Source organism: Notechis scutatus, chromosome Z, assembly GCF_049901735.1.
Source record: "Notechis scutatus isolate UNSWTSFEM ecotype Mainland chromosome Z, rNotScu1.2, whole genome shotgun sequence".
Taxonomy (NCBI): Eukaryota; Metazoa; Chordata; class Lepidosauria; order Squamata; family Elapidae; genus Notechis; species Notechis scutatus.
Genome location: NC_142025.1, coordinates 20,025,218 through 20,313,575, shown reverse-complemented (window position 1 = coordinate 20,313,575; position 288,358 = coordinate 20,025,218). Strand labels below are relative to the sequence as shown.

At 37.2% G+C, this 288,358-nt stretch overlaps 3 protein-coding genes and 2 long non-coding RNA genes across 14 annotated transcripts in view; 2 read left to right on the top strand and 3 right to left on the bottom strand.

Moving 5' to 3' along the window:
• Window positions 1–70,502: 70,502 nt before the first annotated feature.
• MKX (mohawk homeobox) lies at window positions 70,503–128,010 on the bottom strand. 2 transcript variants are annotated; one of them, XM_087946682.1, is made up of 7 exons: window positions 127,889–128,010; window positions 122,293–122,562; window positions 113,936–114,095; window positions 105,816–105,969; window positions 104,655–104,981; window positions 75,223–75,256; window positions 70,503–70,786 (listed from the first exon to the last, which is right to left on the bottom strand). In XM_087946682.1, exons 2-7 carry the CDS (start codon window positions 122,475–122,477, stop codon window positions 70,597–70,599), a joined length of 1,050 nt encoding a protein of 349 aa, XP_087802808.1. In that variant the 5' UTR covers window positions 122,478–122,562; window positions 127,889–128,010; the 3' UTR covers window positions 70,503–70,596. The 2 variants fall into 2 exon arrangements, with proteins under 2 accessions (XP_087802808.1, XP_087802809.1); XM_087946683.1 differs by lacking the exon at window positions 127,889–128,010 and adding an exon at window positions 123,204–123,365.
• On the top strand, window positions 102,733–105,864 carry LOC148128780 (uncharacterized). Its single transcript, XR_015745863.1, has 3 exons — window positions 102,733–102,797; window positions 104,773–104,814; window positions 105,777–105,864. It is a non-coding gene; the product is annotated as an uncharacterized LOC148128780 (long non-coding RNA).
• A 20,166-nt stretch (window positions 128,011–148,176) lies between the features above and the next one.
• ODAD2 (outer dynein arm docking complex subunit 2) lies at window positions 148,177–244,214 on the bottom strand. Of its 4 annotated transcripts, XM_026672114.2 has the most exons (20): window positions 244,102–244,214; window positions 243,751–244,010; window positions 232,381–232,538; window positions 229,670–229,865; window positions 228,961–229,067; window positions 226,410–226,546; window positions 225,629–225,745; window positions 218,871–219,085; window positions 216,324–216,422; window positions 214,091–214,235; window positions 205,895–206,041; window positions 203,815–204,024; window positions 202,119–202,343; window positions 200,742–200,852; window positions 199,585–199,739; window positions 198,347–198,589; window positions 186,949–187,063; window positions 165,243–165,431; window positions 164,708–164,929; window positions 148,177–149,763 (listed from the first exon to the last, which is right to left on the bottom strand). In XM_026672114.2, the coding sequence occupies exons 2-20, from the start codon at window positions 243,972–243,974 to the stop codon at window positions 149,650–149,652; spliced, it is 3,129 nt and encodes a 1,042-aa protein (XP_026527899.1). In that variant the 5' UTR covers window positions 243,975–244,010; window positions 244,102–244,214; the 3' UTR covers window positions 148,177–149,649. The 4 variants fall into 4 exon arrangements, with proteins under 4 accessions (XP_026527899.1, XP_087802793.1, XP_087802795.1 ...); XM_087946667.1 differs by lacking the exons at window positions 232,381–232,538; window positions 244,102–244,214 and having other exon boundaries at window positions 148,191–149,763; window positions 243,751–243,836; XM_087946668.1 differs by lacking the exons at window positions 148,177–149,763; window positions 164,708–164,929; window positions 186,949–187,063 and having other exon boundaries at window positions 165,249–165,431.
• A 316-nt stretch (window positions 244,215–244,530) lies between these two features.
• On the top strand, window positions 244,531–247,050 carry LOC148128779 (uncharacterized). The gene is made up of 3 exons (XR_015745862.1): window positions 244,531–244,617; window positions 246,229–246,309; window positions 246,969–247,050. It is a non-coding gene; the product is annotated as an uncharacterized LOC148128779 (long non-coding RNA).
• Window positions 247,051–269,555: 22,505 nt separating this feature from the next.
• Window positions 269,556–288,358, bottom strand: part of MPP7 (MAGUK p55 scaffold protein 7) — a 76,232-nt gene continuing 57,429 nt past the window's right edge. For all 6 annotated transcript variants that reach the window (XM_087946672.1, XM_087946675.1, XM_087946676.1 and 3 more), the window contains 6 exons: window positions 280,652–280,822; window positions 273,599–273,679; window positions 272,918–273,011; window positions 272,187–272,295; window positions 271,588–271,731; window positions 269,556–270,361 (listed from right to left, as the gene is read on the bottom strand). In XM_087946672.1, the coding sequence (XP_087802798.1) occupies window positions 270,182–270,361; window positions 271,588–271,731; window positions 272,187–272,295; window positions 272,918–273,011; window positions 273,599–273,679; window positions 280,652–280,822 (779 nt within the window). In that variant the 3' untranslated portion in view covers window positions 269,556–270,181. The remainder of the gene's footprint in view (window positions 270,362–271,587; window positions 271,732–272,186; window positions 272,296–272,917; window positions 273,012–273,598; window positions 273,680–280,651; window positions 280,823–288,358) is intronic.

The window sequence follows — 288,358 nt, the reverse complement described above, 5'->3', positions numbered from 1 at the left end:
GGGATGAAGGACAAATTAATTGCCCAAAATGTTTATGTGACATTAAAGACATAATATGGACCACCAAAATATAGGAAAGTGCATGCACACAGGCACACACACACACACACACATGCCAAAATGTTGCATTTTTCAAAATAGTGCAATGAGATTTGCTATGGAAAATATGTGTATTAAATTATTCATAAAACACGCAAAGGAGTGTGGAAAATATATAAGGACTGCATATAGAAATGCACATTCTATGTTCATACCCCAAGTCTACTGAGTTTGCAAATGGTAAAGGCAAGAAGAAAAAATATTTTCCAGAATGTTCCAGGGCTACAAACGAGACCAATGTTTCTTAAAGATGGCAACTTGAAGCTGTGTGGACTTCAGTTAGCAGAATTTGAGATCAAACACAGAGACACAAATGAGAAACTAGATCTTCACATCTTCAACATCTGCCTTTTCCATTACCTGGCTGTTTCCTGTTCTTCAGCTCATTTTCTCCATATACCAAACTATGGGAAGTTACTTTAATCACAATTATCTTATTTCATTGGAATATAGCCTTAATAGCTTTCTGTGGACTAATACTAACTGGGCTAGTTGGCCAATCATACTCTATTTGCATTTAGCCAAACATCACTGCAATAAATATTCAAGAAATCTAACCGATATAACCTTTTTAATTCCCTAAAAAGAAAATTTGGGCACATGATGCAAATAGTCAAGGAATATAATGGATGGATACATTCAAAAAATCCAACAAATTATACCCGACATTGACTTAAAATAACAGACAACTCCCAGGTCAGTTCCTGGACAAATGCGCCATTTATCACACAGATGGATCAGGCTAACAGCACTTCCTGTAGCTTGGCTGAGGACATTCCAATGGGATGGTACAAACTTGCAAGACTAAAAAAAGAAAAAAGAAAGAAAGGAAAGAAAAAAGAAAAGAAAAAAACACCCCAGTCCAGTTTGCTTGCTTAATAACAAGTGAGAATTACAGGCAAATGGTTCAGACCTGAGATATCCAACAAAACCTTTGCATACAATGAAGGAGGAAATGGTTTCTTTCTACTGGTTAATTTTCTCCCAGTTCTTGTTTTATTGAGGCTAGCCATGATTCAGCATATTACTTGAAGTACAGGGTTTACTATGGTTAGCACCAGATCTGGCTTAATATACCATGTGAATGTGCCCTCAGAATTATTGTCCCAACACAATAAATTTCTAATTTGGAAGATATTGCTCTAGAACAGGCCTGTCAAACTCCCTGCCCTTGGGCCAGATGTGTCATGCGCTGGCCATGCCCATGCGAGGTTTAGCAAAGGGGGAGAAAGGCTCAATATATCATGTGACGCCACCGTGACAACGTCAGTTTGACATCCTGCTCTAGAAAGTTTGGCTCATCATCCGAATATCTGATTATCCACTATCAGATGTTGCTGCCACATTTATGCTACGTCATTTCATATTTTTAAAAGTGATTATTTTAGTCGACTTTTTTTAAACAATGCAAGTGATAGAAGTCAGAAGTTAGAATTTAGAAAATTTAGGTCATTTAAAATTATGATTATTGAAAAAGAACTCCAAGAACTCTTTCATCATGTAATACGTAGTAAAAGAAAACATTAATTAAAAGGAGGGGGGAAACTATGCACACATACAATAACCATTTCAGAACGTTGTTACTTTTCTAAAGATCAAAAAATAATATCCTATTTATAGAAATTGTTAACAGAATTGTTATGTACGATCTTGTTTCTCTGTGGCTCTAAAACCAGTTCACAGGCGGGGAGCTGACAAATTTTACCAACTCAACCTTTAGCGTCAGGAACACAAACATCCTTCCAGGAATTCTTAGGCGACTTTTTCACAACAGTCCTCTTCAGAAAGCTCTTCAGAAAGAGACAAATTCCAAACTTTTGAATGCAATTCAACAACACATTAATTAACAAGTCATTTCCCATTCTGTCAGTCTATAAATGTTAAATGGATAAATGCTTGTTTCAGACGAACAGCAGAAATGGTGCTTTTCTTTTCAAATCTGTTTTTATTTACACAAATATTTTTTGCATTGGCTAATTACCATTATGATTTATGTTATTTTGTTGACATGGCTTGAATGTTTATTAGGAAGGGTGTGCTCTAAATGTGTCATTAGCTACTAACCACATAGCTGGATACAAATCCACAAAATGTTAGTTTCTAGGCATACCAGATTTTCAGACTGGAGAATAATAATCGCAAACATTTATTTTGAAAAAGAAAACATGCAACACCCCACCATGCTCTGTGATTTTCTTCAGGTTAGTTTTTGCTTTTAAATGAGATTTTATTCATAGTATTATTATTATAGAATAATAAACATTTTTGGAACCCATTTATTTTAATATTTATTATTTCCAGCAATGACAGCAGTCAAAGGAAATAAAGAGTTACAACTTCTGAGTACAACTACATTCAATTTCTGAATGATATACTGATAATAATGATGATAATAATATATATCTGTAACACCATCAAACATCCACATCTGTCTAACCTAAATCCTTGGAAAAGACTTGATAGGCAGACAAAAATGCAGATCTACTCTGAACCAGGGGTGGGATTCTACCGGTTCTGTCCAGCTCTACAGAACCGGTAGCTCTGAAGAACAGCAGACACAGAACTGGTTCTGTGTCTGCTGCTGTTTTGGCCCACCCACCCATCCGCCCGCCCTGTCCTTTATTTCCTGCTTTTTCAATCGCAGCTGCTTTGCGCGGCACAGCTGCAATTGAAAAAGCAGGAAAAAAGGCCTTTTCCAACTGCTGCACAACCGCACGCAGCACTGCTCAGCTATCTGGGAAGCTCAGCAGGTCGTAAATTGCACTCACGTGACTTGTTTATGCGCGTGCAACGCAGAGCAACAGAACCGGTAGTTATACCAGTTGGATCCCATCCCTGGTCTGAACATCTGGCTGATAATGTGACAAACTATAAATAAAAACATTGCTGACTAGGTGAGCCAATTTTCGTGTCAATTTTACATGAGTATTTTCATTAGTCAATTCTGTCTTGTTTCTACAATGTTCAATTTTTTAAAAAAAAAAGTCTCCAAATTCATTGTTTAATATCCAAACACAAAGTATACTTAAGTTCTCTTTGCACTTTCTCATAAATTGTGCATTTCTAAATGTAATTATATTTTAATTATGTTATTCAAAAAATATAAATAGAGGAACTAAATCTGGCTTGCAAAAATCTAGATAACCAAGAAATGGGTGCAAAAAGTTAGGGTTTCTATGCTTCCATCTCACAGTTGTTCAGAATTCTGCAACTCAGATCTGGTTTATCCTGGAAACAGTGGGACAGATTTTTGTTGATCACTTGTTTGGTTGCTTGTAACCAGGGGTGGGATTCTACAGGTTCGCACCTATTCGCTAGACCCGGTTGTTAACATTCTAAGCAGTTCAGAGAACCAGTTGTTAGAAGAAATTATTGGCCTAATCCTGTAAGGAAGGCAGGAAGGAAACATTCTGGTGTTGCTTACAGAAAATGCCTCTCCATTAACCCTTATTCCATTCTTGGCAGGACTAGACTTCCTGTCTCCAGAGCTTTTCTGGAGTTTTTTTTTTCCTCCTTTGCTGGTACTTTGCTTGTGTGGAGTGACCATTCAAAGTTACAACGGCACTGAAAAAAGTGACTTATGACCATTTTTCACACTTACGACTGTTGCAGCATCCCCACAATCATGAGAGGCCAGGCAAGGAGATGCGTGCCTTGATGTGAGTGATATTGAGTTGGCCACACCCAGCCAATAACATGACCACCAAGCCATGTCCACCCAGTCACATGACCACCAAGCCACGCCCACCACCTAAGCCACGCCCACAGAACCGGTTGTTAAAAATTTGACTCCCACCCCTGCTTGTAACTGTAAGGAATATTTCTTTGAATTTTTGTAAGCTCAGGCTCATGATAAAGAAATAGTTCTGTTGTCCTCTTTTTGTATTGGATTTGATTTCCGCCCCCAGAAGTATTAGGATCTTCTCTAGAGACTGTTCCAAATTATATGTAAAGAATATATTGAAGCATTTTATTTTAGTTTATTAGTATACATTTCTTTTTCTTCCTGAGGAATCTGATTTGTTTTTCAAAATATTTAGCCTTTCTGATAGTACAGCTTTCATACTTATATATCACATCTGGGAAATACAGTATAATATCTACCTTTCCTGGCAGTGTGTTTTTCTATTTTAATATTTTAGCAGATAAAAATGATTGCAAGAAGCTGTATATTTTTATTTCATAATTACCATCACTTTTTCTGAGGCCAATTTCTGCTTTTTCTGCTTCAATTTCTTCTTCACTTCTTTTTTTATTAATTGTCCTGGCAATTGATAAATTTTAGTTAGTTTAAAATTAGTGGCAAATCAGCTTTTGCTCTCCTTTCCTTCACCTTTAATAAGCAGTTTCTTTCTCAGATTCTACCAGGAAAACAATACCATTAACATAACTGAGGTTGTTAATATTTCTTCCAGCAATGTTAATTCCAATTTTTGCTTTTCCTAATGCAGCATTTCTCATTTCTGCTTATAAATTAAATAGATAAGGAGACAATATGTAACAATCTTGGCATACTGCTTTCTCAATTTTGAACTAATTAGTTGTTTCATACTCTGTTCATATTGTGGTTTCCTGGTCAGCTTACAAATTCTTCAGTTGAGGTGGTCCAGTACATCCATGTTTTTAAGAGCTGTTCATAATTTGTTGTGGTCGATGCAGTCAAAAGGCTTAGTATAATCAATAAAGTAAAAATAAATGTCTTTTTGGAACTCTTTTGCCTTTTCCATTACCCCTCAGATGTTTGCAATGGGATCCCAACTAATTAAAACCATCATCTTGATTTCATTTGGGCATATGCATGAATATTTTCTCGGAAAAGAGGTAACTCTTAACCTTGTGCAGATTGGCCATGCTGTTGCACGCTAAGAAGGTGAGGGGGTGTTCCATTTTGTGCAGAATTTCTCCATACAGAACTGAAGTAAAGTTTAAAAATTAACTTTCAGATTTATAGTGATTCTAAAGATCATTACGAAAGCATGCAAGCTGCAGACTTCTTCATTATCACTTAAGAGACCCACTTCATTGACTGATTACAAAATGGCAGCTAAACAGAAAAGATAACGGTTCTAAATAGAAAATAACTCAGCTCCTGGGGTTCTTGAAACCACATTGCTTTCTCAGATAAACAGAACTCTGTGAGATTCTGGATAAAGAAAACTCCATAAGGTTCTATATTTACTCATTAAATTTATAAGTTACTCATCTCGTTATCCAAAGCAACTCTGGATTCTTAATTGGAACTGTTCAAGAATTTGACATGGAACCTTGGCAATTCAATCAATTCGTTTGCTTCAATAACAGATGCCCATCTCATGCTTTGCACATGCCCAGAATCATATGCCTAAAAGAGACACAATTCTGTCCTTCAGTATTTAGCAAAGGAATGATATTTTGTTCTGAAGGAGTCTTTTTGTTCAAACTTGAGATGTAGCAGAGAGCCCCTTCAAAGCAGTGTATAATCCTAGTCAGTACACATGAAACTTCAATATGTTTGAAAACATCTTTCATGCATTTCTCTTCTTTTTTTTTTTTATAATTTCTGTTTCACATAACCTTTGGGGTGTCACCTATACAATTGAGCTCAAACAAGGTCATTTGTGTGGGTTCTTGGTGCTTCTGAACTTGGCTGTTTTCTTGCAGATATTTCAGCACTAAGCGCAGATAATGTTACCTAATTTGGTAATGAAACGTCTGAAGAATGCAACCAAGCTTGGAGAGCACCAAGGACCCCTCGTGTCAAAGGTACAAATATTCTGAGGTACAAATATTCTGAGAATTCCTTTAAAAGTCATTTGTTATTTTGAGGAATGAGAACTGGTATCATGTATCATAATAGTATCATTTACCTCAGGAAAAAGACACATTTTATTATTTATTTAATCATTTACATCCTGCTTTATACATAACTGTTTATACATAACTCCTGTTTATACATAACTGTTTATACATCCTGTTTATATATAACTCAAGGTAGTGAGCATACTTAATACTCCTTCCTCTCATATTTTCCCCACAACAACCTTGTGAAGTATGCTGGATGGAGAAACAGTGCTTGGTCCAATGTTACTAAGCAGTCTTTCATGTTAAAGGCTTGTACCAGAACTCATGGTCTGTTGGTTTGTAAACCAGCACCTTCACTACTGGCTCTCAACATATATTTACAGTATTGGTACCAGGAGTCTGAAAGTGAGTGTGTTCCCATTTCACTTCTCCCTCGGTATCTAAGGGACATCATTTAATTGCCCAGGTATCTTTATAGGTGGTTAGTTGCTTGTCTAGAGCTTCCTTTGAAGCAAGATGATAACATGTGATCCATCAATTATGATAAATGAATAACATATTTTGAGTTTTCATCTTTTTCCCAGATTTGCAGTGCTTTCTCTGAACTTACGCTTTCAAACAATGCCTAGCAAAATAGGATGAACATTTATGATTTCTCTGAAAACATAACTCTGCTTTTTGGATAAATGAATAACAGAAGCTGGCCATTATGTTAGGCTGCTGGTTATAAAAAAAGAAAGAAAGAAAATTTGTATTGTTTTATGACAAGAATGTAATAAGTATTGGAAGAAGCTTATTAAAGGTATTTGCTTGTATACTATTTATATGGCTGATTTGTTTGCTTAGTCCACAAATGCCATAGTTGATTTTTTAATCTTTTCTAAATAGGGTTCATTTCAAAAGTAATTGTTTTATATATGTTTATTGCAATAACCTTTGGCTAAATGCAAGTGAAGGACAACTGACTGACTTGTAACTATGTTGGCAAGAAAACATCTGCAAGTATGTATACCATAGTTTACAGCATGTTCACACAAAAGGTGACACTCATATTTGGTTTTCTGGCTCCAGTTTTGTATGGCAGAAACTATGAAAGTCAAGGCTGCTTTTAGAAGAAGAGGTATAAAACAACAAGATTTTAGAATATTGTGTTAGAAGAGTCACAATCAGCCTTAGAAAGAATGGTAAAGATTTCTCCAGAATTGTTTACAGAAAATCTCCCATCCATAAAATCTGTAGCACATTTGCAAACCAGCCTGTTTTAATGCATTTTGAGGAAGATTACGAGTGCAAGTTTGCTTCCAATAAAAAACAATTTTTACAGAGTGCACTATGGAAGTTTGTGTGCTGTTGGGTCATAGTGTGGGTTCCATTTGCCTTGCCAGATTTCCAGAAAGGTGCTTTGTAGCAATAAACCAGAGTATGAGGTTGAAAAGAAAATGGAACTAGGAACAACACAGATTAGGAAAATGTTTAGTTTTGTTAGCAAATGAAGAAAGAGTTGAATGTATTAAAATATTCTTATTTTACTCATATTTAAAGTATCACTCAGTGGAGTCAACTGGACTTTGTTCAGAATGGTGTGAAATGAAATCCAGGAGGAACTCTTGAGTTCTTCAGGAAGAATTATTTCAGCTTAATATTTTAAACACTTTAGGCAAATATTGGCTCTGTGAAGTTTGGTTCTGCTATTAATCAGGACTGCCCTCAGGGAGCAGTTAAAAGAAAAACTAAGATGGCAACTGCAAACATGTAATTGAAGTGTTGACTATCCCAAAGACATCTCTACTTTCATCCAGGTCAGGAGTATCAAACTCACATCATGACAGTGGCATCATGTGACGTATCGGGACTTTTTTTCCATTTGCTAAACTGGGCTTAGGTGTGGCCAGCACGTGACACATCTGGCCTGTGGGCCAGGAATTTGATAGCCCTGATTTAGGTATAGAATAGAAATTTCTAGCCTGTCTCTTTTTGTTCAAACACATTCAGAGCAATGAGAGCAGAAGATTCTCCTGTATTCTGTCTCTTTCTGATAGTTTTATGTTAATCAGATATGACGTGCTGAATGGTGTACTCTCTGAATGCTTTAAGGATAGCATTTCTTCATTATGAAACCAACTGTGCATGCCCATGAAACAAATACAGATAATCCTCGACTTATAAACAATCCCTTAGCAACCATTCAAAGTTACAATGGCACTAAAAAAAAAGGGACTTAGGAACGATCCTTACAAAAGTTCAGCATCCCCACAGCCTTGAGATTGATATTTGGATGCTTGACCACTGGCATGTATTTACAATGATTGCAGCATCCAGGTGCCACATGATTGTCAAGCTGGTGTTCAACAAACGAGGTCAACGGGGGAAGCAGATTAGCTTAACACTTGCAAGTTTTATTTAAAAATTGCAGTGATTTGCTTAACAACTGTGGCAAAAGGGTCATAAAATTGGGCAGGACTCACTTAACAACTGGGTTGCTTGGCAATGGACATTTTCACTCAACTGTGGTAGTAAGTTGAGGATTACATATGGGGTTTGTTGAGGATAATTGGTTTTTAAAAGTAGGGTTACCTGATCTTGTTTGGAAAAATCCAGATGACAGATATATATCACTAACGAGATAAAAAAATACTCGACAAACATGCTAAACAGCATATATAAGCAGAACTCATACATACCGCATCAAAACACAGTATAGTTTTTTGTAATATTTGTACTGTACTGGCCCAGATATGGATTTATGAACTATAGTTTATGATTTAGCATGTTGAGCAAATCCAACCAGCTGTGGTTTCTTAAACTAACATGTGCTCTAGTTGGACATTACACTCAGTTAGTGAAAAATAATTGATTTATTGACATGAGAAAAATGTGTTAAGTAGTAGGTGGATAAACTTTATTATGGCCTGAACAAACAAACATACATACAAATATTAAAATTAAACCTGATGGAACCTGATATTTGGGAAGAGTCTTCTGACACATCTGCAAAGCTAAATAGTAAAACCTGATGAAATTATAGGTGATCTGAAAGTTTTTGTTAATTAGTAAGAAAGACATGCAATCATTATGTAACTGTCCCTGTAGAAAAGGGAGAATTGCATTTAATGTAAACCCAATAATATTCAAGCAGTGCTATATAAATATCATTGTATTGAAACAATATATGGTAATGTATTCAGAGTTACAACAATGTAACCTTAAAAAGAAGGGAGAGATAAGGTACTATGAGTCTCCCATCAAGTAAAGTTAGGGTCCTGCAAAAGCTGGAAAAATGAACCAAATTAAATTACAACTCAGAATTGAGGAGGTGTTGTATACTCAATTTATTAACATGATCTCTTTTCAATATCTACCAATTGGCTGGGAATGTATTTCCTGGATTAGGGCCTTCTTCCAATTGGATTAAAAACTCAAAATGTGCTGGGTCAAACACAACAGAGTCCATTAAACTTATGCCAATAATTCATTGCTGCTACTCACACTCTACTTACTATTCTGGCAAGGCCATATCTAAGAAACAGTCTCAGTGACACATTTAGGTGAGCAAAAATATCTCTAGAAACCTGGATTTCATTGTCTCAAATGGCTTAAAATTGTTATATAGGCCAAGGACCATCCCAAATAGAAACTGTATCAGAGTCTGCCACTGTCCAGGATGGGATCCAAAAGGAGGAGGCAGTGGCTATGGCTATGTAACCAAAGTCTCGTGTTTAGGTTTACATGATCATATGTTTGATCATGCAATCATGTCCACCATCTTGACTTTTGGTCACCCTTAAGGCTGCTTCTATCAGAAGACCTTCAGGTTTATTTATTTATTTTGATATTGCACACATTTTCTACTCCAGTTTAATATAATCTGCTTAATTTTCACTACAAAATCTTGGTTTATGGAACTTGATCCCAAGTGTCAGGTGTTAGTTATTACTTGTAGAGCTGTGGAAAAATTGTGAAAACTGGCTAGGCATACGGCTCCCTCCACCCCCCCTTTTTTCCAGGCTAAGATCAAGTTCAATGACTATTTTCAGATGAATTATTCCAAAGAATAGAAAATGTACACTGCGGCACATTATTTAGATTTATTAATATAGTGGATCTATTTACATGTGAGTATCTGTCCAGAATATGGATATGACAATTGAATTGTCCTAATAAAGTTCTCGCTTCATATCAGTTTGCATGACCCAACAGCATTGCTACATGACTAGTTGCAGATGTGCAGAAACAATAAAATCACATATTATGTAAGCATGTTTAGTTTCAGTCTGGGAGCTGTTCAAATTCTGATTTTTGAAGGGAGAGAGGATTGGAAATGCTTAAAATAAACAAATGATTAGAAATCCATCCATATTCTTTTTATCCCATACATCTTTCTGTACAGACTACCCCTTTTAAAAAAAAGGAAAAAGAAAATGCATAATCATCTGAACATTTTTTCAGGTATTTTTTTTTTTGACAAATTAGCACATCAGGAATTTAACTATAAACCCAATCACAGGCAGGAAGAAGTTGTATACTGCACGAGTCAAAAAGAGGGCTGTGAAAATATTTACAGACCCCTCACATCCTGGATATAACCTGTTTCAACTCCTACCCTCAAAACGACGCTATAGAGCACTGCACACCAGAACAACTAGATACAAGGACAGTTTTTCCCCAAACACCATCATTCTGCTAAACAAATAATTTTCTCAATGCTGTCCAACTATTTACAAAGTCTGCACTACTATTACTATTAATCTTCTCATCACTCCTTATCACCCATCCCCTCCCACTTGTGACTGTATGACTGTAACTTTGTCGCTTGTATCCTTATGATTTATATTGACTGTTTCCTAGTATGATTTCATTGCTTATTGTACCCTATGACTATTCTTAAGAGTTGTACCTGATGATTCTTGACTCTTGACGAATGTATCTTTTCTTTTATGTATACTGAGAGCATTTGCTCCAAGACAAATTCCTTGTGTGCTCAATTACACTTAGTCAATAAAGAATTCTAATTCTAACTCTAAAATAATTCTTTTTTTTACCTACCTCAGCAGGCTTAAGTTTTCACAATCTTTGCATTCCAATTAATAAATCACACCTAACCACTGGTTGTAAGTTTGATGATTTCTTTTACAGCTTCAAGTTATTAAATCATTTGAATGTACTAAGCAAAGATTTTGTATTTTGTATTTATTTGATTTGTCAATAGCTTACAAGATACAGGTATAAGAATAAATATAGTTTTGAATACATGAGATAGCTACTTATAAGAAAAATAAAAAACAATAGGACAGGGACGGTAGACACAATTGGTGCGCTTATGCAGGCCTCTTAGGAAGGGGGTGAGGTCAATAGTAGACAGTCTAAGGTCACCTATACTATATAATAATATATAATATACAGTATAATATTATATATTATATAATAATATATAATAGTAGACAGTTTAAGATCACCTATACTGAAAACCTCTTGTCAGATTTTCTCCCTCTTTATATCCCATCACAATTTTTATGGCTGATCAGAGCTAAGATTGCCATATATATGAACAGTCGGAGGAGAACAAGGGTAATTGGAAAGGAGAACAAATGGGGAAAATGAGGAGACATTAACTGTTTAAATTTCTTGGCATCCATGACAAAAACTACAATGGAAAACTACAAAAAGAAAAAGAAAAAGATACTTAGGCTGGCATATATACGAAATTATTTTTTCTACCACTAGAAAGGCTGGTTTTTCAATCACAGGAGTATGTGCCAAAACTGATTAGGAGGCAGAAGTCTTCGATGCGCAGCTGACTTTAAGGAGATGCCTGCTGGAAGACATGAGAACAGAAAGGAGAACATGTCGTCATTTTGACTGATGCTTGGTAGCCCTAATCACAGCTGATTCAGGATTAGAGGTGGTATTCTGCAGGTTCTGACCTGTTCTGGAGAACCAGTAGTGGAAATTTTGAGTAGTTCAGAGAACCGGCAAATGCTACCTCTGACTGGCCCCGCCCCCATCTATTCTCTGCTTCCCAAGTCCCAGCTGATTGGCCGGGTCTTCTTTTGTTGCCCTGCACAGGAAAACAGAGCTGGAAAGCAGCTTAGCGGGGTGGGGAGGGAATGTGATTTTGCAGTAACCTTCCCTCTGGAGTGGGGTGGGAATGGATATTTTACAGTATCCTTCCCCTGCCACACCTACCAAGCCACACTCACCAAGCCACACCACACCCACCAAGCCACGCCCACAGAACTGGTAGTAATTTTTTTTAAAAAAATCCTACCACTGTTCAGGATGATCCTAAGGTTTCCTATTTACGAAACTGGGACTGCAGAGGCAGATGGGACCATCCCCTCCATGGTTTTTAAATAAATGTGAAACTCTTTACATTCTTGAAGACTTAATAGATTCTAGACTAAGTTTAACTGGGCTGGGTTGGATTAGCTGTGGTAAGAACAGAGCCAAAAAGTTGTCTTCTCTTTTTCCAGAACGGAATTGTGCTTTCAATGAGTTCAAATAAAACTTCCCAAGATCATATTAGCTTGAATGTCTACCTGTTGACTCCCAGGCCTTTTCTTTGCCAGCTACTGTATATTTGTATTTCAGAGTCATTTTTTTCCTGGTTAGAGCTTTTCTCTTTATGCTCCACCAGAGGTCATCCAGTTAATGGCTTGATAGTATAATATTATATACTTAATCAACTTTGACTCTATTCTGAACCAGTGAGAACCTTCCAGGACTAATTATATCAGGCAACTGTTTCTGATGAAAGGGTTTCATTTGCTTTTATAGTAACACATTAATAATGATAGTAACAATAGAAAAGATAAGAATTTAGATAGTGATAAAACAGTCACCATTCCCTCCATACCAAAATATACTTATCAGTTGAGTTCTTGCTAGCCTTAAAATCTATAAATTTAATATGTCTATTACTACACCAGGATTAATATCAGTATGAGTGCCACTTTAAACTTGCATTTTATACTTTTTAAAAAACAATCTCAATTAATCAGTGGATAGAAGCAGCTTAAACAAAATAGCTAAATATTGAAGTACTGGTTCTTCATTTGATAACTGAGTCTAAAGTAGAGAATATCCTATATAGCAGTGGTAGCTAACCTTTCTGGGCTACTGTGCCAAAAATTGTGCATGTGCTTGTGCACATGTGCTTGCGTGCTCGCGTGCCAGCACCCAGAATGCAATGCGCACGCCCCCCACCCCCTGTGCATGCATGTACAATCCCTCTCCCCCTTACCTGCACTGCTCCTCCCAGCTGATTTTCAGCCTGTTTGAGGCCTTTTTCGGCCTTTCAGGCTTGAGGAAAGCCTCTGCAGCCTGAAAAATAGGCCCGCTTTGTCACTTCTGGTATTTCCAGAAATACAGGAAGTGATGAAACGGGCCTCTTTTTCAGCCTGCAGAGGCTTTCCTCAAGTCTGGAAGGCTGAAAAAGGCCTCAAACCAGCTGAAAATCCGTTGGGAGGCGCGCACATGCGCAGTGAGGTAAGTTTGCCTGCGACTCATGTGCCAGCACAAATGGCTCTGTGTGCCATAGGTTCGCCATCACAGCTATATAGGATAATATAAGGAGCTGAACTTCAATTGTTATGCTTGGATAAAATGGTTATTCTCTGAACCAAGAACCTGCTTGTACAGCAAGGGTTCTAGAAAAGCTTATATTCAGATATATATTTCATATATCTGAAAATCTCCAGATTGGGGATAAATTTTGGCAGTACTTCCAAAGACACATTCAAAAGACAAATTCAGACACTGGTCTCTGAATAAATAGGACGTAAGACATCAGAAATACTCTTTGAAAACCTGTTCTTTCCTTGTCCCCCCCCCAGCATAATCATATCGTAAGTGCGATGTCATGATTTAGGGTCCTTCCACAATCATTGGTTTTCATTCCTAATCTCCTAGACACTGTGATGTGAATGCCTGCACGGCAGCAGTGGGATTCAAATATTTTTACTACCAGTTCTGTGGGCATGGCTTGGTGGGCATGGCAGGGGAAGGATACTGTAAAATCTCCAGTCAGAGGTAGTATTTGCCGGTTCTCCAAACTACTCAAATTTTCCACTACTGGTTCTCCAGACCTCGTCAGAACCTCTGAATACCATTTCTGTTGCATGGCTTGTCTGGTTCTCTGCTCTCCATGATACACCTAACAATTGTGGATGACCAGGCTTGGGATAGGTGGTAGGACGATTTGAATCAGTAAAAACACCGCCCCTGGTTGCTATTACTATTATACCAAGCCATGCCCACAGCTACGCCCACAGAGCCAGTAGGAAACATTTTTGAATTTCACCCCTGGTATTATCTGTCATAAGTCCCTGTGTGCCCACAGGAGATCTAAGTTTAGCCCACTTGAATTCCTTCTATTCTTATCTCCTGCTAATTTCCCTTGGCTGTTAGTAGTTCAGATTCTTGTAGAGCACTCAAGTTTACAATACACTTTTATGCACATTTGAACTGCTTGGATTTCCTGGTTTGCTCTCTGAGCTTGCCAGTTAGCTCCCAAATGTTTCATTACCAGGGTCAGTAACATCAGCAACAGAACTTTGAAAGAAGTTTTTTGTTCTATTCTTCTTTAGCTTATATATACTGTATATATCTGTTTATTTTCAGGATAGTGGCAAAGTTATAGCTCTTCCCACAGACCAGAGAGGTTTTGTATGCTGCTTGCATCCCACAGATGGGGCTTCTCTTGTTTGCCTGGTCCAGTTTCTGGCTTGCTGTGGCCTGGATCCAGCACATGGACCAGTGTTTGGGGATCCCTGCTCTAAGCAACCAAGAACAGGGGAAATAGGGCAGGATGCAGTGGCACCTTGGATTTAGAAGGAAGGGTAGAACTCAGGTGCAATTCCTGCCAAAAGGGAAACTGCCTACTCTGCAACTCCAGGAGAACCTGAGGCTATGGAAGCTTTTCATGAGGAAAAGAGTTACTTTGATAAAAATTGAGAGAAATACTCAAAATCCCAAAAGTGCTTTTTCAAGAGGCAACCAGACTTTCTGTTTTTTCTTTGAAGATGTTTCGCTTCTTATCCAAGAAACTTGAAGAAATGTCTTCAAAGAAAAACCAGAAAGTCCAACTGCCTCTTGAAAAAGCACTTTTGAGACAACCATGCCATGGATGACTGAGAATCTCCATAGACATTTAGCTATATTTACTCAAAGCTTCTGTGCAAAGAAATGTCACCTCTTTGTTTGTAAGTGTGGAGAGAAACAATCACTTTGCTCTCTTTCAGCTTGCTTCTCAAAGCCTTTATAGATCTTCTCTAACAATTTATTATATTTATTTTTCATACTTCTTAATCTCTGTTTTCTCTCAGACTGGGGTTTTGAGTGGTGTACAACTTAATCAATAAAATTAAGCATTAAGAACAGAATTAGATTATTATTATTATTATTATTTTTTGAAACAAATTTTATTAATTTTAAAGACAAACAAAGCATCATTAGACATTAAAGACATTAAACCTCTTTCCATTATAAATTTTTACAAGGCAGATAAAACATTATTTTATACAATATAATTCTAATATATCCCATTTCCACTTAAATATTTTTTAGCAAATTTCTCATTATTTCTCTTTGCTCTTATTCAATTACATTTCTTCTATATTTATCCATTTTATACTCATCATATTCATATTTCCCTCTGCCTTGTTTACAAATATTCTTCTCGCTTTCTCCCAAGGTTTTATTAAATCTCAATCAAACATACACACACAAAACACAAAAACATAAAACTTCTTTTTTAAAAAGTAGCTTGGCCCCGGATTACCTCTCTTTGTATGGACTTCAATTAAATTCATGTTCAACTTATATGCCATTACCTATCTTATTACCCTTCTATATCTTCATTATAACTTCTCCTCGCTTTCCATTCTTCTTAATTCTATTTTATTTATTTCATCTTAATTTAAATCATTATATTTGTATATTTTGTCCATTCTTTTCCAATTATCCATTTATCTCATTCATATTAGAAAAAAAAAAATTCTCCTGAAATCACTAATCGAAGTATGATGCCTTTCCATCGCTCCCCTAAATTAACATTTAAGGTAACACCTAGTTCCCTATCTAATTCTGCTTAGTACATTCTACTTACTAAAATAGTAAATCCATAAAGTAATTAAATATATAATTAAACATTAAATCTCATAGCATTCCAATTATCTATCTCAAAAACAAATACCATAATAATAAGTTCATACACACATCCACACAATAGTCAATTAAACTCTATACTTAAACTAAGTATTTTAAACATTCCTTTTAATATTTTATTAAATCTTAAAATCTATCATTATTAAACCTTTAATGTTTTAATCTTTACTTAAATCTTATAAAATTCTAATTTTCTATTTCTAATACAAATACTACAATACTATCATGTACCTTGCAGAAACATTTTGGAACAAAATTATGCATTACCCATTATCCCTAAAAAAAGATTTCTTTTCCACATCTTGTTTCATACCTTTGTGACTTCCCCCCTTCTTCCTTCCTATCTTATCCCATCTGGTCTTTTTACCCCCTTAGCTTCCCCTCTGTTGTATTTCTCTTTTCTTTTGCTTTCTAACATTGTATTGATTTTGCATCTTATTTTTCTCTTTCTTGGATGTTTTTTTAAGTCTTATGTCCTTTTTAATCAACTTTGTAAACTCGTTAAAGATGGCTTCTTCTTCTTCTTCTTCTTCTTCTTCTTCTTCTTCTTCTTCTTCTTCTTCTTCTTCTTCTTCTTCTTCTTCTTCTTCTTCTTCTTCTTCTTCCTCCTCCTCCTCCTCCTCCTCCTCCTCCTCCTCCTCCTCCTCCTCCATTAATTGCTGTGTTTGTTGATAAGTGGCAAGCGCCATTTCTAAAAAGCGAAAAATTTCTCTCACACCGTCTTTACCTTCTTTTTTTATTTTACCATATTCCTCTCTCAGTTCATCAACAGATAAAGCCATTATAAACCTTTTCTTCTTCTTTTTTTCTTCTTCTTCTTCTTAAAACAACCAAGATAATTCAAAGCTTGAAACAATTCCCCAAAATCCCAAAGTCATCAAACAATCCAAACAGAGCACAAAGTTCTTCACACTTTTTCTATCAATTGGCAAGGGAAAAAAACAACCCAATCTGTATTTTAAAGTCTTATTGCAATTAACTTCCAATCTCAAAATCTTCCAGGCATCTCCTCCAACAAAATCTTAATAAAAATTTTCCTTTTGTCCTCTCCCTTCCCACTTATAACAGAAAGCTTTAAATTTTTACCTTCTGTAAAATAGCAGGATTTTCAATATCCATTTGTTAAATCCATGTGGAAGGAGAGTAAACTTTCTCTTTAAGCACTTTCACTTGCCGCTTGTAAATCTCTTCTGGAAACAAAATATCTTTCAAAAAATCAGGATTTTCAGGATAATACTTGTATCTTATAGTCCCAGTTCAGCCAAAAACTTTCGCTTCAGAACTTTCTCCTTCTTCCTCCAGCACAATCTTGTCCAGCTGTCAGCTTCTTTGTGGCGGCCATTGCTGACCGCCGCTCCACCGCCTTGAGAAAAGAGGGTTAAGCCGGGTGGGGAAGGGGTCTGCGAAACCCCAACCCCTTTCCGGATCCCTCCTATCTTCGTTTGCCTCTACGGGGCAACCTTAGCCTCCAAACCCATCCGGATCGGAGGCACCAAGATGGCTAGCGCAACAGGGATCGCGCAGGATTGCGAATCCCTGCCGCTGCCGAAGCCGACAAACCAGAAGTTCTAGAATTAGATTGTGTGGGCCCCTATATCTCCCCCACAAGGCTACACAGCCACGTTTTGACCAGGGGTGGGATTCAAATTTTTTAACAACCGGTTCTGTGGGTGTGGCTTAGTTGGTGGGCATGGCTTGGTGGTCATGTGGCTGGTTGGGTGTGGCCAACTCAACATCACTCACATCGAGGCACACATCTCCTCGCCTGGCCTCTCATGACTGTGGGGCTGCTGCAACAGTCGTAAGTGTGAAAAATGGTCATAAGTCACTTTTTTCAGTGCCATTGTAACTTTGAATGGTCACTCCACACAAGCAAAGTACCAGCAAAGGAGGGGAAAAAAACTCCAGAGAAGTTCCAGAGACAGGAAGTCTAGTCCTGCCAAGAATGTAATAAGGGTTAATGGAGAGGCAGTTTCTGTAAGCAACACCAGAATGTTTCCTTCCTGCCTTCCTTACAGGATTAGGCCAGTAATTTCTTCTAACAACTGGTTCTCCGAACTGCTTAGAATGTTAACAACCAGTTCTAGCGAATAGGTGCAATCCCACCCCTGGTTTTGACCCCTTTGCGCAAAGGCCAAGAGATTTGAGGGTAAGATGTTCCACATGGCAGGGGCAATAGTAGAAAAGTCTCTCTTCCTTGACCTCTCCAGCTGAATACTTTGACTGACAGGGTCTATACTTTATAGCATGTCTTCCCTATCGACTGGAAGAGACTGATGTGATGGGACAAAGCAAAAACTGGAAGAGTGCTAGAGAAGGATGGGGAAGACAGATGGGCTATGCAAGTGTTGTGAGTTTTGCATGGTGGAAGATATTAAGAAAACCTTGTAGAGTATCGCCTTTCCCAAAAGTTTCATGTACATTCTCCAAAAAACCCACCTTTGAAATAAGTAGAACATTTTGTTAAACCAATAGGACCACCTCACAGGCCTGGAAAAAATGCTCAAAATTATTTCTGCAGCATTACCTTTGGAAGAGTAATTGAGTTGTGTTAATAAACATAATTTAGGAAGACCTCTGCAAGCTCCCTGGTGTCATGAGACTATTGGCGTATGGCACTGATCTTGAATCAGCACCTCCCTTGTGTGCAGAAGGAGCTGCAAAGCCTATATTCAGAGTGGAGAAAAGACAATTCTCATAATTTATCAATCACTAGTGTTGTCTTTGTTTTTCATGGTCATTCAGTGTTTCTCTGAAAAGTATCCAAAGCCAGAAAACTATTTTCCAACATTAATAAAGAGCTTATGTATAATAACGGATATTCTATTTTTTTGAGAAAATGTGCAAGGAAACAATCAGGTTTTTATGCTTTGAAATGATCAGTTTAAGCAATACAGTCCCATTGCTTAAAACAATGCAATCGTAGTTATTACATTACAGACAAAAATTACATTCACAAGGTCAAAATCAACACCAGATTGGCCAAATGCAGAATCACTTTTCAAGGCAGATCTGTGCCATGTGGCAATTACATGGCACAATGGTGATCAGGAAAGAGACACATCATGTTCATATTTCTGTAAAGCAATTGCTTGGACCTTTCACTGTGCAATTACTATTGCAGCTAATTCATTGCACATGTGATGAGTACATATGATATGAAATGGAACCTACAGTGGTCTTCCTTGGTATTGAATCAGGACAAATTTTAAATAATGTCATCTAAGAAATCTACAGAGGTTGCTTACCTGATTAAGGCAATCTGGACATTATTGTACAAAAAATGTTGGCCTGAATCCTCTGATGGAAATTATTCAGAGAGCTGCAAAGAATTACCATAGAAAGCTGTCCACATCACCATTCCTTTTAAAAATGAACTGAAATAGTGATCTGCATCTTGGAAAGATAGACTGGTGCAGTCCAGTCGAATGTTTAGCTTGCAAAATCCTTTGCATGAGTGAAGCTGACTGGGGTGTCAAAAAGTTGAACTCCAGAAAGCTTGGAGGACATCAAGTTGACAAACATGAATTACCTGATTAGAAATTAAACTTGGGAGCTCTCTCTCCAGATGTCTCTGCATAATTGTACGTATGTAAATTGCCTCTTACAGCAGGTTTTTCCTCAACTTGGGAACAAACTACAGAACATTTAGCCCCTATTTTGTGTATTGGTCCAAAGCCTGTTTAGCAGGAAAAGAAAGGGCAGGAAGAGGGGAAAAACTAAAAAAAAAAGGTACAGAAAATTAGGGAGATTCTGTTGTAAGGCAATCAGAAATTAAGTGAAAAGAAATAAACAAAAAGAAAAGAAAGCACGATCCAATCAACCTCTGAGTTTCTATCATGAAAAACTTACTTCAATACTTTCTCCCATGTTTAGAAGGGCACGGAGTTATCGATGCTGAAAAGCTACAAAATGCAGAGGCCAGGGAATGTTTCTCAACCTTGTCAACCTTGAGATTTATAGATTTCCAACTCCCAGAGTTCCCAGCATTTTGGCTGGAGAATTTTGAGAGTTGAAGCCCACACATCTTAAAGTTGACAAGATTGAGAAACACAGGGTTGATCTCCACTTAGTAACTGTTTATAAAAGCAAAACTACATGAGTAAAAAGGGGAAAAAAGTAATTTATTTCCCCAGTTCTGTAATAAAGGTTGCTTCTCTCCCCCGCCCTCATAGTTGTACTACATAAAGTTTGGGGAATATTGAAATATTTTATGGCAATTCTGCGAGTGATATTAAATAGCAAAATAATATATGGGAAAGAGAAGATGCAGTGATATTTTTATTAGGATGTCAGAGGCTTTACAAACTAATTATAAGCTTTATTATAACCATTCAGAGGGTCAAAAACCAGGGAGATGGTAGGCAGGCTAGAGATAAAGAAAGAAAATGTGTCTGATTTTAGAGCTTTTTTGCATCAATTTTTATGGGAATGATATCACTGCAAATATGAATGGAGAATTGTACAAAGAGATTAAACATTCTGTGGAGTCATTGAGATTTTTTTTTTTTGACAATCCTCCTTTCTCCATACACATCCTTGGTGAAATTAATGTTTTCAGATTCTAAAGCCATTTTTATTTCATGTGTCTTAGTTTCCAGAATCTTTTTATACAAAGAAGAAATTTATTTGTAGTGCTACAGGTCAATTAATAAAGTGAGGGAAAAGATGGAAACATCTGAAGGGTTTTAGAGGCCAAAGATAAATAATTATTGGACAGAGAAAGAAAGAGTGAGGAAAATTGAATAGATAGTCTTAGATTGGATACCTACATTTTTAGACTTTGAAGAAACAGGATAAGAAGAGTGCTGACACCCTTGAACTAGGGGTTGGAGAAGAACTCTTAAGAATACCATGGACAACCAAGAAAACAAACCGTTGGATCATTAAACAAATCAACCCAGAGTTCTCACTCAAGGCAAACATGATCAGGCTGAAATTATCCTACCTCAAGCACTTTATGCGAAATCCTAGATCTCTGAAAAAAGCTCTAATGTTAGGAAAAGTAGAAAGAAAAAGAAGAAGAGGATAACTAGCAACAAAATGGCTAGGCTCAGTTACTGTACAACAGCAGTGTGTGCACTATTGGATGTAGTGAAACACCAATTTAGGGACAGATTATGAAGAAGAAGAAGAAGAAGAAGAAGAAGAAGAAGAAGAAGAAGAAGAAGAAGAAGAAGAAGAAGAAGAAGAAGAAGAAGAAGAAGAAGAAGAAGAAGAAGAAGAAGAAGAAGAAGAAGAAGAAGAAGAAGAAGAAGATCTATGTGCACATGAAAATCTATGTGCACAGAGTCAACATCATCATGATGGCAGATAATCAAATTAAATCATCTAAGTTTCACTTCACAAATATCTTCAGAAAGCAAAATACGACAGGAGCAACCTAATTTGACAGCTTGCAAAAATGTCCATGTCATAAAATCAAGATGGCAGCTGCGCCTGCACAATCAAAGCCTATTCTTATTTTATTTGATCACCATTTTTACTTTGTTGTCCCCCCTCCCCCCTTTGCCCCCCCCCCTAGTAGACAGGCCTGGTCTTACATTTATATGAATTTCATTGGCATTTCTCCTCTTTGGAAAACAAATGAAAACAATTCCTGTTCCATCAAGTTGAAAACTGGAAATAAAACACAGAAGACATTTTTTTGGCACTGCTCTTTCTTCAAATATATAACAAAATGATTTTCTGCCCAGCTCAGTGTAATGGTAAATAATTTGGACAGTGAAATCTTTTAAATCTTTTTTTGGGCTAAGCTAAGCAATCAGGTAGCCAAACTGGTAGTCACAGTCCTGCACTGATGTTCACGCTCGTAGGATTCTTATGCTTTATTCCACTTGGACCAGCAGTGGCCTAAGTCATTTTCTATTAGCTAATCCAAGCATAGAAGACCATAACAATAAAAATGTTAAATGTACTGTGGAATTTCATTCGGCTTTTATAAGGAGCTACGCAACCCCCTAAAGCAGAAAACACATAATCTTAACCAGATTTTAAGTAACATTTTTGCTGCTCTTTTGGAAGACAAGTAAGCCAAACTGACCAGAATTTTCCTCAGAAGCAAAAAGTAGCCATTTTCTTGCTCTGATGCAACATGGACCCATTGGGGGAGATGCACTATTAAGTTGTCCAAGGAGAGGAAAATTTAATAAACAACATATGTGTTCTTTGCCCCAAGATGGAGTGTAATTGTCTGGTTTTGGGTGGCAATGAATTTGAACTCTGGCTACTCAGAGACAGGGAACTGGACTTTGTCACATCATTAAGCCTACTCTATTTCTTTAAATTACTATGCCGCAATATGCAAGAACATCTGTAATTGTTAATAAATAGATTGTTGATAAATAACCTTGTCAATAAATTCCTCACTGTGTTTGCCTTCATTTTTCCATAGAAACATCATCTTAGTATGAGTCTTAGAAACATCATCTGAGTATTACTGAAGGATATTGGGTGAGCCATCCTCAGAGTTAACCTGGGGGGGGGGAAGGTTTATAACCGCTAAGCAAATAGGGCTACATTGCTTGTGAAATGGTTTGGGTTGTTGGGTTTCTAATTGTGATGTGCTTATTTTAAGGGATATGCTACAGTGTCACATAATCATAATGAGAGGTGCCTCCAAAGAAATGAGAAACTATTCTTCAGCAGACGTTGTCAAAAATGGGACCCTGGACCAAAAAAATTGGGCTCATGGATTATAAAGAGCCCTGGGGCCGGACTGCCCATCATTATTGTGCTGCTTTGCAATCCAAATTTTTATTCTAGTTCTTGCTCAAATCTTTGTAAGCAAAGTAGCCAGTTTGGCTACCTTTTTAAACAAAACAAAAACATGTTGGTGGCTGAATTTCGGGGACAAGAGTAATGAAGATGAAGGCTATTTGAGAACATTTGGATATCATCAATTCTTTTTCTTTTACCTATTTGTCTGGTTAATAAGTAGTCCAGGATGCCTTCCTGCCCAAGAGAAAACTGTTATTTTAAATATTTAAGGACTTCCACAAAAGAATTAAACTTTACATTATCACTTTTTTTGTAACTTTAATGACATTCATCCCTAAAAAGAGAAAACTGAACTAGAAAAGTATATGATTCATTCACCATCTTCCTTCTTCTGCCTAAGTTCCTAGATCACCAACCTTTCTATCTCTTGAATGCTATGATCCATCAGCACCATAGACACTTTCTACTTTCCTTTTTTCCTTCCTCCTCCTCCTCCTCCTCTTTAGGATAAGAGGAAGGAGTGGGTATCTAAGTGAGGGATGAAGGAGAGATGTGTTCAGTTTGCAATTTAAATTTAACTTCTCATTTTTAAGATACTATTATCAGTCTCAGTGATTAGGAGATGCAAAGCCACTGCAGTTTGTTCGTAGAATGGAAAATTATTAAAGCAGCATTTCCTTGCTGGATGCTTTCTTGATTTGCTACATTACAACTTCCAGGATTTCTAATTTTGGACATGTAGTTTGCACCAGGCCGCAAAAAATTCCAATTGAATCACCTTGGGTGACTGCGAAGAGATTTCCTTTGTGGCTACCTATCAGTGTTGGGTCATTTTCTCTTGTTATCTTCCCCAGCTTGGTCACAGAATCATATTAGTAACTGCTGAGCCTCAGTGCTCCCTGACAATAGAAAGACATGAAAGAGAAATAGACCACTTCTTTTCATTTTTAATAACATGGGTCAAGCTGCCAAAGAAACATGTGAAATCAATAGTCCATTTCATGTGAAAAGCTCTGGGCTCAAGAAAACCTTTCCACAATTGCTCTATGAAATGAAGATGACAGATTGATCTTTTTTCTCCTTTTTACCTTTCACATGTTGTGCAAATAGCATCACCCTGTTGCTAGAAAGTTGTAAATAACCTACAAGTGTGAAATCCGTGCATTCATCACTTAATGTTAGTTATTTTAACACGATAGGATGCCATCCATTAACTGCACAGCTGACAGTTTCAAACATACCTGAGAGCAGGCCTGATCTTTTCACTTTTGCCCGTCTGTTTCTTTCACCGCAGAAACATCTGGTCATTCCAAAACTGTAATTTGTGGACACTTTGCACTCACAATGGAATGTCCAAAAACAGCTCTGAAAAACTTGTCTGTTTTTTCCTTGCCAAAGGAGCTGGCTTGGACTTGAGCAACCATTGTTATAAATCTGCCTTGCTTTTTCAGTCCCCTCAACAGAGGATGGAGTCAGATGCTTCACAAGGCCTTGCTAGAGAATGAAGCAAGGCACTCTGGCAAAAAAGATAAAGTAAAATAAAGAGCACTGGTGGATTAATTGGAAGTGCAGAATAACTGAGTTGAGAGGATGAGTAATTGCTTTATTTATTTAGCAAATTCATATGGTTGCCCACTTCACTGAATGTGACTCTGGACAGCATGCAATAATAATTAAAACAAAATTGCAGCCATCAAAACACTTAAAATGGTAAACATAATAAAAATAAATAAAAAGCAAGATTGTGGAAGAATAACAGCCTCCCAAGCACAGTAGAACCACCTAGCAGTTTCCCCACTGTCCTGACAAAAAAGATCTAGATTTCGTGGGCTTTCTGAAGAACTACTGATAGTCCTCAAATTACAACCATTTGTTTAGTGATGGTTTGAAGTTAACGACAGCGCTGAAAAGGGTGATTAATGACTGCATTTTCACCTTACTACATTGCAGTATCCTCATGGTCACAGGATTACAATTCGGGCACTTGGCAACTGGAATGTGTTTATTACGGTTGTACAGTCCTGGTGTCATATGATCACTATTTGCAAACTTCCTGTCTGGCTTCCAACAAGCAAAATCTTTTTTTTTTTTTTTTGCCAAAGTTGTTGAGCAAGTGAATCAGGCAGTTGTTAAGCAAAATCAGCTTCCCCCGTTGATTTATCTTATCAGAAGTTGGTTGGGAAGGTAGCAAATATTGATCACATGACCCCGGGATGCTACAACTCTTGTAAATACATGCTGGTTCTTTCACAAGTGCCCAAATTTTGATCATGTGACTGTGGAGATGCTATGATTGTTGTAAATGGGTGTACCTATCATGAGGTATCTGTAGAGGGACATCAAAAAGTCAAGATGGTAGCTATGGCCACCGCACGGAAGCCTTTTTACGTGCTTCACAGCAGTTGTGACGGCTGATTCCTTCCTGATCAATTCAATTTTTTCCTTTAATGGAAGATAGTTTTGTTTTGTTTTTAATTTTCAGGAGATACACTAAATTAGATTTTGCAGTGACACCCCACATGTATGTGGGTATCTGTATTACTGAAAATCTATTTCATTCAATATAATCAAGGAAGGGTAAAACCGTGGGGGACACAATTCAACACTTCCTCCTGTAAATTTGCAGTGAAAGAAAAAAGAGGTTATATATAAAGAGCAGCTACTCTCAAGGAGGAATGAACTGAAACTCCGGAACTTGAATGCTGCAATTCAAGGTGCTTTTTATGAGATTTAATCAATATGCTTTTGAAAGATGCAATTAAGGAGACAATACACAAATTGGACGATCCCTCATTATAACTGTGCAGAAGAAGGAACAAAATGTTCACTGTTTATAAAACTTAACTGGTAGAGTTTTTGAACAGATTGGCCAGAAAATGAATTAGATGCAGCAAATGAGCAGAAGCAGGTAAATACCAAGAAGAGGGCCCTTTTTTTAGGAGAATTGACTCTCTGAGGTCTATGTTCCTTGAAGCACCTTTCCACCTTCACTCATGTCCTCCTTGAAGGTCAACATAGGAAACATCCTATTCAGAGAAGCAATAGCTCTGTGGATGTATAGAAACATGTGCTTTTCCAGTGGATATACTAGAAAGATATTTATATCAGCCTCATCTCACCAATACTGTATAAATACCCACCGTACACAGCACAATTTTAAACCTCCCTGCTGCTTCCAGACACTAATCCTGCTCCAATATTCAGTGTTGCCAGGTTCTGCAGAGCAGTGATTAAAATTCATCAGATGATGACCTTTGCCTCAAACCTACCTTAGTGAGTATTTGATCTATTAGCTAAAAGTGTTTTGTATTATGATAGCTTTAGCTTTATATTGACTTACGTGTTTTTATATGTATTTAATGTTTTTAATCCTTTTTTAGTTTTCTGTATGTGTGTGTGTTAAACTGTGTATGTTTTTGACTTTGTGTATTTTTATATTTTTTAGTTTTCAAAATGATTAATTGTTTGTATTTCAGCCTTCTTATGCCAGCCTATATGACCATTCTAACAATTTGAGTTGAGTTGGACGCAAAAATAAAGTCAAGCGACTGAGACAAACTCAGTGGGATGAAATCTTCCTTGTTTCCATGGCTTCAACTGCAGGGATGATGAGGGCTCATTGTTGAGATACTTTAAAGCACAAGTCAGGGACAAATCGTCCTGGAAAAATTGTATTGATGGTTGCTGGGAGTTAAAAGCAACTTGATGGTGCATAGTCAATCACTCCATCAATCAATAGGCAGATGGTATTGGAGTACTTTAACCAGGATTTGACTTTAACATTCACCACAATGGTCAAGAGGGACAGATCTTAACTTGAACGTTCTGGTGTGAGGGCACTTGAAAAGTTGGGAAGGACGAATTGCAAAAATACTTCATTGAGGCACATGGACCTAGCATGAGGAAAGGGCCATAAAATAATAATAATAAAAAAGTGGTCAAGAAGATTTTGTCTCGTCTCTCTAGGCCAGAGGACAATCAATTCAGGGATTTCAAAACTAACAAATGACAGCTCACAGTTAACCGGTGGAACACACTACCAATCTTCAAAAGGAGAATGAATTAATTCATGGAAGATAGATTCATTGTGGCTATTTATTTTTAAGGATAGATGTTACCTCTGTATTTGAGGAAGCATGGCTCCCAATATCAATGATAGTAGAAAAATGGAAGCAATGAAGTACATGGTCAATCAACTTTTACTTTGCCTTCTCCTGGTCGATGGCAAGTCAGTGAGCTGAGGCAACTATGAGCATTTGCAAAGACCCAAATAATTTATTATTGTCCTACTCTTTTGGTTGTTGTGTTCCATGTATCCTTAGCACCTTCCTAGCTGAGTCTGGCTGTTCTATTTAAGCTGAATTTGTTTTATGGAAGCATGATTGTCAATTGCCTTGTACATATTAGAGCCTGTGCCAAAAAGTAGAACGTGCATTTGGGAGGGGTAGATAAATCATTTAAATTTACAGAGGGTTTTGGTTCTTTGCTTAATTTTTAAATGATCATAGATTATGTCTTCATTGATGGTTCTGTCTCAAAGCAGGGCACTCTGCTACTGCCTTGGATTTGAGGTTGCAAGCCTTTCATTCTGTTGGATGGATGAGCAGTTTTCAGAGCCAAGACATACGTTTCTCCCCATCAGACTCCTTCGTAAAAAGTTTGCATGTGTTGCTAGACTTGATAAATGAATAAGCTGCATTTCTGACTGTCTAAAAAGTAGGCTGCTTTATTTCACAAACAGGAAAGATATTCTGGATTTCTCCCCAGTCATTTACAGGGCAAAATGTTTTATTAATCCACGCTGTGCAGACACTTGTGTCATCCAATGAGCAAATCTCACATATTTCATTCTTTTTAAAACATATCCTGGTGTGCTGTCATTTCCACTCACAAGCCCCAGGAAATACAAAGCTGCGCTATGGATTGTGACAGCAAAAATGGATTATTCAGAAATGAATAAAACTTCATATTGGGGGTGTAGCCGGCACCTTAGGTTTTAGCCAAAGCGAAGTTATAGGAAAAAGCAGACCCCTTGAAGTCCTCCCAGCAGCTTACAACCCCCATTAAATCTATTTCTGGAGATAAGTTTTACTTATCTAAGCCTGAAAAAAACATGTAACACACCACATGTGTTGTACAGCAAGGGGGCAGCCTTTTTCACCCTCCAGGTTGATCTTAATTTGGGCTTTTCCTTATTACCAGTATGGTATAATGATTAAGATAAGGGACTCTATTTTTGTCAGAATAGCAAAAGGAGCCTTACTTATAGCCATGCCTTGGTAAGGCCACACTTGGAATATTGCATCCAGTTTTGGCCGTGACAATATAAAAAATATGTTGAGACTCCACAAAGAGTGCAGAGAAGAGCAACAAAGATGATTAGGGGACTGGAGGCTGAAACATAAGAAGAACGGTTGCAGGAATTGCTTAACAAAAAGAAGGGCAAGGGGTGATAATGGTAGCACTGTTCCAATATATAAGGGGCTTCCATAGAGAAGAGGGGGAGGGGTTTCAACCCATTCTCCAAAGCCTCCAAAGGCAGGACAAGAAACAATGGATGGAAACTAATTAAGGGGAGAAGCAACCTGGAACTAAGCAGAAATGTCCTGGCAGGTAGAACAATTAATCAGTGGAATGACGCCTCCAGAAGTTGCAAGTGCTCCAACAATGGAAGTTTAAAAAAAGAGACTGGAGAACCATTTGTCTGAAATGGCATAGAACAGTGATCCCCAACCTTTTTTACGCCGCGGCCCGGTATCCCCAACCTTTTTTATGGCGCGGCCGGTACGACATCAGCTGGCGCCGCCATCTTGTTTTGATGAAAAAGTGTTTCCGGTGAGCTTTCTACCCAGAAAAGCTCACCGGAAGCACTTTTTCATCAAAACAAGATGGCGGCGCCCAGCAAGCCAGCGCCGGTAGGACTTGTTCCACGGACCGGTACCGGTCCGCGGACCGGTGGTTGGGGACCCCTGGCATAGAAGACCTCCAAGGTCCCTTCCATTATTCTGTTATATTCTGTTATACTCCTGGGGTCTGTGCCTTGTGTCACTTGCCTTGTGACATCCTGATGCTGTTTTCATCTCTCTGATTCTGGTTGGTCCCTCTGTAGTGCCAGTATCACAGAAGGATTCAAGTCCGGCCTTAGTCATGGAAGCAAAACAGTTGACTTAGGTCCAATTGTTCTCTTACAGCAGAGGTCTCCAAACTTGGCAACTTTTAGACTTGTGAACTTCAACTCCCAGAATTCTCCAGCCAGTTAGGCTACGCTGGCTGAAGAATTCTGGGAGTTGAAGTCCACAAGCCTTAAAGTTGCCAAATTTGGGGATCCCTGTCTTACAGGATGGTGTTTGCAGGGGGGGGAGTAGCAGAAAAATGTGTAATTCCAGCCTTTTTGTACCTCTGGCAGATCAGCCAAATGTAAATCTAGCAAACAATATTCCCACCCATCTAAGCCATGAACAACTATACCACATGGAATTTCCTGCCCCTTTGCTGGTTTCTGTCTTACTTCTACCAACTAGATTCAGCCACCATCTGACTTCCTTCCAAGGTGCTGACAGATAATGCAAGTCAGAGTAGACAGACTAATGGGCTAAGGAGACAATGCTTCTGTCATGTTAGCATAACTAAGGACAAGTTCCCTGTCTTGTACATGGGCTAGGATGAGATGAAGGCAGTCTTGTGTGGGCCAGGAGGAAAAAAAGGCCGCCAGCTTCATTCGTGCCCTACATACTATAGGGCCAAGGCAAATATAGTCTTGGAAAATCAGTTACTGTCTAAAAAGAGGCCACTGCAAAAAACAGATGCATTTAAATGCTGGAAGTCAACTGGGTGACTTTGGGATAGTTACTCTGTCTCTCAACCCTAAGACAGTGGGAAACCACTTCTGAAAACTTTGCTAAGGAAACTGCAAGGACTTATTCAATCAATTGCCAGAAGTCAACACTGACTCAGAGGAGAAAACATACACTTTGTACTTAATATGGCAGCAATTTTGGAAGGGGGCAGGGAAATCACATGGTTTCTTAGTTCTACAAGTTTCGTTAAGAAAGTTGTCAGTCTTCTCCAATATGGTGCCCTTCAGTTCTGTTGGATTTCAATAAAGAGGCTCAAAATAGATGTAAGTTTGAGCATGTGGTTAAAAATAAAACAAGTTTAAAACAACTTGGGCAGGTTACAGGTAATCCTTGATCTATAACTACAATGGGGACCAGAATTTCCATTGTTAAGTGAGTCATGCCCAATTTTATTACTTTTTTTGCCCTGTTTGTTAAATGAATCCCTATGGTTGTTAAGTGAATTAAGCAGTCATTAGATGAATCCAGCTTTCCCGATTGAGTCTGCTTGTTGGAAGCCATTTGGGAAGATCATAAATCATAATCACATGACCCCAGAAAGCCATAACTATCATAAATACATGACAGTTGGCAAGTACCCAAATGTTGTTCCTATTACTGTGGGGATGCAGTGATGGTCATAAGTGTAAGGACCAGTCATAAGTCGCTTCTTTCAGTGCCTTTGTAACTTTGAATAAGAGCATAAATGAATGGTTGTAAGTCAAGGATTCCACCCTTCTACTTAGATCAAATTCCATCAAAGACTCTTGCACCTGAACAGCAAAATTCAAGAGACTTTGAACTGAATGTTTGATGTGCCACCACACATCAAAGTGTTTTGCACCTACTGCCCTCAAAAGGACCTCTGGATTCCTGCAGAGAAGGGGAATTTGTTGGGAAAAATAGGAAAAAGTTTAATCCCTTTTTCCATTTTCTCTAGCCTCGGATCAGGTTAGGTCTGGAGCTTTTGCAATATGTGCATATTCACCTGCTTATAATTAGCTTTCATAGGATTCCCTTCTATTCCTGGATCAAGAGTACATTTATTAGTTTTATGTCCAATCTCAAAATTGTTTTTGCAAAATAAAATATTTATTTATATTTCTATAATATATACATCAACAAGCAACCAGGAGGGTTTTTTTAAGATTATTTATTGATTAGGCAGTCACCAACCAATAAGGTTTCAAAGCCTGCTTAAGGAAAAAGCATTTGATGGAGGGAAGGTGTTGAAGCCTTGTTGGAACAGAGCCCCATAAATGGAGAGGCCACTGCCAATAGTAGCTCTCATTGTTGTGCACCGCAACATAACTTTTAGCAATTTAAATTGTTCAGAATTTTCAAAAGCAACACAAATAATTTACATTAGACACCTTCCAAAACCGCTTGCAACCAATGTGACTGAGGTGGGTGACAAATGTCAAATGTAGCCATGTGGAGGTTATCTCAACAGACTGAACCTGTAACTGACTTGTATTAGAAGTACTGTATTTCATGAGAGTAATCAACCAATGGAACAGAAGTTGCCTGCAGAAGTTGTGAGAGCTTCCTTGCTGGAAGATTTCAAGAAGAGACTGGACTGCCATCTGTCAGAAACGGTGTAGGGTCTCCTCTTGCGCAGGGTTGGGATGGGGTGGACTAAATGACCTACAAGGTCCCTTCCAACGCAGTTATTCTGCTCTGTTCAGAAGCAAATTCTCTGTGATTCCTGACATTATTTTTTCTATTCTTTTGATTAGAAAAAACACAAATGAGAAATTGGCAAAATAAAACACTGCCCTCTAGTATCATCTTTATAGACAATTATACCTTTGAGCACAAGGATCCAGCTGGCTTTTCATTATAATGAGTTACAGACTTGACTTGACTATGCCTTCTTCTCCCCTCCCTTCTCCTCCACTCTTCTCCCCGTCCCATCTTCTCCTATCTTCCTCCCTTGCCTCCTTTCCTTTCCCATCCTCTTCTGTCCTCTCTCCTCCCCTCTTCCCTCCTCTCCTCCCTCTTCAATCTCGTCCCCTCCCCTCGGCTGTACTACATTCCACTTGACTCTGTCAACTCTACTCCACTCCACTCTACTCTAGATTTATAATCATTTACTTGCATTTATTTATTTATTTGATTTGCCAATTGTTTACAAGATAATAAGTATAAGTGTATACATAGTTGTGAATACATGAAATGGGTACATATAAGAAAAATAAAAGAAGAATAAGAGAAACAATAGGACAGGGACGGTAGGCACGTTGGTGCGCTTATGCACGCCCCCTACAGACCTCTTAGGAAAGGGGTGAGGTCAATAGTAGACAGTCTAAGGTTAAAGTTTTTGGGGTTTGGGGAAGAAACTACAGAGTTGGGTAGAGTATTCCAGACATTGACCACTCTATTGCTGAAGTCGTATTTCCTGCAATCAAGTTTGGTGCGGTTAACTTTGAGTTTGTATCTATTGTGTGCTCTTGTGTTGTTATGGTTGAAGCTGAAGTATTCATTGACAGGTAGGACATTACAATGTATGATTTTATATACCATGCTTAAATCAGACCGAAGACGGCGTAATTCAAGGTTTTCTAGTTCTAGAATTTCAAGTCTGGTGGCATAAGGTATTCTACAACAAGTAGAGGAGTGGAGAACTCTTCTTGTGAAATATTTCTGGACTTTCTCAATTGTGCTAATATCAGATACGTAATGTGGGTTCCAGACTGATGAACTGTATTCGAGTATTGGTCTAGCAAATGTTTTGTATGCTCTGGTTAGTAGTGTGATATTACCAGAGAAAAAGCTACGTAGGATTAGGTTAACAACTCTTAATGCCTTTTTGGCTATGTAGTTGCAGTGGGCTCTAGCACTTAGATCATTAGAGGTGAGTATTCCAAGGTCCTTTACAGAGCTTGGGTCATCAACAAGATCTTGACTATTCAGCTTGTATTTTATTTTCTGATTTTTTTTTTGCCAATATGTAAGACAGAGCATTTATTTGTTGAGATTTGAAGTTGCCATTTGTTTGACCATTCTGATACATAGTCAAGATCTTTTTGTAGGGTAGCAGTATTGTCTGTGGTATTGAACAGCTTTACATCATCAGCGAAAAGAACGCAATTGCTCTTAATATGATCACAGAGGTCATTTATGTAGAGTATGAAGAGAGTTGGTCCTAGAACACTGCCTTGGGGGACACCACTATTGACAGGTACAGAATTTGATAGGACGCTCCCAATTTTGACCATTTGTTGTCTGTTTGCCAGGAATGCTTCTATCCAGTTATTCAGTTGTCCAGAGATACCATAGGATTTAGTTGGTGTAATAAGTACATTATCTTAACATGAATATTGTACATCCTATCCTAATGTGGCTAGTGGGATGAAACAAAACAATTAGAACTTGGATGCAGGAAAAAGTGAACTGGAAATCCAAAATTGAGGAGCTGTGTGTTCCATGTGCCACTTTTACAGCTTCCACTCCACATCTTTGAACAGAAGTATGGATTAAATAGTTTTATTTCAGGTGGTTAATAATGGTACAGGAACAGTGCTAGTGGAGGATTGGGCAACCTTTGCTAACTGGTGAATATATTTTTGGTAGGCTATCCACTTGATGAAGTCAAGCTTACCAATCAGATGGAGAAAAAAAAATTCAACTGCCAGAGAGGTTCAGTAGCTGGCATTGCTATTACTTTCCTCCTTTCTTCTGCTCCCTTCATCACCTTGGTGACAACTAGCAAGTGCTACATTTCTCAAATTTGCTGTTTCTTCTGTAGATTTATAGATGGGAAGCAAAAGTGCCAAGAGATAAGCAAAGGCAGAACCAGCTGTGTGGATTTATTTTAAAGAAGGGGGGAAAAAATCACCCATCCATAACTCTTCACACAGTCATTGAAAATCAAAAGAACGAAGAACTATTAAATGCATTTTGTGTTGATTTACATCTGTCACTAAGACATCAATTAAATTTCCCTGCTTGTTTTCTCATCTTTCTCTTTAAAAGGAGGAAAGGAAGTAGAATTTAGCTTATGATGCAAAAGGCACAGGGGACAAACTATAACACATACAGACCCATACACTGTGGTAGAAAATAGCCCAGCATCCTGAAAAAGAAAGGGAATGGAAAAGAATAAACAAATGTACAGCATCTAACAGAAAGTTAAAAAATGAAATACAAATAATAAACAAATTAAAAAGGAAATAAAAGAACAAAGACTGAACTTCCGGTATGAGCTTCTTCAGCGATAGACCGAAACCTTGTCTCTGTGAGGCTTCGATCCGTGCTTGCCGCTGGAGCGCCCCGAGCCGGCTGGTTTCGGGGCTAAGCCACCCTGTAGAGGTGGTGAAGGGGGGTGAGACTACCTGCAGGGTTGAGGAGAGCCGCATCTCTCCTCCTCAGCTGGCCATTACTCCCTTTCCTGAAGGCGGTTGCAGCAGTGGTCAGAAATGGCCACCACAAAGAAGAACTCGCCCGGAAAAGAATGTGCAGGAGGAAGATAAGAAGTGAAAGTTTTGGCTCACCGGTTTAAATTGCAAAAGCAACAAATAAGGTACCCTGGAATTGAAACTGTTAAAAAACAATAACATTGTTCCCTAAGAAGATTTTTAAGCTGCAAAGGAGAGAGAAAGGGGAAAAGATTTGGTTTTCTCCCTTTCCTATACTGACAGCTATGAGACTTAAGCAAGAAATTGGAAAAATATCCATTTTGACATCAATAGGCATTTAATGCTGAAAATAAAAAGTCAAAGGGATAATAAAGATTTCTGGATAATTAAAAGCTTTTGAAAACAGGAGAGAAAAAGAATAAAAGGGCAGGATCTGGAAGGGAGGAGACTGCCTGGAATTAAAAAAGAACTTACAGCAAAATCTCAACAAGACTTCTAAAAGATACATTCTAACTGAAATATTGCAACAAAAACCCCAGGAAGAGAAAGTCGAAAAAGAAATAAGAAGATATAACTCGGGACTATCTGGATTACTTGATGATTTCTGGATTCTTGGTTATTATTTTGAATGACTAAAATCAATTGGGTGGTTGTTTAAAACTGTTTAAAATGGCTCCACTTTTAGAAGAACTGAAAATAGAACTTAAAAAGTACAAAGAAGATGCACAAGAAGGGAGAGGTTCTTCTGGCTTCGTATTTCAGTTTTTAGAAATAGAGATTTGGAATTATGAGAAACAACAAGAAATGCCTGCAGAACAAGAAGATTGTGACAAAGAAGAAGCCATCTTTAATGAACAAATAATCTTAGGTGGGGGGGGGAAGGAAAGGGGGGAAAGAGAATGGAAAGTTTAAGATTGGGAAAAACAACCCCCCCCCCAAAAAAAATAGAGTGAAAAATAAGTATAAAATCAGAAAGCAACAGAAGAGGGGAATGCAGAAGAGAGAATTAGAAGTAGAGAGACAAGGGGGTAAAAAGGGGAGGGAGAAGATGAGAGGGAAGAAAGAAAGGAAAAGAAGTTATAAAGGACAGAAACAAAATATAGAGAAACAGGGCCTATTTAGAGATAATGGGTGAAAATTTAATGGAAAAGGGGATTCTGCAAGGGTACATAAGATAGTATTGTTATATTAAAAATAGAAATAATTTTAAAAAATATGAAACAATGTATGATTAAAATGTTTGATAAAATAGCTATCGTAATTCAGTGGAATGCTTGTCAATAAATAAATGTAACAAAAGGTATATTTAATGATTTATAAAACATATGTGAAGAGAAATAAGGGAAAAATTAATTATGGAGATTATATGTGTTTTTAAGGAAGTATGATATTTAATTGAAAAGAACTGTTAAAGATGTTAAGATTTTAATGATTATTAATGATAGAACTGAACTGGAATGGAATGAGGGTTTATAATTACATAGATTTACAATCTTTTTTTTTTTAAAGAATATAGTGTGTATTATAAGAATGTACCAAGCAGAATTCGATTGGAAGTTATGTATTATGTATTATATTGAAGGTCATAAACTTAAGGTATATATTGAAGTTTAAATAAGAGTTGAATGGATGTAATTAAAAGATATAAAGGTGTCATACTCCAATTAGTAACTACAGGAGAAAATTTGTTTAATGAGGAAAAGATAATATGAAATTGAAACAGAACAGACAAAAGTATAAATATAATGATTTGAATTGAGATGAGATAATCAAAATAAAATTGAGAAAATTAAAAGAGGGGAAAAACTATATAGAAAATGTAAAATAGTATAAGATATGGAATAGAATACAAAAAGGAGCATGAAATTGAGTTTTGTGTCTGTATAAAGAAGTTCAACCTGGGTCCATGCTATTTTCAAAAAAGATGTTTTACTTGTATTTTGTATGTGTACAAACCCAAATAAAACTATTTTAAAAAAAAGAACAAAGACTTGATGGGCCAATATAGAATAGAATAGAATTCTTTATAGACCAAATGTGATTGGACACACAAGGAATTTGTCTTGGTGCAAATGCTCTCAGTGTACATAAAAGAAAAGATACATTTGTCAAGAGTCAAGAATCATAAGGTACATAAGGTATGTCTTTTTCTGACGTCAGTTTTCTATGCTTCTATGTTTGAAAGAGAGAAATGGGAGAGGGGAGAGGGGAGAGGGGAGGAGAGGAGAGAAGAGAAGAGGTATTTGAAATACCAAGACAAGGAAGCCTTTAGCCAAGTAAAGCAGCCTGAAATGGAGGCAAACTTTTTCTCAATCTCCATCACTTGGTAATCATACACCTTGGGTCACATCCAGCCTGCCTTAATGAAGTGAGGAAGCCAATGTAAAGCTTTATCCTACGTGCTGCTAATGGCTCTCTGACATATGTCAAATGCAATTGAGGAATGAGGAAGGAGGAGGAGGAGGAAGTTTCCAAAACATTCCAGTCTTTGGATATAAGAATGAATCTGGGCATGCTTTCTATCTGTAGTCATTTTATAAATGGTTCCACAAGTTTCTATCATCTCTGCAACATTATGTAGAACTCATATGCTACATGCAGATAAGTTTAATAAGCCCTCTCCAAATCCTGTGAAACCAATCCTGGGCTAGTCTTGAATTATTTTTAATATCTGATCAGTTCCAAGTTCTATCTAAGTCATGATAACTTGACAGTGGCAGCTTAGCCCAAGACAAACAGCCTGGATTTTCCTGTCTCGAGGCTGTTATTATCTCACTACATAAGGGATTTTTTTCCTTTCCTATTTTGAGATACACATGAAAAGTAAAACCAGTCTTATTTCTTTCTTTGTGGCCTTCAAGTGTTACTGAATTTTCATAATTAGAAGACAGTGGCTCAAATTATTTCTTGGGCAGCCCAAAACCTGGCATTAAAATGACACTGACCAAAAGCCAAGACTATAGCTGGCTTAACTACTTTTCCCAGCCTTTGCAAGATTTTACAGATTTTCTATGAACAATTTATACAGTTCCAAGCCAAGGAAAGAACAAATACTTGTTCAAAAGGTCCATACACTCTTGATGGGACCGCCCTAGTTAAAAAATGTGTAAAAAGTGTGATTGCTAGCTACAGCAGGCTTTAAACAACACATTTTTATGGCAGAGATTAAATGTGACCGACTCTAGTTAGTTACTTTTTCACATGCTATACGTCCCCTCAAATAAATTTAAGCAAGTTTAGCCGTATTTGGGGTGACATTCCTGAAAAAGTATTGGTAATCTGTGTAAATCCCTTTTGGCATAATTCAGGGAGACTTGATAGCACTAAACATCATGCTTTAATAAATGATAATAAATGAAACACATCTAACTTTGTCACCTGGTTATGTTTGCTGTATGTGCTAGGGGGTGCTATGTGTTAGTAAGACTTTTGGACACTGTCGCTCATGAACTTTTGAAAAAACTATCACTGTTGAGCAAAGCTTTGTCAGCAGTCTTAGCAGTTTATTCATGACAGAATAACAATGTGCATTGGTTTCCTTCTTTCAACCACAACACAGCAGTGTTTTAATAGGCAGCTGCTAAACCAGTGGCACATAAAAATGAGGTGAAAATGGATAAGCAGGTGTTGTGGGGAAACTTGATTTCAAATACCTGCTAGGCCCCTGAAATTTATTGCATGCTGTTAGGTTGGTTTTTTTTATTTCCATAAAACTGTGGTGATGGTAAAATGAAGTAGAACTAACTGGGCTGACCCACAAGCACATCAATTTTGCTTTTTGGCTGCAAACAAACCAGAGTTTTTGCAATATATCTTGGAGAATACAGAATAACATAGATCAAATGTATAAATTTTGGATTGTGTACATGAAGAATGTGTGTTTCTATGTGCCTGTGATTGTACAGGTGAAACTCGAAAAATTAGAATATCGTGCAAAAGTTCATTTATTTCAGTAATGCAACTTAAAAGGTGAACCTAATATATGAGATAGACTCATTACATGCAAAGCAAGATAGTTCAAGCCGTGACGTGTCATAATTGAGATGATTATGGCTTACAGCTCGTGAAAACCCCAAATCCACAATCTCAGAAAATTAGAATATTACATGCAATCAATAAAACAAGGATTGTACATAGAACAATATCGGACCACTGAAAAGTAGAAGCATGCATATGTACTCAGTACTTGGTTTGGGCCCCTTTTGCAGTAATTACTGCCTCAATGAGGCATGGCATGGAAGCTATCAGCCTGTGGCACTGCTGAGGTGTTATGGAAGACCAGGATGCTTCAATAGTAGCCTTCAGCTCTTCTGCATTGTTTGGTCTCATGTCTCTCATCTTTCTCTTGGCAATGCCCCATAGATTCTCCATGGGGTTCAGGCCAGGTGAGTTTGCTGGCCAATCAAGCACAGTAATCCCATGGTCATTGAACCAGGTTTTGGTGCTTTGGGCAGTGTGGGCAGGTGCCAAGTCCTGCTGGAAAATGAAGTCAGCATCCCCATAAAGCTCGTCTGCAGAAGGAAGCATGAAGTGCTCCAAAATCTCCTGGTAGACGGCTGCGTTGACCCTGGACTTAATGAAGCACAGTGGACCAACACCAGCAGATGACATGGCTCCCCAAATCAACACAGACTGTGGATACTTCACACTGGACTTCAAGCATCTTGCAGTGTGTGCCTCTCCATTCTTCCTCCAGACTCTGGGTCCTTGGTTTCCAAAAGTTGCTCTCATCAGGAAAGAGGACTTTGGGCCACTGAGCAACAGACCAGTTCTTTTTTAGCCCAGGTAAGACGCTTCTGACGTTTGTTGTTCAGGAGCGGCTTGACAAGAGGAATACGATATTTGAAGCCCATGTCCAGGATCCGTCTGTGTGTGGTGCTTCTTGATGCACTGACTACAGCCTCAGTCCACTCCTTGTGAAAGTCCCCAGCACTTTTGAATGGTCTTTTCCTGACAATCCTCTCTAGGCTGCGGTCATCCCTGCTGCTTGTGCACCTTTTTCTTCCACACTTTTCCCTTCCACATAACTTTCTATTAATGTGCTTTGATAACAGCACTTTGGGAACATCCAACTTCTTTTGCAATTACCTTTTGAGGCTTTCCCTCCTTATGGAGGGTGTCCATGATGGTTTTCTGCACAACTGTCAAGTCAGCAGTCTTTCCCATGATTGTGATTCCCACTGAACCAGACTGAGAGACCATTTAGAGGCCCAGGAACCCTTTGCAGGTGTTATGGCTTAATTAGCTGATTAGAGTGGGACACTTTGAGCCTAGAATATTGAACCTTTCCACAATATTCTAATATTCTGAGATTGTGAATTTGGGGTTTTCATGAGCTGTAAGCCATAATCATCTCAATTATGACATCACAGCTTGAACTATCTTGCTTTGCATGTAATGAGTCTATCTCATATATTAGGTTCACCTTTTAAGTTGCATTACTGAAATAAATGAACTTTTGCACGATATTCTAATTTTTCGAGTTTCACCTGTACATAAGAAGGTATGTGTCAGGTTTCCAAGTGATGAAATCCATTTAAAAAGAAAAGAGCAAAATCCATCTTCCAAAACAATTTTCCTGAATTACACCACATAATATTGGAAATTAGAAACACCCCCCAAGAGTCACATTCTCCAATAGAAGTAAGTCAACATTGCCTGGTGTCATCAATCTCCACCTCCAGGTCTCAGCAGGGTCAGCTCATGTTCCCACAGGAAGGAGAACCACCTAGCCTAAACAACTTCTCATCCAGGCTTTCTTGGAAATAGTGCACAAGTAACTTCTGAGACCAATGCCTGAGACTAGTGGCCAGGTGTCTGAACTCAAGCACTAGTTTCTTGTGGGTGGGGAGGAGTGTCTACCATTCTGCCTGATGCTTTTTATTTCTGCTTCTGCCTCTTGGGAAGAATCCTCAAAATGTGACTGGAGCTCTCTTAGGAAGTCATCCACATTGTTTAATTCAGGAGCACCTTCATGATTGGATGCCTCTTTCTCCAAGGAATATATACCATCTCCAAGGAATTGGACTAGTTGTGCATCATCATGGAATTCAATTCCATGCCTGTCGATGTAAGACCATGCTCTGTTCAGAAAAAATGCAAGTTTACTTGTTGTCCCACCAGTCATGGTTTTAAAAGGTGTTGGGGCTATGCATCAATTTCAGGCTTGACAGTATGGTTAAAACAGCAGTCATCTCTTTTTCTTACAAAACTTGAAGGCAATTAGACTTGGACTGGGGATTTCAGATTTAAACCTGCACCTGGCACAACTGAAACAATTTGATGAGTGAGGCTGGGTTGCAAGAGAACAATTGGGACCAAAACCAACTTCATAAATTTTTGGTCCAGTGCAGGTTTAAATCTGCAACTCTAACATTCAACAACTGTCCTCCAATGGTTCTCTTGTATGTTGCCTTTAAATAACTTGTACAGCAATGATGGATGTCCACAGGTCTGGTTTAAAAAAAGCCAAGTTGGTGCTGCCAGATAATAACACACACACACAAAACAGCGGTTGGAGTCACTGTTGCATCACCCATCTTAATTATTTTGACTGTTTGGTAGATACTCCTGATAGGAGGTATGAAATAACTGCAACTAGTTTTAAAATATGCACCTCTTGTCTTTGTTCTAGCAACAATTTTACGAGTGGTCCACTTTTATGCTCCTGAATGACAAAACAGAATTAATGTTTTAAATATTTGTTTAAACAAAAGCATCAAATCTGCAGCTATACAGTAGGGAAAAGGGATCAGAATAAACAGAGTTGGAAGAGACTTTACAGAGCTTCTAGTCCAACCCAACTATACCATTTCAGACAAATGGTTGTCCAATCCCTTCTTTAAAAATCTCCAGGACAGGAGCATCCACAACTTTAGTCGTTCTACTGATTAATTATTCTAACCGTCAGGATCAGAATATATATCCAGTTCCTTTGCTTTCCTTCTTGATGGGATTGCCTAATATTTTGCTAATTTGTGCATATCTTGTTCAGGTAACTTCTCAAAGTGTGTCAGCAAACACAGTTTTATATTTTACAGGCTGATTCTTTTGCTTTGTTTACAACTTTCTTTGATTTTCTTTGTAGTTTTGTCCACTTTTTTTGCTTATTTTAATAATAATTAAAGCAAGTAAAATGACTATTATCACTAGTAATCTACTATCTACTACTATCAGTACTAATCCACATGCATGCACATACAAATCAAATAGTTGGTCGAAAAGAATTTGCCAATCCTTGTAGATGTAACTTGTTCACGGGATGTAAATACAGTAGTCCTTGACTTACAACTATTAATTTAGTGACCATTCAAAGTTACAGTGGCACTGAAAAAAGTGACTTATGACCATCCTCACACAACCATCACAGCATTCTCATAATCAGGTGATCAAAATTTGGGCAGAGTAACTGACATGGATTTAACATGGATATAGCATCCTGCAGTGATATAATTATCCTTTGTGGCTTTCCAATCCAATCTAGATCCTGACAAGCGAAGTCAATAGGAAAAGCAAGATTCGCTTAATGATCCCATGATTCACTCAACTGAAGTGATTTGTTTAGCAACCATGGTGAAAAGATCATAAAATTAGGTGTGACTTAAGGTAAAATTCAGAGAAGATGAGAGGATGTAGACACATGTGGACCTTTACTTACAAGCATTCAGCAACCATTCAAAGTTATGATGGCAATGAAAAAAGAAAGACTTACGGCCAATTGTCGCATTTACAACTGCCGCAGCTTCCTCAAAGTCGCATGATGATCAAAATTCAGGTGCTTGGCAACCAACATGTATTAATGATATCTGCAGCATCCTGAGGTCTTGGTGATTGCTATTCATGACCTTCCCAGACAACTTTCAACAAGCAAGTCAATGGGGAAAGCCAGATTTGCTTAACGTTACATGATTCACTTAACAACTGTAGTGATTTTTTTAGAGTTACAGATTAACAGAGTTGGAAGGGACTTTGAAGGTCATCTAGTCCAACCCACCTGCCCAAGCAGATCCTACTATACAATTTCTGAAGATGGCAGCCCAGTCTTTTCTTGAAAGCTTCCAGCGATGAAGCTCCCACAACTTCCGAAGGCAACTTCTGTTCCATGGGTTGATTGCTGTCACTGTCAGAAAATTTCTCCTTATTTCCAGGTTGAATCTTTCCTTGATCAGTTTCTATCCATTATTCCTTGTCTGGCCTTCGGGTGCTTTAGAAAATAGATTGATCCCTTCCTCCCTGTGGCAGCCCCTCAAATATTGGAAGACTGCTATCCTGTCTTCCTTGGTCCTTCTTTTCACTAGACTAGCCAAGCCCAGTTCCTGCAACCGTTCATTGTATGTTTTAGCGTCCAGTCCCCTAATCATTCTGGTTGCTCTTGGTCTGTATTTTTCCAGATTCTCAACATCTTTTTTTATAATGGGGTGAACAAAACTGGATGCAGTACTCTAGGTGTGGTCTTACTAAGGCTTTATAGAGTGGTATTAGTACCTCACTTGATCTTCACTCTGTTAATGCTTACAACTGTGGCAAAAATTGGGCATGACTCATTTAATTACTGCCTTGCTTAGCAGCAGAAATTCTGGACCCAACTGTGGTTATAAATTGAGGACTGCCTGTATTGATACTGCAAGCCAATGCTGGCCTCGTACAGAAAAAAAAAAGATACATCATGTGACGCTGCTGTGATGATGTGAGTTTGACATCCCTGTTCTAAAACATTGATGTAGGAACATGATTTTGAGCTATGGATTTTTTTTTTTATCCTGCCTCTGTTATTTCTGTTCTGGTAACTCTGGACTGTTGCCATGCATTATTTTGTAAATGTTCCAGAAGCTTTTTAATCCGAATACAACTGTAAAAGTAGTTACCTACAAGTAGATATCAATGATGTATCACCTGCAATTTCTACAATCGTTTCCAGCCTGTCCTGAAAACTATATGTTGCTGGAAACATGGGATAGCAAATACATAAACATACCGGTACATAAAATCTTTAAACTCTAAAGCATCAGTCTCCAACCTTTCTGGCTCCATGGACCGGCAGTGGTGGTAGTGGCAGCTGGCAACAACAGCAGCAGGAGAAGGGGAGGGGATAGTTTTGCATGCACAACCTAATCCTGAGCATGTGCAAATGGAATTTTGCACACCCACCACTTGTGCCAGGTGGTACCCAACATGGCACAGACTGGTAACAATCTACAGACTTGGGATTAGGGTCTGGGATAGGTATACCAAAAGCACTTTGTGTTTACTTACTTATAAGTCTTGGAAAAAATAAGTTATTTGTTTGATTTCCTTCAGGGTTTATTCAGAATTATATTTGACAGGCAACTTACAAACATGATGTTTAAGAATATATCTGATTAATCAGGCAATCATGTTTTCCCTCATAAAATTGAATATTCTGGATACTTGTATGTCAAGCAACCCATGCATTAATTGCTTGATTAATTAATTGCAATCACTGGTCTTGTATAGCACACAATTGCAGCAGTTCACGTCATGGAAAACCCTCACAGAAACTTAATACCCATGTAGATTGAAGATGAAGATTTCCATAATATTGTCTTGTATCCTGGGATGTCAAACTATTTAGTAGGGCTGTCTTACTATTGCTATTATCCTTCTCATCTTTCCTATTACCTATTTTCTTAGTTTCTTATGACCATAACTCTGTTGTTTGTATCTCATGACTTATGTTGACTGCTTTTATTTAGTATCCTATTATGATTTATGTTGATTGATTATTTAGTATCCTATGACTATCACTGAGTGTAGAAGGATGAAAGTAGGTTGAATAATCCTGACATTTTACCCCCTTTCTACTTGCACCCTTAAGTTACATGCATGCATGAAAGGGTTGGAAGCCATAACAGAAGCAAAAGCAGCATCGTATCTAATTATATAATTCTCCCCCTCCCCGCATATTTTTATTCAAGGAAGACAAAATTTATATAAAGCATCAACTAAGCCTCCTTGAGTGACTAATGAAGACCTTGCACAGATCTGAAATACAATCAAATCAAGCAAGCCTCCCACTGGCTCTGGGAGCAAGATCAACTCTGTTCTCCTGTGGGGAGGAGATATTGGGATGTGGACCTGCAGAACTTCCTCCTACAGCCCCATCCATCCCCTCTTCCCCTCATAGCATATGGCTCTGGGCCGGCTCCAGGAGAGGTGCAAGACAGAGTCCCTCTCTGGGTAGGGACTGATGATGATGTGGGAAGATTTTTATTTTATTTTAGTTTTATTTGTCAATTGCTTACAAGATAATAGGTATAAGTAAAAACATAGTTATGAATACATGGATACATATAAGAAAAATAAAAGAAAAATAAAAGAAACAATAGGACAGGGACGGTAGGCACGTTGGTGCGCTTATGCACGCCCCCTACAGACCTCTAAGGAAAGGGGTGAGGTCAATAGTAGACAGTCTAAGGTTAAAGTTTTTGGGGTTTTGGGAAAAAAACCACAGAGTCAGGTAGAGTATTCCAGATATTGACCACTCTGCTGCTGAACTTGTATTTCCTGCAATCAAGTTTTGTGCGATTAATCTTGAGTTTGTATCTATTGTTTGCTCTTGTATTGTTATGGTTGAAGCTGAAGTATTCATTGACAGGTAGGACATTGCAATGTATGATTTTATATACTATACTTAGATAGGGCCGAAGGCAGCGTAGTTCTAGGTTTTCTAGGTCTAGAATTTTGAATCTGGTGACATAACATTTTCTGCAACGAGTAGAGGAGTGGAGAACTCTTCTTGTGAAATATTTCTGGACTTTCTCAACTGTGTTAATATCAAATACATAATGTGGGTTCCAGACTGATGAGCTGTATTCGAGTATTGGTCTAGCAAATGTTTTGTATACTCTAGTTATTAGTGTAATATTACCAGAGAAAAAGCTATGTAAGATTAGGTGAACAACTCTTAATGCCCTTTTGGCTATGTAGTTACAGTGGGCTCTAGCACTTAGATCATTAGAGATGAGTACTCCAAGATCCTTGACAGAGTTTGGATCATCAACAAGGTCTTGACTATTCAGCCTGTATTTTATTTTCTGATTTTTTTTTGCCAATATGTAGGACAGAGCATTTATTTGTTGAGATTTGAAGTTACCATTTGTTTGATCATTCTGATATATAGTCAAGGTCTTTTTGAAGGGTAGTAGTATTGTCTGTGGTGTTGAATAGCTTTACATCATCAGCGAAGAGAACACAGTTACTCTTGATATGATCACAGAGGTCATTTATGTAAAGCATGAAAAGAGTTGGTCCTAGAACACTGCCTTGGGGGCCACCACTGTTGACAGGTACAGAATTTGATAGGACACTCCCAATTTTGACCATTTGTTGTCTGTTTGACAGGAATGCTTCTATCCAGTTATGCAGGTGTCCAGAGATACTGTAAGATTTTAGTTTTAGGAGTAGCTTGTCGTGGACCACTGAATCAAAGGTTTTACAGAAGTCTATGTAGATTGCGTCTATTGGTTTGCCCTGATTGAGTTGTGTACTCCATATGTTTTTGCAGTGTAAGAGTTGCAGATTACATGATAGTTTTTTCCGAAAACCAAATTGTTTATTAGAGAGTAGGTTGTTTGTTTCTAAATGGAGGAAGATGGATTGGTTAATAATTGATTCCATGACTTTACAGGTGACACAGCATAAAAAGATTGGTCTGTAATTTTCTAGGCTGGGGTCTCCCTTTTTGAAGATGGGGATGACCGTGGCTTGTGACCATAGTTTTGGCAAGGAGCTGGTCCTGAAAGATTTTTCAAAGATTATGCTTAGAGGTTCTGCTATGGCAGTGGATAGTGTTAAGTATGGAGAATAAGGGAGACCAGACATCTGACCAGCGACTTCAACTCTTTAATAAAGTGATAGACATAACAGAGCAATGCTATGGGCAGCAGTAACCCTTTTATAGGGTTAGCTGCTGCCTTATTAACCAATGAAAATGTGCAACAGGTTCCAACTACTGACCAATAAGGACAGTCCCAAAAGTGGCCAATCAGGGACTGGTTCTGGCCCAATCCCAAGTTGTTGTATAAGGACCAATCAAGTGTGCAGGTTTTCAACCCCTAATTTGCATTTAGGTTATTCACTTTTATTGATTCACAACACCCCTCCCCCTTGGGTTCCGTTTGAGGGGAGCTGTGATAAAATCCTCAAGATAGGCAGGCCATTTGGTCTGCCTGGATGATTTCCGAGGCTCCACCAGGTTTTGTCCAATGTCCGGTTCCGGTGGAGCGTTTGGATGACCATTATTAAGTTCTATTTCGCTGCACGGCGATTCCGTGCTGCATTCACTGTGGTTGTCTCTGCTACTGCGTGTTTCTTGAGGGTTTTGCAGTTCGTTTTCCCCTGTATTAAAGTTCCCTGAAGACATCAACTCCCTCCCCGCTTCACGTTCCGGTGCTTCGCTGGGCTGTAGGGCTCCCGTTGACCTGCTATTAGTTGTATCAAAGTCAATTCCTCGATACTCCCTCCCCTTGAGTTGTTGAACCGGGAAGTCATGGCCGCTGGGTGGTAATCTCGATCGGAGTTGGTCTATGTGGTGTTTCCACACCCTCCCATCGTCTGTTAGCAGGCGGTAAGATCTAGGCCCGGTGAGGTGGGTAACGGTTGCGGGTATCCATAACGGGTCGCCAGAAAAGTTTTTGGCAAAGATTAAATCGCCTACCTTAAATTCCCGGCATTTGCTGATGGAGCCGAAAGGTTTTTCTGGTGCGAAAGCGGGTGGAGCCGGTCAAGGTGCGATCGTATTTTCCGCCCCATAAGAAGTTCAGCGGGTGTTTTGTTGGTCACGCTGTGGGCGTGATGTGCTGCAATAAGAGGATTCGATTGATTTTCTCGTCGATGTTGCCAAATTCCATTTTATGCAGGGTCTTTTTCACAAATTGTACCATGCGTTCTGCACGTCCATTCGCCGCAGGGTGCGCGGGCGAGGTCAGCGCATGGCGGATGCCCCAATCAGCCAGATATTGTTCAAAGGGCAATGCAGTGAACTGTGGGCCGTAGTCCGAGACCAACATGTCTGGAAACCCGTGCATGGCAAATAGTCTGTTTAATTTATTAATAACTGAGTCGGTTGTAGTTATGTGCATTCGATGAATCTCGAGCCAGTTAGAATAGGCGTCGACAGTAATCAGGAAAGTGTGACCTTTGGTAGGCCCTGCAAAGTCAATATGAATACGGGACCACGGTCCCCTCGGTGTTTCCATTCGGTTGGGCTTGCTTTCGGTGGGGCGTTGCTGACGTCCTGGCAACGTTGGCACGTAGCGACCCAGGCCTCAATTCTTTTGTCGATTCCCAGCCACCAAGCGTAGCTGCGTGCGAGTGATTTCATCCGCACAATGCCGGATGTCCCTCATGCAATACCGCCAACACAGTCTGTTGCAATTTGTCAGGGATTACGACTGATCGCCCCACAAGATACAGCCTTTTTGGGAAAACAGCTCGGTTTGGCGGGCTTTGAAAGGCGCCCATTCAGGTGCAATTTGGTCCGTCGGCCACCCCGTTCAACCCAGCATAGTATGTGTTGCAGAACTGGGTCACGTTTCGTTTCAAAAGCAATGTCTCTAGCCGTCAAGGGTGGTGCCTGTAGAGTTTCAATTTGTAGTGTTGAGAGGGTTGGGGCTGGATCCACAACAGCGTCTGGGAGCGGTGTTCTGCTCAATGCATCGGCGTGGAGAATCGATTTCCCGGGCGGTGCTGCAAGGTGTAGTTGTAGGCCGCCAGGAATTCAGACCAGCGGGTCATTCTGGGGGGACAATATATACGGGTTGGTTTATTACCGCAATGATCCCCAGTAGCGGTTTATGATCAGTGATTATTGTAAACGCATCGGCCATAAACATATTCGTGAAATCTTTTAACTACAGCAACAATAGCTAAAGCTTCTTTGTCCAGCTGACTATAATTTCATTCAGCTTTAGCTAAGGTTCGCGAAAAAACGCGATGGGGCTTCCGCTCCGTTTGGTAACACGTGGGCCAGAATTGCCCCAACCCCAAAAGGTGATGCATCACATGTGATAGTGAGTGGCAGGGTCTCGTTGTACTGCATAAGTACTGAATCAGAAGTTAGCAATTTCTTTACTTATTGGAAAGCATGTTGTTCCTGTTGTCCCCAAACCCACGTTGCTTTTTTGTCTAATAGTCTATGCAATGGTTCAGCTACTGTTGCTTTGTGGGGTAAAAACACATTATAGAAATTGATAAGTCCAAGGAACGCCTGTAGGTCTGCCTTGTTCCTCGGAGTGGGTGCCTTTTTAATTGCTCGTAATTTGTCTTCGGTGGGATGAATTCCTTGGCTGTCCAGGAGGTATCCCAAAAATTCTACTTTTTCGGTACATAAGTGGCATTTATCTTTTTTTACTCTGAGGCCTGCATTTTGGAATCTTCGTAAAACCTCTCTGAGTCATTTTTCTAGGATGTCTTTGTTAGGTGCGGCGATGAGTACATCGTCGAAATATGGGACAATGCCTTTTATCCCTTGTAACAACCTTTCCATTAAACTCTGGAAGATTCCAGGGCGACGCTTACTCAATTGGAGCCGGTTGCATTTAAATGCGCCCTATGTGTTACAATCGTTTGCGCCTCGGCCGTGGTTGGGTCTACAGGCAATTGTTGATACGCCTGGGCTAAATCTAGTTTGGTGAAAACTTTCCCACCGCCCAGAGAATGGAGTAAATTTTGCACTACCGGTACTGGATAAGCACTTTGCTGCAGTGCGTGGTTTAATGTGGCCCGGTAGTCTCCGCAAATTCTTAGGGACCCATCAGGCTTGATAGGCGTCACTATCGGGGTTTCCCAACGGGTGTGGTCGGTGGGTTCCAGTACGCCCTGCGCTATCAGCTTATCGAGTTGTTCGTCGATTTTAGGCTTTAAATGAACGGCACCCGACGCGGCTTAAGGCGGATGGGTGCTATTTCAGGGTTCAAGTTAAACGAGATTGGGGTCCCCTTATACTTGCCTAGTCCGTTCGCAACGTCTTGGAATTCTTGCACAAGTGCTTCCTCCCAATCGCGCTTTCGGCCTTGTGGACTCCGGCTACAGTGATTCCGAGTGACCTGAACCATTGCAGGCCTAGAAGACTAGGCCTGTCTCGATCCACGACAGTCAGTGGTAGTGCGACGGTGCGGTCCTTGAATGAGACCTGGAATCTGCGGGACCCGGCGACGGGAATTCGGTTGCCCTGATAGTCTTTGAGTATAACCCTCTGAGGGTTAAGGTCTTGGCGGCGAATCGTTGGAAGGAGCTGTTGGAGCGTTTTCCATGACACCATCGAGAGGGAAGATCCCGAGTCTACCTCCATCACGCAAGGTTTGTTTTTGATGGCGACCTTTACTCGGATTTTCCCAGCATCAAGGGATGTAGCATGGCCTATGGTGATTGTTTGGTGGGTCTCTTCCCGCCTGGTTTCTTCACGCCTGGTGGAAGTGGTGGACGGCTTGTTTCTGTAGGAGTGGTTCAATTTTTCTCGGTGTGTGCCAAGAATCCTGAAGACTGGAATTCGGCCTGTCAGGGTTTGGAGTTCTGTTTGCTCCTGCAAACCTTTGCGATGTGACCGCGTCTCCCGCAATGGCGGCAAAGTGCGTCAAGGAATTTGCAGCCGGATCGTGGGTGATTTGCTCCACAGCCGGCACACGGTCGAAATGAGTGTTGTGAGGACTGGTCTCTCTCCGTTCGAAGTCGGTTGACCTCTTCCTCATCGCTGTCGGACGGGACTCTAGGTACCGGGTGTCTCTCTGAGCGGCGAGGTATCAGTGGCGAGTTTACGTGGCGGTGCGTTGGTGCGGCGCATTTGGGCTGCCGACTTCTTTGTCGCCTCTGCTGCCGAGGCTTCTTTAAGGGCATCGGTGAGGCTGATGTCCCCCTTAGCCATAATTTTGCTCTGGATAGCGCCGTCTTCTAGGCCCAGAACCAGGTGGTCCCGGAGAACTTCTTCTAAGTCGGCGAACCCGCAGAGGCCTCCTAGGTTCTGGAGGTCCGCAATGTAATTGGCAAGGCTTTCGCCCTTCCGTTGATCCCTCTGGTAATATTCGTGTCTTCTTACTAGGGTTGGTACGGAGGGTGCGTAGTGAGCCCATAGTAACGGCTCGAGGACGTCCCAGTCCATTTCTTTTACCTCTGCTGGCTTGGCAAGCGACTTTGCCATTTTAAACACGGTTGGTCCACAATGCGTTAGAAAGATAGCTCTTTTTTGCGGTTGTTGCATCTTTCAAATTGTTAGTTTCCAGAAACATCTGGAACCGATCCATGTAGGCCTCCTAGTCTTCGGTCTCTGGATTGAATGGAGCGGGTGGTGCGGCACCGCTGGCCATGTTGCCGTTGATGGTGCGTGTTCGACCACGTGCTCTGTTAGTTGCTCTGTAGATTAGTCAGCTCTTCGGTCTCCGAATCCCACCTTCGTCACCAGTGTTAAGTATGGAGAATAAGGGAGACCAGACATCTGACCAGTGACTTCAACTCTTTAATAAAGTGATAGACATAACAGAGCAATGCTATGGGCAGCAGTAACCCTTTTATAGGGTTAGCTGCTGCCTTATTAACCAATGAAAATGTGCAACAGGTTCCAACTACTGACCAATAAGGACAGTCCCAAAAGTGGCCAATCAGGGACTGGTTCTGGCCCAATCCCAAGTTGTTGCATAAGGACCAATCAAGTGTGCAGGTTTTCAACCCCTAATTTGCATTTAGGTTATTCACTTTTATTGATTCACAACAGATAGCTTTTTAAAGAAGTAGGCACATATTCCATCCAGTCCAATAGATAGAGATGGTTTTAGATTGCGTAGTGCTTTTTCAACATTACTGTAAAATCGATATGTATTAGATCATTGTAGTTGTCTGTGGTTCAATTAGGAAATACTGGGCATGATCCATTGCTGTTTACAAAAACTGAGCCAAAGAATGCGTTAAAGATGTTGCCTTTAATAGTGTCATTGTTGCAGTCTTTACCATTAGGTCCTTTCAGGGGTGGGATGGACTTTTAGTTTGTTGTTTACAAAATTGTAGAAAGCGTGGGTGGAATTGGTGCATAGAAGGTTTTCTTCTTGTTTAATGTGATAATTGGTGCATTCAGTTTTTATCTGGTGGCATAAATTTTTGTATCGGCTTTTGAAGTTGGCAACGTGACCAGATTTGTTTTTCTGCCAAAGTGATTTCCTTTTGGATTGAAGCTTCCTTATTGTTTTGGGTAATTTGTTTTTTCTGGTTTTGGGAGTTGTTAATGGTACATATAGTTTGATGACTCTTTTGACTTCAAGTAAAAATATGTTGTAGTGGTCTTCTACAGCAGGGGTCCCCAACCACTGGTCCGTGGACCGGTACCGGTCCGTGGAACAAGTCCTACCGGGCAGCTGGTTTGCTGGGCACCGCCATCTTTTTGATGAAAAAGTGCTTCCGGTGAGCTTTTCCGGTAGAAAGCTCACCGGCACTTTTTCATCAAAAGATGGGGCGCCAACTGATGCCGTACCGGGCCGCGGCGCCCAGCTGATGCCGGTGCCGGGCGCGGTATAAAAAGGTTGGGGATCACTGTTCTACAGTATTGCATGCAGAGAATAGAAATTGCCAATCAAGGGATGAGAGATCGTTGTTTATAAGATCATAGTTGCTTTTTTGAATTTATAATTGGGGATTCTGTCATTGTGATGATTTTTGTGTGGACGTATGTTGAGACAAAAGTCAATCATGTTGTGGTCACTGTTGGAAAAGGGTTCTTTAATTTGTATTCCGTAAATTGAATTCAAACTATTGCAGTAGATGAGATTGTGGCAGTTGTTAAGTCTAGTGTTGTTGGTTACTAGTTGTTCTAGTCCCAGATTTGTTACTGCATTGTAGAAGGTTGCATGTGTGGGTTCAGTTGTACATTCATTAAGGCTCCAGTTAATATGAGGTAGATTGAAGTCACCAAGAAAGATAAAAGCGTGTGGGCAGAATGCTGCCGATGTTAGTAGTGTATTTAGCTTGTTTGCATGTTCTATGTCATAATCAGGGGCTCTGTAACATAGTAAGAACCGAAATGTGTTATTTAAGGTCAGTTCACAGACGATGGTCTCAGGAATAACAAGCTCCTGTGTAACTTGGATGTTTTTTAGATGTAGGGACTTTTTATAGAAAATAGCAACACCATCTCCTCTATGGATTTCACGATCTGATCAGTAAACATGATAGTCTCTTACTGTGGTAATGGAGTCAGGGAGAGATGCGTTGAGCCATGTTTTACAGACAAATATAATGTCAAATTTAGCCGTATTTAGTAAGAAGAGAAATTCAGATATTTTATTTACAAGGCTTCTTGCATTGAGTAGCTTGCATTTAAGGCCAGTTGTGGTTGGAATAGAGGTAGTTACTCTTGAGTTGTATCTTCAGACATGGAACTCAGGGGTGATCAAGATTTCTTCAGGTTGAGCTCAGCACCAAGTGACAATAGATACAGCCAGTTTTCTTGGGAATATGATTGAAATGCTTTGCCGTTGTCACTTTCTGGAATAGTTTTCAACTTCCCATTCTAGCTACAACCTTGGTATTTCCTAGTGTTCTCCAGCTGAAGTCTAATCCAGTCTGATTTTACTTAGTTTCCAAGCTCAGATAAGTTTACCTGCCTGTTACCTGCAAGTCAGTCTATCCAGAAGGTCAGAGATCATAATAGTTGTAATCATCTGAAGAACTGAAGATTGGCAAGAGCGGATACTGTATTATATGAAATAATATAGCAGTATATGAAATGCACAAGCTGAAATAGCTTCTAAGTCTTGGCTAAATCTAATTTCATATTATCTTGACATATATTGTCCAGGCATTGCATGAATATAATTCAACATTTATACTATTTGCATAGAATGGAAAAATATTATCATTTTTTTCTAAATTAGCTCTCCAGCCTGACCATGAAGCCAAACTTCTAATCATATTAGACAAGACATCATTTTACCCATAAACAACAAAATGCAGCTATGTCCTATCATTTTGTGTCTAACACATTGTATTGTTTCCTTTTTCAGAATTCTAGAGTGTATGTGTCTGTTATTGCTGTTTTTTTTCTTTGTAGCTTTTCATTTGTTTAAAATAACAATGGTGAACTGAAATATATAAACAAATATATCCTGGCATGTGTTGTGGTTTTAATATCTTAAAAGTCAAGGAAAGGTCTGTTATGTTCAAATGCTAGTCTAGGTCTGTACTAATATGCTGCCAATGTTATGCTTCAAATGCATAAATATTGCCACACCGTTCATCAGCACCTCTAAATCTATGTGGCCAGCTATAGGATTCCATGCAACATGTGTTTTTCTTGTGTACCATTTTCCAAAGAACATTTAAACTTGTTGCACTGCAATCAAAGGTCTTCCTAATTACTTCAGTGTGCAGATTCTCCTCCAAAGATTGGTCCTCTGACCATTCTGAAATAATTTGATTAAGGAACAAAGCAACTCAAATAGCAATAATTGGGTTTCTTGGATCACTGAAAGTGTGTGAGTGGAAAGAGTAGTTCTGGTAACTTTCCCATCACGTTGACTTTTGTTCTTTGGAAAAATGCTTGTTTGTGTCTTTTCAGCAGTGGAGACAAAGCTGGAAAAGTGCAGTGGAATCGTATTATTGATTATCATTTTAGGCTAGAGCTAAATACACAATGCTGATCAGAAATGCACCCAAGTCTTTCTAGGCTATTCTCAGTTGGTCAAAAAAAAGGGGGGGGGGAGATAGGCCTTGACTTCATGATTCATTTGTTCCTTTGATGTGGATGTCCAGCAAAACAAAAAAACAACAACCCCTAAGCTATGAATATTGACTTTGAAGCTAATTTGATGCAAAATGTTTAGAACAAACATACACAACCTATTTAGGTAAATCTTTCTGTTTCACTTTAACTCCCCTACCTGCAATTTAACCCTGCAATTGCCTTTGAATTTTGTTTCTGTTAAAACTTATGGTGGCAGATCTATGTCCTGCTGTGGCATCTTTTCTCATGCTGACAATTCTAGAGTGTTTTATATACAATCCTACATTCTTGTGCAGTTCTGTAGACTGATAATTGTTGTCTTCTAATTGAACTAGATATTGGTGATTTGTGGTGAATTTCATGAAACAGAACAGGTGCAGTATTCAGTTGGACTGCTTTGTTTCCAAAGCCTCCTTTCACAGACTTCAAAAGATTTACATGCGTCTTTTCCTCCCCAGGGTTCACTTTTCTTGTTATCCTCCCATCTAGAAGATAACACCTAGTCCAGCATAGTGAGCTTCCATTACAAAGATGGCCTCAAACCTGGGCTCCAATTCTTAATTCATCAACTATATCCTTCTATGTTACTGACTGCTATACTTAGATAAAACCATAGACAGGAGGATGAAAGTTATTTTAAAATAAATCTTTGTTCTGACTAATTTGAAAGTTCCACACAAATGGTAGCAAAGTATAAACTGGTTTCGTTATGAATGCACATCTCAATGTTTATTGTCCACAATAAATATCCCACAAAATACATTTTTAAATACAAAATACCTTTTAAAACTGGCCTGATCATTTAAATGTCAACATCAAGTTGTCGTTGACTCTTTGCAGTTACATAGATTTTCTCCATAATAATCTGTCCCTTACTTGACCCTTTAAGTGTACACCTATTATCACTGTAAATTAGTCCATCCACCTGGTCATCCTTTTCTTCTCTTTTCTTTCACCTTCCCCAGCATTAGAACTTTCTCCAGAGAGCTGGGTATTTGCATAATGTGTCTGAAGTAGGATAAATTGAACCTGGTCATCAAGATTTGTCTGAGAACTGTGGGTTGATTTATTTGATAATCCATTTATTTAAATCTTTGATCATAATAAACTGATTTTTTTAAAATTACTATTTTCAAGCTGTGTGTGTGTGTGTCACAGTGAAACATTTATTGAGACATAGTTCTCTGCATAACCAGGAGACCAAATTCCCACATCCATTCCTTGTAAGGATTTTTTTTAAAGCACTGTTCTGTTTTTTGTTTGTTTTTGTTTCAAAGGTCTCCCATTGCGACTAATTTTAACATTAAGTTTTATTTGTGAGTGACAGTATAGCAAATCTTTATTTTTAATTGAGAGGTATTAAAAGAGCATTGATAGACAAAATTGTTTTCTTCCAAAACTGATACTATGATGATTTTTTAAAGGTTTTAAAAATATTTTCAATAATGTGCTGCATTAAGCACACCAGCTATTACTGCATAATATATCAGGCTTTTCAAGGAAGAGATAAGTAAATAGAGTTTCAGTAGAGCAGAAATTATGAAAAATGTTCACTTATAGTGGCTTTTACAGAAAAACCATTGCCATTCCTTTCTTAGAGAAACATAATGGCCATTATACATGAGAGTCCCTAGTAAGCGGGTAAGAATTGTACAGAGCAACATAAATTGGGTATTTTGTGTTTATAGCATAGTATAATTATGGCTCATCATTTTTACTGGAACACAGTGGTTTACATTGTTAGGATGCTGGATTGACGATATGCAAGTCCATGTCCGAAGCCCAAGTGCTGCTGTGTGATGGGATAAATATCCTTTATTGGCTTCAAGAGCCTCCTGAATTAGCTGTTTGAAACCACTCAAATGCAAATAGATAAATAGGTACCATTTTAGCGGGCTCGCTAATGGGGACATGAAAGGAACCCTCAACTGGCTGTCCCCAGGCAATGGTGATGTTACTGGCCTGATCCTTTTACCATGAAGTGCTTTGGTGCTTTGGTGCATATGTATTTTTTACATTTGTAGAAAATCTGGAAACAGTTTTGTCTGAAATTGCCCTTAGTGTATGTATCTTTAACATAGATTTCTTGACACCATTTGTAAAACAAATTAAATTGTTCTTTTTTTATGAAGACTATGTGTTTCTTCTGATGTAAATCATTATTTTTAAGGAACTACTATTAAAGCTTTATAAACATTTGTTGGAGTTGTCATTCACAAACAAATATACATTTTGTGCACATGTATGTGGTTTGCTTTGCTTTTTTATTTTTTCAGAGTGAAACAAGATGGACACTAATAGTCTCCATTCAGTGCTACTGTCTGTAGATTGTTGGTGGATCTCATTAAACTGCTGCTCTAGAAATGAGGGATGTGTGTATATTTGTATAGGTTCTTTTTAGATTTTAGCTCATTGTAAACTTAGTTCTGCGTAAACACCCAGAAAACTGAGTTTTATTCTTAATTGACAGTCCAAGTAATAACATCATTACATTGTTGGACTTGAACCAGGAAAAAGAAACCTGATTCAGATCCACACTTGAAGAAAGGAGAATTTGGCCAGTCATACTCTCAGCCAATTCATCTCAGAAGATTGGAGCATGGAAAAAAAAAAAACCCAGCCAACATGAACTTTAAGAAAAAGGTAGCATATAAGAGTCATGGATAAGTAGTACGATGCTGTCACAATACCTGCAGCTTTCTTTTATCTTTATCTGTCACCTATGTTAGTTCTCTCCGCCCCCATGTCCCCATTATGTTTTGTGAAGAACAATGCAATGCCCAGTTATACAACTTGTGCTGCCTTATAATACCTTTTTCTCGGGGCAATCCAAGAATATTCCTGAGGAATTGAATGTTTTGTTAGAACCATAACAACAAAAACCTGCAATGATTAATTAAAACAAGGGCCAAGCATTCCTGCATTGGATACAAAGCCGCAGGCATTTCAAACGATCGGGTTCTTTGCTACAGAGCAGACACAATGGGACAATTTATCCTCAAGAATGTACATGGGCTAAATTTCCATCGCCAATATACAAAAGAAATCTACACCTCAACCATAGCATTCCAGGATAATGTGGATTTGCAAGGGAGGCTTGCAAATTTATCTAGGATTACTAGATTGCAAACCTGAGAGGAGAAAAAAAACCTACTAAGTAAAACCTATTATTATTATTATTCTCATTCTTCCTATTACCTATCTCTTCCCACTTGTATCTTTATGATTTATACTGTTTTGTTTCATAGTATGATTTGTGTCGTGTCCGTCATGGAAAGAGACTCGGAGCCAGTGACTTAGTTTCAGCTCTTTATTTGCTCCGAGATCGGCTCGGCTCGAAAAGGGAAAAGCGGCGGCTTTTATTCCTTGGCCGTGGTGGCGCAGCCAATGGCACCACTTTGAATCTCCCGCGATTAGTTTCCACCAATTGCGGGAGATTCGTGGCGACCAATCAGTGCAGCTCGCTCGGCCAATCAGCTCACCGTGCGTCTTGACCAATCACCGCGCGGCGTTTACAAGTATGTAAATGACTGTACAGAACACCCCTCCCCTCTTGGTATGGTCCTACGTAACGTAGTCCCGCAAGTAGGCGGGGCTTCGCACTTGTCTACTTGACCTGCGCAGGTTAGTTGGTGCTTGGCTCTCGGCCGGTTCGGTCGGGTTCTGTGTTGCTCTCTGCCTCGTCGATGGAACCATCTGGAAGGGTGAGCCGGGCCTTTCGTCGCAGCTCCCTCCCTACCCGGGCTGGTTGAGCTGCGGTTGTTGCCGCTCCCGCCTGGTCTTTCTGGGCTGGTTGAGCTGGCCTGGCTGCTTCTTCCTGGTGAGGCTTCGAGCTGGCTGCTTGTTGGTGAGTATTCCCAGTTTCTTTCTGGTGTGGGTTGGTTCTTGGGGTCTTCCCTCCCCTCTTGGTTTGTGTTGGGGGGGTCCCCTTTTTTTTCTGGGTATGTGTCTGTGTCTGTTTGCGTGTCGGTTGTGTTTTCCGTGGTTGTTCTTGACCTTAATTGGTCGATGTGTCGTTTCCATGCTCGTCCGTTGGTTGTTTGTAAATGGTATGAGCGGGGACCTGTCACTTGGGTTACGATTGCTGGTATCCAAAGTGGGTCCCCGGTAAGGTTCCTTGCGTATACTGTGTTGAGGAGTTTGGGGGTTTTTCTGGGTTGTATGTGGGGTGCAGTCTGTCTAATGGGGACCTTAATTTCCTCCCCATTAATAGTTCTGCCGGGCTTTTGTTAGTTGTTGTGTTCGGGGTTATGTGTTGTATCAAAAGCATTTTATTTATTTTTTCTTGGATTTCCCCGTTTTCTATTTTCTGGATTGGTTTTTTTGTAAATTGAACCATCCGTTCCGCCCTCCCGTTTGCCGCTGGTTGTGCCAGCGCTGTCAATGCATGTCGTATCCCCCGCTCCGCTAGGAATTTTTCGAATTCTAGCGAGGTAAATTGGGGCCCGTTGTCAGATACGATAACGTCTGGGAGGCTGTGGGTTGCGAACAGCTTGCTGAGTTCTTTGGTAACGGCCTCCGTGGTGGTAGTTTTCATGTTGCTTACCTCCAACCAGTTTGAGTAAGTATCTACCGTAATGAGGAAGGTGTGCCATTTTGTGGGTCCGGCAAAGTCTATGTGAATCCTGGACCATGGTCCCCTGGGGGTTTCCCATTCCAGGATTGGGGCGGCAGGGGGGCTATGCCTGGTTTCCTGGCATCGGTTGCATGCTGCCACCCAAGCCTCGATCTGTTTGTCTATCCCTGGCCACCATGCGTAGCTTCTGGCCAAGGCTTTAGTCCGCACGATGCCTGGGTGTCCCTCATGCAGCAATTCCAATACCTTTCCCTGTAATTTTTCCGGAATGACAACCCTATCCCTCCACAGTAAACAACCTTTTTGTAATGACAGTTCTGTTTGCGGTTCGGAATGTCCTGAATGTTTCATCGACGTCTTTTGGGCCACCCTTCTCTACCCAATGTAACACTCGCGCCAGACGTTTGTCTTTATTAGTTTCGCGGGCAATGTCTGACGCGATTCGGGTAGATCGGGCAGAGTCTCTATGCTAAGGGTGGTCGTCGTGGGTGCTGGGTCGGTGTCCAAGTCAGGTAGCGTCGTGCGGCTCAGGGCGTCTGCGTGGGGTGATTGTCTGGCCGGGTCGGTGTGTGAGCCGGTAACTGTAGGCGGCGAGGAATTCGGACCACCATGTCATTCTTGGAGATAGAATGTTCGGGGTGGCCCTGTTTCCTGCCAGGATTCCCAGCAGCGGCTTGTGGTCGGTGACGATGGTGAACGTCCGGCCATAGATGTATTCGTGGAATCTTTTTATGGCGGCAATGATAGCCAGAGCCTCCTTGTCCAGCTGGCTGTAGTTTCTTTCCGGTTTGGTGAGGGTCCTTGAGAAAAAGGCGATGGGTGCTTCTTTTCCGTCGGTGAGAGTGTGGCTGAGGACGGCGCCGGCGCCGAAGGGTGATGCGTCACATGTGACAGCTAGCGGTAGGGTCTCGTTGTATTGGATGAGGACAGCATCCGAGGTGAATAGGTCCTTGGTTTTGTTGAAGGTGGCCTCTTCGCGTTTCCCCCAAGTCCACGGGGCCCCCTTGTCCAAGAGCCTATGCAAAGGCTCCGCCGCGATCGCCTTCTGTGGCAGGAAAACATTATAGAAATTAAGCAGCCCTAGAAATGCCTGTAGTTCCGTTTTATTCTTCGGCCTGGGGGCTTCCTTGATTGCTCTGATTTTTTTTCGGTCGGGTGAATTCCGTGCCGATCTAACAGGTACCCTAGGAATTCGAACCTCTTGGTATGTAATTGGCATTTTTCCTTTTTAACCTTCAGCCCCGCATTTTTGAATTTCGTTAGGACCTCCCTCAGGCGACCCTCCAGTTCTTTTTGGTTGGCTGCCGACACCAGTACGTCGTCGAAGTAGGGCACCACCCCTTGATTCCTTGCAGGAGTCTCTCCATGAGGCTCTGGAATATTCCTGGTGCCACACTGACTCCAAACTGGAGTCTCTTACAGCGGAAAGCCCCGGTGGGTTACTATGGTTTGTGCCTCGGCGGTTTCTGCGTTGACCGGCAGTTGTTGATATGCTTGCGCCAGGTCGAGTTTCGCAAAAACCTTGCCTCCCCCCAGTGAGTGTAGGAGATGCTGCACTACTGGGATGGGATAGGCGCTCTGTTGTAATGCGCAGTTGAGGGTGGCCTTATAGTCCCCACAGATTCTCACCGACCCATCGGGCTTGACTGGGGTGACTATGGGGGTCTCCCACCGGGTGTGGTCAATTGGTTCGAGAACCCCTTGACTGACGAGCTTGTCTATTTGCTCGTCGATCTTGGGCCGGAGTGCGAAGGGTACTCGCCGTGGTTTTAGGCGTCTTGGGGGAATGCTGGGGTCTTGGCTGAAGGAAATGGGGGGGCCCTCGGTACTTGGCTAGGGTGCCGTCGAACACTTCCTGGAAGTCCCTTGCGAGTTGTTCTTCCCAATCGGCCTCCCCGATGTGATCGATGCCCGTCACTTCGATTCCGAGTGGCGTGAACCATTGCAGTCCTAAAAGGCTGGGTCGGTCTCGGTCCACGATCGTCAACGGAAGCCTTGCTTTTCGCCCCTTGAAAGTGATTTCGAACTGTCCTGTTCCAACTACCGGGATGCGATTTCCCTGGTAGTCCTTGAGGATTAGTTTATGGCTTTCCAGTCCCCTTCTCTGGATTTTGGGCACCAGGCGCTTGATTTCCCGCCATGCAACCATGGAGAGGTAGGATCCGGAGTCCACCTCCATCTTGCATGGCTCGCCCTCGATGCTCACTTCCACATATACCTTCCGGGCGTCTTCGCTGGACGAATGGCCGATGACGACCGTCTGGTGGGTTTCCTCTCTCTGCCGGTTCTCGCCATTCCGGCGGCCCCATCCATCTCTGTTCCAACGATTTTCGGATTGGCGGTCTTTGGGCCTGGGGGGGGGGTGCCGTCTCATCTCCGGTTGCTGTTTTCTCTCCTCCGGGGGCAGACTTGGGCGATGTGGCCTCTTTTATCACAGTGCCGACATATCGCATTGAAAAATCAGCACTCCGATCGAGGGTGGTCGCCTCCGCACCCGGCGCATTGGGGTCCCGACTTATGACTCCGCCGATTGCGCCGGTCTCGTTCCGTCTGGAGTCGATGGATGTCCTCTTCCTCGTCCGTGGTGTCAGAACCGGAGTCAAGGTCGCCATGGTGTGTGGTGGTGGTCTCCCGGAGGCATGCTTCGGCGCGTGTCTCGGTTGCCGTACCTGCATCGGTGGCCGCAGTGGGTCTCCGCATTCGAGCCGCCGATTTCCAGGTCGCTTCGCCTGTGGTGGCGTCTGCGAGAACGTCGGCGAGGGCGATGTCGCCTTTTGCCATCAGTCGGCTTTGTAGGACCGGATCTCTGAGCCTCAGGACAACGCGGTCTCGGAGTGCCTCGTCCATGTCTGTAAAACCACACATACCCCCGAGGTTTCTTAGGTCAGCCACGAAATCGCTGATGCTCTCGCCCGCTCTCTGGTCTCGCCGGTAGAAGTCGTGCCGCCTGATGAGGGTGGGCACGGCGGGGGCATAGTGGTTCCGGAGTATCAGCTCGAGATCGGCCCAGTCCATCGTCTTCACGTCTTCGGGTTTCGCGAGGGCTTTCGCCATCTTAAACACCGCGAGCCCGCAGTGTGTTAGGAAAACGGCTCTTTTCTTCTGCCCATTCGCGTCCTTTAGGTTGCTACTTTCGAGGAACATCAGGAATCGGTCGGTGTACGATTCCCAATCCTCAGTAGCTGGGTTGAAAGGCGCTGGTGGGGCGATGCTGGCCATCTCGTCGGTCTCATTTCCTCCGGACACGTGCTTTCGGGAATCAGGCTTGGAATCCCACCCTCGTCGCCAGTGTCGTGTCCGTCACGGAAAGAGACTCGGAGCCAGTGACTTAGTTTCAGCTCTTTATTTGCTCCGAGATCAGCTCGGCTCGAAAAGGGAAAAATGGCGGCTTTTATTCCTTGGCCGCGGCGGCCGCGGCCAATGGCACCACTTTGAATCTCCCGCGATTAGTTTCCACCAATCGCGGGAGATTCGCGGCGGGCCAATCAGTGCAGCTCGCTCGGCCAATCAGCTCACCGTGCGTCTTGACCAATCACCGCGCGGCATTTACAAGTATGTAAATGACTGTACAGAACAATTTGATTGCTTATTAGTAACCTATGACTATCACTAAGAGTTGTATCTTATGATTCTTGATGAATGTATTTTATTTTTTCTGATGAACACTAAGAGCATATGCACCAAAGACAAATTCCTTGTGGGTCCAATCACACTTGGCCAATAAAGAATTCTATTCTATTCTATTCTATTCTATTCTATTCTATTCTATTCTAGAGAGGAGAAAGGGAATGTTTCTCAGAGGGCAGTGGCTGATGATGGTTGTGGCATTTTTATTAAACTTGCGCACTGCTAAATCCTCACAACCTGCCTTACATCTTTAATTTTTGCTTCAGAAGAAATATTCAGAAGAAGAACAGGTCATATGCTCCATGCAAATTCCAGATTCATTTATTGACATTTTCGAAGGGTAAAAACAACAATAACAACTGGATAAATAATGAAGATAATGCATGAACAGATAGCCCGATAGGCTGATTATGTGGTGGAAGGTTTGCAATTTACTTACAGTGTTTTGTCAATCAAGGAATTGTTATTGGTAAGTTAATGTTTATAGCTTGTGTGTTAATGCAGACAATTGTGTCTTAAGCAATAACTATAATTAAACAAATGGTGAAATATGTGAATCCAGTCAATGTAAACTAAAAGACAATTCATCCTCAAATTGAGCTTGCTTTCTGGACAATTCATGGACCTGCCTATGTTGTTGTATTTACCAAAATAAATAAATGGATTGCCTTTTTTTAAAAATGCCAGGCTGAAACTTAGTCTTTCATTTACTAATAGTTTCTAACTAGGTATTAACTAGGTTCAAACCTGCTTAACTATATATATATTTCTGGAGAATTCATGGACCTATCCATATTGTTGTCTTTACCACAGTACATAAATGGTGTGTGTGTCTGTGTATAATAAGTCAACATCTGTTTAATTATAGTCTATTGCATAAGAGAGTGGTCAATTGCATAACCAGAATTGTATCTCTTCATTCATTTTACATGAATTGCAAACTGCATAAATATGAGCTATTATCATGTGCCCTCTTCCTCTTTTGTTTTTTAGCTGAACTCTTTTTAGATAATGCTCATGAAAAAATTGCTGATTGCTTTCCTACACACACGGTGTCTTTTATACGTTCTGTGGGCCAGGAAATACAGAAACTTGGCTGGATGAACCCATAAGAAATTCTTGTGCAGCTGCACAGATGAAGCTCTTCTCCGCAAAGATGGTTACCAGTTCATATCTCTCAGCTGCCATATTTTGCCCTCTTATAATTAGCAGGTGTTTCCTTATCTTGAAGAGCCTTTTGCATTCCCTGATATCTCAAAGCTTCTGTTTTCTATTTTTACATAGTTGTTTCTGTTTTCATAGCCCTGCTAAAGGTTTGTGACAGACTCAGAATTAAACTTCAGAAACTCTTTAGAAATCTGTCTTTTTCCTCTCTCTCAAAAGAATGTCATGTTGCATTATCCTAAAAGAAAAGAATGCCTCTTATTTGTGTTTATTTATTTACAGCATTGTAAATCAAGCATGTACCATCAAATGCCAGTGAAAATTGTTGAAAAATCAACCTTAAAACTCTAGGCAGCAGCTCATAAAATAGCACTTGGCAGGTTTTCGGTAGTTATGGTTAGAATGACACTCCTTTAGGGAATTAAGTTAGCCACAAGGACTAATGGTAAGTACAGAGTGATAGATGAGGGCAAAAGTTGGGTGAGGCAATTTTGCACTGGTGCACACTTGATGTCTTAGCACCTTGAGAATTGGTTGGCTAAGATTAGCAAGAAAGAACTTGACCCACGACTGGGATGAATAAACACGGCTCTTTGACACATCCAAATCTTCCACTGCCAAGACATGACAGGAGAAAGAGAAGGAGGGCTCTGCTGGGCTATAAAAATGAACTTTCGGTGGCATAAGAGGCTAGATTTGTTCTACATGAATGCTCTACGTGAATGGATCTGAACAGTAGTCACTGTGAGATTTTCCCTGGCTTGCTACAAGTCAGTTGCCAGTCAGGATTTTGTGCACTGTCAACTTACACAAGACCTCCTTCCTTTAAAAAAATATTTATATATCTAACTGTATGTATACAGTATAGTATTTCTTCATTCATCATCATCAGCTTGATTTCAAAGGAATTGTAAAAATAATTTTCAGTTCACGAGGGAAGTATATTCATATCATATACGAAAGCTATGTTTTTCAAACTAGGCAACTTTAAGATGTGGACCTCAAGTTCCCGAATTCTCCTTGCCAAGTTTGAAAATCCATGTACAAGACCATAAATCAGCCTTCTAGATGTGTTGGGACTGAAATTCCTGTTCCCAGCCAGAATGCCTAAAAGATGTGAACACTTTTTAGACAATGACATGTTAAGTAAAGTCTCTGAGTTATTCTTGATCACATTAAACACTTGCAGACATACATCTTCTGAGCATCTGCTGGGATAATAATTTTATTGCACTGAACATAAGTAGAGGGTTTTTGTTTTGTTTTTGCAGACTAAGTCTACTATTTAAATGATGTTCTCTGGAAAGAAGACAGTCTATCAACAAAGAGCACTGGTAACAACTATTTAGGTGGTTATAAAAAAAAACTTTGCAGAAGATTGATACCCAGCTTAAAAGAACCTGTGCAGCATTAGCAGATGTCCAAGAAATGGCAAAGAGAAAAAAGTGTTGGGATCTATCCAAAAACCAGGTTGGAAAATAAAATTATCTGAAAAAAAGATCCAATAAGACAAATAAATGAGCTCACCCATTATGGAACCAGACCTCAACAGCTTAAAAATTCAGGTGCACTGATTTATAGCAATATTGAGCTAGGCCTGACATCTATTGCCAATAACTTCATCCATTGCCAATTGACTAAGATGATATGACAGTTGCATTAAAAGAATTTGAAGAGGGGAGACTAAAGATTGAAATGCAGAAAATCAATCAGCTTGTTTATCCATGCCCTTCCCCCCACACACACTTCCTTAATTAATGCAATCACTATCAATTAGTGATTGATAATAGAATCTGGAAACATCAGCTCTGCCTTTATCCCAGATTTCATCTGTCCCAAATTATATTTAGTAATCATTAATGATTTGATAAAATTGTCTCACCTGAATGATTTTATGAGAATGATGACTGTTCCAGATTCTCCTAACCTTTTGTCTTGATTTAATTGACACCCAAAGCACTGCTATCAATGACAAGTAATTGAATGCAAACATAGCATTTTATCTGTAGATGCTTTGGTTTCTCTGCCAAGCAGGCTTTCAGGGACATGCATGGACCTTTCAGAAAATTAGCTTCCCTTAAGAAAAATGAGTGACTATAGAACACTCTCAATAAATAGATATATCTCTGGTTTTTCCATTACAAATATTTTGTGATCTCTATAATGGATCCCTCTCCCTCCCCAAAAAGAAACAGTAGCTCTATTTGGTAAGTCAGAAAGAGACAAAGGAGGTGGAAAAGAACAGATAGAACTTGAAGATTCTTTGCCTTGAAATCTCAACCTCATGGAAGATATTGAGAAGACTAGACAAGCTACACAGTGTTCTTGAATCATTATTCTTCTAAACTTGCCATGTCTCTCCTTCAACAAGGTTAATTTGGGATCCAGTTGGGTCAAGGCAGTTCAGTAATAGGTTTTTTTGAACAGTGGATGATGAAACTGAACTGGCAGTGAACCTCTGAAAGCAAACCATATGTTGTTGAGCCAGTACCAAAAACATGAACGATCAGAATATGACGCACATGTGCTTTCAATGCTTTTAAAGTAGCCCAAAAGTTTGGCACCATATTCCTGTATCGTAACATCGGCTATGCTTATCTTTAGAACACTAGAGCACAATTCTGGATTAGGTTTACTCCACATGTCTTAGGGTTTTGGAAATATAAAGAATTTCCATGTAGAAATTACAGAAACCACTTGTTGCTATAAGCAGGCTCATTTCTATTACCTGCTAACATTAATTCCCTAAACATATAGACTTATAAACTTTTGGGCTATCAGCCCAAACCTAATTAAGTGTGCTTAAATCCTGTGAAATCAGCTATCCTCTGCATGCTTAATTTGATTGCTGTTTGATTGTATCTCCAATATTGAGAAACAAGCTGAGCAGAACATGCATTTGAAATCAACTTTTGGAATCAAAATTTGTTTCCAAACTGGCATGAGGGGATTTTTAAAAGTTGTTTATGTTATTAAAATGACCATGCCTGTTGAAGCAAAGACCAGCGATAGAAGGATTAAACTCAAGGAAAATTGTGGGGAAGGGAATCACACCAATATTTAGATTTACTTTTCATTGCCATGAGATCATTTGGCAGTATCCAATCTGTTCATCTAAGTGGAACTTCAGAAATGTCCAGACATAGTTATCTTCAGGCACAGAAAATAATGAAAAAACACAACTTCAGCTCTTTCCCTGTATCTTATACTTGAAGGACCATCTCCACCTGGTTATTTCTGCCATTCGATTGATCGAGATGGACATTCTCCAGAACTCATGCTATCTGATGGGACCCAGAAAGTATGCCCTTTCTGTCTATCTCTATTTCTATCAATGGAATATTGTTCTTCTGGGGATTAGGATGGCCTAATCTTACTGACCATAGTTTGCATTTGCTCTTGAAATCCAGAAATAACACTCTCAGTTGTGCTTCTCCACTGAATTAAATTTGAAGATGCTATAAACTTGGCTGGTGTCAATATTTAGTTATACCACAAAATTAGGGCATTCAAAAGAAAAGTTGTAACAAGGGGAATTTCAGTTGCCCTATCATAGACCTTCTATATTTGTGTTTAGGCCACCACAGAGAAGACATATGTCAAGATCCCCAGGTGAATGTGCCCCAGAATAGTTGGTCTTGTCATGAGTCTGTATACACAAGTATTTTTTTCAATCCCCTCTCTTCAAAAAGGAATCACGTGATCCACACCAGCCTTATTTTGTATAGTAACATTTATTCTTTGGGTTGTTCCTTCCACATAGTAGTAATTTTGTTGACACTGTTATTCACTTGAATTTTTAAAACAAAACAAAACTGAAAACATCTTACAGAAAAGTTTGACAAGACAGTTTATTTTCACAAAATAGTTAATAGCAGAATAATTTACAATAGTATGAACTAAAGCGAAGCGCTTACTCTCCGTTTTTATTTTAAAAACTCACATTGTTATGAGAAAATCCAGTAGGTTGGTTGCCTTAAGTGTGGGGAAATCTCTTTTGCATAATGATTTAAATCATTCAAAAGTAAACTTCAGCCGTTCATACAGTCATAACATACAGTATATTTCCTGCTTTTTTCATGTCAATGAAAACACCCCCTAAAAAAGTAAATATATATATATATATATATATATATATATATATTTGTGTACAAAATATATATATTTTTCATATCAAATCATTTTAATTATACAGTTTAAAAATAACCATCATCACAAAATGCTATGATACATCAAGATGCATTCTACAATTTATATCAAGGCAGATCCTGCTAGTTTATATTAGTGCAATTGGAACTGGCTACACTTGAAGATCAGTCTGCATACCTGAAAGTTAGCTTAATCAAGGGTTTGGTTCTCTTGCATTCCAAGGAACTTTCCTCTACATAGAGGGAGCGCAACCGGTGTATATCTTCTGCAGCCTATATCCCCTGCGCCCACATGTACAGGATGGCTATATGATTTAGAAAGTTTATTTTGGAAATTTTGCACAATTTAATCCCCACTTATCTTCCTCATGTAAGAAACCCTACACAATGCCCTCCATGCTCAGGAAATTAGAAGTGGTTGATTTAGAGATGTGGTGGGTTTGGTTAAAAGAGAAAGCTTGGAATTATCCATAAGGTTACCTACCTTCCCAACAGAGTCCAGGTTTAAGACTGAAGTCTGGTTGATTTTGCAATCCAGTTTAGATTTAATACCAAAATCTGTCTTATTTTGATTGGTTATACTGCAAAGAGTCCAGAAAACTAGCAATACCATCTTAAAAGAATTGTGTGCAGAGCTATATGAACATGTAAAAGTCTTAATTCATTCGTATTGGCCCTTCTACTGGGAGTTCTATACACAAAGAACACCTCTTGGATGTATAAACCTGACAGTATCAGGTAAAAGTAGACAAAATTCTGGTGGATATTGAACATTTTAGTGAGGCTAAGGACCACAGTGTTGGGAGGCTAAGGATCACAGGTCATATCATGACTGCCATATGATGGAACTATGCCCCGACCATCAAATGGTCAGGGCAGAATATGAGGGAAGGGCTGTTTCCTTGTTCTTTTCACTGGGATGTTTCTATATTATGAATAGAATAGTAGAGCAGAGTTGGAAGGGACCTTGGAGGTCTTCTAGTCCAACCCCCTGCTTAGGCAGGAAACTTTACACCACTTCAGACAAATGGTTATCCAACATCTTTTTAAAAACCTCCAGTGTTGGAGCATTCACAACTTCTGGAGTCAAGTTGTTCCATTGATTAATTGTTCTAACTGTCAGAAAATTTCTCCTTAGTTCTAAGTTGCTTCTCTCCTTGATTAGTTTCCATCCATTGTTCCTTGTCCTGCCTTCAGGTGCTTTGGAGAATAGCTTGACTCCCTCTTCTTTGGGGCAGCCCCTAAGAGATTGGAACATTGCTATCATGCCTCCCCTAGTCCTTCTTTTCATTAGACTAGACATACCCAGTTCCTCCAACTGTTCTTCATTATATTATCATTTTCATGCTTTTTACATTTTGAAGTGCTGGGAAGGATGCTTTGCATTTTTGGGAATTATGGTCAAGAGGGATTTGAGCACTGCCCAAAAAGATTTAAAGACTGCATGGAATACATGTCACCCACTCCTTGTAGAGAGAGAATTCCATGAGACATGAGGAATTAAAGAATGATTCTGCCTTGTCCATCTCAGCTAACATATAATGATTTTTTTTCCTTTTATTGATTATAACTGGGCTGGGGGAGAAAACAAGATTGCAGGTTAAATGATATTTTCTCAAAACTAGCTTTACAATTTAGTCTGGATATTGTTATTCAAATGTAACATTCAAACAATTAAAGGAAAATAAGCTTGGTTTCAACTTTGCAAAACTAAACTCTAGCAATCAACTTTTTTCTCTAATTTTCTTTTACCACTCAATATAAACTATTTGGGGCTTTACTGTTATTTACATAATGGAGGGAACCTGATGAAAACATTTTTGGATGGTTGAAGAAAAATTTGATATACCTCCATAAAAACTATTTTATACAATTCACTTGACTCAATGGCAATCAAATCTAGAGGTTTAAAATGTTGTTTTTAATGCCTAATTTAGCATCTATTTTAACTTTAAATTGAGTCAGTGCCACAATTGTTTGTCTGTTGTGTACCCCACATGTTTTTAATTCAGGCTTTTCACTTTATATAATATATAGATTTCATTATGCCCTTTTTCCTTCATTGAAATGGGGATTGCCTTCACTTGATACATTCCATACCAAAATAAAAAACATTTTGGATGCATTAAGGCAATAACGGTTTCCGTCGTGGAAAGTTACAGAGCTCCAATGTAAATAATAAACTGAGGCATAGATTGATTTGGTACCAAAAAAGTAAGCTGCTTTGTTTACTTATATAACAGTTTCAATAAATCTAAAGGAGACTTTAAAAGGAAGGAATCTACACTGGATTTACTGATAGCTTTACTGCAGCAAGAACAACATAAGCTGTCACAGGATATGTTTTCATGTAAAAAAAAAGCACTATATAAAGCTAAGAAGAGGAACATTTTCATAGGTGAGATTTAATTTCTCTTTGACCTCCAATCTTGCTGTCATGCTCAACAATAATAAGAGCCAAAACAGCAGTCAGCAGGAGAGAGGCACTGTATTTTTTAATCATTTTGAGAAACAACAACATCCAAGCTGCAAAGCACCTGAAAGGAAGGCTGCTTCACATCGCATATAAATGTCCTTGCTGTTCAAATTCTTCTTAAAATGAATGAGGTTTATTTCTTTTTTTAATCCAGCTCTCAAGCTCTTGAAGCCATAATATTGCACTTATCAAAATATTTCTATGGGTAACAAAACATAGCAATTTGATTTCACTTGAACAAAGCAGAATATTGCTTGATAACAATCAATTTTTCTTTCATGGTAAAATATAGCAATTTCATTTTAGATATTACTGAGTCTCTAATTCAGAGAAATCGAAAGTTTGAGGGCTTTTAAAACAGTAATAATACCCTTTCTGACGTCAGCTTTGAACGGTCAGGATGTTCTTAGAACTACATGCAAGGTTAAGTGTTGGGTGATTGACATTTTGAGGCACAGATGTCTAAAGCTGTGCCCACGTTGTAGCTTACTGTAGGAAAGCAAGGCACTTATTGTTATTGCAATGCAGATGGTTAATGTGCAGCTTGATTAATACAATAAGTTAATAATTTGACTTAAAAAGACAAAAAGCAGGGAACTTCCCCCCATAATTGACATGTTATTTAAAAAACAATTTAGCCTGAGAGAATATTTCTTGCTTACTGTACCATAACAGAACACAACTCATTGGGAATAGCTTTTACATCACAAACAAGAAAATGAATGAGAATCGCACAAACCTCCTTAGGATCATTTTGCTAGTGCTTGCTGGTGAGAATAAGCTATGCTTATTCTTAATCATCCTGACTGTCACAGACTACAATAGGAGCTTCAGTCTCTATTCTAGATCTTTTGTGATCTTACAAGAAAACGAACAGCACGAAAGAAATCCACACAGAAAAAGATAAGTAAATCACTTTTTCACTTAAAATGACATTGGCACCAGTGGAACTTTGACTGTCTTCACTTCTGATATGTGTGAAGATTTCTGAATGATGCAGCTGGTTGTACCCTGCAGTTTGTCCTTTCCCTGGGCAAGATTGGTTAAGGCCATCGCTGCATTGATCTCCTTCCAATACGTCTCGTCCTTGTTTGATCGTTTCCTGTTCACTGCACTGGAAGCAAACATCAAGAAATGTTTCCATGTTTGTTAATTATGATGATACTCGTGCACTCAAACAGTGAAACAATGCTTGTCTCCATTAGGCAAATAAAAATCTGTTTGTTTAAAAAGAATTTCCTACAGCATGTACAAGGGGAAGAATCTTGCCTGTCTCTCCTGGTGCATCTTGGGCCTGTTTTAAGAACAGAGATGGTATCTGTCCTCTTGATAGGAATGGACCTGAGTAGGGCAATAGGATTAGAAGGGAACATTTAAGATTAAGATTTTCTCCTAATCTATTGAAACTTCCCGTCTCACATTATGACATTCTCACTCATCCCTAACCTTTCCATTGGTTTGTTCCTGTCAAGTCGATACAGGCATAGAAACATAGTTCCTTCTCCCATTTATGCCCATTAACCTGGTTCACACAAGACACAATTTTACTTGAATTATTGGATTAGCTACCATTGATTGGGCTAATACAACACACCAAACAAATGAAAGAGGGCCCACAGAGACTTCTTAGCGCCTCAAAATTCTACTGAACCAAAGAACCTTTGACCTTCCATCACATAGACTGAAAACCGCTATTTCTCAGGGCTGATGGGATTTGAGAATGCTTATCATGTGGCTTTCAAAGGTTTCTCTCTCTCTCCCTGATTTTTATTATTTTTTATAAATAAGTCAGAAACCTATCTCCCTTCTTTTTCTATTTTGCCCCAACAACTCTGTGAGATGGGTTGAAAGAGAGGGGCGGGCTGGCCCAAAACCACCCAGCTGGCTTTCCTGTCTAAGGCAGGACCAAAACTTGCAATCTCCTGGTTTCTAGCTTAGTGCCTTCACTACCAGAACAACTAGCTCTCTTAGCCTGACTTCCAACCCACAAAACTGGCGCCAGCTCCTGTCATTCCCCTGAGTTCCAATGGTCTTTCAATATATGCAACTGGGTCAACAGCCTTCTCCCATTGTCCTTTCCATATGAGTGGCTCTGTAAAGCAGCCTCTTCATTTCAAGTAATGAACACATTTTTTTTTACTGAATTGACTTAATAAGGGAAGGACTGGAGCGTAGAATTCCTGCATGGTTTAGCTCAGTGTCTGTTAAATTTTACCTAACTTTTGTGTGTTTATTTGAAACGCTGCCAAGTGCCACCTTCCATCTTGATTCCTCAACACAGCTCTCCAAGAGACTTCGTTAGAAAATAATAACGGTCAGTAGCTGAAGCTCAGCACTTCATTTAAAGGAGTGCCATTTAGATAAAGAAGCTAAGGTGCTAAGGAACCATCCGCATATTCCGAAAAGCTGGAGGCTAGCAAGAAGGAATTTCCCCAGTTGGCCATAAGGTTCCAGTTCAAGCAGAAGAATGAGTCAAGTGCTAAACAGAGGAGAACACCATGTGGATAGCAGAGGCATGCAATGTTTCTCATCTTTAAGATGTCTGGACCTCATGCTGGCCGGGGAATTCTAGGAATTGAAATCCAGACATCTTAAAGTTCCCAAGATTGCGAATCACTGCCCTAAGGGCTCTTCACAGGGTAGGGATGCCATTTTTTTTTCCTCCTGGAGTCCATGTATGGTCAATCACTTTCTCTCTTGCTTATCCACCACTTTGACAAGTTTGCCTCCCCCCCTTCCCTAATTTTAGCTTATGAAATGAGGGAATTGCTACCATCAAAGTTTTCCATGTCTTCCAAGCTTGTTATCCTTCTGATAAGAACAGGATGATGTCCATGACTTCTACTTCCAACTATCTCTGCTTATATTTGCTTTTGAATTATTCAATAGGCAAAGAAATTTTCAACTCACCTTTCACTCTTGTTAGGTCCATTATCCGGAGTTTCTGAAAAAATAGAGAATATTTTTTTTAAAAATTTCCATTTTTATAACATTTTAGCACTAGTATTTTTTTAAAGCAACAGATGTTTAAAATGATTTTAGTAGGCTTATTATAGTTCCTGGTTTAATGTTATGGACTGATCCCAGATTTATGGTAATTTACCAGGGTCTGATTCCAATCCAATGATTTCATTTGCAGCAGTGCCTCAGATAGAAAGTCCATACAGAGAGTGGTAAGGACAGCCAAGAAGATTATAGGAAGCTCACTTCCTGTTATTCAGGATGCTACTTATAAATGCTATGTGCTTAGAACTCAAAGCATTGTTAGGACCCCACACACCCACTTCACGGTTGTTTCTGTTGCTCCCCTCTGGAAGGAAGTATTGAAGTATTTCTAGCAAGACTACCAGATTTTGTAACAGCTTTGTTCCCTATGTCATCCATCTTGTAAACTTGCAAGATTTGTTTTTCTCACCATCTAAATGTATATATCTGGGATAGATTGTGTTGTGGATATATGCAGTTTTGTATTTATTCTTTTATTTTGTCATGTTTATGTAGTGTATATTGGAGGTGATGATCCTTTGAGAGTAAGCAATGAAATTTCATTTTAATGTATGCCAATTAGTGTACATCCAAAGTGACAGTAAAGTTATCTATTCTATTCTATTCTATTCTATTCTATTCTATTCTATTCTATTCTATTCTATTCTATTCTATTCTATTCTATTCTATTCTATTCTATTCTATTCCATTTCATTCCATTCCACTCCATTCTATCAATATATCTGATAAATATGTAGAATAATATTGTGTGACTAATGCTCACTTTAGTGTTGATAGCAACTTTACAAATATATTTGTATATTTGTAAAAATATATCAGAATTGAAGAAAATAACACTGATGTCCCTGAGGTTTTTTTTTTTTTTTAAAACTATCCTTGTGGCCTTTTGAGCTACAGAAGCACAGCACTGCTAATGTGAAGCATATCTCAAAATTAATTTGCTCGGATTGGATCGGATTGGATTGCATACTTTATTTGGCTTAGTGTGATTAGATACACCAGGAATGTATTTCTGGTACAGAAGTACCCAGTACATGCAAAGCAATAGAATTGGATTTGGAACAGGTCATGGGGTGGTGGGGATGTAGATGTTTGGAAGTTGTGCCTTGGTACCATTTCATTTAAACAATGTCTTGTAAAGGCCATACAGCTGGGTAGGATCAAGAAACCAGAAACCACTCAGATTTCGCTAGTGTATCATTCTAGCTACTTTGGCTAAATACAAATTTGTGGAACTGTAGTAGAAATGAGATGGGTGGAAAAAGCAATGGAGAAGCAATGTGGAAATGTATTATTATTGTTGTTGTTATTGTTATTATTATTATTGGTATTCTTATTAATATAACTTTCTCTACTTTACTTATTTGCTATATTTATACCTTGTATTTTGTTCAGAAGCTCAGTGTGGTAAGCTGTGCACTGCTCCGTGAGGAGTAACAGATACACCTTGTTTGTCTCTAAGTGATACTGTGGAAACTGCAAAATCGTGTCCATGAAAAAAAGCAAGTGGTCATATTGCAAATTGTGGAATAACTTACTTTCCATGTCTGCTTGTTAGGTACAAGTAAAATATTATTAATATCATCCATTATTTATTTTCATAAGAGCTTTACCACATAAGTATAATTTGAAAAGTGTTTGGATTCAGGGCCAATGTATTCCTCTCTCTGGGTGGTAGCAGTATTTTTCTTCACTAGCACCAGTGCTTGGATGCTTGGGATAGGTCAGCCATTGCATAATTTGTTTGTGGGCAAAATCTGTCATTTTGTTCAGTTCCAACTAATCTATACAGTACTAAGAAAATTTCTTCTACTTAGGGCAAATATTTCAAAAGTAGAAGGCCTGCTGAACTTAAAAGGAGATCCATGAAAGAGTCAAACAAATACAGCATGAATATTGAATCATGTCAATATCATGACCACCAGAGGCACATTTCTCTAACAGTTGAGAATTCAACTCCAACTCTTCTGCTCATTTTCTAGTTATATTTATTTATTTATTTAAATGTATTATACCCGCCAGCTGCAATGGACAGTGTACAAAACCAGCCCCACCCATAAAACCAGATAAAACATGCAAAACGCACAGACAACCCAGATTAAAAGCATCTAAAAGGAGATCACACAAAATAAAACTATGTGGATAGCAGAGGCATGCACATGTTTCTCATCTTTAAGATGTCTGGACCTCATGCTGGCCGGGAATTCTAGGAATTGAAATCCAGACATCTTAAAGTTCCCAAGATTGCGAATCACTGCCCTAAGGGCTCTTCACAGGGTAGGGATGCCATTTTTTTTCCTCCTGGAGTCCATGTATGGTCAATCACTTTCTCTCTGCTTATCCACCACTTTGACAAGTTTGCCTCCCCCTTCCCTAATTTTAGCTTATGAAATGAGGGAATTGCTACCATCAAAGTTTTCCATGTCTTCCAAGCTTGTTATCCTTCTGATAAGAACAGGATGATGTCCATGACTTCTACTTCCAACTATCTCTGCTTATATTTGCTTTTGAATTATTCAATAGGCAAAGAAATTTTCAACTCACCTTTCACTCTTGTTAGGTCCATTATCCGGAGTTTCTGAAAAAATAGAGAATATTTTTTTAAAAATTTCCATTTTTATAACATTTTAGCACTAGTATTTTTTAAAGCAACAGATGTTTAAAATGATTTTAGTAGGCTTATTATAGTTCCTGGTTTAATGTTATGGACTGATCCCAGATTTATGGTAATTTACCAGGGTCTGATTCCAATCCAATGATTTCATTTGCAGCAGTGCCTCAGATAGAAAGTCCATACAGAGAGTGGTAAGGACAGCCAAGAAGATTATAGGAAGCTCACTTCCTGTTATTCAGGATGCTACTTATAAATGCTATGTGCTTAGAACTCAAAGCATTGTTAGGACCCCACACACCCACTTCACGGTTGTTTCTGTTGCTCCCCTCTGGAAGGAAGTATTGAAGTATTTCTAGCAAGACTACCAGATTTTGTAACAGCTTTGTTCCCTATGTCATCCATCTTGTAAACTTGCAAGATTTGTTTTTCTCACCATCTAAATGTATATATCTGGGATAGATTGTGTTGTGGATATATGCAGTTTTGTATTTATTCTTTTATTTTGTCATGTTTATGTAGTGTATATTGGAGGTGATGATCCTTTGAGAGTAAGCAATGAAATTTCATTTTAATGTATGCCAATTAGTGTACATCCAAAGTGACAGTAAAGTTATCTATTCTATTCTATTCTATTCTATTCTATTCTATTCTATTCTATTCTATTCTATTCTATTCTATTCTATTCTATTCTATTCTATTCTATTCTATTCCATTTCATTCCATTCCACTCCATTCTATCAATATATCTGATAAATATGTAGAATAATATTGTGTGACTAATGCTCACTTTAGTGTTGATAGCAACTTTACAAATATATTTGTATATTTGTAAAAATATATCAGAATTGAAGAAAATAACACTGATGTCCCTGAGGTTTTTTTTTTTTTTTTAAAACTATCCTTGTGGCCTTTTGAGCTACAGAAGCACAGCACTGCTAATGTGAAGCATATCTCAAAATTAATTTGCTCGGATTGGATCGGATTGGATTGCATACTTTATTTGGCTTAGTGTGATTAGATACACCAGGAATGTATTTCTGGTACAGAAGTACCCAGTACATGCAAAGCAATAGAATTGGATTTGGAACAGGTCATGGGGTGGTGGGGGATGTAGATGTTTGGAAGTTGTGCCTTTGGTACCATTTCATTTAAACAATGTCTTGTAAAGGCCATACAGCTGGGTAGGATCAAGAAACCAGAAACCACTCAGATTTCGCTAGTGTATCATTCTAGCTACTTTGGCTAAATACAAATTTGTGGAACTGTAGTAGAAATGAGATGGGGTGGAAAAAAGCAATGGAGAAGCAATGTGGAAATGTATTATTATTGTTGTTGTTATTGTTATTATTATTATTGGTATTCTTATTAATATAACTTTCTCTACTTTACTTATTTGCTATATTTATACCTTGTATTTTGTTCAGAAGCTCAGTGTGGTAAGCTGTGCACTGCTCCGTGAGGAGTAACAGATACACCTTGTTTGTCTCTAAGTGATACTGTGGAAACTGCAAAATCGTGTCCATGAAAAAAGCAAGTGGTCATATTGCAAATTGTGGAATAACTTACTTTCCCATGTCTGCTTGTTAGGTACAAGTAAAATATTATTAATATCATCCATTATTTATTTTCATAAGAGCTTTACCACATAAGTATAATTTGAAAAGTGTTTGGATTCAGGGCCAATGTATTCCTCTCTCCTGGGTGGTAGCAGTATTTTTTCTTCACTAGCACCAGTGCTTGGATGCTTGGGATAGGTCAGCCATTGCATAATTTGTTTGTGGGCAAAATCTGTCATTTTGTTCAGTTCCAACTAATCTATACAGTACTAAGAAAATTTCTTCTACTTAGGGCAAATATTTCAAAAGTAGAAGGCCTGCTGAACTTAAAAGGAGATCCATGAAAGAGTCAAACAAATACAGCATGAATATTGAATCGCATGTCACATATCATGGACCACCAGAGGCACATTTCTCTAACAGTTGAGAATTCCTTGTTTCAACTCCAACTCTTCTGCTCATTTTCTAGTTATATTTATTTATTTATTTAAATGTATTATACCCGCCAGCTGCAATGGACAGTGTACAAAACCAGCCCCCACCCATAAAACCAGATAAAACATGCAAAACGCACAGACAACCCAGATTAAAAGCATCTAAAAGTGACACAGATCAAACAAAATAAAACTAGTCGGGCTTGCAACATTACAGTATGTTAAATCCAGGCCTAAGAAAATAATGCAAAACAACCCAAATGGTTTTCTAGTTTCATTCAGTGCAGTTTAGGTGCAAAGAACATTTTTTCCTTTTGATTTCACTCCAAAAAGCACATGAAATTCATTGTTTCTGAAGCAGTCCAGAAAATTGTTATAATATGTGTCATTTGCATAATTATGTAATTGACATTTTTATGGTTTCCATCAAGTTATGCTACTTGCATAATTATGTAAAGTGATACAAATGGCCTAAAAATAATGCCTTAACAACATAAATGTCAATTACATTTATTGATCTAATTTAGTGGATAATTTTCATCAAAGATGGTCTGTTAAATCAAAGATTGTCTGTTAAATCAAAGATTTACAGCAGACCCATTATCAGATATGGAAGGCCCCAGGAAGCAAAACCTTTGTAATATCCTATACAAGCTGAGCAGGAGACACTTTAAAGAAATTATATTAATTGTTAAATGTACTCCATGTACAGATGAGAACATTCAGCATGGGATAGGTAATGAAGCTGTGGAGACTTTCAAAAGTGTATTTTGCTTCATCAAACCTAATCTGAGCATCCTTTTCAAGTGATGGTTTCATAGAGAACTGGTTTCCCACTTCAGTACAAATGATTAGGAATGCATGTGCCAAAGTTCTTCTTATTGAATCTAAGGGGCCAATTGATTCTAGATGGTGTTATGTTAATTCTGCCAGGTGAAGCATGATGCTTGGGAGGAACCACAGAAAGTTTGTTGTTGATGTGCCTAGCTCTAGTGATCAACCTGTGGACCTCTGAATATTATTGAACTACAATTTCCAGCATCTCTCATCATTAGCTACACAGGCTAGGATTGCTGAATACATTGCCTCCTTTTGGCATAATTGAACTGTGTGTTTAATATAAACAATACAGAAGTGGTTATTCAGCAAGCTACATGGATTCTCTCGATTCTCTGCTTTCTAATTTATTGTTTCATTTAGTAGAATCTGACAAAAAGTTTTGAAAAGTACCATTCAAAATGCAATCTTTTCTATAGGCCTGAGAATATCTTGTTTTTGAAATTTTTGATAACATAATTTCCCATCTCATAGTTTTCCAATATAGTAAAGGGGATTATTTTAGATCCATATTCATAAGATATGTATTATTTATCAATTAACCACTTAATCTATTAAATAATGTTTATCACCAAGAGTGCTATGAATTATATATACAGATAATTCTCGAGTTATGATCATAACTGAGCTCTCAATTATAAAACACTCAATTGCTGGATGATCAACTGGTGGAACTGGTCCCAGTCTAGGTTATCTTTATACTTTTATTGTGTTGATTGCTTGCTTTTTTCCAGCAACTTCAGTTTGATTTTCTGAAAATGCCTAGAAGCCTATTTAGAACCCCAAAACAACATAGCAACTATGATTAGCATCTTCTGTGTGACAAACATACCATAAAGTTTTTAGACTGCCTGTAACTGAAAAATGCATTCTTTTATTTAAAGACCAAAGAACAGTTTTATCTGTATGAAGTGAATGCCAATAAATGACAAAGTTGTAAAAAATGGAAAGTGGAAAAATGTAAAATAAATTAAAGGTTATAATGCCAAAAATACTTTCTAGAGCCAGTAGAGGATGTAGAAATGATTGCGTAGTCTCCTCAAAATGTAATACTCATTACTAATACCATGAAACCTATCATAAAGGCAGTTGGATTCATTCAATTTCTTAAAAGTTGGAGGCCTTCATATTAGATTGATTTCAGCATATTGTGGAAGACAGCCTCTTTGAAAGTCATTTTTGAAAGTAGATGCCACTCATGTCTGATGAAAAAAATTATCTCCTCCTAGAATCCTTAAGGATGAAAGATACTCTTATGTTAAAATATCTCTGGATGTAGCATCTTCTTAACTTGTTTGTTTCTGAGATCCTTACTATTTTATTGGTGCCAGAAGAGTGTGACTTTCTGGTCAAAAAATATAGCTATGTACTGAACTAAGACCATGCTCCCAGTTGCATCTAACCATGTTGCAAAGTTGTTCCATAATATTTTTTATTCTTTTCTATTATATCCCCATTATGTTGTGTTCATGTTGTCCTCAACTCATAAATGCAACAGTTTGAAGTTATTTTTACAGTGTTGCAACAGTATTTTCCTTATTATTCTAGTTCTAGTCAAAGACAACTTCAAATTAAAATGAAATAAAAAAAATATTTGATTTACAACCTACCTTTTATTCAGGAACTCAAGCTGGCATATTTAATAGTCTGGAATAATACCACAGTTTCTCCATATAATTAAGGAAAACTAACAAAACCCCTGCTCTAGAATTATTTTAGAACTATTTTGAGAAGAAGTTTTAAAAAGTGGGGAAAACAATTCAAAGCACACAGAATTTTATTTGGATTTTGTTTGTATATTTGTGTGCTTCAAGTCAGCAGTTACTGGTTGCTGCCTGGACTAGTCTCTGAAATTTTCTTGGTGAGATTTCAGTAGTATCTCATAATTGCCTCCTTCTTACAATTGAGAGAAAATGAGTAACTCAAGATTGCCTATCTGGCTTTGTGTCCAGGTAGAACTAGAACCCTCCTACTGTTTCTAACCTGGTCTCTTAACCATGATATCAAACTGTCTCTTGACCTCAAATTGATTAGGCATTATGTTAGATCCCATTTAGAATTTTGCATACTATGTCTAGATTTCTGTTAGTAAATACAGATTAATTCTGAAGAAAGCGAAGTCTCATTATTCTACAAAGCTCTTAGAGAGAAAAGCTCTAATTAGAATTCCATAGTGATGTAGCTTGCTGGGATTGTGTTTTTAAGTTTTAGTCACTTTAAAACCCTGAGGCAGTCTCCCAATGAATGTAAATAAATCCACTAACACGAAGAACTAAAAAAGAGGTGAACATCATGTTCAGGAACTACTTTGCTATTTATGGTTAGGACTTCAACATTCCTCTTAAAATGCTTCTTATTTGAGTCTTTTCAGCTCCCGTAAATCCTTTGATGAGTCAGTCACTACTTCTAGAGAAGGGAAATTCAGAAATTGCCAATGAAATCTGGAGTATTCTGGATTTGGATAGTATTTTGCTTAATTAGTAGCCTTGTATCTTACCCCCAGATGAACATCTTTTTGGACAATTTTCATGAATTACAGTGCTATGCTTCATTTCCTTACTTCCTACTCATTGTGTGAAAGATCCTTCAAAAGGGAGGGAAACGAACAGCTCAGCTGCACAGAAGGATGAGGAAACGACTCTACATACAAAGGGTCTGTTATGTGTAAAAAGGAAAGCTAAGAAAAAAGGGGGAGAGAGAGCGAAAGGGAGCTCACTTTCTGATGACTTTCCACTATATTTCCTTTAGTAAACAGCAAAGCCAAGACTTATCACTCACAAAGCCTCCTGGGAATCAAGTGCAATGCTTATTTTGAGAGTTTAGGCATTGCATACCACTCCAAAAAAATTAATTGGGTACAAAGAATCAGGAATTTTGCAAAAAAAAAAATTAAACAATGGAATAATGCTGCAATGAATTATGCCACAGCTGGGTCAAATCATGCAAGTGTTAAATAAGTCACTCATCCAAAAAATTATACATCTTTGGGTGTACATTAGATGCCAGATGTGCCTCCTTTTCCTGTCAAGGACAATTTTCTTTCACAGAACAGAATATCATTTCCTGTGTTGTCTCAATTCCAGATCAACAGAACATCCCTCTCCTGTAATTTTTTTAAAACTATCTTCTCATTTTTTCCAGGCACAACCAAGGTGATACATAAGACACTCTTCAGCTAGATGCTATGTTATTTTAAAAAAACAAACATGAGAATGTTCATTTATACCTGTTTTCTCTTTAGAGGGACACTATGCCCTTTTTCCTGTGTAGGGACCTTTTCTATTACGGTCTTTCAGATGCCTCTCGTAAAAACCAGTGCGACGCTAATCTTGCAGATCAGATGCAGGCAATTTCTTTTTCTTGGTTTGTTTTACTATACAATCTCTATCTACTGTCACCTGCAGTTTACTTACATGTCTGTTATGCTTAAGAGCTGTTTCAGCATTCACGGAGCGTTTTTGTAGTTTTTGGAAACGTTGAAAGTCAAAGTGTAACATTTTCACTACACAGAGATTCCGGGATCCACAAAAGCTTGAATGTTAGCCATAAGCAAAGTCTGGCTAGTATTCAATCCCACCACATATTAAAAAAAAAAAAACTTGTAAGAATGCAGGAAGGGTTGGACTTACTGTATTCACTGCGCAGCATTCCTGAGGGAGTTGGTGGGCTTCCATTTTTGTTTAACCCTTAAATCTCTAAGAGTCAAAGCAATATTAGTTTCTGTACAGAGCCTTTTGTTTCCAATGCTTTCTGAAATGCACAGGTTGCCACACATTCAAGCAATCACCCACTCTGGATCTGTTTTCTATATAATATCTTAATACAATGACCTCTGGGCGATGTGAGATCAACATCATTAAGATGGCAAACATAATACAGTGATGCATGGCTCTAAAAATGTAGGATTTGCACTGTGATGTTCCATTTGTCATCTTATTGTCTTTGCTGCCTTCACCCCAGCAGAGGCACCATCTTCATATCTAGCATATGTTTCAAACGTCTTTTTCAAAAGGCAACTGGACTTTGTTTTTTGCTTGAAGAAATTTCAGAACTGAAGACGCTTCTTGGATGAGAAACGAAACATTTTTAAGCTAAAACTAAATCCAGTTGCCTTTTGAAAAAGCACTTTTGGGACAACCATGACCTGGATGACTGAGAATCTCCACAGACATTTATCTAACATATGGAAATATCCTGAAATGGCTGCTCATCAGAAGAAGGCACGACTCATTTCCACTATTGAAAAACAACTGCAAAACCTCTGCATATTCAGAGAAAAGAAGAACAGAGGAAATGGGTCATTGAACAAAATGTTGCAACATGCTTTCTCTCCTAAAAGTTCAAACTAAGTCTCTTCTTGCCTAGTTTAAATTCATTTTCTTTTCTGTAGATTCTTTGGACAGTTCCAGGTGACCAGATTTTCATGGGAACTCTTCTAAATTGAGTTGAAAATACATCTAAACCATTATTTTGTTTCATTCTTTTATGATTATTTTCACAGCTATTAGCAGGAGTGGGATTCTACCAGTTCTCACCTATTTGCTAGAACCGGTTGTTAACATTCTAAGCAGTTTGGGGAACTGGTTGTTAGAAGAAATTACTGGCCTAATCCTGTAAGGAAGGCAGGAAGGAAACATTCTGGTGTTGCTTACAGGAACTGCCTCTCCATTAACCCTTATTACATTCTTGGCAGGACTAGACTTCCTGTCTCAGGAACTTCTCTGGAGTTTTTTTTCCCTTCCTTTGCTGGTACTTTGCTTGTGTGGAGTGACCATTCAAAGTTACAATGGCACTGAAAAAAGTGACATATGACCATTTTTCACACTTACGACTATTGCAGCATCCCCACAGTCATGAGAGGCCAGGCGAGGAGATGCGTGTCTCGATGTGAGTGATATTGAGTTGGCCACACCCAGCCAATAACATGACCACCAAGCCACGTCCACCCAGTCACATGACCACCAAGCCACACCCACCAACTAAGCCACACCCACAGAACCAGTTGTTAAAAAATTTGAATCCCACCCCTGGCTATTAGGACATGAAAAGATATGATAGATCAGTTTCTAAGGACAGGTCTGCCTTGACTGACAACTTTAGCACCTCACACTGGCTGTCTCTGGAACTAAGAAATGGCAAAGAAGGAAGAGTAAGTAAAATATGCATCTTAAATTTTTGGCAGTTTACTAGCACATCAAATTTTTATTATCAAATCTGGCATGAGCACATTCAACTCATCTTGTGTGAATTGTTTTTGGTTACTGTTGGAAATGACTTAATTGACCCAGTTTTTCCAAATAATCTAATGGAAGAAAGAAAGGGAAGAAGAAAACAACAGGACATGACTGATTCAATGTGATTTACTAGGTTACCTACAGTTCTCCCAAACCACAGTTTGCAGGCAGGCATGAAGCATGCGCTAAACTTCCACAGGACAATCTATGTTAACCAGAATTCATGTAATTACATTATGTTGGAAGGAACTCATATGAATGTTCACAGGAAAAAGTGTCTACAGATTAGAAAAATAAAGTCTCAATGGAACTTAACCAACATGATAACAAGTCTAAAATCAACAACATATTAACGATAAAAAATTTCTTTATTTGTTTTGTTACATTCCAATTTTAGGCTGCCTCGTTTTTAGAACATGTACGTACTTGAAATCTGGCAATTCATCAAAAAAAGGGCATTTGAGGGCTTACAGATTCCCACAATGAAAGAATGGATGGTAAAGCAAATGGAGTTGGCAGAAATGGCAAAATTTACTATTCTGATTTTAAAAAAAATCTTATGACTCTAGAAATACTGAGAACTATTGTTAAACTTAGGACAAAACATTATTATATTTTATATTTGTATCTGTATGAAAAATGTAAATTACTCCTTTTATTTTTTCCCCTTTCTCCCTCCTTGTTTTGTACTCCTAATCTTTTTTTTTTCTGTCTTCCTTTTTTCCATTTCTTTATTTTTCTGTTTTCTTGTATTTTATTTTTTGCTGAAACTTTACAAAAATGTTTAGTAAAAACAGAATGTGAGGTTTAGTGACTAAAATATATATGTACCCTTAGTGAACTAAAATCTGAATATGAATTAAAACTTGGGGAAGCAATTGTTTTTCCCTCATTCTGCCAATTTGAATGGTGTCTCATCCAACTTCCATTCAAGTCACTTAGACATCAGCCTGTCTTAAACTATATATCCAAAGTTTCTTATGCATATTTGGCAGCATCTCTGGCCCAAATCTTACCTGCCTCAATTTCAGTGAGGAAGTCAAGCCCAAAGCCACCTACAGGAATTTTTCCAGGTGAGGGAGAAGTAAGCTACAAGGAAGGGTGTGATTTAAGTTGTGCATATAGCATTCGCACAACACACCTGCCCATTTTTCTAATAAGGTATTAGATTATATTATTTTTTGGTGGGGGGGAGATTATTTAACAATTCCACATGATTTTGTCAGGAATGATGATCTCATGTCCTGGTATAGGAAAATGGGAAGATGCTTTATACTGAATGATAGCCTTGTTTATCTATCTATCTATCTATCTATCTATCTATCTATCTATCTATCTATCTATCTATCTATCTATCCGTTTTCTTAAGTTTTCGCGGGTATTCATATGTATGGTATTCAGCTTTGTTCGGGTATTTTCCCACGTCGTTGTAGTTGTACTTTTAAAGTTGTACCAACGTTTTGGCAGAATCTCATCTGCCATCATCAGGCTTCTGTATTGTGTTTGTCTGATGAAGAAAAAACCATTCTAACACAGCAGTAGGCTAGCACCAAATTTAAAACAGAAACGGCTGTGAAAGTCTGACTCACAGACGAACACTATACAGAAGCTTGATGATAGCAGATGAGATTCTGCCAAAACGTTGCTACAACTTTAAAAGCACAACTATAACGATGTGGGAAAATACCCGAACAAAGCTGAATACCATACATATAAATACCCATGAAAACTTAAGAATATATATAAATATATATATGCAGGTCTTGGCATGTTCGGGTCTTTTCCCATGTAAGATTGAGAATATCTTGGCAACGTTTCGACGAGGTCCCACTCACCATCTTCAGGCTGGTGCACACACACACACACATGTACATTCCTAATTTTTCAGGGTGGAAACCTGGGAACTTTTTATATGTGGCTAAAATCTAGTATCAGAAACTTATTGAAGTCCTAGAACAATGTTGGACTGAAGAAAAGTAAACTTATATAACATTTAAATTTACATTTTACATTTGAAATGTGAAATTAAAAATAAAATTGTAAAAATAAATTTAATTTGGTCTGAGTTCATTTGATTAGTCAACAGGCTAATATATTGCTGCTTGAATTGCTATTATGAAAAAAGGGATATAAATGTAATAATATAAAATATAATATAAAAAAGCATTTCCATTAGTTTCCTTAATTATATAATCCCATTTATTTGAGGCTGTGCTCCATAGGCTACCCACAAGGGGTATTTTCATGAAAGAAGAGCACCAATTTCTGACCATCAATGTTTTGTATTACTTAATTAATTCAGTTTATTACAGTCATAGACCAGAGACCAGAACAAATAAAAACACTCAATAAATATACAATTAAAAATTATAGTATAAAACAATAAATAACAACTAAAATATATGATCAAATTCAATCTGTCAATTATACATGGTCTAACTATACTAAAATCATAACCCATAAACTGTGTGGCTCTTTGTCAGTTTGATACTAAAATTGTTATATAACATAAGTATAACATAAGTTATATAACATAAGTATGGTGGATTAGACATGTGCTTCCGACAAATTCCCAGTGTTTCGAAGTTTTGTATTGTTTCATAACTAAGTCTGCTCTCAAAAAAAGAAAAATCTCATTCAGAAGAAAGGAAAAACTGAAGTGCATACAATATTCTTGCAGGTAACCACTTTCTCCCTCGATCTTTAATCCATTGCATTTCTTTACAACAGTCCATTTAGTTTTCCCATGTTCACTTACTTTTATCTAAAAAACACACACACATATACACACACACTCCAAGAGACCCTACAAATTTATTTGGTATCAATTTCCCTACCCCACCTCCTACCCCCACCAACATAGGCACAACAACCATTTAAGATACATAAAGTAGTCTCTCTGCCACCTTTTTGTTTAAAATATGCAGTTAGAAATTTCATGGGTCACAATGCAGAATCCCTATTTTAAAACTTACAGACATTCAGAAAATGTTGTTCCTAATTGAGAGAGGGAGGGAGGGAGGGAAAGAGAGCAAAATGACAAAATAATGGACCTGTCTTGTTTTTCTACTTGTCTCCGTTGGCTCAAGCCACAAAAAAACATGTTTTTAAAGCTTACTATGTATGACAAAGACCAGAGCCTTGATTCTATTCATTTCAGTTAGCTAATAAATTGAATTAGCTTATTAAGTCTGAAGAGTCCAAGAGTACAACCTTAGATACTAGTTTGGCCCTCCATATTTGTGGCAAGTTATGGTCCAGTTCTAGAGTTTAAGTTTTCTTGCCTTGAGATCTTCCCATGATGGCTGTTCTGCTGGGCCCAAAGCACAAACCTAGCAAAATGAATTAGCTGGTGCATGTTTAACTTTACATTAAACTGCACCCTAGATGCAAAATCCAGGAGAGAGGGGAAAGAATGAAATATGATTTGCAAAGTACAAAGTGCTGTATTAAAAATAGTACTAAGACATAATGATAATTACAGATGCGTCTCTTCTGGAATGAAGTCAAGGTCAGAAGCGGGCAAAGAAGAGGAAATAGGATCCATTACGTTTTCTTCCATGGGGCCAAAATGTCACTTTAGGGCCTGAATGCTACAAGTCATCTTCTTTACTTTGTTTTTATTCCTGCCAAATTTTACCGTCTAGACTCTAGACAGCCTTCTTTGTAAAACATTAGCTGTAAATATCTTTAATGAATTGCTACACTGACATTGACTAATTGAACACCTCAGCTAACAGAATGGCTGAGGGGGACATGTTTATTCACACCAGACACAGTTTTCATATGTTTCTCACTGAAAAAGCCCACCATCTTGGTTGCATAACCCTCTGAAATGACAGAAAACAAAGCACGTGTCAACCAGAGCTGGTGTGATGCAAATAAGAAAAAAGAACAATAGAACAAAACCTTGCGCCCGGTTCCTTGTCAGAACTAGAAAAATGAATTTGAACTGAAGCATTTAATGTTGGTTTTCCTGATGTGAATACAACTTTTGCAGATGTTGCCTGGCTGTTCAACCTCTCTTGAAGGGATGATATAGTAGCAGTGTTCCAATATCTATGGGGCTGCCATAGAGAAGAAGGGGTCGATCTATTCTCCAAAGCATCTGAAGGCAGGACAAGAACCAATGGATAGAAACTAATCAAGGAGAGAACTAACTTAGAATTAAAGAAAATTTTCCTAACAGTTAAAACAATTAATCAGCAGAAGTTGTAGGTGCTCCAATACTGGTGGTTTTTAAGGACTGGAAAAATCATTTTTCTGAAATGTTATAGGGCTTCCTGCCTGATCAGGGGGTTGGACTAGAAGACCTTCAAGGTCCCTTCCAACTCTGTTATTTTTTTATTCTCTTAAGTCATAGAAGCATTTGACTTCTCAAAATCTTCCCTCTTCTTGACATTCTCACACATCATTTCTTCTGAAAAAAAGTGAGAATGGGTGTGTGTGTCCATTGTCTTCCCAAATGGCAATTTGTGGCCATTTCAGGATACTTTAAGGGGTGGTAAGAGGCAATTAAACCATTACTTTAGAAGTGTGGGAAAGCCATGAACAATTGGTTTTGAATGCTGGGAGGGAGTGCAGTGGCACAGCAGCTAAAGACACTGAGCTTGACAGCTGGAAAACTGACAGCCCAGGTTTGAGACCCAAGAGCCATGTGATGGAGTGAGCTCCCATTATACTTTCCCTATCTTCTGTCAGCCTAGCAAATTGAAAGCATGCAAAGGGAAGTAGATAAATAGGTACTATTTTGAAGAGAAAGTAACAGCGCTGTCTGCAGTAACAGAACAGTCTTCAGACAACGCTGGCTCCCTCAATTATGAAATAGATGAGTACCGCTCCCTGGAATCGGAAATGACTGGACATAGGAGATCTTTACCTTTGAATGCTGGCAGCTGCATGAAACCTCTGGTTCCTAATTTTTTCATATACATATATGTGATTGTGTGTGAAGGGAGGAGAGGAGGAGGGGGGCCAAGATAGAGACAGAGACACACAGAGAAGGACTGAGACTTCCAGTGCCTCTATAATGGTACAAAAAACTTTTGGTTTAAATCTTCCTGTTCAATCTTATGAAACAACAAACCAGTCTTTGATGTCGTCCCGTTTTAAGAAATACTTCGATTTACAGATTTGCCCATCTTTTTTGCTTGGTCCTTGGGTGGGGTGAAGTTGGCTTATAATTTAGCCTTCTCAAATCTTTCTCATTTCAATTAGGGAATTAGGAGAACTGAAGTCCAACACGTTTGCAGGTCACTAAGCTGCAAAATATGAACCCCAAAGCTCAAAAATTTGGCAAAATTTGAGTCTGAATCAGTTGAAGGAACCTTCTTAAATGCTCTTGGCATTTTGGTAGCAAATAAAAAGTAATACATCAATATCTTCAACATGCTTGTGTTCAGCTATGTTGACGCAACTTATCTTGACAAAGTCTGCCTCTAATTATATATGGCAGTCCTCTGACCACAGATAAACAGATATTACACAAACCTTTGGAGAGAAGAGTATTTGGCTACCAGAACTTTTGGAATAATTTACTCTACATCCTGACTTTAAAACACCAAAAATGATTCATAGCATTTTGGGGAGTTGCACAAAAATACTTTACTGAACAAGAGATTAGTCTCTCTGACCTCCATGTCTTATTCATACTAAACATTTCTATGTTTAGTGATATTGTATCATAGATTTCTGAAGAATAGCCAGGGATTTGGGGCCACAAACTAACAAATACTAATAGCTACCTTCCACTAACTTTCAAAAGCTCCACTTCAAAAATAATGGCACAGCAAGAGAAGCGCAATGTCCTAAGAATGATGACTTTCACTTCTTTTCAAAACAAAGTGGGTAAACCATAAAAAGCTCTCTGTAAAGATAAATTACCCAGCCACCACTTAAGAAAAGAATCTGGATTAAATACCTATATTATTGATTAGCACTGGAAGCACTGGAAGTGGAATGAACTAAAGCTATATATAAAAATAGTTTATATGTGCTTTGAGTGCTTTGAGAACCCAATACATGTTTATTTTGTTGGAAGATATTTATACAGGGAAAAAATAGGTAGTAAAGCTCAGCCATGCAACAGGCTTAAAATATTAACACAACAGTTGTGTTGTGAATTTAGTTTGGGTTAGTAACTCATCCTCATATATGAAACAATTGAGGGAACACCCCAAAGGTGCTTTTTCAAGAGGCAACTGGAGTTTCTAGTTTTTCTTTGAAGACATTTCACTTCTCATCCAAGAAGCTTCTTCAGCTTATCAGAACTGAAAAAGCTTCTTGAATAAGGAGCAAAACATCTTCCAAGAAAAACCAGGAACTCCAGTTGCCTCTTGAAAAAGCATCTTTGGGACAACCATGAACTGGATGACCGAGAATCTCCATAGACAATTGAGGGAACAGTTAAGTCAGATCACTGGAAGTTGGATAGACATGTTAATTAAGATGTATAATCATGCTGGTAGAACAATCAGGAAGAAGGACTGGTTTTTATGTTTAAATTTAGATTATAATAATTAAAAAGAATTTCCTATTTATTATCCATGAGCCAGATCATTAATATATAATTATGCATAGACAAAAAATATAGAGTAAAAGTCTAAGAATTACATAGTTGTTTACTTTGCTGGAAGATATTTATACAGTGAAAAAAAAAAAAAGCATATATTTCTTGCACGCCTGTGCAATATAAGTCAAGTGTAGGTTTCTCATCATGCTAAGCATACCTCCTGATTTGAAGAACGCTTAGACAAAAAGCTCCCAGAATTTACTGGTTGGGATAAATTCAAATCCGTTGATTTATGTAAATGAGAAAAGGCAAAATAAATCCTTTGTCTAAAACTGGGCCCTGTAGATAGGCAATATGTCAAAAAATGAAAATGATTCTATAAAGGGCAACTGAATAATAATATGGTAAAACTACCACAGATGATCCTCAACTTATGATCATTCATTTAATGATGGTTCAAAGTTATCATAACCTTGAAAAAAATGACCCATCCTCAAAAAGACCCACCTGAAACAAGACCCAACCTGCTTTCTGAATAGATATAAATATAAATTGCAATATTCATAAAAGCATAAGAATCAATTATGCTGGCTCAGCTTATAAACAGTGAAATAACCCAAACTTTGTACATCTGTAGAAATAGGGAAAAGCAACTGTACACTCTCATCTATTCTGGAACTCACAGATATATACATTACTTGCACATACCCAACCACACTGAACCACAGATCTATCCTTCACTTCTCAGTAGGTCTTCAGTCAGCCAACTTCTTAGTGTAATTATCCTTCATTTATTCCTCCATTTTATCTGAATATTTTTAATACCAGTACTTTTAATCCAGAATAACACAGAGATGAGTACAATTATTTCTATTGGTTCTACCTTATAGAACATGTGAAAATAATCTTTATCATTTTTCAGGGGGATTAGTAAAAGGAATTCCCTCTTGTGCAAAAGAAAATTATGCAGCTTATTGTTTTCCCTTTTTTTACTACCAATATGCTATTTTTATGTCTTATGAGACAAATACATGTTATTTACAGAACACAAGAAGATGATGATGATGGTGTGTGTATGTGTGAAATGACAACCACAACTTCATTTGACAAGCTAGCTACCTGGGAAAATTCAAAATCTTTACACTTGAAGAATGAATTATCATCAAACATATGATTCATTATAGTACAAGAACAGGTCATAAAAGTTAAGACAATTAAAGACTATCTGTACACCAAAATCTCATGAATTAATTACCTTTTTCTATTGTTGTGTATGGGTATGGCAAAGCCTTAGGTGTTGAACCATCTGCAAACAGATAAGAATTTCCATTCCATTTTCTTAAGAACTGTTGCAGTAACGTAACCCCGCTTATTGCAAATTGAACAGCTCTTTTTAGAAATCTTGGCCTCATTCATTGCTTCTTTCACCCTTCTCCCAACTTGGTAACTTATCATTCCTACCATCCATTGCTCTTCGGTGGCAGAGAAAAATGAACACGGAGAAAACGAACAAGGAGAAAATCTCTGCATAATTATGTTGTTGGCAAGATATCTGATTAGACAACACGGCTTAAACCATTCAAGAATAAAAGTTCTGGAGAGGAATGACTCCACAGAAGCAACTTAGCTTGTTTGGTTGATTGGCATTCAGAAACTCAGTCCCTATCGACCACAAAAACAATCTGCCGTCTGTCTAATGAAGTGAGGCATTTAACTACAGGCTCCGTGGTTTCAGCTTGCATTTGACAGATTTTTTTTTTTTGCAATACTTCTTGTTACTTTAATCCAAGTCAAGCCTTTTAAAATTAAAAGAAAATGTTGTCTTTAATTAAAGACTCAGTAGAGGAAGTTCTTTATAAAGAATGTGCTTCTTACTTTGAAGGGGGGAAAAAAGTATTTGAAAACAGTGAAAACTTTTTGAAATATAAAATACGTTCTTCCCTTGCCAGATCAGGAGAAGAAACTTTCTCTTCTTTCACTTCTTGTCTCTTTGGGCTTTAAAGCAAAATATGTGAAAACCATTCATTGATGGAACAATATTTTGGATGCTTTTGCCACTGCAATTGTGAATATTTGGCCCCACCAGACTTTTTCCAGCTTTTCGGCAGAAAAGCAGAAATGAAAAGGTAGGTTATCCTTAGCCCATATTACTAAACCTTGTTGAAAAATTTATTCATTTGCCGGGATTAAATTATTTGGTGTCAGGTATGTGCAACGTAGCACTTTTCACCATGATGCAAATGAAAATAGAAGGCTTTCTATAAAGCCCCACTTTGGCAAGTTGGGTTGAAGCAGCAGCTGCTTGAAGATAATTTGGGGGAACAATGGGCCATCTGAAAACCATTACTACATTCAAGTGGATTTTCCACATGTTCATTTGCTGGACAAGCAGGTTGCCCTTGAAGTATTGTTCTCAAGGGGGGGGGGAAGAAAAAGCTTGAAAAAAGTATTCTCACCGTTAAATCACTGCTTTGCTAGAGTGAGCCAAAAGTACGGCCAAGGAAGCTTTGAGTTTTTACGGCTGGCAAAATCATCCAGATCAGGTACAAGGGAGGGAGGGAGTTAGTGAGGAATTCAAAGGATGAAAGCAACAGTGACTGATAAAAGGAGAAGTATTAGTGCTTAAACTGTTCAAGAGGAAAGTTAAGTATTCAGATCTCTCCTCCTTCCTTTGCTGCTTACATGATCTACATTTGCAATGCCCAAAGGAAAATGCCATTGTCTTACAGCATACAATTCTCGCTTCATTTTGATACAGATTTTTAAGACTCAATTACTGGACAGATAGGGACAAGTTTATAAAAACTAGGTAAGAAAAAATACATAACTTTTGTAATTTTACTTTGAGTTAAATGGTATGTTGGTTCAAATTTTAAGAATTGCATAGATATAAAAAAATTTGCTTTAAGGGGAAAGGAGAAAGGAAATCAAGATCTACCATTCTCAATGAAGCATGAAAACACAATTTCAAAATTGTTTAAGATTTACCATTCATGTGAAAAATTTTATTGTGAGTTATTTATGATTATTATTCCTAATTTGAGGCATATCTTTTTAAATAATATCCTTTTTGTTTAGAGTTTTATAATAATAATGTATTGCATATCGAAATTATATCATAGGATGCTTTCTTTACTTTGAATTCAGTAAGACATTTGCAGAGTTCAATTGACAGGTCCACTAAAGTCATCTTAGTAAATATACAACTAATTGAAAGATACTAGACATCAAAATCTCTGCCTCAAGGACAATAAAGTTTATAGGAAAATCAGATTTGTAGAGATTTTTGAAAAAAATCATAGGCAAATTATTTCACCAAACTGCGAATAACATCTAGTTGTTCTCTCTCATTAGAATTTACTTTCTTCCATTCTTTTAAAATCAGTGGTAATTTTAGCTGGTTTTAATAAAACTACCGCTAAGTTTATCTCTCTAAATCTTTCTTGACTTACTATGAGTAGAAAACCAAAGTATAAAATAAAAATTTAACTACATAAATATATTTATGAGTTATTTAATGATTGGCAGTAATGTTCTGCTTATTTCACTGCTTTTATTTACTCATTTAATATTCCTATTTTTTAATACAGAAAAACTATATATAAGCTCAATAATTCTTCCTTCTTTCCTGGGTTGAACAATACTTAAGTCTCAACAGAGACTTTATAACAGCTATATAAATCTAAATATTCACAGGAATTACAATAATGAACAGATTTATAAATTCAGTGCAAATAATAGCCATTTATTTGGTAATTGATAGCCAAACCATGAAAAGCCTTGATCATCACTAATTTTCAGAACTATTCTGAAATTGGCTATCAATTTGTTAAGAAACATATAGCAGGTGACTTTTTTTGATATCGTTTATCATGTAATGTCATCTATTTTCGTAATTGCAGATTATTTTCTTATTTAAAATAGCTGCAATTATGCAATTAGATGATATATTAAATGATAAATATCAAAAAGTCACCTGATATATGGTTCTTAAACATATTTTTATATGAAATAAAAATATGATATATAGAACGGTCCGTTTGGTGGAGGACCAATTTACTTTTGAATGCAGGTTAAAAGAACCATGTTCAATAAAAAAAAAATAACATGTGAATTCCATTAATTTCAATAGTGGTAACTAAGGAAACCCTGCCAGTGAGCTGTTCTTTTATGTTCTGTTTGACTGAAGTACAGCTCAGTTTGCTTTGGATGATGAAAATGGGAATTGCTGCCTTGCGTTTGCCACTACTAGAAGTCTGCTTACATTTTCCTGTCTGTGTGTTCCAGAGACTTTCAGATTTTTAGACTGATAAGTTTCTGAATCACTCTTGGGAATCATATGAAGACATAAACCATCAATGGATAAGGAGAACGTGTAAAGCTGCTGAATGCACTCATTACCTATATTCACTCACTACCTTATATTTTTTTGCCACCAAAAAAGGCACCAGGTCTTATTTTCGGGGGATGTTATCCACTGACTAACCTCACTTGCACGCATCGGGGCCCCCATCCCCCCTCAGCATCCTTTTCACCATCGGAGTCCTTCAGGACCTTCTTCTTCTGCGGCTGGCAAGGCTTTCCTGAAGGCCTCTGCAGAGCTCCGGATCGATCCGGAACTTTCTAATCAACCACAGAGGCCTTCAGGAAAGCTTTGCTAGCCTTGCTGGCTGCAGAAGAAATAGGCTGGCAAGGCAGGTGTCGGGGTGTGCGAGGCCTAGCTAAAATAAGTAGTAGGGCTGCTCCACCACCCCCGTCCCCACCCTATCTTAATTTTTACCTGTGCACTCTGGATTGGGCAGGATCTTAATTAGGGCTTATTTTGGGGGTAGAGTTTATATTGGGCAACATAAAAAAATAAAGCTAGAGTAAGGAAATCAATATATCATACTCCATATACTGATGGTGGCCAGAATTGTTTTCACACAACAGTGGAAACAAACAAACATCCCTCCTGAAGATATGGTGATAAAAAAAAGTGCTTGCATGTGCAGAGATGGACAAATTAACAATGGAGTTAAAAGGAGGAAACAGAATATTATAAGATTTGGGACATATGGTATGAGTGGATAGAGGTGAAAAGTAAAGAATATGTATAAAATTACTTAAGAGTTGCAGGAAATGCATATATAAGAAATTATAAAAAGGTAAATATAAATGTTCAAATATTAGAGAAATATACCAGGAATTAAAAATGAAAATGAAAGTATTACTATGTAAACAGGAAAAAGCTGACTCTGATGCACTGTCAAAAATGGAAATGTGGTGTAAATGTTTGAAAAAATGTGCAATAAAGATTTAATTAAAAAATCAAGCTAGGACTTACTTTCAGAGTAGGTCGTATTTTAGGGGAAACAGGGAATCTGTCTGTCTGTCTGTCTGTCTATCTATCTATCTATCTATCTATCTATCTATCTATCACCTATCTACCTATGCACTTGGGTGAGAGTCAATCATTTTTGAGTTCTAAATAATTTCCTATAAAGACATAACCAATAACTATTGCAGACGGCACATATTGTTTTATGGTTTTACTATACTGCCAATTAGAACCCAAAGTAAAAAGTAAATACCCCAGCCCCATTTTAATTTTGTGGTTCAGTCAAGATATATTAAGATTTGTCATAAACTTCTGTTGGAATCAGGGGTCACTCATAAATTCCCTTTAGAATCTACCATAAATCAGTGTGAAGGCACACAAGAATTCTAATTTTAACTAAATGCTACCATCATCAAATCTTTCTGCTGTTATGATTATGGACAAATGGACAATTTCAAAGAAATACTTAATTGCTCCATCCTCCAATTATGAGAAATCAAATATAAATCATAAATCCATAAGGGGAAGCAGGATTTGCACAAACAGAACTGTATTTCTTTATTGCCTCTGGATTTTAATAACCATTTTGTATCAGCAAAACATACGAATGAGAAATGAGAAAAAATACATGTTACTTGAAGGAATATTTTTAAAACTTTAAAATCACTAGAAAACATTTTAGTTGCTTTTTTAACCCCAGAAACATATATCTTATAAAAAAATATATAATTTAAAAAACAACCACTCAGAACAATTTAAAGTGAAATAATGCTTAATTTTTTTTAAAAAAAACTAAGTGTTGTTAGGTGCAAATGTATCTGATTAACTTATTCCCGGTGTTTTTACAATTATCATAGTTAATTATGGGTCATTTCTGATACCTTTCGATACCATAAGCATCTCCCACTGGACCACCAAGAGTGAAAGGTAAGGCTATAGAAGAAATTCGAGAAAAGAAATTTCTGTTCTAGGGCATTCACAATCAGAATAATTTTGTAATTATTCAATTGATATACATGCACACATACACAGACAGATCCCACAGACATCATCAAGTCAGTTTTTGACTCCTAATGATTGCATCAACTAGTTCCTGCTGTTTTCTTGGTGAAGTTTTTATGAGGTGATTTTGTTGCCTCTTTTCTAAAGCTGAGATAGAGTGATCTGCTCTATCTGGGCATTCTGCTAACCATTGCATTAGAATAAAGGCTGTTTAAACTCCTGTTTTATAATCAGATCTGCAAGAGAGAGAGTTCCCCCCCTTTTTTTTTCAGGAACCCCTACTCCCTTTAAATTGCCTCCATTAATGCAAATGCTGGTATCAGAGACATACCTGTGTAAATCCACTTCATGTAAATTGGAGAATGTGTCTCCTGCTTTGCCAACTTCAAGCCTGACGGAATTTTTACAGCTGGATCAGAGAAGCTTGGCTGTGTATGTTTTAGAAAGGCTTTTTTTTAATGGAAATATTGATACAACTTTAAACACACAAGAATGAACAGCACTGTGATGGGCTAATATTACACTAGAGGTATGGACAGATCCAGCAGACAGTGGTACGGACAGGATTTACCAGATTGTGAGCTGCAAATGTTTTATTTACATTAAGAAATGGAAACAACCTGGAACCCAAGGAATCCATTCCAGAAATTAGGTTTGAAGTCAGACATTTTTCCAGAAATAAATAAAGTTTTTATGCCCCCCCCCCCCCGCTTCCTTTTCTTAGGTATTCTGCCAAGAAATACAAGATCCCTTATTCCAACCAATCCTCTTTCTTGGGATTTATATTTTTGGGCATTACTTTAATGATATGCCTTGCTTCCAAACCAGCTTTTCCCAACCTGGTGCCCTCTTAATACATTAAGACTACAGTTTCCAGAACTTCTAGGCAAAATTCTGAGAACTGACATTCCAAACTCCTTGGAAGGAATAAGATTTGGCAAAAACTGTTCTAGTATATGTTTTTGGTTCACTATAATTCTCCTGAGCATGAGATTATCTCTATGGTTTGCAAAGAATGGTTCACATTTGAATGAGTGTCAACATTCTCTTGCAGAAAAGCCTTTGATAAAAGAGATTTAGGAGATGGTGAGTAAGGACATTAGCCATTGAGACTGGAAGTATAGTGCTGAAAAGATATGCATTAAACCAGTGTTTCTTAGTATTGGTAATTTGAAGATGTATGGCTAGGGAATTATGGGAGCTGTGTGCATCATCAAGCTGCCAAGGTTGAAATACACTGCATTAAACCTCATCTGAAAGTGTAAACTGCAATACTCAAACCAATCATAGATGGGGAGAATAATAAGTTTCAAAGTTTTTTTTAAAAAAGAAACCAGGCAGTTATTTCCAGTTTGGTTTCAAAGCATGCAGGAAAGAAAGAGTCTTGAAGAGAAAAAAAAGGAAAGAGAGAAAGGGAGAAGGGAGAAAGGGGAAAGGAAAGGAAAGGAAAGGAAAGGAAAGGAAAGGAAAGGAAAGAGCAGAGCAGAGCAAAGCAAAGCAAAGCAAAGCAAAGCAAAGCAAAACAAAACAAAACAAAACAAAACAAAACAAAACAAATCTTGTTGGTAGCAGAGGTAGCCTTTTTTCTTCCAGGTGTAATAGTAAGTGAATGAGGTAAATTTTCATCAGAACCATGCTAGCCTATCCAGACGTTTCAAATATCCTGCCCTGTACTGAGGCTTTCAGTTAAGTCAAATTGGTTATTGACCATATAAATATTGACCAGATCTGAGTGATGCAACATCACCACCATCATACCAGTAGCATGTATTGGCCCATAATATATTTCACCCTTATTTAATATAATACTGTATTTTATGTAGATTGGCAAAGGCTTCCTACTACCAAAAATATGATGAAAGAAAAGTTATTTGTAACCAAGTTGAACAGAAAAGGATTGCCCTGATCTTATCGTAAGGAGCCCATTTTCAAAATCTGACGGATATGTGTGAAGGTAGATCTGAAAAGAAATTTGATTGACAGAGTAGAAAATGAATATCTTGCCTCTGCCACAAGACAGAACTGTTGCCCTAGTCACCCATAAAGCAGGTTTAAAGTTAAATCAGCTACTTTTATTGTTCATAAAAAGTTTTGTTTTCTTTTCCATTTTTCACACTTTTAAAATATCCTATTTTTATGTTGCTGATTTCGTTGCTGATTAATTTTATTGGCTGCTTGCCTAAAAATAGTCTTAAGTTCTGGAAAATTTCATATAGGCCAGAATCGCAGTAGGAACATAAGAAATTTTAGAATATCGTTCTTTATTGTCTGGATCACTGGCTTCCTTGCCCTGATATACATTACAAGAATATTTATTGGCTCCAGTTCAGAAGCAATAAAGCATAACTAAGTCCCAAGGAAGCAGCTTAGTTGGGCCAAACCAAAACGGAAGGCAATAGAAGTATACATTTAAACATGGCTCCATCATCAGTGGTATGAAAAGTATTTTTTATCTCTGAGACTGTATGAATCTCGTAAAACTGATCAGTAATCATGATAATCCTAAGTGTCATTAAAGAGATAATTTAAAAACCTCTATGGCACAAATATCCACATCTTTTAACTAGTCGATTCTGTAGTATTTCAGATAGGTGCTGTACCTATCAGTAATGTAACTTTTGCTGTGCTTGATATTCAAATGCTTATCTTGCTTTAGTTTTTTTTTTTATTTTGCAGTAGGAGGTATTTATCTTCATTCCTGCTTTTTATAGACTAATCTGCAACATATTCTACAAAAATACAGTGCAGATGTTCAAAAGTGGCTCATATGAAGATTTTTGTCAACTCTTAAACAGTTGTGAAAGAAGAATACACTTTACAGGCACATTTATTCATTTTTTTAAAAAGTGGATGTTTCATTTCACAAATATTAACTGGAAAGAAAAAAACATGTTGGCAAGCTAAACAAGATAAAATATCTATACATCTGATACATAATATAAAGTCTACCAGTTAGACATAAAGTAATCTAACCTTTAAGAATGGCTGTTGGGAATTGTGGTTTTCAATCTCCTGCAATAGAAGATGCTAAAGATTCAACATCATAACCTTAAGAGCAAAATATAGAGTGAAAGAGGAGTTGAGGAGTATGTAAGTAAAACAATTCCAGAAGCCCACAAAATTCTACTCCGCATAAACACCTAAAACAAAACCACCACTTTCAAATTCTGAATACTGATCAGTTCTGAAGGCAGTTTCCCCCCCAATGTCATCATTCCTGAACTCCTTAAATACCACAAATACAAATATGCCAAAGACTTTGCTTCTGTTGCTATCCTTTCCTTCCTCTCTCAACAAAGGGATTCTTAAAACTGTTATGAGACACTGAAGCCATTTAGTTTCCAATGGGACACATGGTCAAGTATATCATGTGAACCAAACACTACTGTGCCTAATTTCTGAGCGAGTGCCTGGAAGTGCCATGGAAACTGATATAGTCTGTCTCTCTGTCTCTTTTTCTTTCTTACATGTATACATTACCCCAATCTAGGAGAAAAAACTATGTAAGTTCAAAAAAGCCATATAGTTTAAAATATAGCTTATAATGCATGCAAAGCATAATTGGTAGCGTAAGTAGACTGAGATATGAATCTGGAATAGGAAGGTCAAAAAAATCTGGAATTGACTTAGTATGGGAAGTGATGCAAATATGAAGGAGTCAAGGCTTTGGAGAACATTTGTAGCTTCCTCATAAAAGGGCTGTCATGGTAGGCTGGTCAGTTACAAATTACTATGTATTAAAAGCAAACAGTGAGGTCACTTTTTGCCACTCCACCTAGCTCTTCATGATGCTTCTTAGCACCCTGGCTGATCTCTTGTCCTTTTTTCTGGATAGGTGGTCACATTTTGCTACTACTACTTCATTTTCCAGGAATTCCAATATGGCTTCTGCAGGGCCCAGGAACAGCTTGGAAACGTTTTGTTTATTTATTAATTTCAAATGGTTACCAAATTAGAAAAACTCTAGTGCTTTGCATGCCAACTTCCTATTTAAAAATATTTTGTTAAAAGGCAGATATGGCAAGGAACTTGATGGCTGCCAAAGGAGGTATCTGTAGGCACGTCTCAAATCAAATCTATTGGATATGGCATATGCTTTCAATATTTCCTGAAACTTGCATATAGAAATGAACAGAAAGAAAAGAAAACAATGCATCTGGATGAACCATTTTTAGTTTGGGCAAAGACATCTCAGGGAAATAAATGCTGGAATAATGGATCTTCCTTTTTAAACTAGCTGGCAGTGCCCCATTCTGATTGGCATGTGGTTAAAACTTTAATTGGTTAAAAGTCAATTTGCATATTCCTGTAAATATGGATCTGTTCACCTTATAGTGGAGTCCACATTTTCTGTTCTGCATTACAGACTAATTAGAACAATACACTTGGAACACACTAGGGCAACATAGACGGCTGTCTGAAGGACAATAGGAATTAAAACTGAGTGTATCTGGAGGTCTTGAGTGAGGGAGGGCTGGACCTGGAATATCAGTGCATGAAAATATTTACTCAGTCCTTTGAAGTCTGTAAAGAATAAGGAAGATGACCTTGTTGGAAAAATGCAAGAATCCATTAATTAGTCAAAGGGAACTGAAATGATTTTTTAAAGTCCTTATAAACAAAACAATATTTAGAAACAGCTCAGAAAGACACCTAATTCACTGGGGAATTGAAGGGACGAATGTTGGGGGTGTTTGTGTGGAGATGTAGCAAAGCCAGACTTACAAGATTTTGTTGATGTAGCCAAGGTAGATCTTCTAGTCTTCTATGGCACTGAATTCCTGAATTCTGGCCTGCTTAGTGCAGCTGACAGAACCCCACATAGCTTGATGGTGCCCATAAAGTAAACATTTGTACCAGCACTCTATATTTTTTTTATATACTTTGAATTACCTAAACAGAAGTATGTTAGAACTTCATGTATTCTTGACATGAAGAGGCCACTCTTTTCATTTCTGACAGTGTTCTCATATTCAGAGTTATGAAAGATGCCAGAAAATCATAACATGTCAAGAAAATGCTGCTCTAAGACACTTTCAGAAAATTTAAATTATTGGCCCAGCATTTGTAGGAGAGTTAGTGGAATTATAAAATTAGAAATGGGATTAGAAATGGGATACATGGGGTTTTTAGCTTCTAGTTATACAATTTAAGGCTCTAGAACCACTTGTACTATCACTCCTTAATAACTTGAGTGAGTTCACAAAATTCTTTAAAATACTGCTACCAAATGCTAATTTTAAAGGAGGAATAAACAGGAAGAGTAATCTCATTAATTAAATTAAGTTTTGCCCTGGCCCCACCCATTTCTTTGATCTCTTTCAACATGCACATTTTTCATCCAGGTGGTGTCCAGGATGGCTACTTGGGGTCTTACCTTTCCCCTCTTCAAAACGTATCCCTGCTTTAAAAATAACAATGGTGCATTACATAATGTCTTTAGTCTTGCAAATTGAATTTGTCCAGTAAAAAGAAATGTCCCTAAGAATGTTAAATTTGTCCATCTAAACATGTTGCTTTATGCTTTTCAAGAGTACATTCAAAGGAAGAAGTCTCTACATAGCACTAATTCTGTACACATAGAGAGACATTAGCATGATTGTGTAACCATTTATAGCTTGTTTTTCCAAATGTTCGGCTGGTTCCTGATGTAGTGGTTAGTATACGGATGCCTCAGCCATTTCAGGAAATTTCTCCAGCTCTCAGTCAAAGCTAAAAAGCTGTCAGAAAACAGGCCAAGTCCAGTAACAATTCTATTACACAAGAGTATGCCCATTTTAAAATTTCCAATTGTATAAGTATCAAAAACCAGAAGTTCACATGTCTTAAGTCACTGTGTTCTCATTTGAGCAACAATCATTTTAAACTAAAATTTGGCAGGGGATTATCGCGTAATGTAGACCAAATGCACTTGGAATGCTGAAAAACAGCATTCAAAAACCAAGAGATTTCACTTGGAAAACACTTGAACTAGACAACCACAGCTCCTATTTTACACAAAACCTTTTAGAATTATGAATACACTTCAAGGAAAGTCCATTGCTTAGCCCAAGACTTGGAAGGAGAACACAATAATTTTAACTTAAATGGAAAATCTACATAAGACTGAAACTCAGGGGAACAGATCAAAGGGATGAGTTATTATTATTTATTTTTATTCAAACAATAAAAGAAGCAATACACTTTTGAAAGTTTCTCTGAAAATATAGCAATCAAGATATAGATGATCTATAATGATATTCTCCTATTTGATCCCACAGATACTTTGAAATATCACTTCAGAATTCACAGTTGACATAACATTTGACTTTTCTTAACCTACCCATCCCCACCTCTCACCCATGTATATTTTGAGTTAAAGAAGATCCCTTCATATTTTACCATACTATGGTCTGTTGTTCAGTCTTCTATTACCAACTTTTCATAATCCTTTCCAAAACATCTTTTGATATTTTTGCAGTATTTCATTTAACTTTCTAGGAATCTTGTCCTGCCTTAAATGTAAACACATATTAAACTTGGAATGATTGATATATTTCCATATGTCTGATATATTTAGAAAATTAGAAAACTGAGGGATTGGAAGTTTGGAAGAAGATGATAAGTTAAAGGTATGTCTTTTGATTGAAATATACATTAGGATGGACACAAGAGAATGAGAAAAGTAAAGCCTTTTTCAAAGAAGAGCAAACTTATTTTCTTTCCCTGAGGATAGAAAGCTTTAAGATATACTTGAAAGCAAAATCCTGGAAATCGTGACAAAAATTGTGAAAAGATTGCAAGACTTTGAGGAAAGGACTATAGAAGAAATGATAAAGATTACAATGTGAGGGTTGAAGAATGATCCCATATATGAGTGTAAAAACATGGATTTCATTATGAAGTTTCATCCATGGAACCATTCAGATGTTCAGGTTTCATTCAAAAGTGCATACAGATGCTGTTCATGGTAGGTCTAAATGGGCCAAAATTAATCAACCATTGCAGCTTAGAGGAACATAATTTTGTCATGATGCAACAGATGAAAAATATAGGATCCATATTTATTAATAAGACAAGAAGAGGATTTCTCATATGGAATTGTTTGACTCTGAGCCTGATCACTAGTCCAAATCACTTGAGCTGTTGGCCCCGAAGATCTGGGCCAAACTTCAAGACCTTCAGAACAATTAACCAAATAGCAAGATGGTGTAAATAGACTAAGCAGTAGCAGGATGGAGTTAACCTATCTTGATTTGGGATCAAAAATTGAAAAAGTTTCTTCTCTTATGACAATCTGCCCAGATTCCAGACCTTTCTCTCTTAGCTTTCCCCAAGTGCTACAAAGTTCATCCAAAATAGAAAAAAGATAGTGTTTCCTGTGGAACTTCATGTCAAGTAGCATGCTTTGCCATTTCAAATGTATCAGACCCTATCTTCGTCTCCTTTTAAGAAAGCCCTAAAGCACCATTAATTTATCCAAGGAATCCTGTTAACAAGACTTATTATATTGGCAAGGACACCATTTGGAACTGAGGTTTCTTTTTCTCTGGTGGAATATATTCTTTTAATGTTGGCTTTCTAATTTCAGGCATCCAGTGAAACCTAGATTTTCTTATAGCTAGAAGTAGTGAACTACAATATTAATTACAGCATAGTTTCCTAAACCCTGAGTTATTAGCATCAGCATTGGGGCACAGTGGCTCAGTGGTTAAAGACAGAGCAGGTTCGAGACCCAAATGTTGCACGATGGGGTGAGCTCCCATTACTTGATCCAGCTCCTGCCTACCTAGCAGTCTGAAAGCATGCAAATGTTGTAGATAAATAGGTACTGCTTCGGTGGGAAGGTAACAGTGTTCTGTGCACCTTGGCCATGGTATTCAGCAGATTCTGACCAGTTCTGGAGAACCGGAAGCAAAAATTTTGAGTAGTTTGGAGAACCGGCAAATTCCACCTCTGACTGGCCCCACCCCCACCTATTCGCTGTCTCCTGAGTCCCAGCTGGCTGGCTGGGTCTTCTTTTGTTTCCCTGCACAGGAGAACGGAGCTGGAAAGCAGGTTAGTGGGGTGGGGACGGAATGAGATTTTGCAGTAACCTTCCCCCAGGAGTGGAGAAGGAATGGAGATTTTAAAATATCCTTTTCCTGCCACACTCACCAAGCCATGCCCACCAAGCCACCCAGGCCCACCAAACCACGCCCATAGAACTGGTAGTAAAAAAATTTGAATCCTACCACTGACCTTGGCATATAATCATGCTGGCCACATGACCATGGGAATATCTTCAGACAATGCTGACTCCCTCAGCTAAGAAACAAGAGTTGAGCACTGAGCCCTAAGATGACTGGAAAGGGGAAAACTTTCACCGTTATCTTCTAAACTCTTGAGATATTACAACCACATTCACCCTAAAAGAACCTTCTTGCAAAAATAGGAATAATGATAAAGGAACCAAAAAAGGAGGAGGGTCTTTGGAAAAAGGCACATACCTGTCCGGTAGACAAAATTTCCATCAGTCTCAGAGGAGGATGGTGACACCAGTTCTTCTTCAAACTCATTAGAGCTGAATGATCCAGAATGATTCCTTTGTCTTGTTTTATCCATCAGGTTTGCATCTGTGGTCATGACATGTCTCACCGAATCATTCAGGTAGCGATTCAATAAGCTGTTTTTGTATTTAGGAGGGGCTACATAATCCTCGCTGGCACTTCCTTCTGGTTTTACTCCAGATTTTATGTCAGGACCTTCTGTTTTATTCACAGCATGATGAACCTGGGTGTTATATTCTCCTTCATTTCGGGGAGGGTTTTCAACATCTGCAAAGAGAAGAATGATCAAGCAGAAACTTTTCTTATATATTTTTATACTCCCAAAGAAGCATTTGGTGGAAAACAGAGATCAGATGACATTATTGTGACAGTCTTTTCTAAAACCCATTGACACAAACTTCTTTAACTTGCCCCAACCTCAGTTTCCAGTTCCCAGCCACATGGGTGAAGTGTGCTTCCCACCAAAGATTACTCATATACTATATATATGAGATTCACCCCTTAAAAGCAGAGAAACAAAATCCCCCCAAAAGAAAAAAAAATTACATGGTTTATTTACTACTATATTTTTGGCAATTCCCCAAAGAAACAAGACAGGGTTCACTTCATATATAATTTATCTTTGCAGTAGTGGGATTGCTGCAATTGCTATAGAAGACAAATATTTTTGTGTAAATATACAGTGAACTCCCTCTTGTCTCTTAATACATTTATAACAGGGCTTTAAGAAAGATTAGTTCAAATAATTCAGAAAGAATTGACATTTTCCTGCCAAACTTAACTTTGGGGAAGAAGTTTCTTGTAGAGAGGGCATTACATGGGCATAAGATTCCTTCTTTTTCTACAAAACCATCATTGCATCTTAAGCAAACAATATAGTCCATCTGGACATATATAGGCTTTTAATCTTTGAAGCTATTTTTAGAGACATTCATTCTTCTTCGGAGTCCAGAAAGATGCTGCTTATTGGACATACTGTAGTTGAGGAGCACAGATCAAGGCAAAAATAGCATGCAAGACTATTGACTTCTTGAGAAATAATAATTATTTTCAATTTTACAGACTTTTTATAGAGACAACTTGAAAGTATCAAAAACAAACCTTCGGAACATGACTCATCACTGCTTACGCTAAGCCGCTCAGCATTTCCTTGAACATACTTATTGTATAGTTTTATTCGTAAAGCCCAGCTGAGATCCGGTTGGCGGACAGTATTTTTAAGACGCCGCCTTGCATTGGCAAACCAATTTGATACCTAAATAAAAGACAAATGCATCAAATTTGTCTTTGACCCAGAACATTGAGAACTGAATTTCTCCTCTGTAAATGTGATGAAAGAAGTATAAAAGCAGACAAATGATTCATAGTTCTATTTTAACAACAATTATATGGCCACTGGAAAACCATGATATATCTATCAGTTATTAAATAAAATGTCAATCTGTGCTCCTACAAGTCTTGCTGAATCCTGGCTAATGCAGCTTATATTAGGGGGGGGAAAAGATGTGAATTGGCTCAAAAATATACGGAGAGCCATCTGCTACCTACTTCTGTAAAATGACCAATAATGGAACCTTAAATTGCAGAATCCCACATCCAAATAGGAGGTGGGTGGCTATATAACTAGGCTATTGAATGCAAGAGACAGATGCAATTTTTCAGGCTTTTAGAAAGTTTTTCTGATTCCAGTAACCCAGACCAGCTTTCCATTTCTGCTAATCAGTGCCCATTAATTGACATTCTTATGCCAGAGAGTACCATAGGATCAACACAGGAACCTGTATTACTCTGTAATCAAATTTAGATGAGCCAATGTTTGGACTGTATATACTTTCTGAATTCTTTGTTGAATAGTCTGTGTTAATGATTGCACCATTTATTTGTTGGTGGAGGATTAGAGAGAGAGAAAGATTTGTTGGCTTAATATTTGCATAATCATACTCTGCCACATGAAGAGGTAGAGATTTATCCACATAGCTCTTGATACAGGCAATATAAAACTAGCGTGATTTATATGCGTGCACCTCCGTTTCATGGAAAAAGCCAAAATGAAGATTTCCATGTCAATAGCAAGCATTATTCATGAATGTGAACAGCTCCCTGTTTCAAAGTGTTTCAGTAAGCAATAAAGTTCAGCTATCCAGCATGAAATAGGGCCATCTTTAGAAAAAGTATCTGCAGCCCCCAAACTCTTGAATTTTGGATGTTGTCTTTTCCTCATGAAAACCATTATAAAATCATTATCATTTTTGCCAATTTAGGAACTAAAGAAAATAAGCTCACAATTCATATTGCCTCAAAAAGGAGAAAAGAAGTTGTCACTCCAAGCACTGTAGCTATCACGATATATATTTTTTTAAAAAAGAAATTTTTAAAAGCTATATTTGATGCAATAGTTGGTCAAGGAGCAACTTTTAGTATTCCATTTCACTAAAGCAATACAGTCAGTTTAGAGTTGATAAATAGTGCATCAGTTATTGGTTTCTCAAAACTGTCATTAACATCTCTATTTGGCTTCCAGCTTTCTTAAAAATGCTACATTTCTGTTCATATGAATTTGGTCCTATTCCAGAAGCATGTAAAGCCTGAAATAAAAAAAAAATGCATATAGTTCCAAACCCATAGTCACCACCAGATTGTTAACTATAGCGTCCACCAGAGCTTCCAAAGATGTCAGCAGAAGCACATGGTTAGGCTTTGTAGTTTCCACTGATTGTCCTGGACCCAAACACTGAACAGCAGTTTGAAGTCCTGGATTGCAAACACATAACTGTCCATCCCCCCACGCCTCCTCCCACCCTCCCTCCTTCCCTCCCTCTCCCTCTCCCTCCCTCCTTCTCCCCCCACTCTCTGTGTTATCCAATAATTTTCCGTCTCCATTATACGGCCTGCAAGTCTGAACTGCAGCAAATTTCTGCATTTTATGAATACCTAGATGAAGCAAGAACCCTGCACGTGCTACCTTTAATTCCATCTTGGAACAAAAGGCAGGCTATAAAATGTCATAACAGAGCAAATGAAAATTAGAAGGGTGCATAGTTCCTAGTTGGACTAGGAAAGTTGTAGCTGGTCAGACTTGGAATGATGTTAGATATCGTGGGCCACGATTCCCATAATTTCTGAGCAACAGTGCCAAATGCACTGTGGTCTCACAACACTGGAGTATCTGAAGCAGGATTAAACTAAGAATTTTTTTTTACATGCCGTTCATTCTGTTTTGCTTCCCCCTCCCCCTTATTTACTATTTTGATAAACTGTTTCTGTTCAGCAAATGTATTTTTTTTAAAGTTTTTATTTTTTAAGACAGATGCATTTTTCAGGTGGTTTTAGGGCAGGCCTCCCATTTTCCAACGCATTAAACAAACATCATACTTAAAATATAAATCATAGAGTACGTTCCTATCTTTATCTCCTTTGAAGGGAAAAGATTACTGGGATATTGGGGATCGTATTGCACAAGGATAAACATCTAAAGGAGCAATTTCTCCAAACTGTGTTCTCCAGATGTTTGGATCAATAACAGAATGAAGCTAGCTGAAAGTTTTGAGAGTTGAAGTTTGAGACATTTGAAGATTGGAGATGATTGAAAGGGAGAAGATGGCTCACCTAAGCGATTCTCTCTTCCTGAGTAAATTATATCCTATGCAGTATATGCTTTTGCATAGCTGAATATTGCCAGAGCCTCAGAAGCTCAAAAGCAAGCCATTAGTCATACTGTGGCAAATCATATTCAACAATAAAGCCATTCATATTTCCCCTTCTGGAAAGAATGTTCAGCTTTTTTTTTTAATTCCTAGGAATGGCTAAAACCAAATTTAAAATAAAATAAATCCACCCCTACGGGAATAGTGCAAATGAAAACATGACATACAGCATTCATTGCAAATTAGCAGGACAAATTGCTAGCCTCCAAATTGAGGACTAATTGGTGAGATAAATATAGGCTGCGGCTTTTAGTCGAATATGGCTTCCTGCTCTAGTTCTGTAGTTTCGGAGTATTATGTTTCTGGCTCTAAAGCAAATGGGGAAAAAGGGAGTCTAGAAGTTACATGAATTAGGCACCGTATTCAGCTGAACTTCAGCTATACATTTTTTTTTCCAAATCTTCTTTTAGAAACCTTCTTCCTTTCCTTAAGCCAAAATTATCTAATACAGGGAAAATTTGTTTGTATGTTGGCTAATAGCCTGCCAGGAACCCAGACAGGCAAATGCCACCATGTTTTTTTCACAGCCCCCCCCCCCCAAATCCCCTGTGGGGCAGGATTGACTGAAGGAATGGCCCCAATACCCTCAGTAAACTTCCATGGCTGAGTTGAAGTTGGATCTGCAAGTCCTAGCTTACTACTTTTAACATCTTAAATTACGGTTTCCCAAACCTTGGCAATTTTCAGGTATATGGACTTTAACTTCCAGATCTACACAGCCAGCATAGCCATCGCTGAAAATTCTAGGAAATAGAAATAGACTCATCTTTAAAATGCCAAGGTTGGGAAATAGATTCTTGGGAAAACAGTAGATTCTGTTTTCCACCAGAAACTCAATGTTAATTTTTCCAACTTGTAGTGCTTGTGGTACCTTATTTACTTATTTAACCACTTACTTACTTACTTGTAGTGAATAAAATTGAGAGGGTGTACAAAACCTTTGCTTTTTCTGTCACTCTACAACATCTACTTTTATTCCATTGGGTCTTCATCAGGATTCCCATCTAACTAAATGTCCCAAGCTAATGCCTGGTCAGTAGTGTCTAGTTATCCTTAGTACATTTGTGTATGATTAGAGGATTGAAGAAAAGCCATCCTGTAGCTAGAAAATTGTTGACTAAAGAAAAGTCTAATAAGAAGTCTTAGAATTCCCAGCTGGATTCAGAAAACTTATAATTTGCTTAAAGTTTAGCATTCCTTTGGTTGCATAATACCTCAATCCCAGATAAGAGATTATAAACACAATCTTCTTCTGATAGCAGAAATAATAAACAACCAGAAAGAGAAGCAATAACAAGCATTGCTAATAAGAAAATATTTACATGTTATGTTTTCTGAATTTCTTTGAATTAAGACTGCAAAATTGACATTATTCAAAAGACTTTCCACCCTTCATATACACATAATGAATGCAGTAACTAATGTTAATACCAGGGGTGGGATTCAAATTTTTTAACAACTGGTTCTGTGGGCATGGCTTAGTTGGTGGCATGGCTTGGGGTCATGTGACTGGGTGGATGATCATGTTATTGGCTGGGTGTGGCCAACTCAATATCACTCACATCGAGGCACGCATCTCCTCGTCTGGCCTCTCATGACTGTGGGGATGCTGCAACAGTCGTAAGTGTGAAAAACGGTCATGTCACTTTTTTCAGTGCCATTGTAACTTTGAATGGTCACTCCATACAAGCAAAGTACCAGCAAAGGAATGGAAAAAAACTCCAGATAAGTTCCTGAGACAGGAAGTCTAGTCCTGCCATGAATGTAATATAAGGGTTAACAGGGAGGAAGTTTCTGTAAGCAACACCAGAATGTTTCCTTCCTGCCTTTCTTACAGGATTAGGCCAGTAATTTCTTCTAACAACCGGTTCTCCGAACTGCTTAGAATGTTAACAACGGTTAACAACGGTTCTAGCGAATAGGTGCAAACTGGTAGAATCCCATCCCTGGTTAATACCACTTTATAATGGCTTGGTAAGGCTACACTTGGAATACTGCATCCAGTTTTGGCCACCACGATGTAAAAAAGATGTTTAAACTCTAGAAAGAGTGCAAAGAAGAACAACTAAGATGATTAGGGGACTGGAGGATTAAACATATGAAGAATGGTTGCTGGAATTGGCTATGTTTAATTTAATGAAAAGAAAGACTGGGGTGATATGATAGCAGTGTTCCAATATTTCAGAGGTTGCCCCAAAGAAGAGGGAGTCAAACTATTCTCCAAAGCACCTGAGGGCAGGATAAGAAGCAATGGGTGGAAACTAAACAAGGAGAGAAGCAATTTAGAACTAAGGAGAAATTTCCTGACAGTTACAACAATTAATCAGTGGAACAACTTGACTCCAGAAGTTGTGAATGCTCCAACACTGGAGGTTTTTAAGATTAGACAACTATTTGTCTAAAATGATTTGGGGTTTCTTGCCTAAGCAGGGGGTTGGACTAGAAGACCTCCAAGGTCCCTTCCAACTCTGTAATTCTATTTTAACAATATTGAAGATGGAAGTCCCAGCGTAACAAGCCTGTGGAACTCCAGGGGTGTTAAACTAAGTCTAAGCCATAAAGCTAAGAGGCTATAAAAGAGATAACTTTAGGAATGTCCTTATGGGGCTATAGATTCACCACAAATATAAAGAACTCCTTTATACACAAGGCAAATTACACAAAGGTATTTTTTCTTCAGGCGCATATTTATGGAGTCTTAATGCAATCTTATTCATATTTACCCAGCAACGAGTTCCACTAAGTTCAGTGGGAATTAGGACAAGGCAGATTGGCTTCATATTGCAATTTAAATGGCTACAATTAATAATAATAATCAACTGTGGTGGGTTATGAGAGGATTTTTTTTTTCCAATTTGGCACCAATCCCATCATGAGAAAGAACTGACTGAAACTTAAATAAAACCGTAACTCTAATACTGTATCAACCAAATAAAAATAACATAGCAATGTGTTACAGAATTTGACAGAATGATGTAAAGGGAAAGGTCAACCTTATTACATGGAATGCTTGAAAGAGAAATACAGATCATGAGAACACTTTTTTTGGTCAACTTCAGAAGTGTCCTGGCACTTAACAATCCTAGATTAAAGTCAGTCATCCAACACTATTTGACCATCTGGAATGCACAGCTTTAAGGAATGAGAACTATTTTTCAAGTGCATATTAAAACATGACCTAGTTCCCAAGATGAAATAATGGCGGTTAAGTTGGTGTGGTTGCAGAGAAATTATTCTGCATTCAGGTGCATTGAAATTATACTCTGTTATTCTTGAAGATTGGCTTCTTATAATCAATAATCAGATCACAATTCATTCTCTCCTTTTCTTTCCCTTCATGCAAATATGACAGGATTGCTGGACCAAGCATGGAAGGAGCATCTGGAAAGTTTTATTATAGTTCTTTTGTTTGTTTGTTTGTTTTCAGACCACGTGTCTCTGTCAAGTAAGATAGATTGTCAATTAAATGAAGCATTTTTCTTCTTAACCAAATATGCTATTTAATTTCTGTGGAACATATTGCCATGAAAAGTTAAGAAGGCAAAGGACTACATTTAATAAAAATTCAAAGAAAGGGAAAAATTAATGGGAGTATCCAACTTATTCCTAAACAGCTAAAGAAGTCAAATAATAAGGCTAGACTAGAATGAACACATACTTCCATACCTGCCTAACATTTATTATACACTATTTCACAATAGACTTCATACAAGAAAATTCCCAAGGACCCATCGTGGTGCAATATTTAGAAAAGCAGACTAATTCTGCCCACAGCCAGGAGTTGGATCTTGATGGGCTGAAGATTGATTCAGCCTTCCATCCTTCCATGGTCAGTAAAATGAGGACTCAGATTGTTGGGGCAAGATGCTGGCATTGTAAACTGGTCAGGAAGTGCTGTAAAGCAGCGGTCGCCAGCCAGTGGGCCGAGGACCACTAGTGGTCTATGAGAAAATTTTGGTGCTCCGCAGAGAAATGTCCCCCCCAAGGCAATTAATCTAGGCTTGCAGGAACACAAGGCTGTACCACCCACATGACCCTCCTACCCGCTGGTCCCCATCCTTTGGCTGAGTGCAAACCTTACCTTGAGTAGAGCCACACGAGCTGGAACTGGAAGGTAAGACCAATGGCGGGGAAATTTGCCCTGGGGTGGCTTGCTGACGTTGGTGGGAAAGTCAGTCCTATATTCCATAGCTGCAGTACTCACAGGACTGGCCCTTTGGTCATCCTGGAGCAGCTCATCCATGGCAGGTCAGTGCACAGGCCAGTCCTGTGACTACTGCAGCTCTAGAATATGGGACCAACTTTCCCACCAATGTCAGCAAGCCACCATCAGTCAAAATTTATATTAGTGGTCCGCGGGATTTGAAATTATGAGTATGGTGGTCCCTGAGGTCCAAAAGATTGGTGACCCCTGCTGTAAAGCACTATGAAGTTCTATATAGTCTAAATGCTGTTGCTATTGCTATGAAATCCCAATTAAAGCCAAAGCATTGAAATCAACTACTTGATTTACTCTTACTACAATATTCCCAACCCGATTTCCTCCATCCTGTTCAAATGATCTCCGTCCAAACAAACACAATTATGGATGCTACAGTCCCACATGTATAGACAGTCATGTTGATGAAATAAATGTCACCTGGAAACCTAAGTCAAGCTATCCTAGTTTCTAGAGGAACTATTTAATTTACTCATACAATAATGGTTTTTTGCCATAATTTAATTCCCAATTTTCTTCCAGTATTAATAGTGTTAAGGCAGAGGTAGATAGATACTTATTTCTGGAACAGATCAAATCAGATTAATATTCATATAAAAGCTTGTGGCTGCTGTTTTTTTGGAATGAAATAGCTGGTATTCAGTTTCCATTTAATTGAAGAAAAAAATAAATCTACATGTACATGAAAGAACAGCTGAAGTACACTCCAGCTACACTAAGAACTCCCGTTGTTTGTTCAATAGATGTGCATCTTTCCAGATTGAAAATCATATTTGGCCTCTGTATGGCCACCTGGATTATACTCTCAGTGGTACTAAAATTAAACATGGTTAATATTACTCTCCAATCATTACAACCATGCAAAATTTGTCACTCTAGGAACAGAATGTCCAAGAGAGCTCCCAAATATTCTTCTGAAACATGCCAAAACTTTTCCTATCTTATGGGAGTTTGGCAGTTTTTGAAAGCAAATCCTCCAAGTCTGATTTCAAGAACTTACTTCCAGAAATCAACAATCTCTGGAATGGGATTATCTGAAGGAAGATGGAGCATTCTGGAGTGCCACTCCCACGTAAGCGAATTTTTACTCTTCTCTATTATTTCTCCTCCTTCTATTACATAAAAATCCATTTTTAACTTCTGGTGGTCCATAGTAGCCACACACAAGGCTTTCAAAGGCTGAAAATGGTCTTTATGTTACGCATGTTTTATTTAGAGGTAAACTATACTTGCTGATATATCTGATGGCAACCAATCAGACTTTTTAAATCAGAGTCTGCAATGCATTTCCTTCTTACCTGGACCAGAGTCATCTGGGATCCAAGAGCCAGCAAGATCTTCTCTGTCTTAGTTGGGTAGGGATTGTCCCGGTGCTTATACAACCACTGCTTCAGTGGTCGTGCCATATCTTGAAGGGCCTGGCGCTTGTGTCTCACTTTCCCACTGTTCTGCCGGGCACTGTGAATGAGGTATGAGAGAAAGGAGAGAAAGAGGTATATATTGAGATTCTTAGCCTCCTAGGTCTCAGGAGGGAGGGCAGAGAGCTATGTATTCATACGGCCATTCATGGGATGGAGAAGTAGAAGAGCATCAATGAGTCATGAAAGGGAATTGTCCTTCATGACTCACTGTCACTTCATGGCTGACTCACATCAGGTTTCCCCAATGTGCTACTCCAGAGCTGAGAATGGAACGGATCAAATGTTCTGCAAAAATGACTGCTAGGCTTTCATTTGTGGAAGAGTGATGTATTCTCCCATCTCCCCAAGTCAGAATAGCAAATATAAATTCTAACCAATGTGGAAGGAGTAACTTTTATTTATTCATTGTAAACATTGAAGGCTGTAATCAGGGATGGGCTGCTGGAGGTTTGCAGGGGTTCAGGAGAGCCCCCAGCTAAGAGTCTATGCAATTCAGAGAACTCCCAAATCCCACTCTTGGCTGGCCACACCGACCTCACCCCTCCTCTCCCAGGAGTCCCCATGTGGCCTGTTTTGGATGCAGGTAAGTGCAGGCTGTGCATGGAGGCTTGAGGAGGGTGAAAAATGGGCCTCCCGGAAGTTCAGGAAGGCCAGAAATGGGCCTGTTTCTGGCTTCCAGAGAGCCTCTGGAGCCCGGGGACGTCTTCCTGGAGGCTCGAGGAAAGCCTCCGGAGCCCGGGGAAGGCAAAAAGCCCCCCCCCCGCATTAGTGCAGGAGGCCAACTAGGACACGCCCACCATGGCCACGCCCATCCAGCAACCGGGCAAAGAACCCTTTGCTAAAAATTTTGAAGTCCACCCCTGGCTGTAATTCAGCCTTTCCCAATTAGATTATCTTTCCAATTGGGCGGGGTGGTTGGATTACAACCCCTCCTAAACATGTTGGTAAATGTTAGGTTGGGATAAATTGATTTATGGCTTTGAATAAATGCATGTGAATTTAGAGAAGTTCTGGTATCTATCATGATGATTTTCCATTGTTTATGACATCCACACACCTCAGATAGAATAACCTTGGCACATAAAATATTTTGTTATACACCATGCAAATGTGCACCATGCACATTTTTATGAGATGGTATATAAATTAGACAAATAAGTGAATAAAATTATATTTTAAAATACTTGATTTAATCAACACTTTCAACGCTCAAATAACGGTTTTAAAACTCAATCTATCCAAAGGCAATTGTACTTTAGAAAATAACGCAGCAAACTTAGAATCATGAAGGATATCGTCCAAATTAAGTGTGTGATGGAATGTCTTATATTCCTATCTTTTATCATATGACTATGAAGATGAAAGTGGTTCAAAACAATTTAGGACAATTTAACTTTCAACGTATTGGCTAGCTTCACACCACACTTTAAAGCAGGGTGTCCACCTTGGTAACTTTAAGACTTGTGGACTTCAACTCCCAGAATTCCTCAGCCAGCTTTGCTGGCTGAGGAATTCTGGGAGTTGAAGTCCACAAGTCTTAAAGTTGCCAAGGTTGGACACCCCTGCTTTAAACCATTGTAAGAAAGATTGCCTATGTCCGTGATGGCGAACCTATGGCATGCGTGCCATAGGTGGCATGCAGAGCCATTTGTACGGGCATGCCCCAGCCAAACTTACCTGCACTGTGCATGTTTGCTCCTCGAAGCTGATTTTCAGCCTGTTTGAAATGGGCCCGTTTTCAGCCTCTGGAGGCTGCAGAAGTTTCCTCAAGCCTCCAGGAGGGCGAAAATGGCCCCTCCCGGTTCCAGAGGGCCCCAGTAGGCTGAAAACAGGCACTTCCGGTATTTCCAGAAGACCCATTCTTTGGCCTCCCGAGGCCGCGGAGGCTTCCCTTGAACCTCTGGGAGGGTGAAAACGACCATAAACGGGCTGAAAATCAGCCGGGAGGTGCATGCATGCACAATGCAGGTAAGTGGGCAGGGCAGGGGTGTTGCACACGCATGCGCAGGGGGGTGGGGTGCAATGCATTATGGGGGCTGGCACACACGTGCGTGCGCTATCATGAGCGCACACGCTTTCGGCACACCACAACAAAAAGGTTCGCCATCACTGGCCTATGGTTTGTTAAATATACAGCTCTCAGGATTAGGAGAAAATTTTTAAGGTGTAAATCATAATGGCAGGGTCAAGCAATAGCTTATACCAGAATCAAATAAGCTACATTATGGCTTCCCATCTACAGATTCTCATTAGAGGGCCTAACACAACCAGAGACCAAGCTCTTTATGCCCTCCATAACACAAATAATTTTACTGTTTTCTAACTACAAGTTGTCCTCAACATATAATTATTCATTTAGTGACCATTCAAAGCTATAGTGTCACTTAAAAAATGACACATGACCATATGACAGTTGCACCATCTCCATGGTCACATGGTTAAAATTCAGGCAACGGGCAAGTATATACAATGGTTGCAGTGTCCTGGAGTCATGTGATCATAGTTTGCAACCTTCCCAGGCAGACTTTGTCGGAACAAAGTCAACAACAGGGGAAGCTGGATTTGCACGGACGCCTGCATGATTCAATGAACCTCTGCCACGAGTTGCTTAACAGTCATGGCAAAAAAGATTGTGAAGGTGGGCATAACTCACTTCACAACTGCCTTGCCAAACGATGGAAATTCTGGTCCCAGCTGTGATCACGGGTGGAGGACTACAGGTAGTCCTCAACTTACGACCGCAATTGAGCCCAACAAGTACATTGCTAAGTGAGAAATTTGTTAAGTTAGTTTTGCTCCATTTTATGACTTTTCTTACCATGTTTGTTAAGTTGAATCACTGCGGTTGTTAAATTAATAACACGTTTGTTAAATGAATCTGGTTTCTCCCATTGACTTTGCTTGTCAGAAGGTGATTACATGACTCCTGGACACTGAAACTGTCATAAATGCGAGTCAGGTGTCAAGCATCCGAATGTGAATCATGTGGGATGCTAAAATGGTTGTTAAGTGTGAAAAACGGTTGTAAATCACTTTTTTTCAGTGATGTTGTAACTTGGAACAGTCACTAAGTGAACTGTTGCAAATCGAGGACTCCCTGCACCAGTACTGCAGCATTATATTTCTATTCTCCTCTCCCTCCAAGTTTTCTCTTTCTAGGGGCTGGATATGGGCCCAACACAGAGCCAGAATATGGATACAACCACCCTGAATTTCAGCTCCATTGGCTTTATTGCTTTTGGAACTGTCTTTTCACAGGCATGTGATTACAATAATTCCAATTTTAGATGGATTATCAGTGCCATCCTAGAAGTCACAATGATAAATGGGAATATACTCTGGAGCCGTTTCTAACATATTGTTGTCATGGTACATGATCAATGGTAATTACAAGCAACATTAAGGAGAACCCTCTGGTTAAACTAAAGGTCAATTGATTCCAAATATTTCCCAGAAGGATCTCTGAGACATATGGGCCAACTGAGGCATGAAGGCCACAGTTCTTTAAACAAAGATCTAAAGGTATTCAGAGCAGCCCACAAATACGGACATATGAGGGAATTTGTGGATTTACAAACTATGCATAATCATTTATTCAGGTTTTATGGAAGAATAAGCAGAGAGGAGCTTGCTTATTACTTAACAAGTTTACCTCTCTAACTGTATAAAAAAAAACATCCCGTCTAGCTATAGCAGTTTTGATAGTTCTTCCTCATTTTTGTAAAATCAAAATAACCTTTCAGAAAGCAAATATATAAGCATGCAAACCAAGGGCAAACCAAGGGTTGGAGGAAAAAGGAGTTGCCAAACTGGAGGCTTTGATAATTTAAATACCAATGTCCAGTTCTGGCCTGCGCAGCATCTCAACTTCTTGTGAAGATAAAAGATCTTTCTCAAGGAAGGAAGCTGTTAAAATATTGTCTGATCTTGGAAGAGGGATTTGAGAAGAAAAGAAAATGCAGACAAAACAGTGTTTGCTAACAGAAAACATTTGGTACTTGACACAAGCCTTTAGCTTTTCTCTCCACTGGGATAGAGATGCAGCCAAAGCAAGCAAGTTCAGCAATCTTCTCCAATATAGACCTTTTCAGTCATGCTGGAGAAAATGTCAGATGTTGCCATCCCATTATTTCCAGGGCACTGAGGAGGAAAGGGCTAGCTTAATCAACCTGCTCTCCTGCACCTTTCAATTCCATCTTCACACAAAGGGATGTACTATCCTGAGCATCTAGCGATACGGATACTATTAGGATGCAATACGCCACCCACCCCCAGTAGATGCAGCAAGAGAGGAGCACAAAGACACAAAGAATTGCCCATGATTTAGTATCAGCCCAACAGACCACACTAATAACAGTAAGAGCACCCTACTCCCAAACCCATACAGTCAGTGAGAGGTGACTGGGCTTACTAATAATTACCTCCACAATGGGGACATGTAGGATAGTATTTCACAATCTCAGCAGTTTAAAGATGTGTGAACTTCAATTCCTAGAATTCCCTAGACAGCATGCTGTGGAATTCTGAGTGGGAGGCCAAAGATCATAAAGTTGCTGACTTTCAGTATAGAGGGAGAGTCTCATCTTCTCCACTTTCCTTAAGCAGTTAACCAGTTTCATATATATTTGAAACTAGGTAAATCTGTCTCTGTGAGAGACCACACATAAATTTCCAGGCACACCATTTTTGTAAGTTACATCACGGATCATGTGCTGCTTAAAGCAAATTGGACCCAAATTAACCTGTACTTAACTAAAATAAAATCTGGTGCAAGAAAGGCAAGATTAAACATCTACCAAATCTAAAACGAATGCTTTCTCTGAATGAGCTTTTGTAAAGAAACCTAGTTTATTTTCAGTCATTATTCTACTGCTGCTTTAGAGTTCACAGTCTGGTAGGCAGGCAGGGCAGCTAAGCAGCCACGAAGTCTTTGAGTCATGCGCTGGAAGCCAAGGTAGGAGCAGGAATAAGAGTAGCAAAACCATCCTGGACCAGAGAAAAATATATATTAGTTTAACTAGAGTTAAATTTAATTAAACACAGTCAATATCACTCTTCTATACATAATATGTTCTCCTTTCCTTTGTAAATACAGTTAATATTAATACTTGGAGAGAACCCAGGAGCGTACCCAAGGTTTTAGTGGTTTCCACAGTCTTCATTTTCACAGCTGCACTATACAATATGCTTGTTGAACGCACTGTGAGACAAGCTGAGGACAGTAGATGGCTCTATTATGGTAGGCAACAATAGGGGATATCCTCCCAAGATCGACAATGTCTTTATAGGAAAAAAATTTCCTAGTTTGGAGCAGGAGATAAAGAATTAAATTCCACCCCCTCCCCTTTCTCCAGGTGTATTTTAAAAGAGGACAGATCAAAACCCCAAAGCTAACCTGTGAATATATAATCAAAGGGGCATGGCTCTTGTACTAGTCCAGGACCTGGGAGAAGATGTTGCAAAGCCAAGTGTCAGTTTGACCATGAGCCCCATGCACGAACCAGGAAGCTGAGATCAATTTTCAGGGCAAGAGGCTGTGATGGGAAGCAACCTAATTAATCTTGCTTTCTGATAACAAACATTTTGCATATTGTTTATCTCGGGGAAAGCTTTCCCTTGAATATCCTTTTGTGAAAACATATCTAGCATGTTCTCACAATTTCAAAACGGGGCAGGCAGTTCCCCAAAGTGATGAACTTGGTTTAACCGATAGTGTGGCTAATGTGACTTTGTTTTGAGATCAAGCAATTTGTATACACCTGGCTATTCAAGATATTCAATAACTTCCTTCCCACTTCCAAGGTCTTGCATCTGCATATGACTAATTATTACGGGGAATACATGTCAGTAATTTCTGCACACGACCAATCTTAAATGAAATTAAAATTGACCTTTGCAGACAACCCAGTACTCATAAGCAATTAATACTCTAAATGGCTGATAATATTGCACTCTGAATTTTTGCCTAGGCAAAGGCAAATGTTTGCTTGATGGGATGCTTGTACATTCCTATCCCAATAGAAGTTCATCCAATGGAAGACATGAACAATTTTGTCTCATCTCTTAGGCATGTGTTGTTTTTTTAGGCATGTCCTGTTTAATTAATGTAAAGCCTAACCATATGCAGTCCCCCCTTCATGGAAAGAAGCCTTACTGAATAAAGTTCCATGGAACTGACACAGAAGCAAGTTTACATAAGTTTGAATCCACCGTATCCAAAATTGGGACACAAAGGAGAATCATTAGAGAAACAGATTATATTCAGGGACAGGTTTGCACTCCCTTCAAAACCGGTCCAAGACATTTGGTATCTTATCCCTAGTGAGAAGATGGGCATGCAAGTACACAAATCAAGCAAATGGACTTGGCCTTTCCACAAATCCAATAAATATCAGAATACCTGCTCAAGAGCAGGCCTGTTATTGGTTTCTCTTCATCCAGAGATTTCTTCTGCCAGTTTCCTATTTCACTGCTCTTTGCCCTTCCATACTGGTCTCAGTTTCTGGTTAAGATTATGGAGTTTGGTCCTGTAATGCTATTTTCCTCTGAAGATGCTACCTTCAAAGGGTGCTTGTTCCCTGCCTACCCAGTCATGAATGCCTCCTCCCCCCACTTTTTTTTTAAATTTATTTTTGGGCTTTTTACTTGTTAATATTATTGTTGAAATGTGATTCTGTATGAATCAGTTGGTAATACCTGTAGCATCTCAGCATTTCAGCACAGCACAACCATTCTTTTGGTAACCTGGAATGTTTTGTAAGTATAAACCAGGGATGGGATCCGACCAGTATAATTACCGGTTCTATTGCTCTGCGTCACGCACACATGCGCACGTCATGCAAGTGCACTTTATGACCTGCTGAGCTGCCCGGACAGCTGAGCAGCGCTGCGTGTGGGTGCGCAGCAATTGGAAAAGCCCTTTTTTTCCTGCTTTTTCAACCGCAGCTGTGCTGTGCAAAGCAGCTGCAGTTGAAAACGCAGGAAATAAAGGTCAGGTAAGAGCCCGGGAGGGCAGGTGGGCCAAAACAGCAGCAGACATAGAACTGGTTCTATGTATGCTCTCTGTTTGCTGCTTTTCAGAGCAACCTCTTCTACAGAAGTGGACAGAACCGGTAGAATTCCACCCCGGTATAAACTTAATGTGATTTTTAACGTTTCATGTCAGAGAAAAAAGAATCTCCTTTCCCTTTCAAATTTTTGACATCCCTTAAATTTCTGATGAAGATATTTCCCACAAATGAGCATTCTGATCTATGTGCATTACCCTTAGATGTGTCTCATTTTGTTCATGAAGGTATCTACCCACCCATTTTACACCTCTTTCTGAAGAAAAAGGGAAAATGTTGATTCTTTTGGATACATAATGTAGGAACAACAGATGGATTAGGTCTTACATGTTAACGCAATAACCATTGTGGCAGTGAACTGCAAAATAATTGTACAAAAAGCATTCCTTAAAAACCAAACCAAGTCTGAATAAATTTGCAAGGCCCATAAAAATATATTATCCATCACCTGAAAAGCAATCATAAACAGTAGTAAATTTGCTTTGCGTGGTTAAAATAGGCACAACAAAAGAAATTCTGTATTAATTAATTAACATCATATTGATTATTGTCTCTAGCTGCCTTTCAAATGTAATATTGTTTAATAGATAGTGCTAGTTGTTATTGTTAATTATTGTTATTATTGTTGTTATTGTTAACATCAGTTTGCTCAGATGTAAATCCCAGTGAGGTCTCACTCTCCTAGGTAAATGCTCAGCCACTTCAATTTTCATTCATTTTCCTGGCACAAATTTTTTCCTATTCTCACAGTATTTAGGTAACTGCTGGTTTCCAGCAAACCACCATTTCAGATTGGCTGTATACACCTCCACGGTTTCTATAATGCCAACTTCCCAGCCTATCAGTGGGATTTTCATCTTCCAAATATGCCTGGATCCTTTAAAAGTGTGTGGAAATAATTCAGGTGAACATAATTGTAGAATGAACTAGAATGCTGAGCTGAGCTCAACAAGAAAGGTTTGGAAGTTAAGCTGTTGGGGGCATAAGTGTCGGGCTGGTTGGATCATTCACACAAGGACCCTGATAGGAAAGGCTAAGGTGGGAGGAGATGGACCCCAGAATGTAATTCAAGCAGCGCTCCCAGCCTCTCCGTTCTCCTGCCCAGGAAAACCTCCCCTCCTACCACCTGCCCTCCAAGCCCTGACCCAGGAGCCTGCGGGTGCCTACCCTGTCCTCTTATGGCGAACGCTGAGGTTGTCTTTATTGGGAGGACGGTCTGGCAGGAGGACCTCCGGGCGAGGGGTGACCTCCAAGACCGGCCCATATGGCCGGCTGCTGTTTCTGTCGTGCTCCTTGGCACTTTCTTCGAAGAGCATTTGGCCACTCAGCTTGTTGAAGACGATGGTGTTCATGGCTGGAGGGTGGCAACGTCCTTCAGGCGAGAGCAGGCCGGCTGAGCGCGGGCAGGCAGTTCCGGTCAGCGGGGACAGGCGCGCGCTGCAAAGGAGAAACCTCGGGTTACTCGGTGGCCCGGGACATCACCCGACGCATCGCGCAGGAGGGCGGCGGGGGGGGGGGAGGGAACCAAGAGATGAAGGACGGGAACATTCCCGCGAAGGGAGAGCCGCCAGCAGCAGCTGCAGAAGTAGCTGTCAGGGCTACCGAAGGAGCACGCGCCCCTTGGAAACTACCCCACCCCACACCCCCTCCCAAACCCCCCCGCCGGACGGGAGAGAAGGGAGATCGAAAAGTTGCCAATATTGAAGAGCGGGCATCAGTCGCTCTTCGGAATGGTCCCCCGCTAAACCTAAAAAAGAAACCCATGGCTGAGTTCACAAGTCCCGCCAAGCCATCTCGCGCCGGTTTGATCAGAGAAGCGAAAAGGGAACCTAGGCAACGCGCCTCTTTCCAGCAAAGGCTTACCGCTCGGAGAGAGAGACAGAGAGAGAGATGGAAAAGCGGCGCGCTTCAAATCAAACGCCGCCTCTGCTGAACTACGGCGCAGTTCTAACCTCGATTTTGCGTTTATGGGGTTTTTAAGTGCTCTTTGCGGAGTCGCTTCCTTTTACCGGGCTGTTCCCATCCCTTGAGAGCATCCCTCTCTTCCCACCGAATCGTAGACGAAAACCCAGCATCACCTGCTTAATTTGCTGTCCTTTCCGCGAAAGAGAGACGGAAGTTCCGTCTGGCGGGCAGGCGGCTCGGGCAAGAGGGCGTGTGTCTCGGGGCTCCCTTTCCCGGCTCGCGCACGGCCGGTCCTGTTCCCCGCCTCCTTTACACCTGTCTGCACGCCCCCTAGCGACAGGACCAATTCTGCAAGCGAGCAAGGGACTTTCGCCAGAAGAGAGTTTTCGCAATAATTGGACCGTTCCTCCTAAACACACATAGACGCGCGCGTACACACACACACACACACACACACACACGTACACATATAGAAAGATCGGGAAGGAAAGGAGGACAAACAGCTTTTTCCACCAGGATTGCGACGTCTCCACGTTGTTCAAAAATCACTGTTTTTTTCCGGGACGTTTTTTTTTTTATTGTTGTTGGTTTGTTTCCCAATCTACAGCATAGATTTCCTGGTGTTTTCTCACCCAAGTATTACATCTGATACAAATTTGATAAGCTTTTGTGTTTCTTTCTTTCTTTGCCCTGAGAAGAGACAGGTATCGCACAGGAAGTTCCCGCTTTGCTACTGTAAGGCTGGAAAGTTGTTTTGCCTAATTATATATTCATTTGTTTTTATGTGTTTATTCTATTGGAATAATTTACCATTAAAGTGGGGCAATGGTCTGTATAAAATATACTCTTAGCAGCCTCAAGCGCTGCTTGCCCAGAAAAAGAGGGAGGCCATTCTAAGAAATGAACAAATTCTTATAAGCACAAATGGTTGGGGAAAAGTTTCTGCTGAAATTTGCTTTATTTTTTCTTGCAAGACCACCAACAGACCTAGGATCTAAACTATTGCTTCAAGGAAAAGAACAGAAATATTGATTCTCCCTCTCGTGTAATGGAGGTTTAGAAAAAACAAAGGCAATCCTAAGCATCTTCTAAACCAGGATGTGGTTGCTCCCCTACTTTTGAAAATGCACACGCATTAAATCTCATGTGAATGCATGGGACTTATGAATACGTGGGAGCCTTTCTCCCCCCCCTCCCCCGCCCGCTTTAAACTACTCGAGCAGTCTGTATACCAAGCAAATTCATCTCTCCCAAGCTTAAAATATTCTGCTATGCTCTCGATGCTGATTTTTTTTTTTTAAGGCTAAAATTGAATATATAGTTATTCAATTGAACAGTCGGGTTTAAATCAGCTTTTCTTGCCTGTAAGTGCAAAAACCTACAGAAAGATACGAGACATGTTTACGACCTGACTACATTCGAACTGTTCTTGTTAGTACTTGGATGGGAGGCTACGGGGAAATCCCAGGACTGCAAGCTGAGAAATAGTGGGGGGAGGGGGGCGGAAATCCCAGGAAAAGAGGAAGACAAATTACTGTACTGCTCCCAAGAACATTCCATGGTCGTTCCTACAAGCCACTGGAAACAGATCTCACTTTGTGATGGGAAATTCTTCAAACAAGGTCAACCTTTGCCAGCTTACCAGAAAGCAAGACTCGCTGAATTGAGTAGGATTTAGTCCCAAGCAACTTTTGGAATGTAGGTAAATACTATTTCGGTTTAAAACGAAACCTGCACTGGGTGCCATTGGTAGGTTTTCCCACACACACACACACACTTCCCCCTCCCCTTCACCATTCACACACCGCAAATTAACACCCGCGAGTCTATGGAAAACAGGTTAAATTAAACAAACCCAAGACTGGTCATTTTCTCGCACCCTGCAGATAAGGCCATTGGTCCAAGTTCCCTGGATCCATCCGGACCAGTTCAGAAGTATGCCCATATGCGTTCACATCTTATAATTTACTAATACGGATAAAAAGTGTGTGCTCAAATATCACATACCTCTGAGTTTTGAAGATCAGTCTGACAGAGGAAGGTGGGCATCAGAAATAGAAGATAAACAACCTAGAGTGGTCGACGGTGGAAATCACTTAGAGGAAGAAACTGGAGGGGGAGCGGGCGAAGGAGGGGCTCTTCCCAATCAGAAAAAGGAAGACACGTGATGCTGCCTGCCCCTATAGGTGTTCGTTCCTAGAGATAAGGCTAATTAGTTTCAGCTGCATAGGCAAACCATGACTTCTTTAACCACGTTTTACCAAAAACTACCGTCCGTTTGCTTCAAAACCTCCTTGTTTATAAATGGCCTCGTGATCACCACACACCATTCTACCCTCCGATTGTATCCTGGTTTAGCGCGTTGGGTAAATTCAGCCAGAGAGATGTCAGGACAGAAAGAGGAATTAGAGGCAAAGTCTGCAAAAGATGCGCAGAAAGAGGTGCGGCCAAACAAACTTCTGAAACGGGTGCGGGTGCGTTGTGGATTTTGAGAGGCTGAAAGGGCCCCGTTTGAGAGGCGAGATAAGTTTGTCAACTTGCCTCGCTCCAATACACGGCAAGAAAATCACTCAAGCAGGAAGCGCGTTCAGATTCGCAACTACGCGTTTCTGGGTGGGGGACAGCGGAGAGATGAGAGCAGAGCCCCGGGTGCTGTCGCCTCGTGCTGCTCTCTAGGGCTGCCCACCCCTTAACTCCAGCCCAACCTTTAATTTTGCTACCTTCGCTCGCTTTCGCTTCGTCAGAACACGCTCAGGCAGTCTTCCCCGGCCGGAGCTCCCTTGGGCCTCTCTGATGACCAAAGTCACTCAAGAGATCAGCGCCAACAGTGCCCTCTCCACGCACCATCCCGCTTCTCCATCCCAAACTAAACCTTCCCCATCTCCAGGAATCGCGCCGCCTTCTCCCCACTCCCCACTCCAAAAACGCTCGGAGTAGCCACTGTCAATATTTGCGAGGATGTTGTTCAGACTCCTTTCGGGCTTGTCCGCAGGAAAAACACGCCGCGGACGCGCGTCAGGCTGGCAGGCCGCTCTGTGCGGGACAAGAGCCTCCAAGGCAAGTCGACAAGCGTTACTGGGTTAAAAGAGGACCGGAAACTGCCGGCGTTCGTGTATCTGGGCCCAGAAAACAACTCTTCCGCTCCCCACAGTCCCCTCCGGTCCTCAGCTCTCGCCCAGGTGCCTGCAGGCCAGTCCTCAGGACTTTTCCCAAGATCGAATCTGGCACCGGATAGACCCTCGCCATATTTCAAGCATTCCTCTGGTTTGGTGGGAATGCCTCAGGGACGCGACTTTTTACAAAAAAGACAAAAGAAAGAAAAGCCCCCGAGCACCATCAAATTACCCCATTAAGATGGCCTCAGCTGAAACGGAGGTAGTTTCCCTAAAGTTAAATGGTAGCATCTTGGATTGCCGCTGAGGCGCAAGCCTTCCCTCCCCTGAAGCGGCCACCACTCGAAGGCCTCGGTCTGGCTCACGTTAGCCGGACTCTTCTCTTCCCGACAAAGACGTTCCCACGCATTCTCCAGGTTAACCAGCGAGGTCCACTTCCGTCAGAACCAAAAGAAGTTAAAAACAAGCCCGTTCCTTGGTAGGGAGAAGGGGGCCATAATAGTCCTATTGCAATTTGTAATCGGTGACCCAGAGCCACTGCCGAATTATACACGGTTTCTGATAATTAATGAAGTCGAAACAACCATATTTCAAAATTTACCGTACATGAATTTCAAACATCCGGAGAACATTCAGTTTGCGAGAGTCGCTTCAACCGTGTCTAGATCTCTCAAGTTTCTTGTTTAAGGCACAATACAGAGCGGCACTTAAAAGTCATTGGCAAACTAAGTGAGAGAATAACACGCAAGAAAAGGCGACAGCCGTTTCCCGCAGTGGGACCCAGTTTCCGCAAAGGTCTCCGCAAAGACCACCAAACCGCTGCTTGCAAGCGCTCCTTCGCCCAGGCCCCGTCGATTTTCGCAGAAAGGCGGATGCGCAACTCTGGAGAACAGACGGCACCCAACCGAGGATGCTGCGCCTCGATAGCTCTCCTGCGGATCTGTGCGTCCCAAACACGCCTAACAGAGATGCGGCAGTTCCGCTCACAAATGGGACAAGGCGCAGTTCATTGGGGACATTCGTAGCAATAGGTTTACAAGATCAGGCGCCGGCCCTGCCCCCAGTCAGCAAACGGAAAGGCAAAAAAATAAAAAATAAACCGCTCGTTTCCCCTTAGGATCTTTTGCGTACCTAGTTCTCATAGCCTGTCATTGCTATTTCTATGAATCTTATTAAGGTGTGTGTGTGTGTGTGTTTGTAGCGGGGGGAGGGGGGAACTCCTTCTAGCAGTTAAGGCGTCCGGACTGTATTCTCATTAATATTCTCATTTTTAGGCAGAGAAATCGCTCATTCCTTGAAGGACGCGGGTTCGTTTCAAAGGGGAGCAGGCAGAGAAGTCGCGCGCGCGCGCGTGTTAGGCGAGCTGGGCTGCTGAGCGGCGGCGAAACCGAGCGCTTACTGAGACCACGGACGTGGTGGACACGGCCGGCGGCAAAACCTTAGCGAGCTTTCACCTGTATCCCCACCGCCCTGCGAGGATTCCCGCTCTCTTTTCCCCTCGTCAGGAACCGCCAGAGACCAGCTGCGGACAAGAGCCACCGTCTCTTGCAAAAAGGGAGACTGAAAGAAAACCGGGGCTGCGGGAGCTTGTTGGTACAGAAGCACCACTTCGGTGTCCGAAGGTGAGGGTTGAGGTATGTCTGCGGGAAAGGGCCCCTTCCCTCCCGTTGCCTTGATTCAGGTTAAGCCCGGCAAGCGCGCGCGCGTCCTCTCCCACTCCCGGGGATGCCTCCAGCGGTCAGTACCTGGCGGCTGTGGGGAGCTGCGATTGCTGCGGGGCTGGGATTCGGTCTGACTGCGTGCTTGTTCGTTGGTTGGCTTAGCTCCGCTCTTCCCTTCTCCCATCCCAGCTCCCGCCACACGCTTTCGGCACGCACACCGCTCGCGAGAGTTCTCACCCCGCGGCGGCGGCGGCGGCGGCGGCTCGTCTTTATTGTCCAGATCGGAGCGCCCTAGCCCGGGAACGTGAATAGCCGCGTCTTCTCATGTTTCCCCTTTGGCTAGCTCAGTCTGCGAACATCGTACCATTGTCGTATCCAGCTTCCGGGGCCGCGGCGGTCTGCGAAACCCGCGGCGGTGTCTGTCAAAAGGACAGGGAGGGACCGAGGCGAGGTGGAGAAGGCGGCGGGATCGTGGACCGACCGATCTTTTCGCGGAGGAGGATCGCGGTTGTTGGATTCCCTGAGGCGACTCGTTGTCTTGTCCAAGGCAAACAAAGACAGAAAAGAAAATTAAACTTGACCCTTCTGGTATATAGAATTATCTGCCAGGAGGATCAAAAACCTGAAGAGGAGAGAGAGATACTTCACTGTATTGCTGTCTAAGGTAGTCTTCCCGACCTAGATCGCCTTGGACACCAGTGGCCACAATCCTCAATCATTTTAAAAGATGAAGAGCAGCATAACGTGGGAATCCTAAAAGCTGCAGTCTGGGAGAGACCCAATCTGGAAAGTCTGGTGGGAGGTGTTTGCCCAAGTACTGGGTGCTTAACAGTGCATGGCCACTCCGAAGTAACCTTACTCAGTTTAATGCTGCTGTTCCCAGGGTGTTGAAGATCATGCCTCTTTCAGCTCAAAAGAAATAAATCAGAACAGATTAAATACATAGATTTATGGAGGAAGCTAGGGAACTCTGCAAAATTGTAACCTGTTTCTATATACTTTACACTGATTTGTGAGCCCACTGAAAAGATAAGGGAGGTCTTGGAGAAAGCAGCACTCCTTCTCACTCTGGAGATGGAATGAAAGGAGGTTGAAACAACCCGAAAGTGATCCAGGGACTCAAGTCATTTAGCAACATCCAAAGGGTCACTCTTCACCTGTTAAGGAGGTGGGCAGAGATTTGTCTTTCCACCCAATTATTTGTTTATTCATAAATCTGTGTCCTCCAAAATATATTTTGAATATGACTGTGTTTGATAGACCCTGAACACACTTGCTTATTCTGGATTTACAGACGTACCATATGTTGTCATAACATGAATACAAGCTTTTCCAACTAAAGTTTAAATCAACATTCCCCAACTTGGTGTGCTCCACATATGTTGGACTTTCGTGTCTGCAATGCCTGGCTGAAATGCAGCTTTAAAACATTTTGCAGTTGCTCCAGAAATGATGACAAACCATTAAGTTCCAAAAGATGGGATAGGAGGCAGAGGGAATAAAAGTATTGCACTTCAGGGACCTGGGTGGGGGAAATGAGTTTAACTGAAAAACCTTTACTTGATTTCCTTCAAGAGCTATTCTTAAGTTGTTTCTACTAAGTCCACTGGTGGGTGGGAAAGTTGGTTCCAAGTTGACTGATCAACAGATAAACAGCATATGGATTACCACTGACTGAATTTAGCAGCTCCACTAAATTAAATACGGTATTATGTAATGTATATTCTACTTTGTCTCCAGAAGCAAAGAATGGCTTTTACTGAGGTGTCTTTTTCTTCTTCTTCACAGCAATGCTATGGAGTAGCCTGGATGAAAGAGTGTGACTACTCTTGAATCATTTTAGTAAGCTTTAATAGAGTGAGGAGGGGAAGAATTGGGTATCAATTCAAAAAAGGTTGTGATTTTAAATGCACACGTTTATAAGTAGCCCCAATGAATTCACTAGGATTAATAAACTCTCATAGGAGTGAGAAGTTCCATGTTAGTTTCCAAAGTGAGAAAATCCTGAGTGAGAAAGTCTTTGCATGAGATTTGATGTTCTTCTCAAGGAGCAATCCATAGGAAGCGAGGAAACCACCTCTTGAAGTAAAGCAAGTCTTGCTGCATGCTTTTATGCATCAGAGGAGACCCATATCCTCTAGATTTTGCTGAGCTACAACTCTCAGCAATCCCATCAGCATGGTCAAGAGAAAAGGAACTTGTAGTTATCAGCATCAAGAGAAGCACAAGTTCTCCATGATTTTAATAACCGCATTCGGTTGCTTTTCTACGTTCTTTGTTAAAAGTTAAAACAATGAAGGCTAGTGTGATGACCCGGGGCGTGACACAAAGGCAACACAGTCACATAAGTAACAAAAGTCCCTTTAATACCTCCAACTTTGCCCCCAATGTCCAGTTACCTTTGGCTGGAGAAAAAACTCTTCCAAGAACAGTCTTTAAGTGGAGGAAATTCAGTCCGAAAACAAAGTACATATAAACTGTAAATAAAAATCCACACAAACCACACTGCAGCAATTAACTGGACAGTGCAGGATAAGTTTCAGACTTCAAAGGCTAACAAAACACACACAGTTGGGAAGACACCAGGGACCCAGATAAGCCTCAACAATAAAAGATAACTCACGATTTGCTTCCCACGAGTTGCTGTGTGCAACTTCCCTTTTTAAACACTGTGTTCCCAGCTGCAGCTAATGAAGGGAATCAGGGCCCTTTCCTCCCCCGTAAGCCACACAACTCACATTGCTCCCTTCTCCATCCCTTCCTAGGATGAAGATGGGGTGGGCCTGGATCTTCCTCTGAATTCCCTCTCCCTTGCTCCACCTCTCTCCTGCTCTGCCCAGCCAGACTGTACTCTTCCCCAGTTTCTTCCACAGCCACTGGAGCCACACCCCCATCCCTTGTCAGCTGCTCAGTCTCCCCCTCAGAAATAGATTCCGACAGAAGCATGACAGCTAGTAGGGTAGAAAAATGAACTTATTAGTGAAAAAGTGAGTACTGGATAATATATATTTTTCTTTGTGTGCGTGTGCGTGCACCTTTGAATGATTGTTGAGTCCTGGTAACTGCCTAGGACAAGTTCCTGTCATTTTTTTGGCAAGATTTTGAAGTGGTTTGCCATTGTTTCCTTCCCAGGGTTGACAGAAAGGAACTGGTCACTCAGCTGGCCTTGTGCTTAAGGTGGGTCTAGAACTCAAGGTCTCCTGATCTTCTAATTAAGAGATTATATGGACTGTTCACAAGACTTCATATCACCCTCCCTGCAATATAAAACCAAAATATATAAGAGTAGCTTGATCGTGAGATGGGTGGCAAATAAAGAAACAAATAAGTAAATAAATCAATTTATCCTTGGATACATGAGTCTTATTCTGCAAAAGTGGTGAATGTATGAGTATTTCCTATATTAAATAATAAATATTTTTAACTTTATGCAAATAAATGGAATCTAAAACCTTTCAGATTACAACAGTATTTTCAAATGGTACATAATGTACAATAGCCTCCTCTTCCCGGGCAATGCTTTCTCTGCAAGTATCCCAGTTATTAGACTATTATTGCTTTTAATTCCAATTAAGAGTTTTGGGAATGTTGGCGGCAGTTAGGTATTTTCAGCAGCCTGGGCCATAATTATTCAGTTTTCTGAAGACGTTGAAACTAGCCAATCTGTGGAGTAAATGGGAAAGTGCACAACTATGTCAGATTGCAGTTTATGAGAGATGAACTATATACCTTGAGCTCATAGTTATAAATAAATGAGAGTAGAAATATTATTTATTAAAGTTTTAATGTGTTAGTATCTACACTGTTCTAAGGACAATTTGGTACCAATTATGTCTTTATTTTTTGAAGCAATCTCTATAGCCAATTATCCGAGCCAAGGGATTCTGGGCAGCTGACAATTCTGAAACTATAAAACAGTTAAAACAATGTAAAACAATAAAAACATCCAAACAATAAATACGTACAGCAGCCAAGATAATTAACCAACTAATACTAGATCATGAAACAGAACCCTTAACACAATTTTGTTCCACACCCAAGTTCTTAAAGCCTTACCAAAATTCAACAGAGTTGGGCCATTTTAATTTCTAAGGGGAGAATATTCCACAAAGGAGGGAGATATAGCAGAAAAGATCCGTCTTCTAGAATCTGCCAGTTGATACTCTGACTGAGGGGATTTGCCGCATATACCCAATCTGCTGGATCAAATTGGATGGGTAGAAACTCTTGGAAAAAGATGATTCCTCAGCTAACCTGGTTCAAAGCCAGGCTGGGCCTTAGAGGTGAAATCCAGCACCTTGAATTGCACCCAAAAACACACTGGTGACCAGTGCAGCTCATATGGTAATGGAGTTACATGTGCCATTACCTGGCACGATTTCCTGCCCACAGATGGAATAACTTAAAAATTATTGGTGAATCTACTCTTCATAAATATTTTGAAGCCAACTCATCTAGCTTTTAAATGTTACTATTATCATATTTTCAAATGATTCTGTGGCTTTTTAAAAGCAAAAATATATACAGTTCACGAAAGTTCATTTTCAGTTTTAAGGAGGGAAAATAGGACATTAATAGAAAAAAAAAAATAGGAGAGTGTATTGTTTAAACTGCTGTTCCATACTCTCCTTTAATACTTCCTGAAAGCAGAATTTTGCTATTACTGGAAGTGGAATATTTCTTTCATTCATCCTATCTTATTTATACATTTTCTTGTTTGGGTTTTTATTTGCTTTTTTCATGAGCATGCTCATTTTCTGAGTGTGGCCTTCACACTCAGATCCATGTCTAAAGTGCTAATATTAAATGTTAGGACAAGTTGTGTAGATTTCCCTTCTAATTTGGCTGTATCCGTACTGGGTGCTAATCATATATTACTGTGCAGCGTAAGAATATGCTGGCAGAGCTTACTGATGTCGAGTCCTGTCATTGGATACTGAAAGCTGATCCTGATTTAACAAAAGATGCTAGACACTGCCATTCCAAACTTTGCATGAGATCCTGGAACATTAATTCATTATATGAGATTTAAACTCTGAGCTTGTGTTTTGATGACCTGGTTCTTCACCCAGGTATTTGATAAGTAAGAATGAAGGCACTTTTTCTTTTTCTTTGTTCCCATCTTAGGTTGTCTCTGCCATCTTTGTTCTTTTTCCTTTTGTACTGTTTTGTTTTAAACTGCCCAGAATATTAAGGTTGGGTCCACAGTCAGCCAGATGTTTAGACTGGATTTGGCATTTTTATCCACCAATTGAGTCCTCCCAAAGACCTGGGATAGGTAGATGTTGTTAATAATATTAAAGGGTGCAGGATGTAAGTTGTGCCAAGTAAAGCTGCCTTTTGCAGTTGACCAATGGTAATTCTGTCAATGCGGATGGTTTTCAAGTGGTGCTCCAGATGTTTTGGCATTGCAGCTAAGGTGCCTATTAAGATTAAGATTGCTTTCTTTGTCTTTCTTATTGATAACTTGTTATGTCTGGAGTGTTGTGTGGCAAATGTTTGTCTATTTGAACTCTAAAATCCTACAACACTTCAGTTTCTTCGTTTTTCATTACTTTGTCAACTTGGTGGTTTCCACCAGTTCTTGCCTGCAGGCAAATATATTTTTTGCAGGTATTCCAATGCATCATTGTTGCTACTTTGTTATGCTGTTATTTGTAATTAATCTGGTGATCTTTTTGTAACAACTTGCAACCAGGTATCTTCAGGTTCTTTGCAGAGGAGGCACTTGCTGCCTGTTGCTTCTTAAGATTGGGTCTTGTGCAGCCAGAATTAGCCTCCCTGTCTTTTTTTTTCAACTTTCCTGATTTTAGCCATTGCCTAGTCTGGTTATCTACTTTGCCTTTATGTACTCACCATGGAATACTTTGCCTTCCCATGGATCTTTTATATTTTTGTTTGGTCCTTCTTACAGGTCACATTCATCTCTTTGGTATTAAATAAGCCTCCACAGTGTATTAAGTTCAGGGCATCATCAGCTATTCTAATGCCCATTTTGCTTCTTCAACTATCTGGCATACTAACAACATTCCATGCCCATCTATGCTCTTTCACTTGCCATATACCATTGAATCTATCAGCATCACTTTGTTTTTCTTATTATTCAGAGGTGGCATTCAGCAGGTTCTGACCAGTTCTGGAGAACCAGTAGTGGAAATTTTGAGTAGTTCAGAGAACTGGCAAACACCACTTCTGACTGGCCCCGCCCACATCTATTCTCTGCCTCCTGAGTCCCAGGATCAACTGGGCCTTCTTTTGTTGCCTTGCACAGGAGAATGGAGCTGGAAAGCAGGTTAGTGGGGTGGGGAGGGAATGGGGCGTTTTGCAGTAATCTTCCCCCAGGAGTGGGGAGGGATGGAGATTTTGCAGTATCCTTCCCCTGCCACACCCACCAAGCCATGCCTACCAAGCTATGCCACACTCACCAAGCCATGCCCACAGAACTGGTATTAAAAATTTTTGAATCCCACCACCGTTCTTATTGTTATAAGTATTTCATCAAATTTGCTGCCTGCTCGCAGATACTGGAAGTGAATTGTATCTCTGTGGCTATTTGTCATCGTCATCCAATTCCATTGGAACCTGATGACAAAAGTTGACAATACTTTTCTTCGATCGTAGAAACATAACATTTGGTTGTACTTCCAGGAAGATGGGCTTTCCATTGAGTCAGAAGTTTTGTGTATTTGATCAGCCTTTTACTTCCAGAATGCTTTTCACATTGATCATCCTTCTCCAACTTGGTCATCTCTAAATTACTTGGGAGTAAATATTTATAAAGCCCAGGCAGATGGTTGAAAGCTGGAAATTCTGAAGATTGCAGGCTTAACATAGCTGAAGGATAGCAGGTTGGGATAGATGGGCAGATGGTGGCCCTGGTTGAACATTCAAATACTGAATCAATCTCATTACGGATTGAAAAGAAATTTGAGGAGAGGTAAGGATGGAAGTGGGGTTCAATATTTGAAGATCAAATTGGAAAAGAAAATGAAAACAAAAGTTGTGCAGAAAAAGGTATGCCCAAAATAACAGTGGAGCAGCAAGGGAAATTGGCATCAGTGTAATTTTAAGTTCCACCAAATAATCTCATGCAACTTTTCGCTGTGGACATACAGTATATCCTCTATTCATTTCCATATTGCATTCCTTAAATCACCATTTGAAAAAAAAATTGTTGATGAAAACAAGGTTAATTCCTGTTTCTATTTTCAGAATTTGTTTAACATGAGATCCAGAATAGAGATGTGTTTTTAATTAATAGTACTCTACCAAAATGACACTGAAAACCAGGTTTACTACAGGCTCTATTTCATCTCAATAAGCTAGGAATTCAAGCAACAACCCTATAAGTCTGCCATCAGTTATACTATGAAACTAATATAAGAAAATATACTCCTCAAGTGTGCCCCTGTGCCTCCAAATTAGGTGGGAAGTGATACCCTTTGGCTCACTAGCTAAAACAAATACATCAACAAATGAACAATAAAGGATTTCAGTTCTGCATACATGCTATCAAGAGGATTTGCAATTGTCTTTGACCACAGTATATGCAATACCTTTAAATTCAAAATGTTAGTGTCACTAATATGTTTTCCCAGATTCCAACTTCTAGTTTTTGATTGAATCATATTTTTATTTTGAAATACTTTAAGACTTTTGTTTTAGGGTTACAATTATTTTTTTAGAATACTACTTATTCATATGGCCAGAGACATCTTGAAACAGCAGTGGTTTTGCAGAACCTACCAAGTAAAATGTGGTTGGCTTCTTTAGGGCTCAACACTGGGGAGCCAGTATGGCTATTTTAGTGTATTGTGAGAATCCAAAAAATTGGGTCAGTGCAGTAAATCATATTGAAGCAAACTAGGATTTAGTGCAAGACAACCACGCAACTGAAAGTAGCCAACTTCATTTTAACTTAGCATGGTGAGTGAACAGAGCCCATTCAGTCTTCTATAATGTACTATAAATGTACAAAAATAGGTCAATGGGATAAACCATAGTTAACTAGAAGTATATCGCAGGAAGGTAGTAGCCATTGATGACATCAGTTATCAACAGTTACATAGAGATAAACAATATTACATACCATTCAAAAATGACAATTAAAAAGCCAAAAAGACCTAAACTTGGCCACCATGAGCAACCAATACCCAGATGATCAGCAATTAACACCAAAATTAACACTAGGCTTGCAATCAAGAAGCAAATAACATCCCAATCAAGAAACTACCTACTGAGAGAAACAAGCTCAGTCGAAGAACCACCAAATCCATTCCTACAAACACTGAAAGGGCAAGGAACAAAGAAAAGAAGCAAACCCTACTCCCTTACTACACTGATGATATTACTTAGTTAGGTAGCAAAACTTCTGCAAGAAAACAAGCTTAGAGAGCACCAAGGGTATTCAACCCCATGCTACAAATATTTTCTTCTATAGGGCAACAGCTCCCATCATCAAAACACATCATTGTGTGAAGGAACTCAGAGGTCTGAAATATAGGCTAGAGAAGAGGTGTAAAACTCAATTTCATTGAGGGCCATATTAGGGTTGTGTTTGACCTCGGAGGGACAGGGTGTGGAGGGAGCATGGCCAGGGGTGGTCATGACCATGATGGGCATGACTCAGGACTCATGTCAGGGGCACCTGTGGTGGCCAAGTACTAAGGCAGGACTTCCCTGAGATTGTCCCTCACTCTCATTATAATCTTCCTTCCTTCCTTCCTTCCTTCCTTCCTTCCTTCCTTCCTTCCTTCCTTCCTTCCTTCCTTCCTTCCAATTCATTCTCCTTTTTTTCCTTCCCCTCTTTCCTTATTGTTCCTTCCTTGCTCTCTTTCCATCTGTCCTTCTTTTTCTGTGTCTTTCCTCTTTCCCTTTCTCCTTTACTGTCCCTTCTTGCATGCTCAAATGCAAAAGGGGAAACATTTCTCCTTTTGGTTTTGTTTTAGCTTGTTTTGATAGCTCTCTGCCAATGAAAACAGCTGGGGGGGGGGAGGCTCACGTAGACCCCCCAGGCCCTATTTTCAGCCTGGATGCCCTCTTTCAACCCAGAGAAAACAGAGCTCTGAGGGACCACATGTCCCCCCACCAAGCTCTGTTTTTGCTGGCAGAGGCCAGTTCTTTGCTATTTCCAGGCCAGCCCTGCAGGTCGATCTAAGATCCCGTGGGCTGGATCCAGCCTGCAGGCCTTGAGTTTGACACCCCTGGGCTAGAAAAAGTTCTTTGTTTAGGATTGCCCAGCCTGAAGCATCAGTAATACATGGGGAACTCAAAGCTTGAAAGGCGCTACAAGCTTTGGAAAAGGTTTAATACATTAAAAAAAAATATTCTGGACATTGCAATAAGAAAAATCTAGAACCCTGTATCTTAAAATATAATTCAGAATACTTTTGAAGAAGGTTGGCATGGGTGTGTGTGTGCTGTCCCTCTTTTATTCTAAATAAAATAGTAGAGTTCTTCTCTTCTAGAAATTGAGGAAGGAATAATAAAAATGAAAATCCCTCAGGAATTTTAGCACTTTTGGCAAAAACATGTTGGGCAAGAAACGATTGTGGATGAAAGGCTGGCTAATGACCAGTGGAAGTGGAATGCCTGTAACTCTCAAAATACACATCTGATCAAATTCACCATAAGATAGCTAAATTTGCCTAAAAGGTACTGATTGACAACATATTCTAGATTTAACACATTTGAAATGTATTATGGTGGGATAGTTCTGGCTTAAGAGTGGAAATAACTACTTTTAAACCAAGACACCTAGTGGGGAAGTACATAAAAGGAAAACCAGGACATGGCATATGAGTTACAGTGCCAATTTGCTAATAATTAGAAAAGATAAAGGCAAATGACTGTTCTTAATAAAAGGGTAAAGAGGTGAGAACTGAACTTTGTTTCATCCATCAGGGCAGACATGACTGTGCTATCCAAAATTGCTATTTTATTCCCAAGTGAACTCCATTTACTGGCAAAGGGATTTTAAAATTTATTTTAATAGCAAGCAGCACCAATATTTCTTTACAAGAAATGCTGAATTACAGCATTTTTATTCAGTGCATTGTGGTAAGGATTAACTTGAATAAATCTTACTACTTATTGCAAACTCTTTGCACTGAAGATATGTCACAACAGCTATTACAGGACAGTCTCTGAATATATCAAAGACCCAGAGTGTGCTTATTTCAAACCATAATGTAGTTGGCAATCTACATTAAGGATGGCTTTTCACTTCACAGTAAGCCAAACAAACCACATTATGGCTTACTGTGTCTTGTGAACTTATCACCCTGGTTTGTGATTTAGTGTATTCAACAAACTAGTCAATTGTGGTTTATTCAAGAAATAAATCATAGTTAAGCAAACTGTGGCTTAGCAGGATGTGTGACTATGGTCTATGGTTTGGGTTGCTAGTACAGTATAATGTTTATTCTAAACAAGGAACAGGACAATGGAAAAGAGCCACAAAAAGTCCGGTAGAGTATAAGTTTGTTTCACCAAATGTTAATACATCTTCAAACAGATGATTTCCAAGAATACATTTATTTGGTTCCATCTTAACGAAATCTTATTGCAATATTCCCCAGGCTGATGTTTTTCAGATGTATTTGCTGGAAATTCTCCCAAAGTTTAGGACTATGTATAAATCAGTCAGTTACCATAAAGCTGACTGAAAGTTCTTAAGCAATGAAACATTCTGCTTTCTGAGGTTTTGGGTAATCCATTACTGCAAGTTTTCAAGAAAAGATTGGTTGGCTGTTTATCCAAAATAATATAAGGTTCCCTGCATTGGGCAGGCAGTAGGATTATAAGACCTTCAAGGTTCCTTCCAACCCTATGATTCTAAAGTTCCTGATCTCACCAGAAATCTCATCCCGACACCTTCATCTGCTGAACAGGATGGCAACTCTAGTTTATTGAGATTGTTTTTAAGTAAGGGTTCCTAAGAGTTTTAGGAATGCAAAATATTATGATGATTACCTGTAGGCTGGTGAGATATTCTGAAAGAAGGAACAGAGTTATGAAAAGTGCCAAGTTATAAAGCATGCCTTCTTTCCTCAGGTTGTTCTCTTCTGGTTGCTTGTTATCTAAAAAAGGTGCTGAACAGGGAAAGAAAAAAAAATGACAGAGTGACAGGTCCTGCCAAGTAGTCTTTATGAAGTCTCTAAAACTTAGTAATCTTTTATGCAATTCCAGCATTGTTGCGTGAAACGCTCTCTCCCTGAAAGGCTCAGCCAAGAACTCCTATGGTATAGAATCTGAACTGGCTGATGTCATTGATTTATTACAAGAACTTCCTGGTTCAGCCTGGTATTCCATCTCTTTGACATCTGCATCGCTGTGTTCGGCTCACCATCCATCCTTCATTTCCTGTGGTTTGTTTGACTTTCCTCTTTCCTTTGCTTTTCATTCTGACTTCTGTCCGCATATAAAGCAACAAAGATATCAAAATCATCTCATGGATTTCCATATTATGAATTCCACAGTAAAGCATGGTATGTGCATGTATACTGTTTGAGACCTTGTTATGATGCATTAAAGTCTGAAGAACAATCATTTAGATCCAAAAGGATATGGGATCTTTTTATACCAACAAGAGAAAACATTCACCTCCATTTCCCTCCCCACCACTATGCTATTTTGATTATTTACTGGATAGGTTCTAGTACACTAAAGATAGTTCTCTCAGAGGTGTTTTTTCAAAAGGCAACAGGCCTATTTTTTCTTTTCCTCTTGAGGAAGATGTTTCACTTCTCATCCAAGAAGCTTCATCGGTTGTCCCTAAATATTGTTCCTTTCTGTGAATTTATCCATATTACAGTTTATGGCTTAGCATGCATTGTATTCTGAGAATACAATAAAGTTTGACTTATTCAACTAACCTCACATCAGCAAACCATGGATTTGTAAACACATCAGGAACGACTTTATCATTAGTTATAAAACATCCATTTCTGAAACTGATGAGGCTGACCATTCCTCATTTTAGCCCATTGGGAGGTTTCCTAGTTTACTTTCTAGAAAATAGACACATTTTCAAACTACTAATAGGGCAATGCCATTTTTGTTTTATGTGAAAATTAGAAACATTTTTCTAAATAAATATATTGGAATTTAGAATTATATTTTGCAAGTTGCCATTATCTCACTATTACAATTATCACTATCACTTCCTGTTGTTATTATTATTACAGCTAGGTTTTTAGACTGTATCTGGCATGGTTATCCATTTATTGAGTCCTTTGAAGGACTAGGGATAGGCAGATGTTGTTGATAATGGTAAAGATATCATCCCAAAATGTAAGCTCTTCCAAATAAAGCTGCCTTTTGTAATTAATAGATGAGATTTTGTCAATGCTGATAGTATTCAAGTGATATTCCCGATGTTTTGGAACTGCACCCAGGTAGTACTATCTTTGTTTTCTTTTGCCACAATCATTCTATTTCTATTTGCAGGGTGTTGTTTTTTTTTTTGTGCAATTTTTCCCACTTTTTCTCTATTCTGTTGTCTCCAGGTACTGCTATGTCCTCTAACTGGATTTTTTTTTTGGTCTTTTTTACTAACAATTATAAGTCGGGGCTGTTATGAGGCAAAGCATTTGTCTGTCTGAATTCTAAAATTCTAGATCACTTTAGCATCTTTATTTTCTATTACTTTGTCTATTTTGTGGTCCCACCCGTTCTTGCTTACAGGGCAAATTGTATTTCTTGCATATCTTCCAATGCACCATTGTTGCTACTTGTCTTGCCATTGTTTACACCATAATTCATCTGTGCAATCTTCCTGCAACATTATTATTTAACTAAAAAATTCAAACATGAAATCAAGTGTTAATTGCCAAAACACTTTTCTATGGGCATCCTGTTATTTGCATCCTGTTGTCAATCTCTTCACACAGATTGTATACTCTGTCAACCCAGTTTGCCTTAAATACTTATTTAGTGACTGGGGCGTGAAGATAAATTGCCAAAGTTTAGCCAAACAATTTTTCAAATAAAATTGAACAATCTGCTAAAGTTATGCAGTTGGCATGCATAATACTTATTTTAAGCACTGTTATTTGGTAACTATAATTTGACAATCATCCCTTAGGAAGAGACAGCACCACCTCTTGTTACTGTTGGAGAAATACAGACAATCCAACAAAGTCAGAAGTTTCCTTAAGGAACAGCCATCCATCCACCCTGACTTTTACACTTCCTTAGAAATTAATGAGGCATTCATTGTTTTAGCAAGCTTCAAAATTAAATAGAACAATGATCTGCAATATGATAGTCTAAGACCATTAATTAAGAATATCAGAGCTATATTCCTGTGTTCACAAACAGGTCAGGGGTGAGGAACATATTCACACATGGGATTGTCTGGGGTGGTAGCTCAAAAACAGGCTGAGGATACATATATCTTCACAACAGAAAATAATCCAGGGAGCAGATGTTATAAATGTTATAGATGGAAAGAAAGAAGGATCCAATTGTTTTGAATGGCATTCTAAAAGTAAAGAGGTCAGTCTCAAGTTGGGCTCAGGGTTTGGTTATTGCATCTATGCAGTTTCCTTGGCTCTGTCTTGGGAATGTTTGTCACTACCTTCTTTGGCAAAGTTTTCTTTTATTTCCCAGACAAATTCCCAGCGAGCATCAAAAGTCTTGTACTACATATACTGCCAAACATTTTAAAAGGAAGTGTGTATACTACTTCAAGTATATACTAGTTGTGGTGTGTATTTTTTTTTTTACTTCACTCTAGTAAAGAGGGGACCCTAAGAATATTCCTGTGTGGCTCGGAGGTGGCATTCAGCTGGTTTGGACCGGTTTTGGCGTACCAGTGGCAGAAATTTTGAGTAGTTTGGAAAACCGGCCAATACTACCTCTGGCTGGCCCCACCCACCCACCTCTGCCATTACCTCTCCTACATTCCCTTGTTTTTTTTTAGTTCAGCTGATTTGCGCGGCAGAGCAGAATGCCGTGCCTCAGTTGAGCTAAAAAAACAGCACAGCTCACCAGCATTGATACAGACAGCGGTCTTTGAGCCCTCCGCATGCGAAACGCTCTCTCAGAACTGATAGGAAAAAATTTGGAAACCCACCACTGGTGTGGCCTGAAACAAGGGTTATGAAAAGCTATGTATGTGATTCTCCCATGTTTTTTTTACCTTTCTTTGAACTGCACTCATTTCTCTGTTGACACAACAACCACAAGCAAAGTGCTGAATTTAAATTCAAAACCAAGATATCAAATTTCTTGCCTTAGTCCCTGATGGTGCACCCTCTAGGATTTGAATGTGCTTGTCTGAAGGTTGAATTAAAACATAACCATAAATGGTCCCAAGTTATCAAAACTGTTCCTAAAATTCTTCGCAGCAAGAGGGCTGGCCCATTCATCAGAATTTCTCCAAACTACTTAAGTGTTTGAGGCTCTGTTCCTAGGCAAATATCAGGAAAGAATATACACAAACACCATTTTCCTTCCCTCTCGTGTTTGTTTTCCCAAACAGGATGAGAGGAACACAAAAGACAATTGTTCATTGAGGAATTAAAACAGAAACAGTGCCACATAAGAATTTAGGGAGCTCATAAGGAAGGAACACTTGGGCTGATTGCACCAGACAATGAACATATTCTCTGTTGGATACTATTTTTTTCTATTAGAAGCAGAAGACGCAGTGGCAGCCTGAGGGTCCATTTAATATATGAGCAACATTTTTTTCATTGGAATTATTTTAACTGCAGTTAAAAAGTGCTTCAGAGTTAGCTGTTAATATCTCATTAGTTGAATTAAAATGATAATTGTTAATCAGGCATGGGCAAGTAACAGGCTAGGAGTTGTACCTTGGGTCCATCTTTTATCCCAATACTGTGATATCTGCTTCACTCACATGGCACTCCCTCCAATAGGTCCCCTGGGTGCTATTATTCCCTTTTACGCGCCATTTTCAGCAATAGCTCTTTCCTGGGGGGACTGACTTATTTGTGTGCTAGTTTAGTGACATAAAACTTGATAGCTCACCATGGAGATTGGGTTTAAAGTGAAAGAACTTTTTTGGCAAACCTTTTTTTACATCTCTTTCTCAAATAGCGATGTTGGGGGTAAAGAGGATGTCAAGAATTTGCAGACAGCCATAGAAAATTATCCAAGCTTGATTTTTATACCTGTACATGTATTTATCAGACTTTGTCAAAAACTGAAGATTGGCATAGTGGCATGGATGAATGAGAAACTAAAACTATAAATATATTCAACTCCACTGAGCATATAAATGCATTGGCCTCTATTAGAGGCTTAATTACCTCCACAAAGAAATCTGCATTCTTGAACAGCAGCTCTGCAGCCTGACCTCTTTCAACTTCCTTCCACAACTGCTTTCTGTAGGCTGCTAGTGTCATACATTCAAGTTAAAAACAGAAATGATTAAATGAATGTTATTACTGACACAAGACGGTAGTTTGCCTTATAAACACACAGTATACAATATACCCAACAGGACAGACACAGACTTCAGAGGATAATTAGGACTGCAGAAAAAATAATTACTACCTCCCTTCAGTCGAGGGCTTATATACTTCACGAGTCAAAAAGAGGGCTGTGAAAATATTTACAGACCCCTCACATCCCGGACGTAAACTGTTTCAACTCCTTCCCTCAAAACAACGCTATAGAGCACTGCACACTAGAACAACCAGACACAAGGAGTTTTTTCCCGAACGCCATCACTCTGCTAAACAAATAATTCCCTCATCACTGTTCAACTATTTACAAAGTGTGCACTACTATTACTGTTAATCTTCTCATCACTCCTTATCACCCATCCCCTCCCACTTGTGGTTGTAGGACTGTAACTTTGTCGCTTGTATACTTAAGATTTATATCGACTGTTTCCTAGTATGATTTGATTGTTGATTGTACCCTATGACTATCATTAAGTGTTGTACGTTATGATTCTTGATTCTTAATGAATGTACCTTTTCTTTATGTATACTGAGAGTATTTACACCAAGACAAATTCCTTGTGTGTCCAATCACACTTGCCCAATAAAGTATTCTATTCTATTCTATTCTATTCTATTCTATTCTATTCTATTCTATTGTGTGTGGCCAATATGCAGTGTCTTCCTCTGTAATGTTTCCCATATAAAGATGTCAGAATCCAAATCACAGTATCTAATAGGGCTGTGCAGTGCTTTGGGTTTGATGAGAAAAGGATATTCTGGAAAGCATCTTATGCCAAAAGCAGCACCTATCTACAACTCTTTAAAGCAGTTGTGTTTTGTCTAGGATTGTGCACCTGCTTTCCACAGCTGCCATTGGAGAACAGCTGTAAAGAACAGCTGTTCATACACTTTGTGCTCACAAAATACTTTTATGGAATTAAACCAAATCTCTGTGTGGCCCTAACACTCAAACTGAAGCCTTAAAAAAGCAAGAGGATAAACTGTGTTAAAAGAGCAAAGGTTAGAGAAGGCAGGTTAGAAAGGAGGAGAAACTTTTTTCAACTGGATGTCCTTCATTTTATATTTGTCTGTTCTTCATTTTATATTTGATATACTGTTTTTAATGTTTATTATACTGTAAGCTGTCCAGTCATTTGAAGCGAGATGGGCAGCAAATAAATTTAATAAATAAACATGCTGACTGCAATGTCCATCATCTTGAGCCATGGTGGTACAGTGGTTAGAGTGCAATACTGCAGTCTACTTCTGCTGACTTCCGTCTGCCTGCAATTTGGAGAGCCAAAATCTCATTGGCTCAAGGTTGATTCAGCCTTGAATGGACACTTCCATCCTTCCGAGGTCAGTAAAATGAGGAGCCAGATTGTTGGGGGCAATATGCTGACTCTCCAAACCGCTTAGAGAGAGCTGTAAAGCATTGTGAAGCTGTATATAATTCTAAGTGCTATTGCTATTGCTGTCCTCAGCTAGCATGGCAAGGAATTACACTATTTGGGTATTGCTAAGACAGTGGCTCTTTCCTAATGTATAGATCAAGCCATGCCATTTGATGCAAAGGAGCGTGTTTTGCCCCACTCCGTTTTTTTCCCCATATAAAAGAGTTTTATTTTTAACTGTTGCTTACAAGACAACTTTCCCATGTAGCCACTGAACTGCTTTGATTTTAACACCCGCCCCCCTCAAAATAGTCTTGTAGACTTGCTCCCTGCTGCCCCAGTTATGCTTCCTCATGTGAGTGCCTTCACAGTGCCTGGCCAATATCAACCCAGCATCAAGCAATATGATACGCTGGGGGTGGGTGGGGAGAATAAGCCCTTTGGAGGAGAAGCAAATTTGTGGCTCTAAACACAATTGACTATAGACTTGGTTTAAAAAAAAAAAAATCTCATACCCAACAGGAACTAGCCAAGAACTGGCCATCAGAGGCACCGAGCAAAGAAATAGCATAAAAACAAATACTAATGGAAAGCATGATTGCCCAAAGCCTACGATAGGTATGTTTTCTGCAAATTTTCTAAAGTTGGAGACTGTATATTAAAAGACGACTCAAACCACCTTGTTACAGTTTACCTATTCAGAGGAGCCAATTGCTTTGTGGCAGTTCACTCACATCAGTATCTTGATAATAGCAATAAAAAAAAAAACTGCTGAGTAGCAGTGAACATTATAGCTGAGCCAAATTTGTAAAATATGATTCTGAATATTTATATACATATCACAACAGTAACGGCAACAGAAATGGTTCCCAATTGCCTGCTACATTTGGGCCAAAAATTTCTCCTGGCTTAGTTCCAGAAGAGGGAATGTTTTTGTTTTGATGGAGTAAGACTAACCTAGGATTTTACCCTTAAAGGTAAATGGGAGGTCATCAAAACTCTAGAGTTTGCTGGGCTGACTGAGCTTTTCAGTCTCTTACTTCATCTACTGTTCCTGTGTCCCAGGGAGCATGCTGGAAAGCTGAGGAGCTGACAGACACGGGAAGCAGGGCTTGGAGCCTGTTGACTCCAGCCTGCTTTCAAATCTGTAAAATCAGTATCAAAGTAGTCAGGTGGAGTGGTCTCAGTATGCCTCAGCAATGGCCACTTTGTAATTTAAAAGTAAAAAAAAAAAAAGTCAGAGAAGTGAGCTGGATTAATGCCAACGGAAAACTTTTGGGATCCAGGAAAGATTAAACTGAAGGATGGATACATTGGCTAGGGAAGGGGATAGCAGGGGGCATTCAATTCCTGGAAGCAATGAAGGCAGCATTCTGAAATGGATGCAAAATGGGATTAGGCAAAAGCATTGGGAAAACTTATGGATCTGTGGGCAGATAACGAGCCAGGAATAGAAAAAGGCTTTTCTATGTTGCTTTCTCCATGTATCTCATCCATAATAAATAAATAAATAAATAAAATATTATCTGTGTATCCATCCATCTTATGGCATGCTGGCTGGGGAATTCTGAGAGTTGAAGTTCATACATCATAGTTGCCAAGTTTAAAAAACACCGGTTTATCTCAAAGGAGTAATTAAATAGGGCAGCCAAGTTTGCATTTTTGTTGTACAAGAAAAAAGAAAGAATCCTGGTCAAGCCAATTTGTTGTTGTTGTTGTTGTTGTTGATGATGATGATATTATTTATGCGGCCACTCATTCCAGTAAAACTGTTCTTTTTTCTCCTTAGAGATTTCTATCCTAAAACTTCTGTGGTTCAAAATACTACAACAACATCAATAATAAGGAGCAGAAAAATGGCCTCAGCTTATTTGGGTGCCAGAAAAGTTTCCATGAGGAAATACTTCTAAAACCAGGATGGCCATGACTGTCTGCTGGTTGAGGACACCCAGAAGTGCTTCCAAAGATGAACCCCCTCTCATATATGAGTGCTGGATCTGGCTATCCCACAATAAACAGCTCAGCCTTCCCATCTCGTTTGAAATAGATACATAGGCACAGGCCATAATTATCCCTAAGTGAAGAAATCATTGAGCAATGACTTATTACACATGTTCAGCATGAAAAAAACCAGCTAAATAAAAGAGATGGTCTGGTCTAGTGGTTAAGGTACCAGGCTAGAAAACAGAAGATTGTGAGAGCCATGAAAGCCAGCAGGAATACTTTGGGCCAGTCATTCTCTTTCGGCCTAACCTAACTACCAGGATTGTTGATCTGAGGAAAATAGAAAGAAAAAGTTGTATAGGGAATGTTCACTGCCTTGAGTTATTGTAAATATAATAAAAGCTGGAAACAAACAAAGAAACAAAAAAAGCATAATATGATATCTAGTAGCCCATCATATTATGCAATCAAGAAACAAGACAAAACCTAATGTTTTAAAAATTATAAATATAGTTCATTAAATACAATTTAGTGCCTGTGAACCTATATATTGTTATACATAGACGTTCGGGCTCTGCTTAACAAGTAAGACTGGGGGAAGGGAGGGGGGAAGAGATAAAACAATGTGTAAGTAGCTTGTAACATATATTTTCACCCACTTGAACTTTAGCAGGAAATGAATATAAAGCTCACATTTCAGTGCCTAGTCGAGCATCCTGGGACAATTGATTGGTTGATAATAAGTGTCTGTCATCAGGCAATAAATCATACATTCAGGAAACGATAAAGAGAACCTTTTTTGTTTGCTGACAGACATTTGCAGGGAAAACTTTATAGTTTCAGTTCAAAGAAAGGCAGGTTCTCTCTCTCAGCTTTCTTCCTGGAGTATGATAGCACTTCTCTTGCAGAATGGTTGGGTAAAGTCATTTCCCCCATGAGCATTTTAATGAAAGTGCAGTTTAGTGTTTATGACATCTACAGGAAGGTAGCTGATTTACACTCATTTGGAAGCTGACCATAACCAAATTGGAAAAGGTATTAAATGCATTTTGAAGCTTGAGCTCCAAGTGTAAAAGAAAACATTGCCAAACTGCCATTGACACACATGTTCCAAATTGCCTCTTGATCATGTATTGTTATTTTTATTTTATTTTAACAGAGTGTCATGTATTTCAAGATAGTTGCTTTGGACTTCAGGTTTGCTATAGCAGAAGGAAAATTTTACAGGACCCTATAAAACTTAAATATTTGGGTAATTACTTCCTTCGATGTATACTTTATATGGATTATAATCTACACATCAGTTTTGAGCATTGCAATGTATTTGGGATATATTTAGACCACAACATTCAAAATTCTCAGGCAGCGTGCCCAGAAGCTACGAGCTACAGGTCTAAGACATCTGGAGGGCATGATCTTAGAGAAGGCTGATATACGGTTTGAGAATAAATCAATCAAACAGCCAGTCAAGGCCAGTTTATTACTGTATTTCATTTTGCAAAACTTACTCATCTTCTTCCAAATACTTAAACTATCTCTGGGGACAGAAATATATGATCTGACACAAATTTTTATGCAGCAGATATATAAAAAGTTAGGCTTTCAATGGTTTGACAAGGTTGATAAAGAAAAGATATTTATTGCATTTGAAAAGGAAATTAATGCTTGCAAATAACAGTCAGTTTGACATTTGATAAGGCTGAAGTCTTTAGGGAAGAATTGCTAATGTAGAGTGATATTTATAAATTTTCCTACATACAATATAGAGAAAAGGCTAGTCAACAGGAATTGTATCAGTAGCAACTACTTCCATAGGGAAGTAAATTATGGATATGTGCTACATCACAGACTGAATCTGGTAGAAAACCCATAAGGAATCTTGAAAATTTGGGGTAATCTAGAAACATGGAATAATGATTTATACACATCTTCTGCAAATTATAATTTCCAACATCCTTTGGGAAAAGGTATGATTCTAAAACTGATTAATAGAATCTAGCATAGATTTGCAGGGTAGCATTACCATGAGTTAAAAACAGGACATGACCAGAGATAGTATAATGAAGAAGAAAATGCCTATTTGTTTTAAATTGATGTAATTTATCTAGTTGTGAGTTCTAAGACTTGAACTTATATTTGGATCACTATGTATTTCTAATCAAATTAATTAACATTGTTGGTACAGGTAGTATTAAAGTATGGGTATTAGATGGAATGTTGGGAGCATGTAGGAAAGTTCATGTGTTTAACGTCCTTGTATAGTTCCAGATGGCCTATGTAAATGTAGTCCTCTTTCGATTTTTAAGTACTTAAGTAAGGAAAATCAAAATAATGGAACAATTAGACAGACTTATCTAATACTTTAGTAAAAAATTGTACAGCCACATACAATGAAAGGAAATACATTTGTTACAGCAGGGGTGTCAAATTTGATTTCATTGAGAGCCGCATCAGGGTTGTGTTTGATTTCAGTGGGGTGGGGGGGAGCTGGTTTGGTGTGGCCAGGGTGGGCATGGCCAGCTTGATGTCACTTGTGTCAATGGGAGCTTGTGGCGGCCCAAGTGCTCTGCCAGCAAAAACAGGCTCCTGAGCTCTGTTTTCAGCTCGACAACCTCCTGCAACCCTCTGCCAGTGAAAATGGAGCTTCATTTTTATTGGCAGAGACATCTCAGGCCGGCCGCTATTTACAAGGCGGCCCCATGGGCCAGTTCTAAGCACTCCACAGGCCAGATGCAGCCCATGGCCTTGAGTTTGACACCAGCATTCCAAACAAGAAGAAAGGCAGCTTTATTAAATTTACAACTCTTTGAGATATATAGTGATATGTTTTAATTATGCCAAATATGTCTAGATGAAGTGATAAAATACAAATAATTAGGGTAAATGCTATAATATCATGCACTTTTTCAATTTATATTTCACTATTGTATCAATTTTTTTATTAGGCATGCCACACTAGTACAAATAACTGAAAATATAGGTTTCTGAGACATTCTCAATCATCATTTGCCCATCAATCTGAGCCTAGCATACAGTACATTATACAGAAAAAGTTGACAGGGCCTGATAAAAGCTGCTTGGAGTTTCAGCCATACTTAGCTTTCTCTGTAGCCAGAGCCAGCCTGCGGATGTTTGCTATGCAACCAGCTGCAGCTTCCTGAAGAGTTTCATCCGTAGAGCCTGCCATCCCCAGCAGAAGCTTGTTAAAAATAAAAGTGCAGGGGAAAAAAATAAAATGAGAAAGGGTTCCAAACCAAAAACATTACACTAAAAATAAATTATTTTAAAATAACATGCCTGCAGAAATCCATCCAATAATGAATGAAAATAGCCATGCGTTCCACATTCTGGAATCAGCTGCTCAAAGCTGGATTCTCAATAGCCTCTTTAGAGAAAATACAGTAGCCAAAAGGATGTTTTAAAAAGAACGGAATAAAATGCATTTAAGATAAGCATATCAGGAAAAAAATTCAGACCAATCATATTATGTACAAAGTCATAATAAAAATATTACGTTAGTATTATGGTGGCAAATGTTCAGGATTGGCATTTAAACAACATCATTTTGAATGTTGGCCTTTCAACAAAGTTCCAAGTTTTCCCACTTCCAATGGAAACATTCTGAAGAGTTTAGATGCTCCTGTATGTTAATGGCTCTATTTAAAAAACCATTGCTCTTAGCAATAGAACTTTAATTTTGTTTTTGTTGGAACATTGGCCAATAGATTTATGTCATGTATGGGGAGTAAATAATCCCAAAGATTCAAATACAATCTGATTGTTCAAAACCTAAGTCTATTTTAGACAGTGTACAGAGATTACTAACTCTGTTCAAACTCTGAACAATCTGTCAGGACTAGGAATCTTCCTTCTCTGATGAGCTTTAAAAAAATGACAAAAACAAAAAAACTAATCATCTTATTTGTTTTGTCTTTTTTTCTGAAAGAAGATGGTGGGCTTTATCAGTCTGTTCCAGGTAGGTAAGAAAAAAAAAAAGCCCAAACCAGCAAAAGATTGGAAAATAGAAGGAAATATTCATCGGGGGAAATATGGAGGTAAATGCAAAATAAAATAATATTTTAAATTTATCTTATGGTCTGATCTGAACAGTTCCTTTTTTTTTCTTATTTTGTTTTATCACTTAGCATATGCATTTCTTCCTGGAAGATTATGAGTTAAGGCCTGCAGGAGTGAGAATATTTTCTCCTATTTTTTTCAAATGTCAGCCGAGTTCTAAATTTTTTAAAAATAACCCTTTGTATTCAACTGGAAATTTAGCTTCCAACTTTTTAGTGTATCCGAAAATAACTCCATAATTCTGCCACCATCTTGACTTTTTTGACTATCTAAGCCTATAAATCCAGCCACTCTGCTAGCTATAAAATGACAAGAAAGCAGAGTAAGTTTCCACTCTTTTGCTCCTGAATTAATGTACATGAAAAAAAAAATTTCTGTAAAAGAGTAGCAGCCCAGCTACAAAACAAGCTCTCCATAGGAGTGGGTGAGAGTACAAGAATAAGGATTAAGGGGGACTTCCCTTAAGTCAGCTATTTATTATAATCTAGTGCATGCACTGCAACTGTCTGCCATATTCATAACCCAATATAAACATTTCATGGAAAGCAGTGCGGTCAATTCAGATATAAGAAAGTGTCCTAAATTTTTATTATGGCAACCGCAGGATTTAAAGCATGTAGCCTTAATTAAAAATTATTTTTCAATCTGTAGCATTTAGTGTTCTAAATATAAGCAACATTGAGCTCAACCACAAAAACATGTTACCATTCAATTCTTATGCGTATTTTAATACTGCTGCATTATGTAACTTTATGAGCAACTACATATAAAAGCAGAAAGTTAACACAAATATAAATACTAATCACTACCATTCATTATTAGCCTTACAACAGTTGGGAGAAAGGAAATCTAACTGCACACATCTGAGATATGCTTATGAAGATCAATTTTATATTTTAGGAAGTATTTGTGTAGAATGTAAGCATCTTGCCAGTCACCTCTCATTCTCTGATCTCTAGATGTCACCTGTAACACCTTCAAGGTTTTGCTTCACCTCCATTTGTTTAGTTTGTACATGTTTATCACAGAATTAGTACAGATAATCCTCAACTTACAACCACAACTGAACCCAAAATTTCAATTGCTAAGCAAGGCAGTGAAGTGAGTTTTGCTCCATTTCACAATGGTTTTTTTTGCTATAGTTGTTCAGCAATCATTGCAATTATTAAGTGAATCATGCTGTTGATTCACTTAATGGGGCATTGACTTTGCCTGTTGGAAGTCAGTTGGCTGGGATGGTCGCAAATGCATCACATGACTCTAGGACCATGCATGTATTTGCCAAGCATCCACATTTTGATCACATGGTCATGGGATCCTTGAAAGTATAAAAAACAGTCACAAGACTTTTTTTTCAGTGCCATTGTAACTAAACAAATGGTTGTAAGTTGAGGACTATCTGTATTACATGTATTACAAATGTCTGTAATGCAGCTCACAGAATCACAGGAATTTGAGAGGCAAAGTTTTCAGGACAAATTATTGTTTGTCCTGAGTCAGCTGAATTAATTTGAATTAGAAAAAGTAGGTATTGCTCTAACCCCAAATATCATCAGCAGACTTCATTCAAGGGCAAATAGCAGCATTAGTGCAAGGAAGTAAGATATTATGGTAGCAATAGAATTACAAAACTCAGATGCGTCAAAGCATCAAACCAAGTGATTAAAAATGTTGTTTATATGAGCCTGAAACAACACCAAGCACTTAATGACAATTGATGGATGTCAGGAATTGATCAGCCAACTCTGTCTTCAGCTGATGGATAAATTATTCCTTTCTATATTGATAAAGAAAGCTCAAAAACTCTTGGATTTTCAGGCAATCCATTTACTTGTGTTTGAAAAATTCTCCCAATTGCTGATATTGAAATACTTTGAGATGTAAAATAATACAGTTTGATTTATAATCTATAGGTATAAGTTCCTTTGTGGATAGGTCCCTTCATTCATTATTCTTCATCTCCCTTCTTAAACTGTTCACAAAATATGTCTATTGAAAAATGATTTGGTAAATGAGGGAGAATAAAGTACTGTATACTATATACTGTATCCCTATACAGTCAATGCTCTCCTCTAAAGAAAGCAGTTAGTTTCCTTCTCCTTTACACATGCATAATCCAGCTTTTAATACATAAGATAATTGTAATAAGAACAATATGGTCGTATAGAAGTGCATACATCCTGTGGTACCTGATTCAGTTATTTGAAGCTAATCTTTGAAAGGGTTTGTGATGGGGGTTTGAGTACAGCCCTTTGCTGTACTCGCAGAAAAATAAACTTCTTGGAGGAAAAATTGAATCTCAGAATTAGCATTGATCTCACCTCTGGGTAGTATTGCCCCCAAGACTGGGAATGATACAAATTGCAAGAAGCCTACAAGAGGTGTGCTTGACTGAGGAAAACTGCATGTTTTCAATTACAGAAAACTTTATCTTCATTAAGTTTGGGGAGGTTGTCTCATGGAAATGGCATGCAAATTGAGAATTAACTTGGCACTCCACGGCTCCCCTAAGTTCTTTATGCAGAAAAACCCCACATGTGAAGATTGAATGAACTGCATTTGGGGTACAATGTTGGTATTGCTATTGGAAATATTTAACTAGCCTACTGATTTTTCTTGTGATTATTTAAAATTGATATGCTTTTAACTGGACAGTAATTACATTAAACTAATCTGCTTGATACTTGGTGGTATTTGTACCTGAACAACCTTCAAACTCAATCTGTTTGGGAAAAATACAACACACAAATAAATTGATTTTGACACTAATTATATGAGCCCAACTAACAGGCTCCTAATCAAGGCACAGCTGTTAATAATTTGTTGTTATTATGGAATGAACATGACTCCAAAGTTGCAAATCAGTTTTACCAAATACAGAGCTTATTGAGTTTTATCAATGACATAAATATGGTGCTTTAAGAGCCTGGCATTGCTATGCTTCTTTGATGGATAATGTAAGGAACAACTTGGTGTGGCTTTTTCCCATAAACTACTTGTGTTTTCTGAAGTCCCTTCCTCCATTCAGTTCCTGAAAGTCACCTCCTGTTTTTATTTTCTGCCACAATCTGAAGTTCTGATGAGTTTTTAACTGCAGCATATTGCATCATGAAGCAATTTCCCTATGAATCCAGCAGATGAGTTAAAGGCAGAAATATAATCATATGCCTGACTTAAAACCAAAGTTATGTATGCACATAGTAACTACAATGATTTCCCTAAAATTCATCATGAAACAAGGAAAATACTATTTATGATTATAGACTGTATATTCATAGATCTTTTGTTTTCTTAATATCATAATAATCATAATAAATTTCAAAGATAACTTTTGAAATAATACTCTTTTCAGTGTTTGGGGACTTGATAATACCATTCTGGTATATATATTGTGATGCCAATAAAAGAAAATGTGTAGTTCAGGGTTAAAATATTCTTATCATATTCTTGTGATCAAAAGCATTGTTATTTCTTTTCCCCTAAAATCATGTTATTTAGTAGCATTAAAGGATTTTTTAAAAAATCAGACAAGTCTCTAAGGAGATTTTCAATCATCCAGGCTGAATTTATAATTTATTAGTCAGCTAATAAATTCTTATAAAAATGCCAACCTCTAGTTGGTGTGAAGCTTTTTCAAGATAACATGTCTTATTTATATCTGCTACAGTTTTTATAGATATATACACGTTACACAGATTATACATTAATTAATTTATTTTAAAAGAGAGCTGGAAATGTATTTGGTTACTACTACCATAACTTTATATGCAAAATGTTAGAGCCAATCTATAAATCCTAATGTTAAAAAAAATTTAGAAACAAAATTTCCACTTATGGCTGAATAAACACTGAGAGGAAATGGGAAAATAAATTCATTTTGCAAAATATAGAAGAACAGAGTTGGAAGGGACTTTGAAGGCCTTCTAGTCTAACCCCCTGTTCAAGCAAGAGACCTTATACTATTCTGGACAAATGGCTGTCCAATTTCTTCTAATTAGTCTCTTTTGTTAAATTTGCTAAAATAATGAATAAATGCAATTGTAGGGAGGGGGGAGATTGAGATGAGATTTGCTCTAAAGAAGCCCTTATTTCAAAGGAATTATGTCCGCCTATTGTGCGATGAGCTTGGATCCAAGATATTAGGAACTGAGAATTTTACAAACTGGAAATACCTGTTAAATCACAACTGTTAAATCACCTTCTTGTTACTTTTCATATTATATGCATACTAAAATGCATTCATTTAAAAATAATAATTGATTTAATACAATTTAAAAATTGTTTGTTCTGATTTGACAGGAAAATATTGGACCTAGAGAGGAACCACAGATAATCTTGGAGACTATAGATTTTATATGCACAATGTCTCAAGTTTAGTCCCTTGGAATCTCTGGTTTGTATGACAAGCTTTTTTTCTGGAAACTACCAATCAGAGCTAACTTAGCTTCCTAAATAAATACCATGGTCTCATCAAGGATTTATAAATATAAAGCTTCATAAATATATAATAAGATCACATATATTGCTTAAAATAGTTACAATTGAGGCTTATTATTCTTAATTGATGCTAGAAATTACTGTATTAATTTTTCTTTTTCAATTCAATGATTGCTTGTTTCTCAAAGACGTTGAATTCCTTGACTCTCTAATTAGGAAGGAAATGGACTTTTTCGCTGTATTCCAAAAAGTTACGTACATAAAAAAGCCTGCCTTGAATAAAAACATGTGGTCAAAATCCATCCAAAGAAGTATCAATCTAGATTGAGTCTGTGCTTGTTTTCACCAACCAAAGCCTGAAACTATATGTTATAGTTTCAAGTATATGTATTATTTTACACATATAATTTGTTCCTTAAAAGCTTCTGTTTCAGTTAAATGATAAATAATACATGTAGCATAATCCAAAACTAAATAGGATTAGAACTGAGTTACCATTTAATTTCTAGTTAACTCCATTCTTTTTCTTCTCGATTAATAAAAGGATAACATAATATTTGGAATATATATTGTATATTGTTGAAAGAACTTGGCCTTCAAATATCATGGTCAAAAGTGAACAGATTCCAGTTGAAAATGGACACGGGGGAAATCCCATGTGGGCTGGAACCTAACTTTTGGCATATAATCTAAGGAACCCTTAAACCAAAATGTTGTTAATTCTTCACTCTATAATAAGCAGGAAATGGCTGGTTGCCTTCTGTTTTTTTCTTTCTTAAGAGCTAAGAAATGTTCACTAATATTGCTAATGGGGTAAAAGTGAATTAAGGTTCATTTCTAAAACTTGAGATTCAGGAATTTTGAAGGCTATGAAAAAATATAATTTGTGTTCAAGCTGGACAATTACTTGTCACTTATTACTTTTATTATTCTGGTGCCCTATAGCAATGCATAATAAAATATGCGACTGGGTAAAATATTAAAATAACAAATTTTAAAAGAAAACTGCCAATAAAAATCTGCATTAAAATGTGTTGTGTACAATATGTGGTGACAAAGTGATTTAATCAATAGCTCAGTTAACACTAGGATGTTATAATCTTGATTGTAGCAGTAACAAATGTATTATTGGAAGACTGAATGGGCAGACTGAGGATAGATCATATTGAAGATCTATCTCCATGGTAAATAAAATTCAACATTTATTTGATGGCACATAATCAACAACCATGTATCTGACCTTGCAATATCTGTAAACAAAATTATGACACTAGAAAATCCTGATACTAAAACAAAGGGAAATGTATGAAAAGGGAAATGTATACATTAAAATGAAGGCAACATTGACAAGTAAAAAAAAGACAAATTCCGGTATTCTGAAGATTTCCAACTTTAAGGGATCACAAATATTATGAGAAAATTCTGCCATCTGTAGACTAGTTCTGAAAGGAAGCATTGCAATATCCATCTTGTGGCCTTATTCAGCCCTAAATTGCCCTACCAGCTGCTACATTTCAACACTCATACAAGACTGAAGATTTTTAAAGATGTTACATGACCGAAAGACTGCAAATAAATGTACATCCATCATTTGCTCGGACTTGCCAAACAACAAGCCGGCAAAGAAGCAACAAGGAATGAAATGCATTCCTTCCTTTCTTCTGCATCTACAAAGACATGAAGAATTTTCCTAAAAAACAAAACCTCTTCCTTCGCCAGTTTCCTTTGTATAAAAGTAAATGTCTAACAGCTGCTTTCAGTACATAAAAACAAACAAACAAACAGTTGAAATGTGTAAAAACATCCTATAATATGAAGTACTATCAAATAAATGATAAAATCTAGCGTCTGTAGGAATCTTACCAAGAACACAGCAAGCCATTTTGAAAGAAGATATTGACAAGTGTGTTCTGAGGGTTAATTACTACAGCCAGCGGCCAGAGCTTTAATTCAATACATACAATATTCAGCTAATTGGTAAAATTAAACTTGCTGTTTTCAGGCAGAAATGTATCATATTTTTAATGATTGCCAAAAAGGCTAGTCAAGAAGTCTGAAATACATTATTATTGTTTTTTCTTATGTTCAGCTTCTGTGAATGCTCTTTTTTTCCCTCAAGGAAACTATTTTTGCTCAGCTCATTGCCAAAAATAATTACCTGGCACCTTGCCTCAGTGTGCTTAGTCTGCTATCTGCCAGTGAAAAGAAATTCATTTTATTAGCTGTACAATTATATTTTAAGGTAGCACTATTTACAAATAGTATTCTTTGGGGAGTTTTGCTTTTCACCTATCTCAGGTTAACGCCAATTGCCTAGTGGGTTTTCTTATAGCTAACATTCCTCTTTGCTCCTAAAAAGCTACATATGTGGACCAGGGGATTTTCTGTGGCTGTATGGAAAATCAGTGACTCTTCTATGGATGTGTAGAAATGTTTTCCAGTTGTGCACTGGGATCTCTGGATCCTAGCCTGACTTTTCTACAAAGTCTCCTGAACTGGAATTTGTTTTTAGACAATTGCAAGAAGCTGCTCAATGTATTTTCTGTGGTTTAGATAAAAGTGCCAAGTTGGAAAAAAGGACATTCCCTGCATTTTCTAAAGCAAGATAAATACAGAAGAGAAACCTAGATGAAAGATGGAACTGTTACCTATGGCTCGTGCCAGATTTTTTGGTTTTTTGGCAAATTCTGTTAAAGTTGGAAAAGTCAAAGAGCTGCAACCTTTTCCATTAAAATTCGGAGTATATGTTGGAGTTTAGCATACCTTGTTTATACATTTTGAACCTTCAAAACTATCTATTTAAAAATGCTTTAATGATTCCTTCTGCATAAATTGGCTGCAGCTCCACTTATTTGAAATGGCTCATTTATCACTAAAAGAGCTGTAGGGCACAGCTTCTGTTGAACTGCTCCAACAAACCTAAAGCTTAGTGGGACAGGCTTCTTTTTAGAAGACTAAAAGATATTCAGAACATGCCAAGTAGAGAATGCCAACATACAGGTTTCCCCAAATGTTCCTAAATTAAAAAGTTACCAAAGAGGAGACTATCAATAATAATAAAATCATCAAAATTATTGTCCTTTACTAGGGATTAGACTGGAAATAATGTGTCTCATATATGCTCTTATTGCCGTTTACTTGAAACCTGTCCTCTAAACCCTGCTCCAAAAGGAAAGTTGTTTAAAGATTATATTTAATGCAAATGTTCTCTCCATTGAAGTACATCCGAAATGGCCTATCTGCCTGTGTAAATCAGCTTTGAGTTATACTTTATTAATTTATTGATTAGAATAGTTTATATGGCCACCCATATTATACAAAATAATCTTAGGCAGCTAACAAACAGCTAAACAAATAATAAAATACATAAAATTATACACTGATCAAAAAAATAAAGGGAACACTTAAACAACACAATGTAACTCCAAGTCAATCACACTTCTGTGAAATCAAACTGTCCACTTAGGTAGCAACGCTGATTGACAATCAATTTCACATGCTGTTGTGCAAATGGAATAGACAACAGGTAGAAAGCATAGGCAGTTAGCAAGACATCCCCAATAAAGGAGTGGTTCTGCAGGTGGTGACCACAGACCACTTCTCAGTTCCTATGCTTTCTGGCTGATGGTTTGGTCACTTTTGAATGCTGGCGGTGCTTTCACTCTAGTGGTAGCATGAGACGGAGTCTACAACCCACACAAGTGGCTCAGGTAGTGCAGCTCATCCAGGATGGCACATCAATGCGAGCTGTGGCAAGAAGGTTTGCTGTGTCTGTCAGCGTAGTGTCCAGAGCATGGAGGCGACACAGGAGACAGGCCAGTACATCAGGAGATGTGGAGGAGGCTGTAGGAGGGCAACAACCCAGCATCAGGACTGCTATCTCCGCCTTTGTGCAAGGAGGGACAGGAGGAGCACTGCCAGAGTCCTGCAAAATGACCTCCAGCGGGCCACAAATGTTCATGTGGCTGCTCAAACAGTCAGAAACAGACTCCATGAGGGTGGTATGAGGGCCCGGCGCGTCCACAGGTGGGGATTGTGCCTGCCCAACACTGTGCAGGACGTTTGGCATTTGCCAGAGAACACCAAGATTGGCAAATTTGCCACTGGCGCCCTGTGCTCTTCACAGATGAAAGCAGGTTCACACTGAGCACATGTGACAGATGTGACAGGGTCTGGAGATACCATGGAGAACGTTCTGCTGCCTGCAACATCCTCCAGCATGACCGGTTTGGCAGTGGGTCAGTAATGGTGTGGGGTGGCATTTCTTTAGGGGGCCACACAGCCCTCCATGTGGTCGCCAGAGGTAGACTGACTGCCATTAGGTACCGAGATGAGATCCTCAGATCCCTTGTGAGACCATATGCTGGTGCGGTTGGCCCTGGGTTCCTCCTAATGCAAGACAATGCTAGACCTCATGTGGCTGGAGTGTGTCAGCAGTTCCTGCAAGACGAAGGCTTTGATGCTATGGACTGGCCCGCCCGTTCCCTAGACCTGAATCCAATTGAGCACATCTTGGACATCATGTCTTGCTCCATCCACCAAGCCACGTTGCACCACAGACTGTCCAGGAGTTGGGGGATGCTTTAGTCCAGGTGTGGGAGGAGATCCCTCAGGAGACCATCCACCACCTAATCAGGAGCATGCCCAGGCATTGTAGGGAGGTCACACAGGCATGTGGAGGCCACACACACTACTGAGCCTCATTTTGACTTGTTTTCAGGACATTACATCAAAGTTGGATCAGCCTGTAGTGTTTTTTTCCACTTTAATTTTGAGTGTAACTCCAAATCTAGACCTCCATGGGTTGCTAAATTTGATTTCCATTGATAATTTTTGTGTGATTTTGTTGTCAGCACATTCAACTATGTAATGAACAAAGTATTTAATAAGAACATTTCATTAATTCGGATCTAGGATGTCTTATTTTTGTGTTCCCTTTATTTTTTTGAGCAGTGTATATATGTATGTATGTATCTATATGTGTGTGTGTGTGTGTGTGTGTGTGTGTGTGTGTGTGTGTGTGTATGTATGTATGTATGTATGTATATATATACAGTATTTTATATATATATCTTAACAGACCATCAATGGCAAAAATGACTGGAGGGAAAAGCCAAGTCTTAAAAGCTTTCTAGAAGAAAATAAAAACAACACGTCTGCAAGTTATACACACATTTACATCCACATCCAATCCACACACACACCTTCCGCTCTCTCTTACACACACATATGGTAGAGGCAAGCTTGGCAAATGCTCACCTCATCACTCTTATCAAGATTGAATAAAGAGGACCTGGAGTAAGTCCAGCCTTCTAATATAGAAGAATCTCTTGTAAAACAGTTTCCAGGTATGTTATCATTAAAAAAAATTAATGCTGTGTACTAAATGTACTTGTCATTTTGTCAGGGAAATATCTGTGATAGCCACAGACAAAACCTGACTGAAACAATCACAGCAACACAAGTTTCATGGAATATTTGGCATGTGTGTTATACATATGAATTTTTATTATAATAGCAAAGAGAAGAGGAAAGAAGAAAAATGTTGCAAGGAAAAATAAAAAATAAAGAGCAAATAAAAAAGGGCCGGCACATTATGCAACAAGGTCACATAGTGGGTTAGGGACTTCTGTCCTCACTGTGAGTTGTGTTGGGGGGGAGTGCATGAAGGGGCTCAGTCAATCTCATTGTACACATGTAGTATTCTGACAATAAAATAATAATAGAAATAAAAATATAATAAAGAGAAAATAAATATACAAAGAAGTGACTTCCAACTTTCATTCCAAATAGTATAAACAACGTGACTCCTTACCCCCCACCACATTACAAACAATTATCTCTTCAGAACCATAAGATTGAAAACTATTCACTGAGTGAGTTTATCTTCAATTTTGAACAAAAGAAAAAGTAATTATAAGCTTAAGAATTTAAAGAATCTGAAATAAATAGCAAAGGAGTAAATAAAAATTTGATTTTAAAAAGTTATAAATGAACTAAGAGTCCAGATAAATTTGGAATATTGAAACAATAAGATTTTGGAATTAATTATAAAGAACACACAGCTTACAATAAGAAATCTGTTTAGGTTTTTGGAAGGTACAGCAGAGATAAGCAATTTCATGATTTGAAAACTGGACATTATTGAGGATTAAAGATGTTAAGTAAAGAAAAAAGATACAAGTCTATAAAATCCATGTTTACAATAGATTTTTACAATGAAGTATTTTTACAATGAAAGTGCTGAAAGAGATTTTGGAACAATGCAGTCAGAAATTAGTAGCCACAATATTAACAATGTCAATCATGTTATTTGCTTCAATAGATAGGTTATACTGTAGATGTTATTAGAAATGAGAAATGTAGAACACATTTTATCTGACAAGATAAAGATGATATCAAAAGTAGATTTACAACTGACAGCTCAATGATTTGAAAAAATAAGATTCAATGGATCTATTTGTACTGGTCTTTGACCGTAATAAACACCTGACTGACACTGGATCTACAAAAGAAATTGGCTGAAGTTTTAAAAGGGGAATACAAATGATAATCCAAAGGAGTATCCTAGACAATTTTCCTATTATATTTACAAAGAATCTTGTTAAAGCATTGAAGAACACTATGCAATAGGACAAAGAAGAAATGAAAAGAAATCAAATTCTACCACAATATTGGAATGAACTAAAAATTAAGTCTGTTAGAAGTACAGCTGGTCTTCAACACACAACCATTCATATAATGATTGTTAAAAGAACTGGAAAAAGTTCTTTACTTATGACCTTCATAGCATTCCTGTAGTTGCGTGGTCAAAATTCATGTACTTGGTAACTGGTATGTATTTATGATGGTTACAATTTGCTGGGATCATGTGATTGATATTTATTCCCTTCCCAGGGGGTTCTGGACAAGCAAAATTAATGGAAGGCTGTATTTGTTTAATGATTGCATGACTCACTTAACAATTGTGGTGATTCACTTAAAGACAGCAGCAAAAAAGATTGTAAAATTGAGCATATGCTGTCCTGTGCTTTCCTTGTGAGAAGCAGCTATCCAGAACACATATGGACAAACTTCCATTGTCTCCTTATCAGTAATACTTCCAAGGAACAAATCTATTCACTGGTTTCTTGATCTTTCCTGAGTTTGTTGGCTCTTTTTTTCAGAATCATCTTCAATTTACCATACATACCTTGGAAACCTGATCTTCAGAGCTAATCTTGAATACTGAGAACAATATTCAATAGACATGAATACTGAACTGGTTTAATTAAACATGTGGTCAGTGACCAGATTTGGTCAGTGACCATCAATCTGTTTTAATGAATGTGGAGCAGTGGGTTGCATTAGAAAGCTTTTTCTGCTCATGGAAGGTCATGACATGGTCACAGTGGTTTTATCTGCTAGGCAGATGTAAACTGTTTAGTAGTCACAATGACATGACACAATCACATGATCCTCAACAACTGCTAAACTAATCATTATCTATAATAAATCTAGCAATAATGCAGACAGCAACATTGTAGTCATGGTATGAGATTTTTTTTTAAAAAAGGAAATGGGTAGACGAAGGATGAAAAGCTAGGAGTATTATTCAAGACATCCCACTGTTTAAAGGAAGCACTAATAAAATACCAAGAAGTTGCCAAAAATATCTTGCTGCAATACTTTATACTTCTTTCCACCAAATTATAATTGTGCAACAGCTCCCCCCAAAAGCATAAGCAATGATAGAGTTCTATCTTGTAAAAATAAGACAAAATTTGCCTTCTGTCTTCATTACAACGAATACTTAATGGGAGACTGTGAGAAAAATCCTAGGATGTGTTATACATTTGAACAAAAATATATGACAACATAGAAGGCAAAAGTTCTCTGAAATTTAGCTTAATTTGTGATTACTGTACCCAAACATATACATATAATGTTCTCAGAAATGTATAAAGGATTTGCTGTTGCTTTCTCTGATTTCTTGATTTTCTAATCTAGGCTACAATCCTAGGATTTTTCTCATAGTCTCCCCATCTAAGTATTAACCAAATATTACCCTGCTTATTTTTTTAAGATAAGCCAAAGTCACTTGTTACTGCCATCTACTGAATCCTGAATTAAAAAGAGGTCTGTATAAGGCATGATTATTCTGTGTATAATTTGTATTCCTATAGTTTTAATGCTCTATCAGTTCTTTCAGCCAACTATCCATGTGTTTCACAGCCTGATGATAAATCACTGCTACTTATCAATATTGTTAGTATGTAAAACAGCAGCACCACTATCTGTCCATTATTATGCAATGCTCATAGCTACTGGTATGTTTTATTGCAAAAAAGGCTCCCAAGTTATATGCGGCATCCAACTATAACTTTTTAAAGCAAACAAAAGAAGGCACAAAGTATTCAAATTAAATAGAGAATGTTACCTACATAAATAGGTCCATATTTTAGTCTATTTGAAGTAAACATGTAGGCTTGACTTGACTAATTTCCATAAATTTAAAATAAAATTATCTTATTCCATAGTGAAAAAGACTTAAGATTAATCCACATATTAAAGATCAATTCTCAAACAATATGGGAAATTGCCATCCTATCTAGTGCCAGAAACTGAGATTTTCAGATTTTAAAAAGTTTCAAAAATACATGTAGCATTACTTGTAAATTATTTATAAAATCCATTTTTTCTTATTGAGAGTAAGATAAAAAGATTTATTCATTATTTTGAGTCTTACAAAGTTGAATGTTATGTAACATGATTTTAAGAGTCAATTATAAAATTCTTGTAGTAGTAATTACATATCTATTCAGGTGTTCAAGTGTGGTAATATTGCTGTGAGGCAAAGTAGTTTAGCTAGCTAACAATAGAATGAGAAATTTGAAGGGTCCCATATTTTATTTTTGTTTTTTTCCTAGTTATATGCAGAGAAACTAAAAAGGTAAAAGCTAACATAAAAGATATACTACATTAAATATAAAATGCCAAGTAGATAGGCACAAAGAGAGCATTGTTAAATGCCTGAGATAATTGTAGCCCACAAGCAAGAATATTACGTAACTTGAATTCTACCGTAGTCATTTCTGATAGTCATTTACCTAAGTGCATTGGACCACCAAAGATGAACGAAAGAGATAGTTAGGCATATTTGGGAGGGGATGTTTTAGAATCAGTACTTGGACCTCCAGATAATACCAGTTCTTTGAACTAGTCCTAGAAGAGACTGAGAGCCAGCCACTGCAGCTTGTAAAGTTCTAGCATTTCAAAAAATATTGATTAATCTAAGCTAGTAACCTAATAGCTTTAGTTTAGCTAATTGCACTTTTCAAACTATTTTTAATAATACAATATATTAAAGAAATCCCAAGAGATTATAAGAAAAGATAAATGATGTTGAATGTCCGTCTATCTATTATCTATCTATCTCCATTATTTATTGACCTATCGTCTGTATGTTTATCTTTCTTATCTATCTCTCTGTCTGTCTCTCTGTCTGGCTATATGCCTGCCTGCCTGCCTGCCTGCCTGCCTGCCTGCCTGCCTGCCTGCCTGCCAGCCAGCCCGTCCGTCCATCCATCCATCCATCCATCCATCCATCCATCCATCCATCCATCCATCCATCCATCCATCCATCTTACCTTTACCACTCCATTTTCATGCATGGTAATGCAATTGTTGGGATCCTCTGACAGTTGATACAGTGCTTGTGCAGTAGCTCGGTGAACTTCTGGATCACTTGATTTCAGGTAACGTACCAAAGGGGCAACAGCTTTGGTATCTCCAAAACCAATCCTGTTACTTCCCCACATGCAGCAGCGAGAAATCGCATCAGCTAAATGCCGCCTTAATTTGTCATTGTTCTAAATCAAGAGGAAAAATATATTATAATAAAAATGCATCCCATGATGTCTTAATGGAAGACACTTCATATAACAGCAACTATTAAAAATATGAAAGGAGGTTAAAAAGAAAAAAGATTGGTTTCTTTGTTCTCAATGCTCTGTTGGTTATTAACATCAGTTTTTTTAAAAAAAGATTAGGACCTCTGAACAATTATATTTTTATGGGAGTATGCAGATTCTGAAATAACATTTTATGTTTAACTGCAAAAGAAATATAAAATATAACATCATACAGTGTATTCCAAAATATTAGCAACAAGGTTTTACTTACTGTATTTGCTAATTTGGATAATAAAGGAACAACACCATGATCTGTTATAACAGCTAAATTCTCTTCGTCTTTTGCTATGTTGGTGATTGCAGCACACACACTTGCCAAAACTTCTTTACTTTCAGATTTTAAAAGATTAACAATTAGTTCCAAACCACCAACAAACGAACGAACCATTTCACCAGCATCCTAAGTGAAAATAAGACAAATTATAAAAATTTATTTCTGTGAGTAATTTTCAAAATTGTAACTAAATCTCAGCAAATAGGGATGACATAAATATCTTCTTCGTAGATGACCAGGTTTTTCTAGCATGATGGCAGAAATAATTATTTTCTATCTTCAAAAGTATGGTAGCTCTATGTACTTCATAATGACACCTCTGGGTTACGTGTGATTTGTGAGACCAGATCATTAAAGCTACTGCTTTTCAAATGAACATACCATGAAAAACATACTTATCTGCCAAAATTTTAAAGTGTTGTACTTTTTTCATGTTTCAGAATCATAATTTTACATCTCATATTGGTCCGAATTCTTATAAACTAAATGCTGCTTTGAAAAGGTACACTGTTTATAAACATTATATCCTTACAGATAAAAGCATACCAAAAAAGATCAGTAGTATTTTCCATTTGGAGCATCTTAGAAAGCTTAAGATGTCAAAGCCAATTTATCAACTCTGGTTGCTTTTGCCCAAAAATGTGATGGTGTGGCTGTGCAAATAAACCTGAGTTACCAAGAATCCTCTATGGACTATGGTTTCTTCTGGAGAACCTGTCCTTGTCTGATTCCACTGCCTACCATTTTAAAGGAAACCATTTTAAAGTCCATTTACAGGGGGATAGGAAAAGGAGAAAATTCAGTATGTCTTTTCTGCATTTCATAAAAAACTGTTGAATGAGAAAATGAGCTTATAGCATACAGTAAGTAATTAATATGTGAGCCAACCATTTTGGAAAAGACTATATATACACCTGAGGAATGTAATTCTGAAGCAATATTTTGTTAGTTCAGACTGATGCCATACAAAATGAGCTCTATAATGAAGGTTAATATTGTCTACCTGTAAAGACTTCACCATTATGGAACATGAATACATATGGTTTAATTATAATGCAAACAATATAGTAAATATTTATGTACAATTATAGGGAAATATTTTATGTTTCATTAAATTTAGTATAACTGCCACAGATCAGAACAACACATATTCATTCTCATGTCCTTAAAATTATTATTGTTGAGTAATAACAGCTAGAAATGAATATACTAATCTTGTTAATTTAATGCATTTATTGTCTGTGCCAAAGCTTGCAAAAGCTAACTAATGTATCCTAAATAATGTACAATAGATTTTTTTAATGCAATGGTTCTAATAAAATCATGGAAATTAACACAAAAATATTGGCAAATGAAATATACACATACATAGATATTTATGTATAGCAACTCTGTAATATTAGACCAGATTATTTCTAACAATAGTAAGAACATAAGAAGAGATTTGGTGGTTAGTTAACACATATCAGATACTTAAAAACTTAAATGTAATGGGAGCTTTACATTTCAGTCACATGGGGACAGCAAGCAAGAATAATAATAAATAATTTGAAGTCAGATAAAGTATATTTATTATACTTGTATTATACAATAATAAGAATCTTCTCTGATCAGAACAATTATCTCCTTCTTTCAATAGTATAGAAGTATAATTATCTGAGATGCTAAGAACCCAAAGAAAAATTAATATCCTTATCTTGAATTCCTTCATGAAAAGTTTTAGTAGCTATTTATTCACAAACAAAAATATAGTTCTGTTTTCCCCTAACTCCACTGTAGATTTAGCACATATGCTTTTAATAATTTTAATAGCTGAAATGTGTATTTCTTTCATAAGATTTAGTAATCAATTACAAATTCATTACATATTCTACTTGTCAATTACAGGTGCCCAGACTGTCAAGCATAGCTCTTCTTACCACAAATTAGATCTTCATTTATAACTTTTTGAAGTATTGAAGATTCACAAAATTAAAGTTAATCAAAGTAACTGTTAAAACTGTTTTGTATATGCAGAATGTGATAAATGTCTTTATTGTCTTAAATAAAGGTCTTTTTAAAATATCTATCAGATTGCTATCCATTTTCTGTGCAATTAAAAGTGTCTGAATCATTTTGGAACCTATCAGTCTTTGTTTGGGACCAACATGGCAACCTTCTTTTAACAAGGCAGACTTTGTAATCCTTGAATGTTTTTTATGTTTACATTATTCACCACAGGGAATAAGTAGTATCATGACTACAAATTGACTTTCCAATATCAACATAGCTCAGAACACTTTTCACTGCAATTCTTCATAATTATTTGCTTAGATTGGCTAATATACTTCCACTCTGTCACAGCAATTACTTCTACCGTTATGGTTTGTAGCTATTGAATTAACCAGCTAATTAATCTAAATCTACTTCTGTTAAGAAGATTCTGTTGCCTCAATACTGCTCTTTAAGCACACACACACGATTAATTCTGATATATACTTTACCACTGCAAAAAAACAATCATTAGCACCATACCGGAACAACATTTGCCGTGATATACAGAAATGCTCTTTTATTGCCCATGCAGCATGCCTTGTAATTCTTCAATGCCCCAATGCAGGCAGCCAAGGTACACCTGGATCTGCTTGACTGTGATGAAAGAGGAAAGCTTCCTCATAAACACAAAGTATCATTTATTGTAACACTGGCTCTATTCCCTAGTCTGACATTAAGGAAGTAATCTTGTAAATTATTTGCCTTAATCTTAGCATCCAATAACTTCTACACGTCAACTCTGCAACTTTCCATGTTTTCTATATAATCCTGCATTCAAAGCTCTGAGATCTATCAGTTCTGTAACATTGTGTGGGATGGTAATAAAGTCTTCCAAAGATGGTTCATTTTCAAATATGAATCAGCATATGATAATTACATAAAAATTAAAAAGAGAGACAAATTATGACAACTAGAGATCTACCAACTCCCGTGATTTCCCATGGAGTTATGCACACACTCTACATTCTTTAAAATATCAAAGAAAATTAATAGGGCAATTCTGTTACAGTTAAGTCATTTGATATAGTGCAAAAGGAAGCTGTTTTTCTTTCTTTCTGATACTGAAAAAGTATCTCTCTCTAGCATTGCTAGTATCTTCATAGAGTAGAATAGAATAGATAGAGTAGGACAGTATCAGAAATGACAAAATTCAGAAGAAGCATAAATTTTATTCTCTATTTAGTCTATTTAGGAGTTGAGGGATATTGGAAAATATAAACATTATATTCCTTGCTTAGTTATCAGTTCAGAGCTCTAAAAATAAAGAATATCATACATGTTCTGCTTACTACGCTCTGGATGGGTATAAAGCAGACAGAGCAACTCCACAAAGCATCCATATAAAGTCTTTTTTATTGGTTCATCAGGCATCCTTATCAACTCACAGTTATGACAAGGTTGTTCTTAATGTCCAATCCTTTGCATATCTGCATTATCGTCTAGAAAGATAATAAACTCTCATCCCCATGATGACTGAAACGGCTGCATGGTAAAGGATTCAGGCAAGAGTGAGGGAGCCTCCCCCAACCCATCAAGGGCCAATTTAGTGACCAATCAGGATTGCAGATGTGACCACCTGACATGGACTACATTTCCCAGGATACCTTAACTACATTTACCATGATGCATTCCCTTAAGGGGACAGCTCTTAATTTCTAACTAACTATCCCAAATCCCATTAACTCTAAACTGTCTGGACAGCACACTCCCCGCCTGGAATTGTAAATTCCACTAACTAAAGTAACTGTATAACTAAGATAAACAGTAAAGAGTAATAGTAACTGAATAGCAGATAACTATATAATTAAAATAAACAGTTAGCTATATAACTAAGAGAAACAGTAAACATTAATAAAGCATCAAAGAAAGCAAAGCATGCAAAACTTGAGATTCAATCTTCAAGTTCAGCCTTTCTCTGCAGCAGCACTAGGTCAGTGACCAATCTGTGTAGAGCTTCTTGGTGAAAGTCTGCTGGTTGCCTCTGGCCGCTGTTTAGGGTGGACAGGTACTCTTGCTTCCAATGGTTCAAAGGGGTGTTGACAAGTGGTTGAACTGGATGTTGAGAAGACATCTGCCCTTGTAGAGCATATTTGTGAATGTCTGGTGGTTGCTGGTGGCCGTTTAGGGTTTCTAAGTGAAAATCTACTGGTCGCCAGCAGCCTTTTAGGATGGACCGGCATTCTTGTTTTCGATGGTGCTAAAGGGTGTCGGAAGGCAGTCAGAATAGATGATGCGAAGGCATCTGCCTGGGTTGGGGCCTGCATCCGATCGACACCGATAATTCCTGAGATTCCCAAGCCCAGGTCTGTCTTGAAGGCAAAGGGTATGTATCTCAGGCCTCTGACTACTTCAGTGTGCACTAAGGCGTCAGGGGCATAGAATCCCAGCAAAAGCAAAATCTTGGCTTCAGGATCTGGAGGGGAAGTGATGAGCCATATGCTTCAGGTGAGGTATGTTGCTAGCTACCTCTGGTGTTGCGATGTGGCTGCAGTCATCTGGTATCGTGTCCCATTCCAACACGGGTGGCAGTAGGAACTGGGAACTTCCATCTAATGACTTTATACAGAGTCCAGTAGCTTCCCTCCCCACCGTGCGTCTTGGTACGGTGCACGTTGATATCATGAAGTGCACTTCTTCCTTCCTTCAAAGAGGTCGAAGAATGCGCTCACCTGGCTAGTGAGCGATCGCTCTGAGGATCCAGTATTACATACATCTTCACTGCTTCTTTTGGGCATCCATCAGGGTACACTTTGGCTAAGCAGATCTGACAACACAAGCGAGGGGCTGGTGTGTTATTGCACGGTGTCGTGCAGTTGACACTCACCACTGGCTCCGATTGTGCTGTCACAGCACGCTGAGGCTCCTTGTTCAAAGGAGGGTTAGGAGTTGTCTGCTGTGGTGGATCAGAGCCTGGATGTAGAGCAGTTGGGTGCTCATTGCTGTTGCATAGATGGCATTGCACCTTGGCTGTGCAGTCTTTGGGCGCATATTTAGATTTGCAACACTTGTAGCAGAATTGGTACTCTTTTATCAACTCTTTCCTGTGGGTCAGGGATTTCACTGCAAAGCTCTGGCACCTGTTCAGCGTGTGTTGAGTGTTGTGCAAAGGGCAAAACTGGCCTCTCTTTGGAGTTGGAGGCTTAAATTGGTTTGCTTGTGATGAGTCCTCTCCCGAAGTCTTTATGGGGGAGGTCACGACCCCTGTGTTTTGTGTTGTCGATGGTGATGATCTGTAGAGATATGCAGTAGACTCTGGAGAGATGCAGAGTTTCAGTTGTGGTCTCTTTTAATTGGGTAAAATCTGCGTCTGAGGCGAAGGTTTCTAAAGCTGTTGCAGGACTCTGTTTGCCGGAGAACAAATTCTTGGAGAAGGGCAAAGGGTGGTTCTCTTTTGCGGTTTGCAGCCAGAAAGGCATCAGACAAAACAATCCATCGTTCTAATATTTCTTTTGGGAGTTTGGCAATGATTGCTTCTTGCATTATGAAGAGATCAAGGCAACCCAGTCCTGGTAAGTCAGAACATTCTTTGGCTGTTCACAGCTCCATAAGGATGTTGGAAAATTCTTCTAGTCTTCGGGTTTTGTGGATGGCGATACATGGGAAACTGTTAAGTTGTTCTAGGAGTGAGTATTACATCAATGTGTCCTCGCCATATTTCCGGTCCAAAGCATCCCACGCTGGTTTTAGAGTGGTGCCTAGGTGGTTAAGTATGCCTGTGTAAATGTGTTTCACCATGTAACTAGACTGTAGTCCTAGCCATGCCAACAGAAATTTAAGTTCTTCACTGGGAATCAGCTGTTCACGTTGAATGGTATTTGTGAAAATGTTTTTCCACAGTAGTTATTCTCTGCCTGGCTTGTTGTTGAATTTGTACACACCACTGCTAAGTCTAACTTTCCACACCTTAGTGATGGTTCTCTGTTACTTCTCTGTGAGGGCAGGTCATCTCTTCGTATGACGTCCTCGTAGGCATTAGCGTTCTGGCTCGAGGGCATGTGTTGTGGATGATACGTTGGTCACCTCAGAGTACTTTATGAGGTCATTATCCATCCCCACATATGTAGGTAGTACCTCTTGAGGTTGGGTGTAGGTTCCACGCTGTGCATTAGACTTGTCTTGCCGTTGTGGCGAGAACTCTTTTGCAAATGGATTGAGTGTGGCGATTGTAGTTGGTTGCATGTCAACTTGTTGAGAACTCGTAGTGTGCACTGGTGGGTTAATTTGCTTGCCTGGAAGGCCATGAGCCGTTAGGTTAGGGTTGCTGATTCTGGGAAGAAAATCTCAGACTTTCGGTCGTACAACACCAGTTGGGGAAGGTTTGCTGTTGGTGGGAAGTGAATATTGTATTTTAGGTCTTACAACATCCATTGTGTGATTGAGATTTAGAGTCTGTGGTTGAGATTCACTCCTACACTTCCCTGGTTGTGGGAGACTGCTAGGCAACTGAGGCGGTTCTATCTGCTCGTTTTGTAGCAAGTGCTGCTCATTCATGTAGGCCTTGACCCATGTATCTGGTCTCTCTTCTCCCAACTCTTCAAGGTCGAAGGTGCAGGAGGTGTTGTCGGCCACCTACCTCAATTCTGCCGCCCGTGCTGTTTTTGTTGCCACGTCCCTTTGTCATTCGGCCAACTCCAATTGGGCCTGAACTTTGGCCAATTCTGCCTGTTGATTGGCCTGGGCTTTGGCCATTTCTGCTTGTTGTTCAGCCTGGGCCTTGGCCATTTCTGCTGCTTTAGTTGCTACTGCCGCCTTCTGCCATGTCACCTCCTCTGTTGCACATAGATCTGTATCTGCTACTGCAGCTTCTACTTCAGCCTCTGCAGCCCAGTCAGCATAACTTGCTGCATTAGAGGCCTTACATGTGCTGCTGTGACGGGAAGATGCTCTCGAGGGATGGTGAGACCCAGTAGCAGAGAATTGGCGCGAGACACTGGAACCTGCTGGCGATCTAGCCAGTTTGGGATGGAGGAAGGAGGCTTTCTTGGAATGGTGGGAGGAGGCCACGTGTGATCGAGGAGCTATGTTGGACATGGCCCGCTCCCTTGACACTTCTTCTAGCCGTAGAGCGTCATGGAGTGCTGCATGGAGGGCTTTTTTGCTTTCCTCAATGCAGTCTTTGTGTTCTTTGTGAAACTCCTCGAAGCACTGGATGCGTGCTTGGAGTTTTGGGTCACCCAGTCTTTTTTATTTTTTATTTTTATTGGTTTTTAAAACAAACATAAACAAACAGAACATAAAAACATCAGGCCATCTTCCATATATGTACATACAGTGTGCCGGTTGGTTTACAAATTGTTTTGTGCTTCCATTTCGTAGTCTTCAATTACAATTACATTGTATATGATCTCGTATTTTCAATCCAATATTAAATACATTGGTATCATTATTAATCAATCATTTGACTATACTTTTATTCATTCATGCTTTAGAAAATAATCATATTTTACTTAATTTCTTTTTTTGTGACAATTCATATTATCATCCCAAATCTATCCTAAAATCATTATGTAGATATAATAAGAAAAGAATACATCTTTATACATTTAGTATTTTCCAAAAGTCTACATATTTCGTTACTATACTTTATTGTCTAACCATTGATAGAATAGATCCCAAACTTTATAAAATTGTTTATCATCCTGTTCTCTAATTTAAAATGTCAATCTGCTCATTTCAGCACATTCCAATATTTTCTTAATAATTTCCTCCTGTGATGGTATTTTCTCCTTTTTCCAGTGTTTAGCAAATACAATCCTAGCCGCTGTTAATACATTTACAATCAGGTATTTCAAATCTTTACTATATATTTCAGGTAAAATTCCCAATAAAAATATCTCTGGTTTCAAGTCTATATGCTTTTTTGTCATTTTTTCCAACCACGTGTGGATTTTAGTCCAGTATTTTTTAGCATCCGCACAAGTCCACCACAAATGGTAATATGAGCCAGGTGTCTGATGACATTTCCAACATTTTTCGGATTTATTCTTGAACATTCTTGCTATTCTTGTCGGGGGGAAATGCCACCTGTAAAACATCTTATACAAATTTTCTTTATATGCTGTTGACATTGTCATTCTATAATTTTGAGACCACAATTTTTGCCATTTCTCTAGATCAATCCCATATCCAAAATTCTTCCCCCAAGCAATCATAGTTTCTTTAACTTGTTCTTCTTCTAGTTTAATTTCTAATAAATATCCGTACAATTTTTTAATCACCTTTTCATCAGTACCGGTCAAAATCTTATCTAAATCAGTCAGTTTATCATAGAAACCTTCTGTTTTAACATCTTTATCATACCTTGAATGTATTTGCGCATATGAAAACCAATTCATCTTTATATCTTTTTTTTTTTAAAACAAGTTTTATTAATTTCAACAACAAACAAATCATTACATATTTAAATCTTTTCCTGTCTTTCTACAGAAATTTCCCCAATATTCTCATAAAACACAAACAAACACAAACAAACATATAAAAAAATCTTTTAGTAAAGTACCTTGGCCCCAGTTACCTCTCTTTGTATGGGCAGCGCATTTCACTCTTCACAATTCTATCTTATTTAATCCATCTTAATTAAATCATTATATTTATATCTTTTGCCCATTCATTATCCCTCTATCTCTTCTTATAATAAAAAGAATTTCTCCTGAAATCACTAATCAGAGTATGATGCCTTTCTATCCTCCCCTAAGTTAGTAAAATTAACATTCAACATAACAAATACCCAATTCGGTTCTGCTTGGTACATTCTATCCACCAAAAATGTTTAAATACATTGTATCCTCCTTTCCTTCAATATTTTATTACATTTTAAAAATCAATCATTATTAAAGACTTCAACATTTTAATTTCTTATTAAATCTTAAACCATTCTAATTTACTATTTCAAATATAAATGTTACAATACCATCTTCTGTACCTAGCAGAATCTTTCTTACAGAAGTTTATATTTCATCCTTTGTCCCTAAAAAAATTCCTCTTCTCCCATCCAATTTTAAAACTTTGAGGCTTTTCTCCGCCTTTCCCCTTTCTTTCTTCCCCACCAAATCTTCCTACCCCCCTTCTTCTTCTAACCTCTGCCTTGCTGGGATCCCTTCTCTGTTGTGTTCCCTTTTTCTCTTGTTTGCTATCATTATATTTACTTTGCATCATATTTTTCTCTTTCTCAAATGTTTTTTTAGATCTTAAGTCCTTCATTTTCCTTGCTCTCTTCCTTCCTTCTTTCTTAGATAAGTTTTGAGATTCAATTAAGATGGCGTCTTCGTCTTTTCTTGTTGTTGTTCTTCTGTTTCCATCTGTTTCATTGTCTGTTGGTAATTAACCAGCGCCATTTCTAGAAATAGAAAAGCTTTTTCCATACCATCTTTGCAGGCTGCTTTTGTTTGCTCATATTCATCCCTCAGGTCCTCAGAAGGAAAAGCCATTATAAATAAATCTTTTCTTTTCTTTATTCCTCTTTCTTCTTACACCAACCAAATATTCAGAGAGAAAGGTAAAACAATCCCAAAGTCCACAATCCTCAATAAATCCAAGCAAGCCAAATTTCCCTTCCTCTTCCAGGGTGGTATCAAACAAAAAAAAAGAGAGTCCAGATCTATATTTTAAAGCCTTATTAAAATTATGTTTCTGTCCTCAAATCTTCAAGGCATCTCCTCCAACAAGATCCAGATTTATATATTTTTTTGTCCTCTCCTTCCGGCTTAATTCCGTCGGGAGGAGAGTAAACTTTCCTTTCAGCACCTCAAAATTTCCGCTTTTTTCTCTTGTGGAAAAAATCATCAAAAACCATCTTTTCCAGGAATTAAATTAGATAAATCTCAAAGCCCTGGTCGACCAAGAATAACTTTCACTTTTAATAACTTTCTCTTCTTCCTCCTGCGCATACTTGCCCGGCTGCCGACTTCTTTGTGGCGGCCATTACGGACCGCCGCTGCACCGTCCTGGTAAAAGGGGTTCTGCCGGTCAGGGAGGGGGTCTGCAACACCCCAGACCCTTCCTCCGGATCCCCCTTACCTTCAGCTACCCCTGCAGGGCAGCCTTGCTCCGCACCCGTCCGGATCGGAGCCCCAAAACGGCTAGCGCGGCAGGGATCGCGCAGCCGCTAATCCCTACCGCCGCGGCCGACAAACCGGAAACCCAATTCATCTTTATATCTTGTTCCTCTAGTTTTTGTATAGATTTAAGTTCACCCTTTTCATTCAATATTTCACCATATCTAACTGTTTGTTTCTTTTTGTATATTATAGGATAAGAAAATGCTTCAATAGTCGATAGCCAGACTGGAATTTTCAAATAACATTGTCTTTTAATCTTCTCCCAGTTTAACCACAGAGACTCCCGTATATAATGTCTTCTAAAGTACCCCTGTGTTTTAGTTCCTTTATACCATAGAAAAGCATGCCACCCCAACAGCAGATCATGTCCTTCTAATGTCAACAATCTAGTATTTCTTGATGTTATCCATTCCTTAACCCACATCAAATTTGTAGCTTGGTAATACAACTCCCAATTAGGCAAACCAAATCCTCCTCTTATTCTAGCATCTTGCAAAAGTTTTAACTTTATTCTCGCTTTCTTACCTTGCCATATAAATTTCAATACAATTTTATTAAATCTTCAAAGTAGTCTTTTCCAAGCCTAATTGGAATTGTTTGAAACAAATATAAAATTCTGGGTAATATATTCATCTTGATTGTTGATATTCTCTCTATTAATGACAGTTGTAAATTTTCCCATTTCGCCAAATCTAGCGCTATCTGCTGTTTAAGTTTGATATAATTATTTTCTTTTAGTGTACTGCATCTTGCTGTCAAGTATATCCGCAAGTACTTGATCTTATTCATTACCTGAATTTTCAATAGGTCTGCCAGTTCTTCCTTTTGTCTTGATAGCATATTCTTTGTCAAGATCTTTGTCTTATCTTTATTTATTTTCAAACCAGCCACCTTATCTTTTCTATCAATTTTGATGCTGTTTCTAGTGGGTCTTCTAAAATAAAAACCAGATCATCTGCAAATGCTTGCAACTTAAATTCTTCCTTTTTAATTTTCATCCCTTTTATATTCTTTTCATCTCTAATATTTCTATTTAGCACTTCCAAAGTTAACACAAACAACAGAGGAGACAGTGGGCACCCCTTGTCTTGTTCCTTTTCTTATATCAATAGAGTCTGTCAGTTCTCCCTCTATCATTACCTTTGCTGTTTGCTTATGATATATAGCTTCTATTGCTTGAATAAATTTTCTAGCAAAGCCCATCTGTTCCAGCAGTAACAACATGAATCACCAATTCACATTATCAAATGCCTTCTGTGCATCTAGAAATATCAAAGCCATTTGTTTTTCAGGATGTGCCTCATAATATTCCAAAGTGTCCAAGATTACTCTCATGTTGTCTTTAATTTGTTTCTTTGGCAGAAATCCATTTTGATCAGGATGAATAAAATTATTTAAGTATTTTTTAAGTCTTTCTGCCAATATTGAAGCAAAAATTTTATAATCTGCATTTAGTAGGGAAATAGGTCTATAGTTCTTGATTTGTAATGGATTGGCCTCCTCTTTTGGAACAAGTGTAATATAAGCTTCTGACCATGATTTAGGTATCCTCTTCTTTAACATAACTTCATTCATAACTTCTAGCAATGGAAGATTCAACGATTCTTGTAATGTTTTGTAAAATTCTGCCGGAAGTCATCTGGGCTTGGTGCCTTTCCATTATTTTGCTTCTTGAGTGCTTCAGTTAACTCCATCATTGTTATATTGCTTTCTAACATTGTTTCAATCTCTTTAGGTATCTGGGGTAACTTAGCATTCTGTAGGTACTGTTTAACTCTTTCCTCATCAATATTCTCTTGTGTATATAGTTTCCCATAATAGTCTCGAATGATTCCCTTCTTTACTACCATAGCAAACTTGGCCTTGATCATCTATTAATTGCAATATTTTCCTTGATTCTTTCTCCTTTCTCAATTTATATGCTAACCATCTACCTGGTTCATTTGCATCTTCAAAGTAATTCTGTTTAGCACCTCTAATTTTCTGTGCTAATTCTTCTTTTTCTATTAGACCCATTTTATGTTTAGTTATATCCATTTTTAACTTAATGTCCTTTTTCTGTGGCATTTTCTGTAGCTCTTTTTCGAGTCCTTTATACTCATCCTCTAATGCCTTAGAGGCTAATCTTTTCATGGTATTTCTTTTCCTTGTATAGTCTATTATCAAGCCTCTGGCATATGCCTTCATTGTATCCCATACATTCTGGATTGATGTATCTTCTTTTTGTTTTCTCTAAAGAAAAAAGCCAGTTCTTTCTCCATCCACTGTGTGAAGTCTTTTTCCTTTAAAATAGTATTATTTAGCGTCCATCTAGATCTTCTTCTTTGTCCTTTCCATTTAATTGTCATTGGATTGTGATCTGCCCAAGTACTTGTTTCAATATTTATTTCATTGAATATTAGTTAACAATTCTGTTGACATCCATATCATATCTATTCTGGACCATGATAAGTGTCTATTTGAGTAGAAGGTGTATTGTTTAGTTTTAGCATTTCTTTCTTTCCATGTATCTTTTAAGTTTATTTCATCTACCATATTAAAAAAAGATTTAGGGAGAGTCTTTCTGTTTTGTTTTATTGTTTTCTGTGCTGTATAGTCCAGTTTGTTGTCTACAATTCCATTAAAATCTCCCATCATAACTATATTTAGCATAGTCCAGTTCAATTATTTTGATATGTAATTTTTTATAAAATTCTTCTTGTTTATCATTCGGAGCATAGATTGCAATCAGGAGTGTTTTTGAATTATTATCCATTATTTCCACCATTAGTATTCTTCCGTCGTCATCAGTATAAATCAATTTCGCTGGAATGGTCTCTTTAATATATAAAACCACCCCTCTTTTCTTGCATTGTGTCAAGGAGGTAAATATTTTCCCTAGTTTTGGCTGTATCAACAATTGTTCACATTGTTTTTTAATATGTACTTCTTGTAGGCAGATTATATCAAATTTTAATTTCTCTAATTTATGGAAAGTTTTCCTTCTTTTAACGGCTGAATTAAGTCCATTTATATTAATTGTAATCAATTTTTTATCTTCCATGGTTATATTTTATAATTAGGTTTGGCAGCTCTCGTAGATCTTGGTTCACGTTGTCCTTTGGCTTCCTCCTTTCCACCTACTGCACCTTCCTCTTTTTCAGTTGTCATTTGGCAGTCCTCTTGGAATTCAATTAGTGAAATTTCTTTTTCTGACTCTTCCTCTTTCCCTCTGAAAAATTCTGTATAAAATGATTCAGCTTTCTTAATTGAATCAATTCTGTATCTCTGTTCTTGCCATGTGAACATTAAACCTTCTGGAATCAGCCATCTATAATTCACCTCTTTTTTAAGTAGCAATTTGGTCAAGAATTGGTATTCTCTTCTCATCTCTCTCACTCTTCTGGGTACTTGTTTCAAAACCATAATCTCCTTATCTTTATATTTCAATGTTTTCTCTCTTGCCACTTGCAATATTTTAATGGATTTCTTTGTAAATCTGATGTGAACTTCTCTTGGTAGGCTATTTCTCATCGCATATCTTGTGAAGACTCGATAAACCTCATCTATTCCATCCATCATCTTCTCTTCAGTTATTTCCAAAGCTTCAGCCAATATTTCTATCATTATCTTAGCTAGATTTTGTCCTTTTTCTTCCTCTATGTTTTGTAATCTGAGATAAAATTCTGATCTGTCCATCTCCCATCTCAGCATACCACTTTTATCTTGTTCAACCACAGTTAATCTGGTATCAATGTCTCCAATCTTCTTATCTCTTTGTTTATCTTCTTCAATTTTTAGTAGTCTCTCATCATACTTCATCATCATTTGTTGGATGTTCTCGACTTTTTCATCGGATTTCCCTTTTCTTTGTTCGATGTTCTCTATTCTCTTTTCAATATTCTCTGAGCTTGTTTGAATATTTTGAATTCCTTGCATAATCATCTGCAGGGTCACTTTTTCTTTTTCTTGTTCTTTCTCTTGCCTTAACATTGTCTGTATTGAACGTTGTCCTCCAGATGGCGGAGAGGAGGAAGTAGAAGTTGAAGAACCGGTAGCTGTTAATTTCCTACTCTTTTCAAACAATTCAAAATCTTCAGGTTCTTCTAGACCTTAATCCAATTGTGAAGTAACCAATTGCGATTCCAAATAAAAATAGTAGGGAAAAAGAAGCCAAATAGTAATAATAATAAAAAAAGAAAACAGAATTTCTTCAGGTTCTTGTATACCTTAATCCAATTGATTAATTAGATAACAATGAAAATTCAAAAATGAAGGAAAAAACCATGAACATACACAAAGGAGAAAAAGTTGTAAAATCCTAAAAAAGACGGAAAAGTGAAGAATAAAAAGCTAAAAAAAAAAAAAGGAAAAATTCTTCAGGTTCTTCAACACCTTAATCCAATTAAGAGGTCTCCAATATAAAAGACTGCATAAGAGAAAAAGAAAAAAAAGCCAGGGAGATAAAAAGAAGGAAAAAAAAAACAGTATTGGAGGTAGATGGAAAACAAAAATACCAGAAAATCAAAAAGAGAAAAAGAAAAAAAAAGGCTACTCCCTTAAAAAGAAAAGGAAGGGAATCATTAATACTAAAACTTTTCTTTTAAAATAAAAAACAAACGTAAAAAATTAACTTCCAAAGACAAGCATAAAGAAAAAAAAGCAAAGACAAGTTCCAAAGAACTAAAAGTTCAAATAGCTATTTCAAAAAGTAAACTGTTGAGGAGGGGTAGCACAGCTTAGAAAAAATCAAGAAAACACACTGCACTTTGTTTAGTTATCCAAGGCTCTTCTTATAACACTCTTCTCCAGAAACTTATCACCTTTTCTTTTCCTATAAACTTCAACACCAGACTCCAGCTGTTGATAGAAACCCAGAAGAGCACCTGCAATAATACTCTCACATGCTCTTCCCTCTATCTTATCAAATAGCAATGTTCTTGAAAAAAAGTCTCAGTTCTTTCTTTCTCAGCTTTGTCTGGTCACAAGAGAAATAGAATATTTCCAAGCCTCTAGTTGGCAGTGTTACAAAGTTTCTTTGCTTTCACTTTCCCCCTCCTTTTCCAAGCAAAATGCAATAAGAATTAATAAAAAAGAAAGAAAAAGATATTTAGAAAAAGAAATAACTAAAAGGGAGTCTCTAGCCTAAAATAGTTACAAAATCAAAAAGGAAAAAAAAAATAGATGAAAAAGAAAAAACCAGTCCAGTTTCAAAATATAAGATCATGTATAGAAAATCCAGCAATGAGGAAAAAAACATTACTTTGACATTCCTGTTTAAAATCGCCGCTTAATCACTTCTGTCAAAACTTTTACAGATTCTTTCTTTTCCTTAGGGTGTCCTTTCAGATCTTAGAATAAAGAAAAAGTTCTCACCAAGCCGGCACACTCTCTCTTTCCGTTCTCTTCCATTTCGGAGCTGTCCCAACTTCAGCAGCTTTAATGGCTGCCTCTTCGCCGCTGGCAAGAAGAGCTTCTCCTGGATCTACCAGGGACTTTGTGGTGTCCCTGGGATCGACGGGATGCGCTCTTCACTTTCACCGTCTCTTCGGGACAGTTTAGATCCGATAGGATCATCCAGGAGCAAAGATATCAGCAGCGATCTCAGACCTCCAAGATCACATGCCGTATCGTCGCGACGCCAGCTTCGCCCTCTTCCGGGTCACCCAGTCTTGACTGGATGGACTTGAGTTTATCTTCGCTGTTTCTCCACCGTGCGAAAGGCATCTAGATAATCTAGCAATGTGCAGATTTTCTCGGGGAGCAGCTTGTGTTTTGGGGAATCACAGATCTCCTTTAGCTCAAACCATGAGTCTGTGTGGCGGCGATAGTGCCTCTCCCAAACTTCCCTCAAGTGTGCTTCCATGGATTCAGTAAGCTTTTTATTCTTTCTGAGGTCGTAGGCTTCATGAAGTCCAGCTGCCTCTGGGTTTTGGGAACCATGTTTACATCAAGGGTGGGTGGAGGGTTCGAGTCCTCTGGTATATCAGAGACATCTGTCATGGCTGAAGAAGTTGCCATGGTTCAAATTGGCAAAAAGGGGAATTTTGGAAAATGTAGTATTTTTACGTGTAATTCCCTTTATTTTGCTAAGGGGTGCTGTGTGCAGGTAGCAGAAAGTAGGAGTTTCTGTTAAATTTAGTACTTGAGCACATAGGTGGCACTGCACAATATGGCTGCTTTTAGGGTGCGTTGCGTGCTTGCTACACAAATGGGCACAAAAGGAGGCATTGTTGCTGAGTCTGAAGACGTGAGAGCAAAACGCAGGGTTGCCTGTTAGTGTTGCTTGCTACACAAGTGGGTGCTATAGGAGGTGTTGTTGCTGAGTCTGAAGACGTGAGAGCAAAACACAGGATTGCCCGTTAGTGTTGCTTGCTACACAAATTGGCGCAATAGGAGGTGTTGTTGCTGAGTCTGAAGACATGAGAGCAAAACGCTGGTTTGCCTGTTAGTGTTGCTTGCTAGGTCTGGAAGACACTGTTGCTAAGCACAGGTTAGGCTGCAGGTAGTACTGGAACCTTCCATTAAGGTGCTTAATGTTTCCACAATAATTACAAAAAAACAGAATTTTCATTGGTTAAACACTGGTTAAATTTGGGAAACTTCCTATAGTTTTTATAAAAATTTGTAAACAAGTTCTTATAAAAATTTGCAGACAAGTCTTTGAAGTCTCTGGGAAATTTCTCCTAGACCACCAGGTGGTGCTGTGGGATGCTTTGCTTAAGTCTGTAGGGGGCGTGAGCCCCAAAGGAATTTATTGCTTACTCACTGGAAGAGAAATTCATCAAACAAATACAACATGCAGTGTGGCCTTGTTATACTTTCAATTTTCTGGTATAGATAGGAGAAGATGGAGGCTTTCAAACTTTTAAGGAAAAAGGAATTGCTCCTTTGTTCATATAGCTGCTTGAATTAGCTTTGTGTCTTGGGAGGAGGGGAAATGGGCTCCTTTGCTTTGAAGACGGTCTTTCAGTAATGAATTACGACCCCCAACAAAACGGCCAGAGAACACAGGGCCTCTCTTAATTGCCTGTTTGAAGCAGGCCAGAGCTTAAGAAACACTGAGCTTTTCAGTTTGAATGAGCAGAGCAGTTTTGGCTTTTCTTTTAGAACACAAGAAGATACTACTTTTGACTCTTCATCTGCATTTGAAAGGAGTTTGTAGGTAGTAACTGAGAGAAGACAGGGGTACATGGGTAATACCTGGCTCCTCCCTTTGTTTTGCAAATCGGTTCTTTCTGAGTTAGGAGCTGTAACTTGAGACACACCACTTTTTTCGCTGAAGAGAAAAGGGGGTGAATTTGCCCCTTCCTGAAACCACGATGAGAGGTTTGAAGGAGAGAGAACCAAAGTACAAAGGAATAGCATGTACAATTACTCCTGGCTTCAAATATCTTTGTCCTTATCACAAAATTCAAATTACTTTTGCTCCACTCTACTTCTTCCAGGAACCAAGATTAATTATCTTTCTCCTGTTCTGCTTACTATGCTCTGGCTCCACAAAGCATCCATACAAAGTCTTTTTTATTGGTTCATCAGGCATCTTTATTAACTCACAGTTATGACAAGGTTGTTCTTAATGTCCAATCCTTTGCATATCTGCATTATGGTCTAGAAAGATAATAAACTCTCATCCCCATGATGATTGAAACGGCTGCATGGTAAAGGATTCAGGCAAGAGTGGGGGAGCCTCCCCCAACCCAACAAGGGCCAATTTAGTGACCAATCAGGATTACAGATGTGATCACCTAACATGGACTACATTTCCCAGGATACCTTAACTACATTTACCATGATGCATCCCCTTAAGGGGACAGCTCTCAATTTGTAACTTAACTATGCCAAATCCCATTAACTCTAAACTGTCTGGACAGCACAATACAGAAAGCATGAGGAATACACAGAGTACAGAATAACAGAATACACATTTTTAAAGAAAGGCATAAAAAACATAAAATTGGTGAGCTTGGATTGTGTTGCCACTACATCCTTTTTCACCTTATTCAACCCAACTGTTGATGCTGCTAACCTTAAAGCAAATTTTTAAAATGATGAGTAAAAGTAAATTTGGTCTTTGCTCATCAAGAAAATCAGTTCCTCCATGTCCTTTTTGTACTATCTTGGAGCATTTGATTAGAACTCAGGTTTAGGTTTCAGTAATTCTATATGTTTGGTACTCAATGGGCAATGCCTATAGAAAGTAAATTGCATATTCCTATGTAAGATTAGTGATAATTCCCAAGTAATAAGATAAACAAACCCAGTGATAAATTCCTGTGTTTCCCAACAGATATTTTGCGAAAGAAGTCTCTATCTTAAAAGATACAATTTTTATATTCTAGCTTCCATTCCCAAATTCTGGACCTTTCTATCAAGCAAGGGCAGTGTTGATATATATTGGTATATGAGTTGTATGTTCTCTCTTCAGAAGTTAATGAGCTTCAGAAGAAACATAATAAGGCTAAATTTGCTGCATTTCCTCTGCAATGTGAGACAGGCAGTTATTTACTGCAAAAACTCACCATTCATCCCATGTTCAGGGATTTCCACTCCTCTCCTGAGCAAAAGAAAGCCAATTCAGTCTAATGGTTAAGGCATCAGACTAGCTAGCAGAAGATCATGAGTTCAAGTCCTACCTCAGCCATGAAAGCCAGCTGGGTGACTTTGGTCAGTCATTCTCTCTCAGCCCAACCAACCTCCCTGGGTTTTTGTTGTGGGGAAAATAGTAGGAAGATGTATTGGATAAGTTTGTCACCTTGGGTTGTTTGTAAAAATAATAAAGGCAGGATAAAATAAATAAAAATATAAATAAAATGCCATGGTACCTTTAACTATTTACTCTTTGCTTTTTGTGTGCTGGGAGGAGCACATCTACCCTGCCCTCTTCTTCTTCATCTTTTCTTTAGTCATGTGAAGCAAATGGAATGAAGGAGGAGCAAGGAAAGTCGGTGGAACATTGGCTAGCCAGTTTCCCTACACTGGACAGCTGGAGCAAGTGCTGGCCAGCTTATGGAGGTGGGTGGAACATGTAGAGTACCATTCAACAGTGTGTAAACAGCATTGATATTTGGGAAACAAGCCAATAGTCATTTGAACATACCTTGTCTTTCGTCTTCAGCCTAACTCTCTAAACATTACCCTTGTTGATTCTGGCATGGTATTACTTATATTTTGGCTCCCTTTTCCTAACTTTGTTCATTTTCCTTCATATGTATCTGGCATATATTAATTTCTCATCTTCTTTTGTGTCAACACACCCTAACATTTCCATCCTTCCATCCAATTGATGTTTCACTGTGTCTTTCCATCTCTTATTTCTTGGAGGTGGTGCATGTTTTATCAGAATTCTAGTAATTATTCTTATACTAAACAGCATATCCAATTGCTTCAAGTGTGCATGTTTCTGACTTGCCATTCATTTCCCTTTTTGCCCTTGCTAAATTTGCTATGACTTATTTGTATTCAAAATAGCCCCCCCCCCCCCAATGTTCATTCAGTGTATGGGTAAATGTATGAACAGATGAATAAAAACTAAACTATTTCCTAATTTGGAAGCATATTCTGAATTTGGTAATCATGAACTTTTCAATTTACAAGTTAGCAAGTTGGTCAAATATTGTTTCTTTTGGGGAATAATAAAACTCCTTGTTAAAATATATTATATGAATAAAAATTGAATATTTCATAGCCAGCTTTATTTTCTCAGTGATGTAGTCATGGTAGAAACCTAGTATAAATGATAATGTGAGCAATGCAAGAGAATGATTATAAATATGACACCCTGACCAAGCATGATAAACAGTCCTATAGACTTAACTCCTATTTAGGACACATTAAAGATATAACTAAAGATTTAATTCATATTCAAATCAACTACCGTCCAATATAAAACATGTGCAAATCCAAAATATAGTTCAGAGGACTCTTAGAACATATGTGATTAATACTATATATCTAATCAATTAAGCAGAATAAAGTTAGAATATTATTGTAGGTATTATGTAATATATAAAGCAATTAAACAGAAAAAAAACCTCAACATCAAAGCATATCCATATATCTCCAATATTATGCATAGGAAAAAGTATGTACATATGAAAGTACAATGTAACCTAGATGATACCAAATCATACTTTGGACATATATATTAGTTCTTTCATTCATTCTTTTATATAATTGATCCTATATTTATGTATTTCTCCACATAGTACTAAATCCATAGACTGGCTGATGGCTGGAGAAGATGAAATGATTGACAACAACATTTCTCCAAAAGATAAGACCATCTTCATTCAGTTCTATTATATCCTTAATTTTACAGATACACAACTATTTTTATTTATTCATTTAATTAGCTAATTCATACTCTTTACTTCTCTTATATCTGAGACATAATATTCCATGTGCTTTGATCATCATCAGATGGACCTACTAACCCTAATCTCCACAATCCATCATTATTTTGATTAACTAAGGCTTTCATGTAACATTTAGTAAAAATATAGACCTAATATCTAGTCTTAGTCACACCTGTCCCATATGTAAATTTTCCCACTAAGATAAGGACAGTACTGGTCAGTTTTAGCACATGTAGTTTAGTACATTATTAGTAAACCCAAAGCCTGATTTTATTCCAGATATGTTCATGTTATTCCATGCAAGTTAAAATTCCTATTCTGGAAATCAATATGATATTCTCTGCATCTCACCAACTCAAAGTCATGAAGTGCACTGACATAGGACACAAAGTAATTTAGCAATAAGGTAGGGTAAAAAAAATCAATCTAATGTGAGTCTTTAAAGTTTAATTAACCAGAAAAAAGATTTTAGTTGTCTCATCTAGTGTAGCTAACATTTTAATATAATTCTAGAGAACCTATGATTTAAAAAACAATACCTTGGAGAGGAAGGAGAAATAAAGTTGATTAAAAGTATGACCAAAATACAATAAAATAGAACTACAATAGTGGTATTGTGTTCATGCACCCTAAAGTTGCATTTGGCTTTTTGCAACAGCCATGTGTATTACTAACTCATATTCTGTTTGCAGTCAGTTATATGACATTTGTTAGAAATCCTGTAACCAAGCCAGGTATCACCTATCCTCTATCTGCGCATTGATTTTATTTCCTAAATTAAAATGTGTATTTTTCTGGCAAATTATTATACTATTTTAAGCCATTTCTGTAATGTAATATTATTCTGAATTTTATGTATGTTTTTTTAGATTAGCTATCTTTCCCCCTTTTACCATCTACACGTTTGATAAGGATTCATTAAGAACATGAAAATATTGGTGATAGGTGCTAGTTGAATACCAAGACTTAACTCTTGTGATACCCTACTCAATATTTTCATAATTATTTCCAGTTTGATAAGGCACAGTTCATCCTTCCTATGTACCCATTTAATGTCGTACCATTCAGTAAACATTAGGTAACTTGCTAATCAGAATACCACCGATATATTGTCAAATGCCTTGCTAGGAAATAGATAAACTTTTTTTGATTGTTTATTGTTAAATTCACAACATTTGGTGATTATTTAATTATAATTTCAATCCATTTATTTACCTTTGCATTTTCAATACAAGGACAGATAGCCCAGGCTGCGCTGGCCTGAACACCTGGGTGAGGATTTTTCAACAATGACCATAATAAGCGAACGCCATCCAAGCGATCTATTATCCTATCAGAGAGAAACATGGAAGATATTTAACTGAAAATTAGAAGATATAAAATACGTGTTTGATTAACTGAATGATAGCTTATTTATCCAAGTTCAATTTATTCCATTATATCATTAAAACCATGGATATTCTTTATGAATAGGTTTCTTATAATAATTTTTAGATATAAATAAACTTAATTTTTTTATAATTGGATGATTTTATGTACATCATTTAGAAATGTAATTGTAGATATTCAAAAATATATAGTTAATTCCTCAATAAAATAAAAATAAAATAAATGGTACTATATAGAAGGACTCTAGTAAACTTTGCAAACAAGCCATGTGACTTTTTAACAAGCTTTATGCAAAGTCAAACCAAAATTCAAACATACTGGTTTCTTTCATATAGCAATAAATATATTCCAAAACAAATATTTATGCCAAAAAGCTATGTACTTTATATTGAGTCTATGCTTAATTTATTTAACTTGCTCTATGACATATTTTAAATATCTATGTGCTCACCTAACATTCAGAATGAAAATGGGTCACACTACCACAGTGTACTCTTTGTTGGATATGAATAACGTACAACTTGTTTCTCATGCATTCCCTAAGACAAGACTAACACTGAATACTCTGTTATAATTGCTTAAACATACTGTAATCAAAGTATCTTCATGTCTAGCTGAAAAATGGATTATCATCAGAGCCATCTTTAAACCATCTGTCTTATGTTTATATATCAATCAGTCTAGGGGATCATAACTTCATATTAAAATCCACAGAGTACTTTAAAATGGAGAGGAAGACCAAACAAAACTTAATATCCTTTACAAACTTAGTTTTGTTCAGGAAGATATGCAAAATTCAAAGCAGATGAGGTGAAGATAAAGAGACTCAAGCACACTTTGATTTATAACCTCATGTTTAATTCTAAAGTTTGTCCATGTCTCTAATTGTGGATACATTATTTTGGAAATAAAATAGATATTTTACCTATGTAGAAATCAAACAAGAACATCTAATTTATGTTCATTATGTAAAATGAGTTTGCAAGGAATGAAAAGCATAAAATCAACGTACTACATAATCATATAATTATTATAACCCAGCTAGAAAGCTTTAGGAAACACAATTTTGTCTAATGTAAGTGCAGCTTTACTTAAAATCAATGCAACCTGGTTATATAATTTTGCTTTCATCATCCAGGTAATTTGGAAAGCCTAATATTAATTTATTGCAGAGGGTTAACATCAATTTCAAACATTACATAATGCAGAAAAATTTATATTGCCAGCATAGATAAAAAGTTGCAAAAATAAAAGTTTTGCCTGGAAAGTAGGAAATAAAATTTTAGACTAACAAATAATTTAAAAAGTTGATAGCAATAAAATGAAAAGCTATTTAAGAAACATGTGATAGAGTAGGGTGTCAAAGTGGTGGCCCACAGGCCGGATGCATCACGCGCAGTCTAAACCTCTCTGATGATATGTCACGTGATGGCAATGTCATGCGGCAAGTTTGACACTGGTGTGATTTGATAATATTTTACAAATATGTATATGTTTTGTAACATTTTACAATCAATACATACATACATACACACACACGCACACACACTATTCAATAGCAGTTAGTTTCAATGTCTTTTTAATTATATCTTAAACTATCTTACTTCTAAAAACCAGCTCTTAGTTTTAGTAGTTTAGAATAAGGCAGCCAAGCCTGACAGTAATCTGATCAAGATCTCTCAACAAGGCCATATATGACAGTGGTTTCCAAACTTATATGTCTTCAAAAATCTGCATTATATCAACTGTACCATACTACTATTTAATAAGGTAAAATTTTACTTTTTTGATTTGATTCAAGCCATCCAGTTACAGATTTGAAATATTCTGTTGCTATTGCTACAGCATTACATTATTCTGTCTGCCTTATCTCCATTGTTTTCTATTCACAATTTCCACTTTCTGACAACTCTAAAACTTTCATTATCTGTACATGTTCATGTAATCAACTTTGAACTACAAGTCCAGAAATCCTAAATAGGATTTACATCTCACATGACATTTGCTGGGGCTGTATAAATGGGGCATAGTATCTTCCCCTTAGTGTAACTGTGACGTCCCACATCAAACTACAGATCACATGATGACCTACTATATGCTTGTTCTGACCTAGGCTTCCCCAACAGCATGAAGCTGACTCCTCATCCTGATAAAACCCTGTTATTTAGTTTACAGTGAATTCCTCTCCAGCAAAGTCCTGGCCAACAGTTTTCAAGATATTTCACAATTACAGACCTTTATCAGGCTTGGAAAGTTGCCAGGCCAATATCTTTCAGATGCCACACTGTAGCAGACAATACTTGGCAAGATTGCAGGAACAGATCTTCACCCAAATGAATTGTCTCCTGCAAAACCCCATTCCCCTTTCACTCCTCTTTTATTCCCTATAGGAGGGGCCATTCACTGTTCACCTGTGGATTTATTCCCAAGTTGATCCTTGTTCCTTGGCTGTTCCCTTCTTCTGGCAGCTCTGCGCATGCGCACACTGGGAACAGGCTCCAGGTTTTCTTCTGCCTCACTGATATCTGACTCTGAAGGCAACTGATCACTGTCAGATGGCCTTGGTCCCATCTCTGCCTCGGATGCAGAGCATTCATCAGAGCCTTCCCCAGACTCCAGGACTGGCCCATGTTCCTCCCCAACCTTCTCAGTGTCTGAATCTGCTGCCAGCTCAACTGGCTGCTGGAGGGCCACAACAATGCTAAGGGTATATGCCGGACCAGTAGCTGTTTTTTTTTCTCTTCATATAAACAATGCTCTTTTTAGTATTTATATTTTACTGTGTTTTACCATTCTAGGTGAAATGTTAATATACTGTATATTGGTAGTCCATACACTAAATTAAAAAAATGCAGTTAGGCAAAGTAAGATATCCAGAATCACTTTTGATGAAGCTAGTTTTCTGCTTCCTACTCATCCCTTATTATTTTAATCATAACACTCTCCTTAAACTATCATTTACTCTCTATCCATTTATCTAGACATGAATATCTTGGAAGTCTAATTCTTAAAGAATTTCAGTTCAAAGGGCTGAAAGTCACAGAACCCACAAGCGTGCAACAGAAATACTCCTTACAGGTAACTCCTTACAGGTTTATGCTGGGCTTGCTGTTGATACCTGCAATACGATCCAGATGGTTTAGAATGGACGTTCGAGCCCTGAATTGTCCATCTGGCCTGTTAAAAGATAAACGAGTGCTGGAAATAATGTGTTCACCTTGATGCTCTTATGACCAGTTGCCAAAACATTGACTCATTTTCTAGTCTGATTATTTGGATGCAATAGGCTCAGTTCACTCTTTACACTCTGGGGTGTGGAACAGTTTTGCTACCTCAGCTGACTGTTGAACTGCTAACTGACTTTGTCTTTGCTAAAATCCTTAGCTCATTGTTGTTTGACTAGAAGGAAAAGTTGTTGGCTTGCCAAACACAGTGGTTCCTCTAAGACAAAATGACAAATTTGCTTGTCTGGTTTTAGAATGAACTATCTCGTATCTAAGCATCAAGTGACAAGCAAGCTTTTGCTCTATGCTGAAAGCCATAGCAAAATCCAAACATATTTTAATACAAGTCCTATGTTTTCCTGTTGCCCAAGCTATAGAATTTTAATCATGAAGAGACAAAACCTATAAAAAGAAATGGACAAAAATATTCTTAAATTGCAAAAAGGAAGCTATTTTTAAGGAATTGAAAGATCATTTGTTTTTATTTATTTATGGCTATAGACAAAAATTTTAAAGAATGTTTTCTAGGAATCAGATAGAAAGGAAAGGATAGGAAAAGGGAAAGGAAAGGACCCACCTTTAGATGGAATCTTGAAGTCTGGATTGTAATACTGAACAGAGTCAAGAATGCCCACTAAAAGTTAGCAAGTGATTGTGGCTTGTGACCCCACCAGCTTCTCTATTGACTTTCCAGGGAAACTGGTAGGAAAGATTGCAAATGACAATCACATGATCATGGGGTGCATAGAACTTGTTCTAAGGGCAAACAGGTTGCCAAGCTCCCAGATTGCAATCATGTGACCACAGGAACCTGAAATGGCTATAACTTTAGGCAAGGATCAGCACCATTGTAATTTTGAACTTCACTGAATGAATTAAAGGAGAACTACCAGTAGTTTGACTGTAAAGGATTTATCTCTCTGCTGCTTTCATTTGATCTGATTGTATAACCTGAATACAAACCTATGACAAACAATACCTTTCCTATAGAGCTAGAGAAGGGATGTCGAACTGGATTTCTTCAAGGACCAGATCAGCATTGTACTTCTCCTCCATGGGGCAGCCGGGGTGGGGAGACTTGATGGATGCCTCCTACTGTACCTCTGCATGTGCCCCCCCCCAAGTACCCTGCTTTGGCCAGCAAGGCGCTTCAGGAGGCTGTCCATGCCAAAAATGTCTGCCAGAGGCACCATGGGCTGGTCCTTTGTTATTTCCAGGCTGGCCCAATGGGCCAGATTTAAGCACCCCATGGACCAGGTCCAGCCCCCAGGCATTGAGTTTGACACCCCTGAGCTAGAGCTATTCCTTAATTGTATGTACATGTTTGAGTTCTTAAACATTATTCTCCAGATTTGTGCTACTCCCATTAAGACCAGTTTTGATTACTTTCCACTACTTTTCTATTATCCCCCCTGGGTGAAGTTGTTTCCAGCTCCAGAAGGCCCCATCCATAATATAATCATCACTCTTCAAGAGATATCGACTATAACTTCAGAATCATAACTCTCCTGTGTTTTCCAAGCCTTACTTTTGCACACAAGAAAAATCATTAAACAAGAACAGAAAACAAACCTTTTGAATAGTAGATCTGGAGGCCAGTCATTTTACAAAACACTAATGGTTTCCTAAAATACTGTGTATGTAAAACAATCTTGGTCACATTGATTACTTTTGCAATTGATAGCAATTGAATACGTCTGCGAGACCTGATTATTGTTGGTTATGCAATTGCTTTTTTAAACTAATACATGAGCTCATTTTTTTAAAAAATGGATTGCAGGGTTACATTTGTCTTATTGCCAAAGTAACAGTTCTAAGTGAATCTAGAGCAAGCCAGTTTTGTGCTTTAATAATTTGATATTGAATATTTCCAGGGTAAACAAGCCTCAGACTTTCTCAAAGACACATGCACACACTCAACATCTGTTTCTTATAGCTATCATCCTTTTTGTTACACCAGTATATGCCAGGAGTCTCAAGAAGTCTGACTGCATCTCCTGCCAATTGAGACCACATACACAAATGTAAACAGTGTTATACTGAATATATATATATTGCGCTCCCTGGTAAGATTACAGGTTTCAAGTCTTACAAAGCACAATCTCATCTTTTGGAAAGCCGCAGTTCAACTCTTGTAAACTTAAACAAAAAGTTACAAACTGCTTTGATAAATAGTATTGTAAATCTGCGAGTCAAGCTACATCTGGTTGGTTTAGCAAATCTTAAATTTTAATGCATAAGAGTTACTGATAGAGCGGTTTGAAGTTAAATAAAATACAACATAAAATCTTTTTAAACATTTACAATATAATTGTGAAGGATAGATAAATAAACACAAACACCCTCAAACAAATACATTGGGGAAAATTTCCTAAGAACATGTTTTACATAGTCTAGACCAGCCTCTAGACCAGTGATGGCAAACCTATAGACTGAATGCCCAAACTGCAACCCAAAACCCACTTATTTATCGCAAAGTGCCAACATGGCAATTTAACCTGAATTATGAGGTTTTACTACCTAAAATAATAACACAGAGTTCAGCTAATTGTTCTAAGAAAAACATGATAAATACACTTTTATGCCCCTTCATTTTTTTTCTGCTTTTGAAATATTATGTTTAGCAACAATAAAAAAGAAAAACTTTTGTAATATCATTTCTCTTTCCCTCATTCCCTCTTCCACCCTTGCCTTTCTCCTCTCTTTCTCTCTCTCCTCCTCTCTTTCTCTCTCTCCTCTCTCTTTCCCCCTTTCACTTTCTGTCTCTTTCCCTCCCTCTCTCTCTTTCCGTCCCTCCTTCTCTTTCCCTCCCTCCCTCTTTCTCTCTCTCTTTCCCCCTCTCTTTTTCTCTCTCTCTTTTCCTCTCTTCCCCCCCTCTTCTTTGAACTGGTGCTGGGTGGTGGGAATCTGACATCCGGAGGCTGAGGAGCCCAGGAGCAGCGCGCCCACACTCAGCTGGTTGGCAGAGATCCAAAGACCAGCTGGCCAGCTGGGAGGTGGGGCATCCCAACACTGGCAGTTCTGCAGGAAAAGCAACTGACATCTGGGAGGCAAGAGCGAGCCCACAACAACGCAGGGTCGCATTTTTGCTCCGTGTTGTAATGGGCTCCAGGAGGAGGATGGGACCCCATCTTCTCCATTGTGAAGCTCGCTAAATTTAACTGTGCTGCGCAAGGGGCAGGCCATGGAGGCAGCAACAGCAAATGCACCACAACGAAGGTAGAATGCTGTTTCACGCATTTTTTTAGTCCTGCAAATAACGGTGAGAAACACAATGGAGAAATGTGATGAAGCTGACCTGGGGCAGCGGCACGTGTCCCCACAGAGAAGGCTATGAGTGCCACCACTGGCATGCGTGCCATAGGTTCACTACCACTGCTCTAGACTATGGTGACCTGGTACTCACCAAATGCTTTGTATAAAATCTCCCAGATTTTTCAGACAACTTGGCTAAGAATGCTAAGAGAGATCTGAAGGATGCCAGGTTAGAGAAGGCTCTGTAAAAAAAAACTACTTAAGGGAAATCTGGGTGAGTTACATAATACACTTTTATAAAACAAAAGAACATTCTGTTGAATTAGTAACACACATGCTCTATTGCCTGTGCTCTTGTTATCAGCCTGAGGTATCTATGTAATAAAATATATTGTCATTAGATTCAAGCCTGTATTTCACATACTGGCATTCAGATAAAGTTGTTCTTGCAAATTGGAAGAACAAAATAAACTAAGGAGTGATGCATACTTTAACTCAAAACTTATTTGATTTCACTCAAATGATCAACAGTTCCTTTCCTTTTGCTTAAATAAAGTTATATCTTTCAGATCACATGTTTAGATATTTGTTTGAATTCACCACCATGCTTTGATATTCTTTTTATTCACTACTAAAATTTTTATGCCTATAACCTTTAACTGGGTAAATAATATATCATAGAGCAAAACATTTTTGATCAAGGTGGGCTTACCGAATGCGTTCAAAATCCAGAACCCCTGACACAGAATTGTAATATTGCAAATTTTATAAAACATTTCATGACATAAAACTTATAAACATTTTATGATGTAATTCAAAATATCATTTAAAAATTCTGGAGTCAACTCCTGAAGTATGACTATCCTATACAGTTTAACATTAACTACTTTCATGGTAGATACATCTCTGAATATCTTCCAGAATCTTTAAGAATTGTTGAAGGTATTGAGGAACTGGATAAGAAAATATTTCTGGAATAGAATGGAATGGAATAGAATAGAATAGAATAGAATAGAATAGAATAGAATAGAATAGAATAGAATAGAATAGAATAGAATAGAATAGAATAGAATTCTTGATTGGCCAAGTGTGTTTGGACACACAAGGAATTTGTGTTGGTGCAAATGCTCTCAGTTATATAAAAGAAAAGATATATTCATCAAGAGACAAGAATCATCAGGTACAACTCTTAATAATAGTCATAGGGTACAATAAGTAATCAAATCATACTAGGAAACAGTCGATATAAATCGTAAGGATACAAGCAACAAAGTTACAGTCATACAGTCACAAGTGGGAGGGCATTGGTGATAAGGAGTGATGAGAAGATTAATAGTAATAGTAGTGTAAACTTTGTAAATAGTTGGACTGTATTGAGGGAATTATTTGTTTAGCAGAGTGATGGCATTCAGGAAAAAACTATCCTTGTGTCTAGTTGTTCTAGTGTGCAGTGCTCTATAGCGTCATTTTGAGGGAAGGAGTTGAAACAATTTATGTCCGGGATGTAAGGGTTCAGTAAATATTTTCACAGCCTTCTTTTTGACTCCTGCTGTATTCAGGTCCTCGACTGAAGGGAGGTTGGTAGTAATTGTTTTTTCTGCAGTCCTAATTACTCTCTGAAGTCTGTGTCTGTCTTGTTGGGCTGCAGAACCAAGCCAGACAATTATAGAGGTGCAGATAACAGACTCAATAATTCCTCTGTAGAACTGTCTCAGCAGCTCCTTGGGCAGTTTGAGCTTTCTGAGTTGGTGCAGAAAGAACATTCTTTGTTGTGCTTTTTTGATGATGTTTTTGATGTTAGGTGTCCATTTTAGGTGTTGTGATATGATACTACCTAGAAATTTGAAGGTCTACTCTATTGTGTTGTCTATATTGTAAGAGGTGGAAGTATGGGAGGGTTTCTCCTAAAATCTACCACCATTTCTACAGTTTTGAGTGTGTTCAGTTTCAGATTGTTCTGGTTATACCACGAGACAAGTTGTACAACCTCCTGTCTGTATGTGGATTCGTCAGTGTCTCAAATGAGACCAATCACTATTGTATCATCTGCAAACTTCAGTATTTTAACAGATGGATCGTTTGAGATGCAGTCATTGGTATAGAGAGAGAAGTGGAGAAAGCACACAGCTTTGGGAGGCCCCTGTGCTAATTGTACAGGTATCAGATGTGATTCTGCCTAGCTTCACCTGCTGGTTCCTGTCTGTTAGGAAGCTTATGATCCACTTACAAGTGTGTTCAGGTACCCGCTAGTTGGTTTAGTTTAGTTAGAATAATGTCTGGAATGATGGTATTGAATGCTGAACTGAAGTCTACAAAGAGGACCCTTGTGTAGGTATTTGGAGATTCAAGGTGTTGTAGGATGTAGTGCAGAGCCATATTAACAGTATCATCTGTCGATCTATTTGCTCGGTATGCAAACTGCATGGGATCTAAACATTTTATGATGTAATTCGAAATATCATTTAAAAATTCTGGAGTCAACTCCTGAAGTATGACTATCCTATACAGATCTGTGGTTTTTAAATGGGACAGCACTAGCCTTTCAAATGTTTTCATAACTACGGATGTTAGAGCAACTGGTCTGTTGGAATGATGACCAATGATGGATGATGACTTGTCTGCTGGAATGATGACCAACCAACTGGAATGATGACCAAGCAGGTCATGGGTTGTCTACTCTAGTATAAAACTGGAGACAAAGCAATAACCTCCAAGCAGTGTGCTATTGCTAATGCACTACAATAAGTTGTTTAGATTTCATTGCCAATTTATGACTCTACCACCAGTATTCAGTTAATATAAAAATTACATGTGAACTAACCATTATTTATGAGATATGATATAATAATGATTAATTCTATGCATACTTTCTTCCATTGAACTTGCTTCATTCATCTATGCCATATTTACATTTCTGCCCTATCTTGCCACTGGGTGACAGCCAAAGCATGAAAACAAATGGTGCTTTCAAGGAAATTAAATCACTGCACTAAGAAAAGCAAGTGAGGCAAAATAAAACAGTGGGAGAAAACAAGGGCTATATTCATTTGATCTTGGTTGTACAGAAGCAAAGAACCATACTACTACATGCTCTTGTCAAGACTTTTTCCACATAAAGCAAAATATTACTTGAAGCTTTTAATGAAACATTTATCCAAAAAGGAAATGCTTAAATCTCAGATCTAAGTTTTACATTATAGAAGTCAAAAACCAATAACTTGGTTTACGCATAAGAGTGCAATTTGGGAAGAAAAAACAGTAAGTGTGGTTTGATATTTTTTAGTTTCCATGCACAGCTACTAAACGTTTAAATACTTCAGGAAAACTCATATAATGCCAACTATGTAAAAGATTTTTAAAAGCATAGATGGTCAGAAGGAGAAATATATTTTGCCCTAAAGCATCTTGAAAGAAATATGTAATTGTTTTTGAGAGTTAGGATTCAGATATTATCAAAGAAGGAATGACAATTTGTTGGTGAAGGATAGTTTTTAGTCAGAAGATCCTGGAATCTCATCCAGAAACCCAACTTTCTAGCTCAAACTTTAGAAGTGAAATTGTTTTAAATGAGCCAGATGGTCTGCCTCAGGAGAAAAGCATAGGATCATTCCTATGCTTATCAGCCTTAAACTACTTAAACTTTGGAAGTTGCTATACAGTATATTTATTCTTAAATTGTTATGTTGTATTTTGAAATATGTATTACCAGAATGATCCCATTCTTCTAACTGAATACAAAGAATATAAAGTTTTGAAAATTGGTATGATCTACTCAGTATTTTTAAAATTGAGACTTGATATCACTGTAACTGAAATGATCCCATATTAACATCATAAAATACAGAATATAAAGTAGGTCATTATTGGCCTGCTCAAATCTTTCCATTAAAAGAGACCAATTTAGTTTTTAGGATTTTATTAAGGAAAGGAGACACAACCTATTTTTTGTCATTGTGTCTTCTTCATTCCATCACAACACGTATAAATAAATGGTGGAGCTGAAAAGCCACCAAGATCCAGAATTGGTAAGGTGATCATTTACTTTCTCATTCTCTCTCTCATATACATAAATAAAAAACACCATCAAAGATAACTTATTTTGATTATCTTTTGTCCCCTTACAGAAGACTTCAAAAGAGAGATAGACTGGTCACAGAAATATTGGAAATCACTCTTGTAAAAAGCTTCCAAAATTAACTGAAAGCTACATGATATCAAGGTCTCTTTATGATCTTAAGACTACAAGTTATCAACCCCTATATTAAATCATATTTAAAATAAAAGTTCAAGATCCCCAAAACTGTACAAAATCCCACAGTTCTAGTAATGTTTCTGAAACCAGAAGCAGTTATACATTAGAACGTAATTTTAGAAAAGACTTCGAAACAACATGAGTTGACTAAACAACTTGTGCCATTTGATGCTCCCATATAAGTAAAAATCAGGATTTCAAATTATATTGACCATATTCAAAGGAGGATAATTTCATATTCAGCCCATCACAAAATCATCAATGAATACAGAAAAAAGAGTCCCAAAATATTGTGAAGCTTAATTTATAGTTTTATTTTAATATTTTAGTTATTGAAATATTCAAATATTATTTATTTAAAATCCTTTACTTCAAATATAATAAATATTTGCTAAATGTAATTCTTATTTATGACGTGACTTTCATAGCTCTAATTTCAAATGTGACAAATATGGCAATGTGCATGTAATGTATAATAAAGAGAAAAACTTACGCCATATTTTCTGGTTCAGTTGCACAAGACCCCACAGCTTTAGTCACATTCACAAGAAGAGCTTGATTGGTTCCAGTGAGTAAGGCAACAAGAGATGGGATTCCACCACATCTACGGATAATGGTCCGATTGGCTTGTTCCTGACAACATTCACCGAGGGCACCTACCACATTTATAAGAACTTCTTCTGGCTGATCTGTTAGCAAGCCAACCAAAGCTTCTATGGCTTTGTATTCCCGGAATCTAAAAATCAAAGTTTCATGACTAAATATAAATATAATATTTGTTAACAGACTTATTTCAAGTATAATTAAATTCAAATAATTTGGATTTCATTATTCTGTCTCATATTTTGGGTGGTTTAATGGCAGATGAACTATTATCATTCTACAATACAATAGGAATTAAGTTTCTAAATAAATAAATTTAGTAGAAGTTTTGTACTTTCTGTATTTTCCAGAATTTTATAGTTCTCAGTCATGACTATGTCTTATAATTAGGAATCATGGAATTCAAGATTCGTAAATAGATTTGAAACTGGCAATACATATATATACAAACCCATTTCAGCCAAATCTTGACATTACTGCCATAATTACTTCTGATATGGCTTATTTTACAAGGTTTTGCTGCTTGCTTTAACACCACAAATTGTAATTCTCTAACTTCCAAGCACATCTGTTCCTATCTATTATGATGCCAAACAGTCCATCATGCTCCATGACAAAATTCCCGCCTTTCATATTTGCATTGCAACACTGCACATAAATGCAAAAAGAGCAGACCTGTCATTGCTTGCAGATACCAATAGCTCTTGGATATCCTTCCTCAATTTAGTGATCTGTAAAATGGATTAGACTGTGTTTCCCATTATCCTTACCCAACATGGCACAAAAACTAATTTTACTCCAATATATCTGATTTGACATTAAGATAAAGAATAGAGTTGATGATAACTACAGGTATCCTAGAAAAGTAAATGTTGGCTTAAATTTATATTATTATATTGCCAACTAATCCAATAAATATTTCAGCATGTTTTAAATTTCAGTATGACAATTAGACAGAACCCCATCTAAAGCGCACAAACACCTAAATAGTCCTGACTTTACTTACACGTAACTATTAAATCCTAATGGTTTTTAAATACTAATGGTTTGTAAATTCTTATGGTTGGTTATAAGCAGGAAGTGCTAACTACAATATATATATTTCAAGACAACAAATATTGCAAGTACTTTGTCACATTTTCTTTGCTGATTGCACATTTCCAGATTGCTCCTGTCACTGCTGCCAGAAGTTCTTTATTTCCAGAATTAGCAACTAAAGTAGCAAGAGGTTTCAGGCCTCCATGTTGCCTAACAAGGTCACGAGTCTCTTGATCTTCAGCACACTACATAAAAACAAACAAACAAAAGAAAATATAAATACAAAGATACATTGAAAACACGTTTTAAATCCAGATCAATCCCTACCCTGTTCTGTTTAGAGACTATGATTTAAATGGACTAAATTTAAAATCCTAGAAGCAATATTTAGATTCCTAAATTAAATTAGAAGGATGCAAAGAAACGGTATAGGCTTAAATCCTATTAAAATAAATAGATCTCAAGCCCCTTTCTTCAGCACTCCAGTGAAAAGTCTCAAAATGAACATTGGCAAGTACAGTTTTTAATGAAGAAATATGGATGGCCTGACATTATTGGCCTTCAGAAAAACAATGGTTTTTCCTCCAGTTACTGGAGCCAGGCTGTTGATGAGGCTGGTATGGTATGGTTGAATCATGGATATAAGTTTCATTGGAGCTTCCGCATTGTCTTTTTTGATTTAATGGTTTAAAACTCTGTGTCTATGGTGTTTTTATTTTTGTTCAATACCCCAATTTCCATAGGTAGATGAACAGCCACATATATTTCCTAAATAAATAAACAAATAAGCAAGCAAGCATATGAATGGAGCACTCTCTGAATGGTATATAATATATTCATATATTATTTGCATATTTCCCACAACAATCTGGACCCTCGTTTTACTGACCTCAGACAAATAGAAGGCTGAGTCAACCTTGAGCCCTGTCAGGATCAAATACCAGGTTATGAGCAGAGTTTACCCACAATATTCCACTTTAATCACCCTGCCACCAGTGCAAGATAACTGGCCATATCTTAAAAAATTAATAAATTGATCAGTAGTAAAATTTGGCATGTTACAAATTCAATTGCCTAGTCTTTCTTAGGCTCTTGTGTTAATTCAGTTATTTCAGTTTTTGTAATAAAGAGCAGGTGAAGAAGTCCCACTATTTTTTCTTAAATAAGTATCTTGTTTGTCCCATTATTTTTTTTAAAGAGAAATAGTGTGCAGAGAACCATTTTTGTCTCAGAAGATTAATGCTTACCTTAAAGATTGCACTGGCACAATGCATTTGCAACTCTTCCTTGTCACTGTTCAGATTTTTCACGAGATTTTCAATCATTTTCTCTTGTTTGATTGCTAGTCTGTAGCTGGGCTATAAATAAAAACCCATTAGAAAGGAGTTTGAAAAGACCTTTAGAAAATAAATTACCAATGTGGACAAAGTTTATTATTATTTTTGACTTTGCCATTCCTCACACAATGAAAATTAATAGAAGACTATAAAACCAGCAAATATTCGTCTATACTGCAAAGCTTCCTTTTCTTTTGAATTAAGGCTGACAATTCCTGCCAAAACCAATTAGAGTTTATATGCCTGCCTGTCTCCCTACCGTATAACTGTGCAAAAGTATATGTAATACAGGTAGTCATTGACTTATGACCACAACTGAGCCCACAATTTCTGTTGTTAAGTGAGATATTTGTAAGTGAATTTTGCCCATTTTATGGCCTTTCTTCAGTGTTAAGTGAATCACTGCAGTTGGTAATTAGTAACCTGGTTGTTAAGTTTATCCAGCTTTCCCATTGACTTTGCTTGTCAGAAGGTCGCAAAAGGTGATCACATGACCCTGGGACACAGCAATGGTTATTTAAAAAAACCTGCTGCCAAGCAACTGTGAAAAGCAGTCATGTCACTTTTTTCAGTACTGTTGTAACTTTGAATGGTCACTAAACGAGCTGTTGTAAGTCAAGGACTCTCTGTACACATTGGTCAGAAACTTCTCTTTAAAAAAAACAGCACTGAGCGAAAAAAAATTGATACAATTAATCGGTTATAAAATAAGACAATACAATTTCAACATTAACTGATCTCCCACTTGCACCCATATTGGTATACAAATACTTTGTTATTGCTCAGATAGCAAGGGATTGATTACAAAATATGGAAATAAGTTTTTTGGATAGTGATGTTTTTTTTCTCCCTAGCATTTTCCCTCAAGTGCAAGGTCCACTTTTTTATCAACTAAGTGTGGAGCTGTTGGTTGCCATAGGAATTGACTGATCAGCTTTTCACCTGAGAGTGGCTACTGCATCCCTCCATACACACACACAATTCAATTATTTCTATTTGTAATTATTTGGAAATGACAACTGATATTCCTTTCAGGTAAATATCATAATTTGTATTAATTAAAGAATTAAAATATAATGAAATATAATTATAGTTCACTGAATCTACCTTAATGTGTAGTCAATTATGTCATTGTGATTGATTAGTATATTGATGGATGAACTGATAGACAGACAGAATATTGTTTCATATGCACCTGAAATTTAAAAGCCATTGTCTACTTTTGATTTCTATTTGACCTGCGGAAGAAAGTCAGTTGAATTTTCAGATGTAGGGACGGTTGCTTACCTCAGAGGCACACTCTTGCAAAGTTCCTACTACAGGTATTAACATATTTGAATGAGGAGACTTCAGTAACTGAGCCAGCAGGGGGATGCCTCCAGCTTTACGGATTGCTTCTTTATTCCTAGCACTTTTGCTGCAGCTCCATAGTGCCAAAGCACCACAGCGTGCTACTTCTATTTCCTTTCCCTGAAGCTGATTGAGACTTGCAGAACAGTCTAACAGCCCAACCTGATAAGAAATAAAAATCCAATAAAGCTGACCAAGAACACCCTGATATGCATTCTGGTGCTGCAAGATACCACTCTGCTTACAACACTTGTTCTAGAAAGGAAAGGAAATATCTTACTTGTGTTTTAGCTCTTGCTGCCTATAAGCTTTTGGTTGTAAAGAAGTCCATCTTCTCAGTTTCCGTGTGAGATTTTGGGGAAAAGCAAAGAGACACTGTGGACAGGTCAAATATGCAAATTTTTTGTATATCTCACATGTGGATTAAAATAAAAATATATATAGTTTTTCTTGGGTTGCAGGCTCTTTTAAAAAAATATGTTTGGTCTATTTTAGAGTTTTTGTTTATATTCCGCTTCAAAATAGCAAGTAATGTCCTGGTGATTTTCAGCAGTTGTGGTAAAACAGAGAGAACTCTTCGATACCACAAAAAGGCAGTTTATCCTGGATTCTCTCACTACTCTCACTATAAAAAATGGGTAAGTTTGAGAATGTTTCCATTTATATAATCATGAAAAACCCTCCTGCATCTCCCAGTTAAGTGAGAAGTATATTTAGTGAGCTTTTAATCAGTTATCCAAACTGCTGGAAGGAATGCCCAATAACACACTTCTCAGTTAGTTTAGAATGCAAGCAAAACTATCTTCATTTCAGGAAATATTATTCTGATCCGGTCAGTTTAAATAGAATATTTAGAACTTCAGAGAGATGCTTCTATTATTGTTCATTTTAAAATAATTGTTCTGACTCGAAATTGTTCATTTTCTTTTAAAGGAAGGCTACACAAACATAGCAATAGCAACAACACTTAGAGTTATATACTGCTTTACAGCCCTCTCTAAGCAGTTTACAGAGTCAGTATATTGCCCCCAATAATCTGGGTCCTCATTTTACCCACCTTGGAAGGATGGAAGGCTGAGTCAACCTTGAAATGAGGACAATTGAACTGCTGGCAGTTGGCAGAATTAGCCTGCAATATTGCATTCTAATCACTGCGTCACCACAGCTCAGCTAATTCTGCTATAGGGTAGGGTAGAGTAGGGTAGAGTAGGAAAAAAGAAGGGAAAGGAAGGGAAGGGATGGGATGAACCAGAACAGTATAGAATATTATTTATTGGCCAAGTATGATTGGACATACATAGAATTTGTCTCTGGTGCATAAGATCTTGGTGTACATACCAACAACAAACCAACATAATAATAAGCTATCAATAGTAGAAGACGATAGATAAGTATAATAGTAATACAGTCCTACCACTTGTGTAAGTATCTTTAGACATATTAGTGCTGTGATATTAAATGTGCAGCAGAATGCATGAGGGGGGAAAAAACCAGAGTGACCTTTCTGTCACATGAAAAAGAAAATTATTTGACCACATTGGTATACAACATTTAATTTCATATTACTGTTAGGGGAAAAGACACAATTAAGTTGAAATTCTGATACCAAAACTTGAGTACATAAGCAACCTACTAGTCTCTTGATTCCACCATGCTGACGGACTGTTCTTCGGGCTCGTTTGAATCTAGCTACATTAGCTATTGTTTCAGCAGCCAAACACTTCAAATCTTGATCTAGAGAATCAAGTATAGTAACCATGATCTGCAATCCTCCAAGATCAGCAATCGTACGTCTTATCTGAGCATTTTGACTAATTTCCTTCAGGATTTTTAATGAACCAATCTAATGGGAAAAAATGCATTGTTATGGATTGCTTTCTTTTAGAGTACAGATTATTTTTTAAAAAGTTTTTTATATAGGTAGTTCTCTATTTACGACCACAATTGAAGCCAAACATCTCTGAGACATTTGTTAAATGATTTTTGTCCCATTTTACGACCTTTTTTGCCATAGTTGTTAAGTGAATCACTGCAACTGATAAGTTCGTAACTCGGTTATTAAGTGAATTAAGCTTCCCAATTGATTTTGCTTGTCAGTAGGTTGCAAAAGGTGATCCCATGACCTTGGGATACTGCCACCATCATAAATATGAACCCGTTGCCAAGCATTTGAATTTTGATCACATGATCATGGGATGATGCAAAGGTCATAACTGTGAAAAATGGTCGTAAGTTACTTTTTTCACTGCTGTTATAACTTTGAATGGTCATTAGATGAACTGTTGAAAGTTGTGCAGATTTTCATGCCACAGGAGATGCTACTTGTCTTTCTTTGTTCCATGCATGTTGATTACAGAATTAAAAAAAAGGAAGGCAAAGGGTCTTCCTCTACTACTTTCCATCCACCCAGGAGTCAAACAATGGCAGCATAACTCATATTCTGCTTCTACAACACCTGGTCTAAATGAACATCAGGTGATGCTGTTCTGACTGGGGATTGTGCTATTCACTTTAGCTAGGGTGATTATTTTCTTCTCTGGTTTTGTTGCTCTCTCCTTGTAGAATTTCACCAGCACGCAGAGGAAACAGAGGTTCTGATTGGGGACTTTGCTTCTCTTCTGTGGCTTATCCTTGTCTACCTTATTAGATCATCTCCCAAGTTTAAAATAATAGTGAATAACATAAAATATGGAATGATGCCAGTGCAGAAACAGTAACAGAAAATAGGACACAGGGCCTGTTGGAACTATAGAATTGGCTAGAAGTTATATTGCCAAAGAACTGAAATTGACTAATTGAAACTGACTACACTCTTAGTTTGAGAGGAGAGTGGAAGAGTGATTGCAAGGGACAAATGAAACAAAATAACAAATAACCCCCAAAACATCTCCTCATTGAAAATGAAATACTAGCAGCCTGCTCTTCTTTACTCTACTTTGTGGAAATCTGGAGAAAAGTTGGTGCCAAAGGTAAGGGTGAGGAACAGTGACAAGCATGAAAAGAACGTAATACTAGTGAAATGGGCAAAACCTATAAGGGAAGTAGCTGTGGAAGGGGCTGGTTAATGAGCAGAGTATTGGGAGTGGGCCCATGCCCAAACACTCCTCTAATCTTCCTTATCAGCTAACCTTGCCTCCAAGATAATGGGTAATAAAGCATTACAGATTTCATATACCTTGAAGCTGAGCTGGGGTGGTACTGATTTAAAGTGTAACATATTACTTTAAAACTTAAGTACTCCTAAGGATGATTGTTACACTCATGGGATGAGAATAAGGAATTATCATGCCGTCAAATAGAAAATTGCTACTATCAATCATGACTGTGATGTGGATGAATGGTGACAAAACTGAAGAAGCAAATTCTTTTGCTTCCTAAGACATGATGGCAAAAACCTCTAAAGAGAATTTATGTGAGGATACAAAAAGGAAATAGCCAAAGAAATCTTGATGTCCCATAGAAGCCAGAAGGATTCTCAAAATTTCCCTGTAATTCATGCATAAGTTTTTAATTGTTTTAATTCCTTAAATTTCCCCCATGGCTTACATGTTAAGGCTCATTACAAGGCTTCAGTTAAAATACACAGTGTTACAAGATGAGTGATAGTCACATAGCTTTTAAAAGAAAGAGAAAGATCTGAAAGTCAAAATGAGCACCCTGTGTGAAAGCTACTGGAATCCTTAAAAATACTACTCACTATGCAATTAACTCACCTTACATTTGATTTCTTCAGTATCAAGTAAATTAATCAGCACTTCAAGACCCCCAACATCTCTAATTGCCAACTGGCACGTTTCTTGAGACAAGTTGAAATCTCTCATTGAACACAATGCAATTACAGTAGCTGTCTGGTTACCTGCCTATAAATGAAACCATCAATGTAATATAGGGTAAAGCAAGTTTTACTGAACAGACACACCAAGATTAAAAAAAAATTATACAGCAAAATTATAAGGGCAATGTGCATATTTCAATTTGGTGGGATTTGTTAGTGAGGTGAATAAAAGAAAATCCTATTTCTGTTAAATTATCACTGATAAACCAGTGAAATATTTTAATAAACCAAAGAAAAGAAGACTTTTGAAAGTTTCTTTTACTTTTAAATTTGTAAGACTAAATCTGGGGGGGGGGGGGTTGTACAAAATTTGTATGCAAAAAAATTGCTTCCACTGTTTAATATACATTTTAAAACAAACTCAAAGTATTTTTCATAGAAGCTCATACATTTGTGCTACATTATAACCATTACTACTGATTACCATAATAATATTTTTCTGCCTACTAAGCTATTAGAGAAAGTTTTCAAGGGTAAATTTTAACCAACATGGAAACTGTTAATTTTCTATTAAATGTACACAAAAGCTGCATCATCTTGTTAAATGTTTGTTTGATGGATGCAAAATAAGTTCTATGGCACTGCAACACTTAACTTTAAAGCTTTAAATTAAAGGCAGATTTTATTTCTAAAAATCTACCTCCACTTATAGGATGGTTCAGCACAAATATCCGCAAATTGAAATGAAAAGAGAACCTATAATGTCGTTATCTTATAAATAATTAAAGGCATGCTTGGAGAAAAAAATTCTAAGCACTTTTTAGATGACAGATGAAGTTCAGAATTATACTAAGTAACAGATGTAAGTAAAGAAAAACCACCTTCCTGAAATAAGATCTATAGCATTTTTCATTTCATTCATCACTGGGCAATAACAAAGATTCCATTAAAACAAAAACAAAAAAAAATGTAGGTAGGTATATGACAAGTTCACAAACATTAGTTAATATAAAACAATTACAAATCTAGAACTGGCCTACTTACTTTTCTTCTGAAAAAGCCAAACTAAGGGGAAAATTAGAAGAATAGGCCTCTCTTTCTCCTTACAGAAATTTCTCAGTCAGTTAATACAATGGGACTAGTTCACAAGCTCCACAGACTCCTTGGAGTCCATATGGCTCCTGCAGAATTCTGTTCAGGGTATTATCTAACATCCAAATCCCATCCCAAAAAAGGAATGAAATGTCTAGTTTCCAACCACATTGCCCTCAGCTTTCTACCCCTAGTACAAAACAAGTTCCATAATTAGTCATATTTTACTTTTGCCAGGCAAAAAGGGGGCATAGAACATACAAAATGTTTGCAGGAATACATTACAAACCATTGGTTTATCCTTAATATCTGCCATTTTTTAAAAGCCCAAGAAAGAAACAGATATTCCTCTGTTCCTTGGTATTTGACTCAATAGGGGACTAAAGCCAAAAAAACCTGGCAGATAATTCTACTGTTTCAGTTCATTCACATTCTAACCTCCCAAGCAGTCCTATTACAGTACTACCAGATTTTTTCAATTTTAATGTCGTTATCTTTAAAAGCTAGCCTTACAAACGAATCTGAAAAATCTAGATTGTTTGAAATCTAACTTGTGGCTACCTGCTGTCTACAAAATGAATTTTTGTAGGTAGTTTAATTCAGCTTCCATTCATTACATCGAAACAAAATACCCTACTAAGTTGGATATATTAAAAGTATGAGCTTATTAGTTTCTCATTTAATTGCCTTACATAATTCTGATTCTAAGCAGGTGGATATGCTTGTGATGATCTAGTCTCCTTTATTGGATATACTTGTGTTACTTGCTAGAGTAAAGGCACAATTACTTCAGCTATGGTTTTATGGTAGATTTTTTAAATAGCAATAATATCTCATTAAATATTCATTGTCTGATCCAACTTTTCATTTTGTTTTACAGAACACAGGTCAAGCTGCAACTTGTTAGTGGCGAGTTATGGAGGAGTATTACAGAGTTATGGAATAACTTCTTGTCCCATTTCCTGAATCCTCTGCAGTTCTTGGGTTATAGCCTGGCAGTGAATGAAACACAGAGATTAAAATAACCAGGGCCAGTGGAAAATCATAACCATGATAAAAATCACAGATTCCATAATGTTCACATTACATGTCTGTAATGCGTGGAAAATAAGTATTGTTTAAGAGCTAATTAAGCACTGACACCGTCATGCCTGGTATGTCTCAATAACAAAGGAATACATGAAGCAAACTTTAAATTAAAACCATTACCAGTTTTTTTTTTAAATTAAGAATGAAAACAAAATTGCATGATATGGGGGAAAAAATTCTAGACTGGGTTCAGAGTATAGGTTTGCACTATTGCTTAAACTTCTCTCGGGCATTTTCTTTGCATCCTGACTTTCTGACCTCTTAATTTTGTAGAGCTGCAAATTTATTTATATAGGCAAAGTCTAAGTCTACGCAGGTGTTACATCCCATTGGAATACTGACCCATGTTGCTGTTGGAGCATCTGACATATGTTCTATCTTGTTCCTTATTGCCATTTCTTTTTTAAATAATTTTTCCCTGATTTTTTGTACTATATTTACAATGCTTATGATCTGCCCAATCCCTAATGTCTTTAGGCACACACATACAGACACATATGAAATAAAAATATGTAATGATAAAATCCAAAAAATAAATACAAAAGGTGAGTAATACTACTGGGACCACCAGGAGCCAAGGGCTCAAAGGTATCAAAATATAGTTCTATGAAAAGAGAACAGAGTCCCATACAGAGAAAGAGTGTCATCTCACACATAATCCAGTGTTACTAGATGCTTGCTAAAAACAAGCTACTCTGTTTTTATGTGATTCAGTCTGAAATGGTTTTGTCCTATTCAGATCCTTATAACTTCTAGACACCAGTTCTGAGCTTCCAGAGCATCTCTGGTTTGGCCCAAGGCAGCAACATGTAAATAAGTGTCATCAGTCTAGTAATACTAATAACATATCACCTTGAACTGATAGATGAGCTCTCCCAGTGGTTTTACAAGAGATTAAAACATGGGAAAGAGTTCTGATCCCTGTCAGGCTCTGTGCAGGCTTCTCATGAACTTGAACACTTTCCTCCAGGATATATATGAATGAGGAACCACTGACTGAAGCCCAGAAACGTTGTAAAACAGTGCTCACCACTGCCAACCCGTGTAATTGATCCAGAAGGATACTCCCAATGAGAGGTCTCACAAGATCAAACAATGTATTCCCCTATCTAAGTCAGCTACTAGAGTAACAAATTCTGTTTGTCTCCCATGATTTGGCCTGAATCCTGACTGAAAATCATGTAGATAATTTGAATCCTCTGTAATCCTCTGAAACTTGTTCCCAATGTCTTCATAACAACTTGCTTCAAAGAAAAGAGTTGGAGACCAGGCAATCCAGTTGGCTTAAGGAATTACTTTTTTAAGAAAGAAATTACTTCCTCCTTCAAACAAAGCAGGATGACTCTCTTCCTCAAAAAACAACAACAACAACCCACCACATTGATTACATCTCAGAATTAGCTGGTTATATAACCTGTTAAACACCTTGAAGGAGAGAAGTGCTCTTAGCCTACAGATAGCAGCATTCAAATTACAGAGAACTCATAAAAGAAATGTAAATTACATCATGAGATGCTGTTTCACTCACCTCTCAGATTCTAACAAATTAGCATCCAGCCCAGAATGAATAAAAATGATTTTATTATCAAGAAAGCTACAAACTCATTCAGCCTGGTTTTAAAAAATGAGAGCTACTATAGATTAGTAAGGCTAACTTCACTATGCCCATCCATCAATTCCACATTGTTTTTTAAGTGAAAAAAGATCAACATTCAAAGGACACAATGGACTTTGAGGAAAAGCAAAACACAGAATTATGTTGTTTCTCCTTTGTTTCAGTTTGTTTTTTCCACTCTCTTTGTCATCACAGAGATCTGAGTATTAGAAAGGAGGGAAATATCCACATTGCCCCTATTCATTTTACAGGAACATTTAAAATATACATTACCCATAACTTCTGGGCATGGCATACAGAAACTACACCAGTCAGCATGGTCGCTACACTGAATAGATCTTTTAACAGTAATCTCTTTTCTTTCACCTTCCCTCCCTCTCCAGGACCAGAAGTTCCAGAACGTATGGAAGGCACATCATTTCCTGGCCGTGTTTCTGCTTGATGTCAAACACCAGAGGAAAGTGCTGAATTCTTCTCAAAATAGAGCAGATAATAGAGAGGAATCTGGGGAAGTTCTGCTGTTAGTATCTGGCAAGAGTTGCAGCTGCCACAAGTGGGTGTGGGGTCATGGCTGGGCCTGAAATAATGTCTGCAAAAGACATTAAACAAGACTAATCTGGGAAGACCCATCACCGTTTCAGACTGTCAAGAAAACAACAAGCAGCTGAGCTTGAATAAAAAGTTGGGCAATTGAATTGCACTAAAGCCAACAGATTTTCCAAAGAAAAACTAAACCATATGAACAGAGCATTCAAATATGAGGGGAGAAATGCTTTCAGGAATAAACAAGATCAGCAAGCAAATGTGTTAAATTCACAAAATTGGTGTTATTCATAAATTCCAGGAGTGAATAATTTCTAAAAGACAGCATCCAGGCTTCGGAGTGACTAGCAGGTAAGTGTTAGGTGAAAGACTGAGTCCATAACGCAGATAAAGAGATCTAGCTACTACTTTATAAGTTGCACTATACATGGTTTTTTATCTGTCCAGGGAAATTGTAAGACTTTGGTTAACTGACATCTGCTGCTTAATTTGTTTGTTTTTCAAACACAGGGGGCAGTGGGGTAAGACTGCAAAGTTCCCTTAAACACCAGCTGCATAAATAGAACATAAACCTCAGTCTGCACTGGTACTTCAAAATTTTACATCTTTTTATTACCTATGGCAAGCTCTCTTTTGGTATAGTGAGATTTCATGACTCTACTTAGTTCTTATATTGACTGGGCCCAATGTCTCCAGCATCTTCGAAGTTCTGACAGTGAAAACAGCAAAGTAACATCTTGACCTAACAGTAATCATATCAGAACCATATCACTCTGTGCATGAAGGTTTTGCAGCAATTTGGAGCTGATCTTATGATATTGCCAGGCTTTTTGAGGGCCAATTTTATTTTTTTCTCAGTTTTTTTGGGTTTATTTGAATCTGAAGAAAGCTGATATTCCTTTGAAATACTGTAACTTTCTCTCCAACTCTTTCCTGCCATGGTAGAAATTCACCATCCGACTTGTATATCTTTAACTTATACTGCCAGCCGTATATGTGATTGCAATTTGTTGGTATATTATCACTTCACTCTTGAAATTTTTTATTTGCAACAAAAAAAAATGATGCATTTGGGTGTTACGTTTTTTAACAACCGGCCTTCCTTTATATAGCCTCTCAATACAGAAACATGTTGCTGTTGCCGATGATGATAATGATAGGGAAGCTATGAGCAAGTTATTTTCTTGTATGCATAGGGTAGGTTTGAAATTAGGAGAATTGTGATGGTTCAAAGGTAGGGTAAGGCTTTATCTATGCCAGAAGTTTAGATTTTTGGTCAACATGGCTACAGTTGCTTGGTTAGATGTATAGTTCAGCTGGTGTATTATTATTTATATTTTCTTATCATATATCACTTTTCTTTTCTCATATGTACTTTTTTCTTTCTAGTAGCCCTTTTTTGTTTCCAATTTTGATTTTCTTTTCCTGTACTGTTTTCATGAGCAATGATACTTATTTTCTATCTTTAATAGATCATAAAAAGAACTCTTTCTAATAGAAGCCTTCCATAAGTCACTTTTCCAGCTGTTATCTGAATAACTAATTTGATCCAGCATTGTACATTATTTCAAAAAGTTCATCCAACAAAAGTATGAAACAAATTAAAAAGCCTTTTGTAACTGCTGACATTTATATACGAGATGTCTGATGTTTTATTATACGAGATGTCTGATGTTTTATTTTTATTTTTTTGTAAGCCAATCTAAAGCAATTTATTTCTACTTCTTGATTGTTAAGGTCTTCTTCCAAATAGATAAAAAGTGGCAAACATTTATTTTGGAAAGCTTCCGTGATACATCATCTAATTAAATACACTGAATAACTCCAAAGACCTAATAACATAACTATTGCCATTTTTCTCTTGGAACTAATAAATCACTACATATATTGCATTGCATTTATAGAGGAAAAGGAGATGATCTTTTTTCATAATGTATATTTTTATTTGGGTCCATTTGCAGATTATTAATTACTCTCTCAGTTTATATGAGATTGTTAATAATAATATTGTTTTAATTTTTGCATCTGTCAATTGAAAAGACCAGACTACTTGGATGATTACATATGCTATGCTGATATATTATGATAGCCTTGGGAAGAACACAACGTCTAGGAAAGCCAACACTAGCTATAGAATTGGCAGCTGTGATTTTACATTGTTATGAAGATAATAATGGTATACCCATTTTCCTTCTGATGGAGTCCAGAGTGATTTACAATGGAATAGCCAAAAACAATCAAAATAAAAACAATCTAAAATACTCAAGCATTCAGCAAAATTTTAAGGTTCATTAAAAAAAAAAAGAAGAAATGACCACCCATGGGTACAAAGTATGTTATTTGCTAGCTTATTAATACAAGATAATGTTTTACTCAAAACCCAATGCTATTTTAATACATTTTCATATGCAAGCAGAAGTGTTCTGGAATTAATTATATAAACACAGAGAGAGAACAAGTCTACTGTTTTTTCCAGTCTTCCAAATATGTCATATTATTTAAATTTAATAGAAACTACTCTATAGCATTTTCACAAGCAACTTGTGCACAATTCAGCAAAATGAAACAAATAAAGGAATTGCTTTTTTAAAAACATTATTTTGTTTTCCATCAGAACAATTAAATTGATGTGATGTGGAGCTTTATTTTTATGGAAATATTCTTTTTGCTTTTATATGTTACTATATAATAAATGAATGAAGTTTTTTGTACCTAGTGTGGCTATATCAATTCCTGTAGTTACTGGTAGAGCCACATCAGAAACAAGAACAATCAGAATCAAACTGCTTCTTTGGGGTATTTGACTCAAATATGAAAGTAGGATTAAATATTTAATAATTAGCCTTTTGAAAACATAGTATTACATAAATATGATAATTTCAAAATAACCTATTTTCAAAATTATAATTATGAAATTATTTTCAAAATCATAACCTATTTTTCAAAGCACCAGAAGGCAAGTCCAGAAACAATGGATAGAAACTAATTAAGGAAATAAGCAACCTAGAACTCAGGAGAAATTTCCTAACTGTGAGAGAACAATTAATGCGTTGCCTTCAGAAGTTGTAGGGGCCCTATCACTGGAGATTTTTTAGAGACTAGATAGCCACTTGTCTGGAATAGTATAGGGACTCCTACACAAGCAGGGTTTGGGCTAGAAGACTTCCAAGGTCCCTTCCAACTCTGTTCTATGTACTATGTTCTATAACATGGATCATATGCACAAACATAGCCCAACAAGGAACTGTGTATAAAAACAAAAACCATAAGTGATCTCTTAAATTTATAGACCTATCAATAAATAAATCCCAACAGAATGAAAAAGATAATAATAAAATTGACCAGGCGATCAGAATCCCAAATTGTTGCAATGCCTTCATGCACAGAGACATGATGATATGGTTACTGTTAGGTCGTTTTTACTCTGTTTTTGTTTATTCTTATGTCACAACTTTGAAGAACGCTGGAGACATTTCATTGAGATGAATGTCTCTATAATTCAATAAATAACATGGAATTTAGAATATTTAATATTTTGCCATTTTATAATAGGTTGCACTGGATTACTCATCTGTTTTGCAATATATTGGCTTAAAAGGTATTGCTATGACTAAACTAAATGGTATTCTTTAGATCTACTACAACAGAGATTGAAAATCATTTTAGGATGCAAACTGATTAAAGAAATGAACACAAAATGAAGAGATTCTGAAATAATAATTTTGTATTTATAATTTAATTAGAAGAGAAGTAATGTGATTCTTTGGACTCTCTCTTCAAAATTAATTTTTTTACCTTTATATATTTCACTAATTTTTGAATCTGCCAATATTCTGATGGCAAATCAGTGTTAATTTCCTGATGGCGTTCAGGCTGTTCATCCTCTTCTTCACTCTCAGAAGAACTTTCACTTGCATCCTCACTTTTTGGTGGAAGTTTACTAAACCAAAAAAGAAGGAAAAGTGGAGCAAGAAAGGGAGAATCACATCTAGAAATGATAACCACATTAAATCAAAAGCACAATCCATAAGTATATAAATTTGAAATTATTGAGGCAGAAATTTAATGCAAGCCACACTAAGATGGGAATAATACATTCGACTTATGCATGTAGTGAAAAAGATTTGAAAATGTGCTCCATAACAGTAGACAATATGAGTAACAGAATAATAGAGGTGGAAGGGATCTTGAAAGTCTTCTAGTCCAACCACCTGCTCAACCAGGAAACCCTATATCATTTCAGACAAATGTCTAATCTCTTCTTAAAAACCCACAATTTTTGCAGACAAGTTGTTCTACTGATGGTAGCAGCATCTTTTAAAACAGTATCCTTTTTCAGTTTTTCAAGTCAGAAAACAAGATACAAGGTGCAGCTCTTTAATGACCCAATTTATTAATATAATATTGTTTTTAAAACATTTCATTAAAGTAGTTGCATATGACTTTTGCTGCTGGGAAAAAAAAACTCCATTGTTTTCAAGAAGTGCTATGCACTTACTCTCATATTTCACAAATCATTTGAATTGCACACAATTCATAAAGGAAACCAGCATCTATTTAATCAGAAACGATTAATGCAGTTGAATCACTTCCTCCTGAACACCAAGGTATATATCTTGCTTTTATTTCCTGTTAGCTGCCCAGAGTAATATGTTATATAAATTGAACAATAAAGCGAAAAAAATTTCTGAATTACCCAGCTGCAACACTGTTAAGAAAGTATAAGATAGATCAATATTATTACCCCATTCCACATAGTGAGATGAAATTACAGAGATTGGTTTATCATCTCATATGAATAAAGTAAATGTTAAAAAAAATCCAGTTTTGATTTTTTGTTTTAGTATAGTTGTAGATTGAAGAATTTGGGAAATGGATTGACTCCTTTTCCAAAAGTCTTTTTTTTTCTTTTGAACAATTTTTCAAAGCTAAGCAAGCACCTTATTTCTGAAGCTAAATGTATGCTTTCTTCTTCATGTGGAACAACTGAAGAATTAATATACATGCAACTTTCAGTATAAAAACAGCTTGTAAAAGAAGGATGAAGCATCCTTTGTGATTTCAATTATATTTAGAACAATCTCTTGCAACATAGTAATAATTAAAAATGATCAGAAGACATTATATGTGTCCTATGTATCCTATGTAATATGTCCTCACTGTATTATGCTATTATTTTATAAAATTAGCATGCAAAACTGTATATTCATATCCTCATTAATAATTATAAATTCTTATCTATAAACAAAATAGCTAAATTCTATAAGGAACTGAATTACATCACATTTACATAATCTTCTAAACTGACACAGTGTGGGAAAAATTAAAATCATTTTTTAATTGCACGATTTTTTACTGATGGAATACTGTGAAATTGGAGAAACAATGTGACGAACTATGAAAGTCGTTGGAATGGATGTATTTGTTTGCTTTTCAGATTTTGATACTAACTTGGTCCCAGAACACTGAAGAAGAGAGAAAGCGAGATTACTAAAAATGAAAACAAAACCATACAAAAGCTCTCCAAACGGGTATTTAAATTTCAGGGCATACTGTTCAAAACTGAGATCTGTCGCTATACACTGCTTAAGAAATGTGAGCTAAGGAAATGTCTATTAAGAGCCAAGTTACTAGAACAATAAGCCAAGCAATCATCATTTCTCTGTCTGTGATTGGAAAAATGGTAGCAGATGCAAATATAACACAATTCTGCCAGAACCAACAGGTTTATATTTTCAGCTTGGGAGTTCCCTGTTTGGTCATGCAGAGAAGTGGGAACACCAGAAAATTTTCCATTTGAAAACTTAATAAGTAAGATTCGTATCTGAGACTAACACTGATTTTACAGACTCCTGCACATAAAAATAGTAAAAAAAAACAACAACCATAAAATAAGTCAGTCAAATACAATTCAATCATTTCAGGTTACTCGTTTGAGACGCTGAAATCATTTGTTATCTTGTTCGTGTTGAAAAATTGTGATTTTAATTCAAGCAAAAGAAAACTATGCATTATTAAGACTGCGTACCTTTTAAGAGAGGCAGTTGGTGTTCCAGTGGATCTTTTTTTGCTTTCTGGAGTGGCATGTTTGATTTCTTTTTCATCACATTTTCTTGCTGCTTTGCCTCTAAAAGGATATAACATTTATTCTTTGACAATTAAGGATATCATGAATATATAATAAATGTTTTAATTTCTGAAGTAAGTCTATTAAAGGCTAAAACTGATTAATGTCATACCATTTAGACTGAATAATTTGTTAAAGAAGCATAAAGAACTGATGTCATCACAAATTATCAGCAAAATTTGCTGAATCTAGAATTATAAATGGGCCATAATTCAGCTCAGTTAAGTGCAGCAAAGAATAAACCTAATGATTTCAATGGACCTATGCACAGTTAATTCTCTCTTGGATTGCGGTCATAGCATTTTGTTATTAAAAGCAGATTCAGACTTTTTTCTTCTTTAAACTTTTTTTTTATTGCAGCTATTGATTTAACTTTTCAAAATTACTTTGTGTGAAGCTGGGCAAGAGCTACAATGAAAATATGAATGTTCTAATACTGCAATGCATTTCAATTCATGGTGCAATTCACAACTCGTATGGATAACTATTGCAATTCTTGCAGTAAGTAATATGTCTCTGATAAGCACCTCCTATAATCCTTTCTGTGATCTTTCTTGAATTTAGCTGATGGGCCATTATAACTAATGATCAATGGTGCTGAATATACTGTCACAGTGAAAATCTAGATTGCACACTTAAGTAAATGTTGTAATATAGGTAGGCCTCAAGTTACAACTATTCATTTAGTAATCATTCAAAATTGCAACAGCACTGAAAAATGGACTTACCGTTTTTCACACAACCATTTCAGCATCCCCATGGTCATGTGATCAAAATTTGGATGCCTGGCAACTAGTTCATATTTATGACATTGCCCAAGGCCATGTGATCATCTTTTGCAACCTTCAGACAAGCAAAGTCAATGGGGAAGCCAGATTCACTTTTAGTTAACCACCATGTTAGTAATTTAACAACTACAGTGATTCACTTAATAACTGTTATGAGAAAAGTCATAAAATAGGGCAAAACTCACTTAACAATTGTCTTGCTTAGCAACAGAAATTTTGGGCTCAGTTGTGGTTGTAAGTCACCTCTACTTTTTTATGTGCAGTATATACAGAATCTTTTTTCCACTAAGCATGCCAGTTGGATATCATAGACAAAATGTGGTTGTGCTAAAGCCTCTGAATGATGCTTTTTTTACCAGAAGATTTGCTATCCTCTAAATTCCTTTTTTCAAAGATATACAAGCTGAGCTGGAAGAACTGAGGTCCTAAAAACCTCCTATCACTCCCAGACCATAGATGCACGGGGTTACTGGAACCCAAGTGATCTTGAGGGGCACCTGCTTCTCTCCTCTACCTGAATTCTTTATGAATATCAATCTTCATATAGTTCCAGAATATTGAATTTGTTAAAAGTTTTGTTTCAAAAGGACCAATTAACTAGTACTTTACATAAGGGTAACCACAATAAAGAGATATTTACTCAAATACCTAGTAACATATCCAACTGATAGCAATACATTTGAATTCTATTGTTGTTGGGCTTCTATATTTGCTTTTTATTTTTTTTCTCTGTGCTATATATATTACCAATCATGAAAATGGAATTAGGACATCTTAAGAGATCCAGAGGAAAAAAATGGCATATGGCTATATTATAATCATCTGTGTAACCAACCACAAATAATTTATTAAATGTATATGGTGCTCAACACCCAGCAACTCTGATTCAGAGATATTTTTTTTTTGAGCTTGTATCCCAAGCCAGTTGCTTCTCCTGTCTTCTACTTTGATTGGTTCTGGAACCTCAACCTAGCTTAGTCTCTAATTATCAACCTTAGTCTTGCTGTTTGAGCAAAATACTGCCTGTATTATCTGCACATATCCTGTTCTCTGTGTGAAATGGTAATTGGTAAAGAACCTGTTATGGTGCAATCAATAGAATTTCAGATTCTCAGAAGCAAAGTTAAAATCACTATTTTCTTGTCCAGTTATTCTTCTCAATCTTGCCCTTATTTCTTTCCTTAGAGGGAAAGAAATAAACACATATTCTGCTTTGTATTATCATTTATGATATAAATGAAACAACAAACCAGACTGGCCAATTACAAAGCATTAAAATTTCAAGGTGTCATTAAGTTGCTTGTCAAATGTGAACATTTGGAGCCACAAGCTTACCTCTTGGATCCTAAATGCTCCAGTCTAAATCATACAGATACAGTCGTTCCTACCTACATTTGTGTCTGCTTATGAGGCATGTGCAGTACTTAAATTGAAGAGATATGATTTGAATACAAACTTTTCTAATTGCTAAGAAGTCACAAAATAAGGAATAATAACATTTTTGGAAAGCAAAATATATTTAAATAAAGCTTTTAAAATATAGGAAATTTAAATTTGTTCAATTTCATAATTTTTTTAAAAAATAATGACAACAATATTACATTTCAAACATCCAGGTTAATTAATTATATTTGTCAGAAAATCTAAAAGAATTACATACTCTCGAGTGCCTGTTGTTGTCTTCCACTTAAGAGATGGTTCTAATTTTTTGCTGTCAGGAGGTTTACTTTTTACAAGAGGACTCTTAGGCTTTTCAAATACATTCTTTTCCGCATAGTCGTAAAATTTTGGGGCTTGGCCATATTCTTCTCCCTCAACTGCTTCCATATGTTGATAATGCTTTTCATACTTTGGCTCATCAAAAAATGTATATTTCTAATAAAAGACGAAAATGTTTAGGAAAAAGTCATATTTCCAAATGAGTAAAATATGTTAAGAAATTAGTAAATCAGAGGATAGCTAGGTAGTTTGATTTTCTTAGCATATAAAAGCTGTCAATCATAATTCTTGATTTTAAAAAAGATAGCCATAGGGAAACTAAATAAAATTTTTGATTAAAAATTCTGTATTTTAAAAAAACACAATTATTAGCTAAAGTCCTACTTAATGGTCTAAAAATGAATATATTGATATTAAATAACTTTTGCTGCATAGCAGATATTTATGTAGATAACCACTTTGCTACTAAAATGTTAAACCTCTGTTCAAAAGAAAAGGATTGATCTGTAGGAAAAATCTGTAACACAAACAAATGTGAGCCACTTATTGAAAATAAACACTGCACTAAATATTAAGGGTTTTACTAGAATATGCATTATATTGTAATATTGAATGTGTTATTTACCTACCAAGAAAATCTCAATTTCTTTGCCTATGCAACAAGTGGAAGTTGGTATTTTCCATGGGATACTTAAGGCTAGCAAGGAAACTGTTTTAAGTCTCATAAAATTGAGGCTGCAAATGTTGAATTTTTCTGAAATACTATAATGAACTAAGTTATATATAACTATTTTAAATATATTTTCTTCTGTTACATTTTGATATCAATATTTGATATAAATACTAAACATAAGAATGGATGGTGTTTTTAAATTATCTAATAATAATAAGGCACATAGCATTCCACCAAATTAGTAACTTTGTCAAAAAGTGAGACAAAGTTAATGTCTGTCTGTCTGTTTGTCTGTCTATCTATTTCTTTCCTTTCCTCCCTCCTCCCTCCCTCCCTCCTTCAAGGTGGCAAACATAATTATAAAATCATAAAGCTGGAACATCCTGTCTAAGAAAATTCCCAGTTTGGTGCATAATCTGATTTTAAACAATGACTGTCCAGTCTCTATTTAAATATTTTCCTGTCAATAAATCTCAGAATATAGGGAGTTCTGGTTTGTCAGGCTTCGGAGGCGGCAGGAATTCGCGTTTGTGCGCGATCCCTGCTGCGCTCGCTGCCTGAGTGCCTTCGATCCAATTGGATTGGGAGGCTATAGTTATCCTGTAGGGGTAACTGAAGAGAGGGGAGATCTGGGCAGGGGTCTGGGGATATCGCACCCCCCTTCCCCAGTCGGCTTAACTCCCTTTTCCAAAGGTGGTGGAGCGGCGGTCAGCAATGGCCGCCACAAAGAACTTCTCAGCCGGACAAGTTTTGTGCAGGACGACAATCAACATCTGAATACCCTGGAACTTTGGCTCTTTAAGTGATATATTGTTTCCCAGAAGATCGTAAAGCTGCAGTGGAAAGTGAAAGGGAAAGCTTTTTTTTCTCCTCACTCTCCTTCCCTACGGAGACAGCAGATGGAAATCAGAAATACCCGCTTTGGCAGCAGAAGGTACTAACTTTGAAAATTAAAGCCAAGGGGACATTAGATTTCTAAACACTGACATTTAAAAATTAAAATCTTTTTGCTTTAAGTGGGAAGGAAGAGAGGTAAATGATTTATACCAAGGTTTGTTGAAGGAGATTGCTTGGAGTTTTATAAGATCAGAGATTAAATTGCAATAAAACTTCCCAAAAATACCTTGGAATTGTGTAATTGAATTCTACCCCAGGAAGAGAAAGTAGAAGAAAGTGCTAAATGAAACAGACTGTGCTGATTGTGCTGACTTTGATTGCTTGATGACTTTGGGACTTTTGTGAACTATCTTTTGAAAGACTAAGAAAACATTTGGATTGTTTAAAACTTTTTCACAATGGTATCTGTTGAAGAACTGAAAATGCAATTTGAAAAGTTAAAAGAAGAGGAAGAAGAAGGCAAGGGCTCCTTTGGATCTATTTTTCGCTTCTTAGAAATGGCGATTTCTACTTATCAGGAAATGCAACAAGAAGAAGGCTGGGATGATGAAGAAGAAGCCATCTTTAATGGACATATGATTTTAAATGAGAAAGAAAAGGGTAAAAAGGAAAAGAAAATGGAGAATTTAAGTTCTAAAAAAACAACCAAGAAAGAGAAAAATAAGGTGAAAAATCTATATGTCAGAAAGCAACAGAAAAGAGGAATACAACAGAGAGGGGAGACTAAAAGGCTGGAGATTGAGGGGGGGGGGGTAAAAAGGCTGGATTTGACAAGGAAGGGAAAAAGTGAAGGGAAGTTATAAAGGCTTAAAACAAGATGCTAATAAACAGGTTTTTTTCAGAGATAAAGGGTAAAATATAATCTAAAAAGAGATTCTGCAAAAGTACATAAGATTGTATTGTAGTATTTGTATTTGAAATAGAGTTAGAAAATTGGAATAACATATGTGTTAATAGTAGGGAATGTGTAAAATGTCTAAGATTTAATTAATAGAGTTTAATTAATTAATTTGTTATGGAATATTATTTTTAATATACTATAAGCTCATTATGTTTTATATTTTAAAATGTTATGTAGAATGTACTAAGCAGAATCAGAATAGAAACTATATATTATTTTAAGTGTTAAATTTGGGGGAAAGATAGAAAGGTGTCATACTTCAACCAGTGATTACAGGAAAAAGTTTGTGTTAAAGAGAAAAGATAAATAGATAATTGAAAAAGAACGGACAAAAGATACAAGTATAATGATTTAAATTGAGATTAAATAAATAAAATAGAATTAAGAGAGTGAAAAGAGGGGAGAAGACATATGGAAAATATAGAATGTTAAATAAGATATGAAATAGTATATAAGGCGAGCATGAATTTGATTTATGTCTGTACAAAAAGTTATAACCCGCGGTTAAGCCGCTTTCTAAAAAGAAGTTTTATGTTTTTATGTTATGTATTTTGTTTGTTTATGTTTGTTTATTGAGGATTAATGATGTTGGATAAGAACATATGAAACAGTAATAATACGAAATATAGTAATATGAAATAGATGAAAGTATAAGTTTAATGAATAAAATTGAACAGAAATAAAGGAAGAAACAGTGAGAAGTTAGAAAAGAGTAATAAGATATGAAGTTGAATATATAAGATGCATATTAAATTGTGTGTGGAATGTGATAATTTAGAATTATGTTGTACTTAAATAAGATGTTTTATTTGTTTTGTTAAGCAGTTTTTAGAAAAGATGTTCTATGTTCTTATGTTTTATGTTTTGTTTGTCTGTGTATTGTCTTTGAAAATTAATAAAATTTGTTTAAAAAAAATCTCAGAATATTACTTATTTTTCAGTTCATAATCTTTTAGCTCATATTTAATTCAATTTATTGAAATACCCAGATCCTTTTCACATGTACTACTACCAAGCCAGATCTCTGCCATTCTATATTTCTATCATTCATTTTTTCACCCCAGATGAAAGACATTACATTTATCCATGCTGAATTTCATATTGTTCATTTAATTATACAAGCTCATTTCTTTTAATCTTTATTTACTCTTCCAAAGGAGTAGTTATACTTTTTAGCACTATGTTATCTGTACATCTGATTATCATCCCCTCACCCTTGTCACTAATAAAATTTTTGAATATGCCCAAGACATAGCTGATTCAATTCTACCTCCCAATTCAACAAGGAGCTATTTAAATTATTCACAGCCATTTTTCATCATTTTTAGTTATGAGACCATTTTGTCTTCCCTGTTTAGTTTATTACTTTCGTGTTTCTTGGTAAAAACAAGGCACACAATATTCACCCAATTTAAGCAACTTAATAACTTTGTCAAAAATGAGATAAGGTTAATTTGTTTATCTTTAGCTAACTTCCTAATTGTGACACTTCTATTTAAGTGCTCACAAATATGCTGTTTAATTATCTCCTGAAAGACCTTGGCCAGAATAGTTATCGAGTTGTGAAAACCGTGTTTTCCTTTTTCTGAAAACAGGGTTAACATTTACTCTCCTTCAGTATTCTAGGTTTGTCCAGGACTTCCGAAAAATAAAATAAGTACTTCTGAAATCCCTTCTCCTAGTTCTTTCAGTATGATAGGATGCAATTCATTTGACCCTGGAGACATAAATTCATTGAATTACCTGTTAGGAGATATTTTACCTTTTCCTTGATTAATCTGATAGGATCCTCTATTAGAAGTGAGGCCAACTAAAATTTTGTTTTCCTTCTTAGAGCAGACATAAAAGACACGCTAAGAATGCTTTCTTCTTGTCATCACCTGTTACCAAAAATTTATTTCTGATGTTCCTGAAAATGTTTTCTGAGTTCTTTGGGGCATTTGTTCACTTTATGTTTTTTTATTCAATCCCTACCGGACCTGACAACTGCTTTGTATCCTTCTTTGAATAAAAAACCCCTGGCTATTTGCTATACAAGTCTATTTCTTTGTATCAATTCGGAAAGTACTATGTATATTCACAATCGTCCCAATATATATATTCCATTTTTCTTTCAAACAGAAATTGTTTGCAGATATACCTATACTATAATATGTTTTAGAGGATCTCTCATCCTTCCCTAATACGTTTCTTTTTCTGGATGTAAAGACATCGAAACTGGCCTACCATCTGTTTAAATTTACTGTTTATCTATTTAAATTTATTATTGTGAAGCCCAGTGTACAAGTCAGACTCTTCTTCCTCCCCTTGCTACCATGAAAGCAACCCCAGTTATTTAAAATATATGTCTATTAGTAAAAATTATATTCAAGATAGTAAATCCTTGTTCCTTCTTCCATCTTCTAACAAATGAAGTTGTCAGCAAGGACAGAAATTAGTTGGACTTCTGACTCTGGCAGAGTTAACATTTCTAGCTGATGTCAGTGAAGTTTAAATCTCCTATTGTCACAATTTAGAGCTCCTTTAAATGTTTAGTCATTTGACACAACACTCCTCATCTCTACTTTTGGCTTGTTCAGGTCTACAATAAATCCTTACTACTTGTATGAATTTTGTTTTTCTTATTGTTATTCAAACACTCGCAACAGGATTTCCATGCTCTATGAAACACCTCTTCCCTTTTAATTGAGTCAGTGTGCAGTCAGTGTAAAGTTTATTTTAGATTTTTATTTATTGATGATGTCATTATTTCTCTATGGATTATAAGAGTTAGCATTTTATTCCCTTACCTCAAAAATTTAGCCATTTTTAGCTTACTTGCAATGAATGTTTCTATTAAAATGCAACATCTAAAAATATGAAGAAAATGATTTGCCATAAATGCCATTATAACTGCTATCTTTTATTAAAAATATTATTCTGATTTGCCAGCAATATTTAAGTACTAAAGCTGCAACATTGTAACAGCTATGCGTGCTGTGTCAGTTTAAAGTATCCCTAACGCTGAAATCAAAGAAAGCTGAAAAATAATGAATATTTTTATTCAAATAATAAGAGATGAAGTTAGAAAGAGGAATGGTTCTGATTATTTAAAGCATTGTCAAAGACAGTTGATCTTTTTTGTTAAAATATATTTTCCTGCTTTAAAATTATACTACTGCTTAAAGGAAAAACATGTGTAGAAAGATGAGCAGAGACTTTTTGCCAACTGCTGCAGACCTAAGCTTGGAAATAAGTTCCATTAAAATCAAAACAGCTTCCAAATAAGTGTGTTAAGGATCTAGGAAATAAATTTACTGGCAACATTCCAGACTTAGAGATAAATTCCTGAGCCAGCCATAGATATTTTCTATGGTTCATGCACAAATGAAAAAATATTATAGATAAAATATTTAAAAACTGGTTCCTAATAACTTCATTCAAAATACTTTCTTACATTTTACTTTCAACAATGAAATGAGTATTGTATTTACCAATGATTTTCATCATCAAAAAAGTTCTAATTTTCTTTAAAGCTTTTCATAATCTCTTATATTATCTGCTGTATTCTCACTTCTGTGACTTAGTTCAGCATTATATCATCTAAATAAAACGTTGAAATATAATTTTTGATCACTGTGCTCATGTTTATAAAAGCACAAGTAAGGCAGTCTGTAATATAACAAGGACTATTTAGCAGAATTTAAGTATCAGTCAGATCTATTAATTCTGGGCAATGTACCTGATACAATTAAAATTGGTTTCCATATATATTATAAATCACCAAAAGAATTTAATCAAAGAACCTATTGGTGGACTTACATGTTTCATTGACTCATAGTTGTTTAACAATGCTTTATTGAATTTACATGCCATTTTGGGGGTTACTGAGTTCAAGTACACATAATGCTCTCTACAGATATTCCCTCCCACAACCTTATACGAGGTCTGAGAAAGAGACCTAAAGTCACTCTGTGAGTTCCACTGATGAGGGTAACTAGAACCTGAGACTTCTTGCATTTTATCCAACATTCACACAACATAATAAACCAAACAACCAAACTGTGACTTAATATGTGTTAACTTGGCCAATGTGTGATTGTATTTGTGCATGTATAAATATATATTGCAAAAACAGACCAAACCAAAATAAGATACAAAGCCACATAAAAAGAACTAAGATATGCAAGCTTTCAAGCTATTCACCATACAGATGAGAACTAGAAGTATAATAACAAGAAATACATACCTGCTTAACCATATTTTCTACAAATACTGCTGATCGTTCTCTTAAAAATGTGACAAGATCTTTATATATGTCACTTTTCCTCTCATAATCAATTTCATCTCTCTCATTGCTTCTTCCCTATAAGAAAACCAAGTTTTAATAATTTTAAACTGATCCACACATTTTTTAGAAACATAGAGTTATATTCATTTCTAGGTAAGTCACACTGAATTTAATGGAACTTATTTCCAGGTGGTTTACATATTGCAACCTTCACCTCTGGCATGATTTAAGTTGGTTCAATCCATTCTATTCTGAAACGTCTCTTAAAATGTAATGTGAATGAAGCTATCATTTTGCTTTCAATATTATTTATTTTCTTCTGCTTCAATACTATCACATAATTATAATCCTTATTTCTCTCAGCAGCATTATAGCTCATTATATTAAAATGTCTTATATTATTTCTCTATATGCATAAAGGTAATCCAGTTCACAATCACAAATGCTGTAATACAAGAAAATAATTTGTATTCTAATTCATAACTACCGTAGAAAACAAATAGCATAAATCAGTATAGAAAGCAACAGCAGGAATGGAATGTAGGTGGACAGAACCATCACAAAATTATTTGGGTGCAAAAATTGAAACCTAAGATAATTATGCATTCAAATGTCTTATTAAAAGAAAAGTGTTTATGTTAGTGACTTCCAAGTAACCCAACAATTTTAACCAGTAAGCAAACATTTATAGACCCAATCTCTGAAATAAATGCCACAAAGCCTTGCTTTAATTACTTACACCATTTAAGAATATTCCTGCTGTGCTACAAGTAACAAACATAACATCTGTATCACGTGGTTTAATTGATAAATAGCAAATTTCTCCATGTACTTGTCTCCAAGGTGGGGCACGACATCCATTGAAGAATTCATAATCTGAAAAAACAAGAGCAATGTTTTAGTCCCCTTTAATTTACACAATAGAGGAAAAAAGGTGGTAAATAAACTTCCACTGTGATATTAGTGCAGATGAAACATTTCATATGCAGTCAATCATATTAATAAAAAAGAAGGCCAATTTGATGTAAGCCATCAGGATAGAAACCATGAATTCTAGTTCCACCTTAGGCACAAAGCCAACTTGTTGACCTTGGGCTAGTCAGTCTAGGAAGGAAGCAATGGCAAACCACTTCTGAAATCTTGCAAAAAAAAAACCTGCAGTGAGTTGTCCAAGCATTGCCAAAAATTAACATAACAATTTGAGAGACCCTGCATAATAAAAATTAACAATATCAAGTAAAATGGGTAATATACCATGCCTGAGCATGAAGCATCTGCAGATAACCCTCACAGGGACCACAAATGGGACTAGCAACTTCATCATTGAACAAAATCATAACTAAGGGGGAAATCCAGTGAATGTAATTGCACTTTCCTTTTCCCCACTCCCCCAACCTTTGGAATGCTCATTCTGGCTCTAGGAAAATTGACAGAAAGGGAATTAATGATTGTACCATTTGGATTCATTGGAGAGGAAAAGATTACAAGAGATTAAGCAGGAACACAACGGGGAATGCACAATGAAATCAAGTGCTGATACCAACAGCCATGAGCACTCTATTCAAACAGGTTGGTGTATTCCCCATTGTGTTATTCTTTTGTTATCCCTTCCTCTCCAATCTTTCTATTCTGCAAAGAGTGGGGCACAAGAAAAACAATACATCAGGCACAGAACAGTGCATACTGACTGTAATGGTGATCATGTGCCTGAGAGATGCTGCAAAAGTCATAAATGAGGTTAATGATTATTTTTATTATAACTTAAAATGGTTGCTGAACGAGGTGGTTGATATGTCAGGGTTACCTCTATGTCTTGTGCCATATTAGGGAACTGTATTGGAAAGATATGAGGGTGGTTTTAATACTGAAGGAAGAAACATTTAATAAACTGTGCTATGCTGATGAAACCATATTGATAACTGAAAATACATCTGCAAGTTCTTTTCAATGATGTTAATGAAAAAAACAAAACTAAATTTACAAGTAAAAAAGGGAGAACTAATTATTTATTAGATTTACATTTATTGTGAGCTCAGTTACCTCTTCATTAGATCTATATATTCCTGACTGGATAAGACTGCTACATTAATATATTGTGGTTGGAGATGGTGGATTCTTCTTTAAGAGAGGAAGTTGTTCCTCCAACCCTCAAAAAGGTGTTACTCGCCCTTTCCTCAAGAAGCCCTGATTAGATTCCACCATACTGAACAATCTTCGCCCAATATTCAATGTTCTCATTTTAGGGAAGATCGCTGAGAAAGTGGTGGCACAAAAGCTTCAGAGAATTCTAGATGAAGCAAATTATTTCAGCCCCTTTCAATTACGTTTCAGATCTGGGCATGGGTCAGAGACAGTATCAACTGTATTTTTGGTGGCCTCTAATGAGAACAAGGTAGCGGTCATGCATCTATCCTTGATCAAGGATGACCTCTCAGTAGCTTTTGATACATCAATCATGGTATCCATCTCGAGCAGCCTCGGGAACTGGATGTGCTGTTTTTTTGTGCTGTTTTTTTTCCTTCCAGTCAGTATTTATTGGCAATGAGAGATTATTCCCTCACCCCTAATATGTGGCATGCCACCAAGCTCTCCACTCTTATTTAACATTAACCATATAAAAGATACTGGGTGAAGTCATCAGGTCTGGGGATCCATGGAAGTATAGAACCCATTAAATGGCTACATTGTCTGAAAGTTTTCCTAGTTTATATTATGGATTATAACCATATTTTAATAGTTTTGTTTTAATTACTCCACTGTTTGGCTTTATGCTTTAATTGTGACACTGTCCAGAGACAAGAATGAGATGGGGGGGGGGGGAGCTATAAACAGAGATAAACGATAACAGGTATAGCAACCAGTCTTAGAATTGGTTGTGAAAATATTGAAATTGTTGAAAATTTCTGCCTTTTAGGATCAACTATCAAGAATAAAAGAACCAAGCAATTAAAAAATATGCCATAAACTAGCAATTGTAGAATAGCAAAGAAAGCCTTGGAAAATATATTCAGATGTCATAATATCTCTATACTGTACAAAGATCAGAACTGTGTAGATAGCTATTTTCCCTGTTACAGTCTGTGGAAGTGGGTTTAAAAATTATAAATATAAATACATAAAAATTGTTAACTTCCCTCTTCCCTAACATGATCAGTTTATGGTGAAACTCCTGTCAATTTATCAAATTCTCCATTATCCTCATGAACCCAAAATGTTTGAGAGTCTATCTTTTATTTAATTTAATATACAATTTTTAAAAAATTATAAGAATAAAAAAGCACAATTTGAACCTGATATATAGTCTAGTGATTCAAGGACTGCATCTTCCATTGGCCCAGAGAAATGCTTAAGCAATTCTACTTCATTTTTCACAGCAGTTGGTGTTAATCTCACTTCTCTGTAATTAGAATAAATTAATTACATTCTAACAATATTTAAAGATTCAATCAAAGAATATGTTGGGTTTCTTTTTCAAAGCAATTCCATATACCACAGAAAGACTATTAACTGCTTGGCTAATTAGCTTTAAGGCAGAAATTCTCATACTTAACACTGGACCACTTGGTTTGGGAAAGAGTATCAAGGGCTGTTGGGCAAAGAGGAAACTACCAAAAATTAGGTTTAGACTTCAGGTGGATATTTGTGGAAAAATAAATTCCTGTTTTCTGACAACCTTCCATTTTTCCTCTGACAATTTTTTTATGATAGCACCCAATGTCCCCAAAATACTTGTGAGGAAGGCAAAAGGGCAAGGCAGAAATCTTTGTATGTACTTTCTTAATTTATTCTCAGATGAAAGCCTGTATGTGACAATATTTGAAGAGTAAACTGCAGAAGCACCAAATTCAAAATTACTTTCTATGACTTTCTTTTTCTAAATTATTGGGAATTATTTGAATTTACAGTTAATAATCACAAAAATAAATCTTATTTTAAAAAATGTAAAAGTATAAGATTTGCCCACTTTATGTAAACTAATATTATCTGAAATATACTCACTGTGATATCTGTTTCAGCGAGCTGTTGAGCAACTGCATATCCAATTGCTGAAGTAGTAGGGAAATTTTCATTTTAATTTCATTGTCTGATGCATCATCCTTTTTAATTTTGTCTAGTAAACGAAGCATGGACAAATCTTCTCCTTCAATTGTTCCATATCCAGGGCCAAGAATTTTCATAATGGGATCTCTATTAGCTATAAGTAATTTACATTATATAAAAAACTCAGATTGAATTTTTGAAGGTCTTGGTTAATTACAAATAAATATGAATTTGAATGAAAAATTAACCCATTAATTGTAAAACATCTCATTTTAGCATCATTTAGCCTATTTATGATTTTGAATCATGATCTCTCATCCCTTGATTGGCAATTTCTATTCACTGGATGCAATACTGTTGAAGACAATTACAACATATTTTTACATGGTCAAAAGAGTCATCAAACTATATGTACCAATAACAACTTCAAAAACCAGAAAAAACAGATTATCCATAACAATAAGGAAGCTTCAATCCAAAAAGAGATCACTTTGATGGAAAAACAAATCTAGTTACGTTGCAACTTCAAAAGCCGATGCAAAAATTTATGCCACCAGATAAAGACCGAATGCACCAATTATCACATTAAACAAGAGGAGAACCTTCTACGCACCAATTCCACCTGCACTTTCTACAATTTTGTAAACAACAAACTAAAAGACTCAAGGTCCATCCCACCCCTGAAAGGACCTAATGGTAAAGACTGCAACAACGACACTATTAAAGCCAACCTTTTTAACACATTCTTTGGCTCAGTATTTGTAAACAGCAATGGATCATGCCCATTATTTCCTAGTTGAACCACAGACAACTACAATGATCTAATACATATCGATTTTACAGTAGACAATGTTGAAAAAGCACTACACAATCTAAAACCATCTCTATCTATTGGACCAGATGGAATATGTGCCTATTTCTTAAAAAAGCTATCCACTACCATAGCTGAACCTCTAAGCATAATCTTCGAAAAATCTTTCAGGACCAGCTCCTTGCCAAAACTATGGTCACAAGCCACAGTCATCCCCATCTTCAAAAAGGGAGACCCCAGCCTAGTTGAAAATTACAGACCAATCTCCTTATGCTGCGTCACCTGTAAAGTCATGGAATCAATTATTAACCAATCCATTATCCTCCACTTAGAGACAAACAACCTACTCTCTAATAAACAATTTGGTTTCAGAAAAAAAATATCCTGCAATCTGAACTCTTACACTGCAAAAACATATGGACTACACAACTCGATCAGGGTAAAGAAATAGATGCAATCTACATAGACTTCTGTAAAGCTTTTGATTCAGTGGTACACGACAAACTACTCCTAAAACTAAAATCTTATGGTATCTCTGGACAACTGCATAACTGGATGGAAGCATTCCTGTCAAACAGACAAATGGTCAAAATTGGGAGCGTCCTATCAAATTAAGTACCTGTCAACAATGGTGTCCCCCAAGGCAGTGTTCTAGGACCCAACTCTCTTCATACTCTACATAAATTACCTCTGTGATCATATCAAGAGCAACTGCTTCGTTGATGATGTAAAGCTATTCAACACCACTGACAATGCTGCTACCCTTCAAAAAGACCTCAACTATGTGTCAGAATGGTCAAACAAATGGCAACTTCAAATCTCAACAAATAAATGCTCTGTCTTGCATATTGGCAAAAAAACATCAGAAAATAAAATACAGGCTGAATAGTCAAGACCTTGTTGATGATCCAAACTCTGTCAAGGATCTTGGAGTACTCATCTCTAATTATCTAAGTGCTAGAGCCCACTGTAACTACATAGCCAAAAAGGCATTAAGAGTTGTTAACCTAATCTTATGTAGCTTTTTCTCTGGTAATATTACACTACTAACTAGAGCATACAAAACATTTGCTAGACCAATACTCGAATACAGCTCATCAGTCTGGAACCCACATTACGTATCTGATATTAACACAGTTGAGAAAGTCCAGAAATATTTCACAAGAAGAATTCTCCACTCCTCTACTCATTGTGAATACCTTATGCCACCAGACTTGAAATTCTAGACCTAGAAAACCTAGAACTACGCCGCCTTCGGTCCGATCTAAGTATAGTATATAAAATCATACATTGCAATGTCCTACCTGTCAATGAATACTTCAGCTTCAACCATAACAATACAAGAGCAAACAACAGATACAAACTCAAGATTAATCGCACCAAACTTGATTGCAGGAAATACAACTTCAGCAACAGAGTGGTCAATGTCTGGAATACTCTACCTGACTCTATGGTTTCTTTCCCAAATCCCAAAAACTTCAACCTTAGACTGTCTACTATTGACCTCACCCCTTTCCTAAGAGGTCTCTAGGGGGCGTGCATAAGCACACCAACATGCCTACCATCCCTGTCCTATTGTTTCTTTTATTTTTCTTATATGTATTCATGTATTCATAACTATGTTTTTACTTATACCTATTATCTTGTAAGCAATTGACAAACCAAATAAAATAATAAATAAATAATAAAATAAACATAAATAAATTACCTCTCCAAGGTTTGAGTAGCAACACATTCTCCTTCTGAACTAATTATTGAAATAGAATAAGGCCAAACAAGGCAAGAACTGGGAACAGGCATTTTAATCATCATGTAATCTAGAAATATCCAGATTTTCAAAGAAGAGTATACAGAATACCTTCAAGACATGCCTGCGCTTCTTTTAGTCTTTTTTTCCCAGCAATAGAGAGCAAGTGAGACAGCTGCCCAAAACTGCGAACGCTAATAGTTGATCCTTTAAGAAGGAGAAGTGGCTGTCCATTTTTGTCTTTTTCTTGAGACTGAACACTTTTTTCACTGAAAGAATAAAGTAATAATTTAAAATGCAGTAATTCTTAATAAATAAACATAGTTTGTTTTTCACTGCAGTTATTCCAATATTCACTGCAGTTATTCCAATTTTTAATCATGTATACCAGTTTCTTCAATCATATAATCTATACTTTTTTATATATAGTTTTTTTTTCTACTTTGGGCAGAGGATGTGAAACCCAAGTCTTGAAAACTGAAATATAAATTCAAATCCTCTTTCTCAATGACCATTTGTCAATCATTTTCTCAAACTGATTTTAATCCATCTAACAGTAGGATCTTGCCTTCCAATAAAATAGTGTTTGATTTGAATGTTAATTCTTTTAATAACTTATCAGAATTAATCTATTAAACATTGTGAGCTGTCTTTTAAATATAACCTGAAATTACAGCTGGAACAAAATACAGATGCTATACTCCTGAGGGGTCAATCTCATCAGGCTAGAATAAACTCTAATATGAGGTCACTGCTTAGGTTGCCAGTTAGCTTCTGAAACCAATTCAAAATACTGGTTGTTATCTTTAAAAGACATCATGGGATATATCAGGCAAGAACTTGCCAGAATGGAATTCTCTCCTGTTGTAGGAGAAAAATAAAAAATAGGCCTGTGGTAGGTTCATATTCCTCATGTGGTCCATGGGGCAAGGATTGGCAGTTCTTTTTGGTAGTTACTTCTACTTTGTGGAACAAGGTCCCCCAGAGGTAAAGATGACCTTGATCTTGCTAACATTTCATAAAAAGATCAAAGCAGTCTTATTCCAGCGTGTGTATTTGGCCCTTAATTTCGTTTGCTTAATTTTGAATGGATAACCATCATGTTTATTGTTAACTTTGTAAATTCATTATTTTTTACATACTAGGTTATTTTGTTTGCTTTGATCATGTTAATGTTATTGAGTTTGCTAAGAATAGGTTATACAATAAAATTATGTTTCCTTAAACTAAAATTATTATGTTTTATAATAATAAAACATAAATTGCCTCAATTTGCTATCTTTTTTGTATTTTGCATTTTTGAATTTTTTATTATTGTCTGTGTCAACAGCCTTAAAATAATGATTATTTCTGCACAGGAAACATTGCGAGCTTCATTAATCAAACCATTTAATATCCCATTAATTCATATACAAAATCTAGAAATTACATGGCATCTATTGGTTTTTCAAAAAGAATATAACGGATCAGCTTTTCTAATGCTGGGTTTTCCAGAATTTTGGATGATAATTCTCATGATCCTTGATCTTCATTTCATGGTATTTTTTTTTTTAAATTCAGGAAATATGTTTATTGGTACATAGGTAAGCAGAAGATAACATATTCTTTTTTTTTTTTTAAACAAGTTTTATTTTCAAGACAAACAATACATAGATACACATAAAACAAAACATAAAAGCATAAAAAATCTCTTATCTGAAAGTTGGTTAGTCCCGGGTTAAAACTCTTGGTACAGACACAAATTCAAATTCATATTCATTTTACATACCATTTCATATCTTATTAACATTTTCAGTTTTCTATATGTCTTCTCCTCTCCTTTAAATTTTCTCAATTTTATTTTATTTTATTTATCTCCTCTCAATTCATATCATAATATTTATTATTCTTTGTCTGTTCTATTCCAGCCAGCCCTTTATTTTCCTTCTTTAAAAAAAAGAAAAAACTTCTCCTGTACACTATATGGAGTATGATGCCTTTATCTCTTTCCCCTACATTTATAATACGTAATATAAAACACATGACATATATTGGGATTCTGTCTGGTACATTCTAAAATTATACTATATAGTTATATATTATATCCCTCATCATATATTATAGCTCATTATTTCATTAAAAAGTACCTCCTTCTTCTACTTCAATTCTCATTTCACAAGAAATTTCGCTAGTATACCATATTCTAATCATTAATATTAACAATCATTTATATCTTAAACATTTTATCCATTTCAATTAAATATCATGCCTTTGTGGGAACACTTATGCTTTTCAAAGATTATTATCCCCCCCCACCCCACATCACAATCTTGAATCATGTTTCGTTACAGTACTCCCTTTTCTTAACCAAAAATTTCACTAATTTATGTTAAATATTTTATCACATTTTAGGTTACATATTGTTTCTAATTTTCTATGTTTACTTCTAAATACAAGTATAAAAATGCAATCTTATGTACCTTTCTAGAATCCCTTTAACCATAAAGCTTATCCATTATCTCTAAAAAAAATTGCTTCTTAACATCTTGCTCCCCACCATTAGGACTTCTCATCCCTTCCTTTCTTTCTTGTTTCTTCTTCTCCTTGTCCTCTTTAACCCCTTGTCTCTCCACCTCACCTTTATTCTTCTTTCCCCCTTTCTGTTGTTTCTTAACATAATGTCCCCTTTTCACCTTATTCTTCTCTTTTTGGGCTATTTTTCCAGATCTTAAAGACCTTTTCCCCTTTTTCTCTTGCTTTTTCTCTTCTCCAGTCAAAGTCATTTGTTCATCAAAGATGGCTTCTCCTTCTTCTTTGTCCCCATCATCCTCATTCTGCTTCACATAAGTATAAACCGCCATTTCTAAGTATTGAAAAATAGTGTCAAGACCATCTTCCCCTCCTTGTTTTTCTCTTTCAAATTTTTGATATATAAGTTCCAGTTCATCCATAGATGATGCCATTGTGTAGAGAAAAAGTTTTTCCAAACAACCACCCAGATGATTTAATCAGAAGTAATTTCCAAAGGTTCCAAAGTCACCAAACAATCCAAACAGACTATTTCTTTTAGATACCTTCTTCTTCTTCACTTTCTCTTTCTGGGGTTAAAGTAATCACAAATCCTTTTCAAACTCTTTGTAATTCTAGGCAATCTTCTCCTTATTTTCAAATTTTGCTCTGATTCTTTTTTTCACTCTCCCTTCCCACTCACAGCCAAAAAGGTTTTTTTTGTTTTTTTCCGCTGTCACTTTAGGAAGGAGAGTAGAACAAAAGAAAAAACTTTCCCCTTTAGAATATTCGCAGCTTAAAACTCTCACAGGGAACAATATATACTTAGCAGCCTTCAAGATTCCAGGTCATTTTCTCCCGTCTTGTCCCGGTTAGAATCAACTTTCACTTTTCTTTCAGCTTCCTCCCTCCTGCACCTGCTTGTCCGGCTGCAGCTTTCTTCGTGGCGGCAATTGCTGACCGCCGTTCCTCCGCCTCGGGAAAAGGGGTTTAGCCGGCTGGGGAGGGGGTTTGCGACACCCCAAGCCCCTTGCCGGATCCCCCTGTCTTCAGCTGCCTCTGCGGGCAGCTATATCCCCCAGATCCAAATGGATCGGGGGAACCTTGGCGTGAACGCAGCAGGGATCGCGCGGTCGCGAATCCTGCCGCCGCCGCAAGGTTGCAAACCGGAAGTCCCCATTTCATGGTAATTTTTATGACACTTCAATATGGATACTTGGTACATACAAATACATTATAGGCACATGTAGCTAAAGTTAAAATTTATTTCTTTTTAGATTTTTATCCCACTTTATTTTTACAGGTAGTCCTTGACTTAGGACCATTTGTTCGGCTACAAAAATCACTATGATGCTGAATGAGGCGGACTTGTGATTGGTCCACAAATTACATCATAGTGTTTCCACAATCACAATTGAGATCAGGGTGCCTGAGCCCATCTTGTGATTATAGCATTGCAGTGCATTATGGTCATGTGATTGCCATTTGCAACCTTCCCTACCAGCTTTGCAAATGACACTAAACTGGCAGGAATAGCCAACAGCCCAGAAGACAAGCTAAAGATCCAAAAAGATCTTGACAAACTTGAACAATAGACCCGATCCAACAAAATGAATTTCAATGTAGAAAAAAGCAAAGTTTTACATTTAGGCAGGAAAAACAAAGAGTTAAGCACAGATTAGGCTCAAAAACAGTAACTGTGAGAGGGGCCTTGGAGTCTTAGTGGATGATCACTTGAATATGACCTAGCAGTGTGCAGCAGCAGCCAAAAAAGCTAATACAATCCTGGGTTGTATAAACAGAGGCATAGAAACAAGATCATATGGAGGGAGGGAGGAGCTGGCGTCCCGGCGGTTGGACAGGAGATCTTGATTCTCTAGGATTACCGTTGATATCTCAGCTGCTGGTCAGTCCCCATGGACCTAAACCGTCCCGTAGAGATAGTGATTGACAAGGGCACGTCCTGTTGATCCCAGGGATATCACAAAGTCCCTGGTTGATCCAGGGAAAGCCCTTTTTGCCAACGGCGGAGAGGCAGCCTTTCAAGCTGCTAAAGCTGGGATAGCTCCAGAATGGAAGAGATTGGAAGAAAGTGTGTCAGCTTGGTGAGATGAACTTTTATTTATTATTTCTTGGAGAGAACACCCTGAAAAAATGAAAGTGGACTAAAAGTGAAGAGGAAAGAGCAGTGTGATTAATTGTCAAAGTGAAAGTTTTGTCCTCCCCCACCCCCTTTTTTTATTGGAATTTTGAACTGTTTTACTTTAGGCTGGACTGGTACTTTTAATCTTTTTATTTCTGTTAGTATTTCTTTCTCTTTTTTTAACAATCCTTTTGAAAATTGTTTTTTGATTAAGACTCTTCTGCTTGACTTAAGATTTATTTTTCTCCCTTTAAAAAAAAGGGGGGGGGAGATTTTACTTTTTTTTTTCTTTTAGTTTCTGGTTGTAGATTGAGGAGGGGGAAATGAAAGTGAAAGAAAGTTAGTAGCACTGCCACCCAGAGGCTTGGATACATTGTTTCTTTTTCCTTTCAATAATTTGTATTATAATCAAGGACTCTGAGCTGTGTATTGGAAAAGATAGAGATGAGCATGGCAGTTTGTTTATTCAGGAGCTCATTTCTGAACAGATAGCTGGAGTTTGGAGTTCAAGTTGCAAGAAAGAAGATTGAAGTGACCTTGAAAAACTCTGAGCTGATTTATCAAACAGCCTTGGATATTTAGCGGCAGAGGCTTGTTTTATATTAGAATTGCTATTTACCTTTTGTCTCCCTTTCTAACCCCCCCCCCTCACTAGTGGGGCTCTTTTTTTCTTTTTAATTGGATTTTAACTTTTTAAACCAGGAACTACAATGTAAACCTTTTATTTTGGTTTTCTTTTTGTTTATTAAGAGGAACATATAGAATATTTTTCTTTTTGCCTTTTTCTTTTTTATTTTTTACATCTACCATTGCAAATAATTGGATTAAGGTATACAAGTGCCTGAAGAGTTTCTTTCTCCTTTTTTCCTTTGGAGTGGCAACTGTTTGCCTTTGTTTTGTTTTTCTTTTCCTTTTTCCTCTTTTCTTTTCTTTTTTTATCTCTCTTTCTTTACAGATAAGCATTACAAGATGAGTAGAAAGACAACAGCCCCAGCTTCTTCGATACCAACTCCCTAACCATCTGGAGGACAACAATCTATACAGACAATATTACAACAGGAAAAAGATGATCATGCAAGGAATTCAGAAAATTAAGCAAAAAATTGAAAAGACAGATGAAAAAGTGTAAAATATTCAACAGATGATGATGAAACATGAAGACAGATTCAAAAAAATTGAAGAAGATATACAAAGAGATAAGAAAATTGGAGATATTGATACTCGTTTGAGCGATATCGAAAAGGGCAGGGGTGAATCATTAGGATGGGAAATAGACAAATCAGAATTTTACTTGATTTCAAAATATAGAAGAAGGGAAAGGTGAAAACCTTGCTGAACTAATGGCAGAAATATTGGCAGAAGCACTGGAAATAACTAAAGAAAAGATGATGGATGGGATGGATGAAGTGTTTCGTGTCTTTACAAGATATGCAACGAGGAATAGACTACCAAGAGAAGTTCACATCAGATTTACTAAGAAGATTATTAAGACACAGATACTCCAGGTGGCAAGAGAGAAAACACTAAAATATAAAAATAAAGAAATTGTGGTGCTGAAACAGATACCAAGAAGAGTAAGAGAGATGAGAAGAGAATATTTATTCTTGACTAAAGAGCTACTTAAAAGAGTAGTAAATTACAGATGGCTGATGCCAGAAGGCCTTTTGTTCACTTGGCAGGAACAAAGACACAGAATTGACACAGTTGGAAAAGCTGAGTTATTCTACTTAGAATATTTTAGAGAAAAGGAGGAAGAAGAAAGGAAGAGTCACTAATTGAGTTCCAAGAGGAGTGTATAGCAGTAATTGAAAAAGATAAAGAAGAAGGTGCAGTAGGTGGTGAATCCAGAGAACAACGAGAATTGAGATCTACTAGAGCAATAAAACCCTCTTATAAAGTTTAATATGGATGAAAGAAAACTGATTATGATTAACATAAATGGACTTAATTTGACTATTAAAAGAAGGAAAGTATTTCACAAATTAGATAAATTAAAATCTGCTTACAAGAGGTACATATTAAAAAGCAACATGAATATATACTAAAACAAGGAAAATTGGGGAAATTATTTACATCGCTGGCACAATCGAAAAAAAGAGGTGTGGCATTATATATTAAAGAAACAATTTTGGCAGAACTAATTTATACAGATGATGATGGAAGGATTTTGATGGTGGAGATAATGGATAAAAGCGTTAAAACACTTTTAATTGCAATTTATGCCCCGAATGATAAACAAGAAGAATTCTATAGGAAATTACATACAAAAATACTTGATTTGGACTATGTTAATATCTTTATGATGGGTGATTTTAATGGAATAATTAATGACCAGTTGGACTATAAAACACAGAAAATAACAAAGAAAGTTAGAAAGATACTACCAAAATCCTTTCTTCGAATAACAGAAGAATTTAATTTAAAGGATGCATGGAGAGAGAGAAATGCGGAAAGTAAGCAATATACTTTCTATTCAAATAGACACACATCCTGGTCTAGAATAGATATGATATGGATGTCAGCAGAATTATTGACTAATGTACGACAGATTGAAATAGAAACAAGCACATGGGCAGATCATAATCCAGTATCAGTTATCTGGAAAGGATACAAGAGGAGATCTAGATGGACTCTAAATAATATGATTCTGCAGGAAAAAGACTTTAAACAGAAAATAGAAAAAGAACTTGTTTTCTTCTTCAAAGAAAATAGAAAAGAGGATACATCTTTACAGAATCTCTGAGATACGATGAAGGCCTACACAAGAGGCTTGATAATAGATTATACTAGGAGAAGAAATAGAAAACAGAAAAAGACATTTAAGACATTAGAGGATGACTATAAAAGACTGGAAAAAGTCTTAAAGAAGTCCCCACAAAAAAATACATTAAAAATAAAATGGATATAATTAAACATAAAATGGGACTAATGGAAAAAAGAGGAATTAGCACAAAAAATTAAAAGTGCGAAACAGAATTATTTTGAAGATGCAAATAAACCAGGCAGATGGCTAGCTCATAAATTGAGAAAGGAAAGAGAAGCAAGAAGAATTAGCCAATTGATAAAGAAGGACAGGTTTGTTATGGAAATGAGGAGAAGAAAAAAATTATACAAGATTACTATGGAAAACTATACTTTCAAGAGAATATTCAAGAAGAAAAAAATCAAGCAATATCTTCAGAAAGCGAACTTACCTCAGATATCCAAAAATATTGAAACAATGTTAGAAGGAAGTATAACAATGATAGAACTAACAGAAGCCTTAAAAAAAAACAGAATGCTGGGAAAGCTCCAGGTCCAGATGGGTTGCCAGCGGAATTCTATAAGACTTTTCAGGAAATATTGATTTTTCATCTTCTAGAAGTTATGAAAGAAGTTATATTAAAGAAAAGAATACCAAAAACATGGTCAGAAGCGTACATTACACTTATACCGAAGGAAGGTACAGACCTGCAGCAAGTTAAAAATTATAGACCTATACCTCTATTGAATTCAGACTATAAAATCTTTGCTTCAATTTTGGCAGAAAGACTAAAAAGATACTTAAATAATTTTATTCATACTGATCAAAATGGATTTCTGCCAAAGAGACAAATCAAAGACAATGTGAGAATCATTTTGGATACTCTGGAATATTATGAAGCACACCCTGAGAAGCAAATGGCCTTGATGTTTCTAGATGCTCAAAAAGCCTTTGACAATGTGAGTTGGTGATTTATTTTACTGCAATTGATACAAATGGGCTTTGGTAAGAAATTTATCCAAGCCATTGAAACAATATATCATGAACAAACTGCAAAGGTGATGGTGAATGGAGAATTAACAGAATCCATAGATATAAGAAAAGGGACAAGGCAAGGCTGTCCATTATCACCTCTGCTGTTTGTGTTAACACTGGAAATGTTGAACAGGAATATCAGAGAAGAAAAAGAAATAAAAGGAATTAAAATTAAAAAAGAAGAGTATAAATTGCAAGCATTTGCAGATGACCTGGTATTTATATTAGAAGACCCAATGGAAACAACACCCAAATTAATAGAAAAAATAGAAGAATATGGAAAAGTAGCAGGTTTGAGACTAAATAAAGACAGAACAAAGATATTAACAAAGAATATGTTAACGAGACAAAAGAAAGAGTTGGAAAAAACTTTAAAAATACAGATCACGAACAAGGTTAAATACTTAGGGATTTATATTACACCAAGATGCAGTACCCTGAAGGAAGATAACTATGTTAAACTCAAACAGCAGATTGCGACAGACTTGATGAAATGGGAAAAACTGCAACTATTATTGATTGGGAGAATATCCACAATTAAGATGAATATATTGCCTAGAGTTTTATATTTATTCCAGACAATTCCTATTCGATTAGGGAAAGAGTTTTTTGAAAATTTAAATAGAATTGTGTTGAAATATATTCGGCAGGGTAAAAAAGCAAGAATAAAATTAAAGCTGTTACAAGATGCAAGAATAAGAGGAGGATTTGCCTTGCCCAATTGGGAGCTGTATTACCAGGCGACAAGTTTGATGTGGGTAAAGGAATGGATAACACTAAGGAACAGTGGATTATCGACTTTAGAAGGTCATGACTTGCTGCTGGGGTGGCATGCCTTTCTCTGGTATAAGGGAACTAAAACACAGGGGTATTTTAGAAGACATTATATTCGTGAGGCACTGTTTTTGAGTTGGGAGAAAATTAAAAGACAATATTAATTAAAAATTCCAACATGGATATCAACTATTGAAGCTTTTTCTTATCCAATAATATATAAAAAGGAACAAATAGTTAGATATGGGGAGTTATTGAATGAAAAGGGTGAACTTAAATCTATGCAAACGTTGCAAGAACAAGGTGTAAAAATGAATTGGTTTTCTTATTTGCAAATACAATCTAGGTTTGATAAAGACTCCAAGGCAGAAGGTATTTATGATAAGTTGACTGACTTAGATAAAATTTTGATGGGTACTGATGAAAAGATAATTAAAAAACTTTATGGACATCTATTAGAATTTAAATTGGAGGAGGAGCAAGTTAAAGAAACTATGATTGCTTGGGGGAAAATTTTTGGATATGGGATTGATTTGGAAAAATGGCAAAAATTGTGGTCTCAAAATTATAAAATGACAATGTCAACTGCATATAAAAAAAAATTGTATAAGGTGTTTTACAGGTGGCACCTATCCCCGACGAGACTTGCGAGAATGTTTCAGAATAAATCGGATAAATGCTGGAAATGTAATTAGATACCTGGTTCATATTACCATATGTGGTGGACACGTTCAGATGCAAAGAAATATTGGACTAAAATCCACACATGGTTGGAAAAAATGATAAAACAACATATAGACTTTAAACCAGATATCTTTTTATTGGGAGTCATACCGGACATATACAATGAACTGAAATATTTGATTGTAAATGTTTTAACAGCAGCTAGAATTGTATTTGCGAAGAACTGGAAAAATGACAAAATACCTATGCAGGAGGAAGTTATCAAAAAAAATTATAGACTCTGCTGAAATGAGTAAACTGACATTTGAAATTAGAGAACAAGAAGATAAGCAATTTTATAGGAAAAAAGTTCAGAGAGGAACAACTAAGATGACCAAAGGCCTGGAGACTAAGACATATGAAGAACAGCTGCAAGATTTGCATTTGGCTAGTCTAAAGGAAAGAACAATTAGGGGTGACATGATAGTAATAGTCCAGTACTTGAGGGGCTGCCACAAAGTAGAGGGAGTCAACTTATTTTCCAAAGCACTAGAGGGCAGGACAAGAAACAATGGTTGGAAACTAATCGAAGAGAGAAGCAACTCTCCTAACTTCCTAACAGTCAGGACAATTAACCAGTGAAACAGCTTGCCTCCAGAATCATGGGTGCTCCATCACTGGAGGTTTTTAAGAACAATCACATATCTGAAATAATATAGGTTCTCCTGCTTGAGTAGAGGTTGGACAAGAAGACCTCCATAGTTCTAGTTCATTCATTCTAAAATAAAGCTTCCCACAAGCAAAATTAGTGGAAAACTGAAGGGAAGATCACAAGTCGCTCCTGCTGCTTTTTTTTCCACTATGGAGTAGGAGATCCCAGGGATCTTATCTTCTGTTGCAAAACTCTCCCCTCCCACAAACACACACAATTACTTGTACCTGCCTGTTGCCTGTTGCCTTCCCACGGCCCATCCATGGGAGCCACACACTCCTTATCTCTTCCCACTTGACTTGGATGCTTCTAGGGTTATAACACAATGGAGATTGCCAGTATTACCATTACTAAGCAACGCGGTCATGTGATGTGACACTGTATGATACACTGCTTAGCGATGGCAATCCTCACTTTAATTTCCATTGTAACATTAGGATTAGCTGTAGCATTCATACTTAATGTTTCTATCTCCTGTCTCTTTCTATCTGTTAGATGGGTTGGACTGAGAGTGCATGATTGGCCCAAAACCATTCAATCAGTTTTATGCCTATAGGAGAATTAAAACTCACTGTTTCCTGATTTTTAGCTCAGCATTTTAGTCACTATATCAAACTCTCTTTTTGAACTCCACCTATTATTATGAGTATGTTCCTTACATCCTTCAAACTATCTTGACTAATACAAAGGGTTGCTAATCTGAAGATCTGCAGATATCAATAGCACTTAGATTTATATACTACTTTACAGTGCTTTACAGATGCAAATTATGCATATCTATTAAGATATCACAGGGCAAAAAGATCCAAATCAGAGCCTAAAGAAAACAAAATCAGCACTGATTAAAAAAATCTTTATAGGTATCTTGAAGACGTATTTTATTCTTATACTGTATATTCTGGGAAGATTGATGTGGCCACTCACCTGACATCATAGCCTGCTTCAAATGCAGATGGTTCTAGTTTTGTATGCCATTCAAGTGGTTCTTTAAAGACAAACGCTGCTTCCTGGGGATGCTTGCCACTAAATGTTTCTGTAAACTTGATAATTTCATTCAAAAGAGATTCATTCAGGGGGGTAATTTCTAAGGTGCCAGTTCCAGATCCAGCTGCGGTCCACTGAGCTGCTCTAGTCAAGGCTACTCCCATGGCTTATGACCATCCCAGAATCTTGGCAGAAAGATGCTAAAAACAAGAAGGGAAACATACAGACCAAAGTGTGTTATGCTGAATATATGTTGAATATACAGTACACTACTTGCTCGCAGCCGCTTACCAGACTGGGCCGACGCCGGTTCGCTCCTTAGTTGTTAGAATCTAGGAAGATACGGCCTAGTCCGCCGCTCTTTCTGTTGCAGAGCAAGCGCCGCTGGTTGCCATAGGGACGTTAGTTCTTCGGTTGCTAGGAGCTTTCTCCTGCAGTAAACAACGCGCGTGGTAGGCCGGACCCACCCCTTTCTTTCGCGCCGGAGTTCTTCGCCGCCGTTCATTGGTTGATTTGGATTCTACCCAGATGTGGGTCCGCCGTCTTTGGGACGGTGTGGCTCCACCACATTTCCTTTCTTCCTTAACCGACTGTTTGAGCTGTCAGTCATCTCCCTCTCGCCTTTACATGCACGCTCACGCAGGGTTGGTTTTTTTTTTGCTGCTTCTGCGGATTTCTTAATTGACTTTTACTGTTATCCCGTTTCAGTGACTTCGTCAAACGAATGGCATGGCTGCCAGCACCCAGATGCTGCGTGGGACGAAATGCACTTCCCATGATCCCCGGTCAACATATCAAATGGAAAGAGTTAGGGGCATTGCAATGCAAAATATTTTGAGAAACAGCATGTCGAGCAGACTAGATCTCCAATTCGGGCAGTTATACAGTATTAGTAGTAGGAGCTTGGCTCTTCAGTTAAAAATAAACGAAGTGGGGGCTAGACTTCTGATTTGCAATGATTTATTATGTATTATTTGTATTACTTCATCACATATGTATTGCTGCCCACCTCACATAGTAACTGGGCAGCATACAAAATAAAGTACAAATACATGCAAACCAATTAGAAAATGACTACTTTAAATTTAAAAAGTTAGACAAAATAAGATAAAAGATATATTTCTATGGGTTTTTATGTCCTAAGTTTAATTATATAACGTTTCTGGACATTTTTGAACTTCAAGTTACATATACTAGTTAAATTATAATTTTACTTTAACATTAATGTAAGGCAGGATGAATTTGATAAATTTCAAATCCCACCTTTTCTGAAAATGGTTAGATATGTTTATAGGATTGCTAAAGGAGTACAATTTCCAATATATCTATTTTTACAAAAGCATTTAATACAGCCTTATGAATTAACTTTACTGAAAAAAGTACTTATATGAGAGCATTTTCTGTCATGTATCTGTTCTCTCTATTTCATTAAAAATCCTTATCAAGTTAAACATTTTTTTTCTTTTTAAAAATATACACAATAAAATACAGTGTAATTCTAAAATGAACACTTTTGTGAGCCCCCCACCATGGGCCTTAGGACTGTTTTCTTTTTTTAAAAAAAGTGCATTCAAACTAATTATTTATTTATTTATTTAACTCCTAGCATCTGCAGAGGTCATGCAATCACTGATATACAAATTTAGTTTAAATTAAAAATAATAATGACAGTTTTTATTAAATCTACATATACTGTAAATCTTGCAGTAGTTTTTTTAGAATATTTTAGGTGTGATCATAAATTATATATATATAATTTATATTTGCATTACCCAGAACTATATGATTTTTTCCTTGAAAATTCTTTCCATGATTATTAGAATTAGTTCCTCAGAGATATCTATAATACCAGGTTTGTTGCAGCCAAAGTAAAAACAATCTTACAGAACTTTAACATGAATACAATTAAGCTAAATATAAATAGGTAAATAAATAAAAATAATGAAGCTTTCTGCTAAAATATGCATTGCTAAGTTTAATACAGAAGAATGATGTGGAATCAGAACATTTATTCCAGAAAGCACAGATAGTTATAAGTATTTTAGTGATCCTTACTATTTATAAATATGCCTAGACATATCGAAGAAGTGAGCTGATCAGCAGATGTTTCATAAACCAACATTTGCATAATCAATGTTTTTAACAATGAATTAAGGCATCACTGAAATGACCTTGGTCATATGTCCCAAATTCTTCTACATTCTTTTCCCATTTCTTAATATCATAATTTTATTTAGCTGTACTGATATATGATCTAAAATGAAACAAAAATTAGAGCAATTAGAAAGTTGTTCAATAGCCTAGGCTGCCAATTCTTTTTTATTAATTATTATTATTATTATTATTATTATTATTATTATTATTATTATTATTATTATTATTATTATTATTGATCTACTCACTTTTCTTCCCTAATAGAGCTTCATAAAAGGAAGGTTTACCTATGAATGAATGTTGGATAACATCTGATGATAAATGCACCCCCCAGGTACTTTAAAGGTATGGAAATCCACTTAAATCTATTTTAGGGCTTATTGCATTCTGATAAGATAGTGATTGGCGTTTAATTTACTAGCACAAAGGGCAGAGCTGAATTCTGAAGAATTAAAGCCTAATGTTATAGAAAATGCAGAGGAGACATTTCTTAAATTCCTCTTTAGGTACAAGTATTTATATCTATTTGTAAGTAAAGTAATTCTTGGAAGCTGTAAACTCATAACAGAGGTGACTGCTATAGTTTTCTTTGATCCATCGAGGGAAGCAAATACTACAATTTACAGCCTGTAGGTAACTCAGCTTGTTAGAAAAAGGTTGTTTAAGATTGTAAATTGCCCAGAGTTACCCTGTGGTCAGGTGGACAGCCAATAAATTTTACAAATAGATAAATAGATGATGGAGATAGATAGGTAGGTAGGTAGATAGATGATAGATAGATAGATAGATAGATAGATAGATAGATAGATAGATAGATAGATAGATAGATAGATAGATAGATAGATTAAAGATGAAGGTGAAGAAATGTAATTCACACTGCAGCCTGACTAAATTTATATGTTTATTTCCTTTAGAAAAAGATAAAAATATTGTGTTCAAGATTTATAGTTTTTTAAAATCCAATTTTAAAAGTCTGAAATAATAATTGTTCTGCTTTATGAAAGATGCCAGCCATAGTTGCCACTGAAACATCAGGACACCAAAAACCCTAGACCAGGGCCTCTCAAGCCTGAAAGATCATAACTGCTTGACTCATGATGAACTTGAAAGCCTATATGAGTATATTGCTCTTAGTCATTTTTCACCTCAGTCTACAACAAAGAGCTCCACAGAGTCTTATCCTGAAACCAGGCTAGATTGAAGTTCTCTACCTCATTCTGATCTCCTGCAATGTGTTTACCCAAATATGCTCAATTAGCAAGGCTGATTGACCTTGCACTCCCAGGAATCCTCAAGACCCAAAATACTGCCATAATTAGCAAAAAAAAATATTCTGCCAGAAAAGTAGCCATTCTGTTATTAGGCAGGTTTTTTTTTCTTGGCCTGCACATTGTACATAGTGAAAGCTGTAGCTAGAAATTAATGCTATGCATTTGTAAACCTTAAAGATAATAAATAAATATGCAGCACTCTTGAGCAATGACTATTGAAATCCAAACCCCCCCTCCACCTACAGTATCAGCTATCTTAAGATAAAATGACAAATAAATAAAATATCCAGTGATGAAGGCAGTTTATAATTTCTCAGATGATTGTTATTCTCTAACTGGTTCCCAATTAGATAACATTGATAAAAGAAGTAACACCAAATCTAAGATAAATGTAAGATTTGGTTCATTGTTTGACATTTCTATGGATTGTTGAGTATTTATTCCATTGCTGCTGAGCTTATGGATCATGGGACGCTTTTGAAATTCTAGTTGCTCAGTTGTTTCTATTTCATTTAAGTTACAAAATTTCTATGACACCATTCAGAACATCTCTGGCTAGCATATAATATTAAACTTTAAACATAAACATCCATCCATTAATAGGTAACTTTTCCAAAATAGAGCAACTTTGCCAACCTCCCCACCCCAGTATAAAAATAAATATCAGAACATAACTAATAACGTTTATCCAGGATATAACAGTAGTATGGGATTAGATCAGGTTATTAGCAATAGAATTTAATATCAAAAAAATCCTGTTCATAGTAATAGTAATATTATTTAGTATGTGTTTAGAACTAAGTGCAATATTGGTAGATCAAAAATATACAATGTCAATAACAAAACAATAAATGTAAAACATGTCCTACTAGTATACAATGGTCAGTCGGAAAGATTTTCTAATATCGCACAATCATAATGTAAACCTTAGAAATATAACCAAGAATGTTATTTTGGCTTCATAAGTTTTTTTTAAATAAAAAAGTGTTTTAAGAACCTATTTTAGATGCAACATGTAGTCAGGTCAAGCATTTTATGAAATAGAAGCATTTAAGATACTACACCAATAATTTCAGTGCTTATTACAATAAATCTGATAGTATCTATACAATATTTCATAGAACTGTAGTTAGTTATATATTTTCCAATCAAAGTTTAGTATATTATAATTTTTAGTGTTTTTTTTCTTTATTCTTCATAGCTATCACCACTTGTGAGTCTGCTTTGGGGAAAATGTGATGCTAATCAGACTACAAGATGCTCAGATCCTATGTAGTTTTATTTGATAAGAAGTTTTCAATCCATCTTACAAAAATAACAGTCATAAAAGAATATGTTAATTAAATTGATACGAGGTGGTAGTGTTACATATTTCATTCTTGGAAAATCGTACATATATAGATAATTATGCATATATAGCTTATTTTGTTACACCCATAAGTAAATTAGTTTTAGTGTTGCTGTTTTTAAATCACTGTTTTAAGGCAGAATCATATCAGAGCACATTTTTAAATGAAGCTGTTAGATTGGACAAAAAGGTCCATTTATCTAAATAACCTTGGATACTTACAAGTGTGATTGAACACACAAGAAATTTGTCTCAGGGGCATAAAAAATAACATATAAAAATAACAAAGTGATATAATCATAAGATACCAATATGAGAAAGTAATAGGAAAGATGAGAAGGATAATAGTAATATAGCCCTACTACATGGGTAAATATCCTTAGGCCTGTAGTAGTAGGACGGTATTACTATTATCCTTCTCATCTTTTTAACTTTTTAATTCAATAGCTGTCACCAAATATGGCAACAGCCAATTGCCTAAATGCAATTAGGTAGGCCTTAACTTACAAGCAGAATTGGGGCTTAAAATGTGGTCTTAAGTCATTGTTGTCATACATCAAGGGACGCACATGATTGGAAATAATTTTCTCACACTTTCAGTAGTAGTTGTCAAACAAATGTTGCAATTGTCAAGAGAGCACCAATTCATTTGAATGATGATTTTTGCTCTAAACTGACACAAAATACCAGAAACCAGAAAAAACATCACAATTCAGTCATGTGGCAGGGGAACTCTGCAACCAGTCATACAGCTCATATGCCCAATATGTGATCCTTTGAACATCAGGGGCAGCTTAACCATTTATCATGGCCAGACTACTGTAAAGCACCTCTTCTGCGGTTGTAACTTTGGTAAAATGACCAGTAATAAGTTGAGGACTACCTATATTATAGTGAAGAAAAATTCTGTCACGCCTGGTTTTATGTTATTACATTCACAGAAGAAACGTATTACACATGCACAGGATGACCATCTCATGAAATAAGCTCAATTATTTGATTTTGGTGAATCATCAGACTTGGGATACTTCAAAACCACCTGGACTTTCCCCCTTTTTCCCCTAAGATAGTGGCGCATTCACATGCAGCCACCCTAAGCTCCCGGTATTGGTGTGTGGTGCTTGGAATAATGTGTATATGGATGTGTGTGCACAGTGTAGCACATGCCTACACCCACATAGAGCTGCTAAACATCGGGCTCGCAAGTCAATTCGGGTTTACCAGCAATTTTCAGCAGTCCCACAACATACCGAACTGCAGGACATGCCTCCCACCGGACTTTGACAAACATCAGTTTGCCTACAGGGGGAATAGGTCAACAGACGATGCCATAGCTACTGCTTTACATTCTGTAGCGAGCCATCTGGAGAAACCCGGAAACTATGTCAGGATGTCATAGACTATGGTTCAGCCTTAAATACCATTCAGTCGAGCATCCTTATCAAAAAGCTGACTGGCTTGGATTTTCCCTCTTCCATCTGCGACTGGATCAAGGACTTTCTGGGGGATTGCTCACAAACAGTGAGGGCTGGATCTGTCATATTCACCTCCCTGATTGCTTAGCACTGGCTCCCCACAGGGCTGTGTGCTCAGTCCCTACTGTACTCACTGTACACACATGATTGTGTATCATCTGACCCATCCACTGTGATTATCAAGTTTGTAGATGATACCACCATACTGGGTCTTATTACAGGTGGAGATGAAACAGCATATAGGGGGGAGGTTCAAAAATTATCCACCTGGTGCTTACAAAACAATCTGAACCTGAACATCAGCAAGACAAAGGAGATGGTGTTAGACGTCTGGAAGAAGAGAGAGGAATCTGTTCCATGTTACATTGAGGGGGACTGTGTGGAAAGAGTTTTCTCCTTTAAATTCCTAGGAGTCTACCTCAGTGAAGATTTCACCTGGAAAATCAACATGACCCAGAAAGGCCCAACAAAGGCTCCACTTCCTCAAAGTCTTGAGAAAAAACAAAGTGGAACAACATCTGATGACCTCCTTTTACCGGTCTACAATAGAAAGCATCCTCACTCACTGCATTACCGTGTGGTATGCTGGCTTAACACTACAGAGTGGATAGAAAGGCACTACAGAGGGTGGTGAGCACAGCACAAAACACTGTGGGCTCTCCCCTGATACCACTAGACAACATCGCTAGGGCTCGTTGCCTTAGAAGAGTGAGGAAAATCCTCAGGGATGACTCACAACCCTGGTCACACTTCCTTATTCTCCTACCACTGGGAAGGAGATATAGAAGCATAGACAGTTGCACAAACAGGCTGAGGAATAGTTTTTATCTGTGGGCTGTCAGACTCCTGAATGGAAAATAACCTTACCACAACATAGTATGAGTGACTTGCAGGACTGGCCCAATGTGCAATAAGTTCACATGGTGCAATAGAATTGTGTGTTTGTTAGTAGGATTCATTGGGTGAGGAATTTTCTGTCTTCACTGTGAGTTGTATTGTGTTGGGGGGGTGCATGAAGGGGGCCAATCTCGTTGTACACATGTTGTACTCTGACAGTAAAGGTTTGAACTCAGTCCCTCACAAAGCTTTTAAAATTGACCTGTTATTAATTTTAGCTTTATTGACTTCAAAATATAGAGACCGCCGGGAACCAATCTGTGTTCCATAGCTTTTATAAATAGAAGATGGAACAGCTGTCTGAGTTAGTGCCAGTCCTGTTTTATCAAAAATCCCATCACTCTAAATTCCTCAGTCAAGGCATTCACAAAGAGGAGGCAAAAAAAAAAAAGTCAAAATGGTGACTGGGGCTATTTATAGCCATTTTGGGAGCATCTTCAGGGCTGCCATAACATGGCTGGTTGAAGCTGTGGGAACCTGAGGGGGAAGATAGAGATTGCTGGGGGATGTAGCCAAAGTAACATTCTTTCCCATAGGAGACAAGGACGCTCTACCAAGTGTCAGAGAGACATGGTCAAAAGCCAGCCAGAATTGGGGCTGCAAGCTGATTGGACCATGTGATGGACATGAGACCTGGAGGAAAGAACTTCAGGTTTTGAATTGGGTGAGGAAAACCTTCGTTCCTTCAGAGTCAGATTTTCTTCAGATGTGCCAATATGACATTCCTGATAAATTCATACTTTGAGGAAACTCCAGGCTTCAGAGTTTTTATTACATTGGGTCTGTTACTTGGAACCCTGGCAGAATCCTACAAGAAGAAAGCAAGCTGCCTTCAAACTATAGAATCACAGCAGTTCTATGGAAATCACTCACTGCTAGTTTCAAATACACCAGAGAAGACTCAGAAATGAATCAGTTGGATCTGCCCATTTTCAGGAATTGACTGACTGGGAAACTGAATTAATTTAGTCCTAAATATTTTCCGAATACAGAGTGGTAGGAAAGAATGCATTTGTCACCTTTAGTTAGTTTTATCTTTGTGAAGCTATAGTCAAGCTTATGGAAGATAAATACCAAGGCAAATGTTACTATTGTGATCCTTTAAAAAGCAAGGAACCAAAGAGACTCAAAGATTTTAAGGCTCTATTGCTCAGTCTGTGGGATTCCTGACCTGTTGGATCTGCTGAAAGTTCTTTGGCTTCTGTTGGATGGAAATTCTAGGAGTTGAAGTCCCACCTCATCCAAGAAAAGTCAGTCTGTCATGGCAGTTTGAAAGACAGAATACCAAAACACAAATGGTCTCAATTGTGAATTAAGTTGGTTGCAATGGGGAAATAAAGTTTTTTCGGATAGGATTTAGTGTGACATGGGGAAAGTATGTGATTTTCTGAGCAAGTCGTCTAGCCAAGGGATGATGCCTTCAACAATCTGCAAGAAAGAAAGAAAGAAAGCATGCTTGAAGTGAGACATACTTTTGGGGGAATAATAAATCAAGGATTTATTAATACTCAAGCAGTTGCTTCTCTTCTGCATGACAGAGCAGGAGATTTTGCAGGACATTTCGAGAAATGGGTTCCAGATGGGAATGCATGGCAATGCAGTGTCCAAGATTTAATATGATTTAGAAGAACTTAACCAATAAAAAAGGAGACAAAATCAGAAGAGCATCTTGTGCTTGTTTTCCAACTTCTCAGCTCTGTGGTTCTATTGACTTCATAGACAATCACTTCAACATCTGTTTTATAAAGGAGGGTGACAAACAAGATCAAACAAGGAAATCATGGCTGAAGAAGATTCATTTCTATCCTTGATGGAATGATGACCTATAGAAACATACCCTATGGTGGTTGTATTAAAATCAGCATGGTCACCTTCGTGTAAACATGAATCTCTTTTCAGAGATTTGTGCCTCTTCTTAATACATTGTTTCTTTTGGAGAACTTAAACGTACAATGTATAACTAGTAGAAGCTCACAGGAGTTTTTGTTAAATAGATTAGTTAACTAAATTGGGCATTCACAATTTGTTTTATAGGTAATCCTCATTTAACAACCACAATTGAGCTGGAGTTTGCATCATAAGTACATAAGTCATTGCGGTTGTTAAACAGATTATCTAGCCTGGCTTGAAGTTACTACCATTTTATGTTGGTTGTAAAGTAAATAAACTTAGTCATTAACTTGAACATGTGGTGGTTAAGCAAATTCAATCCATTGCTTGGAACCAGCCCTGGAGAAAAGAAGAGAACCACTATAAACGTGTCTCCCCAATTCCATGGAACCAGTTTCGAAAGATAACATGATAGACAGTATTAAAAGCTGCTGAAAAATCAAGTAGCATAAGAATAGATGCACCCCTTCCATTCTGATTTCACTACAGGTCATCTACAATCATGACCAAAGCTGTTATAGTTTTCAGGATGAAACCTGACTGAAATGGGTCTAGATTAGGGGTGTTAAACTCGCATTGTCACGTCATCATGTGACGTATCAGGACTTCCCCCCCCTTCGCTAAACTAGTTGTGGGCGTGGCTAGCGCATGATGCGTCTGGCCCACAGGCTGCAAATCTGACAGCCCTGGTCTAGATAATCCATTTCCTCAACTGCAGAATTATTATCTTCTCAACAATTTTCCCAAGAAAGGCAAAGCTGGACAATAGCTATAAAAAGCCATATATTACATATTAATATTAAAGTAATCCCGTATTTTCCTCTTTAAACGTCATCACAACAAGGAATATACAATCTGTATGAGTTTATTGCCCATTTGTTCTGAATGTAATTTGAAATGGTCTCGTTCTTCTGCTTTAACACTCTTCTTAAATACATATCTGTGAGGGAGAGGAGTGGTTTTAAAATTTGATAGATAAATAAATAAACTTGTAGTTTAAAATACAGCAGCTTTCCTTTTCCTCACTACAGTATTTGGAATTAGAGAGAAGCGAACTTTTACTTTTTTACCATTTTTCCTATATTTGCCAATTTAAGATACTTCTTTCCACTCAAGTAAGTGTTTCCAAGTAGTTAATCAATCATTGTTCTGTTGCATAAGACCTAGTTTATTGTACAAATATGATACAGGCTGCCTGTCTCCCCTGTGAATTTATTTTTGCTTTGGTACATTCCCAGGTATATTCTTAACACCCGGGAGATGTTCAAGTGGGATATGGGACAATCCAGTCTACAGGAGTCCAACTAGGCTTGATATTGTCTACTTAAGTCCTGCTGCAGCAGCCTGATTTCTGGGTATGGGATTTCTGGGTATGATAATAACAAATAACAGCAAATACAGAGAAGAGAACATTGAGTTTGCCTATAATTAGTAACTATCAGGACAACATTCAGCAGTGATATATAGTTATAAAGAATTAAGGATCAGCAATGGGACAGCAAATTTCATGCCCAGCTTTGTTTTAGGCTGTTGATTCAACAGCTGAGAGTCAGCTTAATTTAGTGGTCAAGGCATTATCCTAGAAAGCAGGAGATTGTGAGTTCAAATCCTGCCTTAGCCATGAAAGCCAGATGGGTGACCTTGGGCCAAACACTCTCTCGCAGGCCAAATCACCTCACAGGATTGTTGCAAGGAAAATAGGAGGGGGAAGGTGTGTTGGATAAGTTTGCCACCTTGAGTTATTTGTAATAATAATAAAGGTGGGATATAAATAAGTGCGTAAGCAAGTAAGTAAATAAGTAAATAAAATTGTCAATGCATCCAGGTAGATCAGACAGAAACATGACTTTTCCCTTCTCTTTTTATGATCCTGTAATCCTTAATTTGAGGTACATTCAGGGTGACTGGGTGGAGCTGGGTGTTTTCTGGCCCGATGCCCTTTCCGAAGCCACAATTGCCACACAGAATTCACAACATACATTTTTTTTCTTTGCTTACTAAAAGATAAACATCTGCCATGACCTAAGATTAAACTCTCAACCTTCCGAGTGGGAGGCAAGCAATCTTCACCACCAGGAAACCATGATGCTCATAGACAGAAGCATGACTATATGAGCTAATTCTCCTTTATGGTAACAATCAGTGGTGGGATTCAATATTTTTTACTACTGGTTCTGTAGGCATGGCTTGGTGGACGTGGCTTGGTGGGCATGACGGGACGGTTACTTCAAAATTCCCACCCCACTAACCTGCTTTCCAGCTCTGTTCTCTTATGCAGGGCAACCAAAAAAGACCCCACCAATCAGCTGGGACTCAGGAGGCAGAGAATAGATGGAGGTGGGGCCAATCAGAGGTGGGATTTGCTGGTTCTCCGAACTACTCAAAATTTCCGCTACTGGTTCTCCTTTCTACTGCGGCATTCGCTCTGTGGACTATAATTATTCCAGAGTTGCTTCAACAGCAAGACTGGTGGCATATAAATTTAATAAAATAATAACATTCCCCTGTGGTGTCAAATTGGTCCAAATCTTGCTCAACAGTGGCTTAGCATCTGCCTGAGAATTTGGGAACAGGGATGTGACACCTATAAAAGAGCTGTATTACTAGGAAAAATGAGTGTACTATCTTACAGATTAATATTTTTAATGATTTGTGTTATTTTTTTATTCTTTTTTATATTGCTTTGAGTTTTTTTAAACTTTGGAGCTGACTCAGAATCTCATATTTTTATTTTATTTAATTTGATTTGAAAATCGCTTACAAGATAATAGGTATAAGAATAAACATAGTTATGAATACATGAAATGGATACATATAAGAAAAACAAAAGAAACTATAGGACAGGAACGGTAGGCATGTTGGTGCGCTTATGCACACCCTCTACAGACCTCTTAGGAAAGGGGTGAGGTCAATAGTAGACAGTCTAAGGTTAAAGTTTTTGGGGTGTGGGGAAGAAACCACAGAGTCAGGTAGAGTATTCCAGACATTGACCACTCTGTTGCTGAAGTTGTATTTCCTGCAATCAAGTTTGGTGTGGTTAACCTTGAGTTTCTATCTATTGTGTGCTCTTGTATTGTTATGGTTGAAGCTGAAGTATTCATTGACAGGTAGGACATTGCAGTGTATGATTTTATATACTATACTTAGATCGGATCAAAGACAGCGTAATTCAAGGTTTTCTAGGTCTAGAATTTCAAGTCTGGTGGCATAAGATATTCTGCAATTAATAGAGGAGTGGAGAACTCTTCTTGTGAAATATTTCTGGACTTTCTCAACTGTGTTAATATCAGATACGTAATGTGGGTTCCAAACTGATGAGCTGTATTCAAGTATTGGGCTAGCAAATGTTTTGTATGCTCTAGTTAGAAGTGTGATATTACCAGAGAAAAAACTACATAGGGTTAGGTTAACAACTCTTAATGCCTTTTTGGCTATATAGTTACAGTGGGCTCTAGCACGTAGATCATTAGAGATGAGAATTCCAAGATCCTTGACAGACTTTGGATCATCAGCAAGGTCTTGACTATTCAGCTTGTATTTTATTTTCTGATTTTTTTTGCCAATATGTAAGACAGAGCATTTATTTGTTGAGATTTGAAGTTGCCATTTGTTTGACCATTCTGATACATAGTCGAAGTCTTTTTGAAGGGTAGCAGTATTGTCTGTGGTGTTGAATAGCTTTACATCATCAGCGAAGAGAACGCATTTGCTCTTGATATGATCACAGAGGTCATTTATGTAGAGTATGAAAAGAGTTGGTCCTAGAACACTGCCTTGGGGGACACCACTGTTGACAGGTACAGAATTTGATAGGATGCTCCCAATTTTGACCATTTGTTGTCTGACAGGAATGCTTCTATCCAGTTATGCAGGTGTCCAGAGATACCATAAGATGTTAGTTTTAGGAGTAGTTTGTCGTGTACCACTGAATCAAAGGCTTTACAGAAGCTTATGTAGATTGCATCTATTGCTTTGCCCTGATCGAGTTGTGTAGTCCATATGTTTTTGCAGTGTAAGAGTTGCAAATTACAGGATAGTTTTTTTCATATGTGAGATAGGCGACTACATAAATGTACCAAATAAATAAACTATTGTTGTGCCAATATAACAATAATGATAATGAAGTGATATATTATATCACTACACTGTGATGTGATAAAGATGGTTAAAAGTAGAGAAATGGCAAGTCGGGGAAGATCTCAAGTAAGGAAAATAGGCAAAAAAATTACTTAATAAAAAATGGGGGGAAAGAGGAAAAAGTCCCAGCTCCAATAACTTTTAAATCTAAATATCTCACCCACTTGTAATGAATAGAAATATGATGATGAGATTTAAGAGCATGTTTTGAATACCGCTTGACCTGGAACAGAAACTAGTTGTGCAACTACAGCCAGTGATGACAAAATCAACCTTTATTTCCTCTAAGAAAACAGGTTCTAAAATAAATTGGACTGAATGCAGCTTGGTTAAATGTAAGTTCAGCTACTGAGAAGGGAAAAATCTATTGCAGTTGTATCTGGTTTCCATCACCATCATGATCATATTATGTCAGCAGTCAAGCAAAACAGAAAGAAATATTATTTTAAAGTAAAGGGATACATATTCTCCCTGCCCCCATACTAACACGCTTAGCTTGGATGACAGATGTACACTGTTAGAGAAGGAAATTAAAAATGAGGCTACACATTACTTTACATCTATTTCAAGTAGTTAGCCAAATTACAGAACAAAAGTTACCCTTTTATCAACATGGTTTCTTTTATTGTTTAACCAAAGCAGAACTTAGTGTTACAATACGTGTCTCCCTGCATAGCGTACATTCTGATACTCCTCATTCAGCCAACTTTCTGTTATTTTTTTTTTCAAAGTTTCTGCCATGGATATTCCAATTGTCCATATGGGTATATTTACACCCCCCCCCCATTTCCTTTTCTGGTAAAACTCATATAAATCAAGTTTTTTAACTGGAGCCATGCTACAAGGCTGAAGGAGCCAACGCCTTCCAGGTTTGGCAGCTACTTGTTTTATTGTTGAAAGAACCAGATCTAATGGTTTTTTTAAATTAAGAGTTTACAGAGCCCTAGTAATTTGTTCTTAGACTTGTTTCACTAGGTGCTCAGCAATGCAGTGAAGACGTGGATATGAATTTATTCACAATGTTTATTTCTGGTGTTCCCAGAAATTATATAACCAGGTCCAGAAAATTATTTACTCTGAATTGCTTGAAATGATGGTATTGAAGGTTTAATAGTAAAACTGATTTAATGTGTTTTTGCCAGATACTAAAACTATCCTTTTTATATGAAGAACGTCAAATTAAGTTTTCATCAGTATGGAAAGGAGAATGTATTTTACAGAAAATGGAAAAAATACGAATACTTTATTTGATGTGCAGTAAATAAACATTTGTTCCTAATTGTATTTAAAATATAAGATATGTTAGAACACGGAAATGACTGAGACTGTGCTTTCCTGACATGCTTAAATGGTTAAGCTAACCATGGTTTGTTCAATTTTTATCCCAGTCGTCATACATGAAATAATAAAACTATGAATTTGGGAAGAATTCACTGAGTTTGAACTCTAACTGATGTGAAGAACAGTTGCAGGAACTGGGTATGTCTAGTTGATGAAAAGAAGGAATAGAGAGTAATATGATAGCAAAATGCTACTACTTTAAGGAATTAACTTGGGAAAATTAATGCAACTCTAAATAAAACTGTGCCTCTTCTTTCTGGCTTATACACAAGTCTGAAAAACAGATATAGGTGCTTTAGTTAATAGCAAAAATGTGCTGTAGTCATGCAAGGCCTAGAGTCCTTTCTCTAAATCATTTCTGAAGCATGCACAACCTGATTTAACAGCCTTTCTTACAAAACTCTCTCAACATGCTGTATATTTTATTTTACTTTGTATACATTTGTACAAGAAACTCATTCTGTTTTTGCTTGAATTCAAAATGTGTGAGGTTATAATATAGTGCAGGTTCATATCAACATTGGTTTTAAGGGATTTTCATAAGTGTCTTAGGGAATTAAGACTGCTGAAAACAAAGACATGCCTTTCCTTTCTCACATAGTGAAGAAAGTAAAAGGAATATGTTTTGTTTAAAACTACTAGTTCCTCTAATGTCAGGCTACTATTTTAATCCAGAAATTTTAGACTTCTTTTACAATGCAGTAATTCAGGTGCCAAAAGTAACACAATTTTGTGCCAAAGTTAACAAGCAAAATTATTAAAAACTTTGATTACTGATCTGGAACCCAACAGTTGGTCTTGATTTTCTGATTTGAGCAACCTTGGAATATACACATATACATATAGCACCTTTGGTTGAATGGACAGTATTAAGATTTAAATATACCACAACTCTAGTATCTCTGGAAACAATTATATCACTTAGAAAATAATGGAATGTTTAATAAAGATTCAACCCCTTTCCTCATACTAATTGACTTCATAAGGAAACCCAGCTTTAAAAATTGGGAAATAGATTATGATATGGAAAAATTGGAGGAAAGCAGGGATATTAACTTGGACAATTAATAGATGAAGATGAATTTTTAACATATGATGTATTAGGAGACAAATATTATTCTCAAGGCATATCCCAATGGCAATATTTACAGTTAGAATATTAGTTAGTAACATTGTTTGGAAGAGCAGAATTTTCTAGCACCTGAGGTACTAGAACAATTTATTAAATTATTAAAACTAAAAAGCCTACTATTAGTTTCTATAGATATTTGTTAGCAATAAATCAGTTTAACCTGGAGGTGTTAAGAAGTGAATGCAATAAAGAATCAAAATTTCCTTTTATATTACCTAGACAATGTCATTTTAACTTCTATAACAATAGTGTCAATGGACCTAAAACCATGACTTATAGAATCAAACATATTTAGAATTTATTGGACTCTTATGTTTATGTAGAAAAAAAGCCATCAAAACCAGCATTTTATTGGAGATGTAATGATTAATGCTTATTTAAAACATATGTTTTTACAATGTCTTATATTTACCAAATTTTGGGAGAAATTATTGGATTCTATATCTATAATTGTTTGATACAAGTTAAAGTTTCAGATGAACCACATGTTCTGTACCCTTACTTTTGGTAAAAGATGAGGATAGCAGCATTGGAAAAATAGATGTATTGCTCTTTTCATTCAATGGACTGAAGATCTGATTGTACGTTCCCCTATAATAGGATAATCTAGAGATGTAGATTTTGTATGCATAAATATAATGAAACATGGGACTCATTTATACAAAATACAGTAGGTTAGAAATACGAGTTATACAAATAGAAATATGCAAATACTTGAATAATTGCCTTAAAAAAGTAATATACACATATATTTACAGTTAAAATCATATGTTTTTTTCTTTTGTCACTTTTTTTCACTTTTTAAAAATAAAAAAAATAAATCAAAACTACTTTTTTTTGATAATGCATTTTTTCATCTTTGTGAGAGGGTTTTTCACTTCTCTGTCATTATTTAAGAGCAATAATAGAACACATTAAAAAATCCTTGATTGCTGATTATGTGCCATTAATTTGGTATCCACTTTTTAGCAACCACATATAATGATTTTTTTCCTCATGATAATCTCTCTCAAAACTGGTCTTTCACATCTTCCAACAATGTACCATTACCTTAAAAGCTTCATTTTTGCAAAATTTTAGATGTTACTCAATAATTAATGGTTAAAATGTTTACTCCCATCACTACCATTATGCCACAGTAACAAGAACAAAAACCCGAAGGCAGCAAAGCACACACAAATAAGAATACAGTAAGACATTGGCGGGGGTGGTATCAGAGCACAAAGAGCAACTAAGTCCAGTCTGGCAGACATAACTGGGAGTTTGCTCAGTTTCTGGGGGGAAGCAAGCAAACAATAAACAGTTTTAAACACTTGGAGAACATCCCTGGGATGTAGTGCCCATTATTTTCACTCTCTAGCTGGGATATTCCATGTTTTGGTTCTTATTTCTTCTGATGATGCTCCCAAACAAGGAGATAGAAGAGTTATATGTCATCCTGGGCCTAGCACGGGATTCTACCAGAATCATCTTCCACCTCGACTGTTTCTCAGTACATAGATATGGCTTTCCGGACTTTTAAAGTGTCAGCACCAATATTTATGTTCTGTATTTTGAACAACTCGATGATGTACAGTTCTTTCTCCTATTTTTCTCACAATTGGTGCTTTGTGATTGGGCTGAGAGGGAAAAACAGGCTCAAAGTTACTAGCTAGCTTTCCAAGTTCAGGCTTGTTTCTAATGTAGCACCTTGCCCACACCAAACTTGGTTTCTGAATTAATGATCAATGTATCAACAAGCTGGCGGTACTGGATTGCATCTCAAGACATGATCATGAATGAACTACTTTGTTTATTGTTTGCCAAGAGTATGAAAACATATTGGTTGATCTAGTTTTGGTGTGGGCAAGGTGCTACACTAGAAACAAGCCTGAACTTGGAAAGCTAGCTAGTAACTTTGAGCCTGTTTTTCCCTCTCAGCCCAATCACAAAGCACCAATTGTGAGAAAGGCAAGGCAAGAGTAAGAAGGCAAAGGACATATTTTGTTAGATAAGAGATTAACAATTTTCTGAAATCTGTAAGTCGGCAGTGAAAACTGTTATGTGCCAAAAGTGGGCATGGCCAAGCTAAAAATGGGAAATTTTTGTAAAGTTGGCAGAATCACATGACAGCTCCAGACTTACCTCTTGAGAAATAATGCAGTATAAACTTCTAAGTGAGGAAAGGAGAGAAAGCAAACCTACCAACTATAGTTGAAGCAGGTATTTTAATACTTTCCTCTTTTCTTTTCCAAATAAACCAGGACATTTGTGTTCTCACTCTGGATAAGGTGTACATTCTCTTTCTGACTACATCTTGCTTGCATTCCACAAAACAGCTTTTGAGATTTATAGCAATGTTGATCTAGCCAGAGAATTTTTTTCCAACTGCAGAGGATTTCAGTGTCAGTTTTGCAAGCTCAAAATGTTCTTTCAGGTGACATCAGGGCCATGTCTGACAAAGACACTTATTTTAAACAGTTACAGGAATAAAGCTTGGAGCATTCCTTGAGCCAAACATCTGTCAGCTTTGCTCAGTATATTTAGATAGTATGTATCTGCTAGGCTGTTTTGGACATATTGTCAACTGGCAATGTGTTTTATTAGATTTGTAAAGGGTGTGTGAATGTATGTATGCATGCATGCATATGGGTGAATAAATACAGAATGACTGCTAAATTAGAAACAATATTTGGAACAATATATTAAATATGGTTGCTGTTCAGAGATTTCAACCAGAGTAAGATGCATTGCTGTTTTAATTACCTTGAACATCAGCTGTTTTCTTTAAAGAAGAAATTGCATGAGACAACAAGTAATGTTCCTCCTCCCGTTTTAAAACTGAAATGCTACTTCAGAAGCTGCAAAATGAGATGCATCATGTTTACTAAGGAAGAAGCTTATAGTCTACTAGCTCTTGCAGATTGAAGACCATCGTGATGAAGGTGGAAATAAAGGCAGAAAACGGAAGTTTGTGAAAAGAGAGATCAACAATCAGTCAGTTTGGAATGGTTTCTGAAAAGCAAGCCTTAGCATCAAATGATTGGGAAAATGGCTGTGAAATGAAAAGTGAAGAAAAAAATTGGACTGGTAAAATCAAAGGAAGTATGGCATAAGTAATCCAGAAAGAGCAATGTTAGTTCATTGAATTAAAAAATGATTGTACTTTGGACATTTGGTGAGGAGTCATGGTAAATTAGATGTCTCTGAAGGAGTGGTATTGGGATGAGATTGATGGCCAATTGACATTTTCTGACCAACCAAATCTCTGGATAAAGGAGATTGTGAGATCCCCACTTGTATTCCAGACAGCTGCTCCTCATGAGCAAACTGTAGGAGCTGAAGTTTCTGTATCCAATTTGTGAGATGAATGGCTGGGAGTCAAGGGATATCCACCAAACTCAGTATAACATGGCCTTGAGGACACAGCATGCTGCTGAGCCTCATTTCTTAATCACTTTTGGAAATAGCTTATTAATTGCTTTTCAAATAACTTCTTGATTAATAAATTTTATAAGATGAACTTGGTAAGCTTCTTCTAAACCTTAACAAAAAAAAGGGTAATTTGAACTACACATTTTTTAAAAAAATAAGCAACAAAAGGGTGATCAGACAGTCCCTCAAAAACCAAAATGGTAAAAGAAAGTAAAGAGAAGCAATAGAATGATCAGCATTGATTTTGTAAAAATAATAAATGGACTACAGGTCCAAATGGATTTGAAATAAGATTTTTATTTTGAAGTTGATTGTGGGAATTCTTTCCATGGAAAAATTCTGTTTTGAATTCTTGGAAGAAAGTACGATAGCAAGGGAATTTGTACACTGTACACTAGAGGGAACCTAAAGGAGTAAATATTGTAATTAAAGCATAAGAACACTTAAATTTGACTAAGGCAGAATGGAACCAAATACTTTTAACATTGGACATATTTGCAGGTATTTGTGAGTAATGGATCAGAAATTAATTTAAAAAGTGTCTGCCATTATAGACATATGGCTTTTAAAATGTTGGGAAAGAGATAGTTTTGCTAGATAGGACGGAATTGATCTGAAAGTGGATTCCAGATCACCCTAACCAGAGGTGGTATTCAGCAGATTCTGACCAGTTCTAGAGAAACAGTAGTGGAATTTTTAAGTAGTTCAGAGAACTGATAGTGGAAATTTTGAGTAGTTCGGAGAACCGGCAAATACCACCTCTGACTGGCCCCGCCCCCATCTATTCTCTGCCTCCCGAGTCCCAGCTGATTGGCTGGGTCTTCTTTTGTTGCCCTGCACAGGAGAACGGAGCTGGAAAGCAGGTTAGTGGGGTGGGGAGGAAATGGGATTTTACAGTATCCTTCCCCTGCCAGGCCACCAAACCATGCCACACCCACCAAGCCACACCCATAGAATCTGTAGTAAAAAATTTTTGAATCCCACTACTGATCCTAACCCATTCCTAAACTTTTTTTTCATGACTGCACATTTAACTCGGCAGCCTTTTTACTGTTCCACTTCAGTGATACAAAAAAATAACTTAAAATTGTATGATTCCTTTAGATGAGCTCTAAACAGAATTAATCCCACTGATGTTTTGCCTATTTCTAATACAATTCCTCAAAGGTTTATATTTCATTGTATTTGGCCAATGCAATATATAACACAACGGCTGTATTTTTTTTTAAAAAAAGGTAAAATAATTTGCATTAAAGGCTGCCCAAATTTCATTTTGAGTTTGGAGTAGAAATATTTTGCCTGGATTCCGTCAAATTCCATCAGTTTTAATAACATAAGAAAATGCAGTGTCTTTGGAAATATAATTATGTTTTCCAAGCTTTGTTAAATGTTTTACTTGTGAATAATATGTATCTTTGCCAGGCTAACTCAATTTAACTCAGTAAGATGTTGAAATCAAGAACCAAAAATATGAAGCATGCAAGTGCAAGTAGATTAATAGGTACCATTTTGGCAAATAGCCATGTTGGCCACATGACCACAGACAACATTGGCTCCCTCGGGAGATGATTCGGACACAACTGATAGAAAACTTTACCTGTGTGTGTACATATGTAGGAGAGTTATAACAAGTATACAAAAAATGAGGAGCGCCCAAGATTGAGTGATTTCTAAAAATATTGGTGTATACAAAATTCAGATTTCAAAACACCACCAAATAACTATACCACACCATAAATGGGACAATTTGACCACATATCTAGCAGCAGAATACAATAATTCTCATCTGATCTCTGATCCCAATGGTTAATTAACAAAGGACATTGTTAAATCACTCTGCCATTAAGTGGTAACCTGCCACAAAGGAAATGCACCTTAAATGGGAATGGAGTAATATATGTGTGAGCTGAATTTCCAGGCTGGATAATAAAGGTCATATCAAATTGAGGGTATTACTTTAACCTATTCAAAGAAAATAGGTAGAAAGCCATTATATCTGCTGATGTAAAGGCATATTTTATTGCAGTGCAACATATAAAAATATTATATTCCAACTAGGTAAAAAGCCTTTGCAGGTGACCCTTTTTAATAGAACACAACCAAAACAAATTAGTATTCCTAGTAACTGCAGGAAAAAGCACTTATTCACAGTGGGAATTTGGCACTCTTTGTTCCTAACTGGATTCTTAATTTTGGACCCATCTTCAAATATGAATTATAGGAAAGTAATACATTATTCAGAATACATTATTAGTCTCAACTTTTAATTATAAAATCACAGATTGAAGTTTATAATGACTGTCAATTAATAACTTTTTTTTTCTTCCCAGAGAACTATGGCTGAAATTTAGATATTTATTCTTTAATCTATTACAAGTATTTTATTAGGGGAATAGCTAATATAAATCTGATTTTACTTTTATAAAGTTTTATTAAGTGGAATGACTTGAAATCCAGGAAAATAAGATGTTGTGTTTTAAGAACCAAAATTTTCTTGAGTAAACTTGTATCAATAATTTATTGTTTTCTGGCAAAGAGTTGTATTTCAGGCACATTATCAGTTTAAATGAAATCGTTGACAACTTCAAGTATTGCTCTGAATTCAGCAGTATAAAAGGTTTAACATTGTTTTACAATGACAAAACAGCAAAAATACAATACAGATATTTTTATTTTATATATAAAAAACAATTATCAAGAACCATGCAATACAATTTGCTGAGGCTTGTAAAACAGTCAATTTCATAGTTAGCAAAACTGACTTTATTCTCTTTGTCATTTATTCAAACCTTTGGATGCTAAGTATATGATCCAAAGCACCACACTATCCAGATGTGCATGCATAGAAGATTCCACAGTGCTTTAAAAAAACACCACCTCTCACTTATGAGAAACTCCATAGACACCTGTGCTTTTGGACTAAGGCAATTACATTCTCATTAAAACAAATATTAAAGCCACCAACAAACTTGGGCCACCTCCATCCAAGCTATCAAGATGTTAATTTTCCCACAAAATAGAGGACAAAGGAATCCCTTTGTACAGATTATTAATTTTCACTATCACTAGTATGAACACAATGGTGATATAGTTTATAGAGATTCCCTGGGCTATTACAATATTTTATAGTAATAGGCCAAATACTCTTAAAACATTTTAAGAATAGCCTCTTATGCTACATCCAAAGAGAAAAGTCTATTTCTAAAGAACCACTTTGGATTATCTTATATACAAAATGTAGACATTGGCAGATACCAGGCACTTCAGTACTCTGGATATTGTATCCACTGCTAATCAAAGACACTTAGGACATAACAGGACAGGGCTGTCAAACTCCTGGCCCATGAGCTGGATGCATCATGTGCTGGCCACGCCCATGTCTGGTTTAGCAGAGGAAAAAGTCCCTATACGTCACATGACGCCACCATGATGACAAGTTTGACACCCCTGAGTTAGGAGAATCACAATGATGTAATCAAGTAAATTAAAATGGAACATTTCAGCTGAAATAAGATAAACAGTCCTCGACTTACAAATGTTAGTTTAATGACAGCTTGAATTTACAATAGCCTTGAAAAAAGTGATTTACAATTTATTTATTTTATTTATATCCCACCTTTGTTATTTTTAAATAATTGAAGGCAGTAAATGTATGTGCTACTCCTTCCTCTTCCTATTTTCCCAACAACCATCCTGTGAGGTGAGTTGGTACGAGAGAGATTGACCAAGAGTCATTCAATTTGTTTTGTCTTCAAAGTTGCAACTGTTATACCCACCATAGTTATGCATTTGAAATTTGGCTCCTTGGCTGGCTTGCATTTATAATGATTGCACTCTTTTCCGGTCACATGATTCTGTTTTGGGACTTTTGCAGCAGGCTTCCAATTAAGCAATATCTATTGGGGAAGCCAGATTTGCCTAATGATTGCACAATTCACTTAATAACCACATGATTTACTTAACAACCTAGGTAACAATTGTGATATAATCATACCCAGTAATGTGACGCCTTTCTTAATAACTGCACTGCTAATGGACAAAAATTCTGGTCTAAATTTTGGTCTTAAGTCAAGGATCCTGATCAGTATTTTCATGCAAATGAAATGGCACTGAAAAACAATATTTAATTCACCAAATATAAAAAGCCTCAGACACTGAAGAGTACATTGCATATGTTCAGTGCCAAGTTACAGATGTGTCAAACTATTATATATTTCCAAGACTACAATGTAATTGTTGGCACTTCCTGTGTGTAATATAATTTGAAAACATAAATGCAACTGCCTATTTATACTACTTTGGCAAAGGCCTGGTGGGTTTTCTCTACCTAAACTAAAATATTTACATGGAATGTTGAACTGTCAAGTCAGTGTGTGTGTGTGTGTATATATATATATATATATTTGTTTTCTGAGGTTCTCCATGGTATTTGTATGTGGATCTTTGGTTATTCGGTTTTCTCCCACGTAAGATTGGAAGTATCTCAGGCAACGCTTCGATGAAGTCTCATTCATCATCTTCAGGCTTCTGTCTTCAGCTCTGTGCTTCTCAGAGTGATGTGAGCTTGCAGCTGCTTCTTCCTTTAACTGCTAGTGGGGTGTGACTTGATTGGTTGGGGGCTTGGCTGTGTTCTGATTGGGTGGGGGTGTGTTCTCATTGGTTGGGGGTTTGGCTGTGTTCTGATTGGTTGGGGTTGGCCATGTTCTGATTGGATGGAGGTGTGTTCTGTTCAGGTGGGGGCTTGGATGTGCTCAGGTTGGTCTTAGTTACTGGGGGATTTGAGCTGGTGAGCTGTGATCTTGCTGTTTGGCTTCGAGTTCGTGGTCGTGCTGCATCTTCACGGTGGGGGTCAGTTCGCACTGCAGCTGCATCACTACCCACTTCAACCCCCCCTGAGCCATACATGAAGCGAACTGACCCCCACCATGAAGATGCAGCACGACCACGAACTCGAAGCCAAACAGCAAGATCACAGCTCACCAGCTCAAATCCCCAGTAACTAAGACCAACCTGAGCACAACCAAGCCCCCACCTGAACAGAACACACCTCCAGCCAATCAGAACATGGCCAACCCCCACCCAATCAGAACACAGCCAAACCCCAACCAATGAGAACACACCCCACCCAATCAGAACACATCCAAGCCCCCAACCAATCAAGTCACACCCCACTAGCAGTTAAAAGGACGAAGCAGCTGCAAGCTCACATCACTCTGAGAAGCACAGAGCTGAAGACAGAAGCCTGAAGATGATGAATGAGACTTCATCAAACGTTGCCTAGATACTTCCAATCTTACGCGGAGAAAACCCGAATAACCAAAGATAAATTATATATATATATATATATATATATATATATATATATATATATATATATATATATATATATATATATATATATATATATATATATATCTTGGTTATTCGATTTCACAGAAGATCAAGTATCCAGGCAGTTGGCCCACTGCCATCTTCAGGCTGGTGTTGCTTAGTGCCAGTGCAAGCACTGGCACTAAGCCGAAAGCACCAGCCTGAAGATGGCGAGTGGGACCTCGCCAAACGCTTGCCTAGATACTTTGAATCTTACGCGGAGAAAACCCGAATAACCAAAGATCCACATACAAATACCCGCGAGAACTCAGAAAACAAATATATATATATATATATATATATATATATATATATATATATATATATATATATATATATATATATATATATATATATATATATATATATATATGATGTATATGTATATGTATATGTATATATGTGTGTGTGTGTGTGTATGTGTGTGTGTGTGTGTGTGTGTATATGTTTTCTGAGGTCCTATATATATATATATATTCATTCCTAAATTCCTTTGCCTTTATATAAGACGCTAACATTTTATATGTTAGCATAAAATAACGGATCTTCTTCTTTGCATACTAAGGTTATGGTGTATAATTATCACATGCTCTTGGTAAGACAGATTCACTAACACGTAACATATATTTCTCTTTATCCAGTAACTCATTTGATGTTAACAGAAAATTTTAAAGTTTCTTTCTTCATTTGAGAGAATACAGCTTTAAGTATTAATCACTCATGGCATGTGTAAAATGGGAATGATTCACAGGTTTTTTGCACTGAAAAAGGGTTGGTTCTTCTCAAAGGCAGTTTTAGAAATATAATATATATAATATATATTATATATTATATATTATATATATATATATATATATATATATATATATATATATATATATATATATATATATATATATATATATATATATATATATATTATTTTATTTATTTATTTATTTTATTTATTTGATTTGCCAATTGTTTACAAGATAATAAGTATAAGTGTATACATAGTTGTGAATACATGAAATGGGTACATATAAGAAAAATAAAAGAATAAGAGAAACAATAGGACAGGGACGGTAGGCACGTTGGTGCGTTTATGCATGCCCCCTACAGACCTCTTAGGAAAGGGGTGAGGTCAATAGTAGACAGTCTAAGGTTAAAGTTTTTGGGGTTTGGGGAAGAGACTACAGAGTCAGGTAGAGTATTCCAGACATTGACCACTCTATTGCTGAAGTCGTATTTCCTGCAATATATATATATATATATATATAAATTAATAAAGCATTTATATAAATATATGTATACAATTGACTCAATTACAAAGGCTATGATCCTCCACCACATTGTTTTATTCTTAGTAAGAATTATTCAAACAATTTCAAGCTTGGTTTAAATGAAAACCTCATTGTCTTTAATCCAACAAGACAATATACAAATACTTAAGATGTAAAATATTACATATTTCTTATTGAAAAGAAATTTCAATAATTTTCCCACCAAAGTAACTTAAATTTATTCAGTCAAGATGAATAGAGAAATTTGCATTTTACATTATAGATCAGTACTAAACAGACATTTATATTCTTAAAAAATAAATGCTCCAGTTATAATATATTCTCAAGTGCTAACCAAAATCAGATATAGTACTAGTAGAGATCTTGCATGTTAAGATGTTCTAGTAAATCCTAGCTTAAAGGAAATGTCATGGAGAGTGCAAATTATTTATGAAAGATATTATAGTAGTTGAGGATGCTTTTTTAAAAAAAACAAGAAAACAAATAGAAATAAGGCTTCCCCTTGTTCTGCTGCCTAGAAAACTGTATTATTAATCCATTAAAAATAAGATCAACCATCTCTTGCAATGTTCATCTAACATGTCATAACTAAAAAAAGACCCTAGCAACAATATGTCCGCTTGGACCCATCTAATTACCATGAAGATATCTGTGTAGCATTAGGAATGCACCCAACTGACTGGGACCCAAAATGTTTCTCTCTCCAGTTTGTCAAAAATTGTTTTCAATTCATTGTATGCTGTGGTAAGATCATCATTCACGACAACTTTGTCAAAAAGATGGTTGTACTGACTTTCCATAATCTGGGCAGATTTAATCATTTCTTGAAAATCTTCTTCCTAAATAAAGAGAAGCAATTAGTCAAATATATAAAGCAAATCAAGTTACAGTACTATTAATTTTACAGAAAATTATAATTTATATATTGAGCTATAAATCTCTACACAGATAGTTCTCGACTTATGACCACAACTGAGCTCCAAATTTGAGACATTTGTTAAATGAGACATTTGTTAAGTGCGTTTTGCCCCATTTTACGAACTTTCTTGCCACAGTTATTCAATGAATAGCTGCAATTGTTAATTTAATTACAATTTTTAAGTGAATCGGGCTTCCCCATTGACTCTGCTTGGCAGAAAATTCACAAAAGGGAGTCTGCAACCATCGTAAATATGAAACAGATGCCAAGTGTCTGACTTTTGACCACATGATTATGGGACTGCTGCAATGGTTTTATGTGTGAAAAACAATCGTGTTACTTTTTTCAGTGCTGTTGTAACTTTGAACATTCACTAAATGAATTGTTTTAAGTCAAGGACTACCTCTGTAAGGCAATTTCCCATATACAGCCCCTGCTGTAAATAGCCCAGAATTTAGATTTCACTAGCCAGAGATAGCGATTCAATGGCCCTTTCTCACTCTATATTTCAGTACTGCTATTTGATTTTAAAATGGAAAGTTAACATTATTTAATAGTTTATTAAAATTATAATTAATAATTGTGATAATTATTTTAACTGTTACAAAATGTTATCTCAAATTCAGATTATTATGAAACTTGATTTTGCCCAATTTCCAAATAATCCCCATTCTCATACATATCAGACATCAATCAATAGATAATTATAAACTGTCTCTGTATTAGAAACAGAACTAGAAAAATTTATTTAAATTGTTCATAGGAATGATGCCTTGAGAAGCATATTACTTAAAATTAAGTCTGCTGAAAGGAAGAGATTCAGTAAGACAGTATATTTATTTTTGGAATTTTGAAAAGAATCCAAAGAATCCTTCTTTTTAGATTCCTACATCTCTCTTTACAGCTCATTCAATGTTTATGTTTTTGGAAAAACTGAATGTAACCATATAAAATTAAGACAGAAATCTTAAAAAAAGAACATACTTAATTTGAAAAAAAATCAGTTTTACAAGTAAATTTGTATTGGACAGTCATTGCTGAAATGGACTAAAATTGTCCAAATTTTGTATTTTTAAATAACCAAATCTTAAAGGTATAAAAATTAAAATTTATTTTCATTTTTCTAGGAAAGCAAAATTTACTCACTTGAAAAGGCTTGGCAGCACCTTTTTCGTCCTTGCTTGAAATTATTTTGGCATTTCTTCGTGTCTCTCTTAAACGCTCAATTGATGGAGGTTTTATAAATATCACAAATGGTTTGAATTCCAAAGTCTTTAGATGCTTCACTGTCTGGAGGGATGAAAATATTAAGGTGAACGTGTTGATATTAAAATGTATTTACTCTGAAACAAGACAAGTCCTGTGGCATTCCTCTCTAATAACAGATAGTCTTATTAGATATAAATTATGTAGCATTTTAATTGTTCGATATAACATACAATGTTTCATTCAAAATGATTCTTTGCAGAATTTTATGAAATGCTGGTCATTTTTGGTCCTGTATTGGAGTATCTTTAACACTGAAATGAGAATAAGGGATGATGTAAATTCTGGACAAGGTTTTAGACTAAACAGAGTGTATTTTAATATTCAGATCCACACTTTCATTTTACTAACAGTTCTAGTACAGTTGCTAGCAAGTTAATAATTCTCTTTCACTAGGAATTTCCTCCTTGAATTGTTAATAGAGTACAGAACATATTAGCTTAATGGTAGGAAAATTAAATACTTTATTGTTTACTTACATGAGGCTGTACATCTAACAAACAAACTTTATTTTTTGCCAGAACAGCTCTAATTGAGTCAATGCTGGTACCATAATAATTATTTTTATATTCCCCATATTCAATAAATCTGAAATAAAAAATAATATTTTATATTTCTTACAAAATCTTATTCTCACATATATTTTTTAAAAAGAAGGATAAACTGATATCTTTATCTATTGATAAAGGGAATCAAATGCCAAGTAACATTTTTTAAAGAAATCCAGATGTTTTAAAAAATTGAATGAAAAATCATAATTATTACAAAATATCTTATTTCAAATTCAAATTATTTCAAAACTTTATTTGTCCAGCATCAAAACCCTGGAACAATGCTAGATCAATTAGTGTAAATCTTCATAGGGCATATGTTGGACACAAAACATGTATGCTTAATTCTTTTCTATTTTCAAAATACCCTTTAAATACAGACTGAAACTTCTGATAGATTCATCTTGTGTTTGTCTTTGGACAAAACTTAATTTCAAATGATGGCATGTAATGTGTATTTCACTCAGTTTTAAACTGAGGTGCAATACATATGGTTTATACTAGAAACTGAAATTAAACTATGCTTTTGGCATCCAAGAATTTTCATCAAGTTAGCTTTGGCATTTTGCAGAACACTGAGATGAAGGAACAGTCTCACATTAGCAATGCAAAATGGCACACACAAAAAAAAAGACATGAATTTCGTGCTTCCCACATACTTGTTATTCTGTATATCTGTCTCGAACAAGTGCTTGGAAATAAAAGTGTATTCAACACCATCACTTTCTTGGCTTCTTCGTGGTCTTGTTGTGTCTGGTTTTATTGAAAGAGCATTAAAAACCACTTTGAAAATAAATGAAAACAAACAGTTCTATTCTACTGATTTTAATTACCACCAAACTGTTAAAATTCAAGTAGACAGAATTCAACTCTTAGAAACTCATGTGAAAATTTAAATACAAGAAATCTATCCTGTGTTCTCAAACATTAATCTGGAACAGGTTTTGGTTGGTACATATCCTCTCCTTGCTGTCATGTACCTTCTATATCAAATAGCAATAATCCCATTATGTTTGACTACTCGGTCTACTGTAACTCTGATGTCAAATGCTATTTCTAATGATTTCCATAGTTGATAGAAGACTGGCAATATAAGAAGTCACACAAGGACTATGTTTGTCTCCTCTGCATAAAAAAACCCTTTGCCTACTTGTTTCCACCATGCAATGTTAGAGAAATTGAGCCAATTTATTTACATTCCTCATGAAGTGGAAGATTCTTTAAAAAAACTTAATTCAGATATTCTTGCCCTATTCAGCTCCAAGCAGATTATATTTATGCTAATTAAAAGGAAGCTGAATCTTACATTAGGAATTTATAGAGCAGGCTTTTTCACTTACGTGGAACGGTTACACCATAATGGTGAGTGTCACTGATTAACAATTTCCGTTTTAGTTCATTCAGTCCTACACCAACAGGACCTGAAAGTTTAAATGTGTTTCAGTTAATTGTTCTGATTATTAATATTATAACATAGTACAGTAGCTCTGTTTAAAATCCAAAATATTACTCAAAAGTTTTTTTATTGGAAGAACTCCAGTGTCTTCAGTATTCACTAGGCAGATAGGATTACCAAAGTCTATGGGTTTCCCAAATTTTGGCTTTTCACTATCTCTGAAATCAATAGCCTGTCATTTATTCTGCCAAAGATACACAACCTTGAATGGTCAATTGGCTAATGTTAAAAAAGAATGTTGATGGAATATGAAGATTAAGGTACTAATCTCAAAATTCATGATGTTATATCCTTCCTTTTTTCTCAGTATATTTAATATGGACCATACTTTGACTTAAAAGAGCAATGTGTGATTATATCTGAAGCTGTTTCAGAAATCTTTGGTTTTCCTCAATAAAAGTTGTGTGCTATTCAGGAACGCATTTTGTTCATCTACTTGTTGGGCTTAGATTAAAATGTTCAGAAAGAAATACACTTTCGAACAAAACTCCAAATTATGCAATAGTTAATTATAATTTAGCCAAGATTAACACATGAAACACATTATTGAGGAATACTGACAAGTTTAAATGTATTATGTAAGTCTAATGATGATTATACATTTCAGCTACAGCTAGCTGGTCCCTATGGAACCCAATAAGACAGAGGTCTCTAACATTGGCAACTTTAAGACTTGTGGACTTCAACTCCCAGAATTCTTCCTCCAGTCATGTTAGCTCAGGAATTCTGAGAGTTGAAGTCCACAAGTCTTAAAGTTGCCAGGTTGGAGACCCCTGCAATAAGATATTCAAGATATCTTCAAGCACACTGACATATAAGGTAGGATTAATATTTCTGGTTTCTCCCCTCTCCAGCTTTTCTTTAGCTCCTGCTATAATATTTTTCCCTTCTCTATTTGGAACAACCATTTTCAATCGTGACAACTCAAAGATGGGTAGAATTCCCCAGAATTCCCCAGCCAGCTACAGGTATAAAGGAAAAGGGGTAACTCCCACTTTTTTTCCATTGTCACCTGCCCTCTATTTGTACCTGTATTCTAGGGAGATAGCAATAGCACTTAAGACTTATATACCACTTTATAGTGCTTTACAGCCCTCTCTAAGCGGTTTACAGTCAGCATATTGCACACAACAATTTGGGTCCTCATTTTATCCACCTCGGAAGGATGGAAGGCTGAGTCAACCTTAAGCCTGGTGGGATTTGAACTGCCAAACTCTAGGCAACTGGCTGCAGAAGTAACTTACAGTACTGTACTCTAACCACTGCGCCACAGAGGCTCCTAGGAGATGCTGCCCTCTTCCTTGATGGCCAAAGATTAGGCCAAAAGCACAAATAGAAGATACCTCATACAATTAAACAAATTAGCCAAGAATTAATGACAGCGAATTCTTACTTTATTTGTGGTTTGTCATAGGGCATTTTGCTAATATCAGGAAATGCACATCCCTTAACTAAGAAAATTTTTAAAAACTGATGAGATTTATTATCCTTTAAGAACGGCCTATAAAACATATAAATGGAGACAAATATTCATCTTAAATTTATCTTAAATTCTTAAATTTTTAAGAAATTTTAAATTTTCTTCCCAGAAAGTCAAATTGCTGTGTATACTGCATGTGGTTCTGCGAAATAGCGCCACATACTATTACTTTTCAATCTGTTAGAAAATAACTAAATAAAATTGATTATCTATTTTTCAGGTTATTCAGTAGTTACTGTTATATTTAAATAATGAAATATAAATATATTTATGTAAGAAAAAATCAGCTATACATGTGCCGTTGAAGTTCTCCACAGCAATGCATATATTTTGATTTCCACATATCCAGTTTTGCTGAGAAAGTTTTAGAACAATCAGTGCATATTTGATCATTGTGTTAAAGTGTTTTGCTGACTGTCAGAAATCACTTAGGCAATAACAAGTGATTTTATTTGGGGGCTGGGAAAATATCTCAAGTAGAATTCAATAAACATTTTAGCTTGGATCCCAACTTTTTATTACACAAACAGAAAGACTGTTGTATGTATGGAAGAGATCCCTCTGCTCATGAGAGAATTTGTTCTTTCAGTGCCACTTGCTTTTCACTTAAGGATCTGGCATTTCTAAAATTGATTCACTGGGAATAAGTAGTTTGCATGGTATGTGCACAACCTATCAAAATAAATAAAAAATTACCTAAACCTGCAAACACCTAAACAATTAAAATATGGGTGGGTGGGTGTGCAGACTTAACTAACAGGAAGGAAGTTTTATTTGGAACATCATGAGAAATGACCTAATGATAATAGCTGAGACAATTCTATTTCATTAATCGCAGAACTACACTGGAATGGGACAATTCATTGCAGCCAACTTGCCACAGCCAACTTGCCGTGGGACAATTCCACAGGATAACTAAATGTGATAAATATTACCTGTCACCGTTTCTTTGACATTACTTTCATTTTTGTGGAACTGGACATTTTGTGGTGGACATTTGTCATGTTGAGTTTGTCCCATGGTAAGTGTCCTGTGACAAATTGGCTGGGACGAGTTGTTCTGTGGCAAGTTGGCTACGATAAGATGGCCATGGTGAGTTGGCTGCACAAGTTTTCCTAGACCCGTACTACTCCATATATCAGGATGTTATCTTCCTTATATAATAAAATCACCGCCCAGACATGACTGAAGCCTATGTCAGGGTCATCAGACACAGCAACTAAGCAAGCAAGCAACAAAAAAACAAACAGCCTGGCATGGAATGGGATAAAAGTGTGTGTTTCAACTTTGTACTGTTCTGAGGATGACAAATATTTTAAGTGCAAAATAGGCTGTTTCAACTATTTTAAAACTCTCAAACATCCCTATGTTTCAGGGTTTCAAGCCAAAAATATTTCTGGAACAGTCTATTTCATGCACAGCAAGAGGCATTTCAGATTCAAAACCATCTACATTCTCCACATCACTACTTTAAAAGCTGAATTATGTATTGGAACAATGATAAAACAGAAAGAAGAATGTACCTTTTTCATCCCATTTCCCCTCAAAAGATTGAAATACACCTCTAAAAGGAAATAAAAACAGAAAAGAAGACAGGGAGGGCCTTTTTCCATTGCTATTATTAACTCCATTGTAATGAAGTAAAGCCCACCCCCCCCCGTTTGCAATCCAACCAAACCACAAGCTGCACTAGTGAGATTTTTCAAAAATTAAGACAGAATATTATACAGATAATCTTCAATTTACAACCCAAAACCCAATTTTGACCCCAAAATTTATGTTGCTAAGCAAGATAATTGTCAAGTGAGTTTTGCTCCATTTTATAATCTTTCTTGACACATTTGTTAAGTGAACCACTGCAGTTGTTAGTAACATCGTTGTTAAGGGAATCTGGCTTCCCCATTGACTTTGCTTGTCAGAAGGTCACAAAATGCATGACACTGTGGCATCATTAATATGAACCAGTTGTCAAGGATCTGAATTTTGGTCACAGGACCATGGGGATGTTGCAATGGTTATGTGAAAAATGATTGTGCCACTTTTTTCAATGCTATTATAACTCAGAACAGAAAGTGTACAAAAAGCAAGCACATGGTTTCTGCAGACCAACAGTGAAAGTAGTAAGGCTACTCAGGCTTATTTTAAAAATAAGAATGTTCTTATTAAATAAATTGGTCCAAACAAAGTTGAAATCATGTTATAAAACATTTATGCTCGGTGAGGATGCTAAATTTAATTAAAAACAACTAGGTAATATTTTAAACAGATTCCAACAAAAGTTTTAATCCAGTTTTGTGTCAATTGACTATATGAAAAAATAATTATCTGACCTTCTGTTCCTTGACAAAAATATTAAACTTATGTCACAAGCCATATTGGACACTACTACCAGTACTAGCTCACATAAAGCTTTTAAAAATCTGATAATTTGTACTATGCTTCAATTAATATTTCCAGTTTTTCCACATTTTATCTAAGACACTTTTATGATTTTGGCCAGACGTATGCCGTTTCTAATACCAAGAGAGAAAAAACATCAAGATGACTGAAGATTGCAATAAATTTGTGAACTGCTTTTGTTACTGTAAAAGCACACTTTCTGCACTTGATTTATTATTTCCAAAATAAAATAAAATTTCTAAATATTTCTTAGAGTTAGCAGATGTGATTTGCTATAAAAAGTCTACTTATCACACTTTTCACGGGATTCTGTTGATATAGGTATAAAAGCAACTCAACCATATTATTACTTACTGTGTAGAACCCACAATTTCTTGCTCACAGTAGTAGGTGCCTGAATTTGTGCATTAGAAAATGGAAAGCTGTTTTTAAAACTGATTTTAAGTATCCCCTTGGAAATAAACTTTATAAAAACAGCAGCACTACAGTTTGTAATAGTCCCTGATAGAGGGTCATATTCTTCTGGTTTGCAATTTTTAAATGGAAAAATTCTATCAATGAAATGTAACGCAACGAATACTAGAAAAGTTGAAAATATTTGATTTTGAATTAAATTAATAAAATATCTTAAAGAACTATGCTGTTATTAGTGTGAAAACACTAAGAGTTTCTAAATTGTACTTCGCTTTGTAACTGATTAAATTCAAGAATCTATGTTCTGGAACAAAAATACATAACTCTGTTAATTCTAATGGCTTATATTGAATCATTTAGTTAATGGTTTTAACTATAAGGATAATATAGCAAGAACAAGCACAATAGGACAGCCTCTATCTATACTGGCAACTAACAGCCCCCAGTTAGGTATGACAGAGCAATTTGGGTAATTTTAAAACACAGTAAAGATCAATATGGTATCTAGAGGACCTTAATAAATAACATACCATACTAAGTTATATAAATATATGAATCTGTTCATATATTTATATAACATAGTATGGTATGTTGTTTATTATAAGGAACCATTCCTGATAATCAGAATTTTTGCAAGAATAGAGAGTATTATTAGTGGCACATAATAAAGTCCTAGCAGTTTACTCTTGAATCACAGAAATGATATGAACAATGACATCCTAAAACTTTAAGGAAAGAGTAACTGATGAAAGTTACAAAAGCTACTACAAAAGGTATTCTATGACACTTTTAGTTTAATTTTGGGGGAAAGGAGGTTTGGAATTCTACCTAACATGGGCGACTGGCCCATTTAGTGAACAGTAACAAATTAAGACAGTAGAAGCAATTCCAGATTGCAACTAAGTTTCTCGATGTTCCTTAAACCATCTTGGAATTCCACTCTGGATTGCAGTGGGTTGGTGCTCAGTTTATGGGCACCACAGGTCTTGAGTGATCAGGCAATGGATTTTTGCCCTTCCCATCTATAAAGAAAAGTCTAGTCCAGGGGTGTCCAACCTTGGCAACTTTAAGACTTGTGGACTTCAACTCCCAGAGTTCCTCAGCCAGCAAAGCTGGCTGAGGAACTCTGGGAGTTGAAGTCCACAAGTCTTAAAGTTGCCAAGGTGGACACCCCTGGTCTAGTCTGTCGTGACGGGCCATGTTTGAATGGGTCTTCCAGAGTCTGCCTTTTCCCCTTAGGGAATATTTTCATTTCACTAAATGACATGCTTTTTCTTTGCTTTCCCAAAGATTTGCATCCAAAGACACTTCCCACCCCTGCCCACATTTCTTCTTCAACACTATCACTTCACACTATCACTTCCTCCATTGATCCATCCATTTTATATCTCGGTCTGTCTCATTTTTACATGACTCTAGCCAGCTTAGACAAAATAAATGCAAGTCATTAATATACCATTGTTGTTCGATACAACAATATTCCAGGCAAGAATGGTGTTCTTTACTTCTATGTTCTACTGTGATAAATGTCTAGGGAGGAAGAACTAATGTTTCAGCTTTATGGAAGCAAGTTTAATGAAGCTTTCAGTTTTATTCCAAAATGACAATGCTGCAACTTAAAAAGATTTGGGTAGAAGGGAAGCTTTACAGTCTGCAAAAAGAAGGGGGAAATTATTTACCCAGCCGAATCAGAAATTGAAAGAAATCTGCCCACTTGGAAATAGGAAGATGTAAGGAGAGGAAGTGGAAAAACATAGAACGTTCATTTTAACTTGCTTTCTCATTGTATCAAGATGGTAATGAAAATAATGAGGAGGGGGAAGAGGTGATGGATGACCAATGAAGAACATGAAGAGTAAAGGCTCAGGACGAAATGGCTTCATGGGAGCAGGAGCAACCATCACATGAGAGGAGATGCTGTAGCTCATTGGAACTGGATAGAAATAAGTGCTATAGACCATCTGCCTGGAAGGGCTTATAAGGCTTATGATGGGGGGAAAAAGAAGTTCTGAAGTGGAACTTCAAAAAAAGGGATGTATTTGTGATGAAATGAAAGGTTGAATGATGTCATGTACTGTTGCGTTCAAGAAAAATTGGGCATACTGGACTGGTGAAGGGGTCAACGGATATGCACTTCTACTCTAGGAAGGGTGAAGATGATCCACAATAAGTAGGCATACAACAAGATAACTTGGGACTTGGGAAAGGAAGAGAAATCCTTTGGGGTTACTGAAATTATTTGAAGTCTTGGGGCAACAGAATTCAGAATTCTTAGGCAGAAATCCAGCACTTTCCTTTTGCATAAACTATACATATAGGCTGTAATGAAAAAGCTATATGTTCCTGAAAAAGCTAATTTTCAAATAGTGAAATGCTTAATATAGAGCAGGACCTTAAATGTTGGCAACTGTAACTATGAAACACCCTTTCTGTGGAAATTCCAATACACAGATGGGTGAAGGTTGAAATTTACAACATTTCTGACATCCACATACAACAGTTTTTGCTCAAGATTTGATTTTTTTCAAATTTAAAAACACAAAACAAGCATGGCAATGAAAAACAATTATAATAAAACGAAAAGCAATACAGTCCAAGTTCCATCATTTGACTTAGCCTCTTAACTGAGGAGTTAACACTTACCAACTAAGACAATAAGTCTATATTTTTCATTAGGTTGCCGCCTATATTTTGCTACTTCTTCATAGGTAGGAACATCTGCAGTGTCATACTGATCACTCTTCTTGCATTCATACATTGTCTTGTTTGTTTTTTTATCCTTTCTGCTTAGGCGAAAACTTCTCCTAAAACCAGCTGTAGTTACATTTTAAAAAAAAAGAATATAAATGTTACTAGCCAATAAAGCAAACCACCTAAAACAAATGTTCCTTCAAGCAAAACATTTACTATTTGTATTATTAACATTTTCACCATTATTTCTTCATATAAGTATATACAGATTATAATACAAAATGCTTCTATTCCTCCAAATATCATGTATTATTTTGCTCATATACATTAGGACACTGAAATTAATGTTGTTGTTTTTAAAAAAATATGTGGAGTAACAAGAAAATCCTTTAAAGATACTGCAGTTCATTTGGATTACAGTTATTTTTTCTTGAGGCTCATATTCTATAAATGTATATTATAGATAAAAATTAGATGCAATATCTAAAATTTGTTCAGTTTCACATTTGAGGCATATTTGTCTTAGAAACTCAAACCAAGAACATACTTTGGCCCTCAAATATACACAATTTGCTTTAAAAATCCCCCACCTTAATTCAAAGATATCCAGAACTGTAATTGGTAACCATAAAATGCATAGAATACTTTAACATAGGTTGCTTGTCTATATAGGCCTATTAGTCCCAGCAAAAGTCATATGGTTGATATCCATCCTGTTCAAAATGACATACTGTTAATTATAGACAGGGATTAATAATGCCTAGTTCCATTAAAAATAATACAATCTTTTCAGTCACAATAAGCACGTTTAACAACAAAATAATAATTTATTCATTAAACATGACCTAAAGAATAATTAAGGAAATTGTCATATAATAGTTTTAAAATTAAAAGGAGTGAAAAAATTAGAATAGTTAATATAAATAATGTACAAACAATTTTTTTATTTTATCCCATTTTTTTCATATACAATTCAAGATGTTAAACAAACCTAATACTCCTCCTATTTTCCTACAATAACAATTTGGTGAGATGAGCTTAACTGAGACAAAGTAAATGGTCCAAATTTTTACTGAAGTGTTCAACTAGAGATCACATGACCATAGGACGCTATGAATGCCATAAACAACTATTGGTAGAGAAATGATCAACTCTTGATCATGTGACCATGGAGACACTGACAGTTGTAAGTGCAAGGATTAGTCATAAAATTACTTTTTCAGTACTGTTCCAACTTTGAATGGTCGCTAAAGAGGCAAGTAATTAAGTAAGATGTACCTGTATATTATTTTAATGGTAGGAAATCTGCAAAACACAGATTATCTACTCCCCAACTGGGATTCATTGCTATTTCATATGATGATAAGCAAGCATGTGATAAGCAAGCATGACACATAGATATTGCTGAGCAGATTACATCAGGAAGCGGTTCAGATACTGTCAACACATTGTTATTAGAAGCACTATTAACCCAAGGGAATCCTAAGTGAGATGAAATTTAATGAAGATGAAACAGCCATCTTATAGCACTAATTACTAATTATATTTTAAATGGTGCTTCTCTGGGAGACCAGTAATGACGGTGCTAAGAGGGAGCCCAGAAGTCACTTACATTTTGATGGTTTCAATATTATGAGCTTCATGAGATACTGGGGCAACAGGGCTCTGAGTAAAGTTTAGAATAATTATGAATTGGGTGTTCTTCATAGTCTGCCTTCCTAATGAAACATGAAATTTTGACATTCCATTGCAGTGACCCACAAAGCTGAAATAGGAATGTACAGTGACCATCTGTGAAGAGGAAAAGCTGCAGCATTAAAAAAAAAATAGCTCAAAAGCAAGATACAACACAACGAAGGGAACTCCAAAAGAAACTTGGGAAAGGACAAAACACGGAATTACCTTAAGAAATCCACAAGAAAGAGGAAATGAGAGGGGGAAAAAAGATCTGGAGTAGGCAAACTGCAAACACTTTTCAGCGTTGAACAATGTTGTGGAAAAAACTAAAGAGCTTTTGGCAGTTGGACTGAATTTAGGGAATTAGTGAATGAAGCTCTTGCATTTCCATCCTAGCTGAATGATGTTATAGAACTAGCTGTTGTAGAACAGACACATGGAGTTTACAAAGAATATGAATGATTTAACTCTGGTAATAGCAATAGCATTTAGCAATAGCACCTAGACTTATATAGACTTCACAGTGCTTTATAGCCCTTTCTAAGCGGTTTAGTCAGTATCTTGCCCCCATCAATCTGGGTCCTCATTTTAACCCCTTTGGAAGGATGGAAGGCTGAGTCAACCTTGAGCCTAGTGAGATTTGAACTGGCAAATTGCAGGTAGTCAGCAGAAGTAGCTTGCAGTACTGCACTCTGTGGCACTGCAGCTCATAGTACACTGCAGCTCATAGTACTCACACGGCACTGCAGCTCATAGTACTGCGGCACTGCAGCTCATAGTACAAATGCAAATAATATTATGGGTTTTAGAAATACAGATGGCCCTTGTTGAACGACATTTGTTCCATCACCATTTCAACTTACAATAGCACTAAGTGAATAGTATTCATGTCTGGTCCTCTTATTAATTTTATTTTATTTTTATTTATTTAATATTTATTTATTTAATATTGCCGCCTATTCATCCATGGCGACTCGAGGCGGCTTACACAATGTAAAACCATATTTAAAACAAAAAATAAAATAAAAAACAATAAAAACTAACAAAAAGAATCAAATAAATTAATAAAGTATAATAGAACAAAATTGGGGGGGGGAACCAACTCCCACCCCTCCACCCCGATGACAGCAGATCACACTAGCCATTTGATGGGCTCCATCCCTCTCTGGATTCCCCAGGTCCGCTGGCAAAACCAGGTCTTCAGTGCCTTTTGGAAGTGCTAGAGTGGGGACCATTCTAATCTCTGGGGGAATGTTATTCCAGAGAGGGAGCCACCACAGAGAAGGCTCTTCTTCTGGGTCCCACCAGGTGTATCTCCCTCAGGGTGGGACCCACAACATTCCCTGCCTCCTTGCTCTAATGTGTCGGGTAGATGTCATTGGCAAGAGATGTTTCCTCAGGTAACCCGGACCCAAGACATGAAGGGGTTTAAAGGTGACAACCAGCACCTTGAATTGCACTGGAAGCAAATCGGCAACCAATGCAGCTCCTGCGGGAGAGGTGACATGTGCATACTGGGGTCTGCACAAAACTATGTGGGCCGCTGCATTTTGCACCAAGTGGAGGTTCTGGATGCTCTTAAAAGGCAGCCCCATGTACAGCGTGTTGCAATAATCAAGATGGGAAGTGACCAGGGCATGAGTGACTGTGGGTGGGGACTGTTGATCCAGGAAAAGGCATAACTGGTGCACAACCCATAGTTGCGCAAAGGCCCTTCTGGCCATGACCGCCACCTCCTCTTCGAACAGGAGTTGTGAGTCCAGGAAAACCCCAAGATTACGCACAGGGTCTGTTTGGGATAGTGCCACCCCATCCAAGACTAAAGGTGGTAATTCTCGCTGAGTCAAGGAATCCTAAACCCAGAGCCACTCAGTCTTGCAAGAGTTTAGTTTCAACCCGTTGCTCCCCATCCAGCCCCTAGCAGCCTCCAAGCACTGCAAGAGGCAGGACACAGCGACACTTAACTCACCACAGGCTGAGACATACAGCTGAGTATCATCAACATATTGGTGATACCTCAGACCATGGTGACGGATGATCTCACCCAACAGCTTCATATAAATGTTGAACAGGAGCAGAGAATACCGAGCCCTGCGGAACCCCATAAAGCAGTGGGTGAGGGCTGAATCTTTCCCCTCCTATCAACACTGACTGAGAGCAGCCGCAGAAGAAGGAAGTGAACCAAGACAGCAAAAGGCCTCCTACTCCCATCCCCCGAAGCCACCCCAGAAGAATCCCACGATCAATGGTATCAAAAGCCGCCAAGAGGTCAAATAGAGCAAGGATGGATGCACTACCCCCATACCGCCAGAGATCATCCAAAAGTGCAACTAATGCTGTTTTTGTCCCAAATCCAGGCCTGACTGGTAGGGATCAAGATAATCCATTTCATCCAGAAACCTCTGGAGCTGCTGCGCCTTCTCAACAACCTTCCCCCAAAAGGGAAGATTGGAGACAGGTCGGAAATTATCCAACCGGGTAGAATCCAGTGGTGGTTTTTTAAGAAGAAAGCGGTCCACAGCCTCCTTAAAGTGCTGGGGCAGCATCCCCTCCTGTAGAGTTATGTTAGTTGCAGCATCCTCATGATAATATACTTGCTATTTGTGACTTTCTTTGCAAGTTTCCTACAAAGTTGGTGGGAAAGCTGGCGGGATGTAGCAAAATGGCATTCACGTGATGTCCTCACTTTAAGATCCAGAGTGATTTGATTAATGACAACAAGAAATCCTGGAATTTTCATTGTTAAGCAGTGTGGTCATGTGACATCATACTTTCCAACCATCTTGCTTAATGGCAGAAATTGCAGTCCCAATTACCATTGTTACATGAAGACTGCCTGAATTTTGGAGAAATTAGAATAAAATAATTTCCTATTTGATCAGTCATGGGAAAACGTCTGCAGTTTAATAAATCATAGCAGCAGAAAAAAAGTAGCAGCCACAGATCTAGCTAGGCTCTTACTAAATTTTAGTATTTATCTGTGTACCGTGTTTCTCATATAATAAGGCCGGGTCTTATTTTTTTTTGAGCCCCGAAAAAATGGCTAGGCCGTCTTTTCGGGGGTGACTTAATTCCCCCCCCCCTTGCATCTTTGGGTGGGCGGGTGGCAACGGCTTGGATGTTGACCTCAGCATTGGTGGGGCACTTCATATTGGAGTCAACGCAGGCAGCACCATATCCGGGTGTGCAACAAAAGTACTTCCTAACGGCAAGCCCCCCCACCATTTCCCCCCCATTTCACATGTTTTAATATAGGCCTTAATTTGGGGGGAGGGGCTTAATTTCATTTCATGCCTATAAAACATGCTGGGACTTCCTATTGGGGGAGGCCGTATTGTTGGAGAAACAGGGTATTTCTTTCCTTGCTGGATTTGTGTTTTTACTGAAATCACAAGAATTTTTATACATTTATGGGCTTGATAGTTGTAGGCATGCTTCTTATTTAATCAATAACACTAACTGCATAATCTATTGTTGCCAAATCAATGCAGTAGAAATTCGAATGGCAAAGCATTTATTGGTGAAAGCTTAAGCTGGTGGAAACTTAAAAACAAAGATCTGATGAAAATGTCACATTTTAAAGTCAGAAAAAGGCTTATTATTAACATAGGAAAGGGGTGTGTATGTGTAACCAATATGTTATTCTACCTACAGTAAATAGAGTGAACACCACTCTTCAGAGAAGCTAAGATCATTGAGGGTGAGTGAACATGTCCAAATATTCCCTCTCCTCAACTGTTTTCTAAGACTTATGCTTTTTTTTATACCCAGAAATAAATTATCAATCTATCATTCACTGAAACAGAGAACATGGAAATAAAAGAAAGACAGAACTTCAATTAGGGGACATAGCAGAAAATCAAAACCATTTTATATACTGTAATGTTGAAAGTATATATTTTGCTTTAAAACTGAAATATATATTTAGATTGGGCAAGTTAGACATTTAAGAAATATGAAACATAAACTCAAATCAATATAATTGGGGTGGGAGAGCCGACAACACCTACAGGTTCACAGAGGCATAAGCAATGGTTTTCCCTGTGACACTATGAGAGCAAACTTGAATTATGAATAAGCAGGAGAGAAAGACCATGGATGTTTTTAAACTAAAAATATCATGGATAGCTTAAACAAACTAGCAATAGACAGACAATCCAACAAATGGATCAAAGAACAAGTCAATCCACAATTCTCACTTGAATTTTGAATGATTAAACTTTGGACACACCAAGTCTGTAAAAAGTTGAGAATAACAGATAATCAGGGTTGGAAGGAACCTTGTAGGTCATCTGGTCCAACCCCTCGCCCAAGCAGGAGACCCTACACCATTTCGGACAAATGGCAGTCCAATCTCTTCTTGAAGGTCTCAAGTGATGATGCTCCCACAACTTCCGAGGGCAAGGTGTTCCATTGGTTGTTCTCACTGTCAGAAAGTTTCTCCTTATTTCCAGGTTAAATCTCTCCTTGTTCAGTTTCCATCCATTATTCGTTGTCTGGCCTTTGGGTGTTTTGGAAAATAGCTTGACCCCCCTCCTCTCTGTGGCAGCCCCTCAAATATTGGAAGACTGCTATCATGTCTCCCCTGGTCCTTCTCTTCACTTGACTAGCCATGCCCAGTTTCTGTAACCTTTCTTCATATGTTTTAGTCTCCAGTCCCCTAATCATCCTGGTTGCTCTTTTCTGTACTTTTTCTAGAGTCTCAACATCTTTTTTATAATGTGGTGACCAAAACTGGATACAGTACTCTAGGTGTGGTCTAAGGCTTTAGAGAGTGGTATTAGTACTCGATCTTGATTCTATCCCTCTGTTAATGCAATTTAGGATTGCATTGGCTTTTTGGGCTGCTGCTGCACACTACTGGCTCATATTTAGCTGGTTGTCCACTAAGACACCAAGATCCCTCTCACAGTTACTGCTATTGAGCTTGGTTTCACCCAGTCTAAACTTTTGGTTTTTCTTGCCTAAGTGTAGGACTTTACTTTTCTCTACATTGAATTTCATTTTGTTAGATACAGCCCAGTGTTCTATCTTCTTGGGTGTTAGCTATTCCTGCCAGCTTGCAGTATCATGTGCAAATTTGGTAAGTTCCCCTTCTATTCCTTCATCTAAGTCGTTAATGATTGAACAGTACTGGGCCTAAGACAGAAGCTATCTGTTGTGCTATATATTCCACTTTTTTCTAGCTTACTAAGTAGGTTGTGGTCTACTTTGTTGAATGCCTTGCTGAAATCTAAATATATTACGTCCACAGTATTTCGTTGGTCTACTAATTTAGTCACTTTGTTGAAGAATGAAATAAGATTGGTTTGGCATGATCTGTTTTTAACAAATCCATGCTGACTGCTAATTATTACTTTACTTGTTTCTAGCTGTTGGCAAAACTGTTTTTTATTATCTTTTTCAGTATCTTCCCGGGTATTGATATTAGGCTGATTGGTCTATAGTTTCCTGGGTCTGTTTTTTTTCCCTTTTTTGAAGATGGGAACCACATCAGCTCTTTTCCAGTCCTCTGGTAGTTCCCCGGTGCGCCAGGATTTTTGAAAGATATGGTACAGAGGTTCTGAGATGACCTCTGCCAGCTCCTTTAAAAGTCTGGGATGTAATCAATCCATCAGGCCCTGGTAATTTGTGTTCATCAAGATCAGACAGGTGTTCTCTTACGATTTTTTTGCTTATTTTAACTTTTATTTCTGATTTGTCTTTTACAATAATGTTTTGGGTGAGTTGAGCTATAGTTTCTTTTTGCGTGAAGACCGATGCAAAGAATGAGTTAAGCAGTTCTGCTTTCTCTCTGTTGCCTGTTACTTCCTTACTGTCTTCTCTCTTTAGTGAACCGACTGTTTCCTTGATTTTTTTCTTGTTAAAGAAAAGAAAGAGAAGAAGAGGATGACCAGCAGAAAGGTGGGTGGAACTTACTATAGCGGTAAAGAGTACACCACCAGAAAACCAGAGCCAGGTTGGGAACAGATTGTCATAGGA

What these genes read in the sequence shown, in the direction of transcription:
- MKX (XM_087946682.1), bottom strand. Translation starts at nt 122,477, where the DNA reads ATGAACACCATCGTCTTCAACAAGCTGAGTGGCCAAATGCTCTTCGAA. An exon ending in CCCAGATGACTCTGGTCCAG is followed by an intron (nt 105,970 to 113,935) that starts GTAAGAAGGAAA and finishes TCTTTTATTTAG; the next exon opens with GTATCAAATTGGTTTGCCAA. An exon ending in TGATGAGTCATGTTCCGAAG is followed by an intron (nt 104,982 to 105,815) that starts GTTTGTTTTTGA and finishes TTCTCTTTGCAG; the next exon opens with ATGTTGAAAACCCTCCCCGA.
- ODAD2 (XM_026672114.2), bottom strand. Translation starts at nt 243,974, where the DNA reads ATGGGAGTAGCCTTGACTAGAGCAGCTCAGTGGACCGCAGCTGGATCT. An exon ending in ACAACAACAGGCACTCGAGA is followed by an intron (nt 216,423 to 218,870) that starts GTATGTAATTCT and finishes ATATCCTTTTAG; the next exon opens with AGGCAAAGCAGCAAGAAAAT. An exon ending in ATGAAAATGGAGTGGTAAAG is followed by an intron (nt 149,764 to 164,707) that starts GTAAGATGGATG and finishes ATTTTTAACAAG; the next exon opens with CTTCTGCTGGGGATGGCAGG.